The 219,525-nt window shown below is 42.6% G+C and overlaps 1 protein-coding gene across 4 annotated transcripts; it reads right to left on the reverse strand.

Annotated features, from left to right (window-relative positions):
- Positions 1–21,215: 21,215 nt before the first annotated feature.
- PDS5A (PDS5 cohesin associated factor A) lies at positions 21,216–189,821 on the reverse strand. 4 transcript variants are annotated; one of them, XM_030563924.1, is made up of 33 exons: positions 189,674–189,821; positions 188,734–188,904; positions 115,128–115,331; positions 114,797–114,883; positions 113,597–113,694; positions 112,996–113,122; positions 107,819–107,899; positions 105,371–105,511; positions 98,155–98,270; positions 90,663–90,757; positions 88,137–88,282; positions 82,855–83,006; positions 79,386–79,499; positions 77,682–77,763; positions 76,920–76,968; positions 76,643–76,782; positions 69,887–70,002; positions 68,997–69,102; positions 56,496–56,656; positions 52,563–52,686; positions 50,933–51,091; positions 48,308–48,376; positions 44,522–44,658; positions 42,534–42,657; positions 42,064–42,268; positions 41,423–41,537; positions 37,516–37,648; positions 36,740–36,859; positions 33,671–33,733; positions 31,470–31,615; positions 29,971–30,076; positions 24,805–25,160; positions 21,216–22,525 (listed from the first exon to the last, which is right to left on the reverse strand). In XM_030563924.1, the coding sequence occupies exons 1-33, from the start codon at positions 189,698–189,700 to the stop codon at positions 22,522–22,524; spliced, it is 4,074 nt and encodes a 1,357-aa protein (XP_030419784.1). In that variant the 5' UTR covers positions 189,701–189,821; the 3' UTR covers positions 21,216–22,521. The 4 variants fall into 4 exon arrangements, with proteins under 4 accessions (XP_030419784.1, XP_030419785.1, XP_030419787.1 ...); XM_030563925.1 differs by lacking the exon at positions 189,674–189,821 and adding an exon at positions 189,581–189,660; XM_030563928.1 differs by lacking the exon at positions 21,216–22,525 and adding an exon at positions 22,588–23,261.
- Positions 189,822–219,525: the final 29,704 nt, after the last annotated feature.

Consider the following 219,525-nt stretch of genomic DNA (forward strand, 5'->3'; position numbering starts at 1 on the left):
TCATTTTGAATTATAAATCTGTCCCCTCCAAAGTGGTTGCAACCTCTCGATTCCATTATCCAAGACATTAATGAAAATATTGAATAGTACTGGACCCAGGCCCCCTACATGCATCCACATCAGTTTGACAGCAAACCATTGATTACTCTTTGAGTACAGTCTTTCAACCAGTTTGCATCCATTTTATAGTAATTTAATCTAGACTGCATTTTCTGGATGTGTCAAAAGCCTTACTCAAAATCAAGATATATTATGGTTTCTGCTTCCTCCCATCCACTTGGCCAGTAATCCTGTCAAAGAAGTAAATTAAGTTGGTTTGGCATGATTTATTCTTGACAAGTCCATGCTGGGGATTACTTATTACCTCGTTACCCTGTAGATTCTTACAATCTTGTTTAATAATTTATTCCCGTATCTTTCCAGGTGTTGAAGGTAGGCTGACTGGTCTATAATTCCCTAGTCCTCTCCCCCAACAACTTTTAAAGATAGATACTATGTTTGCCCATCTCCAGTCCTCCATAGTTCCTGAAGATAACTGCTATCAGTTCCAAGACTGCTTCAGCTGGTCCCATAAGTATTCTAAGATAGGGTCTGATGAAATATATCAACTTGATAAAACCAGTGTATCTGAATACTTTTAACCTTTTCTTTCCCTATTTTGGCTTGCATTCCTTCCTGCTTGTTACTACCATTAGGGCTGTCAATTAATCGCAGTTAACTCATGCAATTAACTAAAAAAATTAATCATGATTAATTGCACTGTTAAACAGTAGAATACCAATTGAAATTTATGAAATATTTTTGGATGTTTTTCTACTTTTTCAAATATATTGATTTCAATTACAACACAGAATACAAAGTATACAGTGCTCACTTTATATTTTTTATTGGAAATATTTGCACTGTAAAAACAATAAAAGAAATAGCATTTTTCAATTCACGTCATACAAGCACTGGAGTGCAATCTCTATCATGAAAGTGCAACTTACAAATGTAGAATTATGTACAAAAAAACCCTGCATTCCAAAATAAAACAATGTAACGTTTTAGTGCCTACAAGTCCAATCAGTCTACTTCCTGTTCAGCCAATCGCTCAAACAAGTTTGTTTACATTTGCAGAAGATAATTGCTGCCTGCTTATTGTTTACAATATCACCTGAAAGTGAGAACAGGCATTTGCATGGCACTGTTGTAGTCAGCGTTGCAAGATATTTATGTGCCAGATGTGCTTAAGATTCAGATGTTCCTTGATGCTTCAACCACCATTCCAGAGGACATGCATTCATGCTGATGACAGGTTCTGCTCGATAACAATCCAAAGCAGTGCGGACCGACACATGTTCATTTTTATCATCATGAGTCAGATGCCACCAGCAGAAGGTTGATTTTCTTTTTTTGGTGGTTTGGTTTCTGTAGTTTCTGCATCAGAGTGTTGCTCTTTTAAAACTTCTGAAAGCATGCTCCACACCTCATCCCTCTCAGATTTTGGAAGGCATGTCAGATTCTTAAATCTTGGGTCGAGTGCTGTAACTATCTTTAGAAATTTCACATGGGTATCTTCTTTGCATTTTGTCAAATTTGCAGTGAAAGTGTTCTTAAAACGAACAACATGTGAGACTGCTATAATGTGAAATAGATACCAGAATGCAGGTAAAACCAAGCAGGAGACATACAATTCTCCCCGAAGGAGTTCAGTCACAAATTTAATTAATGCATTTTTTTTTTAAACAAGCATCATCAGCACGGAAACATGAAGAGACATGAATCTTTAGCGCATCTGGCATGTAAATATTCATATTCTGTGTTGTAATTGAAATCAGTATATTTGAAAATGTAGAAAACATCCAAAATTTAAATAAATGGTATTCTTTTATTATTTAACAGCGTGATTAATCACGATTCATTTTTTAATCACTTGACAGCCCTAGTTACCATTAATTGTGTTGATTCCCTGGTCACCATTAACCTTTTAAGTGATGGCTGAAGCAAATCAGGCATTGAATACCTCAGCCTTCTTGATGTCATCCATTTATTAGCTCTCCTTCCCCTTTAACTAGTGCACCCACACTTTCCTTTATCTTTCTCTTGCTCCTAATGTATTTAAAGGACCTCTTATTGCCTTTTATGGCCCTTGATAGCTGTAACTCATTTTGTGCCTTAGCCTTTCTGTCTTTGTCCCTATACACTTTTGCTATTCTTTTGTACTCCTCTGTAGCAATGCATCCAAGATTCCACTTTTTGTAGGATTCCTTTTTCATTTTCAGGGTATTAAAGAGCTCCTGATGGAGACATATTGGCTTCTTCCTTTTCTTCCTGGATTTCCTTTTCACTGGGCTTGTTTTCAGTTGTGCCTTTGTCTCCTTGAGAAATGGCAGAGCTGAAGCGTAGACTTGGAAATAATTGACTGAGGCACCTTTCTTGAATCAGACAAGAAGAAAAAGAAGCAGCAGCCTCAAGAAGCAAGAATGCACATGGGGCCTCTTTGGAATGGCAATGGAAAAAAGTATCAAGTGTGGGAATAGCAAAAGAAATTGGCTGTGTCCTACTGTGACAATCAGCAATCATCTTGGAGAAAGCTTTGGTTAGGTACTTGCAGTGCTCGGGTTCCTCTGAGAGGCTGAAAGAAATTATTGCAGACTTTGGCTCTCCTGGGGATACAGCAGGCTATGTCATCTTCATCTTAAGGCAAAACTGCAAAGGTAATTCACTGAAATGATAAAATAATTTTCTTAATTTGCTACATTCTTCCAGAGTGTCTTTGGCCTTGCAAACTGGCTTGCCATTGGGTCATCTTACAAATTACCAGTTTCCCTGAAGTACTTAGAAACTCTGTTCATGCTTGTATAGAATAAAGTTCTTAGGCAGTCATCAACCAGGGTTGTCGTCAACCAATAGGCTAGACAACTTTGACATAATGCATGGATGGGCAAAGTCCAAATCTACACTGTTGGGCTCTGTGACTGGGATGGAGGACTCCTTTTCCAAGGACGACTTGAAGTAGGGAATAGGTTCCAGAAGCTACAAAGTCCAGACTGACCTGAATGAGGAGGCAGAAATAGGAATGAGAACAAGACATCTCAGCCTGAAGTGCCCTTGTGAGAAGTCCAAAATTAAAATCCATTAGAAAAGACGGTTACTCACCTTTGTAACTGTTGTTCTTCGAGATGTGTTGCTCACATCCATTCCAGGTAGGTGTGCGCGCCGCGCGTGCACGTTCGTCGGAAACTTTTTTACCCTAGCAACTCCAGTGGGCCGGCAGGTCGCCCCCTAGAGTGGCGCCGCCATGGCGCTCTATATATACCCCTGCCGGCCCGCCCGCTCCTCAGTTCCTTCTTGCCGGCTACTCCGACAGTGGGGAAGGAGGGCGGGTGTGGAATGGATGTGAGCAACACATCTCGAAGAACAACAGTTACAAAGGTGAGTAACCGTCTTTTCTTCTTCGAGTGATTGCTCACATCCATTCCAGGTAGGTGACTCCCAAGCCATACCTAGGCGGTGGGGTCGGAGTGAGAAGTCGCGGCACGGAGCACTGCAGTTCCGAAGGCCGCATCCTCCCTCGACTGCTGGACCAGGGCGTAGTGAGAAGCAAAGGTGTGGACCGATGACCAGGTCGCTGCCCGACAGATTTCCTGGATGGGCACACGGGCGAGGAAAGCTAGCGACGACGCCTGCGCCCTGGTAGAATGCGCAGTCACACGGCCCGTAGGGACATGGGCCAAGTCATAACAGGTCCTGATACAGGACGTAACCCAAGAGGATACCCTCTGGGAGGAGATAGGAAGCCCTTTCATACGGTCCGCTACCGCCACGAAAAGCTGGGGGGATTTTCGGAAGGGCTCAGTCCTCTCTATGTAGAACGCGAGAGCCCTACGAACATCCAGCGAGTGGAGCTGCTGCTCCCTGCCTGAGGAGTGAGGTTTTGGGAAAAAACCGGAAGGAAAATCTCTTGGTTGACGTGGAAGGCTGAGACCACCTTGGGCAGAAAAGCAGGGTGTGGTCTCAGCTGCACCTTGTCCTTGTGGAAGACCGTATATGGGGGGTCTACCACAAGAGCTCGGAGCTCCGACACCCGTCTAGCTGAGGTGATAGCCACTAGAAAGGCAGTTTTCCAAGAGAGGTAGAGCAGGGAGCAAGTAGCTAACGGCTCAAAGGGGGGCCCCATGAGCCGGGACAACACCAGGTTAAGATCCCAGGTTGGAGCAGGGGGACGGACGTTAGGGAATAAACGTTCCAGCCCTTTAAGGAATCTCGACACCGTCGGGTGAGAAAAAACGGAGCGACCGTCCGCACCCGGGTGAAAGGTGGAGATAGCTGCTAGGTGGACTCGCAACGACGATAAGGCCAGACCTTGCCCTTTGAGGGACCAAATGTAGTCTAAGATTTCGGTTACCGAAACTTCCATAGGGCGGAGATTTCTCTCTACGCACCAACAGGAGAAGCGCTTCCATTTCGCCGAATATGTGGCTCTTGTGGACGGTTTCCTGCTGCTCAAGAGCACCTCTCTCACAGGCGTGGAGCAGCGCAGCTCGGAACCAGTCAGCCACGCAGGAGCCACGCCGCTAGGTGCAGCGACTGCAGGTCTGGGTGACAGAGGGTCCCGTGGTCCTGGGTAATCAGGTCCGGATGAAGGGGCAGGGGAACTGGGTCGGCTATGGCCAAGTCCAGCAGCATGGTGTACCAGTGCTGCCTGGGCCATGCCGGGGCCACCATGATCACGAGAGCCCTGTCCCTGCGCACCTTCAGGAGGACCTTGTGGACCAGAGGGAACGGGGGAAATGCATAGTACAGGTGGGTCGACCACTGGATGAGGAAGGCATCCGCTATCGACCCCGGCTCCCTGCCCTGAAAGGAGCAGAACGCTTGGCACTTCCTGTTCCCTTTGGACGCGAAGAGGTCCACCCGGGGATAACCCCACCTCCGGAAAATGGAGAGAGCGACGTCCGGGCGAAGGGACCACTCGTGTGACAGGAAGGATCTGCTCAATCGATCTGCCAGAGTGTTCCGTACTCCAGGGAGGAAGGAAGCCCTGAGGTGAATGGAGTGGGCTACGCAAAAGTCCCAGAGTCGTATCGCCTCGCGGCACAGGGAGGAGGACCTGGTGCCTCCCTGCTTGTTGATTTAGTACATGGTCGTCGTGTTGTCCGTGAACACGGCGACACAACGACCCTGAAGCTGATGACAAAACGCTTGACAAGCAAGGCGGACCGCTCTCAACTCCCGCATGTTGATGTGGAGCCCCACCTCCTCCTGGCACCACAGGCCCTGTGTCCGCAGGGTCCCTAGGTGGGCCCCCCAGCCTAGATCTGAGGCATCCGTTGTCAGGGATACCGAGGGCTGAGAGGGGTGAAAGGGAAGACCCGCACATAATACGGACTGGTCTAACCACCAGCCGAGAGAATCTAAGACCTTCTGGGGGATTGTGACTAACATGTCTAAAGGTTGCCTTGCCGGCCTGTAATGACTGATAAGCCACAGCTGGAGAGGCCTCATGTGGAGCCGAGCGTAGTCGGTCACAAAAGTGCACGCCGCCATGTGGCCTAACAGGGTTAGACATGTCCTCACTGACGTCAATGGGGCTGACCGCAAACGTTGAACGATCGCCGCCATGGTCTGGAACCGTTGCAGAGGCAGCGAGGCCCTGCCCACAGTGGCATCCAGGACGGCCCCGATAAATTCCACCTTCTGCGTGGGCCTCAGAGTGGACTTGTCTGTGTTTATCAAGAGGCCCAGACTTGCAAATATGGCGGTGATCATGCGGACATGGCTGTTGACCTGCTGTTCCGACGTGCCCCGAATCAACCAGTCGTCCAGATAAGGGAACACGTGGACACGGTTGCGCCGAAGATGCGCCACGACAACTGCCATGCATTTTGTAAACACCCTCGGGGCCGTGGACAGGCCGAATGGGAGGACTGCAAATTGATAATGAAGAGCCCCCACAACGAAGCAGAGAAAGCGTCTGTGGCGCGGCCAAATGGCAATGTGGAAATACGCGTCCTGCATGTCGAGGGCGGCGTACCAGTCTCCCGGATCCAGGGATGGAATAATGGTCCCCAGGGATACCATGCGGAACTTCAACTTCACGAGGTATTTGTTGAGTTCTCGCAGGTCGAGGATAGGCCTGAGGCCCCCCTTGGCCTTGGGGATCAGAAAGTAGCGGGAATAAAACCCCTTGCCTTTCTCGTTTTCCGGAACCGCCTCTATAGCTCCTTTGCTGAGGAGCGTCTGCACCTCCTGCCGAAGGAATTGCTCGTGAGAGAGGTCCCTGAAGAGGGACGAGGAAGGAGGGCGGGAAGGAGGAAACGAAACAAACTGCAGGCGGTATCCCGTCTGCACCATGCTTAAGACCCAGCGGTCCGATGTTATTTGGGACCACGCCGGGAGGAAAAACGAAAGGCGGTTGGAAAATGGGGGGGAAGGATCCATAGGGGAAACTGTTACCGCGCCCTCGGGCGCACCTTCAAAATGAAGGCTTAGGACCAGGCGGGGGTTTTGAGGAGCCTTGGTTCTGCCCCCCTTGGTTCCCAGACTGCCTGCGCCTGCCGTTCCTGCCGCGGCGCCTGTAAAGGTCCTGCCGCTGGCGGAACTGGGAAAACGGCCTACGTTGTTGCTGTTGTTGCGACCTAAAGGGTCTACGCTGCGTCACGGGGGTGTGCATCCCGAGGGACCGCATAATGACCCGGTTGTCTTTTAGACTCTTGAGTCTGGGGTCTGTCTTATCAGAAAACAGGCCCTGGCCTTCGAAAGGAAGGTCCTGTATAGTGTGCTGGAGCTCCGGCGGAAGGCCGGAAACCTGCAGCCAGGAGATGCGACGCATCGTAACTCCTGACGCGAGGGTACGGGCAGCCGAGTCCGCAGCGTCCAAGGAGGCTTGTAAGGCCGTGCGGGCGACCTTCTTGCCTTCGTCCAAGATGGCCGTAAACTCTTGGCGAGCATCCTGTGGCAGCAGCTCCTTAAATTTGTCCACTGCCACCCAGGAGTTAAAGGCGTATCTGCTCAGCAGGGCCTGTTGGTTAGAGACCCTGAGCTGCAGCGCCCCAGCCGAATACACCTTACGGCCAAGGAGGTCCATCCGCCTGGCTTCTCTGGATTTGGGGGCTGGAGCCTCCTGGCCGTGACGCTCCCTATCGTTCACCGATTGCACCACCAGTGAACCGGGAGTCGGGTGAACATGTAGATATTCGTATCCCCTAGAAGGGGCCATGTACTTTCTCTCGACTCCTTTCGCTGTCGGAGGGATGGAGGCCGGGGACTGCCAGATAGTATTGGCGTTGGCCTGGATGGTCCGTATAAAGGGCAGGGCGACCCTGGTGGGAGCATCAGAAGAGAGGATGGTGACAATTGGATCCTCTATCTCCGAGACCTCCTCTGCCTGCAGACTCAGATTTTGAGCCAATCGCCTGAGGAGGTCCTGGTGCGCCCTGAGATCCAGCGGGGGGGGACTGTTGGAGGAGGTACCCGCCACCGCCTCATCCGGGGAGGAGGATGATGAGACCCCAGGCACGAGAGTGTCTAACTGAGGGTCTTCCTCAGCCCTCGCCTCTGCCTCCGGAGCCGCAGCGGAGTCCTGCTGTTTGGACCCTTCCTCCCCTTCCGGGGAGGGAGGGGGGCGAGACAAGGAGGCTTCAGGGGCCCTACGCTCCGCAGTCGCCGGTCTAGCAGGGAGCTGCTGGGGGCCCTGGGCCTGATGGTATGCCCAGGGTGTCCAGAATCCCCACTGTTGTGGGCCTTGGTCTTGCAGCGGCGGATCACCGAACAGCGCCGCCTGCCGGTCGGTGCCCAGCGCATACCCGCTGTCCGTCTGGGAGGATACGGACGGCTGTCTCGAGGGCCACGGTGGGGCCGACCCCGGATGGTAAGGGTCTGCGCGGGCCGGCACGGAGGATCGTCTCGGTGCCGGGGACCGGTGCCGGGAGTCATATCGGGATCGGGACCGGGATCTGTCACGGTGCCGGGATCCTGATCGGTACCGGGTGCCGCTTCGGTACCGGGACCTGCCACCAGCTCGGCGCCGGGAGGTCGACCGGGACCTACCACCAGCTCGGCGCCGGGAGGTCGACCGAGACCGGGACCTGCCACCAGCTCGGTGCGGGAGGTCGACCGGTGCGGCGAGTAGCGTCGGGACCTGCTCCTGGAGTCGCGGTGCCGGAGTCGCCGACTGGAGCCTGACCGCGACCGCCTCGATGCTGACCGTTGCCGCGAGTGCGACCGGTGCCGCTGAGGGGAGCGGTGCCGGGACTGCGAGCGGCGTCGGGATCTGGAGCGCCCAAGACGTCGGGACCTGGATGGCGAACGACTGTCTCTGGGCGGCGCCGACATCATGGGCTTGCCTCTGGACACAACCCGCACCAGAGGTACCGGGGGTGGCAGCCGAGTGGGCTCAGTCAGGGCAATAAGGTCCCGAGCCGAGGCGAAGGTCTCCGGTGTGGATGGGACCACTACCTCAACCCCAGATCTCATGGGGGAGCTCGGCGGCACCGGACTCAACGGACCCGCCGGGCCCGGAGTCAACGGTGCTGACGGTGCCGGCGGCGCCGCGGCCGATGTTGAGGCCGGGCGCTCAAGCCGGGTCTGCCTGGCCGGAGTATCAGACTTTGACGGCCTTGGCTCTGATTCCAGCGCCGGAGAGGGTCGGTGCCGAGGAGTCTTCTCGGTGCCGGAGCGATCCGGTGCCGGTGCCGATACCACGGCCTGCGAAGCCGACGGGTCAAGTGCCGCCTCCATTAGGAGAGTTCGGAGCCTCTGATCCCTCTCCTTCTTTGTCCTCGGCTTAAAAGCCTTACAGATGCGGCACTTGTCGGATCTGTGCGATTCCCCGAGGCACTTCAGGCACGCTTCGTGGGGATCGCTGGTAGGCATGGGCTTCTTGCAGGCCGCACACTGCTTGAAGCCCGGCGAAACAGGCATGAGCCTGGCGCCGGGTGCCGGGAAGGGCTAAGCCCCCGGCGAAGAACTACTTAACAACTATTTAACTAAACTATCTACTTAACAAACTAATTAACAACTATAATGGAACTAGAGATGAACAATAGATAAACGATAGAGAACTAGGAGAGCTAGGGACGTGGAGGACAGCTAAGCCGCGCTCCACAGTTCCAACGACCGACACGGCGGTAAGAAGGAACTGAGGAGCGGGCGGGCCGGCAGGGGTATATATAGAGCGCCATGGCGGCGCCACTCTAGGGGGCGACCTGCCGGCCCACTGGAGTTGCTAGGGTAAAAAAGTTTCCGACGAACGTGCACGCGCGGCGCGCACACCTACCTGGAATGGATGTGAGCAATCACTCGAAGAAGAAATGCAGAGTCTAGCTACAACAAAGGGCAGACTCCCTCAAGCAGAGGGGAGGAGCTGAAATGAAGCTCAAAGTTAGAATCCTCCCCTTCCTCCATCTTACTCAAGAGACTAAACTAAAGCTGAGGAAAAAGACAAAGGGGAAAGCAGCTATCCCCAGGAACTTAACTCCCTATGACCAAGAGACTGAGCACTGCTCATCGGACAGTACGTAACTGCTTGTGACAGGGAGTGAAGTGTTTTGTTTTATTAAACACTTTGGTAACATCTGTAGCGTGACCTACTGGAAAGGAAACTTGGGGGACACCAGGACCTAAAATGCAAGGTAGAATAGTTTAAAACTTGCAGAAGAGCCAGAAAGAGAGAGACACTGTTCTTCTAAATGTATAGCAGGAAACTGGGCAGAAGGAGACAGTAGTCAGAAGCTGTGCAGTGAAGCAGAGACAGAGTAGCTTCAGGGATAATACTGGTTTCCTTATTCAAATCAAATTCCTTGTTCATTGTTTTGAGGATAGAGACTCCGTTCCCCAGATAGAATCCTTGCAATTAGACTCATGGCACAGCAACACCAGAGGTTATGTGCACCTGCAGAATTAGGTCATACAGAGTGAGAGAGGGTAGACAGAGGAATTGTTCTAGAACCAGAGGGACAGTGGTGTATCTCCCTGAATAGCCTGCGTGAGAGTCCCTCACCTCAATAGGTCCTTCTGGAATCCAATTTGAGTGGCACAGTACCAGGCTACACAATCACAAAAGAAAACCAAGCCCTGCTCTACATACTTCCCATCTTTTGTTTTTGGAAGCACCATGCTTCCGCAGCTTAGCTTTTTGTACCCTGAGCAGAATCTCTGTCCCTGTCCAGCAAGGGGGTGCCCTACCTCTCTCCCACTCCCTAAGCACACTCCTTCTGGTGCTGCATGATGTTGCTATGAACTGAATATGCTCTTGACCTATTGCAAAACAAAGACAAATTGGACATGGAGTCATCTTCAGAGAAAGGATAATTTGGAACAACCTCCTGTATTACTAGACTAATTTGATCAGCCCAGTAGCTGACTATAAAGTCTTCCCACTAGTTAAAAAGCGTCCTAGACTACCACATTTTCAAATGAGTTGGTGTTGCCAGATGAAAATTTAAATTGACCTGTTTGCATGACTGAGGATAACTTTTAAGGGTCAGGATGACTGAAAGGAACAAATGAGGGAATGTTTCCTAGCCACCCCCAAACCCTAAAGAATCATCCAATTAGCAGATATCACCCACTTGGGGTTTAGCCAGTTTCCTAAGATTCAATACATTAGTCAAATGTAAACACTTAGTTGCCTTACTTTAGGATTCCTGAAAACCACCACTGAAATCTAAAGCAACATCATAGTACAAAGGGAAATTACTACTTGTGACTTTAACCACAGACGCTAGCTCAAAACAACTTAATTTTTGTATTCTTCAGCTAGTCTATTTAAACATTCAGTAGAGGACATAGAGAGGAACGTGCACATTATAAATTTAACATTTTGTTTTTCTAAAAGTTGATCTATAAAGGGCTAAAATCCGTACTGACACTGCCAAAATAAATAAGACCTTTCATATGTTCAGGAATCTGCACATGTACAAACAACAAAAAAACACAACCAATCCCAAATCAGCTTTGCATGATAACATCTGCTTTAGCCTTTGGTCAAGAAAGAGGAAAATTTACTTTTGAAAAGATTACGTGTGTGCAAAAGAGGGAATTTTTTTTTGTAAGCGGGAGTAAAATAAAATAGGGTTTCTCATGGGCTTTGTCTTTCAACCTTAACTCAGAGTCACTACGGTGTTTTTTATCCAACTCAAGATACACAAAGTATTTCAAACATCACAAGAACTGCAACCACAATGAGTGAAATATGGCAGTTACTTAGTGCACATCAACACTATCAGTCATCTAATGAAGTATTAGCATTACTAATGAGGTGAATTAGCAACAATCTGGCATAAAGTGAAAGTGGTTTTTGATGCCTGTGGCAAAAGGTGTGAGATGGAAGTGTATGCACATCTGCATTTGTAGATACATGATATGGTTTCCTCTGGGACACTTAGGGCTTGTCTACATCACAAAGTTGCAGCGCTGGTGAGGGGGTTACAGCGCTGCAACTTAGGAGGTGTACACATCTGCAGGGCATCACCAGCGCTGCAACTCCCTGTTTGCAGCGCTGGCCGTACTCTCGTTTTGTCTCGGGTGTAGAGGATCCAGCGCTGGTAATCAAGTGTAGACACTTACCAGCGCTTTTCTTGACCTCCGTGGAATAAGCAGGTATCCCAGCATACCTGAGGAAGCCTCTGGTAATCAAGCTGGTCTCCTTCCCCAGTTTGCTCTCGCGTTCCCCGAACCCCGAGCAAGCAGGTCTCCTTCCCTGCGGTTTGCAGAGTGGTTCGGGGAACGCGAGAGCAAACCGCGGCAAAGCTGGTCTCCTTCCCCGGTTTGCTCTCGCGTTCCCCGAACCTCCGTGCAAGCAGGTCTCCTTCGATGCGGTTTGCAGGGGGGTTCGGGGAACGCGAGAGCAAACCGCGGCGAAGCTGGTCTCCTTCCCCGGTTTGCTCTCGCGTTCCCCGAACCCCCGTGCAAGCAGGTCTCCTTCCCTGCGGTTTGCAGGCGGGTTCGGGGAACACGAGAGCAAACCGCGGCGAAGCTGGTCTCCTTCCCCGGTTTGCTCTCGCGTTCCCCGAACCTCCGTGCAAGCAGGTCTCCTTCCCTGCGGTTTGCAGCGGGGTTCGGGGAACGCGAGAGCAAACCGCGGCGAAGCTGGTCTCCTTCCCCGGTTTGCTCTCGTGTTCCCCGAACCCCCCTTGAAGCCGCCCAACAGCGCTGCAGTATGGCCACATCTAACACCACTTGCAGCGCTGGTTGCTGTAAGTGTGGCCACTCTGCAGCGCTGGCCCTATACAGCTGTACTAATACAGCTGTAACAACCAGCGCTGCAAAATTTTAGATGTAGACATACCCTTATACTCAGACCTCAGTGGTTCAGGAGCCAAATTAGCAATTAACGTTACCCAAAAGAGCCACGGTACCGTGAATTCATTGTTTCATTCACACACATATATTATTCTCTCAGCAAAATGACTGACCAAATATTTTATCAATTACAGTTAGTTAACAATATAATAAAAGGGTTCAGAGTAGTAGCCGTATTAGTCTGTATTCGCAAAAAGAACAGGAGTACTTGTGGCACCTTACAGACTAACAAATTTATTGTAGCATAAGCTTTTGTGAGCTACAGCTCACTTCATCGGATGCATATAGTGGAAAATACAGAAGGAAGATATATATGTATATATACACACACACAGACACACACAGGGAACATGAAACAATGGGTGTTATCATACACATTATAAGGAGAGTGATCAGTTAAGGTGAGCTGTTGTCAGCAGGAGAGAAAAATAATTGTTTGTGGTGGTAATGAAAATGGCCCATTTCCAGCACTTGACAAGGAGATATAAGGAACTGTAGGGTGGGAAAGATAAGCATAGGGAAATAATTTTACTTTGTGTAATGGCCCATCCACTCCCAGTCTTTATTCAAACCTAATTTAATCATGTCCAATTTGCAAATTAATTCCAATTCAGAAGTTTCTTGTTGGAGTCTGATTTTGAAGTTTTTTTGTTGTAATATTGCGACTGTTAGGTCTGTAATCGAGTGGCCAGGGAGGTTGAAGTGTTCTCCAACTGGTTTTTGAATGTTATAATTCTTGATATCTGATTTGTGTCCATTTATTCTTTTACATAGAGACTGTCCGGTTTGGCCAATGTACATGGCACATGACAACATATCACATTTGTAGATGTGCAGGTGAATGAGCCTCCGATAGTATGGCTGATGTGATTAGGTCCTATGATAGTATCCCCTGAATAGATGTGGACAGAGTTGGAAACGGGCTTTGTTGCAAAGATAGGTTCCCGGGTTAGTGTTTTTGTTGTGTGGTGTGTGTGGTTGCTGATGAGTATTTGCTTCAGGTTTGGGGGGTGTCCGTAAGCAAGGACTGGCCTGTCTCCCAAGATCTGAGAGAGTGATGGATCGTCCTTCAGGATAGGTTGTAGATTCTTGATGCGCTAGAGAGGTTTTAGTTGGGGGCTGTAGGTGATGGCTACTGGAGTTCTGTTACTTTTTTTGTTGGGCCTGTCCTGTAGTAGGTGACTTTTGGGCACTCTTCTGGCTCTGTCAATCTGTGTCTTCACTTAAGCAGGTGGATATTGTAGTTGTAAGAACACCTGATAGAGATCTTGTAGGTGTTTGTCTCTGTCTGAGGGGTTGGAGCAAATGCGATTGTATCGTAGAGTGTGGCTGTAGACAATGGATCGAGTGGTGTGGTCTAGATGAAATTTGGAGGCATGTAGGTAAGTATAGTGGTTGGTAGGTTTCTGGGATAGGGTGGTGTTTATTAATTTATTAGCACTGTAGTGTCCAGGAAGTGGATCTCTTGTGTGGACTGGTCCAGGCTGAGATTGATGGTGGGGTGGAAATTGTTGAAATCATGATGGAATTCCTCAAAGGTTTCTTTTCCATGGGTCCATATGATGATGTCATCAATGTAGCGCAAGAAGAGTAGGGGCGTTAGGGGACGAGAGCTGAGGAAGCGTAGTTCTAAGTCATCCATAAAAACGTTGGCATACTGTGGGGCCATGTGGGTACCCATAGCAGTGCCGCTGATTTGAAGGTACACATTGTCCCCAAATGTGAAATAGTTATGGGTGAGGACAAAGTTCAGCCACCAGGTTTGCTGTGACATTATCGGGGATACTGTTCCTGATGGCTTGTAGTCCATCTTTGTGTGGAATGTTGGTGTAGAGGGCTTCTACATCCATAGTGGCTAAGATGGTGTTTTCAGAAGATCACTAATGGACTGTAGTTTCCTCAGGAAGTCAGTGGTGTCTCGAAGATAGCTAGGAGTGCTGGTAGCTGTCTGAGACCAATACAGGTTCGAGTAAGTTTTTGATCAAGTGAGGAAAATCAAAATGTGACATTTAAAGTTCAAAACCACATGATTAACTGCTCACCAGAAATTAGAGCAGATACACCAAACTGAGTAAACTATATACATTAACCAAATATTGTAAAGTACAACAATTAACCACAATAGCAGTCAATACAACAATTTAACTTTCATAGACTATATACATAACTTGGTACTAAGTAAAAGAGGGGAAAAAGGAAGAAGCTAAGCAGACAGAGTATTTACAGCAATTAGAATGCACATACCACAGTCCAGGTGCAGCTGACCAGCAGTACAGACACCAAGGGCATGACGAATTGGCGGGAAATAATCCGTAATGACACAATCCGAGCCGTCTAAATTCGCAGGAGACCCTTTTGGCTGAAAGGGTGATCAGGCCTTCCAGCTAACATGTGGATACTCCTGCAGATTTTGGCATGAGACATGGTTTTATTCGAAGGCTCTTACTCGTGTCAGCATCTGATTGGTCCCTAGCTCCTTCGCCTTCCAGGCTCCAAGCTGGAGCCCTCCATGTAAACAGGATCTGCACACGGCACATTACCCTTATGCATACGGCAGGCTGGTATTTTTGCACAAGGCACTAGCCTGACCCCTAGGTGACCAGGCAAAAAGAGCAGGAAAATGCACACAGCACTATAATGTAGCACACCGCACTACGGTGTTGCACACGGTACCAATGTGACCTTTTGACCAACAATTGGCCAGACACCGTGTTTGAGCATAGGCTTTAGGGCTGCGACAGTAGCGTAGGGCCTGAGGATGGAGTCTACATAGCCAGACAATCCTGCTGTTAGGATGCCAATGCCTGAGATGACGGGGCATCCAGGATTTCCAGGTTTATGGATCTTGGGTAGCAAATAGAACACCCCTGTTCGGAGTTCTAGGGGTGTGTCTGTTCGGATTTGCCCCTGAGCTTTTTCAGGGAGTTTTTTGAGTAGATGGTGTAGTTTCTTTTGGTAACCCTCCGTGGGATCCAGAGGGTAATGGCTTGTAGAATGTGGTATTGGAGTGTTGCCTAGCAGCCTCTTGTTCATATTCCGACCTATTCATGATGACAACAGCACCTCCTTTGTCAGCCTTTTTGATTATGACATCAGAGTTGTTTCTGAGGCTCTGGATGGCACTGTGTTCTGCACAGCTGAGGTTATGGGGCCAGGTGATGCTGTTTTTCCACAATTTCAGCCTGTGCATGTCAGCGGAAGCACTCTATGTAGAAGTCCAGTCTGTTTTGACCTTCAAGAGGAGTCCACCTAGAATCCTTCTTTTTGTAGTGTTGGTAGGAAGGTTTCTGTGGCTTAGTATGTTGTTCAGAGGTGTTTTGGAAATATTCCTTGAGTTGGAGATGTCAAAAATAGGATTCTAGGTCAGCACAGAATTGTATCTTGTTTGTTGAGGTGGAGGGGCAAAAGGAGAGGTCCTGAGATAGGACAGATTCTTCTGCTGGGCTAAGGGTATAGCTGGATAGATTAACAATATTGCTGGGAGGGTTAAAGGAACCACTGTTGTGGCCCCTTGTGGCATGTAGTAGTTTAGATAGTTTAGTGCATCTGAATATAGTAAAAGTATCTTATTGGTTAATAATTTAGACTAGTTCTTTAAATCAGTGTTTTAATATCATGTGCTGCAAAGAGCCAGAGGAGACACATTACAGAGCAACTTGTGGCGCTCAAGCCTCAATCTGAGCATCACTTCTTTAGAAGATGCAGCATACTTTTGGGAATCTAATTGGGGAAATATTAGAGGTTTTATTAAGAATAAGATAAACACATAGATCTTTCATAGGCAAGAGTCAAGTCTACACCTATATACAGACTAACGCCTCTGAATCCCCACAGAATGAGAGCCCTAAATTCCCACCCACCCCCATCCGCAAGGCTTTTGAAAGGTCAGTTTTCATTGCAGAAGATCTTGAGGGAAGCAGTGGAATGACATTAGAAAGGCTTCTATATCCCCTCAGATATAAAGAGCTATAGCTTTGTACAAAAGTTACAAAATCTATCATCAGGTATGACTATCACATTGCCCCTTCTAAAGCACAGACATGTTCAGCAATACCAGGAGGAACTTGTGCTGAATATCCATTCCACACTTGAAGAAAACAACAAACACTGAGTCCATTCCACCAGCGAAAGAGTAAGAAAGGATTTTATTCCATGTATTTCTGACACCAAAGAAAGGAGATTTAAGACCCTGTCTGGGTTTCAGAGATTTCAGTCAGTACTTAGCCAACAAAAAGGTCAAAGTGGGAGCAATTCTGCTTCTTTGGAAGGGACGTGACTGGCCATTTTTTCTTCTGCATTCTGTAAGGTCTAGATTCCTGATTGGGTAACAGCATTATTTTTTGCTGTGTCCCTTTTTGTCTGTCATCTGCAGTTTAAAAAATAATTTATGATATCAACAGAGAATGTGAGTGAACTTGTTCTTCTATCTGGACAGATGGCAGAGGAAAGAGTACAACTTGGAAAGGAGTGAAGGTTTTGCATAGCTACAAGTTTCATGAAGCTCCATGTGACACTTTATGCAAGTTATTTAAATGAGCTAGTTTGCATATTTTCCATATTGCCATGTACCAATAAACTATCTTTTTTTAAATTGTGTGGATTAATGCTGTTGAAAGGTGTTGGCATGAGAGCTGCAATGAATTAAGCCCTCTGTTTATCCACAGGACAGCAGCAGGGTAAAGAATGATTACTTACCCAAGAATAACTGTGGTTCTTAAATATTTGTTGTCTATATGTATTCCAGTCCAGGTGTGCATGGCCAGCAATGTCCACTGGGGCAATACCTGCATCCTAGATGTCTTCACAAATCTCCATCTGAGGTCAAAGGTGGAATGGGCCTAACTGTCCCTCGGTTCCTTCGCAATACAGAATTTCATTGGAGTAGGACTTGTAGCGGGAAGAAGGTCAGGTCATGGAACCCATGTCAACAATACATCTTGAGGAACCAGTTATTATTAGGTAACCATTCTTTCTTCTGTGAGTGATTGTCCACATGGATTCTGCTCTTCATGACTAACAAGCATTGTCTGTCTGTGTGGAGGTGGGTACTAGGAGTCCTACTTAAACAATAATTGCAGGACACCCTTATTTCAGGAATAGAGACATTTTTCAAACAGGCAGCAGAGGCTGCTTGAGCTCTAGTGCAATTAACTTTAATGTGACTACGTGGAACTAACCTGGCGAACTCCTCCTTACAGAGCTGTCAATCTCTGTAAGGATATTGCCTGACCTTTAACCCTTTCAGCAAAGGCCACAAACAGTATAGGTGTATTCCTCCATTTTTGTACCGTTAAGGTAATTTAATAATGCTCTGACTGCATTGAGTGAGTTTAAAATTTAGCTTCCCCCTAGGGGTGAGTGAGGCTTGGGGAAAAAATGGTAGTTGAATTGGTTCATATGGAACGCAAACAATTCTGGGAAGTAACCTGGGATGAGGCTTGTCCATAAGTGTCCTAATGAAACATTGTTCAAGGGGAACCTGCCATGAGGGACTGAATCTCCCCTACCCTTTGAGCTGATCTTAACAATTACTACAAAGGCAGTCTTCACTGATACATGATATAGGGAACATGTTACATTGGGACCTTCTCCTTGCACCCTCATTCAGGAGGTATTTGCTCCTAGATTCTCTTGGCTTGGTGACACACAATTCTGATGTGAAAGTTCAACATTAACAGATTTTATGTCTGAACAGTGGATTAACTGTAGCACTGCTAGAACAATTGCCCTGAGCTGCAATCTGTTGCTGCTGTAGGGGGATTTTTGTGATGACCATGAGTCCTGTAAAGATATACTAACCTCTTGATGATGTTTAAAAACGGTGCTTATCAGGTCCACCCAGGACTCCCAGTTCCACCATGGCAGATTTTTTCCTACTTTTCTTGTTAGAGAGCAGTAATGTCTCTACATTTCTCTGCAGCAGTTTCTATTAAGAGATCAAGAATTTTTGTATAGGCTTGCAGGGGTACTTGCACAGCCATCACATCCTGTGGGGTACCCATATAATGAATGAATAACCCATCAAGTCCTGACTCTGGTGATCTCTCTCGGGAGAGGAAGCCTGCCTTTGTAAATTAATTTTTACTGCTCCCAGGTGTTATGGGGACTAAACAGGTATGAAGCTGCTTATTTTGTAACTTACTATGAAGCCGTGATTTGACAGTGCGCAGACTAGTTCCTCATTGAACTTGCCTTCTCAGGATGTCATTAGGTATTAGAAACAGCCAAGTCTCCCTTGTCTGGTGGCGTGCCATCTGTATCTTGGGTGGATTCTTGTGATGGTTGTACTTGAGAAGCAGGTGAGACCAGGAGGAATCTCTCTCACTTCTGCCATAAAAATGCTCTGGACCTTTATTGGTCATATCTTTGGGAGAAAATTTCCTCTCCTCAGCTATGAAAGTGTCTTTAATATAGGTTGCTGTGGTAGCATCCTCCTTCAACAACAAGACAGACAGCTTTGTTCCTTTGAAAGGTATAAAGCTTAACATACTGCCTATTGAGGTGACTGCTTTACAAAGCACTTAAAACCTCAGGACTGTCACCCAAGGACATATGGCAGAGGAAAATAACAGGGTCAAGAATCAAGACCTGATTACAGATGCTACAGACCAACCACCTGGATTTACCATGCCATTAAGATATGGATCACAATGAACTGTATTAGGACCTCAAACAGGTGTTGCAATTACTACATAAAAGGAAAATGAAGGACTGCTGCCCTCTAAGATCATTCTCCAGAGGGACAAGCCTTGATTCATTCTATGTCACTGGAAGCCACAGCGTGGACATCAACCTTTAATATTGCCTTTCAAGTTGCCATATGAAAGAAGAGGACAAATGCCACAAAAAGGGGGTACTTTTCAATACCCTGGAGGAAGTTGTGGTCAATAAGTACCACTTACAGAGTTTGACCTCTTCACTTTGCATAGGAATTTCTAAAGAACTATGATTCTACATGTGTTCATGGGAAAAAACATTGAGTCTGCTGGGTGGGAAGTCAGACACAGGAATTTTCCAGTCTGATACACACACTGGTAAACTGCCACTTACCACTCCCCTCTCCTAAAAAAGATGAGTGAGAAGGAATGAGAAGTAGTTTTCCTTTTGTACTTAAGCTTTTCAAAGATATCTGAATTTCCCTTTGTGGGAGAGAGAGGTCCCTTCGTCCTCCATCTTTGAAACTTGTGACTTGGATATCTGCTCCCAATTCTCCAAGATTAGCCTCCTGTCGGTGTCATCCATACTGAATGGGGAGGGAGGCTGAGAAGTACACTTCTTGAAGTGGAGCTGAGGTATGACCTACTGTTGGCCAGGGAGACTGGAAAGAAAAAGACAAGATTCTAGCTTTCTTCTCTAAGGCAGTCATTAACCATTTGAACACAGAAGCAAGAGAAAGTAAGCCTTTTATTCTTTAGAGATAAGGGGTAAGTCAAAACTCTCCCAATTATGCTTACATGTCATCATTGTACTCTGAAGTAAAGAGCTGCAGTCTGTTTCTAGCTGTGTCTCCGTGAATGCCAGTGGCTGGAGCTGGAATAGAAAATTAATTCTTTTTGTGGCTCACTTTGCGTAGAAGACTATCATCCTTCACCAGCGTGGGGCATAATACTAGGTTTGAAAGAGGAAGCTGCTGCAGCTTCAGTGATTTTGCTCTGATAGTATTCCTGGCTGCAGCAAAGAAGTGGAAAAGCAAGTCCCGTCACATTTGGTCCCAGAGATTATAACATGGGATTTTTTACGTTTTAAAATAAATTTCTAAAGGCTCTTCAGGAAAAAAAAATGCTGGTGTATCTCAAGGAAAAAGACACATAACACTGAGGCTACCCTTAATAAATCCTAGGCTATAACAGTTAAGATGTCTTCAATAAATAGTTGACAAAAGTTCAAGATTAGAGAAAATCAGGAACAAAACTGCAATTGCTTGATCAACAATCAAGTAAACTTAGCTTACTGTGTACAACAGTAAACGCAAAATTAATTTACCAAAACGTTCCCTTGACTTACTATTCCAGCACACTGAGTTTGCGAGTGGCTGTATACATTTACACTGAGCAAAAAGAACAGAGAAGTTTTCTCATCCATTTTCTAAAATCTCTCAACTTTTCAGACTAATCATTTTGAATTACACATTTATAGAAAGTTCTGATTCCAAATAACTGTAAAAGGGACACTATGTAGTTTATAACCAAAATATAGGTTTTGTAATTTAAAAAAAAAAGTGTCCAAAACCTACTAGTTATAGAAATGTTTTAAATTGTAAACAAAAGTCACCCTAAAGAGTTTATTTGAACTTTAGAATGAGAACCCAAGTAAAACTGACTAACATGTCAAAAGTAAACAGTATACATGTCGAAGAGTAGAACAGATTTCTAAAATTCTTTCAGTTTTAGACATCTAATGTCTGTTGATACAGGATAAATAAATGTTTAACAATTATATGACTTCTAACTTGACAATGTCCCTTTAATATAATATGTTTATAAAACTCCTTTAATGCTGGAGGTTCTCTAGAAGCCCTAAGATCTATTGCTCTGTGTGAACGCAAACACAAAATTTTATCCACCAATGAAGCACTGCCACTCTGGGACTAGAAAAAGATAATATTTTAACAACATACAGCAACACTTCACCAATTTAGGACAGAAAGCATTCCTCAACCAGTGCATCAATAGCAAATAATATATTGTATACCTAGCTCTTATACTGTGTTTTTTCATCAGTACATCTCAGAACACTTACAAAAGAAGTAACACTATCCTCATTCTACAAATGAGGAAACTGAGGCACACAAGTGTGATGTGACTTCCTCAAGGTCACCCAGCAGGCCAATGGCAGAACCAGGAATAGAGCCCAGTTCTCCTGAGTTGCAGTTCAGTGCTTATCCCCTAGGCAGGAAAAATTAATTTACAAAAAAAACAAATCAAACAGTCTTTTCAGATGCAAATTTACTACCTACTTGCCAGCACACAGCCTATTTGCTCAAATGCAATGTTACTATGTACAGATACACAATAATTAGATTTAGGGGGAGTGAAAGAAGGACGACCATATGACACCTAGAAGCGTTTATTTTATGCAACAAACTTAAATATGATCACGTGTACATAAAAGTGTACACTGTATCTATGCTGAACGATGCCAGAGAACATAATATTGATGCAACAGTCTTCTAAAATAAACATTAAAAATGAGCCTGGGCAGGAAGACAAAATGCAAAACAGACTTACTTCCAATCAGCACAATGCTTAAAATTGAGAGCAATCCTAAACATTTCCAACTTTCCTTACAAAGCTGCCGAAGTCCAACTATTTTTAAAAATTGACTTTTTTACATCAATAATAAAAATCTGGTGACAAACATTATAAAATCAAATGCTGGACTGTCTTTACTCCTTTAAAATTTCGAATATTCCAACAGAACTGCTGGAGTAAAAACATTTAAAAGTGATATATGTTTTTATAAAACAAACATCAATATGTACATTTATTGCAAATTATATTAAACTAAAATGGAGGAAAAATTAAAAAATGAAATGTCTACTTGCAAATCAATAATAATTTTAAGTGATTATTTTCCCACTCTGATAAAAATCAGAAAGCAACATTTATAAAATTGCCACCACATGACTTTTCATAGCCGGGAACTGAAATCTGTACATCTTATTTTTGCAGAAAAGTAGGCAGGCGGAAAGAATTATACATAAAACAGTCTCCAAAAGTAAAGCAAAGAAATATTTCTTGTGATTTTCCTCTACTCTTGTTTCCATTCAGTAGACTTCTACTCTTTCTTGTGAAACATGGGAATAACCTGGCTCTAGGATCACAAATTTTTAATGTCAGTAAAAGGACTTCCTTTGACTTTCTTTAAAAAAAATGCAGCATGAAAATTAATGGAGTAAAACACTTTTAAACTCCAGATATGCAGAAACTGGAACCAAGTGTTAAGCAATTTGCTTAATTATTGACTTTTCATTAAAAAAAGTCTCTGGGGAAATAAGTACAGATGCTTTTAGCCTCTTTCTCAAGAGTTTCTGCTTTTACATTTCCATTGAGAAGGATTAATTTCATGTAAAAGGGAAGCATAGTTTTCCTTCAGTTTTCAGAGCTGAAAGCTGTGTGTTTTGAAGTAATTTCAGTTCCTGTATAGGAAATTTCAGAATCTTAGTTTTTGCAGAAGCTTGGAGCTTGCCTTTGTTTGGCCTTCACTTCTTCCCTTTTCGAGTAAGCTTTCTTTTTACCTTATTGAGGAGAAAAGAAAAGAAGAGTTAAATATTTGGGTAAAGAAAATTCAGTTATTTCTGAACCATAAAAGTCGCCCTCACCAATGTGTACATTTAAGTTTCTACAATATGTTTGCCTCTTCACTTGTGCTTTTAATCTTCCAGGATTATATTATATCTCTTTCTGAACTAGCTCAGCATGGCAATAAGTCTACATTTCCCTACTGGGTATTTTCATGTTTTAACCAAAAGCTATGCTACAGAAACCTGAATGAAGATAGATATATTCTTTCATTTCCATAATTGAATAGCATTTTCTCTTGTTGAATCAGATTGAATTAATGCAGTAGAATGGGGAGAGTAACTTAAAACAAATGCTTTAAGAATTCAAGCCTACAAAAGACTATCACTGAACTCTTATCTAAAAGCAAATACTTTTTCTGATATCCACAAATAATTACTTATAGTCTAAAAAGCTAAGATTTTGTAATATGTCTCACACTCAAAAGTGATTTTTATCACAGGAAAATGGGATTTCTTGCTTCCCTACTGCACAAACTACAATAAAAATATAAAATAGCCCTGTATAAATCCCTGCTGCACCTTAAGGAAGCCTCCCTCTGCTAGCTCTGTATCCTCATTGTCTTCCTGGCTGCTCTCACAGGCTTTAAAATGATCCATATCATTTGATGAATATCCTGGACTTGATTCTATCTCCAACAGTGAATCTCCATCACTTCCCAGCACCTGGCTTCTGAAAAATGTTAACACTGTTTTGATATTCCTTTAGAAATCATTGAGTTTATACATACTGCATGGCTTGTTTAAGTATGTTCAAAATTAAATATCACAGAATTTTAAGGAAAAGTGAAAATACATATTCTTTTTTACTGTATGCTAATATGACCCTTTGTGGGTTTGGGGGCCATTATCTGTCACTTCAAGCAGGTGTCTCAGTCTTGCTGTGAGATGGGAAGGCTGGGGAAGATCTCATTCTGTCACATTTAGACTGAAGTTAGTTGAAAACTAGAAACGACAGTCTCAGTGGACAATTCCTTCACTTCCTAGGTTGATGCTGTCACAGACATGATTTTCTCTATTCTGATATGACATCTCATATCAATAACTATTACAATCATGCCCCTCTGATTTTTGGACTGCTTTCAAGATGCAGCCTCTTCCTTATTAAAAATTAATTTCTTGCTCTATTTTTTCACATGTAAATTATTTTTAATCTATGATCTCTGCAAGCTCTTTAAAAAGAGCTTCTTGTGTAAATTACTAACAGACCTACTCAAATACTTATTTCAGGTTAAGTTGAGCGTTTTTTGAGCACATTAACTTACTTAGCATGTTTTTGCATTTTAAAGGTTCTCACATTTGAAATATGTTTGGAGATAGGCATCCAAGGTTGTGCTAAGCCAACTCTTCAATTTTTTTGAATGTTTAGTTCTGGTGTATGAATTTTTGTTTCAAATGTAAAGACCATTCAGTGAATGCATAAATCAAAGCATGTGTACAGAGAATGAAAAAAGCCTATACCAAAGTCTAATAGCTGCTTGGTGAACGCACAGTTTCAATTTCTGTTATCCACTTGCTTTTTTATATTTTTAGACAAGTGATTGTTTCAAGAAAAGACATGGATTAAACAAGCAGCAAAACCCAAACTTTTTAAAAAAAATTATTTCATTCATCAAAGACACAGTGCTTTTAACTTTTGTTAGTCAACTGATCAGAGCAGGGTCTTGAGTTAGAGGACATGTATATTTGCATTAGTAAATAGTGTGAAAAATCCCAACTCCAACACTCTTAGCTCTTTGACATAGTGATGCTGATGATGCCAATGGAAGCACCACGTACAAGAAATAATATTGTACAAAAAGAGGATATGGTTTCTGGTCTGATATAGCATATGCAGTGATCTGAACCTTGTTCTCATAGCATATACATAGGTTTAGTCTTGAGATACACCAGGAAAAATATACACCTCTACCTCGATATAACACTGTCCTTGGGAGCTAAAAAATCTTACCGCGTTATAGGTGAAACCGTATTATACTGAACTTGTTTTGATCCACCGGAGTGCGCGGCCTCCCCTCCCCTCCCCGGAGCACTGCTTTACTGCGTTATATCTGGTGGCGTTATATCAAGGTAGTGGTATACTTCACAATGCAATGAGCTGAGCCATGATGCTGGTTATTAGTAAATGTTTTGGTTAGAATGTTTAACCATTTGTTGAACACATTACTTCTAAAGCTCAGGATATATCTTGGCGGTAGGAAAGATGCCATTTTTACCTTTGTAGATCAATTTGTCTCTGTGCTGGTGCTGCTTTTTTTGCTATGTCTTGCTGTTTTGGTGCTTTGGCATTACCTGCCTCTAAACTCCCTGAACTCTCTTGACTGACTGCTGCCCTTTTCCTTCCCCTGCTAGATGGCTTATTTGTTTCATCATTTTTTACTGTGGTGCCCTGAGATTCAGACTTTGGTGGACGCCCTCTCCTAGGTTTGGGAGGGGCTGGTGGTCCTGATTCATCTGCTTTTTTTTCTTCTGTTTTTTGATGAATGTTTTCTGATCCAGCTGCCACTGCCGTTCTTTTTTTTCCACGTTCAGTGCTAATGTTTCCTTGTGTAGCCTGATCAGAATGAATCTCCTGGAAAAGTAAAGAAAAATTCCTATTTAGCAAAAACAAGATCCCCAGAAGCCAAGCTGCAACTGTTATCTACCTCAGACAAAAGCAGAAATTTCTGAAGCAGATATGCAACAAATCATACAAACACTCACCCAACAGGTAGGCTTGGTTCTAGTAAAAAAAACGTACCAAAATGGAACTTTTTGGCATAGTTTGCTTGCAATAAATTTAATACATTAAACTTATAATGTACGATACAGTGCACTTTCTTTCAGTCTCAGAGTAACTTCTTTGTATTTTGAAAGTAACTAAGATCATGGTAGAACTACAACACTCTCACTTCTCACTATGGCCCTACGAGGCATGCTCCTTCACAGGCTCGTTGCCCATCAATAGAAGATCTACTAGAGGGGCAGTAAGCAATGTCTCTGGTGAAAGACTTTAGTGCAGTAAAAAGGGGGTTTACTTTAGTAGATTGAGTTCTGAGCCCAACCTCCAGTAAAGCTGTGATAGTAGTAGTAGTAGTAGCAGTAGTAATAAAATAAAGTAAAATAAATAAAACCCATTCCAGAACCCACTCCATGACAAAAAAAAAAAGAAGTTTTGGGGAAGTGAGAGGGATGGAAACTGGGTCATGGGGGGAATCTCCCATCCTCACGTCTTGCCAAGTTCCCTAGGAACAGGGAGCAATGTCTGTGTGCATGTGGGAATGGGAGGTGTATTTTCTCTTACGTAGGGCAGGACTGTGCAATGGATCCATGGGTGAAGGGGACAGGTGATGAGTGGCCATCTAATCAGTGGCCTCTGGAACAGTTGCCAGCACTTCTCCAGCAAATCTCACATGGAGGAGGAGAAAGGGGTATTCAAGGAGCATACCTAAAATGATGACTGTTAACATCATGGCTCTACCATGGCAACAGACCCAATGAAAGTATTTACATTATTTCCTCTGTACCCTGAAAACTTGTAGTTATTCATATGGGTAAAAATACAAGTAGAGCTGAATGGTCCCTGTAGCTGGGGCTATTTTTATCAGATGGCTTATGAATAGAACACAAAAATCTAAACTTCAGATTAGCAAAATTATTGTGATGGTTTTGCATCTCCTTATTTATTCAGTACAATTCATTACTGAATACCTGAGACAAAAAGAAAAATTATTCAGATGTCACCAAGAGGGGAGGGCTAGCTCAGTGGTTTGAGCATTGGCCTGACAAACCCAGGGTTGTGAGTTCAATCCTTGAGGGGGCCATTTAGGGATCAGGGCAAAAATCTGTCTGGGTACTGGTCCTGCTTTGAGCAAGGGGTTGGACTAGATGACCTCCTCAGGTCCCTTCCAACCCTGGTATTCTATGATTCAGAACTTAAAATGTCACCTACAAAAGAACTTCATCACCAAGTTCATAATTCTACCACCATCTCTTTACCTTCCACTAAGTAATACAGATTATATGTTTTTGTGAATCTGTCACATATTAATATAGCATTTTGAGTTCGCCAAAAGCTGTATAACACTATTTCATCTACAAAAGTTATAAACATGCTATTGGTTAAAAAAAAAGGTTGTTCATCAGGAATGTACCTTAGATGCTTGTAAAATAACCATTATTAAAAGGTTGAACTATTGCCGTTTTAGGAAACGGACTTGGTCTATGGTTCAGCCAATCAGAAATCAGCCATTTAATTATTTTTAAATCAGAGCAACCATCTGGCTGTTTGCTGGGCTGACATTGCTTCCATTTGATATTAATTTGGCATCATGAAGTATCTGTTAGTCTTTATTTTGCTATAGAGCAGTGGTTTTCAACCTTTTTTCATTTGCAGACCCCTAAAAATTTTTGAATTGAGGTGCAGATCCCTTTGGAAATCTGCAGACCCCAGGTTGAAAACCACTGCTATAGAGTAATAAAACTCATAAACCCATACATTTCCAAGGGATTTTCAGACACATAAAAACAATGCTAATTCCTCTGCCTCCTTTTTTTTTTTTTTAAAGAATGAAAAATTAAAAGGTTTTTGTTTAGCTACTTAATAAAATTTATATATGGCATTTATCAATGTGGCACCTGATCATCTCATGTAATTTAAAACGCATCCATTAAAACCATTCACCATAAGATAGATGCGGTGTCTGAAACTAGGATTTTTCTCTTTTTAGAAGTTTCATTATTACTTAAAAAATGGCTAAACAAACTTCATGGTAAGAGTTTTTTCTACTTTTTCCTGTTTTCTTTTTTTTAAATAGTCTTATAATGAGGCATTTGGTAGTGCCTGGGAAGAATTTTAATTTTCTATATTTTGGTCATAATGGTTATACACAAGTTGTTCTTGAAAGCTTCCTAAAAATTGCTAGGTAACAATAATTATATATAATTTATATTATATAGGGAAATAATTCAGCATGATTACAAATTATTCAAAATGTACTACCAGAAAGAAAGGGTAGAGATTAAACAGATTCTATAAAATGCATGTTTGAAAAAATATACACATCTTGGGAACTATTTTTCCCCTTAGGCAATATTTTATTCTTAGTGACCTTCAAGCTAGTCACTATTTGTATAATTTTGGGTAATCCCAGTTAGTTTTCCTTAGCAGTCAAGAGCTACACAGCTGAAACATTTTAAGGTCGAGCAATGGAGCACTGAGAATGGAAATCAGGTATTCTTGGCTATAAACCTACTCTTCCCTCCTCACACTTGTGTGTAGACGCAGGCTTCCTAGTGTATGTTTCTGTAAAATACATTCCTTACAGGTTAGGAAGCTAACTTTCAGTTGGTGTAGATCACCTCAATTAAAAAAATAGACATGTGGACACAGGATCACAAACGGTCTTTAATATTGTGTGCAGTTCTGGTCTCCCATGTTTAAGAAGGATGAACGCAAACTGGAACAGGTACAGAAAAGGCTACTAGGATGATCTGAGGAATGGAAAACCTGTCTTATGAAAGGAGACTCAAGGAGCTTGGCTTGTTTAGCCTAACCAAAAGAAGGCTGAGGGGAGATATGATTGCTCTTTATAAATATATCAGAGGGATAAATATCAGGGAGGAATTATTTAAGCTCAGTACCAATATGGACACAAGAACAAATAGATATAAACTGGACACTAGGAAGTTTAGATTTGAAATTAGATGAAGGTTTCTAACCATTAGAGGAGTGAAGTTCTGGAACAGCCTACCAAGTGAATTAGTGGGGGCAAAAGACATATCTGGCTTTAAGACTAAGCTTGATAAGTTTATGGAGGGGATGGTATGATGGGATAGCCTAATTCTCGCAATTAATTGATCTTTGATTATTAGCAGGTAAATATGCCCAGTAGTCTGTGATGGGATGTTAGATGGGGTGGGATCTGCATTACTACAAAGAATTCTTTCCGAGGTGCTGGCTTGTGAGTCTTGCCCACATGCTCAGGGTTTAACTGATCGCCATATTTGAGGTCGGGAAGGAATTTTCCTCCAGGGCAGATTGGCAGAGGCCCTGGAGGTTTTTCGCCTACCTCTGCAGCGTGGGGCACGAATCACTTGCTGGAGGATTCTCTGCACCTTGAGGTCTTTAAACCATGATTTGAGGACTTCAATGACTCAGACATAGGTCAGGGGTTTGTTACAGGAGTGGGTGGGTGAGATTCTGTGGCCTGCGTTGTGCAGGAGGTCAGACTAGATCATCATAATGGTCCCTTCTGACCTTAAAGTCTGTGATATCAATAGGAGCGGTGTACCTAAATACTGTATAGCTTTGAAAAGCTCAAAGACATTTTTTCAAAAAGTGGGAACATTTACCTTTTTGAACTGTCATGTCTCCCATATGCCTTGTCCAATTTGTCTCAAACTTTACAGAAAAATTCCACCCTGACAAAAACTTATGATTGTGAAATTTCAGAAAGGTTGTTTTCAGTTTTGGAGAAGGTGTGGGTAGGATGTCATAAATGATCTTACATGACAGTATCTTCAATCTTCTGTACATAAAGATTAGCCTCCTTGCACAATATGCACTAGAAATGCCTGCTTTCATCTTTACCTAAATAATTACTTAAGAGACTTGATAAATATATGTATTGCATCATAAAATTAGCACTATCCATTCCCTTCTCAATAATTACAAAAATGTAGTACTGACCTTAGATTTTTTTAAAAATTGTATTCTATGAGAGAGGTTTTTTCTTCTTTAAAAAAGCTCAAGGAAATAAAATATTAAAAAAATCAAAGTTTAAATACTATTTTGGTTGTGGCACAATCCAGTAGATACAAAGACCTGTAATGAGGGGAGGAATACTCTTTATTTAACTCTTGTGCTGCTGTGCATATTCTTTTCTCCCCTCAACAATTGCTAACTGGGTGTTCTAGACTAAGCATCTTTACAACATCCATGACACATCATGTCTAGTGATTTTATTAAACTGAGTGCAATCTCTGACCACATACTTACCAGATCAGGCAGATCTATCAAATGTAAATAGTCAAACACGCTGGCTATAACCTTAACTTAAAACATTAAAACCGGAAACAAACAGAAAAAAAGATGGAAAATGTGAAGGTTCCATTGTACTCCCTTCCACTCCCCCATTGGTATTTCATAAAATAGGAATAACTCTAGTCCATACTGTTTGACAATACATGCCATCTATCCATTTGTCTGAAAAAATCATTAGTAGTTCTGAAAATAAGCTGTCTTTTCATGATCTGACAAAGAAAATAAGATAATTACATTGAATGAGATGAGGCATCAATTCTTTCAGAGACAATCTAGGAAATGCTGGTATATACTAAATGAATTTCTATGCCAGATTAGCAATAAAGATAGTGTTCACTTTTAAAAATATGAAATCTACCTTGTTTTTCACAGGTTCTGTCTTTGTTGGCGTGACTGAAATAATCCTCACTGGATTTTCATCATTTTCGCTGACCCCAGTTTCTGATATATCTGAACTCTGTTCCCTATTAGAGGAATTAAAAACAAATCATGTATGCAACTATTTTTTTCTTCTTAACATCGCAGACAGGCAGGAGCACAGACTAAAGTAGAAAAAAAATTACTTGCCTTTATGGAAAACATTCTGAGAAGGGGAATATAAAAGTGAAGGCAAGTATTAACTTTCAGTCAAGTGTCATATCACCAGTTTGGAAGATAGGAACAAATCTATTAATCAGAACCAGGAACTTGCACACAGCTGTTCCAGGAGGGAAGATTTTTCACAAAACATACTGTAGTAAGAATATTCAGAGCCACTACTGTGTGTACTCCAGGACCACCCAAATTTTGCCCCAGCTGAGGGACACATTCCAAATTGATATAGAAGCGGTACTATATTTCATTTTATGAAACAACTGAACCTTTGGTTGTACTCGACTTTCTTTCTTTAACCATTTAGCCTATCAAGTTAATCAACCATGAAACAAGCTAAACTCAACCTTAAAATTTCAAAGTGCAAGCTCTCTCTTGGGCAGATTTTTAAAAATCAATGGAAGTTAGGCACTTCAATTCCTTTCAAAATCTGGCCCTATATGCTTTAGAAAATAAAGTATTTTTCTGTTACATATTATAAGCAACATTTATTCATACCATGTCGTTTTAGCCTTCTATTAAATTACAGATCAACTTAAATGAGCTTAATCAGCAAAACTCTTTAACTGGGACACTACAGTCATTAAAAGGTGAAGAGAAATTATATTTATTGTTTATTAAGCAACATGATTAATTTAATTCTTTCATATTAGAAACATATGGGCTGTAGAATCTAATTACACAATAATGTTCTTGTCAGTGGTTTATTAATATATTTTCAGACAGAAAAATAATAAAAACAAGTAGCTAGAGTGTTCAATCACATGACATCAGAATACATTTGAAATCCATCTGGATCTAAATTGTCTTTATTATAACTAATGCGCACAGCGTAAACAAGAAAGAAAATTCTCTTAAATTTAGTGAGGTTGATAAGTGTTGTCTCGAGGTGCTCAGATTCCATGGTCATGTACATGGTACAAGGTCAATTATACAAAGATGCATCTGCGGTTTAGCTGATTGAAAGCAGGGCAGGGAGTTAACAGAGTTAGATTCTATTCTTGTCCACGCCACTGACTTGCTGTATGATCCTGCACAGTTCACAATCTCTCAATGCATCAATTATCCTGGCTATTTTAAAAAAGGGGATCACGAGGGTGCCTATAAAGAACCCTGGGTTATAGGAATAAAAAAAATGCGACGTATCATTTCCTGATTGTACTTTGTTGAATTTGAACAATGGCATACAAACAAAATACTCATTTCCCAAACACAGGAGTATATAGTGTTAAATGAAGTAAATAGCTGCACACGCACACACACTACCTTGATCTGTTTCCCGGAGGAGAGCTCAGCTCTGAGTTTACACTAATATTGCTTCCAGTCTCTGATCCTGTGCTTCTAATATAAGGTCTCCTTCCAGTTGCAGATAATGGTTTGTTTACTGCACCTAATACACCAGTTGGCTTTGGCTAAAATGGACAGAGATTTATTCAAGCTTTTATTAAAGGTACACAAACAAGAATTTTAAAAACACACTAACAAGTTTTTAAAATATTTTCTATGGTATAGTGAGGATTAACTTCACAACTATTACACTAAATAACCCCTTCCACTTGCAGCCATAATTCCCATCATAACTAGCAACATGCAGTAAAAAGCATTTGTGGGAGGTCTTTCCTAATACAACAGCTGTCGTCAATTACTACGTTCCACTCCACTTGATTTTATTAAAAAAAATTATTATTCAGGAAATTTTGCATATCAGGCATGCAAATGGCCATTGACTGGGGGGCCCAAAAAACTTATGAAGGTGGCAGCATTCTGCAACAACTACCCAAACAAAGCAGAAGAAACTCGCAATCTGTAGATAAGTTGTGAGCAAATAAATACAACCTTTCCCAATACAAGGGTAGGATTACGTTCACTGTCCAAGAAAATGGGAAATCTGAACACTCCTAATTCAATGTAAGGGAATCTAATGTAAATATAAATTGCTCTATATCATGTCTTTTGGAGACTTCTGGTGCATGGTTGGTATTTTTGGTTTCGATGGGCCTGATGGTAATGTATTTGTTCAGGTGCTTAAATAGGAAAAGGAGGTGGTACTTTTCTTTGCATTTTCTTTGCTAGGGCATTTTCTTTATAGCATGGTTGGCATAAAGCTGCTTCTCCAGTTTTCAGGTTTCCTTCTAGACCACATTAAATAAAAATATTCTCTCCATACTGCTCTGGAGTTGAGGGTTAATTTTGCAGGAAAACCATGTCAAAGATGCTGGGCAGCCATCTGACCAGCAGAACTGTAGCTTCTAGTGGCAGGGAGGCAACTAAACTACTACAACCAGGGCAAAGCTGAAAGACAGGATGTTTATATTTTTATACTGAGTGCATACATGACCAGTGGCTGAGACAATGGCATTATAACATGCTAATGTCCTGCATAAAAATAGCCTGTTACTAAGCACATGGTCTGGTAGTTACACTGCCCTGGAACAAATCGCACACTAAGTTTACTTGAAAGTTAGAGTTATGTCTTTTATTATAAAAAATAATATACCATTTATGTACTGTCTGGAATTTGAACTAAGAGAAAGTGAAATAAACTTGAACATTAAAATGTTAGGGCACTAAATAAATATTTTTTTCAGATGTTTGGTAACAGCAATAGTTAAATAACTTAGGCAACAGAAAATAAACCAGGCCTACTACTGTGTTTAGAGCTACATTAGTGAGGAAAAATATGTACCCTATTTAGCAAGAGTTGCTAGCTATAATGCTGTTTCCAGAAGATTCAATTAGATGAATGACTACTATCACAGAATTGAAAGGCTCAGTTTATACAACCAGTGAAAATTTGTTTCAAATATTAATATTTCCGTAAACAAATTTGAAAACTATTTAAGCTATAAATATAAGCAGTGTTTCATAACTATCATGTACACAAATACTATAAAACTATTGTTTTTGACTCTAAGCAAAATTTACAGTAAATTATGTAGTACTCTATAGCTAAATGGAAGAGAGTACGTAAAGTAGCAAATGCAAATGAAGTTTAAATAAGAAATGTGTGAACTATGCTGGTCTCAAGATCTTTGCATTTTACAAGGTTACAAAATCAAGGCCTCCTAGTAATTGCCAGAATTAAGCATTTTCAACCTTGCTTCTGCACCCTTGTGTGTACAAATTATGAGGCATCTTGTAATTATCTGATAAATTACTATTTTTCTTCCCACAGATTTTTCTCAGTGCACAGGATGGACAATGCAAGGATAGTAAGCCCTGTCCCCTGCTCCTCTCTGAAAACAGTGTCATATTAAAGGCATTTGTTGAGCCTTCTAGTAAAAGCAGTTTACAATTCTTGCACCTATATATAACTATTAATTAAAATTGCAAACAAACTTGGTAATACACTTTTTGAACTGCTGTACTGAGTCTTATACTGATTTCTCTAAAAATGAAAAACCAGAATGCCTATTAATCACCATATATCATGTACAAAGTCATTACAATAAATTAACATACAGTACCTTTCCCGTTAAAAGAAGAACCCTTGTCTCTTCTGTAATATAATTCCTGTCATTACAGAAGTCCTGTGTGAAAAAAGGATAGTAATTAAATCTGCATTTTTCTTCTCTATTTTAATGTTTTATTTTTATGTCAGTGTGAATGATTTATTTTGTCACATAAGCTGCTATCAAACAGTTTTGAGGCCTTTCCAATTTTCAGAAACTATACTTAAGATTTTATATAGCTTTATAGTGATTTAATATAATAAAGCACAAAAAAATTGTATTCAGAACTGCACAGTTTGTATTCAGCAGTCACGCACTTCAGTTCCAGGTTCCCAATTTTTTGTATTAACTTGAAGGTAAGCAAAAGTGATTTCCCTGTTGTATATGGTGTGTCTAGCATTATTATTTGTTTCGGAAGACCAAAGAGAAGTGGTTTTTATAAACTGAAAGTTGTAATCTTATTTTATTTTGATTGTGAATATATAGGTATCAACCTGGTCAATCATAATGCAAATCTATCTATCTACATCAGAGGTGGGCAAACTACGGCCCCCGGGACCGTGCTGCTTGACCCCTGAGCTTCTCACCTGGCCCCGGCCCCTCCCCTGCTGTTCCCCCTCCCCAGCAGCCTCAGCTCGTTCACTCTGCCGCCGGCACAATCACAGAATCATAGAATATCAGGGTTGGAAGGGACCTCAGGAGGTCATCTAGTCCAACCCCCTGTTCAAAGAAGGATCAATCCCCAACTAAACCATCTGCTCAAAGCAGGACCAATCCCCAACTAAATCATCCAATGCTCTGGGTGGCAGGCCTGTGAGCTCCTGGGGCGGGGCAGTGCAGTTGCAGAGCCTGGCCTGACCCGGTCTCCATGCTGCTTGGTGGTGGCCGTGTGGCTGGCTCCAGCCGGGTGGCATGGCTGTAGCACTGCCTGCCACCCGTGCTCCAGGCAGCGCAGAAAGGGGGCACGGAGTGGGAGAGGGCAGAAAAGAGGTTGGATAGAGGGCAGGGGAGTTTGGGGTGGTGGTCAGGGTTCGGAGGTGTGGATGGGGGTAGGGGGGAACAGGGGATTGAATGGGGGTAGGGGTCTAGGGGGGCATCAGGAATGAGAGGAGGGGTTGGAAGGGGGGTGGGGGTCTGGGGACAGTCAAGGGACAGGGAGTGGGGGTGTGGATGGAGCAGGGTTCCAGGGGGAGGGGGAGGGCCGTCAGGAAACAGGGGGGGTTGGATGGGGCAGGAGTCCTGGGAGGTGTGGCAGATCAGAGGTGGGGGTCGGGCCATCACCCTCTCCCCTAACCAGCCCTCCCTACAATTTACAAAACCCAATGCAGCCCTCAGGCCCAAAAGTTTGCCCACCCTTGATTTACATACTCACTTGGCCTGCATCACTATAAATGATACACTATAATGATGCAAGTAAGCTGCCAAGTTACATCATTTAACTTTTGAAATATCAGCCTCTGGAAGGGGTCTCTGTTTATGATACTGGAAATTTTTAGATGTATTATCTTGCATAACCAGAAATTAAAATCTATCCTGTATAATTCATTAGGCTCTACTTTAGCAATTTATGTCCTGATTATGATAGTGTGATATGGGGTTCTACTGGTGACAATGAGGTTACCCAAGGAAATCTTAAATCCCAAGAGGTAACTATAACAGGACTGCTTGGAAATAGTGACCATAATACAATAGCATTCAACATCCTTGTGGTGGGAAAAACATCTCAACAGCCCAACACTGGCATTTAATTTCAAAAGAGGAAACTATGCAAAAATGAGAGGGTTAGTTAAACAAAAAACTTAAAAGGTACAGTGACTAAAGTGAAATCCCTGCAAGCTGCATGGGCGCTTTTTAAAGACACCATAATAGAGGCCCAACTTCAATGTATACCCCAAATTAAAAAACACAGTAAAAGAACTAAAAAAGAGCCACCTTGGCTTAACCACCATGTAAAAGAAGCAGTGAGAGATAAAAAGACTTCCTTTAAAAAGTGGAAGTCAAATCCTAGTGAGGCAAATAGAAAGGAGCATAAACACTGCCAAATTAGGTGCAAGAGTGTAATAAGAAAAGCCAAAAGAGAGTTTGAAGAACGGCTAGAGGGTCCCATATGAGGAAAGATTAAAGAGGCTAGGACTCTTCAGCCTGGAAAAGAGGAGTGTAAGGGGGGGATATGATAGAGGTATATAAAATCATGAGTGATGTGGAGAAAGTGGATAAGGAAAAGTTATTTATTTATTCCCATAATACAAGAACTAGGGGTCACCAAATTAAATTAACAGGCAGCAGGTTTAAAACAAATAAAAGGAAGTTCTTCACGCAGTGCACAGTCAACTTGTGGAACTCCTTACCTGAGGAGGTTGTGAAGGCTAGGACTATAACAGTGTTTAAAAGGGAACTGGATAAATTCATGGTGGTTAAGCCCATAAATGGCTATGGTGTCCCTAGCCTCTGTTTGTCAGAGGATGGAGATAGATGGCAGGAGAGAGATCACTTGATCATTGCCTGTTAGGTTCACTCCAACTGGGGCACGTGGCACTGGCCACTGTCGGTAGACAGGATACTGGGCTAGATGGACCTTTGGTCTGACCCGGTACGGCTGTTCTTATGTTCTTATGTAAGAGGCTAAAGATTATATTAAAAGGATTAAAAAAAATTAAATGCACTATGACAAACAATTATCAGAATTAAATATATGTAGGATGTTTTAAAATGTAATCACTGATCTATCAGTTTTCTCTCTATACTTTTTTGCCAGCTTTGCATTCCATTTCTTTCTCTGCATGTTTTGGCTTTTTCATTTCTCCTTCCTGGCAGGAGCACAACTCTTTAATATAATGTTCTGTCAATGTCACTTAAAACATCAGTATTTTAAATAACTATCACTTGGTAACAAACAACTTTAGCTGCATCTGCTCAAGATGGACAATGGCTTAGCATACAATTTGTGCTATATAAACGGATACTTTTTATAATACACAACAAGCTTTTCTCCCAACTCTGTATTTTAGACTATGATATAGCCTTGAAAGTTAAGTCACAAAGTATTTGTATTACTCCTCCCAGAAAATGAATTAACAAAATTACCTTTTCAGGTTGCGTAAAAAATTTGGTTGGCAATACGGGGTCCTTTGGTGACTCTGCATTACATAAAGCACTCTTGCTGTTGATTACACACAGTGCTACATCACATACTGTATAGAGTTTCTGAGGGGAAAAAAAGAGAAAGTGTGTTTTAGATATTTATATTTTTTGTAAGAGTAGCAAGAATGTACTCTTAAAATGTATAATCAATGAGCAAAAAATAATTCTGTATCAGCTATTAAGAACATATAAATTTACACTTAAACAATTAACAGCATGCTTCGCTCCTCATCACACCTTGCCCCTCTTTGTAGTTTCCAGTTTATTTTCTATAAAATACTTCTGAATAATGAAAAATAATGCACATCTGATGGCTGTTGCTCACTCAAACACACCAACCAGTTTCTTACTCCAGTGCTAGAGAGTCATAGTAGTTATACATGTTAATAATTTCCCTAAAGAGAAGAAACTGTATAATATCTACATGCAACTAAAAGTTCAGGGCTGTAGTGAAACAATTAACACTGAATAGGAGACAATACTTAACAAATGCAATTTATTCAACTTAGCTGACTGCTGTGCACTGCTAAAATCAAGAGTTTTTTTCAAAACTGGAGATAAGTAACATATGTACATTGCTTACAACTAAAGTTCTCTCTAGAGGACAATAAACATTTCTGGTTTTATGCTTTCTAACATTTTATGTGTCTTGTTGTACATCTGACTGTGAAACCTTTCTGCTCTCAACCACCACTCCCCAAGTGAATCATATTTCTTACTTCATTGGCCTTGGGCTCATCAGGAGACTGAGCATCACGGGTAAGCTTGATGTTTTCTGCCATTTTTTTCATGAAGGCATGGCTGTTGTTCTCATTCTTTGTCATTAAAACTTCAAGCATGAACCACAGGCACCTAATGAAACACAAGTAACTAAATATCATGTTTGATATTGTGATCTCCATGTGTGTAGCAGGAATAGCAACATCTTTAAAAACGTTCTATTAAATCAATCAGCTATAACAGCAGAGTCTTAAGAAACTGTAGTTAAACCTTTATATGTGTGTGGGGGGGGCACAGGGGTGTTTCAGTATAGTTTAAAGTAAACTTGACATATATGCCATTTACTGATTTTAAAATGTTTTAAATTCTGTGTGTGGTTCATGCTTCAATTTACAGGTCTTTAATACCACCAACCCGGTTTAGAACACACATACATATATTTACAGATCTTAAAACGTCAAGTTAACTTGAAACTACACTGAATTACCTGTGCCACAAAATTAACTAACTATTCTGGATTGACTTTAATGGGCTTTGGATCAAGCCCTGAGTGAACACTAGATTAAACAAGCCTGAAAATTTAATTTTATGGTAATTGTGTGGAAAAGACTCAATCAAGGCCTATATATAAAGTCCAATTCATTCACTTTCTCCTTACTTAGTTCACTTCCATGAGCTAACCTCACAAAATAAAAAAAAAAAATCAGAGCAAATGAAGGGAAGAAAGAAGATGGATTACTGACAATTTCTCCTTGTTGTATATATCCTTTTATTGCTATCATGCAAAAGAAAGGATATTTAACAGAGAGCTGACATAACAAGCAAACCATGGGCACTGGAACTACCAGTGCTGGGGGTCTGGCAGCAACTGGGCTTGAAGTAGTAATAGCAAACAAATACATGGTTTTCATCATATTCAGGGTTTACAGTTCTATTCAATGGTTTTTAGCACTCTGACTCTAAAAACTGTTCCATCACCCCTGAAGAAGCTCCCAATAATGGAGACAGACACCAAGACAGATGTCTCACATTTTGGTTGAATCCAGCTGCCTGTTCCATTGTACCACAAACACAGGCAATATTCTACAGAGATGACAGAGAGAGACTCTCCCACAAAGTACCCTAGGGAAAAGTGCACTGATCTGATAGCCAAGAAACCTTTCACAAGCCTTATTATTGAACAATGCTTCTTACTCCACTAGAAGGCAGGCAAGCACCAATGCCTCCTTCAGCAATTTAAAAATAAGTTAACCGAGGGGCTGCACAAAGTAACATCTGGAAGGGATGAAAATAGAACCTAGGTTTATAATATAGTAGACCTAAGTCTCAGCCACATTGCCTTTCAGAATAAACAAGCCAAATTAGAGTGCTTGCCTATCCGGCTGGTAATCTCTGCATTAGCCACTATCCAACACTCCTCTACCACAGCCATGACTAGAACCCAGAATATATATATTTTTTAAAGTTACCATAGGAATAATTACTCCAGACAGGACAGATTAGGCATTTTAGAGCTCACTACTCAAATAATTAAATTTAAGTGTAAGAGAAATAAAAATTATGAAATGCATAGACCAGTCGAAACACTAAAATAACACTTTAAAAGAATAAAATTACAGAGAATAGACATGCATTGCAGGAAGTACCAAAAAGTACCAACAACAATAATACAAGTATGTGTTGGAAGGTGAGTGTGAAGGAGATAGAGTGTGTGAGAGAGACATATACACGCACACACAGACTCGCCCTATTCTTCCTAGACCTACTCTTGAACATTGAGCCTATCTTGCATATAGATGGAATGTGAGTATTCTCTAAGCAGTGACACAGTGAGAGTGGCTGTCACTAACTGGGAAAGACTCCAATCAAGTGAGGCAACATTTACACTCTCAGAATTTAAGCAGGTCCTAAGGAAGAAAATATACCTTCAAAGGGAAGGAGATAGCCTGGGTGGTTGATGAGGAGGAGAAAAGAAGAGATTAGGAGTTTTGGGGGGGAAAAACAAGACAACTAAAACAAAAAACAAAAATACCTTATTGGTAACCTAATTTAATTAATAAAACTAAGAAAGAGTAAGCGAGCTAAAGAACCAGGCAACACTAGATAGACACACTCTCTCAGGCTGAAGTAGTTGAGAAGAACTGAAGGTGATTTGTCTGTCTCAGTCCTATATACCCTCGGTACAGGTATATAGCTAGGACACACGTGCAGACCGAATGGGCACTGGTACCAAAAGTGTCCAATCAAAGGCTGGTGAGGCACATTCCCACCTTAAGTGGAGTACCCATAGGTACTCAAAGAAGAATGGAGTTTCTCTTTTTTTGGAGTGGTCACTTTTTTTGTTCAGCCACTCTGTGAAGAACTGTGTGGGAAGAGAATTCACGTAAGCGTGCTTCAAGAGGGAGTCCTAGAAAAGCTTTGTGCACTAAAAGTACTCCACCAAGGGAGTATTAATTTAACAGCCAGTAATTGAAACCTTCACTATTATTCAGGATCTTTGGTGAGAAAGTACATTCCAGAAAGTGGGAGTGCTTTCAGCTACTGCCAGAAGCAGGCAAGTCTTGGATAAAAAGCAGAACTTGTGGTAGGACAGTCTTCACCTGCATCTGTTTTCTACATAGAAAGGAGTCAGGCAACTCAGAAGTCAGGTTTAGACTGAGGCACCCTACACATGTCTAGGTGAAAGATGCAAAAAAGACTGAAGAGGAAATGGGTGGATTGGGCTCTTTAGACTAGTCATTTATTGCTTTTTATTATTTCTATAGCACCACATAGTTATACCATGCTTTACAGTAGAAGGTCAGTGCCAGAAAGATAATAGGCTTTTGTCCTAAAGGTCTTAAAGTCTCAAAGTACAAAATGAAAACACAAGGGGAAAGCAAAACGTACCCATAGGGGTGCAGGGAGCAGCCATTAGAGCTGGAATATTTAATGGAATATGTGTGTTTTGAAAAGTTCCTTGAAGAGAGACAGAGGAAGCATGGTGTATTTCAAGGATACAGGATATATTTCTGAAGAAACAAAGGCTATTTCAGGTATATGGGATGATGCAGAAGGTACAGAGTAGGAACTAGTGAAGATGATAATAAATGGGGTCATGAGGTATAACAAATTATGCTAACAATACTAAGATGCAGTCAGCCTGCCTTACTTAAATATAGCAGGAATTTCAGGGCAATGGGTGATCCTATCATAACATGCTAGTAAGTTACACATAGACATACACAACTGTGTAAGTTAAGGATGAAGTAGCATCTATCTCCCAGTGTCATCATTTTTCTCAATGTAAGTGTCAGACACCTAGTAAAATAAATAATAATTTTGTATGTACAATTAAAAAAATTGGTATTTCAAAAATTATAAATGTTTTCATGCACATTACATAGTAACTCTAATGGTGTCAACTTTTGGGGGAATACTACAAATACTCCTTTTTTGGGAATACTACAAATACTGTGAAATAGAACTGAGAATCAGAACAAACAATGTCCTATTACAAAACATTCAGTTTCTACAAAGCAGAGTTCTTCAAGCAGCATAAAAAGTTATCTACAGTCTGTAACACTGTGCACTGAAGATGGCTGTGCTTGTATCATTTTCCAGGGATTAAATATGTCTGAGTGAGTGGATCTAAAATGATCAATTTCATTTAAAAAACCGAAAACATTTATTAATTTATTATACTTGTGAAGAAACGTCTTTTGCGATTTCAGCTTTCAGAGCACCGTGCTGAACAGATAGCTGTTGCTTTCATTCCAAGATCAGTTATTCGCTTTTAAGAAAACAGATCTATAGAATGCCTTTAATGATACTTCTCCTTCATAAGAGTGATGGCTTCATCTTCAAATTTTCAAACACAGAAAATTTATTCTAGTCTGAACTATTCTGGACTGACTTGACACTTACTCTTTGATATCACGAAGCTGATCGACATCCTGAAGTTTTGTGAAATCTGGATCGTGCGCCAGTAAATGAATCATATATGGTACCACATATTCAGGCAGCAGAGATAACAGCTTTTCTGGAATAATGAACATATAAGCAACTTAAATATACATGCAGAAAGAATAAGAATCCCAGAATTTCAGTTAATTTGTTTTTATATGAATATGCAATGCTAAGTTTTGATGCATCCACATATTAGCTTGCAAGTTTTAATGCATCAAGAATACTGTAAAGCTATTTCATCTTATTACAAAAAGAATAACCAAACAAGTCAGAACTTGACAGTTTTATTTTTGTAGACAAAAAAACCTGATTTGAACAGATATCTTAATAACTAAAAAGGTAACAATTTGTATTCAAAAATATAATTATTGGTAGAGTACAGAAAAATACTTTATATGGAGGATAAGGGAACTGCTAGATAAAATAAGTTAATTATATTTGTTGCTCTAGCTCCATAAGAACCAGAAAAAAAAATCACTACGAAAACATACTTTTGTGCAAAATGCTAGACAAGATCATTTACTTAATTTTTTAAAAGCTTTTCATAAAGTTTAATCTTCAATGTTTACACTTTGAATATATTTTACCACAGTACTCACCATTAGCCATAGGGTTCTGCTTAATATATTCTCTTCGTACACTGATATTTTTGAGCAAACACTGTCTGGCATGTGCTCTTCTCTCTTTCACAGGGTCTTTGGCACACAAGGCAAAGATTGCCATGTATTCCAATGGGAGCAGTAACTTCACAAGTGCCTTGTGCAGCTTCTGAGCAAATATCTGTCTCACTTGGTAACACTCATCCTGTAGTAGTAAAAACACAAAACAGTACAACTACAAAAATCTGAGTCCCTTAAACATAACAGAAAAATCTAAAACTGGGTAGTAAGGAGCATACTTTAAAAAGATGACTAGACATAATGTGATATTTGAAGTGTTCAGAACTTTTTTTTTAAAGCTGCACTGCAGAAAGGGAAACATCACATCTTAGCATCAGCAAGAGCTCTGTAGTGAGGATGCAATATAGTCTTGTTAACCATCACTTCATAAGTCAAGAGCAGTTACTTACATTAATGACAAGTGCACAGAGTTGGAACTGCTCTGGGGTAATTATTTCATGGTAACAAGGTTCCTGTGCAAGCTTCATTATGGCACTACCAGCAGCCAGTCGGAGACGAGACATATCTGATTTACTATAAAAACATAAAAGAAAAACCATTATACTCAAATTTTTATGTATATTTTTTCCTTCTTTTACAAAACAACTCAATTAAAAAATTGTGAATAAGAGCCTCTGTAAACCAGCTGTCAGCAATATTTTTAGGCTTTTAATCTAAACTAACCTCGTTAGGAAGAAATCATATGAAGATGACTCTTTTCTCCTTAAAATATTATTTCAGCTTGATAAGAAGTTCAAAGAATCAATTAGTTTAAGTTTCCTTGATTTTCATGGCATCATCTGCTATACTGACTCCAAAAGACTGACACTGCAGGTTTCATTTTTATATTATTTTTTCCCACTGTGTAATATCTAGTATTTCAAGCTGCTTATTGATATTGTCCAGGGTTTGTTTTTTTAGTTACTTGTTTGCTGTAACTTGCCAGAAGATTATATGCTCGTAAGTAAAATATTCCTCTTTTCATCCTAGAACAATATTAGTTGATTATAGAGTTTAATAGTTCTTGCTCACACCTGCTGACAACTTTTACTTCCTTCAATTCTTTTCTTCCCTTGAATAATAAGAGGAAGCTCTCAGCAGAAAGTGGAGACTTGGACTACCATCAAAGGGAAGGAATTCCCAACAAAATTATCTGGTCACTGGCAGATTGATGGGCTCAGTAAAAATCAAAGAGGTTAGTCTGGACTGGTGGCTCTGAACCCCAGAACCAAATGATCAGATAAAGGTTTTCTATAACATACAACTTCTTCTTATCTAACATTAAATTCTACATTAAAAAGTTATAAATGTCTAGGCACACAAATGTTCCAAATGCTCAAACTGTAAGTCTTTGGTTTCCACTTCAGTTCTGTAAAAGACTTGGGACTGCAATGATCCAGGGCGAACCTATCACTCTGCAAGCTCCTGACGATAACTTAGGTCCTGATCTTGGGGGGGGGGAGGGGGAATCATGAAGGTGGATTCCAATCTACTGAAGTCAATGGGGATCTGTCAATGTAGATCTCCTGGCAAGATGGGGCCTTCTTTAACAGAAACTTCTAGCAACAGTAAAAAGTACATATATGAGTATCCTCTAGGCTGGAGGAAAGATACCACATTTGCAGTCTGTTACTTAGATTTCCAAATTTATGAATGTAAATGGTTTTATCCCATCTAGACTTTTATATAGGGCACATAATCATGGTATCAGAGAGCCCCTCAAAATTATCATGTACATAGAAATGTATATTTAGGCTTTGAAATTAACTGAGGGGGTTAAACTAGCATTTTGTTGCTGCTGTCTGTCTGCATATATATTTCTGCAAGGCTGGCTTAATGGAGAAGTAACTATCATAATTAAGAAAAAACCCATGCACTGACACCATTTCCTATCTCTCCTATATTCTGGAAGAGTGGAATCTGTAATATTTTTGTTCCAGGGTTTTCCTTCCCTTTCCTCTGGTTCTCCATTTATGGTCTATGTGACTGGAGGTATGAAGTGATCCCATCCTTGGGAGCTCCAACAGAAGCTGCCGGGGTCTTAAACATATTAAAGCTGATCAATCAATCCTAATAATGGAAAGATGTTCCCAGAGGACTTTTACTCCTTTTCTAATAAGCATTAAGATGGCTACAAGGTTCCAATTAGATTGCTATTAAATTTAGATTGGGGGTAGCAACACACATACTTTTTATATATATGCCATTCAGCAACTATAATTATACTCTCTGACTAGCTGTTTTACATTGCCCCATTATCCTGTTCTCTGCACACCTTGTAAAATCCTGCCAAAAATCCTTCCTCAGCTATTGAAAAAACCCTAAATTCCTAAAATTCACTGAAATTCTACAACAAAATAGATGGAAGAGTCTGAAAAAGAAAAGAACATAATTTGACCTGATTCTCTTCTGTTCTGTTAAGTCTCCTTCACTGACCAACATAGCTGATAATAACCGGAGTGTTGAATTTGCAGATTTAGACTGGTTGTTTTTCATACCCAAGAGCCAGCGTACCAAAAGTTTAATTGCTTGCACCTATTAAAGATGAACACATGAGAACAAATTGATAATTTTAATAGCTACTAAGGTAAATAAAACACCAAAATCTACTGTAATCAAATTATAATCTGAATAGGCTACTGCTCAATAAAATGCAGACTTTAAAAAGGAAAAGAATGAAGTAGTAAACTTTTTATTCATCTGGAAAAGTGGATATAGTTCCTTGCTTGAAAAAGAGTTTTAGAAGCAGGTATTTAAGCAAAGAATGGATAAACATATGGCATATTGGGATGGGGATGCAGTAAGGAAGAAAAAATAAGCTGAGAGAAGGATATAGAGAGAGAAGACAGACAAGGGGATTGGGATAAGCAAAGAGACTTTGAAGTAGAATAGTAAGAAAGGAGAGATGTTCTGTAGACATTGGGAGAAATTTCCAAAGCCTTGGAGGTGAAGATGAAAAGGTTGAACTTGATACAGAAGTTGAGGGGAAATAAATGAAAAGGTGCAAAATGGTTTCTGGATGATTCTACTGAATATTTGATAACAGCAGCAAAAAGAAGACAATCCTATAAAAGAGTAGAAGAAATCAGATGAATATAGATTATATTTTACTAAAGGAAAATGGAAAATATAGACACAGAGGTAGGGACTTCCTATACCTCAAAAAAGTCTAACAGTAAAAAAAGTTGCTATACATTAACCAGACATTCCCCCCTGAAATGGTCATAATTAAAACTACGATTCTGTCAGAGAGCTTATGGATTCCATGACCTTCTGGGACTTCTTTCACAATGGCAGGGCTGGAGCAGCTGTCAGGCCTGGGGCCGTCGGAGCAGTGGTCAGTCCCACGGTTGAAGCAGCAGCGAACCCTTGCCACAGAAGCAGCTGCCAGAGGTCAGCCCCAGGCAGTGCTCCGACTGTTAGTCTCTCTCCCCCTCCCAGGTATTTTTAGTAAAAGTTGACTGGTCGTGGGCTTCTGTGCATTTTTTATTACCCACATGTCCCTGACTTATTACAAATACCCATGACAGAATCTTAACCTTAGACATAATTAGGTTCACACTAAATATCCTGTAAAGGTGGGTGAAAGGAGTTCATCACACTCTGTTGTTATTTCAGCTTGGTCTGCCTATAGATTCAGTAATATGACAGTGCATCAGTTTACAGGATACCTTTAGAACCAGAAGAACTAGTAATTTGAATCTCTGCATAAAACAAAGTAAAGCTTAACATTCAGAATACTGAATACTCAGAAGATAGGACAGGACACCTAAACGCACAATTCCCACTGACATTGCAACAGTGTGTATTTCTGTGGCCACATAAGCTACAATACTATAAGCAGTTACAAAGTTTTAGTTTTAAGAAGCAGTTGTTCTAGCTGTGTCAGTTCCAGGATATTAGAATGACAAGTGGGTGAGGAAATCTCTTTTTAATCGGACCAGCTTCTGTTGGTGAGAGAGAGAAGCTTTCGAGCTACACAAAGCTCTTCTGGTTTGTGAAAGATACTCAGAGTGTCACAGCTAAATACAAGATAAAACAGATAGTTTAGCCTAAGAAGCTAGCACATATTCCAAGACAGCAGTTCTCAACCAGGGGAACATGAGCCAGTTTCAGGGGGCCACAGGGCTCCACAGCTGAAGCTTGGCACCCGGAGCCCCGGTGCACCTCCGGGGCTGAAACTGGAAGTGGAGAAGCGGGGAGCCCCAAACCCCAGCATTCACCCTAGGTCTAAAGCCCTGAGTCCCAGCTGAAGCCATAGCCTCAGTGCTCCCTGCTGGTTGAAGCCCTGATACCCAAGCCCCAGAGCAACCGGAGGGGGTGAAGACTGGAGCCCCAAGTCCCAGCACTCCCTGTGGGGCTGAAGCCAGCACCCTAAGCTCTGGTGCCCCACAGGGCTGAAACTAGGAGCAGAGCCATAGAGAGCCCAGAACCCCAGCGCTCCCCCTAGGACTAATGCCCTGAGTCCTGGCACCCCTTGTGAGGCTGAAACCAGAGCCGTGGGGCTGAAGCCCAGAGCACTGGTGCTCCCTGCAGAGCTAAAGCCTGGAGCCCCGAGCCCTGGTGCTTGAAACCAGGAGCAGAGCCACGGGGAACCCCAAGCCCCAGTACTCCCACCCAGGCTAAAGCTTTGAGCCCCGGTGCACCCTGCAGGGCTGAAGCCTGGTGTACCAAGGCCCACCTTCCTCCTCCACCTCTGTAGCTGAAGCCGGATCACCAAACTCCAGCTCACCCCCAGTGGCTGAAGCCCCAAGCCGCACCTGTGGCTAAAGTTCAGAGCCCCAAGGCCTCCCCTCCACCTTTATGCCCTATGACTACAGAGGTGTTAATGGGCCCCTTCACTTTGAATGGTCCTTTATAACAGGAGTAGTCTGTTTTTTGTCAAGGTCCAAATTTCTTAGTCAACGTATAATCAAGGCCAAGCTCACCTCCCACCCCAGCTTCCCTTCCCTAACTCCCCAATTGTCTCCCCAAGCTCCCACCCACCCCGCTCAGAGTTAGGTGACCTTATTTCCTTAAACTGAAATTGGGATGCACGGGGCTGGCTGGAGCCACTTGGAATTGCTATTTGTCCCCTGCAAACGTTTCTCTTTGTCCCCATTTGAGTCAACCAGCAGAGATGGGAGGGGGGAAGAGGAATGGGCATGGGCTGAGATCTGGGCAGCAAAGGAGGATGTGAGTGCGTGTGAGTATTTTTGAGCTCAGAGCCAGGAGGTGAAGCTGTTGGACTATGATCCAGGTAGCGGTGCAATGCCCCTTTGGGGGCTGAGATAGCAGAGGGGCAGGAAGGAGGCTCCGGGTAGCGGGAGGGACCAAGGAGACTCCATATAACAGCCCTGGTGAGATGGAGGGAAGCTGCGATGTGGCAGAAGTGGGTGATCGGAGGTGGAGTGGGTAGGGAAAGAGGCCGATTAGAGCAGGGAAGTGGGTGGATGAGGGGGCTGGAGAAGGCTCTGGGGACCGCTAGGAGGGAGGGAGGCTCCAGGGTGTGCACGGAAGTAGCATTCCCCCTGAGAGCAGCACTCTCCATGTGTCCCTGCAGTGTGGGGAGGGAGGAAGCAGCAGGGCGGCTGCCTAAGCTCTTCCTCCTCCTCTCAACATGAGACTGTTTCGCCTTCCCTGCTGATGGAGAGCACTGCTGCCAGGGGCAGGTGCTGCCTCCTAGCTTCTGGGCATACCCTCCACTGGCATCAGGAGAAATGGGGGGAAAGGATATGATTACACATCGCCTCTGCCCCTACGGTCCAGTGAAAAACGTCTGGCAGTCTGGATTTGGACCACGGTCTGCCTATTGACTATCCCTGCCTTAGAATATGTGCTAACTACTTATGCTAAACTATCTGTTTGATCTTGTATTTAGTTGTGACAATCATAGTACCTTTTCCAGACCTGAAGAAGCGCTCTGTTGAGCTTGAATGCTTGTCTCTCTCTGACCAAAGGAAGTTAGTCCAATAAAAGATATGACCTCCCCCACCTTCTCTCTCTCAATTTTAGTTTAGCAGAAATTAAGCTATTTAATACGTTTTAGGCTATTCTAAAAGACAACTATAACCAAAATTAGTTGGTAATATTTCTTTTAACATTCTCTATTGGTAGTGTTTAGAGATGTCCATGATATGCTATCAAGTAACTAAACTCTTATTGTAAATATTGTGCACATCTTAATACAAAAAAAAATATTCACCTTTGCTAGAACCTCTGGGGAAACTTCTTCATCTGGGGACCACAATTTCCCATTTTTCTCACCTGTTGACTACAGATATTTATACAAGTTTTAAGATGGATTCACAAACAAAAACATGTAAAAAATTAAAACAAAGACTGTAAAGATTAGATTAACTACCATATGTACCACCTTTTACATATGATATCAACATACTAGACATTTAGGATATGACTATACTGCAAAGAAAAACCCATAGCAGCAAGTGTCAGAGCCCTGGGCTCAGGGGGATTGAACTGCGGGGCTAAAACGTTGCTGCTCAGGCTGGAGCCCAGGCTCCAAGACCCTCCCCCGTTGCTGGGTTTCAGAGTCCAGGCTCCAGACTGAGTGGGAAAGTCTACATTACTATTTTTAGACCCACAGCCTGAACCCCGTGACTCCGAGACTTGGTGCGGCAGGTTTTTTTGGCAGCATAGACATATCCTTAGCCCCGGTCTACACTACGAGTTTAGGTCGAATTTAGCAGTGCTAGATCAATTTAACCGTGTACCCGTCCACATGATGAAGCTATTATTGTCGACTTAAAGGGCTCTTAAAATTGATTTCTCTACACCTCTTCGATGAGGGGATTAGTGTTGAAATCAACCCCTGGGTCGAATTTGGGGTAGTGTGGACACAATTCGACAGTATTGGCCTCTGGGAGCTATCCCAGAGTGCTCCATTGTGACCGCTCTGGATAGCACTCTCAACTCAGATGCACTGGCCAGGTAGACAGGAAAAGGCCTGGGAACTTTTGAATTTCATTTCCTGTTTGGCCAGCGTAGCGAGCTGATTAGCACAGGTGACCATGCAGAGCTCATCAGCACAGGTGACCACAGAGTCCCAGAACCACAAAAGAGCTCCAGCATGGACCGAATGGGAGGTACTGCATCTGATCACTCTATGGGGAGATGAATCCATGCTATTCGAACTCTGTTCCAAAAGACGAAATGCCGGAATATTTGAAAAAATCTTCAAGAGCATGAAGGACAGAGGTTATAACGGGGACCTGCACCAGCGCCGCGTGAAGCCTACCAAAGAACCAGAGAGTCAAACAGCCGCTCCAGGTCAGAGCCCCAGACATGCCGCTTCTATGATGAGCTATATGCCATTGTAGGGGGTGCCCCTACAACTACCCACCCCTGTGCTTACTTCCTCCCCTACCCCTCCCGGGCTACCTTGGCAATTATCCCCTCATTTGTGTGACAAATTAATAAAGAATGCATGAATTTGAAACAACAACGACTTCAATGCCTCTGCAAGTGGAGATCAAAGGGGGGAGTGGAGAGTGGTTGGCTTACAGGGAAGTAAAGTGAACCAAGGGGGCAGGTTTTCATCAGGGAGAAACCACCAGAACTTTCACACCATAGACTGTCCAGTCATGAAACTGGTTTTTAAAGCTTCTCTGATGCACAGTGCACCCTGCTGTGCTCTTCTAACCGCCCTACTGTCTGGTTGCACATAATCAGCGGACAGGCGATTTTCCTCAACCTCCCACTCTGCCATAAACGTCTCCCTCTTACTCTCACAGATATTGTGGAGTACACAGCAAGCAGTAACAACGATGGGGATATTGGTTTCGCTAAGGTCTAGCCGAGTCAGTAAACTGCGCCAGCCAACTTTTAAACGTCCAAAGGCACATTCTATCACCATTATGCACTTGCTCAGCCTATACTTGAACTGCTCCTTACTACTGTCCAAGCTTCATGAGCCATGGGAGCAAGGGGTAGGTGTGACCATGCGGTGCTGCCGACTGGGAGAGCAGCCTGAGGCAGAAGCCTCCAGCTGGCATGATATTCCAGGTAGGACTGAATCTCCATTAGACAAAATTTAAAGAAGAGAATGACCTGGAGTCATTCCCATTTTTGTCCAGGCATCCCTGACCGACCTCATTGAGGCCGGCCAGGAACACCCATGTCTGCCCAGGAGCCCACGACCAACCTAACTGAGGTCGGCCAGGAGCACCCACGGGACAACGACAACAGCTAGCAGTTGTATTGTACTGTCTGCCGTCCGCAAGGAAAGGCAAGGGGATTCTGCTGTGTAGCACTGCAGTACCGCGACTGCCAGCAGCACTCAGGAGACATACAGTGACAGTGAGCTGAGTGGGCTCCATGCTTGCCGTGGTATGTTGTCTGCATGAGTAACCCAGGAAAAAAGGCGAGAAAACGATTTTTTGCTACTGCTTTCACAGAGGGAGGAAGGGAGGGGGCCTGATGACATGTACTCAGAATCACCGCAACAATGTTTTTGCCCCATCAGGCATTGGGAGCTCAACTCAGAATTCCAATGGCAGAGTGGTGGCAGAGACTGCGGGAATTGTGGGATAGCTACTACAGTGCAAGGCTCCGAAAGTCGATGCTAGCCTCGTTACTGTGGATGTATACCACCGACTTAACGTGCTTAGTGGGGACACACACAATCAACTGTATCAAATTAATTTCTAAAAAATCGACTTCTATTAAATTGACCTAATTTCGTAGTGTAGACATACCCTTAGTGAACATTAAGAGTTAATTGGCCTAATCACAAAAACTTAACAGCTGAATAGCCTACAGAGACTCAATCATAAGCAAAACAGAATAGGACTTATAAAATAAATCTTACCCTATCATTCATGAGGAGATCTTTCACGATGAAGTTTGCAACCACAGATTTCATTGGAGAAGCAAACTGGTCTGGAGCTAACATAGAAATGTGGCCCAAAGAGACTAATGGAGTTATAAGTTGCTCTGGAACATCAGCATTCAAACTTCTACTAAGAGGCTGGGGGAAGAAAAATTTCTATTCAAAATGAATGATAAATTGTTGAGTGTGAATGCCTGAACAGCTTAATGAACTAATTTATTTCATTACTGGCCTGCGGACTAACTGCACTTGCCTCCCAAATGACATTTCATGAAACCAAGACAACTTTTTGTCTATACAACATTTCCTGCTGTAATTTACAGGATACCGAAAATAGCTATCTTAATTACAGAATTATGGTGTGTGAAATTATACTAGTGATAAAAGATTAGCCCCTTTTTTTTTTTTTTTTTTGTAAAAACACTAACTAGGGACCTGAGGGCTTGTATACACAGGGACACTCAGGAAAATTAATCTGAATAAACTTTAGATGTGAACTGAAAGTGCAGTAGTTAAACCACTGTAAACCCATGTGGACATGCTCTTTCAGAATTAAAATGTCCTTATTTCAATTTATCTTTGGTGTGTTAAGATAAACCAAATTAAGCATATTTCAGTTCTGAATAAGAGTGTCCACATGGGTTTAATGCAGCTTAACTAGTTATTAGTTAATTCAGGTTAACTTTCCTGAGTGTCCCTGTATAGACAAGACCTGATTCTGCATTTCTTGAAACTCAATGGAAGTTTTGTGCGTTACTATGAATGTCAGATCAGCAATAGAATTTTTCATAGCATCCCAAGTGAAATGACTCAGTAACATTCTTTTAGGCCCAAATTTTCAAATACTGGTACCAGAAGTTGTGTCTAATTAAGTAGCTTCATTTTCTTAGAGGACCAAAGATCTCAAACTAGGAAATAGAAGCTCAGCACTCCTGTAAATTAGTCCACTTGTTTAGATGTTACAGTTCATATAGAACACACCTTGTTAGCAAGCTGGACTACACAAGACAAAAATGATTCCATTCTATTCTAACCTTTCAGTAGAACTACTATTCAGACATTGAACATATTAGCTATTTTTAGGATGGGTGGCCCTGTGCAGTGGCTAAAGATCAAAAAAATCAGATAACTCAGCTATATGGAAACATATTTTAAAATTAATCCAGTTACTCTGTGAACAGGAGTAACTAGCCTGATCACAATTAGGTGGAGAGCATTAGGAGGCAAAGATAGAAAGCATCTGTGAACAGAGCCTTCTATCAAAGCATAAATGACATGCATTTCCCTTTCATCATAATAGCTGCCAGAATACTGAGAAGGGATATTTTCTCTGTGTATGCCAGAAGTGTTACTCAGTGTCCAGATAGTGTCACTGGGGGTAGGGTAAGAGCATGTATTTGCACTCTCTCCTAAGTATTACTAGAAACAGCTTAAGCACAGAGTTCCAGCACTAAGGGTTCAATTGAGTCTTTCAGATCCTGAATTATGCATGGATTCTACGGTAATCAAGAAGAAGTTAGTTTTCTTAATTGCAAATTTAAAAGTGAAGAGACGCAAATTATTTTAACAAAATTCAGTAAAAACATTATACCACATTTGGCAAACATACCTCAAAGATCTGTGCAAGTTGCACTTCTTTATTTGAGAAAATGGCATGTATACAGTGGACAGCCTGTTTTGCTTGGTGAGGAGTACCTCTCTTTGCTTTCTGATGCAAAATAGGAATTAATGTCCTGGAAAAATTAAACAATATTTCAAAATAAAATATTTATAACGAACAAAACATTAATTCCAGTAATATTTGCTGGTTGAACTCTTCACCAATGCAGGTCCCTGATCACAGAATGAAAATCTTCAGCATCAAGCTCTCTTTTGAAAGCTGTTCAGGAAGGATAATAATGAGACAAATGCATGTAAACAACTGACCCTCATCTAGAAATTGAATCATATGTTAAAAAAGGAAAGTTTATTGTAAGGCACAATATACTTCACCAGTAAATAGATAATTTGCCATCCATTTTTCACTAATAAAGTCCATACACTCTCTACAGAAGCAGAGGTAGCAAGAACAGATTGAAGCAGTGTTCAGAGCTGAACAATGAAGTCTCAGGTTTGTTTTTTTTCCTTAAAGTAGGAAAACTGGAAGAATGCTAAAATATGTTAACAATGTGAGCAGAGTATTCCAAGCTGGTGATTTACAGATGTCTGTCTGAATGATTCTCTCTTAAGTAGCTAAGTCTTCCATGGTAGGTTTAATTACGTGACTAAGGAAACAAGATAGTGCAGGATTCAAATTAATTGTGAGCTCGCCAATATAAATGGGGATTACACCAGATTTCCAAGAAGGATGTATCAGATGGCTGTACTCTCTTGTGATAGTACTGAAATCATTAATGGTCTTAGAAAAATCATGTTATTTAAATATTGATATAGCGCCATAACTTCATATTGTGCTTTACAGAAAATAGAGACCCTATCTCTGCCACAAAAAATTTACAATAGAAATCATATAATCTTTGGAAACAACAGTGAATAGATGAAAAAAGGGACAGACTAGTATTGCAACAAATGAAATTCTGAAATACATGTTGATTAGAGGTTGATTGTGTACAGCTAGATAAAAATAGTGGGCTCTGAGTAAAGATTTTAAAGCTGAGACTGAGGACAACATTCACTGTCAAAGGGGGGTCATTCCACACAAAGAGCAGCATGAAACCAGGGCACAAAAATGAGTGGGAGAAGGAAACAAAGAGAACATCAAGGTGAGAAGAGTAGGCAGAGCATAAAGCACAATACGAGGAGGGGGGTTGAATCCAGAAAAGGGCCATGCAGTGCCTTGAAAGTGACTCTTACCATTGTGGCCCCAACCCAATCTTGACAAGCAGGAGCTCCAGGAGAAAGCCTAGGCACCCCGCCCAGTTGAGACTCTGGGGTCAGGGAGCATGCTATTTGCTGATGAGGTAGATTGAAAATGTGTGCGTAGTGTGTGTGTTTGGTATGTGGCAAAGGTGACAATGCTGTGGAGGTGGGTCAAGAGTCCTTTGCCTTTTTCTGTAGCCACATGAGAAATAGGATACTACTCTCTCTGATGAGAATGAGGGACTTGGCAGGGGGTAAGTTAGCTCCACCTTATGTGTGAGTCCAGAGATACCTTGCAAATCAATCACTCCATTGTACAATGAAGTCCTTTTGGGATCTGCTGAGATTCCTGACTATGGTGGCACTGGAGTGGTCAGAGCCAATTGTGCTTGGTAACTTTAACATCCACAAAGACAATCAGTCATCTGAAAAACCCAGGATTTCATGGTCACCAAGGAGCTATCCCAGATGGTTCCGGGTACAAATTTTAGTTAGGCATATACTTAGTCTGGTGTTTAGGATTGCAGTGGAAGTGGAGATTCTCGACGTTATCCCCATGTCACAGACTGATCTTTGGCTCGTTTGATTTCAAGTTGGGGCGCACCTCCCTTGTCTGGACTAGGGACCTGTTTTGATAGTCTTCTCTCAGAAACTAGAGCAGGGGTTCTCAGACTGGGGGTTGGGACCCTCAGGAGTCGTGAGGTTATTACATGGGGGGGTGAGGGGTTACGAGCTGCCAGCCTCCACCCGAAACTGCACTTTGCATCCAGCATTTATAATGGTGTTAAATATATAAAAAAAGTGTTTTAAATTTATATGGGGGGGTCGCATTCAGAGGCTTGCTATGTAAAAGGGGTCACCAGTACAAAAAAGTTTGAGATCTACTGAACTAGAGGGACCTGAGGAGTTCCAAAACGGTATGAGGGAGAACTCCTTTCCTCAGATAGACTATTGATGGACTGGTGAATTATTGTAATACTCTGGTCCTCAATCATCAATGAAGTGCCCTCTGGGACTCTTTTCCATAATTTCTGCCTCATAGGTCACCTTGATTTATAGAGGGCTTGCAACAACCAAAGCAAAAGAGAAGATGGCCAGGATGGCAATGATGCAAATCTAGACTCAAATCTGACAGATTGCAACAAAGATTTTTAAAACTCCTATCTTGTGGTTGCGAGAGAGGCAAAGAAATGGTTCTTTGCTTCCACCATCATATCTGCAAAATCTTGTTTAATTTGCTTGGTTAATCTGAGGAATTTTTTGCTCAGTTGATGAATCAAATATCTCCAGTAGAAGGAATTTCTCCATGTCAGATAAAATTGCTCAAATTCAAGTCATAGCTATCTGCCTCAACGGGAGCACAGCATGTTCTGGAGGTGTCAAACCCTGAGGTCAGGTCTATACTAGGAGCACTTTGTCAGTATAGCTATACTGGTATACTATACTGGCAAAGCACGCCTACTGTGGATGCAGTTTATGCTGGCAAAACTGCTGGCATACCTTATTTCAGGCCCCTCACTTTCCCCACTGCAGAATTTGGAGGCTAGAGTACGAGACAGCATTTCCTCCCACAAGCACACAAAACCTATGCCTTATGTCAGGGGTAGGCAACCTATGGCACGTGTGCCAAAGACGGCACGCGAGCAGTGTGAGTGGGGGGCACTCACACTGCCTGGGTCCTGGCCACTGGTCTGCGGACTCTGCATTTTAATTTAATTTTAAATTAAGCTTCTTAAACATTTTAAAAATCTTATTTACTTTACATACAACAATAATTTAGTTATATATAATAGACTTATAGAGAGAGACCTTCTAAAAATGTTAAAATGTATTACTGGCACATGAAACCTTAAATTAGAGTGAATAAGTGAAGACTTGGCACACCACTTCTGAAAGGTTGCCGACTCCTGCCTTATGATCTGCACTGGCTGCCTACTGATTTCCAGATTGATTTTAGGTGTTGGTTTTGATTTACAGAGCCCTAAACAGCTTGAAAACTGCTGAAGAAATTGCTTCTCTTTCCCCTCATGTCTCAAGGCAGTTATAGTTAGCAGATGCACCTGAGATGGAACCCACGACTGCCAGATAGCAGGTGTTCTGTGTTGAAGAAATGTTTTTTTTTACCCATGAAAACTTATGCCCAAATAAATTTGTTAGTCTTTAAGGTGCCACTGGACTCCTCATTGTTTGTGTTAGAATATCCCATATTTTTGGAAGCGGTTTCCAACTTGGTCCATAATAACCAGAGTTTTTAACCTTCGGGGTCATCTTTTCTCCATTTCTCAAAAAAAATGGGAGAGGCTGCATAAAGAAAAGCATTGGGTAGAAACAACGTCGGGGGATTAAATTAAATCTTTATGATATCTTTGTTGTTGCTGGTATTTTAAAATGGGAGGTAGACTAGATCCTGCTTTTTAAGTGTGTATTTTAAGGAGATTTTTTAAATAATGTATTTATATTAAACCTACAACAAATACATAAAAATAAAGTGAGGACATGGAGTTTAAATGTGAAAAGAGACAGGGAACCAGTGAAGAGATCAAGGTGGTGGGGTAAAAGGCATACATGTTCACAGCAACAGGAAAGGAAGATTATTTTAGTAGCAACACGGTGAATATGTTAAAGGAGGGGACAGACTTTTAAGTGTTAAAGGCACTACCAGTATGTGAAGAAATACACTCACGATCTTATCTGCGGCAGGTCTGTTTCTATTTTGTGGCCTGTGTTTCTGAAAATCTGAATAGCTGCCTCAGCTACCTTATCATCTTCCATCCTGAGGCACTGCAGGAGAGACTCATATGTCTCTGCAGAGTGGAACGAGGTAGGATGTGTGAAAGACAAAACCTGTAGATACATAGCAAAACCAAAAAATGTTTTTGCACATGCATAATGGATTACCAACAAACAAAATGACTTCCACTTATGTTTCTTTATGAGAAATAACAGTAGCATGTTTATGCCATTTCATGTAAGGTGTTTCTTGTAACATCTTAAGATGCATCTTAAAATACATTAACATTTTGTTTTTCAGGGGTCCCCATCCATTACTTTTTTTAAAAATTTGGATTTTTAAATATTTGAACATATTTATTTAAGATATTATTATAGTATTTAGAACTTGTTTTATAGCTCAACCTATGTAAGCAACACTTTCCCCTCATTTTGAGAGATCTCAAAAGCATAAATTTCTCCAGAATCTTAGATAACTGAGTAAAAAAAGAAAGACCTGGTTTGAGGAATTTTATATATATATAAAAATGCAATGTACAACTAAAAGACTTATAGTGCCATTTTAATCTAAATTACAAACATTCAAGCACATCTTGTGAAGGAATTACCCTAGCTAATAATTTTTTTCCAAACCTGCAGGGATTCAAAGCTGGCCACAGGGAGAACAAGTAGCTATCACAAGGCAAAACTACTCTAAGAATATAGGAATTCAGAAAACGTGTGTTAGGAAGGGGGAAAATAGTCAAATGGATGTCCAACAGGATGCAAGTACTGTATACCTTTGGATTAATCTGAGCTGGGCTTCAAGGATAAGAATTGCACACTACACACATATACTACAGGACAGGCCCAACAAGGAAAATAACAGAACATCACTGGCCATCACGTACAACCCCCAGCTAAAACCTCTCCAGCACATCATCAATGATTTACAACCTATTCTGGAAAACACGATATCTCACTCTCACAGATCTCTCACTGTCCTTGCTTACAGACAGCCCCCCAACCTGAAGCTCACCAGCAACTACACACCACACCGCAGAAACACTAACGCAGGAACCAATCCCTGTAACAAACCCTGTTGCCTACTCTGTCCCTGTATGTACTCTAGTGATACCATCAGAGGACCCAACCATGTGAGCCACACCATCAGGGGCTCATTCACCTGCACATCTACTAATGTGATATATGCCATCATGTGCCAGCAATGCCCCTCTGCCATGTACATTGACCAAACCGGGCAGTCTCTACATAAAAGAATAAATGGATACAAATCAGACTTCAGGAATGGTAACATACAAAAGCCAGTAGGAGAACACTTCAATCTCCTTGGATATGCTATAACAGATTTAAAAGTAGCCATACTTCAACAAAAAGACTTCAAAAACAGACTTCAAAGAGAAACTGTTTAGCTACAATTCATTTGCAAATTTAACACCATTAATTTGGGCTTGAATAGGAACTGGGAGTGGCTGGCTCACTACAAAAGCAATTTTCCCTCTCTTGGTATTGACACCTCCTCATCAATTATGGGAATGGATCACATCCACCCTGATTGAATTGGCCTTGTCAACACTAGTTCTCCACTTGTAAGATAACTCCTTTCTCTTCATATGTCAGTATATTTATACCTGCATCTGTAATTTTCACTCCATGTATCTGAAGAGGTGGGATTTTTTACCCACCGGACTCCTAGTTGTTTTTACACACATACAGACATCAGATGTGAAGAAATTCTTTAAAAGAGTATCTTACCACAGAGGCAAGAAAGGAAAGGTTACTCACCTTGTGGTAAATGGAGTTCTTCGAGATTATGTTGTCCCTATGTGCAGTGCACTTCAGGTTGTGCATGTGCTCCACGTGCCCAGGACTCGCAACATTTTTCTAGCAGGGTCCATTCGGGCCACGCGAGAGTCTCTGCTCTCATCGTGCTCCACACTGAGGACTGATAGACTGCCAACATTTCAGTTCCTTCTCCCCCCATACCCCGCAAAAGGACCCAAGGACACAGGAAAAAGGGGAGCTAGTGTACTACGCTTAGGAATAACACATCTCAAAGAACTCCAGTTACTACAAGGTGAATAACCTTTCCTTCTTTGAGTGCTTGCCCCTATAACTTACTGCACTTCAGGTGATACACAGGAAGTTTTCCTCCTCCAGAAGTGGTGGGTGTCCAGAGCCTTGTGCCATGCAGAACTGCCCTGCCTATGGAGGCTTTGAGGCAGCTGATTTCACCAGTGCATAATGTCTCATGAAGGTATGTACAGATCTCCAGGTTGCTGCTCTGTAGGTGTTAATACAGACTTCCCTAAAGGAGGCTACTGAGCATGCCTGGCCTCGCGAGTGCGTTTTCACACTGCCTCCAAAGGGATACTGTTCAATTCATAACAGAGCACTATGCAGCCCGAGATCCACTTTGATGCCTCGTGACGAAAAGGCCTCTGTCATCCTCTCTGCAAACAAGAGGAAAAGTCTAGGAGACTTCTGGAATGCCTTTATCCTTTGTAGATAAAAGGCAAGGGCCCTACACACATCCAGACAGCACCACTTCGTCTCTTCTCTCCTGGCATCTGGCTTAGGGTATAATACAGGGAAGTGGGTGCTTTGATTGATGTGAAAGTCTGATACCACCTTACAGATAACCCTTGGGAGCAGTTTCAGGAACAACTTGTCCTTGTGGAAGATAATGTGTATCAATGATCTCCCATGAACTCCCCTAATTCATCTATCCTCCTGGCTGACATGATTATAATCAGGAATGCTACCTTCATGGAAAGGTGTAGCAAGGAGCAAGATGGCTCGGACAGTACCCCTGTCAAAGTTGATAAGACCAAATTTAAATCTCAGGCTGGCATGGGATTCACCATTGGAGGGAAGACCCTAAGTAAGCCCTTCAGGACCAGGATGTGACTAGATATGAGAACACAGAGTAGGTGTCCCCTGGTGGGTGGAACACACTGATGGTTGCTAGGTGGACCCTAAGGTAGCTGAGAGAGAGCCCCAAGGATTTTAAAGAGAATAGGTAATCTACCACAACTGGCATCCCAGATCACAGAAGGAAAAGTCCCTATTGACCACACCAGACCAAACCTCTTCCATTCTGTGTAAGATGGTAGCATTCTTCCTACTGCGACTCAGTAGAGCCCTGAGCAGGCATTTCTAGGTTCAAAATCCATCCAAATACTATACCCTCATGTGTAGAGTGGATGAGTTGGGATGGCGAATCCTGCTGTAATCCTGTGCCAAGAGGTCTTGAACCAGGGAAGGCCAGGCTGATAGCTACAATGGTGTGGGTTACCAGAGCTGAGAGGCCCAACCCAGCCATATGAAAATAACCTGCGCCGTGTCCTTCCTGATCTTCCTTAGTAACCACAGAAACAAAGGGATTAGGGGAAACACACATCTCAGGATCACTGACCATTGCATGAGGAAGGTGTCACTCAGAGAGCCCAGGTTGCAAACACTACTTCTGAGCATGACTCCTTTCACTTTTAGTTCACAATGGGAGAAAACAAGCCTGTAATCACATAACCACAAAGGTCCCACTTGTCCTCTCTGGAGAAAGATCTCCTGATCTCCTGAGTCTGCCAGGGTGTTCTGAAGCCCTCGGAGATGGATGGCAATCAGGGCAATTTGCAGAGGTTTGCACAAATTCCAGAGAGTGATGGCCTCTGTGCAGATTTGCAGGAAATAGTAGACTGCTATCATGTTGTAGACAATACCTATAAAATATATTACCTCACCCACCATGTCTCTCTGCCATCATGTTGTTTAACAGCACCTGGACTGACTGGCCATGAAGTGAGGGGGCAACAGGTGGCAGGTCAATTCCAGCAAATTGAGGTCAAGTGTAGAGGACAATGTTCCTTGGGCCACCTGCTCCCCTACCCCCCAACATACTAGGGATGTGTCTGTGGTCACACTCCTGGTTATGAGCAAGGAACTGAACAAGGTCCTCTTCCCACCCCACCCACTCACCTTTTTTCTGACCACCCACCAGCCCAGGGAGCCCAAAACCTTTGAGGAATTGAAACTAGAAAGTGGAGGCTGTGTCTGCCCAGAGCATAAACAGACTGTAGCCACACTTGCAGATATCTCTGAGGTGGAGCCTTGTAAATGGGGTCCCATGACTACTTGCAGGCATATTACCCAACAGGGCCAGGCAAGACCACATGGACATCCTGGGGCTCATCCAGATTTGCTGTATAAGCCTGTCGATGGCTAAGAAACTGTTGTCTAGTAGGTACACCCTTGGTGACACCACATCCAGCCTTGCTCCAATAAACTTTACAGTTTGTGTGAATACCAGGATGGACTTGTCCTGTTTCACTCTGAGACCCAATCTCTCATACAGGTCCAGAAGTTTTAGTTAGGAAGTGAGGGTGTGTCTTGTCATGACAGAACACTGTGTAAAATGGGTGAGGGCCACTAGCTCCCCTGTTCTCATGGCTATGAAGAACAAGAGCTAAAGGGACAAATGAAGGTGGGAAGTTTCCCATAGGTTCAAATAGGCGTTTTCTTAGAGCACTGAGTTGAGGTCTCATGGTGGAGTAGGTTCCTTGACAGGAGGAGAAAGATTGAACAGACCTTTAATAAACCTTGCAGTGGTAGAGTGAATCAAGTCTGAAAATCCCTTGATGGCAGGATGAATGGCTGTTAGGGCAGCTAGGTGAACCTTGATTGAGCTCATTGATAATCCTGCAGTTTTTAAATGTAGTAAGTAACTGAGAATGTGTGTGTCAGGCAGGACTTGAGAGGAGGCATAGATCAATGGTTATCGAGACATGGGCACCAGCTCTGGGAACGACACCTATCTCAGCAACTACAGTGCTATGAGGATGGCTACTTATATCTCCTGTTTCAATTTGTTTAGGACTTTAGGCAGTGAAGACATCCAAGGATAAGTGTATAGCAATACATGAGGCCAAGGGAAGACTAGGGCCTCACCAGCTGAGTTGCAGCCGTACTCTTCCCCTTGAACAGAACTATCCACACTTTGTATTAGATTTCTTTGCAACACCATACATCTCCAGATTACCCAAAAAAAGACACATCCTTTGGAATTCCTTGTTGTTTTGCTCAGCAGACATTTCTACCTGCAGGAGCTGGTCTGCCACTGTGTTCTGACGTCCTTGAAATAAACCACTGAGACCTGTATGGGGCGTGATATGCACCAGTTTTACAGTGTTACAGATAAGGACTGGGATCTTGCTCCTCCTTGTTGATTGATATAATATATTGCTGTGCTGCTGTTGAGCATTATTCTGACTGGGTGACCCCTGATGTGGGGTAGAAAGTGCTCATAAGCAGCAAGAACCACTCTCCGCTCTAGTATGTTGATGTGGAGGATCACCTCCTGAGGGGTCCATTTGCCTTGAGCTGTGAAGTTCTGAAATTGTGCGCCCAAGCCTATCAGTCTGTAGTGATGATCCTTGTGGGAAGAGCCTGCAAGAATGAAACTCCCTCACATACTTTTTGTGGCTCCTTCCACCAACTTAGAGAATCAAGGACCCTCGGAGGTATGGACACCTGCTTTGATAAACTGTGCTTGTTGAGGGTGTAGATGGTTCTCAGCCAGGCCTGAAGACATTGGAATGTATCTTGCTACGGGTGTCATAAATGTACAAGCTGCCCTACATCCCAGGAATTGCAATTGGGCCCTTGCAGTGGTTGGCAGGCTCTGTTGTACTGTAGAAATGAGATTGGATATTACAGCAAACCTTTCCATAGGTAAGTATGCTCTGGCAGTGGAGGAGTCCAGAGTAGCCCTGATGAAGTCTCCAAGTTGAGTGGACATGCGTGCACACTTTTCTATATTCAGGCAGAGGCCCAGGGAACAGAACAGTGAAATGGCTGTGTGGGTTGTTATCTACACCTCAAGAAACGAGTGATCTTTCAGAGCCAATCATCCAAGTATTCCCATCTGGCGAAAGATGGGCTGAGACTGCTAAGAGGACTTTGGTAAAAGACTCTTGGGACAGTGAAGAGGCCAAAGGGTAGAATGTGATACTGGTAGCAGTCCTTACCCACTACAAAAAGTAGGAAACAACCGTGGAGAGGTAGGTGGCTATATGAAAACAAACATCCTGAAGGTCAAGGGAGACAAACCAATCTCCTGAATCCAGGGAGGGAATTATTGCTGCTAGGGTTATCTTTCTGAACTGTTGAGGGTAGACAAAACTGTTTAAAGTCCCATGATCCAGAACCGGTTTCCATCCTCCATTTTCATTTGGGACCAAGAAGTACCAGAAACTGAACCCTTTCCTGACAAAGTCCAGTGGAACAGATTCAATCGCCCCCAGGCTTGGGAGGGATTCTTATCTCTTTCCTCAAGACACCCTCATGAGAGCAATCCCTAAATATGGACAGGGAGAGGGTGGTATGAAGCTCCTCAACTGCATGGCATAACCCTTCGACAACTCCAGAATCCATCTGCCTCAGGTGATGAGCTCCCAGGGACGCAGAAAATGGGAGAGATGATCCCCATAAAGGTGGAGGGGAGATAGGTACAGAGCAGGATCTGGAGCAAGAGAGAGAGCTTATGACCCTCAACCAACAAGTCAAAAAGGTTGTTTTGAGGATGTTGGCGACTTGGATGTCACTGCAGAGTTTATGGCCCTTTCTTAGCATACTTGAGCTTCTTTTGGGGAAGTTCAGCCAATCAGGTGGACTTGTAGAGGACTGGGTGAGAACATTGCACTGACTATAATCTATTGTATTTTTTCTTTGATGCAGGTGCTTACATGTAAAGGTTGTAGTGTCGCCCAGGAGTCCTCAAGTGAATGAAGGTATCAGTCTGTAGCAACACTGAACAGTTTGGGTCCCTCAAAGGAGAGGTCCCAAATAGTTTTATACCTCCCACTGGAGGTCAGAAAAACTGCAGCCAAAAAGCTTGGCGCATTACCAGTTCCATAGCCATGGAACATGCAGCTGTACAGGCTGCATCAAGTGAGGCCTGGAGAGATGCTTTGGAAATTGCCTGGGTGTCTGTTATGAGAGCTTGAAATTGTTCCCTCTGGTCCTGTAGCAGATCAGAAAAAATCAGAACTTCAAATAGTTTATAAAACAGTATTTTGCCATCACAGCAATTAGTAATTGGCTATTATAAATTACAAGGAGGCCGAGTAGCAGCTCTTGCAGCTCAGAAGATCTAGCTATTTCAGCTCCGTGTCTGATGGTGCTGAATGGGATCAATGTTGCCTCTTTTGCTCATTAACAAGTTCAACCACTGGGATTTAGGTGTTGGGTAGTAGAAAAAATACTCCAAGTAGAATACAGTATTTTTTGTCAGTCTGTTTACACATAGATAGTATAGTGGTTGAGGACTGATACTAGTTGATACCATACAGACTGGGGCCAGTAACATCATTGACAGGCAAGGCAATTTTAACCTGAGGTGATACATGGAGGATGTCCAACAAGTCATGCTGGAGTTCCTGGATCAACTCTAACAGAATTTGCAAGGTCTCTGCTATCTGTTTTTTAAGGTCTTGAAATTGTCAGTGTAAGATGGAGGAGGCATAACAACTGCATCTGGCAAGGAGAAGGATTTGCACCAAGGTGGTGTTTCTTCTTCCTCTGTTTGCTTTTGTGCCTCTGCAGTTACTCCTGTGAAGCTGTTGCTTTTGACATGTCCTCTTAAGAGATGAATCCTGTAAAGCTGGTCACCACAAGGGGCCCCTGGGTCCCAATAAGCCCGCTGAGATGGAAAGAGGAACGAGGAAGGACCACAGGGTTGTCCTTACCAGAGTTGCTGGGTGTGTGTCCTGCAGGGGCTTTCTCAGGGTGCACTGCAAGTAGGGGAGCCTTGTAGGGACATCTCAGTCAGATGAAGTGTCACTCCCATGTCCATCCAAGGGGAAAACAGTGCAGTACTAGTGGTTGAGTGGGTACCGGAGGTCAAATCTTGGTTAGATGGTATCAGAGGATATGCTGGAAATTCCTCTTGGTACCCTCAATGGATTTGTGAGAAACCAGTGACAGTGTTGGTACCAGACAGTACATCAATTCTGAAAGGTAAGTCTGTACTAGTGGGGAGTATCTCTCAGTAACCTGGAGCAAAGATGACTCAGGTTTTTCAAGGATCTGAAGATCCTTATGACAAAGGCGACTAGATGGTACCGAGGATTCCAAACACTGACTCTTAGGAGTTAGTATGTTGGGTGTTACTGGAGTGCGATCCCTTTACCTGTCTCTGCTGGCAGAGGAAGGTGGTACTGATGACTATTTCAGTTTAACCTTAAAGTCCTTGTGCTTTGGAGGCATTGGATCTGGTGCTGGCTTTGATGACTTCATGGGTTAACAGACAGTTTCTTGGTACATTGTATAGTTTCCCTAGCCCGTGCCAGGGTCTCCGTACTGGAAGAGATGAGGACCTTAGCAATAACCTGTGCAGGGATGTGATGTCTCCTGAGATCCTGACCAAAAGGGTAACTTTCCCCTTCTCTTATCCTGTTCCAGGGAATGGGATCTCTTCTTTATTGGTGGTCTGGGAAGTTCTAAGGGGTCAGCAGCAGTAACAGTCCCCAAGAGCTCTATGAGTAACCAAATCAGATGCAGGGGCAGGGGAGAAGGGAGTGACTCAGACCCTGGAGATCTCAGAGAATGTTCCACATCAACAGGAGTTTTAGCCTGTCCTCCCTCAGTTTTTTAGATCTACTTTTAAATCCTGAGCAGATCTTACATTTGGAGGAGATAAGTCTCTCCCAAGCAGCGGAGACAGCTCGAGCGTCCATCATGCAGAGAAAAGACCTGTGGCAGGTCTGACAGAGTTTGAAGCTTGGGGTCTTGGGTGTAACCCATAACTCAAGGACAGAGAAAAAACAAACGCCCAAATCAACCAAATGAAAGAAGGGAGTAAAGAAGAGGGAATTCCAATACTCAGTGCAAAGGAATACAAATATATTAAGCAAGAGAAGTACTTAGCTAACAGATGTTGTGACACACCATCTTAAGCCACAGTTGACAGAGAAGGAACTGGAGTGGCAGTGAGTCTACTGCCCTCTTTCCCCACCCCCCTCGTACTAAAGCACAGGAATATCCAGGGCACAAGCACAGACCTGTGGACATGGGTGACAAAAATCTCTGATCAAAAGTACACAGTGCACATACATAGAAACATAGAAGTGTAGAACTGGAAGGAACTTCAATAGTCATCTAGTCCAGTCCTCTGCATTCAAGGCAGGACTAAGTAATAACTAGACCATTCCTAACAGGTGCTTGTCTAATCTGTTCTTAAACACCTCCAATGAGGGCTGGTCTACACTTGGGGGGCTAGGGGGATAGCGATCTAAGATACGCATCTTCAGCTATGTGAATAGCATAGCTGAAGTCGAAGTATCTTAGATCGAGTTACCTACCGTCCTCACGGCACGGGATCGACGTCCGCGGCTCCCCGTCGACTCCGCTACTGCCGTTTGCGTTGGTGGAGTTCTGGAGTCGACAGGAGCACGTTCAGGGATCAATATATTGCGTCTAGATGAGATGCAATATATTGATCCTGGAGAAATCGATTGCTACCCGCCGATACGGCTGGTAGTGAAGATGTACTCTGACAGAGTTTCTACAACATCCCATGGTAATATGTTCCAGTGCTTAACTACCGTAACAGTTAGAAAGTTTTTCCTGATGTACAACCTAAACCTCTCTTGAGGCAATAGAAGCCCATTGCTTCTTGTCCTGAGGTGGAGCACCCAGAGGGACACTACTCAAAAAGAAACACACTATTCTTGCTCTACACACCTTGGCACTGGCTTATTTCTCTAGTGTTTCTTCAGCTATACACCATGTACCCCTCAATGTTAATTATATAACATTATCTGGTCCATATACAAGATGTTGGTTAATACTGTTAATTCCATATTAAGCAATGTACCTACGTGTGCAAAGACCATGTAACTGTACAGTCTTATTGTAAATGACCCAAAATATGAATAAATAAAATATTTGCTCCCCTGCCCCCAAACCATATGAATACAGTAAACTTTTCAGTGAAATATATGAGACAGGTTCTTACCTGCCTTACAAAGTGCCTACAACACTATTGGTGTTATATAAATAATTAATATATTATTACAAAATATTGTGTGCCATAATGTTTTACAATAGCTGAAGTTGGAAAAAGTTGGTAAATATTGCTATCTTATTAAACAGAATGCAAAATCCTTCCCCTCAAAATCACTTTTCAGGTCTAAACTTCTGAAATTCAAAAGACTCCTTCAAAAATGAAATTTCTGAGTTTAATGAAGAACAAAATTCTACATTACATCATAACTCATGAATGCTAAATATAGAGCCAATTTGTATAATTTATATATCTTCTAACACACCATCCAAGAAAATTCAGCAGCAACCTTTTTAGTGTAGAATTAGGTTTGCGCTTATAAAGTAGTATTGATATTCAAAATTCCTTTTCCTTAAGTCTTTCCCTCCCCCCTTAAAGGCACTTTTTGGGCGGTTTAAGATCTTTTGGGGTGCTTGGCTCCCTAATGTGAGGGGGAAACCAGAATGTGCCTCCATTCAGTTCCTCTCTTCTGCTTTATTCCCCTCTGCTCATGCTTAGAGGGGAAATTTTGTTTTTGCTACTCTGGATAATTTCTCCCAGTGAGATCTTCCATCTGGCAAGCAGTCCTAGCAGCACAAAGGCTCCAGAAGAGATTAAGGAAACTGCAGTTCCAGCAGGAGACTCCAGCAGGGCCCAGCTGCTGGTTCCAAGATTGTCTCCTCCAGCCACGATTTTCCTTTATTCTGTTTAGGCATTGGTGTCCTGTTCATCACCACTATATTAGTATGCTGCCACTAGTTCCAGCAGTCCCTCCTGCCTAAACTTCTATATGGAACTATGACACCTGAGATCTTGGGGGAAGTCAGGTCTTACACAGGGTCAAGGGAATGTACTGGGCCCATGTAGGTAACAAGAGGAATGGTAACCAGGCAGGATGCAGAAACACTTGTCTGATTTGAGCTACTGTAGGTGTAGAGCAGAGGTGGGCAAACTACGGCCCATGGGATCCTCCTGCCTGGCCCCTCCCTGGCAGCCACAGCTCACTGCATTGCTGGCGCAATACTCTGGGTGATGGAGCTGCAAGTTCTTTCCGGGCAGCACAGCTGCAGTCTGAGCTGGTGCTCTGGGCAGGCATGGCTGAAGTGCTGCCAGCCACCAGTGCTCCAGGCAGCATGGTAAGGGGGCAGGGAATGGGAGGTTGAATAGAAGGCAGGGGGGAGTTCAGGGTGGTGGTCAAGGGGTGGGGGTGTGGATAGGGGTTGGAGCAGTCAGAGGGCGGGGAGCAGGGAGGTTGAATGGAGGCAGGATTTCCGGGGGGGAGGGGCAGTCAGGAAGGAGAAGGGGGATTGGATGGGGCAGCGGGGGACAGTCAGGCGCAGTGGTGTCGGGGGCAGTCAGGGAGAAGGGGTGGTTGGATGGGACACGGGTCCCGGGAGGCAGTCAGGAATGAGAGGAGGGGTTGGATGGGGCACTGAGGGGTAGTCAGGGGACAGGGAGGGATGAATTGGGCAGGAGTTCCAGAAGGGCTGTCAGGGGACAAGGAACAGAGGGGGTCAGATAGGGAGTGGGGGCCGGGCCATGCCTGGTTGTTTGGGGAGGCACAGGTTTCCCTAACCAGCCTCCCATACAATTTTGGAAACCAATTTGGCCCTCAGGCCAAAAAGTTTGCTCACCCCTGGTGTAGAGTCTGTTTGCATCAACTGGATCCATAGGGACTCCTGGTCACAACCAACAGCTGCAGTTCCTCTGCAGGTAGAAAATCTGAGGCCTCACTACAACTGACTGGTACACTATTTGCTACCTTAATGTAGGGTGCAATTGGAAAACTGTTCAGTGTCTTGTAGGCATTAGGGGATGCTTTAATGGATTAGACTAATAAGTGCTGATGATAACACAGTGACTAACTCCTTTAGCATCTCTAGAAGTCACTGGAGGATGCAACTCTTTTAATGATGGGAGAATTCAGGAGCAATCACATATAATCTTCATATTAAACAAATTTTGCTGTAATATTTAGCATTTGCATTATGAAGACTGAAAATAGCTTTTGGGGAGAAAGGTGTGGAAGGGGAAAAGTATGTAACCAGAGGGGCAGGATTTTCCTGCTTCATTTCCCTTTTAGCAGGCATTGGGATCTCTGCAGGCTGTTGCCGGTTGCTAACATACCAGATGTAGTTTATTAGATTCTGCTCTAAATATGAAGTAAATGTGAGCTTCCCTCTGTGGTAAGAAAGCTAAGGTCTGAGACAGACAGGCCACCCTTAGAAAAGGGGCTTAGGCTGGAGATTAGACAATGGTATTTTTGTATTACTCATCTTCTTAATAAAACCAAATTCCAAGATGTGGTGACTTTTTGACTGTTTACAAGAAATGGGTAATTTGTTGAAGCTGTTTGGGGACTCCATTACCATACAGTGTAAAAAAAAACTAATCTACAATGCTGTAGAATACCTTGAGAAGTTCAAGTCCTGCACGAATAGCAGTATCAGGACTTACACCCTCCTCTTCATCATCAGCTGTCCCCTCTATAGATTTATTCATCAGCTTTACTAGTGCGCTAAAATAAGAAACGTAAAATAAAGATATATGATTAAACTTGATTATCTGCATTAAAAGTGACACCATAGATTATTATGACAAAATATTTTCAGATTAGTTAGTTGCCAAAACTACATGAAGCTAGATTGGTCAATTTTAAAATACTTTCACTTCCTGGTTCTCATGGACTAGTAAAAAGATGTTATGCTTGTAGGTTCCTGACTTTGCTGGGGAATATTTTATTTAAAAAGCCATTTCAGTTAAATCATAACAATATGAAAACACATATAATAGTTTGGTAAATGATCCCACCCTTCCCTCAATACACCTTTTCCCCAAAGCCTTTATTTTGGTGACAAACTGAGCTGGCAGTATTAGCTCAGTTACATAATCAAGCTGCCAGGTAAGTCACAAAAGGAACCCCAAAATTCTACTCCGCAAACCCACAAAGATAAAGTAATTGATTCAATTATTAGGCAGCATTCTGTGTCCAGTGTTAGCTACATGGAAGTTACATATGCCCGTTATCCTCAAATAAGGCCTCCAAATAGTCAAGTTACCAATATTATCTTTTATATTAATGCTTCTAGAATTTGCACCACTAAGCCTTAAAACAAAAACAAAAAAAAGCAGAAATTCAGTCAAGTTTTCTAGACTGATGAAAATTAAGACAAGTATATAAAACAATTTTTTAAAATGCAGATAGATACTTCTGTACCAGATGTAAATTAATATGGAAGATAATCCTAGTATAAACATCCACTTTAAAGTCAGTAATGGGTCAGTATGATCTTCCAGCCTACCTAATGGCTTCTGAGTCAATGTGCACCGGGGCAATTCTTTCCAAAAGAAATTTAACCATCTCCAGGAAAGGATTTGTTGGCTGCTTGGGATTTGCAAGCTTCCGGGCTATCTCCCGCTACAAAAAGAAATAAGTGTTATATTACAAGCAAATATCATTACACTAATTTTAATTATTTCTTAAGTATTATACAATTTGTATTTGTAGAAATAATGCTGAACAAAAGTCAATTCTTCACAAACTAGCTTCACAGTTCATATAATCATTGAAAAGGATGGACTGTGGCTACCATGGACTTTTAATGGGAGTGATGTGAGTTAGGCATCTATGTACTTTTGTAATGCCACATAGGTTTCTATCTGCACCTGTAGGTGCCTAAATACCTTTATAAATCTGACCCAGTATCTTTTATGCAAATAACCAATGGCTTAAGTACTTCATCCAACTACCTAAGAAAAAACAGTTACTTACTGTGGCACTCTATACCTCAAAGAAACACCCTGGAACCTCATATTCTCCCGTCATATAATTATGATATATTTCATACAAAGTGTGCCATGTAAGATATCATACGAAAAGTCACAATCTGCTGAAACCCATCATTCTGTCAAAACATGTCTATCGTTAGTGTATATGAAATTAGGAGATTTTGTTGTATGATTATTACTGAAATATATTTGCAAGTTTGAGAGTCTTCCAGACCTAGATCTCCAGCGACAACAAAGGAGGTGATACTCTCTCAGGAGGGCATTAAACAACCCTTAATCAGCACGGGAGTGGTAAGCAAGGGACTTGAGCTTCACAAGCCTTACACAACAGGAGATTGCTCAGCTCCATGCAGGGAGACTGGATGTCCTGATTTTATAAGAGTAGTCCCAATATTCAGGGCTTTTTCTTATATAGGTGCCTATTACCTCCCAGCCCCGTCCCGATTTTTCACACTTGCTATCTTGTCACCCTAACTCCATGACTCAACAAAGCAAACCAGGACATGTTGGGGCTTATGTTTTCCAGGCACATGAACTGAGGCTATAAAATAGGGGACAGTGGCATCACGCTTTTGCCATTCTCCTCCCTACATAAGATGGGATGCTGGGAAAACAAAGATTTGGACTGAGGATACTGGTCCAAAGCTTAAAGGGGAAGCCTGTGTACTGAGAACTGTAACCTACATGCAATATATAGTAGGGTGAGGAAAACTGGTTGATCCAAATACTGCCTAATCTAATAAGGTTTAAGATTTAGACTGCGTGCTTACCTTTTATTTTCTCTGGTAACTATCTCTGATCTTTTGCGCCTACCACTTATAATAATTTAAAATCTATCTTTCTGTAGCTAATAACTCTGTTTTATATTTTACCGAAAACAGTGTGTTTTGCTTGAAGGGCTTGGGAAATCTCAGCTCAGTTTACAAAGGCTAGTGTGCATTGTCTTCACATTGAGGAAGGGGCAGACTGGGTAATAAACTTACATTGGTCAGGCTTCAGACGGTATATTCCGGAGGTCCAAGGCTGGGGGCTTGGGAGATTCACTGGTGCCTTTCTTTGTGTTATTCATGAGTGCCTCAGGGATCGTTCACATAGTTTAGCTGGGTTTGGAGCTCCACGTGCTGTTGTGCTAAGTGATAGTGCCTGGAAGGTTTCACTGCTTGTCACAAGCAAAGCATTGTGAGAGACAGCTCAGGCTGGAGAGTTAAGGGAGCACAAACAGATGGAAGTACAAGAAAACAATGCATATGTCCATACTGCAATTTAACAGCAAAGGCTGTCCCATATCAGCTGACTTGGGCTCATGGAGCTCAGGCTGCATGGCTGTAAATTGCAGTATAGATGTTTGGGCTCAGGGACCCTTCTCCATCGTTGTGTCCCAGAGCTCAGGCTTCAGCCTGAGCCAGATAGTCTACACAGCAATTTTACAGCCTGAGAACCCAAACAAGCTGACCTGGGCCAGTTGCAGGTGTTTAACTGCAGTGCAGACAGTATTGCTCAGAATGGCAGGCAGTGGTCTCAGTACACCAGCAGCCTAACCTGGGCCAGTTGCAGGTGTTTAACTGCAGTGCAGACAGTATTGCTCAGAATGGCAGGCAGTGGTCTCAGTACACCAGCAGCCTAACTGCTGTCAACTTTTTAGTAAGCATCACAGCAAAGAAGAATTTTAAGGAGGCATTTGAAGGAAGATAAATGAGTTAGTTTTGCAGACGCTGCTGGGGAATTCCTTTAAAGTGTATGGGGCAGCATGGGAGAAAAAACAAAGGTGCTTGTTTGACTATTTAATTAGTGGGACATGTAGGCTGGCATCTTGGGTCAACTGGAAGAGGAAGTTGACATCTTGACAGTGAATGAGAGGATAGATAGGGTGAGCACAGGCCATGAAAGGCACTAAAAGTGAAGAAGAACAGCTTACGTTTGATGTGATAAAGACGAGGAGCCAGCAGAGGGATACAAGGATCCTAGTTTGGAGGGGGATCTTTAACTGGTGGGATAAGTACTGAGTAATCTCTTTAAAAATCTGGATATAGTCAGGTCAGAGAAAAAGCTTAATAAGATTACATGGAGGGAGGAAAATGGCATGCTGAAACTGATGAAAGGTGGACTTTAATGGAACTGAACAAAATATAATCAAGGATTTTAGGTGTAGGAGGCTCCAATGGGTCACGAGTGTGCTAGGCTGTCCACATTTAAGAATTCTATCAAACTCTTTCTACAACACTCTCGCACCAGCATCAACTTCCTGCAAACTATAATCAGCTTCAACAATACCCTACGGATATAGGAGTGGTATTAGAATCATGTTTATCTTGGTGTTCTGATATCCCTTGTCTTGGTGAGGAGCAGCATCGGTTTTCAGTGCTGGCATTGTAGCCAGTACTGAGATAGCTTTTGCTGGTCTCAGATCCTTGTCCAAGGGTGTCACAGTTCCTCTGCTGGTACTGCCCTTAGGTGCTGCATGCTGACTAACAGGGTCACTGGCTGATTAGGACTTAGAAGTGACTAGCTCAATTTTGGAGATTGATGCCTATTCTCCAGGGTCTGAAGTTCCTCTGCCTGACTGCTTAAGAAGGTAAAACTTCTGCTAAGGATCCCTGGATTTATGTGTTCTTGTAGAAAAAAGTACAGCAAACCAAGCAGAAGTCCAGCACATCTCTCATCTTTATGTAGCCTTTATAATAGTCTGTCAGAGGAATAAGTTTGTTACACGATGGACAGAGTTTGAAGCTTAAGGGCTTCAAATACACCATTTTAGGTTAATTTGTTAGGAAATTAACCTTAACTGCCTAATTGGAGGAGGAAATTGCAAAAAGAAAAATGTCACTGATGGCGGTAAGAAGGAACTGAGGGTTGGTTGTAGCCATTCTGCTTTTAATGCTCTTAGGTAGGAGAAGGACACAAGGACATGCCTGGTGCATGGGAGGCTAAACAAACAATGCTATTCGAAGAGTCTGATCTTGCACACAAGCTGAATGAGCACCTGGAGTGAGATCCACACAGACATATGCTCTCCTGATGAAATACTATCACAGCAGAGTCCAGTGGAGACACTTAAGTTTGATTCCTCTCTTGCAACAAGAGATAGGGGACAGAGAATAGGATGTTCTTTTGAGGGTCCTACGCTCTGGAACTTGATCTCTACTTTGTCTGACATAGCCTGAATTTGTTGATCTTCATATTTCACTGTAAAGTCCGAGGCTTTATTTGCGGGAAGACGGTGTTTTTATGAGGGAATAATTTTTTTGGTTGAGTAGGAATGTTTTTTTAAATTATTATTTAATTTATTTATTTATTTTTGCTGAAGTGGTATACTGGCTGGTATGTTAATTTTCCAAGGCTGGTAGGTGATATTTCTGTGACTAAATTTAAATTACTGTTAGGATTGTAAGTTTAAGTACTATCAGGGAGCCTAGAGCTTGTGAGCATATAGGCATTCTCTTATACTTTAAATCAAGATAAATAAAATGTACACTTGAAACAGAATTGGCCAAAGTGTAGTCTACAGCAGAGGTTGGCAACCTATGGCACGCGTGCCAAAGACGGCACGCGAGCCAATTTTTAATGGCACACTGCGGCCGCCGCTGGCCCCGCTCACCCCGCTGCTGAACCCTGGCAGCAGGCTGAGTGGGTTGACAGCCAGGACCCTGGCAGCATGCCATTAAAAATCCTGCCCGGTCCAGCCCTCTCTTCTCCGCCCCGCACTCACCACTCTCTCTGGTGGGGGCAGAAAAAAGCTTGGTCCTGCCGGCTGCTGCTGTAGGGCAGGCTCCGCTGGCAGCCAAGCTTCCCCCTCCCCCGCGTCTTCCCCCAGCGTGCTGCGTCATGCCCTGCCTCCTCTTCCTCCCTGCCGCCGATGGCCCTTGTGAGGGAAGGGAGAAGAGGAGCCCCAGCGCCCTCGCTGCTCAGACCGGGAAGGAGGCGGAGAAGAGGCAGGAGCGGGGCCCTTGGGGAAGGGGAGTGGAATCAGGGCCTATCACTCCAGCCTCCTGCCGTGAGCCGCTCAGGGCAGAGGGCTGGGAGCACCCCCACGATCCCAGCCCATCCCCCAGTCCTCTACCCTGACCCCTGACCCTCCCTCACATCCTAGCTCCCTGCACACACATCCTCACAACCCCAGCCCTCATGCTGGCACCCTCCACACATGCCCAGCCCCCCACACCCCCTGCCCTGACTCCTGCACCCCCCTTACACGCCCCCTGCCCTGACTCCTGACTCCCCACACATACCCAGCTCCCCCACACCCCATGCCCTGACTCTTGCACTCCTCACATCTCCACCCCCAACTCTGAGCACCAAATGGGAGCTCCTGCACCTGCATCCCTTGCACCAAATGGGAGCTGCCCAGGTAAGCACTCCACATCCAAAACCTCCTGCCCAACCCTGCCAGCCTAGGTGAATGGAAGAGCAGCATTTTAAATGAAGCTTCTTAAACATTTTGAAAACCTTGTTTACTTTAAATACAACAGTAGTTTAGTTATATAAGATATAGACTTATAGAGCGAGACCTTCTAAAAAGCGTTAAAGTGTATTACCGGCACGCGAAACCTTAAGTTAAAGTGCATAAATGGAGACCCAGCACACACTTCTGAAAGGTTGCCGACCCCTGGTCTACAGTTTCACAATCTGCTTTAAAAGTTCCCCCAGAATGTGACTGTTCCGAGCAATGGCATTTCTGTATTGAAAATAAACAGCTAGAGTTTGCTGCTGTTTAAAACAAAAACAAAAAAACAAACAAAAAAAATCAGCAGAGGCCATCTGGCTCTAGACAAGTTGCCAACTTGGCCCTCAGGTGGACAAAATTTGGAGAGTCAAAATTTAAATATGGAAAACTTCCACATGATCAACTTCTTGGTCCTATGTATCTAGCTCCTTAAAAATTATAAAAGCACTGTATCTAAGCTTCCTAAAAGTGTAAAAAAATTGCTGCTTCAGCGAACATGTCAAAGGAACCAGTGGGACTGAGGAAGCTTTCCTCTCTTGATACTCTGTTGTCCTTTATAACAACTAAGCTTTCAAACTGTCTGTGAGTATGTTGGGACTGAAGTGCATACTGAAAGTTTTTCTGTGTATTTTGGTATTGCCACTGACAACAAAAAATGAAACCTTCCTTTTAAATAAGATAACCTATTTATACAGGGCATCACCTGTCTTACTACTGAACAAATTAGGACCTTTGAGTGACAAATCCAACACTGCAAACCAATCACAAGAGGTCCAGGCAAATGTTCTTGACTAAAAATGCCTCTGGTAAAAAATAATGGTCAAACCAGCAGACCCAAGAAATGGCATCTGACATCTAATTTATACTCGGACAATTATTATACATGAAATGATGACAAAGAACAGCAAAGAATCCTGTGGCACCTTATAGACTAACAGACGTTTTGGAGCATGAGCTTTCGTGGGTGAATACTCACTTTGTCGTATTCACCCACGAAAGCTCATGCTCCAAAATGTCTGTTAGTCTATAAGGTGCCACAGGATTCTTTGCTGCTTTTACAGATCCAGACTAACACAGCTACCCCTCTGATACTTGACAAAGAACAGACACCTTTACAAAAACGCATTGCAGAATACACATACAATCTTCAAAAGGAATGTTCTTGGAAGCCAAAAAAAATCTTTAAGGTAGGTAAGGCTTTGTTATTCATAAAATGCTTTAGTAGAGTTGGAAAACAAAGTACAGGAGCTCTACATTAAACAAGACTTAGAAGAATTTCACAAAAAGACTATTATAGAGATCATGTTTGACTGCCATCACCCAAAGAAGGAACAATATTAAGTGAATAAATGTACTCTTAGTAACTGAGTTGTTGATTCTAAAGTTTATCTAGGAGCTCTCTATGCACGTAAGCTAAAAAGACATTTTATGTAACATGAAACTAAAGTGGTCACATAAAACTACATTAAGGGTATGTCTGTACTACCTGCCGGATCGGCAGCCAGCTATGGTCGATTTATTGCGTCTAGTCTAGATGCGGTAAATTGACCCCTGAGTCCTCTCCCATTGACTTTGGTACTCCACCAGGATGAGAGGTGCACGCGGAGTCGACGGGGGAGCGTTAGCAGTCGACTCACCAAAGTGAAGACAGTGCAGTGAGTAGATCTAAGTATATCGACTTCAGCTAAGTGAATAAATTGTGTAACTTGGATCGATTCCGCCCCCCAGTGCAGACCAGGCCTAAGTTACTTTGAGAGGCCACCACCTCTGAATGGCTAGTTAAGCCCAAATATGTTACATATAAAATCCAGTTGTTCCATATCCTTACCACACAGACATCTGCCTGTTTACATGAACATGTAGGGCTGATTAACAACTCGAGCTGAGATCGAAGTTTCTCATCATCCCCAAGAACCTGATTGAATTTCTTCACAAAATCTTGTGCTTTTCCAGGATCTGGAAGGTTTTCTATATTATTAAATAAAATTGAAACATAAGATAAACCTACAACTTGTAACTCAGCACTATTTAATTATTTCAATATTTGTAATTATGCAAACTTCAGGTACACTATAACTATTTACAGAACAAATTAACACACTCACTTGCTATGGTCATCAGCTTTCCAAACATGGCACTACTATTTGCTTCCGACTGGGGGAGAGAGGAAAACAAACATCAGTGATGTTCCCTACAGATAATATGCTACATTACACACTTCATTTAATCTGTCACTACTTTTGTTGCAGCCTTATCCATTCTAATTTTTTAGAGTAACAGACAAAAAAGAAAGACAATGGTATTAATAACAAGTGTTACACTAAAAAAACTGCAGAATTAATAGGTAGCATACAGTCTGCCTTTTGTAATAAGACAGAACTACAACAAGCCACTGAAACATGATAAACCAAACATAAATTTTCATCTACAGTTTCAGGATACAGCCTATACGGAGAATTCAAGCAACATCCTATCCTACTAAAATATCCTTTGAACTCTGCTTTAACATGAAGAAATTATAATTATTTTGATATTACAGCATTTTTCATTTAAGAATCTTAAAACACTTCATAGTGATTTAAGCAAAAGGTAGAAACTGACGATAAAATGTTACATGTGACTTTTTGACTCCTTAAGAAGTTTTTAGTTGGTAACAGAAACTCATGATAAATCATGTAGATCCCTATAGATGAAACAGTTACTTAGAGAAAGTGATTTTTAAAATATCTGCTTTTTATTTCTACTTAATGAAAGACCAACATTTTGTGAGTGTAAACCAAAACAGCAAAATAACACATTAAGCAAAAAAAATTAGCTCTATGTAAATTAGCTCTAATGACAAAACAGTAAGTTTTTAAAAACCGTACAGTGGGCTGCTTATGCAAGTCCAATAATTCCCGTACATGACTCCTAAGCATATTCTGGCACTTCCACATCTCATTCAGTGCTCTGTGAAGGGGAAGGAAAAAGAATGACAATCACGTTCCTTCAAATGCTGTAAGAATGTGCTAGTTTTATTGAGTTAGTAAAGCATATGCTTATTATTATTAGCTGAGCTTATATTTTTCACATCTACAACATCTATCAGACACTAGAAAGGCGTTGTATCAAATGCTACACTAACTGGGGTTACAAGTTTCAAGCATAGTGGACTAGATTTTGTTTCATATATAACAACAATGTAATCCAGAACATCTCCATTGATTTCAGTGGAGTTGCTCAAGATTTATACTGGTGAAACTGAAACCAGAACCTGGTCCAATATCTTTGTCAGAGCTTTCAACTTCCACAAAGCCTTAAAAATCCACACCAAGGAAACTTCCCAACCTCAAACACAAACATCACTCCCTCCCCCTCCCGCCCCAAAAAAACTAAAATAGAATTAAGTGTGTTTCTTATAAGAGAAATTTTTTTCAAAGAGAATATTTTAGTTAAAAATTAAAACCTCTAAAGTAGAAAACTTGAAGCTATGGTTCCTAAGCCCAACCCTAGCTCTGTCCCTCTACCTGAATTAATCCTTTAACCAATGTCCTCCCAAACATTTTTCCCTTCTAAGACAAATCAGTCGCACTATACTACAAAACTTGTCTACAAAAGACAAACTCACATCAGACTCAACCCTCCACTATATCACCCTCAGACTAATATACCAAGATTATAACATTTGGTACCAGTTACGACATACAAGCCACAGACAACACCATCTCCCTACTGTCCATCCACCTATATCCAATCTGCTCTAGACAAGATATTATAGAATGCCCCATTCTCTCACACAGAAAAAAAACTGAAATAATATTCTCCACATTCACACAGGCCACAGATTCATTTGCATTCTGTTCAACTTACACATTGAATAGGCAGAAGTCTCATAATACTAATTACCCATACCGAAAACCTTATAACTCTTTTAAAAGCTATACTGCAGCCCTAAAATTGTTACTAAATTGATGTTTTGAATTTTGTTCAACTACATCTTTCTTGCACATTACTTTCAATCTTGCAACCGGGTAACCAATCTTATTCAAAATAACTGAAGTCAGAGTTTGTTACTCTTGATTTAATGTTTTCAGTGAATTTTACAATTGGATCAAAATACTCCCTAACATCAAGGCATCCTGTTTTATTGTAGTTATCCATCTGGAATCAGCATTTAAAAATATGTGTACTTAAAATACTTTGAAACTATAGATGCAACCAATATTGGTAATTCTTTATTTATTATTGTATTGTTCATCTTGTGATAGTACAGTGCGGGATCTGGATGACAGATGCTGTACAAATACTATGGAGGACATGGTACCTGCACAGAGTAGTTTCCAATCTAAGAAACAGTTAAAAAATAAAAATCAGTTAATTTCACCAGCTATTAATGTCTAAATCCAGGAGAGTTAGTCAAGTAATTTGAGAACTCTGACAAGAACCTCAAGTCTTGTCATTACCAATACTTTGACTATGAGCTAGCAATAAAGACTGATCATTTTCTGTCAAAAAGCATATGCTGGAAAAGACTCAAAAGAAAGATGTATTTTAAGAGCATCTAAGCAGCCTACTTTTCTACCTCTACTCACTTGACTGCATTTGGATCCAAGCTAGCATATAAATAGTATAAGCATTTCATTCTCTCTTCTGTTTCCAAATTGTGTGGGACAAGATACTGGGCAAAAATTTTCTCTACCAGTAACCTGCAGAAAAGAGAAAAAGTTAAAATAAATTTTTAATACCGTACATTTCCAATGTCATCCATAACATTCAGATTAATTGTAAAACAAAAATCCTGACCTCTTGAGGTCCCTTGTAGCCCTATATTTCTATGATTTTAAGCTACACTGGCACTGGAACCTTTTCCAGCCTAAATGAGTGGAAGTAAGTAGTAATTATCTGCCCTCCACAGGTCTCCTTCCTACTGCTATTGGAAAGGTGTGAAAAATGCCCAGATAAACTCTCCTCCATTCCTTCATATGCCAAGAAAAATGGGCCTTAATCACTCATGATTATTCTCCTTTCTCCCTCTAGATTTTTCTAATAACTAGTCTCAGGATCTATCCTTGTCACCATTCTCATTTAAAGGGGAACAGGAAGAGTATGCATACCCATAGAGTAAAAAACACAAAAGAAGAATACAATAAGAAGCTGAAGAAAAGGTAGAATTAGCAAAATGTCTCAAAAGGTAAGGATAGTATTTAAGAAACAGAAACATAATGTATTTAAAACTGCTGATATTTATAATAAAAAAACTGAGGACAAATAACACTGAAAAAGATGGAGGTAAGCATACACCAAGATATACTTGAGAAAAAAAAGAGTGAAGGGAAAACAAAGTTAAATTTCTCAACTTTTTTTTAAATGGAAACTTTGATTAAAGAACTTCACAGTAAAGTAGTTGCAGTTTATATGATTATATGGAAATAAAATACAAAAACATGTACTGCACAACAGATAAGCTTTAATAATACAGTGATATAACTGCATACCAAAAAATACATTAAAAGAACATTTTTAGGGTTGCAAAGTCAAGCTTTAAAATGTTAGGCAGTGACAAAATTAAGGCTGTCTGCGTAACCTTCATTCTGCGTGTGTGTGATGATATACACATGATCACATACTATTTCTCTGTTCCCTCTCCAGTTTTATTCAGTGCACAGGATGGATAGTGCTCAAGGACTGAGATAGCTGTCCAATAACTCTTTTTATCCTCATCATTCAGTGTGGCCTGAGGATTTTCACAGAAGAGGAACAGAGTCACAGAGGAAATTACCAAAATTTGCATTTACACTAATCTGAGACACACAGGGCCTGATTTTCAGATGACATAGCATTTTAATAGTACTCTATAAGCTTAAAGCACTGTACAAGCATTAAGTCAAGCCCTGCAACACTAAATTTGAGGGTTATGGGTAAGTATCCTTAACATTCATTTACAGATGGGGAAACTGAAACAAGACAGACAAAATCATTTACCACACCACCAAACAGCAAGTCAGTGGCAGAGCTAGGACTGGAACTCAATGCCTTTTCAGCCCCAGCACAGGTTCATCCCACCAAACCACACTGCTCTACTATCAGAGGGGATGAGAATTCACAGCTCTCATTGACTTTAGCACCTCTACAAATCAAGCCCCATTTTTTTTCCAAGTTGGGCACTCAGAAAATAAGGATCATACAACTAGTGGGCATCTGGAAAAATGCTGGTCTAAATGATTTGCCCAGCATCACAAAAGGAATCTATGGCAGGAACAGAAACCTAATCTCCTCAGTGGCATTCAACTGCCTTAACCATGAGAAAATTCTGTGACAGACTGACAATATCCTGTATTATCCTGAACAAACCTTACAGAATTAAAATAAACTTTACTGAATGAAGTTTAATCTTACTGAATTAGGATTAACACTTTTGGAGCTCATTGCATTGCAAATGCAAATGTTTATGTACTATTGTGAGAGTGTATCGAATTTAGCAGAAAAACAAGATTAACGAAATCAGTGGAAAGTATTAGGAAGTTCAAAGGTCTTTTTGGAATAATACGTATAAAGTGGATTTCTTTCGGAAACACACTGAGGTGAGGGGAATGCAAATTCTCTCTCTGAAGCCAACCTTCTGAAGATATACACAGGGTCTCTCTCCCCAAGGTATACTACCTACCTGCTTCTGGAAACTCCAGTTCAAAGACCCCTGGGCTCTATAAAAAGGGAACTGAATATGTTATGAGGGTGCTTGTTCTGAGCTGAAGCCACAAGGATGCCCCTAGAATGAGATATTAAAAGACTGCATTTGCCAGAGCCCATGTGAGAGTTACATGAACTCTGGTAAGCTTATTAGCATAGGTTTCAGAGTAGCAGCCGTGTTAGTCTGTATCTGCAAAAAGAAAAGGAGTAAAGTGGAGTACTTTAAAGACTAAATTTATTTGAGCATAAGCTTTCATGGGCTACAGCCCACTTCATCGGATGCAGTGGAAAATACAGTAGGAGGATATATATATACACAGAGAACATAAACAATGGGTGTTACCATGCACACTCTAACGAGAGTGAGCAGTTAAGGTGACATACATCCGACGAAGTGGGTATTCACCCACGAAAACTCATGCTCCAATACATCTGTTGGTCTACAAGGTGCCACAGGACTCTTTGCTGCTTTTACAGATCCAGACTAACACAGCTACACCTTTGACAGTTAAGGTGAGCTATTACCAGCAGGAGAGAAAAAGAACTTTTTGTAGTGGTAATCAAAATGGTCCATTTGCAGCAGTTGACAAGAAGGCGTGAGGAACAATAGGTGGGGGGGGGGAATAAAAATTAATTTGCAAAAAGCCAAGAGTGGGTGCCCTCGCTGAATCACCGATGGGAAAATACAGGTGCAGTTGCCATGACGTGACATATACTTTCTCTTCTTTCTGTTCCCTGCCTCATTCATTCTACAATTCTAATTTTTGCAACAAGTGAGGAAAGGGTTCTACAGACAACCACCTCATTCACTAGGCAACACTGATTTATTCCCTGCACACTATCCATCTTGTGCACTGAAGGAGGGCATGGGTCCCGTAAAAAAAAAAAAGTACCTCATGTAATTAAAGACTCTATTATTATGCATACCTATGAAAGCAGAATTAAGGCTGCACAGAGAATGATGGATTTTAGCAGTCAGTCTTAGCAACATTCACTGACCCAATCCCCCCCACAAAGAAACAAAAACTGAGTATAGGAGAAACAAAAAGTACCATAGTCTGTTTCTAAGCAGTAGTCAGTCAGTTTAAGAAAGAAAAAGCTAGCCATCATCTCAGATCCGGCTCCAAGTCTACAATTTAGGGCTAGATACAAAAAAATCTGATCATCCTGAATAGCTTAGAGCAAATAATCACTAATCGGAGATGCTAGAGAGGGGAGTGTTGAATTAATTCCAAATCTATTTGCAACACTTGCAGCACAAATGAGGACATTAGTATCTTCTAACAACTTCCTTGGGATAACCGCACACTTTTGTTCTTTAGAATATTTCTTATAGCTATACAATTAAATTTATGAAGGCTTAAGTTGACTCACTTGTCATCAATGCTATTCTGATAATATATGTGCAAAAGTTTATCCTTTATCCAGCTCACTTTCTCTGCAGCATCTTTGCCAGCCTCAGCATGAAGACAGTACTTCTTGTATAGCTGGGCAAGTCCCATCATAGCTTCTTTTCTTACTCGCCACTTAAAAGAAAAAAATGTTTATTAAATATCTATCACAAACACACAATATATACTCAATGCAATGAAGTGAGAGAGACAAAGCTAACAGACAGATGCAGCAAACACTCAACTTTAATTCATGTAAGCAAACAGAACAGAACAATGGTTCATTTAGTTGGGTATTACTGTCTTCTACATAATGATCTACATTGGAAGCTTCAGAAGATCAAACTTTTCCTCTCCTTCCACCCCAAAGAAGTTCATGAAGCTGCAATTGTGTAATTTGTACTTTAGGAGAGAATTTCTTCCACATCTCAGCTAGTCCTGAAGTATGAGAGAATTTATAGTGCTTGTGATAGACTGACAATATCCTGAATTTATTTTTACTGAATTACGTTAAACCTTGCTGAACTACGGTTAATACTTTGAGGGCATATTATATTAGAAATGAAAATATTTATGTACTATTGTGAGATTTATAGAACTCCTTTAGCAGAAAGATTAATGCAATCTCAGAAAGATATCCTGAAGTTCAAAGGTCTTTTTGGAACAATAGGTACAATGAGGATTCCTAGTAAGTGTCTTGCAGTGAGAGGGATGCAAATTCTTCCCTCAGAAGGCAACCTTTTGAACATATGTCCTGAGAGAGATACTCATTGTGTACTAATTACCTGCATCTGGAAACTCCGGATCAAAGACCCTGAAAGTGGAAACTTAACAGGTTATGAGTACGACTGTTCTTAGCTCAAGCTGTGATAAACTAATAACCACAAGGACTCTCCAGGGTCAGGTTAAAGGACTTATCTTTCCAGAATCCATGTTAGGGTTGGGGTTAATTCTAGTAAGCTATTACCATATGGGAGCTTGGAGTCTGTTCCTTTGATTTCTCATCCCAAAGCCACTCACTAAAGCTGACTGACCCAAGAGTCTCTTCCTGAGGAAAGGAAAAGTCTCTAGCTGGCCTAGACGTTTGGGTAAATGGGAACTTGAGCCAACTTTCAAAGCCTGTCCCAAAACTTTCCTTCAGTAAGCATCTTCCTAGAGAATTGAGATGAGAAGGCACCATTGAACTTGGAGTCTCTAAGATAAAGTGACCTGTTTCAACAAAAGAGGAAAGTATTTGAACCATTTCTGCAGTGTCCGTTTTACAAGCAGGCTGGGTCTTTAGAAAAAGAGCTCTCATGGAGGACTCTCATTGATCAGAAGCTTTTAATTACCCTCTCCTGGAAGCACTAAGACAACTTATACCAATTAAACAGAACAAAATCAGTAGTCTACAAAATCTATACTAGCTGAATAGCTGAATAAAAAGAGTAGCCAAAAAAGAATCAGGCCTGGTCTACACTACATGTTTAAACCAATTTTAGCAGCGTTAAACCGATTTAACACTGTACCCGTCCACACAACGAGGCCCTTTATATCGATATAAAGGGCTCTTTAAACGGTTTCTGTACTCCTCCCCAACGAGAGGAATAGCGCTAAAATCGGTATTACCATATCGGAGTAGAGTTAATGTGGCCGCAAATCAACGGTATTGGCCTCTGGGCAGTATCCCACAGTGCACCATTGCTGTCCAGAGCGGTCACAATCTCAACTCGGATTCACTGGCCAGGTATATAGGAAAAGCCCCGCGTACTTTTGAATTTCATTTCCTGTTTGGCTAGCATGGAGCTCTGATCAGCACAGGTGACCACGCAGAGCTCATCAGCACAGGTAACAATGCAGTCTCCTGAGAATCGAAAAAGAGCTCCAGCATGGACCGCACGGGAGGTATTGGATCTGATTGCTATATAGGGAGAGGATTCTGTGCTAACAGAACTCTGTTCCAAAAGACGAAATGAAAAAATATTTGAAAAAATTTCCAAGGTCATGATGGAGAAAGGCCACACCAGAGACTCAGTGCAGTGCAGACTGAAAGTTAAGGAGCTCAGACAAGCCTACCAGAAAATAAAAGAAGCAAATAAAAGGTCCGGGGCAGGGCCAAAAACATGCCACTTCTATGCTGAGCTGTATGCAATTCTCAGGGGGTCCGCCACCACTACCCCACCCTTGTCCGTGGATTCCGAGGTGGGGGTGGTAATCTCAGCCATAGCTGAGGATTCTGCGGACGGGGAAGATAAGGAGGAGGAAGAGGAGGACGAGCTTGCAGAGAGCACACAGCACTCCGTTAGCCCCAAGAGCCAGGAGCTTTTTCTCACCCAGATGGAATTACCCTCCCAAGCCACTAGCCCAGACAGTGAAGCCATGGAAGCCACCTCTGGTGAGTGTACCTTTGTAAATATAAAACATGGTTTAAAAGCAAGCGTTTTTTAATGATTGATTTGCCCTGAGGACTTGGGATGCATTCGCAGCCAGTACAGTTATTGGAAAAGTTTGTTAATACGTCTGGGGATGGAGCGGAAATCCTCCAGGGACATCTCCATGAAGTGCTCCTGAAGGTACTCCAAAAGCCTTTGCAGAAGGTTTCTGGGCAAGGCAGCCTTATTCCGTCCACCATGGTAGGACACTTTACCACGCCATGCATGTAGCAAGTAATTGGGTATCATTGCATGAGAAAGCATAGCTGCTTATGGTCCCAGTGATTGCTGGCATTCAAGAAACATCCGTTCTTTATCTCGCTGTTATCCTCAGGAGAGTGATATCGTTCATGGTAACCTGGTTGAACTTCCGGAATTTAATTAAGGGGACAGAGATGGCCATTCCTACTGGGCCGTTTGCCTGTTGCTTAAAAGAAATCCTTCCTTGCACGTAGCCAAGCGGGGGTAGGGGAATAGCGCGGAGCTTTTTCGCATTTGGCTATCAGGGATCTTCCCTGCTACCAGCCACACGGTGGGTGGGGGTGGGGAAGGGAGGTGATTAGCAGTGATCTTCCATGATACCAGCCATGTGGTGGGGGGAGGGGTAAAGCGATCATCCTACAGAACTGGGGGGAGCTGGCTTCTGCTGCTGCATGTTAACAGGAAAGAAGCATCACTGAACGGGATTTGCTTGGTTTTTGGGAAAGGATGGCACTGTGTATATGAAGGCTGCAGAAGCCGAAAGACAATGGCTTACCATGGCCGCATGCAAGCTGAATTCTGATGCCCGGACCTGCATCTGTGAGATCTGTAACACCAGAGCCGCAGGCACTCAATATTAAGATGCAAAATGAGACTTTGTAGTGAAATCACATGTGCTATGTAAGATGAATAGTGTTGTTCACTGTGAAAGAGTATAACCATTGTTCTGTAAAATGTATCTTTTTAAATACTTCTCTCCCTTTTTTCCCTCCCTCATGCAGCTGCACATTTTTCAAGTCTCCCTACTCCATCTCAGATAAGGCAGAGGAAAAAGAAGACGCGAGACGAAATGTTCTCAAAAATCATGGAAATGACACGCAATGAAAGAGCTCATCTGAATGAGTGGAAGGATGTGGTATCAAATTACAGGAAAGATGCCAGTGAACGTGAGGACAGGAGGGACACTCGAGATGAGAGGTGGCGCCAGGAAGATCAGAGGTGCAGGCAGGAAGATATGCGGTGGCGGGATGCAACGCTGGGGCTGCTGCGTGACCAAACTGATATCCTCCGATGTCTGGTGGAGCTTCAGGAAGAGCAGCGGGGTCACAGAGTGCCACTGCAGCCCCTGTGTAACCACCCTCACCATGTTCCATATCTTCCTCATCCAAACGTAAAAGAACGCGTGGGAGAAGGATTCGTGCACCCGCCCACTCCACCCCTGTGGATAGCCCAACCAAAAGGCTGTTATTACATTGAAATGTTTTTAGTGGCCTTTTCCTTCCCTCCTATCCTCCTCCCAAACCACACCCGGGCTACCTTGTCAGTTCTCTCTCTCTTTTTATAATGAATTAATAAAGAATACATGATTTTTAAATGATAGTGACTTTATTTCCTTAGAAAGCAAGCTGTAATCGAAGCGGGAAGGTGGGTTGCTTACAGGGAATGAGTCAAAGCACAGGGGCCCGCGGTTTGAGAGAATTCTGTGTCCATGTCCTCATCACTCTTGTCGCTGCTCTGCCGTAGCTGCTTCCTCCTCCTCGCCTGGCTTTGCAGGTCCCGGTTCAGCATAGACTGCACGAGAATGTGCAAGGTGTTTACAAAGTCCATGATTGCGGTATTGATCTGAGCAGGGTCCATGCTTGCTGCGCTATGGCGTCTGCACAGTTCACCCAGGAAAAAAGGTGGGAAATGGTTGTCTGTTGCTTTCAGTGAGGGAGGGGTGAGGCTGTACCCAGAACCATCCATGACAGTGTTTTTTGCCCCATTAGGCACTGGGATCTCAACCCAGCATTCCAAGGGACGAGGGAGACTGCGGGAACCCACAGCTACGGGATAGCTACCCACAGTGCAATGCTCCAGAAATTGACGCTAGCCTCGGACCATGGACGCACACCGCCGAATTAATGTGCCTAGTGTGGCCGCGTGCACTCGACTTTATACAATCTGTTTTACAAAACCGGTTTATGTAAAATTGGAATAATCCCATAGTGTAGATGTACCCTCAGATGGAAGCAAATAGATGGACGTATGTCAAGAACAAGGGCTTGTCCAAGAGGAATAAGGCAAAAGCTGTACAAAAAAAATGCTGAGAGCTCACAAAAGTTATATGTCTCCCTACTCACTTTGAAAGACAACTAAAATACACAGAGTGAAAGCTTTTTAAAAACACCATGTTACACTACTGTTTACCTTAAATAGTTATGTGTGCATTGTAGCCATTTCAAGTCAGCTGTCAATTTTTATTTTTCCCATAATTTAAGTCCATTAAGCTCTTTTCAGAGAGGAATCCCAAAAAGAAACCACATCTAGAGCTGAAATTAGTCTTCACTGACAAGTTTGTGGGAGGGCGCCTGACTCCTTTAGGCCAATCACACTGTCAGACTTCTGGCAAGTGAGAAACTGATGGTGAAATTTGCAATATTCCTGGCAGAATGATCTGATTTCCCTGATATACAGCCCCTGCTCAGACACACTGCCTGCATTTGAACAGTCTGCCTTCTAGTGAGAATTAATTTTGCCACTGCATTCTAATTAACTGCACAAAACTGTAACTCATATCCTCAATGCATAGAAGTTTCTGGTTTTGCCATTTTTTTCTTCATTAGTTGTATTTAAAGGTGGAGATTACTGCAACTGAAGTATTATACCTTACCCGTTTATCTAGTGTTCTTTCCCTTACAAAGCCCAGTAGCTGGTCATTGACTAAAGAAAGGTCTCTCTTCCCAGCCGTTATAATTGTAACAATGACATCATGTCGAATGGCTTCTTCTGGGTCATGTGATCTAACCTTCAAGTACTCTGTTACAAAAAAAAAAAATCAACAATGGTAACCATGAAAAGTATACTCAAGTGCTTTTGTTGCAGATGCACAACAAATGACAGTTTATTAGGAAAATTAAAACTACACAAACCTCAGTCAAAACGTACAACTATATCATCTACTACACATGAAACTGTATATGGTAATTCTCAGCCTCAAGATGTTTACAATATAAGTAATACATTTAAAATGTTGTAAATCATTAACGGGTAGTTTGAGTCAGAAATGACAAAATTCCGAGTTAAGGTTGAAACTCAGCTCACTGTGCCTCAATATTTTAGATTATGATGTTTGTAACATAGTGTTCTATAATGCCCTGAGGGAGCATTATTTCACAGAAGCATGATCCATCACAACAGACCAAATTAAGTATTTTATTTTAGTCATAGTGTAATCTTCTGTCAATTTAAATAGCATCATTAACATCTAAATATAGAAATTACCATCAAAATCCTATCTTTGCCTTAATGCATTAATTTAAAAAATCTTGTAGAAAAGTCCTTTACAGTATATTTTTAAAAAAAATTCACAACACCATTCTGCAACAGCTCTGTGAGAGTTATGGTATATCATAGATACCAGTTCTTCAATATACATATCAGAATCTTTAAAACTGTCTAATTAAACAGACTATACTGATTTTATAACTTTATAGTTACATACCTTTTAACAAGAATTTTTTTTTGCCATGTTCACTGTAATGATTACTTCAAAATTGTTACAGGGCCATTGTGTCATCAAGTATTCATGGACTACTTGAGTACATCAAATATAGACTCAACCTAGGCCACAACACAGCTCAAATTATGCAGTGTATGCGTGAAACTGGCCAATATCCAATAGAGACCCTAATGAGATCAAACTCATTTACAGTTACAACTTAAACCATTTCAGAACCAGAGAGTTTCCAAAGGGAAAAGTTAGTATTCCCTAAACTACTAGCCAACCTACTAATTCCTTTAATCCCTTTTTTAATAAAATTCTAGAGAAACAGTGAATAGAAATTAAAGGATTTGCTTCCTGCCAATCATAATGCAAACTTAACAACGGAGTCACAACTGACATCTCTCTAATCAGACCACATATAAAGTTGAATAATTTTACCTTGAGACTCCCACTTATATTCTTTTACCTAAAATACTTTGAATACATCTTTCCAATGATTATTAATGAGTCTACATTCAAATCTTAGATCGACGGTGCTCAGGGCTATAGAAAATCCACATTTAAGCACCACAATTATGCTGATCTAATCCCTGGTGTAAATGAAGCTAGATCAACAGAAGCATTTCTCCGTCCAACCTAGTTACCATTGCTCAGGGAGGTGGAGTTTCTACAATAATGAAAATACCCCTTTCACTGCTGCAGTCTTTGTCTACACCACAAGATTAAAGTGGTAAAGCTATGGCACTGTAGCTATGCTACTACAGTTCCTGTAAGATGGATATAGCCCGAGAAAAGACCTGCTGAAGAATACAGACGTCTGAACAGCAAAACGTACACTACTGGCTAAATTGAGTCTTAGCAATAATGTTTTATTCCACATTTCCAAAATAAGGGAACCATTTTAAAAAACAGAAAATATAGACCTATTTGCCCACTTCGTAAAAATCTCATTCACCTTCAGCAATTATTCAAACATCACCTTCAGCAATTACTCAAAATGTCCTGACTTTCAGTGGTGCTGAGCATTTAGTTCCTACTGAAGTCAGTGGGATCTATTGGTGCTCATCACCACTGAAAATGAGACTGAGAATGCTGAGCACATACCATATGATTATGGTATTTAAAAAAAAAAAAAGGCAGGTGGGGCAAAGGGGGCTGAAAAATATTAAAATATGCCAAAGGATGTAACTGCTGTTTGTGTTATGTTCTTCTATCCCTACTTTCCAACTTTCACAATTTAAAACTGGCTGTAATGCTGGTCTGCAGGAGGAATTTAATCTTTAGATCATGGGTGGGATTTTGTAAATCAATGAAAGCAGAGTTAGGGAAATGCTAAGTACTTCTGAAAATCCCATTTCACATGCTCAATGGTTAACCTGCTCTGTCAGGGCCAAGATTCATCAAAATTTGAGATGATTAGGTTAAAACTAATTATATATAGGATAATTTCAGTTGGATCATCTTTGTTCTATAAAGCTGGCATCCAAATATACCCAGTGAGAAATGCCTACTTTTAAAAAAACTCTCTCTTGCCTTCTACAGGAAAATCTAACTTAAATGAATGCCTTAGTTCTCCCCACCTAGCACAGGCAAGTCTGGTCTTAACATATTTCAGAACCATATTGCTATGTACTTGAAACAATTTCCTCCCTCAGCCAAAAATTATTTTAAACTTTAAATTATGCATCTTACCAGTGAGGTCTTTTGCTAAATCCGGATGGTTCATTAAACAATGACTGGCAAATTTCACACTTTCTAATCTCACAGGGACATGGATATCATTAAATCTAGAGGGATGGAAAATGAAGCATGTTAAGTTTTTGGATTATCTTTAAAAATCAGTGTTTCTCTTTACATCGTCACATAAGTATGTTGAGAATGTGTTACTGTTACATCAACTGCATAAAAATCATTTTAGAGTACATAATAATACATAAAATAGAATTTGTCTTAATCTCCATTAGGTTTAAAAAAATGTAAAGCTCAGAATGCTTCTCATGGAAAAGAAGGGGGCAAAAAGTATCAGGATAGCAATAATACACTTAAATGGGGCCACGATTACACCCTTGAAGTGTTGAAAATAAGAATCCTCTAATATAATGTTGCACTTAAAATTGTTATTTACTTTAAAAAAACAAAAAGTAGTGGACATGCAAAAAATCAAAAAAAAAAACCAACAAAAACATATACAAATGTCTAGGGAGAGTGAAGTATTGTATAGGAGGTATTTAATAAATAAATTGAAAAGATGCTTTTAGGTATAACTTAATGCACCATCATAAACAAGGCTCTTATATTTTTGGATCTTTGAACACACAATCCCTGGTTTTAAGGCAATTATTTTTACAGTTTCATTATCTTTGTTTTAAAACATTTTACATGGATCAAAGATTCCCTATTTTAAAACTCTATTTAATGCAAATCATAAGAACATAAGAATGACCATACTGGGTCAGACCAATAGTCCATTACTCCAATATCCTGTCTTTTAAAAGTGTCGAATGCCAGATGTTTAAAAGGGAATGAACAGAATAGGTGATCCAACCCCCCCCCATTGTCCAGTCCTAGCATCTGGCAGTCAGAGGCTTAGGAACACTCAGAGCATGCAGCTGACCATCTTGGCTAATAGTCATTAATGGACCTATCCTCCAAGAACTTTTCTAATTCTTTTTTAAACCAAGGTACAGTTTTGGCCTTCACAACATCCCCTGGCAATGAGTTCCACAGGTTTACTGTACGTTGTGTGAAGAAGTACTTCCTTTTATTTGTTTTAAACTGCTGCCTATTAATTTTACTGGGTGACCCCTGTTTCTTGTGTTATGTCACTTTCTCCACACCATTCATGATTTTATATAGACCTCTATCATATCCCCTTTTGTCATCTCTTTTCCCAGTCTTTTTAATCTCTCCTCATATGGAAACTGTTTCACACCCCTTTGCCTGATCATAGCAGAAATGGATACAAGAGATGATCCAAGATGAAATTCTCTGGACAGACACCAGACAACCCTTCATTCTATCTGCCACAGCAACAAACAACTGAGTCAATTTACGAAATGGCCTGGTCCTCTTGATGTAGAAGGCCAACACTCTCCTGATGTCCAGAGAATGCAATCTATGCTCCTCCTCAGACTTCTGAGGTTTTGGACAGGAGACTGGCAAGAATACGTCCTGGCTCATGTGAAACTGGGAAACCACCCTGGGTAGAAAAGCCGGGTGTGGCCGCAGCTGAACCTTGTCCTTGAAGAACACTATATACAGCGGTTCTGAGGTAAGCGCCCTAATCTCGGAAACCCTCCATGCAGAAGTTATTGCCACCAACACCACCACCTTCCAGGAGAGCAAAAGAAGAGAACAGGAGCGACAGGATCCCACGCTCAAGGCTAGTAGCTCCAGACTCTTCAGGAACCGGACCGTCACGCCATGCATGTAGACCGACCTTCCCTGGAACGGTGGGTGAAAGGCTGTTACAGCAGCCAAGTGAACCTTAACAGATGAAAGGAACAACCCCTGAAATTTAAGATGCATGAAGCAGTCCAGGATCAGCTGCAGCAAAGCCTGCGCAAGCCTAATCCCTCAGGTCAAAGCCCAGCATGTAAAATTTTCCATTTGGCAAGATAAGTGGCCCTAGTGGAGGGCTTCCTGCTTCCCAGCAGGACCTGCTGGACTCAGGTTGAGCACTCCTGCTCCTCAGAATTCAACCATGGAGCAACCGAGCTGTCAGGTGCCACACCACCAGGTTTGGGTACAAAAGCCTGCCCTGATTCTGTGACAGGAGATCTCGCCAGTGGAGCAGCGGCATCGGGGCCGATACAGACAGGTCCAGGAGCATACTGAACCAATGCTGACAAGGCCAAGCCAGGGTGATGAGTATGACCTTGGCCCTGTCCTGCTTAACCTTCATGAGGTCCCTGTGGAGCAACAGTACCAGCAGGAAAGTGTACAACAGAGCTCCCACCATGGAAGCAGAAAGGCATCAGAGCGGGAATCCCTGTTGAGCCCCCACAATGAGCAGAACCGATGGCACTTCATGTTCTGGCAAGTCACAAATAGGTCCACTTGGGAAGACCCCCACTTTCACAAAATCTTGTTGACCACCTTGGGGTGGAGAGGCCACTCATGGCAAGACAAGAAGATCCTGCTGAGGTGATCCACCAAAACTTTCCTGGCTCCGGGGAGGTGTGCTGCCACAAGATGAATGACATGCTGCACACAGAAATCCCAGAGTTGGAGAGCTTTTTGGCAAAGGGCTGAGAGCCTAGCTCCACCTTACTTGTTGATATAAAACGTTGCAGTGGTGTTGTCCGTCAGAACATGAATCACCTTGCCTTGCACCTGGGATCAAAAAGCCTGGCAGGCCAGGCAAACCACCCTGAACTCCCTGAAAATTAAATGGAGGGAGCAGTTGACCCATTACCAGAGATCTTGAGTACTGAGCTCTCCCAGGTGGGCTCCTCATCCAAGGTCCAAGGCATCAGACACCAGAGTCAGCGACAGGGATGGGGCCGCAAAGGGAAATCCCTGCAGGATCGGCGCAGGATCCAGCCACCACGCCCGGGATACTCGGATGGAGTCCAGCATCTTGACTACCAAGTCCAGGTTGTGTCTGTTGGGGATGCAGATCAATGCCAACCATCCTTGCAACAGGTGGAGGTGAAGCCAGGTGTGGCAGACCACGTATATGCAGGCCTCTACGTGACCTAACAACTTTAGGCAGGTGCAGGCGGTGGTGAGCAGATGATCCATCACATGGGAGATTACTTCCGACATGACTCGGAAATGGGACTCTGGGAAGAATGCTGTTGGCCCTGTGGAGTTGAGAACTACTTTTGATGAATTCTATCTATTGCACAGATACGAGGTTTGACTTCTTGTTTACTAACAGGCTTTGGTCACGGCATGTAGCACGCACCAGATCATGGCTGCTCTGCACGTGATCCTGTGATCTGCCCTTGATGAGCCAATCGTCGAGATAAGGGTAGACCGGGACCCCCAAGTGTCTTAGGTAAGCAGCTATAGGGGCCATGCATTTTGTAAAGACTCTGTGGGCTGAGGACAGGCCAAAGGGGACCGCCATAAATTGAAAATGGCACTTGCCCACCATGAAGCATAGGAATGCCTGTGTCCTGGGAAAACAGAGGTATGGAAACAAGCATCTTTTGGTGTACCAGTCACCCAGATCTGGGAGGGGATGGAGGCCAGGGATACCTTGCGAAACTTCAACTTCTTGAGGTATTTGTAGAGTCATCGCAGGTCCAGAATGAGATGCGAGCTCCCTTCCACCTTTTGGATTAGGAAACAGTGGGAGTAGACCCCTTACCCCCTCATTTCCTGAGGAACATCCCCTCCTCCACCATCCCCAGCTGCAATAGGTTGTCCTGAATGAGGAGTTGCTCATGAGAAGGGTCCCTGAAGAGGACGGGGAAGAGGTGGGATGAGAGGGAAGGGTAGCCATAAACCAGAAGGTGTAGCCTGATGACACTACATCTAACATCCAACAGTCCAAGATGACCCTCGATCAGGCCGAACGGAGGGGGGTGGAGGTGGTTCAGAACAGATCCAGAGAGATGACAGGTGTGTCATTCCCGAGTGCATCCCCAAAATGAGCGCTTCTAGTTCTCATGGCGTTTTGCTGACACAGTCTACGCCAGTGGGCTGGCGGATGAAGAGAGGCAGCAGTTAAACCCTGTGTCCCTTCTCCTCGCAAGCCCCTATCGAGGCTGCCACTGCCTTGGTGGCAGGCGAGGCCAGAACAGCTGCTGTGCAGGCTGAGGTGTATGCATCCCCATTGAACGGAGTGTAGCATGGGTTTCCTTTAGGCCATGCAGTCTTGCATCCATTTGGTCAGAAAACAGCCCTGTCTAACGGGAGGTCCTGAATAGAGGCCTGCATCTGCTGGGTCAGGCTGACAGTCTGAAGCCTGGAACTGCGCGAGATGACGGCCACTGAGGCGACCACTCTGGTAGCTGAATTGGCCGCCCAGGCCATTTGGAGGGAGCATTGAGCTGCCACGGTACCTTCCTCCACCAGAACCCCAAATTCCTGGGCCGCCTCCTGGGACACAGAGTCCATAAAGTTAAGGGGAGAATCCCACAAGTTATAATTGTAACACCCCAAGAAGGCCTGATGGTTCACCACTCGAAACTGGAGACTGGCCATGGAATAAATGTGGCATCCAAACAGGTTCAATCTCTTGGTCTCTTTATTCTTGGGGGTGGAATTGGCCAGTCCGTTGTTCCTTTTCATTGTCTGCCGATATGATTGACGACCACGAGGGTGGGTGGGTGTGTAAGTATTCAAATCTCTTAGCGGGGACAAAATACTTCTTTTCCGCTCTCTTGGAAATGGGCGAGATGGAAAACGGGGCAATATTTAGGACCCCCTCATGCACCAGGAACATGATCCTTGCTGGGGTGGACGCCGAGAGCAGGTTGAACAATATGCCCACCGGCTCTGCCATTTCCTCCGCTTTGAGCTCCAAGTTAGTGGCCACCTGGCAGAGCAGTGCCTGATGTTCCCTGAAGTCATCCAGTGGACTAGCCATGGAGGGCCCCCCCACTGCCTTGTCTGGAGAGGAGGAGGATGACTGGACCACCGGGGGAGAGCTTGGGGCATTGTCACTCACCAGGGAGGGAGGTCTCAGGGTGGACGCTGGTTCCTCCACCACCATGCCCACTGGCACATCCTGCACCGAGCCTGGTGCCCCGGTACCAACCTTGCTTTCACCACTGTGGTGACAGAGGACTGGTGGGACTGGGGCCATGGCATGACAGGTATGCCCCAGGCGTTCCAACAGCGCCATTGTGTCGGTCACTGGTCCTGATGCCAGGTAGACATTGCCACAGCAGATGCACCCTCTGGAGCCCAGTCGTGCTGCTGCCTAGTCGAGGGGCTAAACTCCCTCTTTGTGCTGGAGAATTCCTCCTCCTCCTCCGATGACCAGGGCAGGGGCATCAAGGCCTAGGTTTGGCGGCTAACTGTCGCCGCAGGTGACCAGTGCTGGGAATGGTCTGACCAGTTCCAGGAATAGGGGGAGCAGTGCTAAGCTGGGGAGCATCCCGAAGTCTTAGTGACATTGACCGTCGGCACGAAAACAACTGGATGTGACTGTGGGATGAGCGGTGTCTTTCTGGGCGAGTCCCTGCGCAAGGGTGAAGACTGGGAGCACAGCGTGAACGACCCGTAACAGTGAACTGGTGACCTGTGCTGATGCAGAGACCAAAGGCATGGCAACACGGGGCTCTGCCTTGGTTCCAGACACCAACGGTGCTCGCTTGCCTTGTGCAAGGCTCTCATGGCAGGCTTGTCCTCACAGGGAGCTGTAGCAGGTTCCATCACCGCACGCAGCACCAGTTGCGGTGAGAGTGCTTCTTGCTCTCCAGTCACCAGAAGTTGAGAGAGCGTGTCACCTGCACCATCAGCCTGGGTCCCCTACCACTCCCCAGAGTCGGTGACGGGTCCCTGGGGAAGGGTAATATTCCCTGGGAGAGAGCCCTGGTGCTGCTCTGGTGCGGGCAGGCAGCCTGAGCAGGTTGCTTTGCCCAATGCCCCTTGATCTGGCTTGCTCAGTGTCATGTCCTCTTCTTAGCCTTCTTCTTAGATACCAGCGAAGGGGACCAGTGGTGGGACAGGACCAGTAGCAGGAGTGTGCTGCGCATCGAGGCTGAAGTACTGGGCATTGAATCCATCCGGGCTGGCTCTGAGGCTGGACAAAGAGCGGTCTCCAAGAGGAGGGCCCTCAAGGGAATTTTGCATTCTCTGGAATGAAAGTTACGTATTGTATTTGAACTTTCAGAAAGCCTTTGCAAAGTCCCTAACTAAAGGATCTTAAACATACTAAGCTGTCATAGGATAATAGGGAAGGTCCTGTCTTGGATTAGTAACTGGTTAAAAGACAGGAAACAAAGGATAGGAATAAATGGTCAGTTTTCAGAATGGAGAGAAGTTAATAGCCATGTTCTCCAGGGAGCAGTACTGGGACCAGTGCTGTTCAACATATAGTCATATATAATCTGGAAAGAGGGGTAAATAGTGAGGTGTCAAATTTTACAGACATTACAAAATGACAAGATCATTAAGTCCAAAGCAGACTGTGAAAAGTTACAAATGGATTTCACAAAACTGGGTGACTGGATAATAAAATGGCAGATGAAATTCAGTGTTGATAAATGCAAAGTAATGCATGTTGGAAAACATAATTCCAACTATACATACAAAATAATGGGTCTAAATTAGCTGTTACCACTCAAGAAAGAGACCTGGGAATCATTGTGGCTAGTTCTCTGAAAGCATCTGTTCTTCTTCATGCGTTTGCTCATGTTGATTCCTTCTAGGTGTGTGCGTGCCCACATGCACAGTTGTTGGAGACTTTTGCCTAAGTAGAATCTGTAGGGACAGCTGTGGAACCCTATGGAGTGCTGCATTCATGCATCAGTATATCAGGTGCTGCCGGCCCTACGCCCTCCCAGTTCCTTAGTGGACAGTCGGAGTACCTCTTTCCCTTGCTTCGCAAGTGGTCAGCATTTTTTTGCTCCTACTCTGAACTGTGTGTTCCAGCTGTAAATAGTTTTGTTTGTAGACAGTACTTAACAGGTACTTAACTAAACTGTTGTTAGTCAGTTAGGGTCTCGGTGAGGACTTTGCCTGAGGCCTTGGCTACACTCACACTTTACAGCGCTGCAACTGGGGTGTGAAAAACCACCCCCCTGAGTGCTGCAAGATACAGCGCTGTAAAGCGTCAGTGTAATCAGGGCAGCAGCGCTGGCACGCTACACCCGTAAGGGATGTGGTTTACATGCAGCGCTAGGAGAGCTCTCTCCCAGCGCTGCCGCTCCGACTACACGCACACTTCAAAGCGGGAACGCTGCCGGGGCAGCGCTTTGAAATTCCAAATGTAGCCATACCCCCAGTCTCCCAGTTTTAAGCCCTATTCTGACTGCAACAGGCCTATGCCTGTTAGTGATTCACATGGTAGCTGTTTAAAGTGTCTGGGGGAATCCGATATAAAAGAGAAGTGTTGCATCTGTACGAACAAATCTTCCCGCCCAAATAAAAAACAAATTAACTATAGCTTTTGAAAACAGAGAAATGCTGGAAAAAAGTGTTTCTTATTAATAGCACTATTAGGAATACTTAGCAATTGTAAAGAATACAAATTCTGAAGTCGGTCTGTATGTTTTCTCACCGTCCAAGAAAGCATTGCCAAAGAGGACGATTTTGTGTTGCCAGATCAGAATCTTTAGAGCCAAATAGTTTAGCTAGAAGTCGAACAACAGCCAAACGCTCTTCTCCATCATTACTCTAAAAACCAAAAAGAAATAGATAAAACATTAAATCATTAAATGTTCAAATGCAGCTATAAAGAAAATTATGACTTCTCATATTTGTATTGGTTACAATACAGAATTCCTCTTTCCCCTCACTCTTCCGTCTCCGCACGAGTTACCGTGTTAAAATATTTATTTTAATTAAATAAAATTTCTGATAACCTCCAACTCCTTAAATTTCATTTAACAGTGTTAAAATTAGGAACTAATCTGTTTTTCATTGTTAATATCACTTGGTTATTTTGTACTTTATGAAGATTTTAATAATATAGATTGTAGTAATGAATTACTGTTATAGGCTTATCATATAGCTGGAATCCAGACATCTCTGAATATGTCCTACACAATGACTATTTATATCAGTGTGAGTAATATACTCAGAAAGATCACACTTCAGTAAGATACTTCAGCATATGCCTAACTTTAAGAATGAGTAGTCCTAATTACTTCAAAAGGACTCCTTACATGCACAAAATAAGGCATGTGCTTAAGTACCTTCCTGAATCAGCGACAAAAACCAGTAAACAGATAACTGATAGAGAACATTAAAAAAATTCAACAAATCTGTAAATTTTTTCTAAAAGTAGTATATTACATTTTTAAGCACTTTTTTTTTTTAAACCTGCACTTTTAGACTGGTATTACTCAATAGCAAAATTTGACAGATTATACAGCTCCACTAACGCTCTGGAGAGTCTCATCCAGTCAGCTTCAGCCATATGGATGGTAGCCATAAAGCAAGCAAGGTGGTTTTCAATTATCTGAAATTGAAATTTGTTTTTCAAGCAAAAAAAAAGATTGTATCTTTGCTCCATAATGGTACTCTGATTTTCTTTAACTCTAGTCACATAACATTAGGATCATCAGACAAAAATGACAGTAAACATACTGTTACCTATGAAACCAACATACAAAAGTCACTGGATGGATAGCTGTCCACTTCCAAACAAGTAATCTTTCAGTTAGAAAGAAAAATACACATGCAGTAATTTTAAATGTCCTTTTTACAGTCAATGATGTAGTTTATTTTTATTTTAAAATGTATTTTAAAAAATATAATGTGGGAAAGTTTGGAGACATTTATTAAGTTAAAAATGTTGACATGAAACAGATGTTTATTATCAAAGCGGGAGATATTTAGGCTGCAATTTTCAAAGGGAAGTTAGATACCAAAATCCTATTGAAAATCATTAGAAGCTCACTGCTTATTCTCTGACAATCATTATTTAATGTTTATTTCTAGTTGTACCAACAATGGGGTAGGTGCTTTCCAAACACATAAAAGAAACCACACCACCTACCCTAAGGTGCTCACAATTTCAACACAGACAAATTTTATGTTAACAACTAAAAAAACAGGATAAATAAAGCTATTCCCCAGCTGCTACTCAGGATTTTCATGATAAGTTAGGTAACTTTCTAACTGGTTATAAGACAGATAAGTAACTTAGGCCATGTCTACATCTAAAATTTTGCAGCGCTGGTTGTTACAGCTGTATTAGTACAGCTGTATAGGGCCAGCGCTGCAGAGTGGCCACACTTACAGCAACCAGCGCTGCAAGTGGTGTTAGATGTGGCCACACTGCAGCGCTGTTGGGCGGCTTCAAGGGGGGTTCCGGGAACGCGAGAGCAAACCGGGAAAGGAGACCAGCTTCGCCGCGGTTTGCTCTCGCGTTCCCGGAGCCACCCTGCAAACCGCAGGGAAGGAGACCTGCTTGCTCGGGGTTCGGGGAACGAGAGAGCAAACCGGGAAAGGAGACCAGCTTCGCCGCGGTTTGCTCTCGCGTTCCTGGAGCCACCCTGCAAACCGCAGGGAAGGAGACCTGCTTGCTCGGGGTTCGGGGAATGAGAGAGCAAACCGGGAAAGGAGACCAGCTTCGCCGCGGTTTGCTCTCGCGTTCCCGGAGCCACCCTGCAAACCGCAGGGAAGGAGACCTGCTTGCTCGGGGTTCGGGGAACGAGAGAGCAAACCGGGAAAGGAGACCAGCTTCGCCGCGGTTTGCTCTCGCGTTCCTGGAGCCACCCTGCAAACCGCAGGGAAGGAGACCTGCTTGCTCGGGGTTCGGGGAACGAGAGAGCAAACCGGGAAAGGAGACCAGCTTCGCCGCGGTTTGCTCTCGCGTTCCCGGAGCCACCCTGCAAACCGCAGGGAAGGAGACCTGCTTGCTCGGGGTTCTGGGAATGAGAGAGCAAACCGGGAAAGGAGACCAGCTTCGCTGCGGTTTGCTCTCGCGTTCCCCGAACCCCCCTGCAAACCGCAGGGAAGGAGACCTGCTTGCTCGGGGTTCCGGGAACGAGAGAGCAAACCGGGAAAGGAGACCAGCTTGATTACCAGAGGCTTCCTCCTTCCACGGAGGTCAAGAAAAGCGCTGGTAAGTGTCTACATTGGATTACCAGCGCTGGATCCTCTACACCCGAGACAAAACGGGAGTACGGCCAGCGCTGCAAACAGGGAGTTGCAGCGCTGGTGATGCGCTGCAGATGTGTACACCTTCAAAGTTGCAGCGCTGCAACTCCCTCACCAGCGCTGCAACTTTCTGACGTAGACAAGCCCTTAGATATACTTACCCTGCTACAAAAGTTTTGTTAACATACCATATACTTTATATCAGTTTCCCCTAGCCTTTGTCTACTTATCAGCCCACTTTCTCCACACTCTTTTCCTCCACATAGTAAAGTTAAACTGCAACTTCTTACTGACTATGCTAAATGAAAAGTCCTTGCTCACAAAGAGCAAATTCCCTACCTATCCAGTTAACAGAAAATTTTGTATACTGCTCTTGAAAAAGTCTTCTTATGCTCAGTTAGATAAAACAAAAAAATTAGTATTAACTAGCTAGACTATTATAGTTACTTACCTTATAGTAATGAGTTGTTTAAGATATGCAGTCCCTATCTGTATTCCACTCTGGGTACACATGCGTTCTATGACCCTAATGCAGGAAGATTCTTGCTAGCACAATCCTTTGGTCTGTACCTGTGCTCTTCCTCTCCTCACGCTCCAATCCACAAGCAGAAGGGGTAGTGTGGACCAACCACTTCTCCAGTTCATTCTCTACTGCGAATTAAGTCTATGATCCGAAGCAGAAGGGGAAGGAGAGCAGGTAGTGGAATACAGATAAGAAATACACATCTCTAACAACTCCAGTTACTACAAGGTAAGTAACTTTTCTTTCTTCTTCTAGTACTGGTCCCTATGTGGGTGACTGACAAGTAATACTCATGATGGAGGATAGATGACTACAGGAGCCAAAGGATGCATCAACTGAGGAGCCTTGCAGCAGGGCACTGTCTTGTGAAAGTCTGAATAGAACGCCACATGGCTGTTTTATATATGTCAAGGTGAGGCACCTCCTGAAGCAAAGCTACCAAAGTGGCTTTTGCTCTGGAGGAATGGCTTGCTCCTCCACTGTACAGAGTGTATCAGATGTCCGGTAACAGAGCAAGATGCAGCCCAAAATCCACTCAGGTAACTCTTGTCCTTTCATGCATTCTGCCAGAACCACAAATAGCCTAGGTGATCTCCTAAAGGCTTTTGTTCTCTGAAGACAGAAAGCCAACGCCCAATGCATGTCTATATCTGCTTCTCATTGGTGGTCTGAGGCTCAGAAAAAAACAAAAGTAAGCATACAGTCTGATTCATATAGAAGTCCAAGATTACACTGGTGATGAACTTAAGGTGCAGTCTCCATGAAACCTTATCCATATGGAAAATGGTACTTAGTGCATAGGCCACTAGGGCCAGAGGTTCGCCTAGCCTTCTAGCCAAAGTGATGGCCACCAAGAAGGATACCTTCATAGATAAATGGGAAAGTAAGCAAGTTGCTAATGCTTCAAATGGTAGCTTAGTTAGAGCTGAAAGGACCAAGTTGAAATCTCATGTCAGAGCAGGTCTAGTTACTGGAGGGAAGGTTCTGAGCAAGCCTTTCAGGGAGCTAAGGGAAAGTAGAGAGGTTTTTTAGGTGAATAGTCAGTCTAAAATAGTGGGAATGTCCATTTCCTCTGAAGATATTTGGTGACACTGAGCCCAAATAGATAATCTTTTCCACTCAGCTAAGTGATACCTTCTGGTGGATTCCTTCCTGTTGTTGTTAACCATGGCTTTAACAGCTGTTGGCTATTTCTGTTATAAGTTTGACACCCATCCACTAAGTCGTGGGTGGCTTCAGATTTGGATGCTTAATCTTGCCCTTGTCCTGTGAGAGATGGTCTGAGAAAGACTGGTGGACAGGATGAAAGACAGAGAAGGAGGGGGAACCAGAACTGTCTTGGGCACTTGGAAGTGATGAGGATAATCACTATTTTGTCCTGCCAGGTTTTCCTGAGAATTTGAGATAAGAACGAGAGTGGGAAAATGGCTTATATCAAATTTCTCATCCCTCGGATTTCTGACTGTGTGTTCCCTGGAACAGTACACTGTGCACTTCTAGTTCTGTAATGCAAACAGATTCAGAGATGGAGATATCCCCATTGCAGGAATATGTCTTTCACTACTGAGCTGTGGATCTCCCATTCATGTTCCATGGAGAATTATCTGTTGACACTGTCCGCTAGGGTATTCTGTATTCCCAGAAGATGAACTACTAATAAGGTAATCCGATGAAAAACAACACCAGCTCCACAGGCCACTATGCCAAGTGGGGTAGATCTTGATCCCCCTTGCTTGTTTACATGTAACACATTTGTCATATTGTCTGACAGCACCTGAATACGTGGGTATGAACGAATAATATTGCACCGCTTGCAGGCCTTTCAGACTGCTCTCAGTTTCAGAAGATGCATGCATCCTGGACTTGCATGTTCATGCACCTCCCAATGAGACTTTCCCATCAGAAGTCAATAATCTATGTATGGACAGACTATAGAACTGTTGCACCAGAAGTGTGCTGCCATTACTGAAAGCACTTTTGTGAACATTCTAGGTGCTGCTGCCAGACCAAAGGGAAGCACTTTGTACAGATAGTGGTTTGCACCTATCATGGTGTAGGATTATAAAAAGAATTAAATTAGTTTGGCTAAAGAAGATATATGCTTTGCAGTTTGTATAAAATGTGTTTAGCAATCATGGAAAGGCCCTGAAAGATGGCATGCTAAACTGAAAACACTGGATTTAATTGAAAAACTGGACCTGCAAGGTAACTGATAAGATAGGAGAAAAATCTTTGCGAAGAGGCCACAATTATATGGGGTGGTTATAAATAGTTTTAGCAAAAAAAGGAATTCACAAAGCAATGACTATAGCCTTGTAGGGTCCAATAGATAAGCTATAAAAGAGTAAGTTCTTAGATGGTTCAGTGCTAGTGTCTGCTTACCCCAGCTGAAGCCAATGATGACAGTCCTTCTTTCATATCAGAACAGCCCGATGAACAAAATGTGGGCTCCATCTCAAAGGTGGTGCTGTCAGAATCATCAATGAGGAAATAGCCTGACTGGTAGAGGGAGTAGGAGACTGGCTTCTTTCATGACCTTTGTGGACTGACAGTGTCTGGATTTCCCTTATAAAAACTGGTTCTGATAAGATGGGAGATTCCAGATCTGGCAGGATGGTGATGTCCTCCACAGTGGTACTATGTGGAGTTCTCTCTCTTGTCAATGCTGATGGTATATGGGATGGTCATCTGTCCTTCACCAGTAATGGAGGCATATTGGTCTAGGCTCATGCCTCTATTTGCACGTTAACAATGGGCCTGCTTCTGCCAATGGTGCCGAAGTGGAGATGATCTCAGTCTTTGAAGTCTGTGAGTTGGTGCCACAACCTCAATGAGCTTTCGAGCTTCCCAGCACTGGATCCTAAGAGTCATCTGATCTCAAGGGTGTAGGGCAGTGGTTTTCAACTGGGGGTCCACTGAACCCAGGGGGTCCACAGACTATGTCGAAGGGGTCCACATGCTCCAGGTGGTGTTTCCTAAATCTAAACTCCCATGCTTGATGGGTTCAGGGCACGAAGGAGCAACAGGTACTGCATTTAGAGGCCATAAGAGCTATTTCAAGGCACTAGAGGCACCTTTGGTGGACACCACTAACCGGGGCAGGAGACACGATTCTTGAAGCCCAGAATCCTAGGCGTAACTGGAGTCCCAAACTAGGAAGGGAGGGATCCCCGGAGGTGGGGAAGAGGGTTGCCCAAAATCTAACTCAGTGGTTCCCAAACTTTTTCATGCCACAATTCCCTTTGGGCTCACCTCTGTTAATGGAACCACTCAGGCTCTGAGAGGTGGCAGATTTAACAGTACAAATGACCATTTTTAGATCATCCCATTACTCCGCACAAGGCAATAACAAGATCCTCAATTTATATTAAAAGTTATAAATAGAGTTGCCACCTCCAAGGCACAGAAAAACAGGCCACTGGTCATTCCTGTTACCCCCACTTAATCCCTCTCAGGTGCTTCCCAGCCACAAGCTGCATGCCCCCCAATCCATGAGCCCCTACACCCACTTCCTCCCATAGGCCTGCTTGAGGGAGAGAGAGTCCCCTTGAAGTCACCTAGAGACAGGAGTGTCTATCCTCTGTCTGCCCCCTCCCAACCATGAGCCTCTATATCCATGACTCTCCAACTAGCCGGAGCCTCAGAGCTTGAGGAAGTCTCCTCAAAGTCTGTCCCATCCCTTATACTCTCTAATCAGAACATGAGGGGAGCAAGAGCACAGGCATGGAGCAACAGACACCACTAGCAAGAATCTTCTGGTCTGAAGTGCAATGAGCATTTCACCCACAATGAAATACACACAGGGACCAACACTTAAAAAAGAACCCCAAAAACAAGTACTTATGACATTGACATCAATACCAAGCGAGTTCATCATTATTGTTATTACAGTATACACAGAAGAAAATAATGTGGGTTTTATTTTTTTGTTTGTTTAAAGAAAGACTTTAAGGTTTTCCATTTTAACAAGTCTGTTCATAATTCTATTTGATCAAATTAAAATAACAGCAGTATAATGCAAAGTGTAAGAGCACTGGTGTTCAAGTTATCAACTGAAATAATGAAATAGTTCTTAAATCTGTGGCGCCCAATGTCATACTCCTCATTTTCTTGTACTGAATTCAAGAACCTGACTGTATCTTACCTTCAGTTTGAACTCAAGCTGTGGCATGACAGATAGCAATAAGTGAGGATCTATGGCAAACAGCTCCTGTATCAGATCAAATACGTGTTCTGACAAGTCACTTACTGAAGACTTTCCCAGTACCAGAACCTGGTTAAAAAACTAAAACACATACAAGCACAAAGAAACAAAAATGCTGTTACTCTTTGCAGACTTTTCCCATTCATGCAAGTATTGAAGTTTTATGTTTTTTAAAAGTATTCTACTGATCGTGTACTACATACACTAATTCTAACACAATGGGACCAATAATGTTCCCATTATTAAATCAATAGGCATTTGCCTGCAATTGTACAGTTTTGGGTCCAGAAAGTCTACAAAAAATCAATATTTGTATTACAATTTAATTTATCTGACTTACACAATTAATTAATTAATTCATGAGAATTTGGTACATTAAAAGCAAATACCTATGATAAAACAACCATAACATTCCATTACCTAATAAAATTAAAAATCAATATGCAGCTAAATAATTGATAACTTAAAATTCATGATCATCCATCAAAATTTCATTTAAAAAGGTTAAGGAAAGATCTGATGTAGTCAATTTTTTTTCCTTTCTAATTTTCATAGACAATCATGCAAAAGTACTCTAATATATTGAAAGAAGCCAAAGGACTTTATCAGCCTCTACTTATTCTTAAAGAATTGCATGGGGTTATAGTGTTGTCAACACTCATGAGTTTATTGTGGGTCTTGTGATATTTGGTGTTTTTCTTAAACTCCACCTCCTGGAGTCAGGTCATGTAAGAATTTTGTTTTTAAATTTCTAGCCCTCCTGACTGCTTGGGGAGGGGAAGGAAACTTGAACCCTAAGTGCTTAAAAACCAAGACACAAATAAAAAGAGCCCAAATTTTTTTATTTTTTTTTCTTTAATATGTTTGGGGTTGGTAATACTGATTACATAATTCTATTTAGTATGTATATAATAAGGTTAACTGTTTTAGATTAAACCATAACTAATCAGAAAAAAATAGATATAAATCATTTAATTTGTCTGCCGTGGGTTCTACATCTGTAAAATGGGGCTAATGCTTACATACCTCACAGTGCTGCTACAGGATTAATCAATATTTGTAAAACACTCAGAAGGGGGGAAATTAGGGTTACCAGGCATCTGGTTTTCTACCAGAATACCCGATCGAAAAGCAGCTCCAGTCAGCACTGTTGACCGGGCAATTTAAAGTCCAGTCAGTGGCGCAGTGGGGCTCAGGCAGGCTCCCTGCTGCCCTGGCTCTACGCGGTTCCTTGAACCAGCTGGCAGGGTGACCACAGGCTCCATACGCTGCCCTCGCCCTGAGCACTGACTCTGCAGTTCCCAGCCAATGGGAGCTGCGGAGCCAGCACTCGGGGCAGGGGAAGCATGGAGAGCCCCTCTGGCTGCCTCAGCACCTAGGGGTCTGCAGGGACATGGCAGCCGCTGCAGGAGCCACCTGAGGTAAATGATGCTGGCAGCCCATGCCCCAACCTCCTGCCCCAGCCCTGAGCCCTCTACCCCCCCAGCACCGTGCACTCCCTCCCACACCCCAACTCCTTGCCCTAGCCACGAGCCCCCCTCCCATACCCAAAGTCTGCATCCTGCACCCCATCCTGTACTCTGAACCTCTTGGCCCCAGCCCAGAGCCTCTTCCTGCACCCCAAACCCTCATCCCCGGCCCCACCCCAGAGTCTGCACTCCCAGCTGCAGCCCTCACCTCCTCCTGCCACCCACCCCCTGCCCCAGCCCAGTGAAAATGAGCAAGTGAGCCAGGGTGGGCGACAGTGAGCAACGAAGGGGCGGGGCAAGGGTGTTTGGTTTTCTGAAATCAGGAAGTCAGCAACCCCACAGGAAATGCTGCAAGTGCTAATAAAGTACTTCTACTAAGAATAAAAAAAGACTGCCTAAACTATGTTGCATTTCCCCAGACTTTTCTGAAGCATCAATATCTTAAACATGTACAGCATATTAAAATAAGTAAAGAAGTCACATAGTTTTATACATTTAAGCCTAAAACTAGGCACTAAATTAAAAAAAATCAGATTTTCCAAAAGGTATGGAGCATTTACAACCGCCTTGATTTAAATATAAGTCTTGGGTGCTTGGTACATATGAAAGTCAGGCCACTTATTTTTAACAATGTGGAGTTAGATGCTTAACTTTAGACCTACCTGCATAAAGTTAAGTGATTTCTTCACTTATTAGGCTTCTAAAAGCATCAAACTCCTGATCTGTTTCTTTAACATGGAGATTAATATATAGCAACTTTTTTTTTTTTTTTTTAAAGATTTACCTTAATTTGAAAATAAGGATAATATTTTGTGATTGTGTTACAAAACGTACTTATTATAGTACTGACTGCTTCAAACAAACAATTAGTAGGTAACTGGAGTTATATAGAGAGTATATTAACGCATACGTTACATACATTGGCGATACATGCTTCAATAATCTGGACAGTCCTTTTCAACAAGACTTTTGCAAGATCAAATGCTTGTTTGTTAAGGTTCTGGAATAAAGAAAGGAGAAAAATCAAACTTAAAAGAGATACAGTTTACTTTAAAAGGTATCTTTTAATTTTTTTTTCTTTTAACCAAAACCATGAATAAAAATGTTTTTAGAAAGGGATCTTATAAAACCAACCTACTTATTCTCAAAACGACCAAAGCTCCATAATGTTAATTTAATTACACAGCTCCAGACTTAGAATATGCTAAAAACATTTTGAACACTTCATAACAGAACTAAACTGAAAGCTGAACACCCCTCACTCCTTCATTAAGAACTCGCCATACTTGTAATTGAGTGTAGTTGCCATGCTTAATATTGGATTAATTTTTTTTCCATTTCATGTTCTTCCCACTTTGGTAACTAACAAACACCAAATTAGCCATAAGGTGGAAATCTGTTCTAGCATAAAATCTTAAGGCTGTGTTTTGAGCACTTAATTTTCAAGTGCACCCTTGTGGTGAAAATTCACCCTTGTGAAGATGATCAGTCTTCTACAAGTCTTCTGCAGAGGGATAATTTTCAACCTTGTAAACCAGCAAGGATTTTTCTACAGGGCATGTTCCAAATTATTATAATTCTATAGTCAAAATATTTTCAAATTTAGCAAAGGCACTATACCCCTCAGTTTCCATGATAAGCTGGAATTTTCAAAGTTTACCTTTGAGCTGAGTTTAGGCTTGAAAAATTTCAGGCCCAAAGGAGACTATCTTGCAAAATTTTAAAAAGTGAGTAAAAACTTTTAACCTATCCAGACACCATACAAAGAGTTTTGTTAACTTTGATGTAAAGGGATACTGTCTATATGAAAATCATTAGTCTGAAAATTATGACTTGTTACAAATAACACCTGTAACTCAAAGGCTTGGCAAAACACTCTATTTTACCCCTATTCTTTTACATTTGTTTACTGGGCATATGAAGTCAGTCCCTCCCTAACACAAGAAACCCTATAAAAATCAAAAGGAGAGACAAAACACCCTTACATCTGTAAAGTTTGTTTTTTAATCAAATTGATAGCATCCCTTCAACTGTAAGAACTGGGGGTAGGGGGACACGACAGACAACACACATGCACTCCAATGCACAACATTACAACACTTACAATGCCTCATTATTTCATAGTTTAGTGACAATCTTAGCATCCCTAGAGATTATACACTAGAGAAGGGAAAAGCAATATAAAATTTATTACTCAAAAATCTTACTTTATCAAAAAAACAAATTTCTATTATATACTTACATTAAAAACTTAAAAATATATTGATCTGCTACACATTATACAGTCAAAATCATACTGTGTTTTTTCCTATTTTCAGAGCAACTGAATGTACGTGGGCCCAGTGTATACCACGTTAATAGTCAGTGAATCGCCATTAATGAGCAGCTTGATGTAAGAGCTCAGTTTAAAAAAAAAAAAGATTAACTACTTTGCACTCTTGAAATGATTTATCACATTTATATTTATTAAGACTTCTTTACTGATTAAGGAAAAATAAAGCTGGAAGCAACATAGAAATAACACTATACTTCACGCTCAGGTATAAATATATTTTTATCCCATTTTTTCTGCAGGGTTGCCCTATTTAAGTTATTTGCTTTGTAAGTGTGTGAATACTAAAGTTTTGAAACAAACAACTGATCTGCAAGTAGAATCTTATATCATGTAAACCAGCCTATAACACATAGCACAATGGGACATACACAAGAAATATAAAATTTCTGCTCTCCGCACATGAGCAGAACTTCTATTAAAATAACAATAGTCTGGCCAATTTCAGTACCGTTATTCTGTAGTAACAGAGAACTATTATTGTTCAGTTGCTTTGCATACATTTTGAAGTATTATAAAATGTTCTGTGCAAGAGAATAAAATACAATTTTTGTGCTAGTTTGCCTCTAATTTACATACCTATGGCCAGACAATTAATATAATCATGTGCAGAATTAGGGAATTCTCTGAAGGCAGAACATAATTACTTCAGTGAAGATCTAGATCAGAGAGAAGAATTTTAAAAATATACTGCAAACTACTGGATAAGCATCACCTATCTTCATAAGGCCTTTGATAATGTTTCCTGTGAGAAAAGTTGCACTACTGCTTAAAATATGCAGACTTTCTGACATACAGAATGTGTCTTGTAGCAACATTTATACAAGGTGTGGAAAAACAGCCATGTGACTCAGGAGTATCAAAAGCTAAAAGTATTGTAGAATTCTTTTTTCACAGAACAAATCATGGACAAAAATAAAGCTGATTTCCTTGCATTGCTTAATAGGTAGATCTATTACCCATAGACAATTTCATAAATAAAAAGAAAACATTCAAATATCTTCTACAGAATATTAAATTAATGTATGGTATTGACCCCAATTCTACTTTCCAATTTCTCTGAATGCCTTAAACTTCCATTTCTTTTGACAACATGCAATAAGCATGCAGTTATGATTAATGCATAATTGTGTTTGTAGTCCCAGATTAGACTGAAATTACTTTTAAAATCATTAGGGGAAGAAAAATGAAAGAAATCTGATGTCACTACAGGACAGAGTTATGGTTGTTTAGGTGCCCTAACTGTACATTTCTATGTCTAAACATATTTTAATTTAAAATTAATTCTAAATTTCCTGGATTTGTAATGCTTAATTGGGGAATAATTAAAACATTCCAGTAATTATTTTTACCCTACATTACTCACACTACTCTTAGCTTTAACTCCATATCAATATAATTTTTACCTGGGAATTTCCTGGCTTTTTAAAAATTATTAATTTCATACATGAACAGTAAACAACAAACCCAACGAGACTGCTATCATGTATTACTACTACTGATTTGAAGGTATTTACTATTAACCTGAAATAAAGTATTTTATCTTTTAGGATCAGATTCACCAGTATACTCTGTCTACATTACTTAAGTCTGCATAAGCATTCCAAGCGTACTAGCCTCTCAAGTAAGATTTTGTACTGCTCTCTTGATGCAAACCAGCAGTGGTCAGGCAAAGTGTACATCCCAATTTCCCCCTACCACCTGCTTTCCACATCCCCCTGCACCCTTCTCCCAGCTCTCCTTCATGAGTCACTCTGGCGCAAGCTGGTTTTTAAAAATATATACTTAGGCTTGCCGTTTTTGCCGTTATTTTTCATAACTGAAACAATCTGTCAAGAGAGGATGGAAAACAAAATCTTCTTCAGACAAACTTATAAACACATGCCCACTTTCAAAATGGTTAACTCTTATTGTTCTGAATAAGACTGAGACCACAGGCCATCATTTCATTATTCTCCACGAGAATGAACCCACATAATGAGCATGTCTCATTATGCCTGAAGGAGTGAAGCCAAACTGCCCTCACAGAACATGGTAGCCACTCATGCAGTCATGAGGTGTAAAGGAGCACTGTGAAGAACAGATGAACAGCAGTGGCCATCTTTGGTAAATTTATTCTAGAGCCATAGTCCCAGTGAGAACAGATGGCAGCCATTTTAGAATAAGGCAGTTTTTTCTGGATTTCTCTGAAGAGAATTTTTCTTCACTTTGTTGCTGAAGAACACACAGGAAATTATGAAGAACAGCAGCAAAAAAATAACAATCTTAAAAAAAATCTTTAAATGTGGTCTATGCATAAGATTTCAGGGAGTTTTAACTATATAGGAAGTTTGAAGAGCCTCTTATTCTTTACTGAGATCATCTGGGAAAAAATAGGTCTGATACTGAAAGTCAGATTTCCTAAAATCATTAAATATGGCAATTTTAACTCATTAATGAATTAACAGATTTATTTATAAATTCTCTTTAAAAATTGTCATGTGAACAGAGACTAAGTGTTGTACATTTTGGGGAGAATGCTCTGTATTCCTTATGCATATGAAATCTCAACTCAACTTTAATTACAGAGCCACAGCTAGTGCCTCCAGAATTTCTGATTATTTGAATTTAACTAATCAATAACTGGCAATGGATGCCCAGCACTGATACAGCTCATTAGCTGCAACTAATGGCTGAAATTTACAGATAAGAGCTATGGAAAGGAATGCAAAAGCACAGGCATTTCTTCAAGGTAATTGTATTGGTCAATGTAATAGGGGCATTGGCCCCAGAATACATGTGTATCCCAGTGTGCCTGTTCCAAGGCTGGCCTTATGCTCACCTGAACCTCATTTAGTTACCTTCCAGTCGATAGACCTAAGAGTTTAAGTGGAGATCATGTGACTAGATTACAAATTATAAATTCAACCTGGAGATTAGGTAATAGTAAGAGTTCAGAGAGCCTGCTGGAGAGAGGACAAGTTTGTGATAATTCTGCAGAGCTCCCAAGCAGAGGGCCTGAGGACTGAGACCTGAAAGACAAAAGGAGCCTGCTAGGAGGAGAAGCCTCACCTAAGACACCTGTAGGAAAGTAGGCTAAGAGGGGAAGAACCCTCCGCCGGGAAGGGCTTATATAAAGATTCTGAAGCATCAGAGGGAGGGCTACACAGACACTGAAGAACTGAAAGACTATTGAGCCCAGAGACGAGGCTGGAAAGAACTACTGGAACCATGGAAAAAGGTTGGAAGTCCTGCTGTGAGTTAAATGTTCTGTTAATAAACCAATATCCAGAAGGGAAGAGTTAATGGAAGATCATCCGCTGAGGAGAGTTTGACTGACAACGTAAACTAAGGCAAACAGCAGGTCCTGATGCCTGATAGGATACGCCCTGCTACTATCATTCACTTGCATAACAATCAAAATATGCCACATCTTTTCAATAAAAATAAAATATTAAAATATAAAAGTTTTAAAAATGATAGTTCAGCAAGCCTGCAAGAGATTTGTCTTAGTCTTGGTCTTTCAGAGCACAACTCTTGGGGTAGCATGTAGCCTAAGTCAGTCAGTGGTGAAAACTTTACATATAGTTTAGGAATGACATTAATGGGTTCCCAAAAGGAAGTTTTCAATCCTTTGCTGCAAGACTGTAAAAAAGACAGCTGTGATGGATGATACAGAATGTCCGAAGACAGGGAAATGTAACAAGACAAAGGAAACAAAACAAATACCATGGTTGTGCTGAAACACATTTTTATATGTTGTCACTGTATTTCACTTTGCAGACCTTGTGTGCAGGAATGAGGTTAATGAGAATGGAGTCCAGGAGCTCTTGAGTTACTCCATCACCCTCCATGATGATAGAACTCATCAAATCCAGCATGTGCATTTGTACCTTCTGGTTGTGACTATTGCTACAAAGATAAAAAAGGTGATTAAAATTAAACTTCCAGACACTCAAGTGGCCAAGAAAATTCATGTGCTAGCAGATTTTAAAGAACAGATGGATGAACAACTAAGATAGTTCACCTTTCACTGACCCATATTTTCCACATTTATGAATTCTGAATATATTACTTAAATTGGTCTGCCTCAGTCATATAAGTCTCAGAACACATACAAATTAAAGATAATTGAATCTGAGCAGGATATAATTATTTCTAGTGTCACTAAGTAATTTAGGCTTTTCAGACAGAGCACATGTATAATGAAATATTATAGATACTGTTCTACTATTTGCTGCTCACAAAATGTCCTTTTTGAAAACTAGTTCTATTATAAATCTATGAGTATTTATTTACATACTGAATGAAGAACTCAGGCTACAGAGACAAAGTTTCAAAAACCAAGGATATTTTGATAATATATATTAAAATAATTCAACTTACTTGATGACTGAAAAAAGAGTCCTAAAAAGCTGAATAAAAATTTCATTGCAATCTTCCAACTCAAAGCAGATATTGTAAGATTTAACCCAAGCTAAATTCTATAAAAACAAACATAATAATAAAACACTCACAATAATAAAATTACAATCTAAGTAACATATGTCTAAATTTTGCTAACTAAAATATAAAAGAAAAGTTACACTACACAACTTAGACTGCAAGCTCTTTGGGACAGGGACTGTCTCTGTGTTTGTATTAGAGCCTAGCACAATGGGGCCCTATAATACAAATAAAAATAATAAAACATGATGAAAACTAATTAAGGACTGACCCGATTTCATATGTGCAAAAGCAGATTGATACAGCTTGTAAAGTCAGCTAGTATAGCCATGCTTGTAGGCTATCCATCTATGCTATCTTCTCTCTCAAGGCATTAAGCATTTTTTCATTTAAACTTTACAAAATGGTTTCTGCACACAGTCATGGCCTGATTGTATGTACAAGACATAACCATTTTAAAGACATTTTTGTCTTGCAAATAGATTTGTAAATCAGCTTAGCCAACATTTATATTCATTTCCCAATGACCAGCATAAACATATTTGCAGTTCAACCTGTGTTTGAAATAATTTCATAACATGGGAAAAAAACTGTTGTGCGAATGAAGCCTCGCAAATAACACACCTGATAGAATCAAACCCTTGCTAATTTTTTATGTAAGATCCTACGGACATGGCTAATCATGACTAAAAGTCAAAATTTAAAACAAGTACATCTCTACCCCAATATAACGCTATCCTCAGGAGCCAAAATATCTTACTGTATTATAGGTGAAACCACATTATATCAAACTAGCTTTGATCCCCCGGAGTGCACAGCCCCGCCCTGCCGGAGAGCTGCTTTACCATGTTATATCTGAATTCATGTTATATCGGGCCATGTTATATTGGGGTAGAGGTGCAATATTATCCTGCTTCTCAAACTATGGGCAACACTGTGCTCAGCACATAGTTAGTAAGTCAAACCGAGCCATAACACAGGAGAAGCAATAATTAAACTTTTACCTGATTCATGATGATATAATTTCTACAGCATGTCAAAGAATTCCTAAACAGGCTGTCACATACAGGGAAAGTCTGATTACACTTCATAGGGTTATGGGGCAGACATGGTCTATTAAAAGTCCAATAATTATATTACCTCTAATAAGTAAAAGTATCGGTTAAATTGGGGGCTCTTAGTGTCCTCCAAGCCTTTTAACTGTCTTGTAATAAACAAGAATATGTCCTGTAAAACAAAAAGGATAAAATAAAATGTAAAAACATACATAATAATCCTCTGACATAGCTATTATGAGTTCATTCAAATTAATTTCATTGTATGTACTTAATTAACGTCTCTTTAATAAACCTAAGTGTCAGTATATTAAAAAACTCTAATATAATAAAATGTGTGATGGATCCTTTGATTGTATGTTCAACTGCAAGAGAATTAGATGGGGAAAAGGGCTTCTTTTAAAAGGATATTTTACCTTAAGTTTATCATGGGATGTATATGGCGCTTCTGGAGCATAGATTCGGAATATATCAGCCAAGCAACATGCTACAAGGAGACGCACATCTTTGTTGGGATTCCTGAGGAAGAATTCAGATGCAAGATGCAAAGCTAAAGGGAGATACTGCTGTTTCTCATCTTCTGAGTCCTGGTCCATGTCCATGAAGGTTTTTACTACCATCTAAGAGTTAAAGAAAAGGGGAAAAAAGACTTAATCCACTTTCTACTTTCATTCATAATTGTTAAATAATGCTTTCTAAAAGGAAGCAATACTATCCACAGTTATTTTACTGCCTAATTATTAGCATTAACATAACTTCCTGGTTAGGACATGTTGCAGAACAGACATATGACTTTTAAAGATATTTTGAACTTGATACTGTTAAGTCAACTCTTAAAAAATCCTCACAAATACGGCCAAAAGCACAGAATAAACCTCAGGCTCAGCAAAAAATTTGTAGCCCAGGCAGAGGAGAGGCATGCCTATGGTAGCTCTAAGCCACTTTTTCACTCTCCCAGTCCTGCTCCAGTGTAATTTAGGCAGCACTATTTTGCTGGGGTTGCCCTATAGGTTGAAGTGCTGTGGCTCCACCTCTGCCCACCCCCTATGCAAGGGTTAATGAAGAGGGCCGAAGACGGCAACCTTATGTTTGACTTCTGCAAAACCTACAGCAGAATCCTTCCCCAGCCAGATACGAGGCTTTTAGGGTTCCTTTACGCCACTCTGGCCCTTTTACTTAGTGTAAATGGGCCAGAGAGGGGATGAGGCTCTCAGCTTTGTGTCTGAGACTATTTACTCAACAGATCTGTAACTTGCATGTATTCAGAGTCATATCTGTTTACCTAAGTGACAAAAATAAATGTGCATTACTTTTTATTCCTGTTAGCACAACTAGCAGAAACTGAGCTAGACACCATTCACTCTTGTGCATTGCCAACAAAATTATTTACTAAATTCCAATTTATTATGCCGGTGCAATCCCACTGAATGCAATGGATTTGTACAGTTTTAAGTAAAGGCATAGTTTGGAGACAAAGATGTTGCAAAAGATGTAACCTTTGAGGAAGGGTGGTCCAGTGGCTATGACATTAGTCTAAGATACAGGTTCATTGCCACTCTGCCACAGATGTCCAGTGTGACCTTGGGCAAGTTAGTTACTCTGTGCTTAAATTCACTACCTTTAAAATGGGGATAACAGTTTTTCTCCACTTCACAGTGGTATTGTGAGGATAAACATATTAGAGTGTGAAGCACTCGGATACCACAGTAATAAAGGGCATATAACCCAGAAATAAAAATAGAAAGAAAGAACCATAGATCCTGAGGATCTAATTTAGGCTACAGGACCTGTATTACTGGTAATGCATAAGAAGGAAAGAACCCCGCTTGACTTTCAAAGCCCAGACTGAGTTTATAAAGCTGACAATTAGAAATACATTTTTGTATTTAACTATATATAATTCTTTTGAAACTATGTCATTTTGAATGATAATGAAGTGGCTACTCAGTTATTAAATGTGCCACTGCTTAAAAAGGTGATATGAAAATATTGCTGTTTCTTTTTCCTGAAACTGTGGAACCCAGCTTTAAGTGTAGCAGATAAAACAAATTTAAAAAAAATAAATCAGTTTGTCTACCAAGCCTCTCAGTATTATAATGATTCAGCCTCCTCTAATCTTCACAGAACTCCAGCTAACTTCCCCATCAGCCAGCCCCTACTGCAGGGACTTTTGAAAGTTGTCAAACGCAAAAGGGAACCTAAAATTAGTCAAAAAGAGCTCTATGGTTGACCTCCATGAGAGCCCAAATTCTATGCATCACCTCCAGTTGATGAAAGCTCGTCTCTTGGTCTGTTTCCATAAATATACTCTGTAACTACCTTCAGAACCATCATTGAGAAGACAAGCAAAACTCTCAACAAAAAAAACCTCCTCACATCCTATACTGACAACAGTCACTCTGGCATAGCATCACAAATCACTTGTCCTTCCCAGAAGCTGGAATAAAATTTTATTTATATAGATAACACAAAAGTAGCAGCAAGATCTAGTAAATTAAAAGTACAAGATTAAGTGTTTCTGGTCCTGCCTCTGCCACAAATCTGTTGTGATATCTTGGGCAAATTACAAACGGTGGTTGTCTTCACTTTTCCCTAACCCCATCATTTTTAAAGAGGTAAAAATATGGGTCAATACTAACACAACATAGGGGCAAAGTTCTGGGTTTGTTTTTTTTTGATAAAGCGGTAGGGAGTAATTTGACCCGCTTTCCCTGACAGATACAAGCCCTGGCCCTGCTCTATCTGACAAGCTCCTATTTACTCTCCTCCCATGCCTTTCTTCAAGGCCTGTCTACACAGTAGTATAAAATGTGTATTTTTAAAATGTGTTAGCCAATAGGTTTTAACTACCTTGTTTTAAGACCCTAGGATAGAAGGATAAGTTGGATCCTCCTTATCCCCTACCTCCAGCTTTCTGTGAAGAGTCCTTGGACTCTATCCTGGGTCCCCCTTCTCCTCTCACTCTACACTTTATCTTTGGATAATCTCATCAACAAACAAAAATTCAGCTAATTTATATATGCTGAAGACTCTCAGATCTCTCTTTATTCCAGACACGTCTCCTCCTGTCCACACTAAAGTTTGAGCCTGTATCTCTGCCATCCTCATGGATATCCTGCTGTCACTTCCAAGCTCAACTTGGCTAAAATAGTGCTCTTAATCTTCCCTCCACACACCCCATACCTGCCACCTCCTTTCTGTGGACAGCACTGCCATCCTGCCTGTCTGTCAGACCATAACCTGGGCATGGCCTTTGACTTGGACCTCTTATGGATCTTTATATTCAGGCTATGTCTAAATCTTGTAATGTCTCTGCATAACCTCTCTAAGATATGGACTTTCCTAGCCATTTACATAGTTAAAACTCTAGTCCAGTCTCCTCATCTTGCAGTCACTGACTACAACATTCTTTTTTTCACCCTGGACAAACAATTTCATCCGTTCTATCCATTTAGAAGGCTGCTGCAAAGACTATTTTCTTAACCCATCACCTTGGGCAGGTCACCCTTCCTTCTCTTTGCATGCCATCAGTGACTCCCCTTTTTCTACTACTTGTCTTTACTTTCAACCCACCATTTCTCACTCAGTATCAAGAAGTCAATCCCTACCTCTGATCAGCCCATGAGACCAGCCTCCATTCCCACATAGTAATTTTTCTAACAACTGCCCTCATGCTTTATCCAACATACTCCTTCAAATCCCTCCTTAAAAAACTCACCCTTTCCATGATGCCTATAATAAATACTGACAATGGCTAGGCCATTGGTATGCAGAGACCACTGCCAACCATGCTGACCAATAGAGTTTCCTTGCTGCCTTTTACTCCCCAATCTGTCTGCATCCATCTATTGTCTCTGGTCCTATACTTAGATTGCAAGCTCTTTGGGACAGAAACCATCTTTTTGTTGTGTGTGTGTAAAGTGCGTAGCAAAACGAGATCTTTGTCTATGAATAATGCTGTTAGGCACTACTGTAATACAAACATATAAACGAGTACTTAATAATATGAGAAAACCCTCTATATTAATTTCAGATCAGAACATCACATACAAAGATAAACGGAATTATCATTCGGAAAGATTTATTTAAATCTAACTATATTCTATTTGATATAATCCAATAAATTAGTCCCATTTATTTTACACAGGTTTTAAATTTCAGTAATGCAAAAAACTACCTGGGGGGGGGAGGAGGGAGAAGGGTGCACTCTATTGCTAAACACTCATTGTGGTTGATGGAGATATTGCATAAAATTATCTGTTTACTCCCTCTTGTTAATCTGTATGGCAGTTCCACTATTACAAATAGAACAATGTTTTCTAACCATGTGATACAGAAGAAAAATTAGTTTTTAATTGCATTAAGATATTAAATACAACATAAGTTTAGTGACATACGTGTCATTTCTAATGAACAGAAGAAAGTCAAGAACCTATACAAATTTCATAAATTTTGAAAATTTACAGGACTGGGGCCCTAATATTGAATGTGGTCTTTGGGCACCACATGAACAGCTTGGCAGGATCTTTACATACATCAGTGAATACTTTGTAAAATCAGATATTCCACACAGATTATGATGATACAACTATCCACAATATCTGGGATCAGAATTAGACCACAAAACTATCAGACTCTCCAACAGTTCCTTACACAATATTTGTCTTACAGAGACACCAAAAATATTCCTTCACATTTAAGACTTGGATCCTGGAAATACTTAATACACCTCTGCCCTGATATAATGCGACCCGATATAACACGAATTCTGATATAACATGGTAAAGCAGCGCTCGAGGGGTGAGGGGAACTGTGCACTCCGGTGGATCGAAGCAAGTTCGATACAATACAGTTTCACCTATAATGCGGTAAGATTTTTTGGCTCCCGAGGACTGCGTTATATTGGGGTAGAGGTGTAGTGGAAATACTGAACTTTATGTATGTGAGTAATCTCATTGAAATTGATAGTTAACCACGTGTAATACTGTCTGCAGACTTACTTCATACTGTATTCACAGTACAAAATCTCTGCAAGTCTAAAAACTAGTATAAAATAATAATTTACATGCACAGTCACAGTGACCAAGAGAATCAAGTCTGCCTCAAAAGCAGGGCTTTGGAGCGGAGCCCAGAGCTGGAGCACGGAGTTCTGGAGCAGTGGAGCTGCAGGTTTTTGCCTGGAGCTGGAGTGGAGCCGGAGCGCAACTCCAAAGCCCTGCTCGAAAGCTTGATTAAATCATAAGAAGAATCTTTAACAATGGATTTCCTATCTGAAAATTAACTGCTGACAATGGATATAATATGAACTTTCGGTATGAAAGGAATCAGACTAACCTAGAATAATTATTTCATTTTAACAATAGAAAGGGAAACATTTTAAAAATCTAAATAATTTAGTTTCCAAAAAGGTTTTTTAAAATTATTTTTCACACTAAAATATTTAGTGATTAATCGTGTTAATTACTGACACATATCAATCTAATAATGAAGTCTGACAAAGTAACAAAAGCCAAGAAATTCCAAACAACCACAACCACAACCACAACCACAACCACTTGTGGGGGGGAGGGATAGCTCAGTGGTTTGAGCATTGGCCTTCTAAAGCCAAGGTTGTGAGTTCAATTCTTGAGGGGGCCACTTAGGGATCTGGGGCAAAATCAGTACTTGGTCCTGCTAGTGAAGGCAGGGGGCTGGACTCGATGACCCTTCAGGGTCCCTTCCAGTTCTAGGAGATACACCTATCTCCATTATATAAAAAAAAAAAAAAATTCCAAGCAATCAGCTATGCTTTTTCAGGGGCTGGGGCGGAATCCGTGCTGCACACTTGAGGTCAGGTACTCAAGGGGTACCTCAGATACAGCCCCCACTCATCAAAAGGAGCTGCCCTAAAACACAAGTGCATAGGGAGATTGTTTTGAAAACTGGTATGCGCAAGCTATTCTCCAAGATAAATCTTTGCTTAGGAATGGGTTCACTGTCTTACCAGAGGCCTACTAGCCAGAAGTTGACATGAAAGATGACAGAGCAATTAGCACCTCTGAAGGGCAAAAGCAATAAACTGGTGAGAAGCTAACCTACCCTCATCAAGTTTCCTTGCTGTTAAAACAAAAGGTAGCCTTCCCTTTCTGATACTGTTAGCTACCAAATCAAAAGACTACTTTCCTACCTGTGTCAACTGTAAGACAGAGAGCGCTCTAGTCAGGGTATGTCCACGCTATGAAATTAGGTCGCTTTAATACAGTCGATTGTGTGCGTCCCCACTACGCGCATTAAGTTGGCCTTGTGCATCCACAGTACCGAAGCTAGCATCGACTTTCAGAGCCTTGCACTGTGATAGCTATCCCACAGTTCCTGCAGTCGCCAACACCCACTGGAATTCTGGGCTGAGCTCCCAGTGCCTGATGCGGCAAAAACACTGTCGCGGGTGGTTCTGGGTACATGTCATCAGGCCCCCTCCCTGTCTCCCTCCATAAAAGCAACAGAAAAAAATTGTCCTGGGTTACCCATGCAGACGACATATCGCGGCAAGCATGGAGCCCACCCAGCTCACTGTCACTGTATGTCTCCTGGGTGCTGCTGGCAGACGTGGTACTGCAGTGTTACACAGCAGCGCTACACAGCAGCATCCCCTTGCCTTTCCTTGCGGATGGCAGATGGTACAATATGACTGCTAGTCGTCGTCGTCGTCCCGTGGGTGCTCCTGGCCGACCTTGGTCAGCTTGGTCAGGGACGCCTGGACAGACATGGGTGCTTCTGGCCGGCCTTGGTGAGGTCGATTGGGGGCGGCTGGACAAAAATGGTAATGAGTCCAGGTCATTCTCTTCTTTGAGTTTCATCTAAAGGACATTCAGTCCTGCCTGGAATATCACGCCAGCTGAAGGCTTCTGCCTCAGGCTGCTCTCCCAGTTGGCAGCACCGCATGGTCGCAACTACCCCAGCCTCCCCCTTGCTCCCATGGCTCATGAAGCCTGGACAGTAGTAAGGAGCAGTTCAACTATAGGCTGAACAAGTGCATAACAGTGACAGAATGTGCCTTTGGACGTCTAAAAGTTCACTGGCACAGTTTACTGACTCGACTAAACCTCAGCGAAACCAATATTCCCATCGTTATTACTACCTGCTGTGTGCTCCACAATATCTGTGAGAGTAAGGGGGAAGATATTTATGGCAGGGTGGGAGGTTGAGGAAAATCGCCTGGCCGCTGATTACGCGCAGCCAGACAGTAGGGCGGTTAGAAGAGCACAGCAAGGCATGCTCTGCATCAGAGAAGCTTTGAAAATCAGTTTCATGACTGGTCAGGTTATGGTGTGAAAGTTCTGTTTCTTTCTCCTTGATGAAAACCTGCCCCTTTGGTTCACTCTACTTCCCTGTAAGCCAACCGCCCTCCCCTTGCCTCTCCACTTTGATCTCCACTTGCAGAGGCAATAAAGTCATTGTTGTTTCAAATTCATGCATTCTTTATTAATTCGTCACACAAATGGGGGAAAAACTGCCAAGGTAGCTCGGGAGGGGTGGAGGAAGATGGAAGCACAGGGGTGGGGTAGTTGTAGAGGCACCCCTAGAATGGCATGCAGCTCATCATAGAAGCGGCATGTCTGGGGCTCTGATCTGGAGTAGCCGTTTGCCTCTCTGGTTCTTTGGTAGGCTTCATGTGGCACTGGTGTGGGTCCCTGTTATAACCTCTGTCCTTCATGCCCTTGGAGATTTTTTTTTAAATATCCTGGCATTTCATCTTTTGGAATGGAGTTTGGACAGCACAGATTTGTCTCCCTATACAGCGATCAGATGCAGTACCTCCCGTTCAGTCAATGCCGGAGCTCTTTTGCGATTCTGGGACTCCACGGTCACCTGTGCTGATGAGCTCTGCATGGTCATCTGTGATAATCAGCTCACTACGCTGGCCAAACAGGAAATGAAATTCAAAAGTTCCTGGGCCTTTTCCTGTCTACCTGGCCAGTGCATCTGAGTTGAGAGTGCTGTCCAGAGTGGTCACTATGGAGCACTCTGGGATAGCTCCTAGAGGCCAATACCGTCGAATTGCGTCCACATTACCCCAAATTTGACCCAGCAGGGTCGATTTCAACGCTAATCCCCTCATCAGGGAGGAATACAGAAATCGCTTATAAGAGCCCTTTAAGTCGACAAAAATGGCTTGGTTGCGTGGATGGGTGCAGGGTTAAACCGATCTAACACTGCTAAATTCAACCTAAACTCGTAGTGTAGACCAGGGCTCAGAGATCTGACATGGTAAAGTAACTTTCTCTGGTTCCGAGAAAACACAAAAGGTCCCTGTGTTATCCCCTAAATACACAGAGAAAGGATTGAACAAGAAACTGCAGAATAAAGCTACAATAATTGATTGTAAGTTCTTGGAGCATGCATAGCCTTTTTGTTCTGTGCTTGTGCAATACCTAGCATACCTGTTCCATGACTAGGGATCTTAGGCACTACTGTAATATAAATAATAATAGTAAACCTTCTGAGGAAACCACAACTGTCTGAACTACTGATCTACTTTGAGCTTTCAACAACACTATTCGTCTTACAAAGCAAACCATCTAATTGGCTATACTACTTTCCCTTTGGTCTAATCTACATAAACAGCTTTTCTTTGGAGACTTAACTGCTGAGTAGATCAGAACCAAACAAGTCTTAACATTAGTAATTTACACTGCTTTATTAGCTTCACTTTATTAAAAGCATATTATTAATTGAACTATTTGATTGTTTTACTTGCATTGACCTACTCTAATGAGAATCTCTCCTTTATCTACAAACCTTGCTGTGATAAACACATTAGAGTACATGACTATTTCTTATGCTGAAACAGCATACAAGTGAATGAATGATTCAAGAATTATGGATGAGGACTTTTCTTGAGATGTTAATTCTTGATGTTTTAAAAGTGCGTTTAACTTTTCTAAAAGACAAGCAATTACAGACATACCTGAAATAACTAAAAATGGAATGTACAATCTTAATACTGTCATTACATTATGCACAATTAGAACTTCACACACCACACATACAGAGCATCTCAAATGGAATTCATACAAAGACTTCACTATAACAGAAAAAGCAGTGAAATAACAGAGAAATAACTAATCTCCAGGTTGAATTTTCATAAGAAACAAATCAGCAGAATTACTGTTTTTTTTCTACTGTAGATCTACACGCACCCAAATGAGAACAAGTTAGAAGGATAAACTAATGAACATATGCTTTGACTCAAATTGTCTCATATCAGAACCTAAAACAAAATTAAGGAAATATTTGTCATCTAAAGTTTTGATGCACCTTCTCTACAAGGCCATCGCTGTGACAATTTTTTTTAACGTTAGACAGAGGTCTATGTTAAAAAATAGGAATTGGCAAGACATTTGAATCAGTGTCACAGTTAAGGAGCTACAAAGTCAGTTTATAAACTCAACCTAATCACAAGTTTGAATCTGATAGAGAATCTCAGTGATTAAACTGAAAATATTACATTCTAGACTTTCTGAAGATCACTGAATTTAAGGTGGTTTCTGAAACAGAACTGCATCCTTCCCAACTAAAGATATGGAATATTTTAAAAAGTGTACATTTAACAGAAATTTTTTTTTAATGTATCATATAGATTTGTTTTCTGAAAACACAAAAACAAACTACACGTTCTGGAATAAAACCACACCATTTAATTACTGCTTTTATTATTTCTTTGTTGTAGTTGCCAGAATCTCATATCAAGGTTCTGGAACCATCATGTTAGGTATTGTACAAATGCGTAAAACAGATTATCAAGCCCAGAAACCTCAAAATCTAGGATTATTTGAAGATGCAAGAGGATAACCAAACAGAGAGAGAGGGGTACAATAATAGGGACTGATATATTTGCATAAATTAGTCTTAGTGGGAACAGTAGTCACAGATGGACCCAATCTAATCAATACTAGATGACAACAATTCACAGGCACTGCAGCAGAGGAAGGTCATGAACACAACTATGGAGAAATGAGATTCCTGAAGTTCAGGGAAAGGACACTCAGGGCTTGGCTACACTCACACTTTACAGCGCTGCAACTGGGGTGTGAAAAAACACCCCCCTGAGCGCTGCAAGATACAGCGCTGTAAAGCGTCAGTGTAATCAGGGCAGCAGCACGCTACACCCGTAAGGGATGTGGTTTACATGCAGTGCTGGGAGAGCTCTCTCCCAGCACTGCCGCTCTGACTACACTCACACTTCAAAGCGCTGCCGTAGCCATACCCTCAGCCCCAAAATTTCAGATAGTATGTAAGATTTTATTTTATTTTGACTAATGCAATGAACATTGATAGTGTACTGTAATAAGGATTTTAAAATTATTGAGAAAGGTTTTGTATGACCGTAACTCCTTCACTATTAAACACAAGTTTGATAATGCCATGTCTTTTTTCATAAAGCCAAAATGATACTTTAAAACCAACACTGTCTGTTTTGTTTCTAAGCAGGTATTACTGTACTATCCAAGCACCAAAGTTATTACTACAACAGGCAGTATAAACATGACATCTGCTTAGTACTCTATTTTATAGGACAGGAAGGAGAATTTTATCATCATCATCAAAATAGGAAAACTCTACCAAAAAGAGATGGTGGTTATATTTTGTTCTGAAGGCAACAAGATTTGAGGTTAAAGATACATACGTCAAAATCAGCTCTTGCCGAATGGAGTCCAGCATCGGTGGGCCAGCTGCAGAGAAGATTCTGACTCTTGTTCTCAAGTCTCATTCTGTCAAATGAAAGTTTCTTCTTTCTTGAGAATCACAGCAGTTGCAGACAGACAGTCTTGATCATGTTAAGTGAGGTAGCTTTAGAGAGAGGCTAGACTCAAGCCCACTGAAGACTAAGACTATCAAGACCAAGATTTATATTTAAATTTGAATTCAATGAGAGCCAGTACTGTGATGGGAGCACCCAGTTGTGCCCTCATTTTCCTGACAGCCTAAATTTAGGTCTGTATCTCACTGTAGTGTAAAGAAAGTCAGATGTTGACCAATCACACACTAGCAGGAGACAGCACAGAACTGGATCAGACCTGAAGTCCCTCTGACAGTGGCCAGCATGAGATTATTTAGAGGCAAGTGCAAGAACTCTGCAATAAGCAACTGTGGAATAAGAACACAAGAATGGCCACTCCGGGTCCAACCAATGCTCCATTATGCTGTCCTCTCTAACAGTGGCCAGTGCCAGATGCTTCAGAGGGGAAGAAAAGAACATGGCAATTTTGAATGATCCAACCCATTGCCAAGTCCCAAGTTTCTGGCAATTGGAAGTTTAGGGAGACCCAGAACCAAACTCTCCCACCTCAATTAGGTCTCATCCTGCTTTCTAATAATTAGACATTGGCATAGTTCCAAAGCGTAAGGTTTAATATACGCTCCAAAATGTTTGTCGTCATTAGGTCAACTGTGGATATTCCAGATATCCATATGAATATTCAATAACTTTTTCAATTTTAAAGTTCTCAGCTCCAATAATTTCCTCTGGCAGAGAGTTCCACAATTTAAATTACTTGTGTGAAAATTTATCTTCTCTGCTTTAACTTTTCCACCTTTTAATTTCATTAACTTCCCCTTGTTCCTGTGTTATGATACAATGAGAACAGAAGTTCCTGATCCACCTTCTCTATACCATCACTATTTTATATACTGTCATTACATCCCATCTTACTCATATCCTTTCTAAGATAACCAATCCCTATTTTTTCAATCTCTCTCCATGTGAGTTTTTCCCATGTCCTTGTCTCCGAACCATTTCTACTTCTGTAATATCCTTTTTGAAGTGGGCCCCCAAGTACTATTACATAATATTCAGATGAAGCCATACCATTTACTTATATACAGACAGTATAATATACACTATATTATTCACCATATCATTCCTTATGCAACCTAACTTTATGTTTGTTTTATTGCCCGTAGCTGCACTGAGCAGAGGTTCTCACTGAACTGCCTACAACAGTGCCTAGGTCCCTTCCTTGAGTTGATAGTTAATTTAGAACCTTGTAAGTGTACAAGTTGTTTAAATTTTTCCTCCACTGTGTTAGTTTCAATAAATGCAAACTGACTTTAATTTGCCATTGTGTTGCTCATTCACCTAGCTTATTTGGCTCTCTCTGGAGTTCCTCACAATCTTCACTGGCCCTGACTAAACTAAATAACTGTGTCATCTGCAAGTTTTGCTGCCTCACAATTCATCATCCTTTCCAGGTCATTAACAAATACATTAAACACCCCAGTGACCTCCATGAATTCAGCCATAGATGGGGAGCTTGGCAGGGGCCTTCCCCCCCAGCAGCTCCTGGCCACTGGGGGACCCAGGAGCTCTGGAACACCGAGGGCAGCAGGGCCACAGGAGTTCCAAGCCACCGGGAGCGCCAGGGGTATCCCAGAGCTCTGAGTCAAGGGACCCTGGAGCTCCCAACCTCCACATGCAGTGGTGGTCCCCAGAGCTCAGAATAGCCCCTGCAGCTGCCCAACCTCTGCAGGCGGTGTGGAGACTCCACAGCTGGGCTCCCCATTTTGTCAGGGATATTTTTAGTAAAAAAGTCAGGGACAGATCAGGGGCATCCGTGAATTTTTCTTTATTGCCCGTGATCTGTCTGTGACTTTTACCAAAAATATCCATGACAAAACCTTAGCCTTAACCACATATTTTTGAAATAATTTACACTGAATATAGTATGTGTGCGCCAAATAAACTAAGAAACTAAGAAATTTCAGTCATCACTTAACATCCTAAAAGATGGCAGTTTTCTTTGGTTTAGACATACAGGTATTCATGCATACGCAAATACTTATTAGGTACATGCAGCCACAGGAAAAACTGTATTCACAGTTAAACACAACAGTAAATGTACATACATACTTTTGAAAAAGTCTGGCCCATATGTCCAAATGTATGGAGAAAGACATTGAGAAAAATCTTGCAATGAAGCGTTTAGTTCATGTAGAAAAGTGCTTAATGAAAATGAAGATTTATTTAAAAGTCTTTTAAAGAACATCTTAATCTTGCCCTGCAATAGTAGCATCATTACTTAATGATTCATACCTCAACCAGATCATTTTAGATCTCATTGCAGGCTGTTGTCAGATATTACACAATAGTGATGACAATATTAAGGCTTTGGGTTCCTTGACCATGGTGTTCTCAAGAGGCGTATGCTAGAAAGAGATTGGGAGGAGGGGTGTCCATCTGATCAAGAGGAAGAAGAACCTCTTTGGATACCAACTCACCAACCTAGCGAGGAAGGCTTTAAATTAAGTTCAAAGGGAGCAGGTAATAAAGGCCTAAAGACAGATATAAAAAGAGGTGACCTTAACAGAGGGTTAAACGTTTGGGGCAGGGAGGGGGAATGGAAAATTGCAATAGGGTTATAGAAGCACCAACAGGGAAAAGGTTGGGTGATCTGTTCTCCACATCTTAGATATTTATTCCCCATACTCCTTCCATTCACATCTAAATAGGAAGAACTGGAATACATAAGCTAAATTATGACTTAACTGACATCAGTGAAACTTGGTGGGATAAATGCTATAACTGGAATACTGGTATACATAGTTATAGACTGTTCAGAAAGGAAACGGAAGGGAAAGAGGGAAGAGGTGTTGAATTATACATCAAGAATATGTACACCTGTTCCGAGGTTCAGAAGGAGATGAGACACACACCAGTTGAAAGTCTCTGGATGAAGATAAAAGGGGAGACAAACAGGGACAATGTCACTGTAGGGGTCTAATATAGAGCACCAAATCAGGAGGAGGAAGTGGATGAGGCATTTTTAGAACAAATAATAGATATATCCAAAACAAAAGGCCTTGTAATAATGGGAAACTTTAACTATCCAGATATCTGTTTAAAAAGTAATATGGTAAAAGATAAATGTCTACATTCTTGGAATGTATTGGGACAACTTTTTGTTTCAGAAGGTGGAGAAGTAACAGGAGGCCAGCCATTTTAAATTTAGTTCTTACTAGCAGGGTAGAACTGGTTGAGAATCTGAAGATGGAAGTCAATTTGGGTGAAAGTGATCATGAAATGATAGATTTTATGATTCCAAGGAGTGAAAGCAGCAGAATAATGACAATGGACTTCAAAAAAGCAGAATGCAACATACTCAGAGAACTGGTAGATAAAGGTGCCATGGGAAGAAAATTTAAGGGATAAATGAGTTCAGGAGACCTGGCAGTTTCTCAGAGCGAAAATATGAAAAGCACAACAGCAAGCTATCCCAAGACAACGAAAAGATAGAAAAAATAGGATGAGGCCAATACAACCCCAACAGGAGTTCTTTAATGGCCCCTTCCCCGCCCCCCCGCCCCAAAAGAATCCTACAGAAAGTGCAAACATGGATAAATTCGTAAGAATGAATTCAAAAGAACAGAACAAGAATGTACGGACAAAATCAGAAAGGTGAAGGCACAAAATGAGTTAACCTAGAAAGAGACATAAAAAGCAGTAAGAAGAGGTTCTTTAAATGCATTAGAAGCAAGAGAAAGATGAAGGAATGGGAGGAGAGGTTATAACTCATGACATCAAGAAGACTGAGGTGTTTAATACCTATTTTGCTTCAGTCTTCACTAAAAGGTTAATGGTGACCAGATTCTCAGCACAACTAATATTAACGAAGGTGAAGGAATGCAAAATCATAGGGAAAGAACAGGCTAAATAATATTTAAAAGCTTAGATCAGTGGTCCCCAATCTTTTTTGTCTGGCGGGCGCCAGCCGACAAGCTACAGAGGACTGTGGCGGCGGACGAGCATCCACCGAAATGCCGCTGACAAGCGGCAACGTCAATAGGTGTCGCTGTCGAAATACCACCAACAAACAGCGTCATCCAGAGGCATTGCTGCCAAAATGCCACCATTCGGCAGCAATGCCTCTGGATGACGCAGTTTGTCGGTGGCATTTCGGCGGACGCTCACCCACTTGCCAGTACATGGCACACTTAGATGCCCTGGTGGGCGTCATAGCGCCCACGGGCACCGCGCTGGGGACCCCTGGCTTAGATGTATTAAAGTCAGCAATGCTTGATGAAATCTACCCTAGGACACTTAAGGAACTAGCTGAAGCAATCACGGAACTGTTACTCATTATCAAGAGCTCATGAAGGACGGATGAGGTCTCAGACAATTGGAGAAGCGCAAGCATAATACACACCTTTAAAAAGGGGAACAAAGAAGACCAGGGAAATTATACACTAGACATCTTAAATTCATTACCTGGAAAGACACGGGAACAAATTAAGTGATCAATTTGTAAGCACCTAGAGAATATAACTGGTTGACTTTACTCAAAGAGCAGTTATCAATAGTTTGCTGTTAAATTGAGAGGACAGATCTAGTGGGGTCCCACAGGAGTCTGTCCTGGATCAAGTGCTATTAAATGATGATGATTTAGATAATTGAGTGCAGGCTTATAAAATATGTGGATGACACCAAACTGGGAGAGACTGCTAGCACTTTAAAAGACAGGATTCGAATTCTAAATGACCTTGACAAATTGGAGAACTGATCTGAATTCAACAGGATGAAATTCAATAATAGACAAATGCAAAGTACTATACTTAGGAAGGAAAAATCCGATGGACAAATAAAAAATGGGGAGTAACTGCCTAAGTAGCAGTATTGCTGAAAAGGATCTGGAGCTATAATGGATCACAAATTGAATATGAAAACAGCAATATAATGCAGGTGCAAAAATGGTTAATATCATTCTGGGATGTATTAATAAAAGTGTTATATATAAAAGAACATAAGAATGGCTGTACTGGGTCAGGACAAAGGTCCATCTAGCCCAGTATCCTGTCTACCAACAGTGGCCAATGTTAGGTGCCCCAGAGGGAGTGAACCTAACACATAATGATTAAGTGATCTCTCTCCTGCCATCCATCTCCATCCTCTGACAAACAGAGGCTAGGGACACCATTCCTTACCCACCCTGGCTAACAGCCATTAACTGACTTAACCTCCATGAATTTATCCAGTTCTCTTTTAAACTCTGTTATAGTCCTAGCCTTCACAACCTCCTCAGGCAACGAATGTTGACAGTGTGCTGTGTGAAGAACTTCCTTTTATTTGTTTTAAACCTGCTGCCCATTAATTTCATTTGGTGGCCCCTAGTTCTTTCTAGTATATTATGAGAACAAGTAAATAACTTTTCCTTATTTACTTTCTCCACATCGTTCATGATTTTATATACCTCTATCATATCTCCCCTTAGTCTCCTCTTTTCTAAGCTGAAAAGTCCTAAGCCTCTTTAATCTCTCCTCATATGGGACCCATTCCAACCCCTAATCATTTTAGTTGCCCTTCTCTGAACCTTTTCTAATATCAGACACAGGAGGTAACTATCCCGCTCTACTTAGCACTGGTGAGGCCTCAGCTGGAGTACTGTGTCCAATTCTGGGTAGCACACTTTAAGAAATAAATGGACAAATCTGAGACAGTCCAGAGGAGAGCAACAAAAACAATAAGAGGTTTAGAAAATGTGACCTATGAGGAAAGGCTAAAAAACTGGATATGTTTAGTCTTGAAGAAGGAAGTCTGAGGGGGCGGCTGACAACAGTCTTCAAATATGTTAAAGGTGGTTATAAAGAGGATGATGATCAATCATTTTCCATGTCCACAGCAGGTAGGACAAGAACTCACCGGCTTCATCTGCAACAAGTTAGATTTAAGTTAGATATTAGGAAAAAACTTTCTAACTATAAGTACAGAGAACATGAAAAGGTGAAAGCATGCATACCAACAGGAAGAGTCTAATCAATTGAGATGAGCTATCATCAGCAGGAGAAAAAAAACTTTTGAAGTGATAATTAAGAAGACCCATAGAAGGTGTGAGGAGAACTTAACATAGAGAAATAGATTCAATTAGTGTAATGACCCAACCTGGAAATCCTGGACGCTCCATCATCTGAAGCATTGACACCTTAACAGAAGGATTGTCTGGCTATGTGGACTCTCTCCTCAGGCCCTACGCTACCAGCACTCCCAGCTATCTTTGAGACACCACTGACTTCCTTAGGAAACTACAATCCATCGGTGATCTTCCAGGAAACACCATCCTGGCCACTATGGATGTGGAAGCCCTCTACACCAACATTCCACACAAAATTGGACTACAACCATCAGGAATAGTATCCCCGATAATATCACAGCTAACCTGGTGGCTGAACTTTGTGACTTTGTCCTCACCCACAACTATTTCACGTTTGGGGACAATATATACCTTCAAGTCAGCGGAGCTGCTATGGGTACCCTCATGGCCCCACAGTAAGCCAACATCTTTATGGCTAACTTAGAACGCTTCCTTAGCTCTCGTTCCCTAATGCCCCTACTCTACTTGCGCTACATTGATGACATCTTCATAATCTGGACTCATGGAAAAGAAGCCCTCAAGGAATTCCACCGTGATTTTAACAATTTCCATCCCACTATCAACCTCAGCCTAGACCAATCCACACAAGCGGTCCATTTCATCGACACTATTGTGCTAATAAGCGATGGTCACACAAACACTATCCTATACCAGAAACCCACTGATCACTATACTTACCTACATGCCTTCAGCTTCCATCCAGGACACACCACCCGATCCATTATCTACAGCCAAGCTCTAAGATACAACGTATTTGCTCCAATGCCTCAGACAGAGATAAACACCTAAAAAATCTCTATCAAGCATTCTTAAAACTACAATACCCACCTGCTGAAGTGAAAAAACAGATTGACAGAGCCAGAAGAGTACCCAGAAACCACCTACTACAGGACAGGCCCAACAAAGAAAACAACAGAACGCCACTAGCCATCACCTACAGCCCCCAACTAAAACCTCTCCAGATCATCAAAGATCTACAACCTATCCTTAAAGATGATCCCTCACTCTCACAGATCTTGGGAGACAGGCCAGTCCTCACTTATAGACAGCCTCCCAACCTGAAGCAAATACTCACCAGCAACCGCACACCATACAACATAAACACTAACCCAGGAACCTATCCTTACAACAAAGCCCGATGACAGCACTGTTCACATATCTATTCAAGTGACACCATCATAGGACCTAAACACATCAGCCACGACACCGGGGATCTTTCACCTGCACATCTACCAATGTGATATATGCCATCATGTGCCAGCAATGCCTCTCTGCAATGTACATTGGCCAATCCGGACAGTCTCTACGCAAAAGAATAAATGGACCCAAATCTGACATCAGGAATTACAACATTCAAAAACCAGTGGGAGAACACTTCAACCTCTCTAACCACTCAGTGACAGACTTGAAGGTGGCAATCTTGCAACAAAAAAACTTCACACACAGACTCCAAAGAGAGACTGCTGAACTCGAATTAATATGCAAATTAGATACAATTAACTCAGGCTTAAACAGAGACTGGGAATGGTTGGGTTATTACACTAATTGAATCTATTTCCCTATGTTAAGTTCTCCTCACACCTATGGGTCATCTTAATTATCACTTCAAAAGTTTTTTTTCTCCTGCTGATGATAGCTCATCTAAATTGATTAGACTCTTCCTGTTGGTGTGCATACTGCCTCCTTTTCATGTTCTCTGTATATATAAATATCTCCTGTTTGTGTGTTCCATTCTATGCATCCAAAGAAGTGAGCTGTAGCTCACAAAAGCTCATGCTGAAATAAATTTGTTAGTCTCCAAGGTGCGACAAGTACTCCTGTTCTTTTTGCGGATACAGACTAACACGGCTGATACTCTGAAATCTAACTATAAGGATATTTAAACATTGGAATAAGCTTTTAAGGGACATTGTGGGATTCCTGTCATGGGAGGTTTTTAAAAACAGGATAGACAAACACTAGCCAAGGATGGGCTAGGTGTACTTGAATCTGCCTCAGCGCAAGGGTCTGGACTTGACGATGTCTCGTGGTCCCTTTCTGCTCTACATTTCTATTACGACTCTAGTCCACTATCCCATCCCCTTTTTATTGTACAGGTTGAACCTCTCTAGTCTGGCACCCTCAGGACCTGACCAGGGAGAATTTGGTCAATATTGTAGCGAGCATGTCTCTTAATTTTTATCTCGCAGAGACAAATAAACAGAACGACACTTGCAACGCCACCTAGCCAAGGCTTACTGGTTCTCTTCATAACAAAGTGTTAGTGTTGTTACACAATTTTACTGTATTGGCACAAGGAAATAAGTAGATCAAGCATAAAAAACATAAAATAAAATAAACGCCAAACCATGGATGTTGCTGGACCAGAGAGTGCCAGACTAGGAAGGTTCAACCTATAGTACTATCTGTGCCATGATAGACGGGTGGAATTAATTTATATTCAAATACTTTAATATGGGAAAAATCATAGCAACACACAGATGTCTCTCCATATTTTAAGACTGGCCTTAAGGTTTTTCCATTCTACTTATACTGTCTTCAGGGCTCCTCGTCATGAATTTACTTTGGTCACTAAGGGCTTGTCTACATCAGAAAGTTGCAGCGCTGGTGAGGGAGTTACAGCGCTGCAACTTTGAAGGTGTACACATCTGCAGGGCACCACCAGCGCTGCAACTCCCTGTTTGCAGCGCTGGCCGTACTCCCGTTTTGTCTCGGGTGTAGAGGATCCAGCGCTGGTGATCCAGCGCTGGTAATCCAATGTAGACAGTTACCAGCGCTTTTCTTGACCTCCGTGGAAGGAGGAAGCCTCTGGTAATCAAGCTGGTTTCCTTTCCCGGTTTGCTCTCTCGGTCCCGGAGCCACCCAGCAAACCGCAGGGAAGGAGACCTGCTTGCTCGGGGTTCCGGGACCGAGAGAGCAAACCGGGAAAGGAAACCAGCTTCGCCGCGGTTTGCTCTCTCGGTCCCGGAACCCCGAGCAAGCAGGTCTCCTTCCCTGCGGTTTGCTGGCTGGCTCCGGGACCGAGAGAGCAAACCGCGGCGTTCCCGGTTTGCTCTCTCGGTCCCGGAACCCCGAGCAAGCAGGTCTCCTTCCCTGCGGTTTGCTGGCTGGCTCCGGGACCAAGAGAGCAAACCGCGGCGTTCCCGGTTTGCTCTCTCGGTCCCGGAACCCCGAGCAAGCAGGTCTCCTTCCCTGCGGTTTGCTGGCTGGCTCCGGGACCGAGAGAGCAAACCGCGGCGAAGCTGGTTTCCTTTCCCGGTTTGCTCTCTCGTCCCGGAACCCCCCTTGAAGCCGCCCAACAGCGCTGCAGTGTGGCCACATCTAACACCACTTGCAGCGCTGGTTGCTGTAAGTGTGGCCACTCTGCAGCGCTGGCCCTATACAGCTGTACTAATACAGCTGTAACAACCAGCGCTGCAAAATTTTAGATGTAGACATGGCCAAAGTCTTCCCTAAGCGGCTGCCATGCTCAGCGAATGGCATGAAGATCTCTGGCTACCAGGAAGGACAGGCAGAATGCACTAGTCTTGCTCTGCTGGTTCTGTTTTACTACAAAGGAAACATTCCTGGGATTTCTGCTTAACTGAGCAAGAACCATCACACTTGGATAAGCTGCTATGTCTTACAGAGGAAAATAACCAAACAGACATCTCTCTCAGGTGAGGGTTTAAAAAAAAAAATTCCCTGACCCTCCTAGGTAAGTAGAGAGTATGGAGAGAAAGAACAGTTATCTGTTCTTACCTGAAATTTTCTTTTCTTCCACTAACAGTGTTCACATATCCTTTATTATGAGATTTCAGTATTTGCAATTTAGGGGACAAACTAATTTGTTAATCAGAGGCAGAAGGCATAAACTGGCTGGAGAGCAAAACAATGCAAAATAGTTTCTCCTGCACTACCTCAGTTTTGACATTTGGACTGCATGGTGTTTGTGAAGTTAACATAAGGAGGAAATTGAAGAGTTCCTATAGGAAGTCTGCCCCATGGAAAGATTTTGATAGCTGGTCTATACTTAAAAATTAGATTAACCCTAGCCACACCACTCAGGGCTATGAAAAATTTTGGGCACTGTGTGACACAGTTAAACTGACCTAATCCATAGTGTAGATGCAGCTAGGTTGAGGGAAGAATTCTTCTGTTGACTAACTACTGCCTCTTAGGGAGGCGGATTAACTATCTTGACAGAAAAAAAACCCTCTATCAATGTAGGAACTGTCTATACTTCTGCTTTACAGTGGTACAGCTGCAGTGCAGATATACCTTTATACACAATACCAGCATTCCACGAAGAGGCATTCAAAACTGAACCAAAGATTTTCTAGAATTCATGAACGCTTGAGCTGCGACCTTCATTTTCTGTGTCTGTTAAGAGGAAGACCACATAGTTTCTGAATATTTATTCAGACTCTAGTTGCATGATCCAATGTAGGGTATCATCTGGCTTCTCCATGATATACTCCTGGGGAATTCTGCTTACCCACAGAAAAATGACTTCTGATGGGGAAGCAAAGGGAAGCTGCAGAAGCAGTCATGTGCCCACTTCCTGGCCGTGCAGACAGGTCGGTATGGGCACCCAGAGCAGACAGGTCAGTTTCAGCACCTGGAGGCGTAAATCACCTCCAGGGGAGGGGACGAAGGGCAGGCCTAGGAAAGGTAATATATTTTATTGGTCCAACGTCTGCTGGTGCCACCGTGTTTCTTTAATATCCTGGGACCAACACAGCTACAATTACACTGAATACAACAGAGAAGATTTGGTTGGTCAGTCATTGATGACACTAGAAGGCCGGCAGTCTTTCAAAACCTGCATAAATTAAGTTTGCAGATACTGATATGCCTAACTTTAGTGTCTGTGAGGAATCCAAGAGCTCTCCTAAAACTATATATTGAACTAACCAGCTGTCGTCGTCTGCCTTGAACTAAATGACATTGCTCCACAGCTGCAAATTTTTCAAAATGCTTTCCTCTACCCACCATTATAACCTCTCTCTTGATTGGGTTCAGGATTAAGCTTTGATCAGCTATTCTTCATCCATGAGCTGATCTCATCCAACCACTGGGCCATCTTGGTGGTAGTGATATGGTCATACATGGTTAAGAACAGGTAGAGCTGTGTGTCATCTGCATATTTCTGTCACTTGAATCCACGCTATCTGACCAGTTCACCTAATAATAATAAATATCATCGAGATCTTATATAGCGCTTTTCATTAGTACATCTCCAAGTGCCTTACAAAGGAGGTCAGTATCATTAGATACAGCCATCTGTAAAATGGAGACTCTACCTAGCACCTGCACAAAAATAGGACCAGAGTGAGAACTGATCCTTGTGTGACTCCACAAGTTGGAGATCCAGGGGTAGATGTGGTTTTCCATCACTACTCATTGGCTGTATCCCTCCAGGAAGGACTCATACCATTTTAGCACATTACCCTGGATTCCTGCCCCCCTTTCTCAGATGAGCCAACAGTATCTCATGGTGACAGTGTTGGATGCTATAGACGTGCCCAGGAGGATGAGAATGGATGCCTACCTTTCATCCATTGACAGCAGAAGATCATCCATCAGTGCCACTAAAGTGGTTTCTGTTCCATGTCTTGGCCCGAATCCAGATCAAAGTTAATATCCTAGACCTGGCACAATTAGGCCAATTTCAAGTTCATCTTTCTCCAGCTTCTCTAGGAGATTGCTCAGGAATGGAAGGTTTGACATTGGGTGGTAGTTGGCTAGAACCAATGTATCCCAGGTGGATTTCTGCAGCATTAGTCAGATTATTCAGTGTTTGAAGGAAGAAGTTGGATATTTCAGTCATGAGTGGCACCAGTTGCTTGTGACTCTCTTTTACAAGCTAGGAAGGACATGGGTTGGATTCACAGACTTGGGATTTGGGTCAAGACTCCTTTAGGTTGTACAGAACTTCTTAATCAGTGAATGTACTAAATACCAGGAACATAGGCAGGTTGTTGGTGGGTACAAGTGAGCCAGATCCAAGCTGTCTGAAAACTTTTCCACCAAAATGTCTGATGTGTGACCTTTTCAGCAAAGTAGGGTAATAGTTCTCTGCAGTACTTCATCCTCTGTTCTGATACAGGCTGTAGGCACTCAGGATTGAGGAAGCGGTTTCCCACCCTGAACAGCAATTTGTGCCAGGATTTAGCAGATTCAGTGGAGGCTGAGAGGAAGGTTCTCTTGGCCTTTAATACTCTGCACAGACTTGGAGAATTTGTCAAATTCCATCTTGTCTGCATCAGCTTCTTTCCCCCTACTATCAGCACTCAAGTTTTCCCACCACCCTTCATCTGACACCTGGTATCAGAAAACCAGGCAAACTGCATGGGTAATGGAGAGGAAGGGCCAATTGGAGGCCAGCATGTCAAGGATCAAGATTAGCATAATGATGATTCACCAGACCCTCAATTCCTCAACCTGTGAAGTGCTGCTGTCCTTTAACATGCTTTGGAACTTGATGGAATCCATGAATCTTCATGGTCAAAAGAGGATCATGTTTTTTTCTTGCTAACTATCAAAATTGTGTGGGCAGTGAAACTATCAAAAGTTATGTTGATATCTCACTGCAACTGCTGCTTCAAAAGTTATGAGCAGCAGCAAGAATTTCAGTAATGAACCAGAGTGAATGACCAAAAAAAGGTAATGGAGGCTTAGAAATGGTATAATAGTGGAGACTCATTCTGATTCCCTCCTCAAAAGAGCCTTGAGGTTTGTAGGGGAAAGGGAGAAAAGACATAAATCTTCCTTTCCCTCCCAACAATTGGTGTGGTGTGGTGTGAAGATTCAATTTTACCGGACATCTATTAGCCCAAATCTGATATAGTAAAGAAGTCCCCGAACAGGGTCCCAGGACAGGACCCTGACAAATCACAGTACCCTTCCCAGAAGTTGGGGATAGTACTAGGTTGGTTTCTCACCTATACATCGCACCTGGATCTCAGACGTGGTCTTCTCACCCTTCCTATCTACTTCTAGCTTGTAGGTGTCTAGTAAATTTTAGTTCCTGCATAGTAAACTTCTCCCCCATTCCTCAAGTTAATGACGTATTATTAGTTGCACTTAATCTATTCTGAATTTTAAAAAAATATGATTTTTTAAGTGGAGCTAACATACTTTCTTGAGGAAATTTTAGGCTGCTCAGAAACTAATACCACCAAAAAAAGACCATAGATCAACCAATAAAACCAGACGTGAAAGCATTTTAGAGCAAGACTTTCTACATATCAAATAACCAATGCATCTTCACTCAGTGATTGCTGAACATCCCTACCTATCCCCATTTTCTTAACATTTTACATATGGTCACATTGTTAAAGAAAGAACAAACAAAATTCATTTCTACAGAAGCTGTTCATGAAATCTCAATACACAATCAAAAAAAGAGACCTATGGGTGGGTAAGGGCATCACTGCAAAGAATACATGAAATACATTTGAACATTTTCCATGGCAACCTGTTCTTACTATCCCCGGACACTTAAAAATATATACTTTACATATGCTCAGGTTTTTATGTGACCATACAAAAAAATCAATTATGTACCTAATGTTCTCATTTCAAAAAATATTCATGGAATAAGTAATTTTTCCTTTTCCTAGAGTAATTACGGAACAGCAACATAACATGTAATAGTAAACTCATTTGTTCTATCCCTGCTACAAACCCTGTGAAATGTTACTAATATTGGCTTTACAATGACACAAAGGAACTGTGCCTCTTGTATTTTATTTTATCAGCTCATGGCGGGAAAAAGCTATCAATAAAGCTTATCTATGGGGTAGTAAGGTTCTTCTGAATGTGTAATTATCTGTAAATATTATGTTTTGAAAGTGTGCGTTCATCTCAGTGAGTCTTCATAAGCCTTTGTTAATGTTAAAGAACTAAATAGACCTAGTATGACTGAGGAAAAACAGGAATTAGAGAAGGCACAGGGATAAATCTATTCATATACATTGGTTTCTAGTTTAGATCATATGTAGCACAAGAATAGTTTGGACTGGAAAACAGGAAAAGGCCTGTCTGAACATCTAAGGCTGCATCTCTCAAACTTCTAAACTGTTCTCAGATATTAATACGGAAATATGAACCCCAAGTTCTAAAACACAAAGCCCTAATCTTTTGGCCTGCAGACAGCAACTCCCTAAACCAACATTTGTAGAAGTTTGGGAATGGAGGGAAACAAGTCTTCCTATAGCCAAATCATACATAAAATGTATGTAAGGTAAAAATGCTCAAGTCAACTCTGTGTTCCAACTTAAACCAAACTAATTTTAACAACTGTCATATTTTTGACATATGCAGTATTTTTGTAGCCATGTTGATCCCAGGATATTATGTGTCTAATATTGTTAATAGTAATTTATGGCTGCTTGTCAGTTAAGCCATAGGAAATGTCATTGTGGGTTGTATAATATTCACTCCACTTCACTATTTTTCCAGCATCAGCAGGACCCCTATACTTTAATTTGCACACAAACATGACTAATTCGAATTTGTCTGGCCAGAGAATACTTCTCTCTCTACCCGTATATTCTCTTTCAAACAAGAGAGGGCAATTCATTATTATAGTCTCAGCTCTTTGGGGCAGAAACCATCATTTTGTAATGTATGTGTAAGCTGCCTATCTTAAAGGGGCCCCAATCACAGCACCCCCACAATACCACAACACAACTAACAAAAATATAGTAGAGCAGTAGAGCATGCCTCAGGGTTTGACTCAGGATACTTTTTTTTAGCTACTAGCTTAGTTAGTGATATCATCCCTTTCTCTTCCATTGCACCATTCCCCCCATTTTTTTCCATACTTCCCAATTTCTGTTTCTTTCAACTTCTCCTTCCAGACAGCTTCTAATTTCAGAAAATAAAATGCCTGTCAGTGGAACAGTAGATGCTGTCTAAATAGCAATGCTTTCATAACAACATTGGCAGCAGTAGCAGAGATTGAGGCTTTGTCTATGGTTAGAATGAATATCAATACAGCCATGTCAGTCAGGAGTGAGAAAAAAATAATCACACTGCTATGCTGAAAAAATCCCATGGTAGATGCAGCTATGTTAACAGAAGACTACCTCTGTCAGCATAGCTAGTGTTGGAGGGGTCTGGGGTGGGGGGGGTGGGAGGGGAAGACCCTCTGTCAGCGCAAGCTGCATCTACACTAGAGGCCTGTGCTGGCATAGCTATACAAACATAGGCTTCGTAGTGTAGATGTAGTCTTTGAACCCAGAGATGATTAGAACTACAAATTTTCCAGGTTTGATTGGTTTAAAAACAAAAGGCACGCTTCAATAACCACACAAAAAAGGTATACTGTATATACTCAATCATAAGCCAGTTCGTTTATAAGCTGATCCCCCCAAGATGGATAAGTAAAAATGGAAAATGTTTATAAACTGTTAATAAGCCAACCCTATAATTCAGTGGCCAGCAAACTCTGGCTCCTGGGCCATCAGGATAAGCCGCTGGAAGGACAAGATGCTTTGTTTACCTCAAGTGTCCGCAGGCATAGAGGTAAACCTAAGTAAACAAAAAGTGTCCCGGCGCACCAGCTGCTTACCCTGATGGGCTGAGACAGCAACTGGTGGGGAAAACTTTTTTGGGGGGAGAAGCTGGGAGTCAGGGAAGTAACTCCCGTAACCACCCCCGACATGACCCCACCCCTAACCCGGGACCCACACACTCTCCTCATCCCATCCCTTCCCACCTTATCTGGGGAGGATGTCTCTGTCCTGGCTGGAGCTGCTCCGGCAGGCTGGGCAGCGTGTCCGCGGCCTGCTCTGGAAGGCCAGACCAGGCAGCGTGGCCGCAGCATGTTTCAACTGGCTGGGTCGGGCGGCACGGCTGCAGCATGCTCTGGCAGGCTGGGGGGCATGGCCATAGCCTGCTCTGGGGGGCGGAGCCAAGCGGCACAGCTGCAGCCTGCCAGCCCCAGAGCTGCAGCCACTTCAGAGGCTGTGGGGAGAGCAGCATGGCCAGAAGTGGAGAGACTTTGGCCCCATCTCTTCCCTTCTGGCTCTGCTGCCTCTCCTTGCTTTCTCTGTTGGAGGGGCTATGTCCCACCTCATAAGCCAACTCCCTTCTCTGGTGCGTCCCCTTTTTTACTAAAAATATTTGGCTTATGAATGAGTATATACAGTAATTCCCACAATCCTTTCCCAAATTCAAAACCCTGGGGATGAAGCTCCAGGCATGAAGGCCTTATATTACCACCCATCTACTTCTATTCAACATTCCCCTGCTTATACATCCAAGGATCAAGCCAGATCCTCAGCTATCAGATTAATTAGGAGCTTGTGTTCATTTTTTTATTTCACCATAACTCTCAAGTCCCTTTTAACGGCACAACTTTCCAAAACACACTCCACCATCCTGCAAACGTGAACTACATTCTCTTTGTTCCAAGATATATGACCTTGCATTTGGCTGTATTTAAACATGTTATTAGAGTGATTCAGATATCTCTGTAGAATTGACCTGTACATTTTACTCCTACTAATTTTTTGCATACTTTACCATCAATTACTTTATATTTTTTTCCCATTGATAAAGATGTTGAACTGCTCCCAGCCAAAAATAGATTCCTGCAGGACCTCCACCTACAACCGCCCCATTGGTTGATAGGGCTAAACCCGAGTGGCAATGTGACCAGGTGCACTAGGTTGCATCCCCCAGAGTGGCAGACACAGGTACCACTGCTGCCGGGTGAGGGCAAAGCAAGTTCCCTCTCAAATCCCAGGCTCAGCAGTTTCAGCCCATGCACTTCCCTGTTCCCTCTGTACTACCTCACCGCTGAGGGCCCACCCAGTCTTGGGCTCTCCACTGGAGGGGCAAGAACATGCTGGGGACCTCTCCTCCCCTCCCTCCCAACTGAAGGGCTGGGATCTTGTCCCGCTCCCAGAAGCAGCAGAACCAGGGTAGGAAGGGAGCACACTAGTGACCCAGCAATGGAAATGTTGGGAAAGGCTAATGTATATTTCCATCCTCCTCCAACCCGCCCCAATCTCTCAAGAGATGAATGTGAGACTCGATTATGTTTCCACTCTCATGCACGTGTACCAGGAGTAAGAGGGATGGGGCTCGAACAGGACCTGGAAGAAGGGATGGAGCGGCCACCACATTGCATGAGATTGGGCTGGCTGTCAGGCAGCAGGTATGAAATACCCAGTGCAAAAAACACACAGCCCAAGGGAGGGGTACAAATTGGAGCATGTGCACTGATGGGGTGGGGGACAAGGCACCAGCTCCCAAGTGTGTGGGGGGTGGAGGGGCAGGCCATGCATACTCCTCCCCTCCAACTATGGCCAAGGAAGGGGGGTCCTGATGTCCCCACACTTTTGAAGTGCCCTGGACCTACCTGGGCCCCTGAGCCCATACTGGTTACTGGAGGGATGAAAGTTACAGAATTTTCTAAAGTACTATATTCTAACTCAGGGGTCGGTAACCTTTCAGAAATGGTGTGCCAAGTCTTCATTTATTCACTATAATTTAAGGTTTCGTGTGCCAGTTATGCATTTTAACACTTTTAGAAGGTCTCTCTCTATAAGTCTATATTATGTAACTAAACTATTGTTGTATGTAAAGTAAACAAGGTTATTAAAATGTTTAAGAAACTTCATTTAAAATTAAATTAAAATGCAGATCTTATCAGGTTAGTGCAGTGGTTCTTAACGTGGGGTGCGAGATGCCCTTTCTGGGGGTGTGAGACATGCAAGATTTTTTTAGAAGGTACATCATCTAAAATACCAATTAACCACAGGTACGTAAGTACAACCATTTTGTTTCATAAAACTTATGTATTTATTAACATTATACATTTTTAACAATTACTGTAATATACAAAGAGTTTAAGTTTTCAAGTTTTTAAGCTAATTGTAGTGTAATTTTTTATGAGGAGTGTGAGAGTATATTTTGAGAACCAAAGACGTGCAGGCTGCAGTAAAGGTTAAGAACCACTGGTTTAGTGTGATCCTTGCCCTTGCTTTTCCTTGCTGAGTTTTCCAATATCCGTCCAATAAGCTGCTCACAGGCTTCTGAGTGATCAGGAGTTAAGCAGCTCCGAGAGGGGGGCAGTTGCAGAGCGCTGGGCCCAGGCCAGAAGCAGAGCCCTGGGCTGGTTGCCAGTACCCCAGGCCGGTAGTGGGCTGAGCAGGGCCAGAGGCCCGGACCCCAGCTGGGAGGACACCGGGCAGCTGGAACCCCAGACCAGCAGCGAGGTGAGCGGGGCCAACGACTGGTATCCCAGGCAGGCAGCGGGCTGAGTGGGGCCGATGGCTGGGACTCAGGCTGGCGGCAGAACCCCAGATCATCAGTGGGCTAAGTGGGGCAGCAGACAGAACCCCAGATGGGCAGCGGGCTCAGCCACTCAGCCCACTGGCAGTCTGAGGTTCCACCAGCTCCTGCCAGCCAGGGTTCCGGTTACCAGCCCCACTCAGCCAACTGCTGGCCTGGGGTTCCGTTCACCCATACAGGCAGCAGGCTGAGTGGGGTTGGCAACAGAAACCACAGCTGGAAAGAGGCTGATGACTGGAACCCCAGACTGGCAGCAGGCTGAGCAGGGCTGGTGGATGGAACCCCAGACTGGTGGCAGGCTGAGCGACTCAGCCTGCTGCCAGTCTAGGGTTCCGTCCGCCAGCTCCTGTCAGCTGGGGTCCTGGCCACCACCCCGCTAAGTCCGCTGCCGACCTGGGGTTCCATTCACTCAGGCAGGCAGCAGGCTAAGCGGGGCCGACAGCCGGGACTCCGGCTGGCAGCAGAGTGCCAGTAAAAATTGGCACGTGTGCCGCAGGTTGCTGACCCCTCTTCTAATAGCTCCAGGTAGACCCTGCTGATGCCAACTAAAAAGTACCTAGTTTGCCAGCATGGTCTACATAAGCCAGCTAGAGCACAACACTTTAGAGCATTCTACGGTCACCACAGCCTATGGTTTGGGTGGTAAATCCAGTGCCCCAAACCCCACAAGAAACCTCCATTGCTTTGCTTCCTCTGAGACCCTGACAGTGCAGCCTGAACATGAGCCACAGGTCGGTGAAAAATGTATGTAAAAATGTGTGCATCTGCCTACTTTGGTAGGGCAGTGCCAAAATCCTCTATACACAAGCCACCACTAGCGGACGGCGATGCTGCAGGTGGTCACTTCCCCCTTGGCCAAATGAGGAGAAGGACGATGGCCTATTGCCTCCCCTCACACACGCACAAATCTGGACCCTGGTGGGTTGCAAAAAAACACAGGCAACATTTGGTTGGTGGATCATCTTACCAAAGCATTTAGGAACCACTGGAATGAAGTAAATTGAACTTGACTACTAGAAAAACACGTTTTTCATAACTCCAGGAACTACGCAACAAATTCATTTATGTTACATAATTCACATAACTATTAAAAACACATCACATAATTTATGTTTCAGCTGCCTTTCTTAGCAACATTGTAAGCATACTGCTACACTGAAACACATAAAAGATTCAATCTACAGCTATGGTATCAATGACAAGTAAAACATCACTCAGTCACAAAGGGGTAATCTGCATGATCTCCCAAAAATATCTTCCATGAAAGTGGAGGTTTATTATTTTGCTCAGCATGAAACATACCAGTCGATTACAGTTGTAAGGCAAGTTGTAATGAACATTTGGATATAGCATCCCACAAACTTAAAGTAGAGGCCTTGAAATCCAAAGAGGACAGAAGATAAAAAGTGCAAAAAACTGTCTCAGATGTTTGAGGTGGAAAAACTTCAAAGATGGACAAAGCTTTTTCAGCCTACTGGGGCTTTCTGCACAGCAAATCTGACACTAAAAACCCTTGATAATGTAACCCTAAAAGGAGCATATAGAATTTAACCTGACAAATGTGGAATGATAGCAAGTTTGAGCCACCTACAGCAATTTTATTTGTCAGGAGCATTTGAAAATCTTGTAAATGAAATTAAAAAAATCTGACGACATGTGATGGGATCAGCATTGCCACCAACAAGATCACGGATGCAGAAAATAGATAGGCTCTATATTTAAACAAACCACAATGTGTGCATGAAATGAAATTAAATGCACTTCTGTTGGACTGTGTGGTATTGGACTCAGAACTTTAAGATTGGTAGCCAAGAAATATTGGGAAACATTGGATAAATACATTTCCTTTTACTGGATCACACTCTTACTTCAGAGAACACAACATATATGAAACAACAAGGAGTCCGGTGGCACCTTAAAGACTAACAGATTTATTTGGGCACCTTAATCTTTAAGGTGCCACCAGACTTCTTGTTTTTGTAGATACAGACTAACACAGCTACCTCCTGATACTTAACGTATATTGAAAACGCCTGGGAGCAGCGCATGAAGCTGTTGTTTCAGAATGTTGTGCATGCAATATGTGCTGCTCACCTGTTCAACATTGGTTGCTGTGGAGTAAAATCCCTGAAAAAGTAAATGACCTGCTCTGCACATAAAGTTAATTTCCATATGCACTTAGGGGACAAAGAAAAAAGTCCAAGTATTCTATTCGTTCCAGTTACAATGTGCTGAAATAGATGGTTTAATGCTACTTTATTTCACTTAGCCCACGCAGAGGACTACATTTCATTTTTTGAAGAGAGGGATCGCTCTGTACATTATAAATATCATCCATTTGTGCCAGTCATTGAAAGTCCTTGATCAGCTGAAACATCTTGCAGAAGTATGCACCTCCTATCATGAATACAAAGAAATCCATGATATTTTCACATGTTGTGACCAATGACTTGTGTGACCTCATAGTGTGGGCAAGGAGCAGTGACTACCAATGTGGGCATGCAGTGGACAAAGAAGCATTCCTTAGCAATGCTGTAAAAATTGAGATATACATACTACTCTGCTGCCAGATTTTGTCAGCGGTATTTTCCAACCTTGTGGGGTATTTGAACTAAATCAAGCAAAACTCTCTCATTATTCCTGAGAGAGAAGTGTTTCAAGCTATTCCACTTTTTGAAGATAAACAGGGTAACACAAAAGTGAATACTATACTTACATCTATGAAATGCAGTGCTACATTTACCAGTTTCAGAGAAACCTGAAAATGACTTTCTCAGCACTTGCTGTAATTACCACTCAGTGCTTTACGGTGCCTGTAAATAGTATTGATGCAGACTGATCATTTTATGTATACAAAAGTGTACTTTGGGATGATCAGTGCTCCATCAAGGCATCAAACCATTCTACATGCAACATCTTGTGCTAGAATAAACCTTAGAATAATAACAACTGTAGCAAACCAGATGCCTATCATTTTTCTGGTTCTATATTTAAAAATTTATCATTTCACATCATTAAGACAAGAGGTATAGATAACGAATTTTCATATGCATAACTTTACACACCATTTCCCCCTAAACCCATGACTTATACTAAGGTTACCATGACTGCTGTGTGATTTTTTTTTATAAGAAATGCTGTCACAATTCAGGGCAGCACCTGTATTCCCCCATACCCCACCCCCATGGTCCAGCAAGGACAAGAATTTTAGGCTTCCACAACCCCAGCCATCACCTCTTTTCGGTGGAGAGAGGTCTCTCTCCCTCCTGACTGGGTTTTTTCCATGCTGCCTATACTATGTTATTCCCAGCAAAGTCAGACTGCCTAACCAGGCCATAGCCAGTAGCATTACTACCCACAGTAATAAGTTTCATGTAGCCCTTTCTAAGCAAGCACATTTATTCTCAAGGTGAAAGCCTTACGGAGAAAACATATCAGAAACAATAAAAGAACCTACACGCATGCTAATAAGCTTATCAGAGATCACCCTCAAGTCCAGCAAGGGCTCTGATAGGTAGTCACTCCTTCAAAGTTCACCAAGCGGTTTTTCTGTGGTCACAAGTTCATAACAGCTTTTGCTCAGAACAAGCAAATATAGGCATGTTTGCCTTTCCTTTATACAGCTTGAGTCTTTGATCTTCAGAGACAGTGATCAGGTAATCAGTTAGACAATGATTCTCTCCTCAGGGTTTGGAGGTGGGAATTTGCATTCCCTCCCCTCCCCTGCAGTACTTCGTAGGAAAGCCACTTAACTTTGACCCACAAGTTCCTTCCTGTCTGTTACATTGTTTAAAATAGTCCTTTGAAGCTTAAAACATTCCCCAAGATTTACACTAGCCACGTCTCCCCTAGATAAGTTACATACAATCTCACAATAATACATGAACTTTATAATACAATGGACTCCAAAGCTATTTAAACTTAATTTTCAGTAAGATCTCAAGATACTGCACAAAACTGCCCTGTTACAAATGACATAACAAATCTGCAGCCCTACTTACTGAGTTTTAACTGACCTACTTCTTGATGTATATGGCACAGCTTAATATGTAAAGGTATAATTAGGTACTTCATGAACTGCTCTGGAAAGGGGAGACAAGTCTAGGGTAGTGTAATTCACCAGCTCCAAGTAGACACAAAGCTGAAATCTTATTTCCAAGTTTTCTGAGGTTTGGAACTGCAAAAGCTATCCTCATGTTCAAATCCTACATATATTTTTTTAAATAAATAGCTTATCTAACAGCTCACAAACGCATACCCTAGATCTTCTTTTACTGCTCTCACAGAACTATCTGAAGAATACTAAGGCCTGGTCTACACCCAAAACTTAGGTCAACCAGCTATGTTTCATAAGGCCATATGAATTTTTTCATCCTGAGAACTGCAGTTAGGTCAAGCTAATCCCTAGTGTACATCTCTTAGAGAAGCGGATTAGCTTCATCAGTGAAAAATCTCTTCCCTCAACATCAGAAGTATTTGTGCTACAGCAGCATAGCTGCAGCTGTGCCACAGTACTGTAGACATACCCTAAAACTGACAAAAATAGGATCTATTTTTCACTGACAGTAGAGCTTCACCAGCAGTAGCAAAAGTGGAAGGTGCAGAGGAGATAGGCCTAGGTATTTTTATCACGTTTGCCAATGCAGAAGCAGCCATGGATGGCACTGGACCTGCTGCCAAGCCAAATTCATTTTACAAATAAATCTAAATGTGATGTTTAAATAACTGCAGATGTTAACAAGACCTCTTTTTTTCCTTTCCTCTCCCCCCCCCCCTTTTTTTTTTTTTTTTGTTAAATATGGGCATATATTCCTCTTGTAAAAATTCAGATTGGGTCCTTTGAGCTTACTGCTCCAGAAACAACAAAAATGAGCACAAGGGAATATGTTACCTCTCCAAAACAAACATTTTGAGGGGAAAAGGGTACCCTCCTGCAACAGCAACACTTAAACTCTGTTTTAAACTATCAGGAGTAAGGAAAATCCACTCCTAATTCACTTCATTTTGTTGAATTACTGCAGCTTTTCAGGTATAAAACATCTCTCCTTTCCTGAAATTCACCAGTGCTGTATGACAGGCAAAGCAGGGGCTGGACTGTTGAACTATTCAACTTTCTCATTTAAACTGATTCCAAAATGTTTTAAAAAATTATTCTTGCAACTGACTTAATATTAGAATTGACTCTTTCGGAGCACAACACAGTATGAATGGTAAGTTTATAATGATTTTATTCATCAAATTTTATTTTTGCTTTGTATATTTATTGGCAACCATTTAAATAGTTCCTCAAGAACTGTTACTAGAATTTGATTAACTTTCAGTAGCAAGGCAAATTTGTGCACTATTGTCAAAGTGCTATTATATTTTGGACATTTGAATTCAGATTGTGTGTATGCTGTCAATGCAAAGAATAAAACACATTAAGTCAAATGGATATGGACACACTTACCTATAACTGGAGGTTCTTCGAGATGTGTGGTCCCTATCTGTATTCCACGTGGGATATGCATGTACACCATGTGCCTGAGTTTCTTGCAAGTGGTGTCTGTTGGCCCTCTTATGCACCGTAACTCCCCTTGTGCTCCCAACCAAGGGCACAAAGAATAGTGTGGATGGCAACTCTCCCATTTCCCATTCTTACTGCAATGTAACCAATTCAAAGCAGAGGGCACAGATGGTGGGTAATGGAATACAGATAGGGATCTCACATCTCAAAGAACCGCCAGTTACAGGTAAGTAACCCTCATTTCTTCAAGTGATGATCCCCATGAGTATTTCACACTATGGAAGATGAACAAGCAGTAGCCAAACAGGTGGGTGCAAGGATGCAGAAGTGATCGCTGACTATAATACTGCTGTCTCCACAACTGTATCCGCAGCTGACAACTGTGCCAGAGCATAATGTCTTGTATGCAAAGAGCTCCAATTAGCTACCCTATATATCAATAGTATAGGTACGTCTCTAAGATGCAGCTGAAGTTGCTTGTCCCCTGGTGCAATGAGCCTTTATCCCTTCTTGGGGGCAGAGGGCATGCCAGCTAGTTCGTAACAAAGGGTAATACAACCCAGATCCATTTTGATAGTCTCTGATCTGAAATAGGTTGACCTCTTGAGCGCTCTGCTGTGGGAACAAATAGTTAGGGTGTCTTTCTAACATCTTTTGTTCATTGCAGATAAAAGGGCCAACACCCTCTGGATGTCCAGAGGATGCAGTCTTCTCTTCCGAGGCATACAATTTGGGGAAAAAAAAATACAAGTAAGCAGATGACCTGACACTCATGAAATTCAGAAAATACCTTGGGTATGAATCTGGGGTAGGGACATAGCAAGACCTTTTCTTTACAGACGTTTGCATATGGTGAGCCCACAGTAAGTGCTCCCAGTTCACTGCCTCTTCTGGCCGACATTACAGCTATCAGACAGGCCACTTCAATGGAAAGATGGATCAGGAGCACGTGGCCAGCAGCTCAAAGGGAGTTTTAGTGAGAGATGATAGGACAAAATTTGAGGTCCCACTGAGGTGTGAATTCCACCATTGTTGGAAAGAATCTAACAATCCCCTTCAAAAATCTAGTTGTGACTGGACGCATGAAGATCATATGGTTATCCACTGGAGGATGGAAAGCACTGATTGCTGCTAAATGAACCCGCAGGGAACTGAATTAAACTCTTGAGAAGATTACTCACCTTGTGCAGTAACTGAGGTTCTTCAAGATATAGCTGGTCTGATGAAGGTACATGTAACCAGAGATTTCATTCAGTTGAATAAAATCTCTAGAAATGACATATCATAGGCGTTGTAATGATAGTCAAATTCTTATGTTAAATAGAGAGTTCTGATAAAGACATTATACAGGAATATCTTTAAGTAAAAGCTCACTGTTGTAATAATTATTTTTTGTTAGTCATATTTACATGGCAAGGATTTGGAAACCTGTTAATACTTCCAAAATAAACAAACAGTTAAAACAATTTAAAATATGAAGACAGGAAAACTCAAGCAGTTCATTACTTAAAGAATAGTAATCTATTTGCAAAAAGCCTCCCACTCATATATGGAACGAAGAAAGCCCAAACATAGAGCCTAGTCTGCAACCCTCATTCATGTTGACTGAGTACTACTCAACACAAGTAAAGGCTGCAGAATCACATCCAGAATTAGCAAACATTGCAAGGTAATTTTTGGATAGGTAATCTGCAAACAAATGTAAGTACAAAAAGAGAGTGACCTCCATGTAACTGTTCACTTCCTGCACTCGCCAAGCCATCCTAGCATGCTCTCGACAGAATACTTTCTCTACCTGAGGATGTGGCAAGTCCAATTTTATTTAATGCTGAGTGCCTCCCAGAAATACAACTTTAGTTTACATTACCCCACAGATAAACTCTGCTCTAATGTTAACAGGATCATCATGAGCCTGAATCCTAGTACAAAAAAGAAACAACAAGAAATAACTCGGGGGAGCAACAGAAACAAAGAAAAGGTTAAACATTTAACTGAAATGCTCAGTAATAATGTTTTGAGGCATTTTAACTACTTGTTAGAGCTTTTTAGTTAAACAGTAAATTCCCCTTATGGTTACACAAAGTAAAATTTAAAAAATGCACATTTTCTCTAATCTTTCAGTTTAGTAATCCTAAGTGATTACTTACAACAGAAAGCAACAGTATTTTTTAAACTGAGACGTTAAAGTAGTTCTTGTAATTATTTACATAACGTTGTGTGTAATAATTAGTAAACCAACCAATATCATATTGGGTTGGGGTTTTTTTGGTTTGACAGGTTTAAATAGATATCATTTCTATATAGGGTGGATAAAAATTGATGATTAAAAAAATAAAAAAAAATCAGATATTTATTTAAATTAGATTTTTTTATAAAACGCTTTTTGAGGAAAAAACCTATCTAAAGATGTTTTAATTAGGATACATTATAGCTCAAAGATATCTCATTATGGAATAAAGATTATAAATTCTAATTCTATAGGATGAGACAATATATTCATGTAATGTTTAAGGTCTCCTATGTTTAAGAAGGATGAATTCAAACTTGAACAGGTTCAGAGAAGGGCTAGTAGGATGATCCGAGTAACCGAAAACCTGTCATATGAAAAGAGAGACCCAAAGAGCTTGGCTTGTTTAGCCTAACCAAAAGAAGGCTGAGGGGAGATATGATTGCTCTGTATAAATATATCAGAGGAATAAATACCAGGGAGGGAGAGAAATTATTTAAGCTCAGTACCAATGTGGACACAAGAACAAATGGATATAAACTGGCTATCAGGAAGTTTAGACTTGAAATTAGATGAAGGTTTCTAACCATCAGAGGAGTGAAGTTCTGGAACACCCTTTAAAGGGGAGTAGTGGGGGCAAAAGACATATCTGGCTTCAAGGCTAAGCTTGATAAGTTTATGGAGGGGATGGTATAATGAGATAGCCTAATTTTGGCAATTAATTCGTCTTTGACTACTAGCACTAAATATGCCCAATGTCTTGTGATGGGATGTTAGATGGGGTGGGATCTGAGTTAATACAGAGAATTCTTTCCTGGGTGTCTGGCTGGTGAGTCCTGCCCACATGCTCAGGGTTTAGCTGATCGCCATATTTGGAGTCGGCAAAGAATTTTCCTCCAGGGCAGACTGGCAGAAGCCCTGGAGATTATTCACCTTCCTCTGCAGCGTGGGGCATGGGTCACTTGCTGGAAGGTTCTCTGCACCTTAAAGTCTTTACACCATGATTTGAGGACTTCAATGGCTCAGACACAGGTCTGATACAGGAGTGGGTGGGTGAGATTCTGTGACGCGCATTATGCAGGAGGTCAGACTAAAATGATCATAATGGTCCCTTCTGACCTTAAAATCTGTGATTCTAATGAAAAAGTTTTGTAAATGAATTTCAATAGTTCATGGATTAGAGCCCAATCTTATAGGGTTCCACAGGCTTCTATATAGATTATTTAGGTTAATCTTTCTATCTACCCAATGGGACTCAGCGCTCAGTCTAGAAGATACCATCAGAGATGCTTTGGGCTTGGCTACACTGGAGAGTTGCAGCACTGGTAGTGGCTTTACAGCGCTGCAACTCACTCACCGACCACACTTGCAAGGCCCATACAGCACTGTATCTCCCTGGCTACAGCACTGGTTGTACTCCACCTCAGCCTGGGGAATAATGACTATAGCGCTGCTGATGCAGCGCTGCTCCGCCAGCATGGCCACCAAAAGCGCTGTTATTGGCCTCCAGAGGTATTCGGAAGTATCCCAGAATGCCTGTTCAGCCACTCTGCTCATCAGTTCGAACTCTACTGCCCTGGCCTCAGGTGACCCGCCCTTTAAATGCCCTGGGAATTTTAAAAATCCCCTTCCTGTTTGCTCAGCCAGGTGTGGAGTGCAATCAGTGAATCTTTCCAGGTGACCATGGCTCCACATGGCAAACGAGCCCCAGCATGGAGCAATGGCGAGTTGCTGGACCTCATCAGTGTTTGGGGGGAGGAAGTTGTGCAGTTCCAGCTGCGCTGCAGCCGTAGGAATTACAATACCTTTGGGCAGTTACCAAGGGCCATGCTGGAAAGAGGCCAAGACTGGGACGTGCTGCAGTGCAGGGTTAAAGTGAAGGAGCTGCGGAGTACCTATTGCAGAGCCCGCGAGGGAAACCGCTGTTCCCCCCCGTCGACTTGCCATTTTTACCAAGAGCTGGATGCGATACTTGGGGGCGACCCCACCACCACTCCGAGGACCACGAGGGACACTTCAGAGCGGGGGGAGGAGGAGGAAAGCGAGAGTGAGAGTACTGGGGCGGGAGAAGACACCCCGGAGTCCCTGGAGGCATGCAGCGAGGAGCTCTTCTCAAGTCAGGAAGAAGGTAGCCAGTCGCAGCAGCCGGTACTTGGTGGAGGACAAACAGAGGAGCGGGTTCCCAGTAAGCAGCTTTTATTTTAATGATAAAAATTTTTCGGGAGAGGAGGGAGGATTAAGGCTGCATGTAGGCATGCCTAGATGCGGAATAGCACATTGATGTGGTCTATCATGTCACGGTATTCGGCCTTGGTAATCTCTTCAAAAGTTTCAGCCAGAGCGTGGGCAATGCGCTTGCGCAAGTTTATTGGGAGAGCCACTGTGGTCCATGTCCCAGTCAGGCTAACACGTCCGCACCATTGTGCCGTGAGGGGTGGGGGGACCATTGCTGCACACAGGCAAGCTGCATAGGGGCAGGGCGGAATCCGCATTGCTATAGAAGACCCTCCCGCACTTCCCAAGTGACCCGTAACAGCGAGATATCTTCCAGGATCAACTCCTGTGGAAAATGTTGGGATAGTGTTCAGTGTAGTTGCCCTCTGCAGCTGTTCACTTTCCCCAACGCACAGAAACCCTGAGGACAGTAGAGCCCTGAAGCAATCAGTCCCCCTTACTCACCATTTCGGGGCTCCTGTGGGTTATGTGCACTCTCTTTGGGATGTGAAAATTATGCTATTGTGAAGACTGTTAAAGAGTGTAACTGTGCGGGAATAACTGTCTGGTACAAACAATGCTGCTTCTGTTAAATGTTGCATTTTTTGCCTTTACAGAAGCAACCTCGAGATCTTGGCTGCCCGTGTTATCAATGTCTCAAAGACTACAAAACCTCCGGAAGAAGCTGCGAAAAAGTAAAGAAGACGTGCTGCGAGCAGTTATGCAGCACTCTGTCACAGAGAATCAAAAAGTGCAGGACTGGAGGGAAAGGGAAAGCAGGATCCGCCAGAAAACCACAGCGGACAGGAAGAAAAGCACAAAGCAGCTGATAAGCATCCTGGCGTGCCAAGCGGTCTCTATCCAAGTGCTCGCAGCCATGCAGGCAGAGCACTACCGTCCCTCCCCCCTCCCCAAGCTCTTTCTCTTGTTCCCCAATGTCAGCTCAAAACCCACTTCCCCAGCATCCAGGTTCTTACCACCACCAGCTGCCTCCAACACCTGTACATTCACCAACCAACCCTGAGAACTACGACCCTTACCCTCTGCACTCAACCCCCATCACCATGCAGTATTGCCATCTTGAAGTGCAGTAGTCATTGCACAACACTCCAGACAGGACATATTCAAACCTGTGACTGTACAGTTCCCCACCCCATCCCCCTGCCCTTTTAGGTTCCCAAAAAGTTGTGTGTCCGTCAATAAAGTAATTTTCTTTTCAATAAATGAATTTTGGCTTTGAAAACAGCCTTTTTTATTGCAGAAAGTCAAAGATACCTTAGCCCAGGAAAGAAACAGGCACTGCAAATCAGCTTGGGAAACATAGATTCCTACTAACATTATAATCACTGCACTTCACTCTCGTGCAAGTCATCAAACATTACTGTTGGTTTTCAGCCTCAAATTCCTCCCTCGAGGCATCCCTAATCCTTGCAGCCCTGTGCTGGGCCTCTCTAGTAGCCCTGCTCTCTGGCTGTGCAAATTCAGCCTCCAGGCGTTAAACCTCGGAGGTCCATGCCTGACTGAATCTTTCACCCTTCCCTTCCCAAATATTATGGAGGATACAGCATGCGGATATAACTGCGGGGATGCTGCTTTCCCCCAAGTCTAGCTTCCCATACAGAGATCACCAGCGCCCTTTTAAACGGCCAAAAGCACACTCCGCAGTCATTCGGCACCAGCTCAGCCTGTTGTTGAACCGGTCCTTGCTCCTGTCAAGCTTCCCTGTATATAGTTTCATGAGCCACGGCATTAACGCATGAGCAGGGTCTCCAAGGATCACAATGGGCATTTCGACATCCCCTACTTGATCTTCCAGTCTGGGAAAAAAGTCCCGGCCTGCAGCTTCCTGAAGAGGCCAGTGTTGCAAAAGATGCGTGCATCATGCACCTTTCCGGGCCAGCCTGTGTTAATGTCAATGAAATGCCCACAGTGAAGCACAAGCGCCTGGAGAACCATGGAGAAAAGCCCCTTCCGATTAACATACTCGGATACTAGGTGGGGTGGTGCCAGAATAGGAATATGCGTCCCATCTATCGCCCCTCCACAGCTAGGGAAACTCATTTGTGCAAAGCCATCCACAATGTCCTGCATGTTCCCCAGAGTCATGGTTCTTCTTAGCAGGATGCAATTAATGGCCCTGCAAACTTGCATCAACACGATTCCAACGGTCGACTTTCCCACTCCAAACTGGTTCCCGAGTAATCGGTAGCTGTCTGGAGTTGCCAGCTTCCAGACTGCAATAGCCACCCGCTTCTCCACCCACAGGGCAGCTCTCAATCTCGTGTCCTTGCGCCGCAGGATGGGGGCGAGCTCCTCACACAGTCCCATGAAAGTGGCTTTTCTCATCCAAAAGTTCTGCAGCCACTACTCATCATCCAAGACTTCCATGATGATGTGATCCCACCACTCATTGCTTGTTTCCCGAAACCAAAAGCGGCATTCCACGGTGCTGAGCATTTCCGTGAATGCTACAAGCAATTTTGTGTCGTACGCGTCACGCGACTCGCTATCATCATCGGACTCCTCATCACTTTGGATCTTAAGGAATAGTTCAATTGCCAAGCGTGATGTGCTGGCGAGACTCGTCAGCATATTCCTCAGCAGATCAGGTTCCATTTCCCACAGAAATCACGCTGCACAGAAACTGTTGAGAGAGTCAAGATGGCGCCAAACGTGGACAGAAAAACAGGGATTGCTGGGATGTGAAGAGATGCATCACGGGGTGTTGGGACAGGAAGCAGAATGACCCGCATCCTCCGCCCCCTTCCCACAACCCACAGCGCCAGAATGGGAAGAGGTGCTCTGTGGGACAGCTGCCCATAATGCACCACTCCCAATAGCGCTGCAAATGCGGCCACACTGCAGTGCTGGTAGCTGTCAGTGAAGCCACACTGCAGCGCTTTCCCTACACAGCTGTACGAAGACAGCTTCAACTCCTAGTGCTGCACACCTGCAAGTGTAGCCAAACCTTTAGTTTTGCAGTTCTCAAACTGTAGATATATGTCTCCAGAGGTAACATACTCGTTAACAGCAAAAATGTTTTAAATAAATAAATAGATATATAGAGAGAGATGAGAAATAACAGACCTCAACTCTACTGCCCCTCTGCAAATTTGTGAACATAGAGTCAATCCTTTACCTCTCTCTAAAAGTGCAAAGTTTCATAAAGTTCAATGAATAGAAGATTGTTAGGGGCAGAATAGATCTGGACAAAGAGAAGAAGTCTGGAGATAAATGTGAGAAGCAAGGGACATATAATATTTTAACAAAACAAGCATATGTTTGCTGTTGAAGAAAAAAATCCAGACTACTTAACATTGTTGTTTTAGTTAAATAAAACAATGTAAAGGTCTGTCTGGTGATGTTCTCCTCCTAATATAGCATGGCAAGAAAATCCTCCAAATATTAATGATTAACTTGTTGAATTCAAGATATCTTAGTGAGGTCAGAACATGTAGGGATAAAGTGAGAAAGGCTAAAAGCCAAGTAGAGTTGAACCTTGCAAAGGGAATTAAAAGCAATGGTAAAAGGTTCTATAGCCATATAAATAACAAGAAAACAAAGAAAGAAGAAGTGGGACCGCTACACACTGAGGATGGAAAGGAAGTTAAGGATAACCTAGGCATGGCCCAATATCTAAATAAGTACTTTGCCTCAGTCTTTAATAAGGCTAATGGGGAGCTTAGGGGTAATGGAAGGATGAGGTAGAAGCCATACTTGAACAGCTTAATGGGACAAAATCAGAGGGCCCGGAGAATCTTCATCCGAGAATATTAAAGGAACTGGCGCATGAAATTGCAAGCCCGTTAGCGAGAATTTTTAATGAATCAGTAAACTCAGGGGTTGTACCGTACGACTGGAGAATTGATAACGTAGTTCTTATCTTTAAGAAAGGGAGAAAGAGTGATCCGAGTAACTATAGGCCTGTTAGTTTGACATCTGTAGTATGTAAGGTCTTGGAAAAAATTTTGAAGGAGAAAGTAGTTAAGGACATTGAGGCCATGTCTACATCTAAAATTTTGCAGCGCTGATTGTTACAGCTGTATTAGTACAGCTGTATAGGGCCAGCGCTGCAGAGTGGCCACACTTACAGCAACCAGCGCTGCAAGTGGTGTTAGATGTGGCCACACTGCGGCTTCAAGGGGGGTTCGGGGAACGCGAGAGCAAACCGGGAAAGGAGACCAGCTTCGCCGCGGTTTGCTCTCGCGTTCCCCGAACCACCCTGCAAACCGTAGGGAAGGAGACCTGGTTGTTCGGGGAACGCGAGAGCAAACCAGGGAAGGAGACCAGCTTCGCCGCGGTTTGCTCTCGCGTTCCCGGAACCACCCAGCAAACCTCAGGGAAGGAGACCTGCTTGCTCGGGATTCGGGGAACGAGAGAGCAAACCGGAAAGGAGACCAGCTTCGCCGCGGTTTGCTCTCGCGTTCCTCGAACAAGCAGGTCTCCTTCCCTGCGGTTTGCAGGGTGGTTCGGGGAACGCGAGAGCAAACCGGCGAAGCTGGTCTCCTTTCCCGGTTTGCTCTCGCGTTCCCCGAACCACCCTGCAAACCGCAGGGAAGGAGACCTGCTTGTTCGGGGAACGCGAGAGCAAACCGCGGCGAAGCTGGTCTCCTTTCCCGGTTTGCTCTCTCGTTCCCCGAACCCCGAGCAAGCAGGTCTCCTTCCCTGAGGTTTGCTGGGTGGTTCCGGGAACGCGAGAGTAAACCGCGGCGAAGCTGGTCTCCTTTCCCGGTTTGCTCTCGGGTTCCCTGAACCACCCTGCAAACCGCAGGGAAGGAGACCTGCTTGCTCGGGGGTTCGGGGAACGAGAGAGCAAACCGGGAAAGGAGACCAGCTTCGCCGCGGTTTGCTCTCGCGTTCCCCGAACCACCCTGCAAACCGTAGGGAAGGAGACCTGCTTGCTCGGGGAACGAGAGAGCAAGCTGGAGAAGGAGACCAGCTTCGCCGTGGTTTGCTCTCGCGTTCCCGGAACCACCCAGCAAACCTCAGGGAAGGAGACCTGCTTGCTCGGGGTTCGGGGAACGCGAGAGCAAACCGGGAAAGGAGACCAGCTTGATTACCAGAGGCTTCCTCAGGTATGCTGGGATACCTGCTTATTCCACGGAGGTCAAGAAAAGCGCTGGTAAGTGTCTATACTTGATTACCAGCGGTGGATCACCAGCGCTGGATCCTCTACACCCGAGACAAAACGGGAGTACGGCCAGCGCTGCAAACAGGGAGTTGCAGCGCTGGTGGTGCCCTGCAGATGTGTACACCTCCTAAGTTGCAGCGCTGTAACTCCCTCACCAGCGCTGCAACTTTCTGATGTAGACAAGCCCTCAGGTCGATGGTAATTGGGACAAAGTACAACATGGTTTTACTAAAGGTAGATCGTGCCAAACCAACCTGATCTCCTTCTTTGAGAAGGTGACAGACTATTTAGACAAAGGAAATGCGGTACACCTAATTTACCTCGATTTCAGTAAGGCATTTGACACGGTTCCACATGCGGAATTATTAGTCAAATTGGAAAAGATGGGGATAAATATGAGAATTGAAAGGTGGATAAGGAACTGGTTAAAGGGGAGACTACAACAGGTCATACTGAAGGGTGAACTGTCAGGCTGGAAGGAGGTTACTAGTGGAGTTCCTCAAGGATCGGTTCTGGGACCAATCTTATTTAACCTTTTTATTGCCGACCTTGGCACAAAAAGCGGGAATGTGCTAATAAAGTTTGCGGATGACACAAAGTTGGGGGGTATTGCTAACACGGAGAAGGACCGGGATATCATACAGGAAGATCTGGACGACCTTGTAAACTGGAGTAATAGTAATAGGATGAAATTTAATAGTGAAAAGTGCAAGGTCATGCACTTAGGGATTAATAATAAGAACTTTAGATATAGATTGGGGATGCATCAGTTGGAAGCAACAGAGGAGGAGAAGGACCTTGGGGTATTGGTAGATCACAGGATGACTATGAGCCGCCAATGTGACATGGCCATGAAAAAAGCTAATGCAGTTTTAGGATGCATCAGGCGAGGTATTTCCAGCAAAGATAAGGAGGTGTTAGTACCGTTATATAAGGCGCTGGTGAGATCCCACCTGGAATACTGTGTGCAGTTCTGGTCTCCCATGTTTAAGAAGGATGAATTCAAACTGGAACAGGTTCAGAGACGGGCTACTAGGATGATCCGAGGAATGGAAAACCTGTCATATGAAAGGAGACTCAAAGAGCTTGGCTTGTTTAGTCTAGCCAAAAGAAGGCTGAGGGGGGATATGCTTGCTCTTTATAAATATATCAGAGGGATTAATACTAGGGAGGGAGAGGAATTATTTAAGCTTAGTACCAATGTAGATACCAGAACAAATGGGTATAAACTGGACACTAGGAAGTTTAGACTTGAAATTAGATGAAGGTTTCTAACCATTAGAGGAGCGAAGTTCTGGAACAGCCTTCCAAGGGGAGTAGTGGGGGCAAAAGACATATCTGGCTTTAAGATTAAGCTTGATAAGTTTATGGAAGGGATGGTATGATGGGAGAGCCTAATTTTGGCAACTGATCTTTGATTATCACCAGATAAGTATGCCTAGTGGTTGGTGATGGGATGTTGGATGGGATGGGATCTGAGTTACTGCAGAGAATTCTTTTCTGAGTGCTGGCTGGTGAGTCTTGCCCACATGCTCAGGGTTTAGCTGATCGCCATATTTGGGGTTGGGAAGGAATTTTCCTCCAGGGCAGATTGGCAGAGGCTCTGGAGGTTTTTTGCCTTCCCCTGCAGCATGGGGCATGGGTCACTTGCTGGTGGATTCTCTGCAGCTTGAGGTCTTCAAACCACAATTTGAAGACTTCAATAACTCAGGCATAGGTTAGGGGTTTGTTACAGAAGTGGATGGGTAGGGTTCTGTAGCCTGCTTTGTGCAGAGGGCAGACTAGATGATCACATTGGTCCCTTCTGACTCTAGAATCTATGAATATTTATGAAGTCAGTGGGAGATGAACTATCTGCTTCAATTACTTTGGTAAATGAAATAACCAAACCACCATTCATTTTCTGATATAGCTATAAAACTAATCTGAAAACTTTTCAAAATAAATCACTGTTTTAAAAATGTATGGTGTGTACCTTCTAAAAATAAAAACCTGTATCTCTGAGTTGTGAAGAATAAGTACTAAGGTTATACAGACCAACAAGAATGCACTCTTACGTAGAAACCATGATTAAATCGAGTCTTCCTGACTAGTGATTTAAATCAACTCCACCCTGTTTCTATATAAAAATTAAAGCCACCTAGCTTTTAAAAATTATTTCCACAAGAACAGGGTTTATTTGATTAATGCCACCTGCAATTAAGTCCTAATACCCAACCCAAACTTAAAAAGGAAGAGTGGCCATTTTTCAAATTCTATAGCCAGCTAAAAAAAAAAAAAAAAAAAAAGCCAACATAAAACAAAACCCTCAATATTTTTCATCCAAATCCTGTTTATAATATTCTCATAGATATTTCTCTCTATCTTCATTATCTTTTCAAACCTCTTGACTATCAACTGATACTGAAATTATTTATACTAATTGTTTTACCAAAAAAAGTACTAAATACTATTTCAAAACACCTTCATAAATATTGAAAGTGAATTTACAAACATTCCCCTCTGCTTGAACAGCTTCATGAGTCACATTTTAAAAAACCCACATGTATACACGAGTCCCACGGGACAGACATCCCCACATGCAACAGTACAACCCAAACACAATATAATATAGGAGACTCCACTTAAAATAGGTGAAATCAGCTGTAATAGATAGGGCTGTGAAAAACGTGTCACCAACCGTGAAGTTAGCCCTTCCGTATGAAATCTGATCTCCTCATTGCTACGTATGTGAACAATTAAGCATGTCCCTGTCAAATTGCGGAGGGACAGGACTTGCCCTTCCCCTGCAGGGCCGCTCTCGGGAGGTGGGGTAGGTGGAGAGATAAGACCCACCTCCCAGTGCCTCTCTCTACGGCAGGAAGCTCCACTGCTGGGCAGCAGCCCTAGAGGTTCCTACAGCAGGAGGCGGTTTGTGGAGGTGGGTCCAATCTCCCCTTGCAGCTGGGAACTTCCCAGACAAGGGGCTCCTAGCTGCAAGTCCCCGCCAGGCTGGGGAGGTACAGGACTTGTCCTTCTCCGGCAGGGCTGCTGGTGAGCAGAGGGGGGAAATAATAGAATCATAGAATATTAGGTTTGGAAGAGACCTCAGGAGGTCATCTAGTCCAATCCCCTGCTCAAAGCAGGACCAACACCAGCTAAATCATCCCAGCCAAGACTTTGTCAAGCCAGGCCTTAAAAACCTCTAAAATGGAGATTCCACCACCTCCCTAGGTAACTCATTCCAGTGCTTCACCACCCTCCTAGTGAAACAGTGTTTCTTAATATCCAACCTAGACCTTCCCCACTGCAACTTGAGACCATTGCTTCTTGTTCTGTCATATGCCACCACTGAGAACAGCCTAGCTCCATCCTCTATGGAACCCTGCTTCAGGTAGTTGAAGGCTGCTATCAAATCCCCCCTCACTCTTCTTTTCTGCAGACTAAATAACCTCAGTTCCCAAAGCCTCTCCTTGTAAGTCATGTGCCCCAGCTCTCTAATCACTTTAGTTGCCCTCCGCTGGACTCTCTCCAATTTGTACACATCCCTTCTGTAGTGGAGGGTCCAAAACTGGACACAATACTCCAAGTCTGGCCTCAGCAGTGTCAAATAGAGGGGAATAATCACTTCCCTCAATCTGCTGGCAATGCTCCTACTAATATAGCCCAATATGCCATTGGCCTTCTTGGCAATGAGGGCACACTGCTGACTCATATCCAGCTTCTCATCCACTCTAATCGCCAGGTCCTTTTCTGATCCACCTCTGGTTACCTTTTGGGTTGTAACTGTGAAGGTCCCAACACTGTGAAATTTCAGATGTAAATATCTGAAAATGTGAAATTGACCAATTTAAAAACTCTCTGGCTGTGAAATTGATCAAAATGGACCATGAATTTAATACTGCACTGGTAATAGAACACTATACTGTATTATACTGATCAGCCACTAGGTGGCGCTGTGTGAAAATGCCTTATTTACACTACCTTTAGCCATACCTGGCAGAGCATTAAAGGATCTTACTGTGCACAAGAGTACAGGGTGTCAGAAGTACACTAGTGCCAGATGTGAACAAACAAAAGGAACAAAGCAACAAAGGTGGAAGACAGAAGAAACAAAGCAACAAAGGTTGTAGGATTATCAACACTGTCACTCCTCAATGTCCCACAAAACTTCAGTTTTGACAGACTTTTACAATGGGTGACTAGAACCAGTATTTTGCAAGATTCTGAATTGCTAAAAAGCTCCACCAGAAAACTGGAGATATTCAGGTCTTTAATGCATGCTAGAGGGAAGCAGGCAGAGCGTATCTTTAAATCCTTTGACTTTACTGAAGACAGTCACAAATATGACCATGAAAGGATTCTGGCTATGTTTGATGCATACTTTACACCTCAGAAAAATGTGGTTTATGAAAGGGCATATTTTTACCTGAGAATCAAGAACTGGGGGAAAATGTTTTATAAAAGCTCTGCATGAATTGGCTGAAAATTATGATTTTGGAACTGTCAAACATAAAAATATCAGTCAGGCTGGTGACTGGGTTAACAGAAAAATCTTTCAACAGCAGCTACAATTGAAGCCAGACAAATCTGGACAGATCTATACAAATATACAAAGCAGTTTGAACTAGTCAAACAGAAAAAGAGGCTGGAGCAACTTAAAAAGCCTGGAACTAGCTTAGAATTTGTAAACAGACACTTGAGTGCTAAAAGTAAGAGTCCTAAAACCCCTGAGGCAAGAAGAGAAAACTCTCAGCTAAGAGGGACAAATTCCAATTTACATACACAAGATATGGAAAAAGTTATATCCCAAGAGATGACTATGTTCAGCCAGAGGCACAGTACATGCAGAAAATATGGACATTTTGCAGCTGTTTGCTGCACCAAAACAGTTAGGGAGTTGACTCATTAAGGACAAAGGCAATTGTTCCTGGGAATCTACCACTTCTGATGACAAAAGCCTGTCTGGAGTGTGAAACTGAATATTCATGGAGGACTACTGACTTTCAATTTGACTCAGGTGCTGATGTCACTGTCATCTCAAAAGGTACTTACAATCATCTTCAACTCCTCCCAGAGCTAAGGTCACCTGACAGAGCTCTGACTAGCCCCTGGAGGTATTCTGAACTGCATGGAACAGCTCATCACAGAAACAACTTGTAAAGACAAAAGCTAGGCATTCAGAGGGTATGTGATCAAAGGACCACAGGCCAACAACTTTCTAGCCATAGTGTGGAAATCATGATAGACCTAATGAGAAAGATGGAAAAACCTGATGGAATATTTGGACATTTGAAAGGAGATCCAGTATAAATAACTAAGAGACAATACTGAGCCATAAGCATATATATACCTATCCCATTACTTCTTAAAGTGGAAACTGAGTTAAGAGAATGGAGTGGATTGGAATAATTAAAAAAAAAAATCACTGAGCCAACAGCAAAATGTGCCCCAATCATGCCAGTTACAAAGAAAAATATGCATCTATGTGGATCTTAAAAGACTTAATGAAACAACTGTAAGAGAAAATTTTGGCCCCCCAACACTGAATGACTTCCTCCCCAAAGTGAAAGGAGCTACAATATTCTCCAAACTGGATGCCTCAAGTGCATAAAAATTCCTTTAACCAAAGAAAGTGCTTAACTGACCATATTTATCACATCCCTTGGAAGATTTGGCTTTTAAAAATTACTTTTTGGGTACCTGAAATAAAAAAAAAAAATAAAGAAAAGAAGAAAATAGTTAAAATGTTAATGAACACAAATGGGGTTGCAGTTTTTATAAATTTTTTGATACATGGGTCTTTGATGGAAGAACACAACAAAATCCTCAATGAAGTTCTAAGCCTAATCATTGAGTCTGCACTAATCAGTCCTAGCCCTGAGAAAGTAAAAACAATGTATCAGAAGTGAGCTACAGACTAGGGACAGTAAATTACCTTGGTCAATACATAGGCTGCCTTTCTACAGTGACAAAACCACTGAATGAACTATTAAAATCCAATGCATCTTGTATATAGGGGTCAAATCAAGTAATTGCCTTAAAAAGGTAAAAAAATCATTAACAGCTCTAGTTTTCATGTACTCTGACATGAACAAACCCCCAGGGTCAATGTGGATTCAAGGAGCTTGGCCTACATGGTATACTGTTGTAACAACATGGCTCTGAGTCGGAGTGAGCAAACTTTTTGGCCTGAGGGACACATCTGGTATAGAAATGGTATGGCGGGCTACAAATGCTCACAAAATTGGGGGTTAGAGTGCGGGAGGGGGTGAGGGCTCTGGGATGGGGCCAGAAATGAGGAGTTCAGGGTGTGAGAGGGGGCTCTGGACTAAGGAAGGGAGCTGGGTGCGGGGGGAATGGTGAGGGCTCCAGCTGAGAGTGCAGGATCTGGGGTGGGGCTATAGATGCAGGGTTTAGGGTGCAGGAGGGTGCACCGGGCTGGGAATGAAGGATTTGGAAAGTGGGAGGAGGATCAGGGCTGGGGCAGTGGGTTAGGATGCAGAGGGGGTTGAGGGCTCCAGCTGGGGGTGCAGATGATGAGGGGTTTGGGGTGCAGGTGGGTGCTCCAGGCTATGACCAAGGGGTTTGGAGGGCGGGTCAGGGTCAGGGCCAGGGGTGCAGGCTCCAGGTGGTACTTACTGGAAGCAGCAGCTCTTACCCCTCTGGCTCTTACATGGAGCTGCAGCCAGGTGGATCAGCGCACTGCCCCATCTCTAGGCGCTGCCCCTGCAGCTCCCATTGGCCATGGTTCTAGCCCTGGCTGCCCCTACACATAGGAGCCGGAGGGGGGACATGCCACTACTTCTGGGAGCTGCGCTAAAAGCTCCAGACCCTGCTCGCCAGCTGGAACATGGCAAGCCCCTGACACTGCTCTCCGGCAGGAGCTCAAGGGGCGGATAAAAAGGTCCAACAACCCAGACGTATCCCGCAGGCCATATAGTTTGTCCACCTCTGCATTTTGCTTTCGCACACTCATAGAAGCAGAAAATATGCACCAACTGGCAAAGAGGACCGGCAAGTATATGGGCATTTGAGAACTTTTAAAGGTATCTGTGTGGATTGGATTTGGCTACACTGATAACAGAACATAAACCTCTTTTAACCCTGATCCACAGGAAAAAAAAACCTGGATCAGACACTGCTGGAATGCCAATGTCTACTGCTAAGGTTAATGCAGTTTAACCAATTGCTAAATATGTTCATCAAAAAAATCTAGCAGTAGCAGATACTGTCACAGAGCCCAGCATTCAACTACCTGCGAGCATGAAGAGGACATAATGGCATATGTGGATACATAAAGACTAGTGTTAGAGGGACTGCATCAGCTACAAAAACCTCAACCGACAAACAACTTCAAGTAGTTTTAAGTTACATTAGGGCCGGCAGGGCCCAAGTATCTAAAGACATTAAGGAAGTAACAAGAGACTACTTTGTAGCATGTGGACAATTAAGCAGGTCAAAAAAAGTCATGATTAAAAAGGCAACTGCATTGAGAATTCCAGACAAAATGAGAGGATAAATCCTAAACCTAAACCACGAAGGACACCAAGGATTAACTAAATGCCATGAACTGTCATCCAGTATGGTGGCTGGGCACCAGCATGGACAAACAAACAATAAAAGTACTACATATGAACACTTCAGAACTAACAGACCAAACACAACACAAGGAAACTTTAACAACCACCCTACCAGACAGGCCTTGGAAGAGACTAGCTGCAGATTTATGTGAATTTAGAGGACATCATTACCTGGTCATAATGACTATTTTTCCAGGTATACAGAAATAATGTACCCAAAAGACATAATATGTTGCAATATTATCAATAAATTGAAGTGTATCTTTGCTAATTTCAGTATTCCAAACCACTACTCATGGACAATGGACCACAATTCACTGCAGCACAATTTAATTCCAAACAAAATATGGTTTTGATCATATTACTAGCATCCCACAGGAGACGGAGAGGCTGAGAGAGCTGTACAAACAGCAAAGAAAATCCTATAGCACGAACATCCATTCCCTGCTCTTCGGAGTTACAGATCAACATCAATAGCAGTTACTGGATATAGTCCAGCAAAATTCCTAAGGAGAGGACAACTCAGAACTACTGTTCCAACTCTGGAAAAGAATTTATCTCCAAAATGGCCAGGCATGAAGAAAGTAGCCCAGTCATACAAAAAGAGCCTATGAATACTTTTACAACAGACATCACTCTAGAATGTGGTGATCGTGTTTGTGTCAAATTGGATAGAGAAAAACTATGGATCACTCCAGCTGTTATAAAGAAAAGGAATTCAGCACCAAGATCACATGTGATTGAGATCAACAGGGGAGAGTTTAACAGAAACCATTGACATCTACAATTTTTTCCACGAAGAACAATCAACCAAGCAAACTCCAGAGATGGTGGGTACAGAACAAGGTGACTCAGATTCTACATCAACCACAGCCACTTGTTGCAACTAATGGACAGCCAGATGACCAAGTTGTTACATGTTTGGGTTGTGTAATTAGAAAGCTAGTATGATTAACTCACACTTAACAGATGGGTATACACTGAACTTCAAAGATAGTGTGATAGTGTATATTTTGTAAATGGTAGGAATGTACAGCTGAAAGGGGGAGATATAATGGAATGCTAAACTGTATTATACTGTTCAGCCACTAAGTGGTTCTGTGTGTAAAATACCTTATTTAAGCTAACCTTTGCCACACCTGGAAGAGCATTAAAGGATCTTACAGTGAACACATCTGGAATGTATCTCTCTAAGAAGTAAGCTCTGCAGTCAGGCTATATCTGATACATAAGCCTGACCTACTAGTAGCAGCCCTGCAACATACATGACATATATGTAGTACATGACAACACTGAGCAGTTGCTCTGTTTGAGTAAAAGCAGCAAAGAATCCTGTGGCACCTTATAGACTAACAGACGTTTTGGAGCATGAGCTTTCGTGGGTGAATACCCACTTCCTCATGCTCCAAAACGTCTGTTAGTCTATAAGGTGCCACAGGATTCTTTGCTGCTTTTACAGATCCAGACTAACACGGCTACCCTCTGTTTGAGTAAAAGGTCAGAGTCTGAAAATTATTCATAGAAGCAGACAGAATACAGTTAAGATTTGGTGATATGACAAAACACTATAACACTGATAGTTGTTTAAATATAACCAATGTCATGCTAAATTTTAATTGGTGTAACTTAAATTTGGCAATATAGCCACAAAAGTGAGCCCAACATTGTAGTTCTAAGATCTGTGTTAGGTAAGCGCACTCATGTCATCTGCCTCACGCAAATAAAATATGCATTTACAACTTGGTGAGACATTTAAGGACACAAATTTTCAATCTTTGTGGCTACACAGGCACACATTTTGGACCAACACTATCTTTGTTTACCTGCAACAGTAAAGCAGACATCTTTACAGCAGCCAATGACTAACATCAGCATAGCCTCAGAAATAGTGTTCATTAGTTAACTGCAGCTGCAGAGCCAGCAATCATACACTGTTTTGAGTGACACTAACAATAAGCATGTGTTTTAAATTCTTAGGTAACAATGGTAATTAAGATAGTTACAGTCTGGAAGACTTTCAGATACTTGGGCCTGGTCTACCCTAGTCTGTTATTTCGGAATTAGCCGAGTTAATTTAAAAAAAAAAAATGATTCCGTCCACATGACAAAACTGGCTTTTTCGATTTAAAGGACTCTTTAAATCAATTTCTGTACTCCACCTTGGCAAGTGGAGTAGCACTTAAATCAAGATCGCAATCCTGGGTTAAAGGTATTGTGGACGCAACTCAACATTATTGGCCTTCGGGAGCTATCCCAGAATGCTTCCTTGTGACCGCTCTGGAAAAGCCCCGGGAACTTTTGAATTTCATTTCCTGTTTGGTCACCATCAGCACAGGTGACCATCAGCACAGTCCACATCACAGGCAACCACGCAGAGTCCACCATCACAAGAGATCACGCAGTCCCAGATTCGGAGACGAGCTCCAGCATGGTCCGAATGGGAGGTACAGGATCTTATCGCATGTTGGGGAGACAAGTCTGTTGTGGCAGAACTACATTCCAAAAAAAGGAACGCAAATACGTACACTAACGTCTCCAGGACCATGACGGAAAGAGGCTATTCCAGAGACACAGAGCAGTGTTGTACAAAAATCAAGGAGCTCAGGCAAGCATACCAAAAAGCCAGGGAGGCAAATGGGCACTCTGGGTCACAGCCCCATACATTCTGCTTTTACCGTGATCTCCATGCAGTTATGGGGGGTGCCGCCACCACTACCCGACCACTGTCCATGGACACCTGCAAGAGGGGAGTTGCATGGAGCAAGGGTCATTGGAGGAGGAAAAGGAGGAGGATAGTGCACTGGCAGCAAATGGGGAATCCATTTCCCCCCCAGCCAGGAACTATGCTTAAAGCTGAAGTTAATAGCCTCCCTCAATTCCCAATACGGGCTCCCAGATCATGACCCTGGAGAAGATCATTCTGGTGAGGGAGAGCCTGATTGGAGCCATGTGTTGGGGGTAGGGGGGTAACCCAGCCGCGCTGGGCTGTTCGCATATAGTTCAGAGGACTCATCCCTGCTCAGGGCCTCATCAGAGCCACGCGATGGGTGCGGGAGGTGTTGGGTGAAGTGATCATCCCAGAGAGCCCGCAGGCCCTCCTTTATGGCAAACCCACCAGGCATTGCTTGCTATGGAAAAGAGGTCCCAGCAGTTTGAAAACATTGAAATGCATGTAGAAGAAGTAGAACCCCGCGTGCCCCTAGGCTGCCTGCAAGCTGAATTCTGTTGCCTAGCTGTGTGTGATGGCTTACTCATAGCAAAGTGTCCCTTTTGTTCTCTGAAACGTATATTTTAAAATACTACCCCTTCCTTTTTCTCCTCTCGCAGGTGCAAATGTTTCAACGCGGCCCCCCATCTACTCCGTTCCAGAGGCTGGTCCAGATTAGAAGGTGGAAAAAACTAGCTCGGGAAGACATGATTGCCGAGCTCATGCAGTCCTCCCGCACTGATAGGGCTCAGCTGAATGCGTGGAGGCAAACAATTGCTGAGTCCCATAAAGCATTACAGGAACATGAAGAGAGGAACGAAGCACGCGATGCGAGCAGGCAGGATTCTATGGTCATGGGGGAGCAAACTGACATGCTCTGCTGCATAGTGGAGCTAATGTGGGAAAGGTGGGAAAGGCAGCAAGACCAAAGACTGCTGCTGCAGCCCCTGTATAACCGTCCTCCCTCCTCCTCAAGTTCCATAGCCTCCTCACCCAGACGCCCAAGAACACAAGGGAGGAGACTACGGGGACCCACACACTCAACCCCAGAGGATCGCCCAAGCACCAGAAAGCTGGCATATGCGAACTTCTGATTTGGTTTCTTGACTTGTCCTTCCCTCCTCCTCCACCGCTGTAACCCAACCCTCTCCCCCACCCCAGTCCACCTTGTGACTTCTCTCAATGTGTTGTGCAACAAATAATAAAGAACAGTTTTTAAAAAATTTTGACTTTATTTCCTTTCATATATATAGGGGGCGAGTAACTTCAAGAGAAACAAACACAACTGTCACACCATACCCTGGCCAGTCATGAAACTGGCTTTCAAAGCTTCTCTGATGCGCAGCGCACCCTGCTGTACTATTCTAATTGCCCCGTTGTCTGGCTGTGTGAAATTGGCAGCCAGGCGAGTTGCCTCAACCTCCCACCTCACCATAAACATCTCCCCCTTACTCTCACAGAGACTGTGGAGCACACAACAAGCAGCAATTACAATTGGAATACTGGTTGTGCTGAGATCTAACCGAGTCAGTAAACCACACCAGTGTGCTTTCAAACGTCCAAAAGCACATTCTACCACCATTCTGCACTTGCTCAGCCTATAGTTGAACTGCTCCTTACCCCTGTCCAGGGTGCCTGTGTACAGCTTCATGAGCCATGGCATTAAGGGGTAGGCTTGGTCCCCAAGGATAACTATAGGCATTTCAACATCCCCAACAGTAATTTTCTGGTCTGGGAAGTAAGTCCCTTCCTGCAGCTGTTCAAATAGACCAGAATTCCTGAAGACGCGAGCGTCATGCACCTTTCCTGGCCATCCCACGTTGATGTCAGTGAAACGTCCCTTGTGATCCACTAGTGCTTGCAGCACCATGGAAAAGTACTCCGTGTGGTTTATGTACTGGCTGCTCTGATGTGCTGGGTCCAAGACAGAGATATGCGTTCTATCGCTCCGCCGCAGTTAGGGAACCCCAGCATATTAAAGCCATCCACAATGGTCTGCACATTTCCCAGAGTCACTACCCTTGATAGTAGTTAGTCAATGATTGCATTGGCTACTTGCAACACTGCAGCCCCCACAGTAGATTTGCCCACTCCAAACTGATTCCCGACTGACCGGGAGCTTAACCCACAATTCCAATGGGCGGCAGAGACTGCAGGAACTGTGGGATAGCTATCTGAGTGCACCACTCCGACATTCGATGCTAGCCTTGGTACTGTAGACGCACTCTGACGAATTCACGTGCTTTAGTGGGGACACACAACACCAAATGTATAAAATCGCTTCCAAAAATTGGAATAAAATAAGTTTGAATTAATTTCGTACTGTAGACGTAACCTAAGAATGTTTACATTGGTCAGAGTTTGGACCAAAGTTTGATTTTTAAATACCAAGAAGGCTTTAGTATACATTGTGAACTAATGCTCTATTAACTATTTTGTACCTACTGTTCATTTAAAAACTATATTTTGCTTTCTGGTGGAAGGACAAGCATACGTGGCATTATGCGGATAAAACTACAAGGAATGATTCAAGATAGTGTTCTGAGGGAGGTTGTTAATGTTGTGGAGTTTCTGGAGGAAATCTGTTGTGTCATGAAGGAAGCTGGCCCTTTGTGTGGTAAGTGGTTTCAGGATAGTTTCTATAAGCCCTTATAACTCCTTCAGTAAAAGTGCCATGGCCAAATATGGGTCTGTCTGGATTCCCTGATTTGTGTATCTTGGAAAACATGTATAAAGTCCCTGGGGTGGGTTCATGGAGGATAAGGTTGTAGAGTTTCCCCCAAATACCCAGAGGGAACTTGCTAAACTAGCTGTTTCAACTTGTACTCAGAATGTCATAGCTAAATACATTTTCCAGACCTGAAGAAGAGCTCGGCGTAAGCTCAAAAGATTGTCTCTTTCCCCAACACAAGTTGGCCTCGTAAAAGATATTACCTCACCCATCTTCTCTCTCTAATGGGAGAGGGACTAATATACTACACCACCACTGCATCACAGGACTGTTGTGAGGAGTACTGTTTATATAGCACTTTGAACACGTGAAGTTTTAAGTATATTCTGTTTTCCAGATCTTTAATCCACCATGTGTTCTAACTCTTGGAATTTAGTGGTATATCATGGACTTAGGCCCAAATTTTTATTTTAAAATACTTTGAATCTGAGAGGATAAAGTCTTCCAGACTTGAAGGAGATTGGCCATGTGATTAAGGGATGCTCCTAAGACTCAAGAGATCTGAGTTCAATACCTGCTCTGCCACAGATTTCCTTTGTGATCCTTAACTTCTCTGTGGCCCACTTTTCCATCTGTAAAATGGGAATAATACTTCTTGTGACAAGTCTCTCTCCCAGCCCCCGGTGCCATTTGGGACTGGGGTACCACTGAGCCCACTTGATCCATCAACTTGGATTCCCTTCACACTGTACTGCTATGCAGCCTGTCAAACCCTTCCCCGGGCTTCAGACTGCACTTTACCAGCACAAATCCAGCTGTAGCAACACACACAGATGCTGATATCAGCTCTGCATGGGAAGGCTCAGCTTAGGAACTGCCCAGTTACTCAAGTGCACACTTCCTTCTGGAGTATAAACTCAAAATTACATCGCCTTGTGCTGCACAGAGATCCGTTCAGAGTAAGCTCGTGAAATTCGCCCCCTCCCTCAGTGTGGAGAGGAATATACACAGCTTTCTACCCCAAGTAATGATTTCTACACACTGGTTTTAGACAAAAACAAGTTTATTACTACAAAAGACAGATTTTAAGTGATTAAAAGGGCTAGCAAACAGATGAAAGCAGATTACCTAGCAAATAAAACAAACAGGCAATCTAAGCTTAATATACTAAAGAAATTGGATATGTGTAGCAAATTCTCACCCTAAATGTTGTTTTAGGCAGATTGCAGAGATTTTTGAAGGCAAACTGCACTTGCTTGTGTCAAACAGACAGTAAAGGGTTAACAAGTCCAGTAAACCTGACTAACACCTGACCAGAGGACCAATCAGGAGACAAGACACTTTAAAATCTCAGTGGAGGAAAGTCTTTGTTTTGTGCTGTTTTTTTTTGTTCTCGGTTCTCTCAGGGATCTAAGAGGGACCAGATAGGTATACAGACTCTCCAATCTTCTGTTCAATTTAGTAAATACCAGTTAGAAAGGCGGTTTAGTCTTGTTTGTTTGTTTGTTTTCTTTATTTGCAAATGTGTATTTTGTTGGAAGGATTGTATCTCTGTTGCAACTTGTATTTGTGCTGGGAGGAGCTGAAAGACCTTGTAACATTTTCCATCTTGATTTTACAGAGACAACTTTTACTTTTCTTTCTTTTAGTAAAAGCTTTTCTTTTTAAGAACCTGACTGATTTTTTGGTTATCTTGTGTAAGACCCAAGGGGAGGGAGTCTGCATTCACCAGGGAATCGGTGGGAGGAAGGAGAGAAGGGGGGAGGAAAAGCCTGATTTCTCTCTGTGTTAAGATTACTCTCTCTCTCTCAGGGAGAGTCTGGGAGGGGGAGTGAAGGGGGGAGGGAAGGTGAATTTCCTCTCTGTTTTAAGATTCAAGGAGTTGAATCACAGGGATCTCCCAGTGTTACCCAGGGAGGGGAGAATCTGGGAGGAAGAAAGGAGGGAGGAATGGTTTATTTCCCTTTGTTGTGAGACCCAAGGGGTTTTGGGACCAGAAAGTGCCCCAAAACACTATATTTTTGGGTGGTGGCAGCTCTATCATTTCTAAGCTAGTAATTAAGCTTAGAGGAATTCATGCTGGTACCCCATCTTTTGGACGCTAAGGTTCAGATTGGGGGTTCATACCATGACAGCTTGCAGCTTAAAACTTCAATTATTCCTTTCACAGGCTAGACAAACCTCTAGCCTGGGTTCAGCCCTTCTCCTCTATATCAGTCTTTTTGTTTCTCAAGTGTTTCCAGCAGTCTTCTTTCTTTGACAGGGAGTCAGTGAAGAATGACCCATGATGATGTCACTCCTCTGCCTTAAATAGTTCTTGCAATATGGTGGGAATCCTTAGTCTCTCAGTTTGATTCCTATGCCCAGTCAGTGGAAAACCACTAGTATTATCATGGTCCAGTATCAGGTGACTTGGTCACATGTCCCTGGTGGTCTCCAACCTTTTTATGCCCAAGATCACTTTTTGAATTTAAGGGCAACCCAGGATCTACCCTGCCCTTTCCCTGAGGACCCCCCCCATGCAAACCAACCCCCCCACCCGCCCTCACAAAATTTCACCGGACTGGGGTAGGGTTTCAGGAGGGGGTGCGGGCTCAGGGCTAGGGCCAAGGGGTTTGCAGTGTGGGAGGCTAAACCTTGGACGGGGGTTGAGGTGCAGGAAGGGGTGAGGGGTGCAAGCTCTGGGAAGAAGCGCAGGAGGGGATGTGGGAGGGGGCTCCGGGCTGGGGCAGTGTTGGAGTGCAAGAACGGGTACGGGGTGCTGGCTCTGGATAGAGGGGGTCAGAGCTTGGGCAAGGGTGCAGGAGCGGTACAGGGTGCTGATTCTGCAAAGGGGATCAGGGCTGGGGCTTGTGGTGCAGGAGGAGGTATGGGGAGCTGGATCTGGGAGGGGGCTCAGGGCTGGGGTGCGGCCTCCCACTGGGCAGTGGCTCCTGGTCAGCAGTGTAGCGTGGCTGCCACTAAGGTAGGCTCCCTGCCTACCCCGGCCCCACGCTGCTCCTGGAAGGGGCCAATGCGTCGCTGCGACCCCTGGGGAAGGGGGGTAGATGACTCTCAGTGCTGCCCCTCTCTGCAAGCACCATCCCCACAGCTCCTATTGGCCACAGTGCTCCATTCCCGGCCAATGGAAGGTGTGGGGACGGTGCTTGCAGACAAGTGCAGCGCACAGTGGCAGACCCTTGGCCCCTTCCCCAGCATCCCTGGGGCTGCACTGGCAGCTTCCGGGCATGGCGTGAGGCTGGGATAGGCAACAGCACTGAAGATCATGATTGACTGGGAGATCCTCTAAGATCGACCAGTTGATCGTGATCGACCGGCTGGTGACCACTGCTGAAGAGCCACTGCAGCCACGACTCAGGCCTTGTCTACACCACAAAGTTGCAGCGCTGGTGAGGGAGTTATAGCGCTGCAACTTAGGAGGTGTAAACATCTGCAGGGCATCACCAGCGCTGCAACTCCCTGTTTGCAGCGCTGGCCGTACACCCGTTGAAACTCGGGTGTAGAGGATCCAGCGCTGGTGATCCAGCGCTGGTCATCAGGTGTAAACATTCACCAGCGTTTTTCTTGACCTCCGTGGAATAAACAGGTATCCCAGCATACCAGAGGAAGCCTCTCTGGTAATCAAGCAGGTCTCCTTCCCCGCGGTTTGCAGGGGGGTTCGGGGAACGCGACAGCACACCGCGGGGAAGGAGACCTGCTTGCAGGGGGGTTCGGGGAACACCGGAGCAAACCGCTGGGAAGGAGACCTGCTTGCAGGGGGGTTCGGGGAACACCGGAGCAAACCGCGGGGAAGGAGACCTGCTTGGGGGGGGGGTGTTCGGGGAACACTGGAGCAAACCGCGGGGAAGGAGACCTGCTTCCCCGCGGTTTGCTCTCGCGTTCCCATAACCCCCATTGAAGCCGCCCAACAGCGCTGCAGTGTGGCCACATCTAACACCACTTGCAGCACTGGTTGCTGTAAGTGTGACCACTCTGCAGCGCGGGCCGTATACAGCTGTACTAATACAGCTGTAACAACCAGCGCTGCAAAACTGTAGATGTAGACATACCCTCAGAAACTCTTTCCAGTGTTCCCAGGAAAGCTTCCCAGGAAGGCTCCCCAGTGGGAGATTAGTATCGTATAATAGCTATTGTTCTCCCTAACTGCCCTTCCAGCTAGCCATCTAAATTCACTGCATTCTGTCTAGTGGCATTCCCCAAGTGTAAACAATTGCAATAGATGCATAGATAATATTCTTAACTTCAGATACAAAAATTATATATGCATACAAGTAGGATAATCATATTCAATAAATCATAACCTTTCCAATGATATCTCACATGCCTTATCTTGTACAAAATACATCATGATTATGTCATACTCATAATAATATTACTATGAAGAATACAGATGCGTAATGCCACACTTTTCTTCTCTCATCATTCATCTGCCTTGTCTTTCTAGACTGTAAACTCTTTCAGGCGGGGACTGTCTTTTACCATGTGTTTGTAATCTTATACAATGTGGATCTGATCTCAGCTGAAGCCTCTAGGCCAGTGGTCACCAACAGGTTGATAGCGGTCAACTGGTCAATCCTAGAGGATCTCCCAGTCAATTACGATCTCCGGCAGTGCAATGTGACTGCCTCTCAGACAGACTCCCTGCTTACTTTGGCCCCACACCTCTCCTGGAAGTGGCCCGTGCGGCCATGGGAGGAGAATGGTCTCCCTCCACATGCTGCTCCTGCCTGCAAGCACCGCCCCCACTGCTCCCATTGGTCTAGAGAGCTGCAGGGGCGGTGCTTGCAGAGAGGGTCAACATGCAGAACCACGTGCCCCTCGCCCTCTCCCAGGAGCCACAGGGGCGTGTTGGCCCTTTCTGGGAGCGGTGTGGGGCCAGGGTAGGCAGGGAGCCTGCCTTAGCCTTGCTGCATCTGCCGCAGACCAGAAGCCACCGAAGGTAAGTATTGTGTGGCCCCCTGCTGGGCCCCAACCCCCAGCCCCTCCCAGAGCCAGCACCTTATACCCTCTCCTGCACCTAACTCCCTCTTAGAGCTTGCACGTTTCATCCCCTCATCCACGCCAATCCCAGAGTCCCCTTCCACACTGTGAACACCTCGGCCCCAGCCCAGGGCCCACACCCCCTCCCAAATCTCTACCCCAGCCCAGTGAAAGTGACTGAGGGTGGGGGAGAGCAAGCAACAGAGAGAGGCAGGAATGAAGCTAGTAGGGTGGGGCTTTGGAGAAGAGGCAGGATAGATCCTGGGTTGCCCTTAGATTCAAAAAGTGATTTTGGGCATAAAAAGGTTGGAGGCCACTGCTCTAGGCATTATCCCAATACAAAAAATAATAATTAACGTTTCATCTTATACAAAATAAAATACAAATTGATACGTACTGGCATAAAAATTTCCTAAGCACAAGTTTGGAACAAATACATTAGGAACGTACGAGCTGCGATTCTAGATCACACCCAAGGTCCATTTAGTCCAGGGGTTCTCAAACTGACGGTCTGGACCCCTCCGGAGGTTGCGAGCTGTCAGCCTCCACCCTAAATCCAGCTTTACCTTCAGCCTTTATAATGGTGTTAAATATATAAAAAAGTGTTTTTCACTTATGGGGGCGGGGGTCGCACTCAGAGGCTTGGTATGTGAAAGGGGTCACCAGTACAAAAGTCTGAGAATCACTGATGTAGTCCAAATGAGTTCAGACAAAGATACAAGAACTCAGGAGTAGGCAGATATGCATCTAGGGCTGCAGATATCTCACACGCACACCACATTAGCTCTAATCTTGATCTCAAATAGTTGGTGGTTGGCTTAAGCCGTGAAGCACAAGGTTTAATATCCCTTCCACAAAACTTGTTATAATTAATTATGAAAACTATTGATACTCCATCTAAAGTCCTGTCCCTTTTAGAATCTTCTTAAGACCTTGGCCTCAATTATTTCCTGTGGCAGCAAGCTCCACAGCTTAATTACACACTGTATGAATTTCCCACGTTTTAATTTTATCAAATGTCCCCTTGTTCTTATGTTATGAGACAGGCACAACAGAAGTTTCCAGTCTACCTTCCCTATACCATTCAACCAAGGGGAAGAGACCACTGAGCCCAAGCCACAAATGATTTCTTGGGACAATGAATGAGAAAAAAAGGAATCGTTGTGAAGGTCAAAGATTAAAAATCAGAAGAGGACACTGAGCAGAGGACCCCCAAAAGAGCCCACTTCTCCTCTTAACGATTTCTAAGAATTTAACCCAGGTTTCTCAAACACCCTAATCATTGGACCATCTTTCCTCTCCCTTTGAAGGTGTGCAGTGAATAAAGCAGTAAGAGAAAAAATGGTCTCATGGTTAAAGCAGTTGAATGCTGCCCTGGAGAACTAGATTCTATCCCTGTGACACAATTCCTATTCCAATGCTAGTCAAGTCACTTAAATAAATATATGAAGATATACATCTCATAGGAACTGGAAGGGACCCTGAAAGGTCATTGAGTCCAGCCCCCTGCCTTCACTAGCAGGACCAAGTACTGATTTTTGCCCCAGATCCCTAAGTGGCACCCTCAAGGACTGAACTCACAACCCTGGGTTTAGCAGGCCAATGCTCAAGCCACTGAGCTATCCCTCCCCCCACTTAAAACTAAAAACTTTCCATAGATGGTCATTCATTGTGTGTTCCTTATTTTCCAGGTGCCCAACTTGAGACCCTGGGGACTGATTTCCAGGAGCGCTGAGCACTCACAGCTGTAACTGAAGTCAATGGGAGCTGCACTTTGAGCATATTAAGCGATATACACAATGCTTACTACTTTAAAAAAAACAGGTCCTAGGCATCTCAAATTGGACACCCAAAATAAATTAGCACTTTTGACCGTAATCTCTCTCTGCTTCAGTTCCCCACCTGTAAAATGGGGACAGTACATCCCCTCATTTCACAAAGGGGTGTTATGAAGATTAACTCATGTGTGTTTGTGAAGCACTCCGATTCCACAGCAGGGAGCACCATAGAAAAGTCTATGAGAAAATTAATAATTCTTTATTCAGAGTAGGCCTTCAATAGTGTCCATTAAAGAATGCGTAAGACAAAGTACTATAAGGGGTTATTGACTAGACTGACCATAAAACTAGGCAAACTACACCAGGGCTGATGCACACATTTGATCATTGGGAACCCTCTTGTTTTAATAAACTTACCCTCTTGTTGCCAGGAGACCACCACAGTAATTCTGGAGATGTGAGTTTGCCATTAGTAGTTGCTGCACTTAGAATAAGAAAATAACTGTGGTCAAAAATGAAGCACTTTATTCCTTTATTTTCCAATGGACCAATAACATTTGGGTGAGTTGGAAGCCTACATAAGGTGAATGCTTTAGGATTACTAAAGTCAGAGAGCTTGCAAAACATATATACACCTCTACCTCGATATAATGCGACCCAATATAACATGAATTCGGATATAACGCAGTAAAGCAGTGCTCCGGGGGGGCAGGACTGTGCACTCCAGTAGATCAAAGCAAGTTCAATATAACGTGATTTCACCTATAACAGGATAAAAAATTTTGGCTCCCGAGAACAGCGTTATATCGAGGTAGAAGTGTGTACTTGCATTCTGGTTTGCTCTTGTTTTAATAAAAAGAAAGCCAGACCATGATTTCTTATACACTGACTAGTGATCTGTCCTAGTTAATGAGAAACTTGACTGTTACAACCGTAAAACTAATTGAAAGAATTAGACTGAGTAAACTAAAAAATAGGAATTTGGCCCTACGCTTGTGTACCCATAATAGCTCAAGAACATTTGCTCAGTTTGCCACTGCAACTTTACTGCAACTATAAGTACAATTAATCAAAGTTTTTGAAGTGCTAGAATAATTATCTATGGATCTCTATAATAATCAGGTTACTCTTTTCCTGTAAGCCTCAAATCCTGCAAACACTTAGAGCATGTGCTTAATTTTACATACCTGAGTAATCCCACAAGCCTCAAGACTACTCATATGCATAAAGTTAAGGAGAGAAGTAAGTGTTTGCAGGATTGGGGCCCTCAGTCATGAAACTACTGAAAAGAACTGAAATTTCAGATATGTTATTGGAAAAACAGCATTATTAAGTACTAGTTGGCTACAATTATCAATGAAGGTACTAAATACAGATACTTTTTGAGAAAAATGTAACACACACAAAAATCTCCAACACATTAATGTCCAATACTAGTTACCAGATTCTCTCCATAGATAACACACCAATTCATATCTTTCAGGTACTCTCAACATAACTACTTCCATATGTTTAGAGAACTTTAGAGAGCTTCTTCCTTTGCTCTAAGCACCCAGTCCATAAATTAACAAACATAATATAAAATATATTGTATTATTAAAAGTAATTATTTCCAATAGCACATTCAAAATAGAACAAAAGCCCTGCTCCAAGGAGCTCATAATATAAAACTAGACAAGACAGGCAAACAGGGAAGTGGAAAGGAACTGCTCATCTTATGTTGACACAAGTATCTATCAGCTAATATGTGGATAAATAAAGTCTATCCAAACTCCTCCAGCCATCAAGCCATGCCCTAACCAAAGTCCTGGGGAAAAGCAACTTCCAAATATGATCCAGGTACTAATGGACCAGGTCCATTACCTGGATGCATCCTAGAATACTCAAGGAGTTAATAGAAGAGGTATCTGAGCCTCTAGCTATTATCTTTGGGAAATCATGGGAGACGGGGGAGATTCCAGAAGACTGGAAGGGGGCAAATATAGTGCCCATCTATAAAAAGGGAAATAAAAACAACCCAGGAAACTACAGACCAGTTAGTTTAACTTCTGTACCAGGGAAGATAATGGAGCAGGTAATCAAAGAAATCATCTGCAAACACTTGGAAGGTGGTAAGGTGATAGGGAATAGCCAGCATGGATTTGTAAAGAACAAATCATGTCAAACTAATCTGACAGCGTTCTTTGATAGGATAACGAGCCTTGTGGATAAGGGAGAAGCGGTGGATGTGATATACCTAGACTTTAGTAAGGCATTTGATACGGTCTCGCATGATATTCTTATAGATAAACTAGGAAAGTACAATTTAGATGGGGCTACTATAAGGTGGGTGCATAACTGGCTGGATAACCGTACTCAGAGAGTAGTTGTTAATGGCTCCCAATCCTGCTGGAAAGGTATAACAAGTGGGGTTCCGCAGGGGTCTGTTTTGGGACTGGTTCTGTTCAATATCTTCATCAACGATTTAGATGTTGGCATAGAAAGTACGCTTACTAAGTTTGCGGACGATACCAAACTGGGAGGGATTGCAACTGCTTTGGAGGACAGGGTCAAAATTCAAAATGATCTGGACAAATTGGAGAAATGGTCTGAGGTAAACAGGATGAAGTTCAATAAAGATAAATGCAAAGTGCTCCACTTAGGAAGGAACAATCAGTTTCACACATATAGAATGGGAAGAGACTGTCTAGGAAGGAGTATGGCAGAAAGAGATCTAGGGGTCATAGTGGACCACAAGCTTAATATGAGTCAACAGTGTGATACTGTTGCAAAAAAAGCAAACATGATTCTGGGATGCATTAACAGGTGTGTTGTAAACAAGACACGAGAAGTCATTCTTCCGCTTTACTCTGCGCTGGTTAGGCCTCAACTGGAGTATTGTGTCCAGTTCTGGGCACCGCATTTCAAGAAAGATGTGGAGAAATTGGAGAGGGTCCAGAGAAGAGCAACAAGAATGATTAAAGGTCTTGAGAACATGACCTATGAAGGAAGGCTGAAGGAATTGGGTTTGTTTAGTTTGGAAAAGAGAAGACTGAGAGGGGACATGATAGCAGTTTTCAGGTATCTAAAAGGGTGTCATCAGGAGGAGGGAGAAAACTTATTCACCTTAGCCTCCAATGATAGAACAAGAAGCAATGGGCTTAAACTGCAGCAAGGGAGATTTAGGTTGGACATTAGGAAAAAGTTCCTAACTGTCAGGGTAGTTAAACACTGGAATAGATTGCCTAGGGAAGTTGTGGAATCTCCATCTCTGGAGATATTTAAGAGTAGGTTAGATAAATGTCTATTAGGGATGGTCTAGACAGTATTTGGTCCTGCCATGAGGGCAGGGGACTGGACTCGATGACCTCTCGAGGTCCCTTCCAGTCCTAGAGTCTATGAGTCCTAGAGAAGGCAAGATAGTGAGTTCCAAAATGAAGGAACCATCACAGTAAACACTCTGCCAGTACCTCTCTCCCCCTTACATGAAGAAAAGTAGTATGTCTAATTAACTGATCACAAGGGAGAGAAAAAAAACTTCAAAATTCTAATCTCATCTCTGTTAGACAGTTACATGGCCTGAGATCAATCTCCACAGATCTCCATTGTCACATATAAAATAGGTTAACAAACCTATCTCAAAAAGGATGTTGCAAGGCTTTGTTGAAATTTGTACTCTGCAAATGTATCCCCCTCTCTCCTCTCCTTCAAAAAAAAACCTCTAACAGTTCCATTAAGTATTCAGTATATAATGCACTTTTTACTGTTCTATATTTTTTCTGTACTGTATGGTACCTACTGTGAGCCTCTGACTAAATCCCTTGAGGTAGGTACCTGTTAGACATTTGGTACATTTTATATAGAGCCATTAGCATAAACAATACTGTACAGTACCACCTATGGGTACTATACAGTACTGTTTACACTAATGGCTCTATATAAAAACAAACACTGAAGTGCCTTTCTCCCCCAGCCTTGTCACAAACTTAAACTTCCCAAACTGCATAGTGAATGGTGCAAAACTGTGTCTGAGCTGGTCACATTTTATGCTCTCTTTTAACTAAAAAAAACAAAAAAACAAAAAACACAACAGGTAGATAAATGGTAAGGAGTGGTACAAAAGATGCATACAGCATAACGATCTCAGACAGTTTTGCACCGCTCATTATGTAAACATTTGCTATAATTTTGACTTAATAATAGCATTTTAAGTAAGTCTATCATTAAGTTACTAGTGAATAATATTGATGATAATTATATCAGTTTATATGCAACTACATTAAAGTTTTCCCATGTAACTGATGAAGTTATACCAGAGATTTTTGTTTACGTTGCCAAGAATAACCAAGTATGGATTTTGAAAAGACATTTAGAAATATTAGTGCTAACGGAAGCACAGGATCCGGTCCAAGAACTAATACAGCTGAACTGCTTGGTAACTGCGACTATAACGTAATTACATTTAACAATCTTGTAGGGGGAGAAAAATACCATAATAGCACTTAACTTCAAAAAGGGGAACTACAAAAAATGAGGAAGCTAGTTAAAAAGAAATTAAAAGGAACAGTTACAAAGGTGAAACACCTGCAAGCTGCATGGTACCTATTTAAAACCACCATAATATAGAATCCAACTAAATGTATACCCCAAATAAAAACCAAATAGGAAGACGACAAAAAAAATGCCACTTGGCTAAACAGCCGAATAAAAGAGGTGGTTAGAGGCACGCAGCACCCTTTAAAAAATGGAAGTCAAATCCTACCAAGGAAAATAAAAACGTGCATAAACTCTGGCAAGTCAAATGTAAAAGTATAATTAGGCAGGCCAAAAAGAATTTGAAGAGCAACGGGCAAAAGACACACAAACAGCAAATAATTTTTTTAAGCAAAACAGAAGCAGAAAGCCTGATGCACAATCAGTGAGGTGCCACTGGATGATAACAGTGCTAAAGGAACACTCAAGGAAGACAAGGTTGTTCCACAGAAGCTAAATGAATTTTCTGCATCAGTTTTCACTGCAAAGGATGTGAGAGAGATCCCCGCACCTTGCCACTCTTTTTATGTGGTAAATCTGAGGGACTGTTCCAGATTGAGGTGTCAGTAGAGGCGGCTTTGGAATAAAAGTGATAAATTAAACAGTAATAAAGCACCTAAGAGTTCTGAAGGAACTCAAATATGAAATTCTAGAACCACTAACTCTGGTATGTAACTTATTGCTTAAATCAGCCTCTAAATCAGATGACTGGCTGATAACTAATGTGCCGCCAACATTTTTTAAAAGCCCCAGAGGCGATCTCGGCAATTACACCCCGCTAAGCCTAACTTTAGTACCATGCAAACTGTTTGAAATGCTAGAACAGAACAGAACTATCAGACATGTAGATGAACATATGTTGGGGAAGAGTCAACACGGCTTTTATAAAGGAAAATCATGCCTCAGCAATCTATTAGAATTCTTTAATAGTATCAACAAAAGAGTAGACAAGCTGATATAACATACTTGGACTTTCAGAACACCTTTGACAAGATCCAACACCAAAGGTCCTTAAGCAAAGTAAGCAGTCATGACATAAGAGGGAAGGTCTTCTCATAACTGGGTAAAAGATAAGAAACAAAATGCTGGAATACATGGGGAGAGAGATAAATATTTGTGTCCCCCAGGGATCTTTACTATAAGGTGACCAGATGTCCTGATCTTATAGGGACAGTCCCGATAGTTGGGGATTTTTCTTATGTAGGCACCTATTTTCCCCCACCCCCGGTCCCGATTTTTCACACTTGCTATCTGGTCACCCTACTTTACTAGGACAGGTGCTGTTCAACAAATTCATAAATTATCTAGATAAGGGGGTGAACAGTGAGGTGGAAAAGTTTACAGATTATACAAAATCACTTAAGATAGTTAAGTCCAAAGCTGACTGCAAAGAGTTACAAAGCAACTCACAAAACTGGGTGACTGGACAAAATGGCAGATGAAAGGCAATGTTGATAAGCGAAAAATAATGCATATTGGAAAAAATAATCCCAAATCTAAAAGTACAAAATGGTGGGATCTAAATTAGCTGTTACCTCCCAAGAAAAATCTTGAAGCCATAGTGGATACATTTGTTCAATGAGCAACGGCAGTCAAAAAGCCAACAGAATGTTAGGTACCATTAAAAAGGGATAGATGATAAAAACAGTAAAATATCATAATGCTACTATATAAATCCATGGTATGCCAACACTTTGAATACTGCATGCAGTTCTGGTCACCCCATCCCAAAATAGATGCATTAGAGCTGGAAAAGGTCCAGCAATGGTCAACAAAAATTACTAGGGATATGCAGCAGCTTCCATATGAGAAGAGATTAAAAAGACTGGGACTGTTCAATTTAGAAAAATGACAACTAAGGAAAGATATGATAGAGGGCTATAATCACGAATGGTATGGAGAAAGTGAATAAGGAAGTGTTATATAACCCTTCACGTTAACACAAGAACCGAGGTTTACCTAATGAAATTAACAGACAACAGGTTTAAAATAAGCATAAGTAAGAGCTTCTTTGCACAATGCCCAGTCAACCTATGTGAATTTTATTAGCAGGGGATGTTGTGAAAGCCAAAACTGTAACTGGGCTCAAAAAAGAATTAGATAAGTTCATGAAGGACAATCCATCAGTGGCTATCAGCCAAGATAGTCAGGGATGCAATCCTATGCTCCAGGTGTCCCTAAACCGCTGCCTTTGAGAAGCTGGGAATGGACAGCAGGGGATCACTTGATAATTGCACTGCTCTATTCATTTCCTCTGAACAATCTGGCATTGACCACTGTCAGAAGACAGTATGACCAGTCTTATGTTTTTATTTAACTATGGACAATTTAAAAAACTATTTTAATAAGTTAATCTACAACAGAGCCAAATGTGAATTTATAAAACAACTTCCATGCTTAAGTTATCCCAAAGCACTTTACAAAGTAAAGAATTAAATACTGATCATGTAGTGACAGTGTAAGTAAACTGACATTTTTATCTGGGATAATTCACTTAACTTTGGAATTTGTTTGTAGAACAGAACGGGATGAAAACCACGATCATATAGCAACTTTTTACAGTGTCTTTAATCAGTTAGAGGCACATCTGGCTTAAAACAGTTTGTATCCACACAGTACATAGTTAACATATGAATCTTAACTGTCCACCACGTGCCAGCTATCTAGTGTGGTACACTCTTTAGTTTAACCAATTAGGCACACAGTTCTGCAGTGTGGACATACCTCCAACCATGGCACTAGCAATTAAAACTAGTTCTCCAATAACCGTGAAGTTAAGACATCCAAAATGAACTTTACCCATGTCACAAGGGTACTAATTTATGGGTCTAATCCAATACACACTGGAGTCAATGCAATTCATTAAGAGCCTGATTCTATTCCTTATGCCTATGCTACCCTTGAGGGCCTTCCTCACTACATCATCCAGAAGATGCAGGCCGATTCAGAATTCTCATCACTTTATTTTGCAGGATGTAGTGCTCACAACATTGTCCAGATTCTGAACAGTTGTAAGCAGCAGATCAGCTTCATTCACCACCCGTAATCATAGGCAGAAAGAGGGAGGGGGGGGGGAAAGAAAACTTTTAAAAACAAAAACACGAGTCCTGGGTGAGACTGCTGCTGTTGATGCAAAATGGGACAGGTTTCCAGAATGACCCAAGCTGCAATAATAAAAAATTGAAAATAGTAATAAATAAATAAATAAATAATAGCAGCACATTATTGCAAGTATTAGGTCTAGATGACAAAATTCAGTTTTGATGGCAGAAAGCTGTACAGATACAAATCAAATAATGGTTTTGTAACCAGTTAAGTTGACTGTGGCTTTCACTGGTTAGACTAGAATCAAAAACTGTGTGGACAGGCCCAAAGATGGCCAAAACACAGTCATATTCTAATTTTTCCAAAGAGAGCTATGGCATCTCTAGTTTACTCACGGGCAGCCACCAGAGGCTGGCAGAGACCTCAGCTTCAAGGTATACTGTCGGGTTAATTTATGCCTAAATTGTAAAGGTTTGTTTTTTCAAAACCTACAAACTAACTTTTTAAAACTCCATTAGAAACAAGTGTATGTTTGTTTTTAAAAGAGCATGCTTTCTTACAGAAAAGAGGAGAAAAACACCCTCTTCCATCTGCTACTGACCAGAAAATTATGTCGTATCTCATCTCATAGACTTGGCCACAGTAATCTATATATTCATGGACTTCCAGACTTGATATTACAAATATCTAGGAATGGCACTTTACCCATGTTCTCCACACCACACTAGCTCCCCATTCTCTATAGACTCCAATTCAAGATCTCTAAAACCCTTTGGAGATAGTTAGCCAGAGCCAGTCCGGAGACATTTCCTCTACAGTTATGACCCCCCACAATTATGTTCCACTGGAATAATGAAAAAAAATAACTTTTGGTGAGGCTCATGAGTGCAAGAGATAGAGCTTTCACAAGAGATGGAACCACACTATGGAACTCACTTATGCAAGAGATAACTACAGGCTTTGGCACTTCCAAAATTAAATGCAAAAAACTTATTTCTCAAATATATTTTTTAAATGTATACAGAGGAACATTTTTTCCCATCCCCTATAAAACTAATCAAGTTATTTCTTCTAGGGGATTAAAGAATAATTTGTTTGTTCTGTTTTTCAATACTTGAGAGACACCCAGCTACTACAGTGATGGGAGCCATATAATCAGATTAGACAGCCAGAAACCTTCTAGTCCTACATAGTACACTATCCATCCTGAGCATGGACCCAAATCCTAGCTTAAGACTTGAATCTTCAACTCTCTGGCCCAAAGACCACAATACTACCAATTGAGTGACCCTGATATTTAATCAATACCTTTCTTTATCCTCTACTTTCAGCGTACATTTAAAAATAATATGCCATGGCACAGAAGTTAACAAGGCAAATCTGAACGTACTGCATTGGAAAAAAATTGATTTAAAGCCATCTGTAAACCTCAGAGTCCACAAAACAAAAAAAGGAGAGAAAAATACTTGTAACAATCTCTTTTACTTATGAAAGTTTAACAACTTTGTAACTTTATTTACACTATGGGCTTATCTACACATGAAATTATTCCAGAACAGCTATTTCACTCTAAATCCACATGCTACCTTGATCTGAATTGAATCCTGTGGCACCTTATAGACTAACAGATGTTTTGGAGCGTGAGCTTTCGTGGGTGAATACCCACTTCCTCAGATGCAAGGAAGATGCATCTGAGGAAGTGGGTATTCACCCACGAAAGCTCATGCTCCAAAACGTCTGTTAGTCTATAAGGTGCCACAGGATTCTTTGCTGCTTTTACAGATCCAGACTAACACGGCTACCCCTCTGATACTTGATCTGAATTAACTCTCAAGTGTAGACAAGCCCTGAATAGTCCGAACACAAAACTTTAAAATCTTTATAATTCAGTAGCAGTGTGTGCACAAAGAAGAAGTCTAATTGTGAAACTCTAGAAATCCAGCTTCTACGTTTGTAACGTGCTACAAATTAATTACAGGTAACTTTATAATCAATAATAGCCAACTTTCTAAACTACAATTACTTGTGTGTAATATAATCAACTCCCATCATGCCATGCTTGAACTAGGACATATCTTTTAAAACCCTGGAACTCTCAATAATCGTCACATTTAAAAACAAATTTAGCTTCCTGTAATCCATATTTGCAATTCCACTTCTGACCCTTTGTGGGTAGTTTAATTTATTTCATGTCAAATTAAAATATTAGCTTACAAAACACACAAATTAGTACACTGATGATTCAACCTCTCACCGCTTTAGGTGAATACATAAAAGCAGACATGGCAATATGGTACCAAAGTGACAAAAGTAAATCATAGACCTTTGAAAAAGAAATAATACAAATTTTGCCAGGAGGATCTGGAGGTAAGTGATATGCATGTCAACTATATCAAAAAACTCTGGAGTTCCCAAGGGAGAGATGAAAATGTTTGTTTAGTTGGGTAGTGCTTAAAGGGGCAAATGCTGAGAGGTGAGGAGAAGAGACACTTACCTTCAACCGTTTGACCACCTCATCGTTCGTAATTTTGTCTGTTATCTCCTTTACTCCGGGAGGATAGTAGATGATCTTGCCATCGGCAGGAGGTTTTGGTTGGGTAGCAGGAAAGTCCATCCTGGTGCCACTGGTTATAAACTTTCCTTCTCCACAGTCCTCTACCGGCCTCTATCGGTCAGAAAACAAAAGTTCAGCGGAACAGAGACGACTTTCAGCCCTCTTTTTCCATTTCTAAACCTCAATTCACAGAAGGCCCCACTTAATATCATGAGGGCAAAAATCCTGCACCCCAACCCCTTGGGGAGGGCTTCACTGATGCCCCTCACAAAGCCACCTCTCTCCCCCAAACTCCTGCCTTTCCAACCTCCTCCAGCGCCTCCTTTCAGTGCGAGGCTTCTCCAGTCCAACATTATTAGTTTGCAGTCTCATATTTTACAATGAAATTTTAACCCAGATCAAAGGATGCCCCAAGTTTAAAGCCCATTATAGTCAAAGGGGGGTCGGGGAGGGCCAAATCCTGGCCCCAGCGGGTCTCTGGGGCCGTCACAGAAGCCTCAGAGCTGGGAGACGAGGCCTAAGCAGTTAGGCCTCAAAACTATCAGGAGGCAAAGAGACCAACGGGGGAGGGAGGAAGGAGGTGGCTGGGATCCCAAACAAAACCCCGCTGCCGGCCAGCCAGCCCCGCGCAGCTAAGTGCTGAGCCCCACACCTGGCCCCTACCTCCCCCCGGAGAGGGGGGGCAGCCCCCCCGGGAGGGGACCAGGCCACTCTCCACTTTACATTTGTTCCTTCAACTTCAAGTGCCCTCAGCCCCAGGCCTCCTCCCCGCCCCGGAGCCCCTCACCCAACTAGCTCTGCGAAGCCTACAAAGAGCCTCCCTCCCCCAGTGCTGCCGCGGGGCGGGGAGGAGGGAAGCGGGACCCAGAGCCGCCTTTACCTCATGCAGCTCCGGAAGGTGCAGCATTGAGTAGCCTCCGTGCCGGGTGGGTGCTGCAGCTGCTCCGCCACCGCCGGCCGGCCGGCGCCCTGCTTGCTCCCGCTGCCTCCTTGCTCCGCGGTGCGACGGCGGCTCCTGCCCGGGGAGAGGTGAGGGGAGGAGGCTGCTCGGCGGCGGCAGGAGCGGGGGTGAGAGGGGGCGGCTCAGGCGGAGCGTGCGCCGCGCCGCGGGGACACAGTGCCGCTCTCCGTCCGGCCGGGGAAGAACAGCCCAGGAGGAGGCTCCGCGCTACTCTTCCCCCCACCCCCCGGGGCCTGGCCCAGCAGCGCCGCCCAGCCGGGATCCCCGCCCCAGCCTGGCAATAACGGCCGCGCCCCGGCTCGTCTCTCTCGCGCCTTGTGCTTAGCGCTGGCAGGGCAGGCAGTACTGGGCACCACCGCAGCAGCGCCGCCTCCCGCTTGGCGCCAAAACCAACAGCGGTCCCGAGCTGACCGGCGGCGGGGGCTGGCCGATCCCGACGGGCCAGGAAGAAGCGGGGGATGAGGGGACAGCCAGGGGCTGCTCACCACCGTGTCCCCTGCATGGCAGCTTGAGCACGGTCGGGGTCTCAGGGCGAGTGTGACAGGCGGACGGGAGAGAACCCCCTGTTCGGGCACTGCCCGCTCCAGCAGGGCTGAGCTGCCCCCGGGGCTTAGGGGGTCACTGCAGGGCGAGCTGGAAGCAGAAGAGGAAACCCGCGGGAATCCTGCAGATGCGGGGCGCCCCTCCGCGTGAGTCAGGAAAATGCCTTTGCCTTCTGGCTCTGCTCTGAGCCCCGAGGCCGCGCTAGGCCACTCACTGCTAGCTTCTCCTGTGAGCAGGTGCTACCTGGCTTGCTGGAGTGGCACCAGCGGCTTCCCGCGATTCCAGTTGTTTTGTTCCCCAAGGTTGTAGCCATTACTCTGGTTATCAACTTCCCTGGTGTATTAATCCTTTGCCTGTCCTACCTTTGTTCTGTTCTCCTTGCAGGTTGCCCCAGAAAGAAGTGCAATTAATTTTGCTGAGCTGCATTTTTCTTCAGATCTCAACTAGCTTTTGAACATTCATGTTTGCTTTTGACTTTAAATTTTCTTGCTCCTGTTAAGCTCTGATCAGTGCAATGATTTTTCCCATGTTTTATTTATTTCCAGTGGCACCCATTGCTTTCTAATCAGAGAAGAAGCCTATGTCCAAGTAACCCCCAAGCTAAGGATAAAGAAGGGAAGTAACAGAGATTGGATAGGAGAAGGGGCTCAACATCTGTACACGTACATGTATAAACTTGTAGCCAAGTTATTTGTCAAACATGACATTGTCAGCTAGCAAGTTTCTCAGCTATCCCCACAGATGCAAGTCTTCAGGAGGATCTTGACTATACAGAGAGAATGAGAGCGTGTGAATGAACTCAGGAAGGCCCTTACATGCAAAAATCATAGCTGTTTAATAGTCTTTCATCTGTTCTTTCCTAGAAATTGAACACATTTGGTAAGGTCTGTGACAGAATGGGATATGTCCTTGTCAAATTATGAATTCCATTTTGTACTGTGTATTGACATGTCTAAACTATCCCAGTTCTTATACTGTTGCCCTTCTAGGCAAAGGTTCTTGACATTTTGTTGAAAGCCTATCACTAAAAAGCAGTCAACCCTGCAATCCCCATGAAAAAAGGACTTTTTTTATTTGGTGCCCTACAAGTGGGGTGGGGAAAGCAAAACTGGAGTGAGGCTGGAGATTCTCTGTGAAGTACAAGGCAGAGAAACAGAGGTCTACTTAAGAACAGGCTGCTCTGTGCAGGCAGGGGTTAAAGGGGCACAATGCCTCAGCCCTTCTTACATGGGGTATCAGGAAGTACTCTGTCTAATCTGAATTGCTGACAAACTTCTGAATTGGAAAAAGTGGTGAGCTCAGACTAGGGGACGATGCAACCTAAGACTTGTTTTTAAAGATCTATAACTCAAGTGTTCAAGAGTAAAGTTATGTGATTAAGATATTTCTTTGCTAAGCCTCTGATTCTTGCTTGCCTTCCATGTTGGCTCTGAAGGGATTAAACGAGCAGCCACAAGTGCCTATGGCCTAGATGGAGCCCTTGGGGATGCCATGTAGACAATGGAAGACAGGGGCCTGGGAAGTCTCTGACACTAATTTTTGGGGTCTAGAGCAGCTAGATGGCAACGTCCTATGTCCCAAAGAAGGGTGTCAAACAAGAGGCCTGAACAAGTGTAGTCCCAAAGCCAGAAACACTGACTAGACTCCATCCAGACCAATTTGGCTCGGAAGCACCCAGACTGCAGCGATTGGGTCCAGTTGTAACAGACTGGTGGCCACACAGTGGACTAGAGGGCCAACTTTTAACAAGGTCATCCCAAACAAACCAATACAATGTACTTTGTTTTTACTCAAATCAAACTTCAGAGGTACCTTTAGAGCTTGCTAGACCATAGCTAATACTGTTGGACACACTGTAGTGGGATACATTCCAGCAGTCAAATTTCACTGATAGTAATAAGATACAAAAATATGGTCACAATTAACTAATGGACATGGAGAAAGATGACTTATGTTTTTTAAATATTTTTTGAGTTCTTTATTTCCATTTCTGCTTCTTATAGTTTGCTTCCCAAATTAGAGGGGCAAATCAGGCTTACCCATTTCATTATTTTTGTAGCCGGTGTTACGAGGTAGATATGCTAAACATTCGTACAGCCCTTCATGCTTTAGCCACCATTCCATAGAACATGCTTCTATGCTGATGATGCTTGTTAAAAAAAATGCTTTTAATTAAATTTGTGACTTAATTAAGTTTGGGAGGAGGGATAACTCAGTGGTTTGAGCATTAGTTTACTAAACCCAGGGTTGTGAGTTAAATCCTCAAGGGGGCTATTTAGGGATCTGGGACAAAAATCTGTCTAGAGATTAGTCCTGCTTTGAGCAGCAGTGTAGACTAGATGACCTCCTGGGGTTCTATGACTGAACTCCTTGGGGGAGAATTGTGTGTTTCCTGTTCTGTTTTACCCACATCCTGCCATATATTATATGTTATAGCAGTCTTGGATGATGACCCAGCACATTTGTTTTAAGAACATTTTCACAGCAGATCTGACAGAACACAAAGAAAGTACCAATATGAGATTTCTAAAAATACCTACAGCACTCAACCCAGGGTTTAAAAATCTGAAGTGCCATCCAAAATCTGAGAGGAACAAGGTGTGGAGCATGCTTTCAAAAGTCTTAAAAGAGCAAAACTCAATTGCAGAAACTACAGAATCCAAACCACCCAAAAAGAAAATCAGCCTTTTGCTGGTGGCATCTGACTCAGATAATGAAAATGAACATATATTGGTCCACTCTGCTTTGGCTCATTATCAAGCAGAACCCGTCATCAGCATCGATGCATGTCCTCTGGATTGGTGGTTGAAGCTTGAAGAGGCATATGAATCTTGTAACGCATCTGGCACATAAATATCTTGCAACGCCAGCTACAACAGTGCCATGCAAACATCTGTTCTCACTTTCAGGTGACATTGTAAACAAGAAGTGCGCAGCATTATCTCCTACAAATTGTAACCAAACTTGTTTGTCTGAGCGATTGGCTGAAGTAGTACTGAATGGACTTGTAGGCTCTAAAGTTTTACATTGTTTTATTTTTGAATGCATAATTCTACATTTGTAAGTTCAACTTTCATGATAAAGAGCTTGCATTACAGTACTTGTATTAGGTTAATTGAAAAATTCTATTTCTTTTGTTTTTTACAATGCAAATATATTTGTAATAAAAAAAAGTAAGCATTGTACACTTTGTATTCTATGTTGTAATTAAAATCAATATATTTTAAAATGTAAAAAAATCCAAAAAGAGTTAAACATGTGGTATTAATATTAATAGCACATTTAATGTGATTTTTTTAATTGTGTGATTAATCACAATACTTTTAATTGCTTGATAGCCCTAGTTTTTAGCATGTTTTGGTTGATGTAGCATAATTACATTAACCAATTACAAATAAATAAATAAATAGTACTTTAACTTAGAACACATCTGGTTTCTCACAATCAAAGGGAAGCTGCAGTTTCTGGGTCAGTGAAGCCAATGGTGTAATGGAAGTACATTCTCACCTACATTCAGCTTTCATTGAATAGCTTTGAAGCATCCTGTTTCCTGTAAGTAATCTCTTTTAATTATATATTACTGTTTACATTGTGATTTATTTTGTTAGATATGATTAGAATAGTGTGCACTACACTTTAAAAATACTTTTTAAAGGAAAAATAATCTCACAATTTTTTACAAAAGTGCATTAGACCCCAATCCTGTAAACATTACACAAATTTTATTTTAACCACTACACTAATTCCATTCAGTTCAATGAGATTATTTGTGAGAGTGAAGTTAAGCATATGCATTGCAGCACTAGGGGTTCTTAATCTCTGAGCAGGGTTTTCTTTCCTACAAAGAGTTTTGCTCACCAGTCTTGGGGTAAATGTTATGAACAGTGATCATATAGAATTTAATGAGCTGCAGAGTCAAACAGGAATCAATGCCTGCCCTGCTGTATGCCATGGAAAGAAATAATTCCCTGATTTATTTTGGCATTCATGGAGCAGCAGCACATGGTGAATTATTGCTATCAGGCTTGGAAAATAAGTAGAGTGGTTGAATTGCATTATGTAGATATGGGATGATGACCAGTGGCTGCAGAACTTTTGGATGCACAAAGCCACCTTCCTGGAACTGTATGTGGAGATTGCCTCTGCCCTGTGGTACAAGGACACCAAAATGAACACCGCCTTCTCAGTGAAGAAGTGTGTGGTAGCTAGCAACTCGACTGCTACCACTTAGTTGTGAATCAGTTTTGAGTCAGGAAGTATACTGACAGGGTTGTGTTCATGCAAGTGTGCAGGGTTGTTAGTCACATCATGCTGAGGAGGACTATGACTCGGGGAAGCATGTCTGAAGTACCGGATCGCTTTGCAGCAATAGGATTCCCTAACTGTGGTGGAGTGATAGACAGCACACACATCCCAATTTTGACCCCAGTTCAGCTTGTGACAGTACATCAATAGAAAGGGCTATTTTATGTTACAGCAGGTGTTTGTGGATCACAGGGGTCATTTCACAGATAATGCACATTTTCAGGAACGGGCCTGTATAGAAAGTTGCAAGCAAGGACCCTCTTTCTGGACCAGAAAATTCCAAGGGGGATAATTGAAATGCCTATAGTGAGAGCAAATGTCCCCTTACTCTATATCTCATGCAGCCTTACACTGGAAACATTGAAGTGCTCCTTGCTGCTGCCACCACCAACAGGTGGAGTAGGTGCACAATGCAGGCACTGTTTTTATGGTAGTTTAGAGCTCAATGAGGAAAATATTCCTATAGTTAAAGCCTGCTAGATGTGGCATAATATTTGTGAAGGTACAGGAGAAAGTTTCCCCAACAGTAGAGCATTAAGGTTGAGTGCCTGGCAGCTAATTTTGAGCAGTCAGAAAGCAGGGCTACTAGAGGGGCTCAAAGGCGTGCTAGTCAAATCAGGGAGGCTTTGAAGTAGCATTTTGACAATGAGCCACAGTAATGTGTCTTTATGAAATGCATTCAGCCAGACTTTATTTACTTGCCAACTGAGGGTGACACCTTGCATCCTAAGACTACACTAGACACTCTACATTGGCACAGCTGCACTAGTGTAGTCATCTGGTGAAGGTGCTCTATGCCAACAGGAGAGAGCACTCTAGTTGGCATAATAAACCCACCTTCACTATGTTGGTAGGAAAAGCACACTGGCATTTACTTTGGCATAACTTACATTGCTCAAGGGTGTGAATAAGCCACCTCCCTAAGCAACACAAGTTACACTATAGTAGCATAGGCCTGACCCTAGTGAGAAATTTGTCACCAAGGGTGAACAAGTCACACTCAAATAAGGGGTGAGCCAGAGAGTGTGGGAGCAAGACAATTCACATTGCCATGGGTGCCAGGTTTCTATAACTTTTGCTGGTGCCCAGCATGGGTCCAAGTCCCATCCCCCCACCCCCATGGGAGTGAGGCCATGGTTCTGGGAAGGGTTAGGTAGACAGAGGTAAGGGGGCTGAGGATATGTGTGGGCAGAGGACCAGGCCTGGCTGGCAGTGGAGCCCTAAACATTGGTGGAGCTGGGCCCATGTTCCTGAATATTGGTGGAGCATGGGCACTATGGGCCCATATAACTTGCCGCCTATGCACATTGCCATGACAAAAGTAAAAAGTCTCCAGAATATATACAACTATGGCTAAATCATATGATCAGATTAATGCAGCCCATTTCTTAATACTACTGCAAATAACTTAAGAAATCCACATAGGACTAGGGCTACAAAGGGGTCAATGCTCAGTCCTGGAGACAAGGACTAAAGTATCCCACCTTGCAAGGTAAACCAAAAAACATGATATGAAGTCAGGGAAGCAGGCTTTAGATAATTCCTGTGAGGAAAGGAATAAGATACATCCTTAGAAGGTCAGATGGAACTTGAGTCAGCCACACTGGAGACAGCAGTCAGTTTTGTAAAACAAGTGGCTTCTTTAGGGAAAAGACAACTATTTGATCTCATGGAATGCGAAACAGCAACCAAGTATTTGAGGAAGAGGAAAGCCTAGTTATAGCCTCTCTGGAACTAACTGCAGACCCTATAAAAATTTAGACAGTGGTATTTTGATGACTCTTTTGAGTAAAAGTTTTTCCCAAACACCTCCTGGAAATATCCTATATATAATCACTTGCAATGACACCTGCACAGCACTAAAAAAAGTGTGATATGACCAAATTCAGAGGTAACAGTACATTACATGTTAAGCAGGTGAAACAAGTGTATGCTGGTGTAATTTACACATTGTATTGGAGAAGCAATTAATAGTAGGCAGTTCAGTGGAGTATGTGCACTTGTTTGCAAGTGACACTGATGACCTTCTGCAAATGTGAATAGCGGTGCTAGATGTCAGTACATCTCTGATTTTGGCTCCTCACTTCAGCATACACTGTAGATTTAGTAGGGTACTTGACACCTATATCATTACCTACAATGCTCTGTACATCGACTCCAAGCAAGGGCAGCTCCAGGCCCCAGCACATCAAGCACGTGCTTGGGCAGCAAGCCGCAGGGGGCGCTCTGCCAGTGCCACGAGGGTGGTAGGCAGGCAGCTCTCTGTGGCTTGCCTGCGAAGGGTCCGCTGGTCCCGTGGCTTTGGCAGACCTCCCCAGGCATGCCTGCAGAGGGTCTGCCAAAGCCGTGGGACCAGCTGACCCTCCAGAGGCACGCCTGCAGGAGGCAGCCTGCCTGCCCTGCTTGGGGCAGCAAAATTCCTAGAGCTGCCCCTGACTCCAGAGTGCCAATCTAACTATACATTTGTCTGGGTAAGCAGGTTCTAAATTACTAAGCTTCCTTTACCTAGATCTGAAGCCATTAATGCATATCAAGAGTCAGGCAGGCATTGTGCCTGCTCAAGGGTTGTATTCAAGCTGAAAAGATCTAAATCACTATCACTGACCAAACATTATTTGAAATATATATTGTTACTGAGCACCCTTTGAAGGAGGTCCAGAGATAAATATTAGGGCTATCAAGAGATTAATTGCACTGTTAAACAATAGAATGCCACCTATATATTTTTGGACATGTTCTACACTTCCAATTATATTGATTTCTATTACAACACAGAATACAAAGTGTACAGTGGTCACTATTTTTATTACAAATTTACATTGTACAAATGATAATAGCATTTCAATTCCTCATACAAGATGTAACTGGGAGTTGCAATTTACACAAAACAGGTCTTGGCCTCCCTTCCACCCTCAGAAAAATTTAAAAAAATTGATGAAGCACACTTCAAAAAAAATCAGGACATATTATTTAATTCTTTTCAATAGGGGTGGGGAGTTGATGGTTAAAAGTTGTTTTGGGTAAACCCAAGAGCAACACCAAATAGGATCAGAAGCTTTTCCTCCTCTGTGCTGCTCCCACTTCAGTTTCGCTGGTACTATTGCTAGCAAATATCCTCTTGCAAAGTCTGAGGAAGAACATGCATGCGACAGACACCCTGAGCAGTGCATGAGTGTGATGCAACTGGCCAGTTAGAAAAAGTCATTCTTCTGTTTAGGAAGTTTTCTGTCAAATGCACAAAGTAAACAAACTGGACAAAAAGTGTTACTCTCATTTTGGTTTTAATCATTTTAGGGACTACAAAATAAGGTTTAAAAAGCAAATGTGATTATTTTTAGTTTACATCCATCTAATCACTTCTGCTTTTAGAAAGTCATTAGCCAATGGACTACTTAAGGTCCTGAAGAGCATTAATGTTAGAATTAGACATACAAGAGAATGGTACTAAAGAAAAGAACTCTAGATGGGGTGACATGTACAAGATGTTTAGTTTCCATAAATTTAATGTTATTCTCTTCAAATTACTGCTCTTCTATGGATCAAATGCATAGCAAGCAATAAGTTTATTTCTTTGTGCCTGGGAAATGACCAAGTTCAACAAAAATGGCAATACCAGAAAATTCCACATTAAGAATTCTTATGCTTTCTACCCCATCCACTTGCTACAATGCAATAATTCCAATTGTCCATGGATGATTGTACTTACATATTTGTTTCTTCAAACTTGAATGCTATTTCTTCTGTTTTTTTTATTTAACCAGAAATAAATAAATTCAGAGTTTACTGGCTTATTTGAACCATGCTAAAGCAATTTTTATGCAAGCCTTATCAGCTTTAAAAATAAAGAAATCTATGAGAGATGAGCCCAGACTCAAATTACACCACCTTCTCCATCCCAAATTTTATGGGTGGGCTAGATCTGGATTCGGATATGAATCAGAATTTTATGGGTTTGGTCGAGTCTGGATTAAGATCTGGAACTCCCTGTGCAGGCTGCTTGGATTTAGATGTCATTTTACAGCTCCAGTCTAATTTTTACCTAGTTCCAAATAAAATGGAAGTTGAAGGCTGTCTTATTGCTATAAATTATTCTCTTGTTCATATACTCAGCTGCACAGTTCTAAATATTTCCTTAGTGGATATTAAGTGTGAAAGAATGTGGCTCTAGTTCTAGTGACATAGTATAGAGCTGTGGTTTGATCTTCTCATTTGCAGACACCTAAAAAATTTCAAATGGAGGTGCAGGAACCCCTTTGGAAATCTTAGTCTGCAGACCCTGGGGGAAAGCCACTGCTATAGAATATTTAAAAACAGATGCAATTAGGGTTGTCAACTTTCTAACTGACTAAAACTGAACATCCTTGCCCCATCCCTTCCCTGAGGCCCTGCCACTTCGAGGCCCCACCCCCACTCACTCCAGCCCCTCTCCCTCCATTGCTTGCTCTCCCCTACCCTCACTCACTTTCACTGGGCTGGGGCAGGAGGTTGGGATGCAGGAAGGGGTGAGGGCTCCAGAGTGGGGCCAGAAATTAGAAGTTCAGGGTATGGAAGGGGGCTCTGGGCTGGAGTGTAGGCTCTGGGAGGGTGTTTGGGTGCAGGAGGATGTTCCAACCTGGGGCAGGGGGTTCAGGGTGTGGGCTCCAGCCAGGCAGTGCTTATCTCAGGCAGCTCCCAGTTGGTGGTGCAGCAGGGCTAAGGCAGGGTCCCTCTGTCCTACTCATGGAAGCAGCTGCCATATCTAGCCCCTAGGTGGAAGGACAGCCAGGCAGTTCTGCACACCTGCAGGTGCTGCCCACACCTGCAGCTCTCATTGGCTGTGGTTCCTGGCCAATGAGAGGTTTGGGGGTGGAACTTGGAAGTTCTGCATGCTGCCCCTGCCCCCAATTGCACATACACCTAGGGGTCACTGGGACATGGTCACTTCTGGGAGCTGCACGGAATCAGGGCAGACAGGGATCCTGCTTTAGCCCTGCTGTGCTGCCAACCAGACTTTTAGTGGCCTGGTCCAATGGTCCACTGTTCTGACTAGAGCTGCCAGGGTCCCTTCTTGACTGTGCATTCCAGTCAAAAACTGGATGCCTGGCAATCCTAGATGTGTGTGGAGGGGGTGTCAAGGTTCCTTCCCCACTCTGAACTTTAGGGTACAGATGTTGGGACCTGCATGGACACTTCTAAACTTAATTACTAGCTTAGATCTGGTATCGCTGCCACCATCCAGGATTTTCAGTGTCTGGATCACTCCCTTTCCCCCAAAAAACCTGCCCCTCCCTGGGTAGCCTTGGGAGACTCCTTCACCAATTTCCTGGTGAGTCCAGATCCGATCCCTTGGATCTTAAAACAAGGGAAAAAAAGTCAGGTATTAAGAAAAAGGCTTTTACTTAAAAGAAAAGTAAAAGAAAACCCTCTGGGAGAGATTAGCATACCAGCTACTCTCACCAACAGATTCAACACAGAGGATGTTCCCCTGGGCACAAATTTAGTTACACAAAGAGATACCCAATTTGATTCTACCTCTAATTGCATAAGACAGGTTAAAGAAAAACAAACCTATTTATTCCTTTCTAAAACTTACTACTTTGATAAGAGACTGGTTCCTTGATTGTTTTCTACTCTGGCTGAAAATGAAACTCTAAACAAAGGAAAAAACTTCCCCAGAGGAACCAATTGGGGAACAAGATGTTTCAAAAGGAAGGAGGGAAGTGTTAGCTAGGCTAGGTGAATTTTTTAACCCTTTACAGGTAAGAGGCATTAACCCTTAACCATCTGTTTATGACAGGGGGAATTAAAGACCAAAAGGAAAACCTGTTTAAAAGAGGTTTAACTTGACAGGAGACTAAGGGAGGCCTAGTTCTCCATTCGTCAACTGCCTCATTGATATAGGCAGTTGCTCATTTAAATAATTAAGCTTGTTTGTGACATCAAATCACAAGAAAAAATAATTTCTTTGTAGAAGCAGGGAAAGAAAGATTGGAGTTTCTTCTACACCTTAGAATAAGGAAAACAGCATTATCCCTAAAGTTATTCCATCTGATTTATCATTACTCATTCCCTCCTGCCTGGCTTCCTGCTACAACCTTAAACAGTTCCTAAAAATGTGAATTGCTTGAGTATTTGCAAGCAATACTAATGCATACATGAATATTAGTATTTTAGATGCTAATATTTCCTAATTGATGCATTTTATAAGCAGTTGGAATGTTTCTCTAGTGTTTAGAAACTATAATGAGCCTTGCTTTGTGTAGCCACTTTCTAGAATGCTTTCATGCACTTGAATACAGTTGACAATTCACACTTACCAGGATGCAACTATAGGTCTAATTATTTTCAGTTCTTAGTTGCATTTTTAATCCTTCAGCCATTGGGAAGCCATAAAATCTTGCAAACTTAAGCTAGGCCTGACCCACTTGATACTTGTATATGAGAGGCGCAGAGAACACATTGCTACCAAAGAGAGTACGATTAGTGTGGACATACCAATTTGAGATAAATAGGTAACCAACATGAGGCTGTTTGTTAATTGCAAACAATCTGAGGTTAAAAAGCTCTAGTGTAGACAAGCCAATAGGGTCCAATTATCTTATGACTGAAATGTGCTGTTAAAATCCAGGCTGGGGCCAAGGGGTTGGAAGTGTGGAAGAGGGTTCTGGACTGAGCCTGAGGCAGAGGATTGGGGGGCAGGCTCTGGGAGAGAGTTTGGGTGCAGGCAGGGGTGCCAGGTGCAGGCTCCAGCTGGGAGGCACTTCCCTTGTGTGACTCCCTGTCAGTAGTGCAAGGGGGCTAAGGCAGGCAGTTCCTGGCCAATGGGAGCTGTGGGGGTGGTATCTGCAGGTGTGAGGGCAGGGGCAGCACCTGCCTGGAGACCCATGGACAAGGAAGTTTACATGTGTTAGCAGGTCCAGGTAAATATTAAAAGGAAGCACAGGGCTGAGCATGTGGGAAAACAGCTAGAATTTACCCATGTATTAGCTAACAGGTGGTTAAAAAATAAAAACAACTTTTCCTTAGTGTTGACAAGTGCTCAGACAGGGATTCACTCCATCTTACTTGTGAGTCAGTAGTTAACCAAAGCCACAGCATGGTGCTAGAGCAGTGGTTCCCAAACTTTAACAACCTGCAAACCCCTTTCACTAAAAATGTCATGTCTTGTGAACCCCCTTGCTAAAAAATGATTTCTAAGGATTTTTACCCGAGTATAAATAAAAGCAGTAATCTTGGAAATATAAAATTTATGACTGCTTATTGCACATTTATCATTACAGTATTGCTACATTATGAAAATGGCAACACTCTTAAGATCTCACTTTTGTAGCTTGTGTCACTTTGACTAAGTCTGTTATAAGATAAGGCTCTATGTTTCATCAATGAGAATCAGATGTGAAACAGCATGAAGGTATTTAAGAAGCCAACTCAAAGAGTTCCTCGTACACAAGCATTCAGGCCTTGAGCCATCCAGGCAGACAATTCAAAAATACTAGCTGCCTATCTAATGTAAAAACAGCACTTCCCTTTCCATTTCTTATAAGGAGTCTTGAAGTTCAAATCTCCTCAGTGTGAGAGATATGTTTGCTTTGATCTGCTTAGCTCTTGGAAGTCCAGGGGCTCCAGGCTGCTGGCCTCAGGCTGCTCAAGGTCCCTAGGGACAGCTCTGTCCACCATTAGAGACTTTTTCCCCTGAGAACCCCCTGTAATATTTCATGAACCCCCAGGGGTTCACAAACCCCACTTTGGGAACCACTGTGCTAGAGTCACTGTGTTGTTGGATAGGTTCTCTTTCAGAAGAGGCATAAAACTAAGTTCTTCTGTTGTCATTAGATGGAACTTTTTCAAGAATAGGAGTGTAAATTCCAGCTTGGATAATTTCATTATGCCTACCTACATTCCCCCTGCAATTTCAACTGGATATTACACTTTTCGTTCAACTATTGTGAGATATTGTTGGATGCTGTTAAACAGCTGTTGCATTTAATTTCAAAAGTAGCCACAATCAAAAGATGTGAAGTGATCCCTTCAGATATTGTATAGCCATTTATAAAACATTTTCAGATGGTATAAGTTATGGAAATGCTAGATAGAGGAGAAACTTTGGTTCCAAATTCTAAGATGCTTCTAAATTATTGTACTAATGCAAATTAAATGCAAGTTAGTGCCATAATACAAATGTGGTCTCAAATCAATTTGCTGCCTAATGTTAATATTTGGGTCTTAAAAAAAGCATTTCACTGATTACAAAGATAGTGGCATCCACCACAAAATCATGACAGATACAATGAAAAATCATCCAATGTGCACATGAGAAAGTTGAATATGTAAGGAGGAAACATTAAATTGATGAGGAGGGGACAAGAGCAGCAAATCCTTCACTTGGACAGGTCAAGATGATTTAATCCTAAAGCTATGTTTTGTTATTTTGTTGGCATCTGTGAAATGGGACATCAGATTACCAGAACCTGCATAGCAGAGTACATCCAATACTTGAATCAAATTCACCACACACACATACAGTCTAAATTGCCAAAGTACTTTGAATTCAGAAAAAGGAAATTGTGGCAGTGGGGCCTCCTTCTGGCACATAACATTGTCCTTTTCTGCAGGAGGAGAAACATCTCTTTTGGAAAAAAGAGACATTCATGTATTTCACACCTGGAACCTCTCTGCCTAAGAACCAGAATTCCAAATGTATATTTGCTGCTTTTTTGCCTGAGCAACTAGCCAAAGTTTAGGTACCTGGGGATGGTCAATTTGGGCCTAGAAATTGGGAGTTAAAGTAATCAGTTATTTCACTGATTCAGTTAGAATGCACAAAGTCCTATGTCTCTGAATGCAGAAGAAATCACATGGTAGGAAACAGCTTATTTTGCTCATGATACCAAAAACACTTTTCAGACAGCACCACTGACCCAAGCCCCCACCATCACCACCAATACTTAACAAAAAGTCCTGGGCTTACAGTCAATTGAAGGGTAAATCAATCTCATTGAGATTTTAATTCACCCCATAACAAGGTTTCATGCCATTTATAGAGTACAATGCAAAAATGTTAGAGGACCTAAAAATATTTCCAAAAAATGCTATACTGCAAAGTAGATTTTACAGATGAGCAAGCTAGGGTATAGATGTGTTAAGTAACTTGTCTGTGGGTCAGTGGCAGTGCACGCAATACAACTCAGAAATCATGATCCCATTGAAGTCAATAGAAATTGTCAGTTTTCTGCTTCCACCATTAAACTATGCTTCCTCCCACTTAAATGCTGCAGCAGAACTCAGGCAACAAGATATTAATGCTATTCAGTATAGGTGTAAAAAAGTTACAGGATGAAAACAGCTTCAGCATCCAAGAACCACTAACGGTATTGTATTGCTGTCAATGGCTGTGACAGTTGGGGTGCAGGGGGTCCTTTCTGCATTGGTCTTTTCTAGCAAGTCTAGACAGAAAAATGTGACCAATACTATGCAAGTATGGAAGCCAAGTGTGGGTGTCTGAAGCAGGTTTTCAAGGTATAAGGCTTATGGAGAAGATTAAAAGCACCATGCATTAGACCAAAGTCTGGAAAAGATGGGTTCACAGAGGAGTTAAGACAGTACTATGCAACTTTTCCCTGCAGATATTTATTTATATTAGGCTTATAGCTCTTTAAATGAGAAGTGGGTCTATGCTTCAGGAACAATTCAAGTGGAGGGAGGCAAGTTATTTTTCTTAAGAACTACAAATTAGAAGACTCTGGGAAAGGCATATAAACTGGAGATAAAGGGATCCAAACTGGCCAAGCAAAACATCTTAAACCAGTAAGACAGTAAACCCAATTTTTTTAAAACTGGGACAAGCCAACAGATTTCCAACCCCCATGGTAAATGAACTTGGCAGCAGAATGAAAGAATCAGTGAGGAGTGCCAGGATTACAGTATGATCAGACTGATTTAAAAAGTGTGGTGGGGACTGCACGGCGGGGGGTTCTTTTCTCTTGTTTAGGATTGAAAATTTCAGCATGATTTTAAGACTTTGTCCACATCAATGAACTGAAGTGAGATCTGTCAAGAGACTTGGATAATGAATCTAAAGCAAATTACTCTTCCAGAGACAAGGTACAATCTTCAATCAGGTCATAAATTTGGCTTGTGACAAGCTGTCTGGGTAATATTGGTATTCATAATATTTCACTACACCCATTTCACAAATTGTCAAGGGGTGAACCACTCAGCTAGCACCTCCTTCTGGTCACTCTGGGGATTAGCTTTGGAGGCCAATCCCCCACCTGCTGTTTGCATACCATCACTTCAACTCTGATTCTGGTCTGCAGCTTACTCCAGGACTCACAGCATTCCCTTCATAACTCATCCTGCCAGCTAGGTTACTCAGCATTCCCCTTCTGGGGTATAGTCTATCAGCAGTCCTAGGAAGCCTTCACATTCACTGCCTCAGATCTATGCCACCCCCTTGGTAGATAGTAAGGGAACCCAGTCCTGCACTCTTCTCCAGATTTAGTCCAGGGACCCTTAGCTCAGCAGTGTAGGTGTTCCTCACTGCTTCTTCCCACTACTCTGGTTCCCCTTCTCTCTTTGGCTGTACTAGCTCCTCCCTCATCTCAGGGAGGGACTGCTACCTTCCTTCAGCCTTCCCCCACAACCCCAGTCTGTAGCCAGACACCTGGCTTTATAGGCCCCTCCTCTTCCTGCACAGATGAGCTTCTCTAATTAGCTGCCTCCACCCAAAAGTTCTCCTGTTTGCAGCTTAACTAGCTGATTGGACCCACCTGGCCCAATTCTGCTCTTCTAGGGCTAGTGTGGGGATCTCACCCAATCATATGCCCTCCCTCTCAAGACTGCAACCCAGGAATGGACAGATATTCTCCTACTTTAAATCACCAACCCCACATCTGGGCTCTCAAGTCATCCATTTCTTGTCTTAGGTCCCAGAGCATGTGCTGTAGCCTGTCCCATTCCCCCATAACACTTGGAGGTCCTCCCACTGGAACTCCAGGTCCTGTGCAGCTTCCTGGCAGACCTGCTCTGAAGTAAAGAGTTTCTCTGTCAGCTGTTGGACCTGGTCCACCAAGTCATCCAGCACCTTGACACCCAGGGTCTGAGTCCCCATTGTTTTGTCATTCATCTCACTGCAAGACCCCTCATGCAGGACAGTAATTCAGGGACTCTCCTCATTTCACCTCATTTCTTTACCTGCCTTTTAGGCTTCTCCACCACTCTTATGGGCTCTTTACAGGCTTCTGGCTCTCCTTTTCCCTCATGTTTCAGTCCCTTGCCCTTTTCCTGATTCATTTTTTCACTTGTGGGAGCAATGGCTGTTTACATGGCCCTCTTCCCCACACCAAAATCAGTCATCTTCTGACCCAGTTGCTTATTGTGTGGGATTCTTTGGGCCCTTGTCTCAGTCCTTGCCTGCTGGTAAGGCTCTTTCCTTCCCTCTAAATAGGGGCACTCCCTCTTCAAGTGCCCCCCTGCTCCAACAGGGATAGCACTTTTGGGGTTGGGCCTCTGAGTCCCAGAGTGTCTTGTACATTCCTGGCCCCTCTAACTTCGCCCACTTATTTGTATGATCCTGTTGACCAGCCATCATCAGAGAGTCCTGGAGATATACCAAGGACTCGCACAGTCTTAACTGGTTTTCAGCTGTCCCCATACGATATGGGCCCACCTCTATTGCTTTCCTGTTCCTCTCTGGGAGTAGCATCCACTCTGGTAACATAAGAACAGCCGTACTGGGTCAGACCAAAGGTCCATCTAGCCCAGTATCTGTCTGCCGACAGTGGCCAATGCCAGGTGCCCCAGAGGGAGTGAACCTAAACAGGCAATGATCAAGTGATCACTCTCCTGCCATCCATCTCCATCCTCTGACAAACAGAGGCTAGGGGCACCATTCCTTACCCATCCTGGCTAATAGCCATTTATGGACTTAACCACCATGAATTTATCCAGTTCCCTTTTAAACACTGTTATAGTCCTAGCCTTCACAACCTTCTCAGGTAAGGAGTTCCACAAGTTGACTGTGTGCTGCGAGAAGAACTTACTTTTATTTGTTTTAAACCTGCTGCCTATTAATTTAATTTGGTGACCCCTAGTTCTTGTATTATGGTATATAACTTTTCCTTATCCACTTTCTCCACACCACTCATGATTTTATATACCTCTATCATATCCCCCCCTTAGTCTCCTTTTTTCCAAGAGAAAGAGTCCTAGCCTCTATAATCTTCCCTCATATGGGACCCTCTCCAACCCCTAATCATTTTAGTTGCCCTTTTCTAGGGCTGGTATCTCTTTTGAGGTGAGGAAACCACATCTGTACACAGTATTTGAGATGTGGGCATCCCATGGATTTATATAAGGGCAATAATATATTCTCAGTCTTATTCTCTATCCCCTTTTTAGATGATTCCTAAATCCTGTTTGCTTTTACCACCTCTGCACAGACATCTTCAGAGAACTGTCCACAATGACTCTAAGCTCTTTTTCCTGACTCATTGTAGCTAAATTAGCCCCCATCATATTGTATGTATAGTCAGGGTTATTTTTTCCCCAAATGTGCATTGCTTTACATTTATCCACATTAAATTTCATTTGCCATTTTGTTGCCTAATCACTTAGTTTTGTGAGATCTTTTTGAAGTTCTTCACAGTCTGCTTTGGTCTTAACTATCTTGAGCAGTTTAGTATCATCTGCAAACTTTGCCACTTCACTGTTTACCCCTTTCTCCAGATCATTTAGGTAGGGAATAACTTCCCTCAGCTGCAAAAACATGTACTGCAGGCATCTCATCTTCACACCCCTTAGATCAGAGGTGACCACCTTATGTAGTCTTTCACAGTCCCCAGACCTGAAGATGATAAACTGCCCATATTCACTTACCGCTAGTCTAACACCACCTCCTCCTGAGGACTCTGGGAATTAGCTCTCAAGGTCAACACATCCATGCATGGTTTGCATGCCATTACTTGGTCTCTCCCTCTGGTCTGCAGCTCTGTTCTTGCACCAGGACCCTCATCATCTCCTTTGTGACTTAGCCATCCAGGTAGGTCACTCAGCATTCCTCTTTTTGGGGTACAAGCCATCAGTAGTCTTCCCATTCAATGCCCTGGGGCCACTCCCTCAGTAGCTGGTAGGAGGAACCCAGGTCCACCCTCTACTCCAGGTTCCAGTCCAGGGACCCTGAGCTCAGCAGTTCTGGGCTTTCTCTCACTGCTCCTTCTCTGGACTACTGCCTACTCCCTGGTTCCCCCTCTCTCATTGGGTGTACCAGCTCCAAAAGCCCACCTTCCTACAGTCTTTCCCAGGAGCCTACAAACATGCCTCCCTCTTTCCAACAACTGGCTGCCACCTACTTTGTGGGCAGCTTCCTGGTTTTATAGGTCCCACCTGTTCCTGCACAGGTGAACCTGTCTCTAATTAGCTGCCTCCAGCCAAAAGCTTCCCTCTTTCCACCCTAATTATCTGAGTAGGCCCATCTGGTCCAGGGCGCTTCCATGGCTACTGTGGGGAATCTCATCTCACCACACTGAAGTTTATTTAATCTAGTTAATCATTCTATATTTAATATGTCGTTATGAATAAAAATAAAGATCTTTAAAAAATGACACCTAAGTTAGTTTTTGTCTGTCTTACTACCATACCATTTTATCTAAGTTTCGGGCCTAGAATATGGTTCAAGTTATTCTTGCAAATAAAAAAATCTATTCTGTTTTAATTCTAGAGCTTCAAAAAGCCATTTTTCACATAGTAAAAGTCACACATTTCTGTGAGCTCCCATAAAGGGCCATGCATATGGCAATACTAAAACAGAGTGAAAGAGTGGTATTTTGTGCTTTAAAGACTTTATGGCTCAACTTTAATGGTACTAAATGTTAATATAATTAATTATAATAAAAGCTAAAGGGGAGCAACAATTTTTTAGGTTTTTTTTCAGTTTGAAAAGACTAGATTAAGGAACAGATTCTGTTTTGAATTTTCTATATGGTATCTGCTGCACACCAGAAAAATAAACACTTGTGACAACCAGTACAGATTATGTCCTATATGTTCAGGAGACTCAAGCTAAACACAGGCCAGCTGTAGACAAAAGCAGAGACAAAAGAATGAGAAAAACATTTATAATGCATACAAGATGATTACTTCATTGAGTTTAAGAAACAGCCTTACCAACACTCAAAAAATAAGGCCTGAGCTAATTAAAAAAAAATGTACGGAGGTTTTTTCAACTATCAAGATGTCAATATCCCTCCTATTTAAAGTATGAACTGTTGTAGAGGGCAGGCACCCAAATTAGTCTTGCATTTTCATGGTGTTGAGTATTGTAACATGTACAACTGGCAAAGAAACTCATAGTTTCAGGCATAAAGTGCCAGGACTCTAGCACTCAAGTTTAATCAAGGCAGTAGGCAATATATCAGACTCAAGCATGCTTAAAACTTTATTTCACTTCCTTTTTTTTTTGCAACCTTGAAAAGTAAAGATGCAGTCACTAAACTGGAATTTACATGACCTATTTTTCCACATGTTTTATTAACATCATACCAACATCACAGCCATTGAGAGAAGAGGTTGTCTTTTTCCTACTTTCTCAAAATTGAAAAAATAAGGAAGTTTTTATGTATTTATAAGGAACTGTCTCCTATCACTTGGCACCATGTGTATATTGAGTTCTGATCAGCTTTTTCTCTCCATATTTTTGGTCATTAAAGTTTCACAGTGGTGAAGATTTTCTTTTGTTTTCTTAATGAGTCATGACAGAGATTGCTTCACTGAACCCTGCCAATATGTTCTGTGGATTGAATGTGTGCAAATATTAGAAATGTTCCACTTGTATATTACATAGCAGATAAATAAAATATAGACTGTATGTGCTCAAATACCAAAGTGAAAGGCAAATTAGCATTGCTTAAATCAGACCATACTAGTTCAGGGTTCTTTCTCTGTTTTAAGAGCCTTTTCAGAAATTGTAATATTATTATTTGTATTTTGGTGACACATAAGCATCCCTGTTACGGATGCACATATTATTTACCTCTCATTTGCTCAGCTCTCCAATAGCAGGCACAGAGAGACTGTGATACTCACAAGTTATACACAATATGACTGTGAGTAATCTTCTCTAGTAGGTTTTTTTTAAACCTTCTTATAAGTAGTTCATCTTTTTAAAAACTCAAGGTTTTGTTTTGTTTTTCCATACTTGCCTGGTCTTTATTCACATTAAATATAAAAATGAGCCTCAGAGCTCTCATGCAAAAATGTCAGTCCTACTAGCAGAGGGAAACAACAGCTGGTCCTGAAGGGGAGTGGGTTTGGGAGGAGGCAAAGGACACTTTCTCTTGTTCTTTCCTGTGGTGATAGAAGGAAGATTAGATTCTGACTTTCTGCTTCAGTGCAGGGAGAATCTGTAAAAGGCTACCTCTTGCTCTCCTCTTTAAAGAAAAGTGGAGGAGAAATCAGGCTGGGTGAGACCACCCCTTTTGCTTAATTGTATGAAGCACACAACATAAACACTAATCGGGATGGGAGATATTGTCACATTGTTTGGGACAGTGGGCCCCTTCCTGATTTTCCCTTTCACAGCAGAAGAAGAAGAATCAGTCTTAAGATTTCCTCACTTCTCTTCAGTTGGAAAAAAGAAAATAAGGCCATGGTAAACCATCTCTCTCCAATTCTCTCCCTCAGAGGATATTAAAAGGAAGTGCACTGTATAGTGATAGGGTTGAATATATCTGAAGAAGGAATCCATGTCTCAAAAGTGGGGGAAGATAGCTTATTGAAGAGCTTCCCAAAGGAGGAGGAGGTGGGGTAAAATCCATCTTGATCCCGACTCCAGCTGCTCACCTTCTAATGAGAAGCAGAAAGGAGTGGAGCCCAGGCCGTTTTATCTCCTTAGAACAGGCAACTGAGCTGATAAGGAATCACATAGACCGCTGAGTGGCCACAACTTTCTAGGAAATTCCCTGGGGGCTGTGAGGATCATTGTCTGGATATTTCATGTGTACACTATAAAATTATGCCAACCTAAGTTACATCAGCATACAACCACCACAGTTATTACATTGCATGTGCATGCTTTGCTCCTTGTGTCAGCAATGCGAATACATAGTGCAGTGCACCATGGAAAGATATTCCACTGTGCAACTCACCACCATCCAGCACAGGGTGTTTTGGGAAGTGCCTTCTGGGGCCAAAACAAGTTGTAAGTGGGAGTCAACTTCCCATAATGCAGTGTTCTCCATACCATACCATACCATACCATACCATAATTTCATCTGCACCTGATAATATTTTGTGATTTCTTGTCAAAATCCGCACAAACCCATGCGTCCCTCCTCTCTATCTGCCATCTCTGACGGAAGCATGGAGCCTGCACTACTGTCATGAGTGTTGCAAGCACAAGGAGCAGTATTTGCAGAGTCGCAAGAAGAGCTGTGGGGAACATGACAATTCCTTGGCGGCAAGATTGAAACAAGAAAACAAGCACTGACTGGTGGGATTGCATTATCATGCAGGTTTGAGATGATGAGCAATGGCTGCAGAACTTTCGGATGTGCAAGGCCACGTTCCTGGATCTGTGTACCAAGCTTGCCCTGGCCCTCTAGTGCAGGGACACCAAAATGAGAGCTGTACTTATAGTTGGGAAGCAAGTGGCAATTGCACTGTGGAAACTTGCAACATCAGATTTCCACTGGTCAGGCACGAATCAATTTGGAGTTGGGAAATCTACCGCAGTGGCCCTTGTCATGGAAGTGTGCAAGACCATTAATCTTCTCCAGCTCTCCAGGACTGTGGCTCTGGTCAATGTGCAGAACATAGTGGATGGTTTTGTAGCAGTGGGGTTCCCAAACTGCAGAGGGGTGATAGAAAAGCACGCATATTAGAACATAAGAATGGTCCTACTAGATCAGACCAAAGGTCCATCTAACCCAGTATCCTGTCTTCCAACAGTGACCAGTGCCAGGTGCCCCAGAGGGAATGAACAGAACAGGTAATCATCAAGTGATCCATACCCTGTCGCTCATTCCTAGCTTCTGGCAAACGGAGGTTAGGGACACCATTCTTACCCACTCTGGCTAATAGCCATTGATAGACCTATCCTCCATGAATTTATTTAGTTCTTTTTTGAACCCTGTTATGGTCTTGGCCTTCACAATATCCTCTGGAAAGGAGTTCCACAGGTTGACTGTGCGTTGTGTGAAGAAATACTTCCTTTTCTTTGTTTTAAATCTGCTGCCTATTAATTTAATTTGGTGACCCTGAGTTCTTGTGTTATGAGAAGTAGTAAACAACACTTCCTTATCTACTTTCTCCACACCAGTCATGATTTTACAGACCTCAATCATATCTCCCGTTAGCCGTCTCTTTTTCAAGATGAAAAGTCCTCCTCATACAGAAGCCGTTCCATACAGAAGCCGTTCCATACCCCTAATTATTTTTGTTGCCCTTTTCTGAACCTTTTCCAATTCTAATATATCTTTTTTGAGATGGTGCAACCACATCTGCACACAGTATTCAAGATGTGGGCATACCAGGGATTTATATAGAGGCAACATGATATTTTCTCTCCTATTATCTATCCCTTTCTTAATAATTCCCAGCATTCTGTTCGCTTTTTTGACTGCCGCAGCACATGGAGTGGATGTTTTCAGACAACTATCCACAATGACTCCAAGATCTCTTTCTTCAGTGGTAACATGTAATTTAGACCCCATCATTTTATATGTATAGTTGGGATTATGCTTTCCAATGTGCATTACTTTGCATTTATCAACATTACATTTAATCTGCCATTTTGTTGCCCAGTCACTCAGTTTTGAGAGATCCTTTTGTAGCTTTTTGCAGTCTGCCTGGGTCTTAACTATCTTCAGTAATTTTGTATTATCTGCAAAATGTTATCACCTCACTGTTCACTCCTTTTTCCGGATCATGTATGTATATGTTGAATAGGACTACTCCCAGAACAGACCCTTGGGGGACACTACTATTTACCTCTCTCCATTCTGAAAACTGACCATTTATATCTACCCTTTGTTTCCTATCTTTTAACAAGTTACCAATCCATGAGAGCACCTTCCCTCTTATCCCGTGGCAGCTTGCATAAGAGCCTTTGGTGAGGGGCCTTGTCAAAGGTTTTCTGAAAAATCTAAGTACACTATATCCACTGGATCCTCTTGGTCCACATGCTTGTTAACCCTCTCAAAGAATTCTAGTAGATTGGTGAGGCATGATTTTTACTAAAACCATGTTGATTCTTTACTAAAACCTTTACTAAAACCATGTTGATTCTTTCTCAACAAATTATGTTCATCTATATGTCTGACAATATTGTTCTTTATTATAGTTTCAACCAGTTTGCCTGGTACTGAAGTCAGGCTTACAGGCCTGTAATTGCTGAGGTCACCTCTGGAGCCCTTTTTAAAAATTGGTGTCACATAAGCTATCCTCTAGTCATCTGATACAGAAGCTGATTTAAATGATAGGTTACAGAGTACAGTTAGTAGTTCTGCAAATTCACATTTGAGTTCCTTCAGAACTCCTGGGTGAATACCATCTGGTCCTGGTGACTTATTGCTGTTTAGTTTATCAATTTGTTCCAAAACCTCCTCTAATGATACCTCAATCTGGGACAGTTCCTCAGATCTGTCACCTGAAAAGAATGGCTCAGGTTTTGGAATCTTCCTCACATCCTCAGCTGTGAAGACTGATGCAAAGAATTCATTTAGTTTCTCTGCAATGGCCTTATCATCCTTGAGTGCTCCTTTAGTACCTCAATCATCCAGTGGCCCCACTGGTCGTTTAGCAGGCTTCCTGCTTCTGATGTACTTAAAAAAATACTATTACTTTTTTAGTCTTTGGCTAACTGTTCCTCAAATTCTTTTTTGGCCTTCCTAATTGTATTTTTACACTTAATTTGCCAGTGTTTATGCTCCTTTCTAATTTCTTCACTAGGATTTAACTTCCACTTTTTAAAGGATGCCTTTTAGCCTCTCACTGCTTCTTTTACTTTGTTGTTTAGCCACGGTGGATCTTTTTTGGTTCTCTTACTATGTTTTTTAATTTGGGGTATACATTTAAGTTGAGCCTCTATTATGGTGTCTTTAAAAAGTTTCCACGCAGCTTATAGAGATTTCACTTTTGGCACTGTACCATTTAATTTTCTGTTTAACTAACCTCATTTTTGTATCGTTCCCCTTTCTGAAATTAAATGCTACAGTGTTGGGTCGCTGTGGCGTTTTTCTTGCCACACAGATATTAAATTTAATTATATTATGGTCACTATTACCAAGCGGTCCAGCCAGGGCCAGCTCTAGGTTTTTTGCCGCCCCAAGTAAAAAAAATTTTGGCTGCCCCCTGTCCCAGCCCTGGGCTCCTCCACAGCTAGGTTGATGTAACCTGCCTTGTATCAATCTAGCCATGTAGTGTAGACCAGGTCTAAGACTTGTTACATCTACCTCAATAACATTTCCAAGATCTGGCCTTTTCTTTTGTCCATATAGCCAAAATTTCCCTTCAGCCCCTTACTCTTCTTGACTACTCCAATCTCCCCCCATCTGGCTCCCTGCAGATCAGCTCAAAACACAGCTGCTAAGATCATCTGACCTATTATGACCATATCACCCACCTTTCTGAGACCTTCCACTGCCTCTCCCTTCTCATCTGCATCAATTACAAACTCCTTGTTGGGCCTTTCAGGCTCTTCATAATTTGATCCCTTTCCTAATTAACTGCTCTAGTATCCCACTGCATTGCACCTTACCCCCTCCAATCTACCAGTGATGCCAGCCTCCATCACACACTGGTCTACTTCTCTCATAGACACTTCTGGGCTGCCTTCTTGTGCATTGAATGCCTTCCCCAAATTAATCTGTAGAGCCATTGTATAGTTCAAGTCCATTCAACAGACTCACTTCTGCTGGGATATCTATCGCCAACTGATGATGGCTAGGCAGTTGGCCGATAGGAAATACTGATAGCAATAAATAAGCCCAGTTTATTTATTTATTTATTTATTTAAAAAATATATTTTTATTTCAAACCTGCTAGTTGTTACATGGCTAAAAGATGGAAATACATGTTCATTCACAGTTATCCTCATCCTTTTTTATTTGTCAATTTTTTGCTGCAACCATTTGTGTCTTGTCTTTAGTTAGTGTAATCTCTGTGGGTATGTCTATGTTGCAATCAGGCGCTATTACTGCGGCACATGTAGGCATACCCAAGCTAGTTTTGATAGGGGTAGTTCACTAAAAATAGCAATGAAGTCACGGCAGCATTGGCTAGCTGCTCAAGTATGTACCCAAACTTGTGAGTGGGCTTGTACTTGGGCAGCTGCCCCAGGTGCCACAGCTTCACTGCTATTTTCAACAAACTAGCTTAGATAAGCCTACCCCTGCTGCAATCACACCTCCCAATTATAGTTAAGGCTACATTTTAGTCACGGGTATTTTTAGTAAAAGTCATGGACTGGTCATGGGCAGTAAACAAAAATTCATGGCCTGTGACCTGTCCATGACTTGTTCTATATACCCCTTACTAAAACATAGGTGCTCTGGAGCAGGGGGCGGCCCAAGGGCACCATGGGTGCTCTGGGGGGGAGCAGTGGCCTGCAACCCCTAGTGGTGCTGGGGCGGGGAAGAGGGGTGGGCTGGTGGGTCTGGCAGGCTCCCTACCCGGCTAAAGCGCGGCTCACGGAAGAGGCTGGCATGTCTCTGCGTCCCTAGGCGGAGGCATGGCCAGGGGGGTTCCGTGTGCTGCTCCCACCCTGAGTGCTCACTCTGTGCTTCCCATTGACCAGGCACTGCGGCCAATGGGAGCTGCAGGGGCAGCGCCTCTGGGCAGAGGCAGTGTGTGGAGTCAGACATGCCGGCTGCTTCAAGGGAGCCACCTCCCCCCCAGGTAAGTGCCGCCCAGAGCCCTCACCTCCTCCTGCTCCCCAACTCCCAGCCTCAGCCCTGATCTCCCTTCCACACTCAAACCCCTGGTGCTGCTCTGTGTGTGTGTGTGTGTGTGTGTGTGTGTGTGTGTGTGTGTGTGTGTGTGTGTGTGTGTAACTGGCCCAAGGGCTGTCCCAACTGCTCAGGCAGCCCGCGGGCCAGCCACTGCAGAAGTCATGCAGGTCCCGAAAGTCACAGAATCCGTGACTTCTGAGACCTCTGTGAAGACTCACAGCCTTAATTATAGTGTACGCAGACCATATAAAGGACTGTCTTCATTGAGCCTAACACAACAGGGCCTAATTGTGAGTGGACCTCAGGGCACTGCTATAATACAAATAATGCTAATCTCGTTCATCTCCCTGCCAATGCATGGTTGAATATTTGTTCAGCATTTTAAAAATGTGAATTACTATTTAAGTTTAGTTTGCCACCTCTGAGGTACAAAAAACTGGGACACCCACAATGATAGAAGCCATAAAACTGGACAGCTGGCAGTGTGCACTGAGCACCCTTACAGATTTCTAGGGACAGCTACCTCAAAAAAGGAACAGCTGGCACTGTTTACTGAAAACCCTTATAGATTTCCTGAGACAGCTACCTCAGAAAAGGGACAGCTGGCAGTGTGTACTGAACACCCTTACAAAGATTTCCCAGGACAGCTACCTCAAAAAAGGGGTGATCCAGGGAAAACCTGAACAGGTGGCAACCCTAAACCAACTGTTAAGAATTATTACTAACTAGATGAAAATGTTAATATAATTGAAAGCTTCTCAAGACAAGCACTACTTCATATTTTGTTTTACAGCTAGGGTGACCAGATGAGATGAAGAAAATATCAGGACACGTGGGAGGCAAGAGTCCCACCAGTAGAGGAAAAAAAAAAAGCGGAGTCCCATTGGCGGAGCAAAAAAAAATGACAACCAGAAGTGTGAAATATCGAGACGCGGGACAAACACCTAAATATTGGGATATCTGATCACCCTATTTACAGCACCTAGAATTTTAGGCACTATTGCAATATAAACAATATCAGGTTATTTCTTAAAAATCAGGAAACATAAACAGTTCCTACCTCCATGTTAATTCTGCCTCAGCCACAATGCATAGATACTATTTTTCTATTGTTCATACATACTGTAATGTGTTACCTTTTTTCCCCCTCCTAAATACATGCTACAGAACATCCAGTGAGACATATAATCATAGGCCTGGTCTAGACTACGTGTTTATACCGAATTAAGCAGAGTTAAACCGATTTAACCCTGAACTCTTCCACACAACGAAGCCCTTTATATCAATATAAAGGGCTCTTAAAACTGATTTCTGTACTCCTCCCCGACGAGGGGAGTAGCGCTGAAATCGATATTGCCATGTTGGACTAGGGTTAGTGTGGCCGCAATTTGATGGTGTTGGCCTCCAGGCAGTATCCCACAGTGCACCATTACGATCGCTCTGGAAAGCAATCTGAACTCGGATGCACTGGCCAGGTAGATAGGAAAAGCCCCGCGAACTTTTGAATTTCATTTCCTGTTTGGCCAGCATGGAGTGCTCACCAGCACAGGTGACCACGCAGAGCTCATCAGCACAGGTAACAATGCAGTCTCCTGAGAATCAAAAAAGAGCTCCAGCATGGACAGCACGGGAGGTACTGGATCTGATCACTGTATGGGGAGAGGATTCCATGCTAACAGAACTCCGTTCCAAAAGACGAAATGAAAAAACATTTGAAAAAATTTCCAAGGCCATGATGCAGAGAGGCCACACCAGGGACTCAGTACAGTGCCATGTGAAAGTTAAGGACCTCAGAAAAGCCTACCAGAAAATCAAAGAAGCAAACGGAAGATCCGGGGCAGGGCCAAAAACATGCTGCTTCTACGCTGAGCTGCATGCAATTCTCGGGGGGTCCGCCACCACTACCTCACCCCTGTCCGTGGATTCCGAGGTGGAGGTGGTAATCTCAGCCATGGCTGAGGATTCTGCAAATGGGGAAGTAGAGGAGGAAGAGGAGGACTAGCTTGCAGAGAGCACATAGCACTCCGTTCTCCCCAACAGCCAGGAGCTTTTTCTCACCCTGACGGAATTACCCTCCCAAGCCATCCCACACAATGAAGCCATGGAAGAGACCTCTGGTGAGTGTACCTTTGTACACATGGTTTAAAAGCAAGCATTTTTGAATGATTCATTTGCCCTGAGGACTTGGGATGCATTCACAGCCAGTACAGTTATTGGAAAAGTCTGTTAACATGTCTGGGGATGGAGTGGAAATCCTCCAGAGACATCTCCATGAAGCTCTCCTGGAGGTACTCCAAAAGCCTTTGCAGAAGGTTTCTGGGCAGGGCAGCCTTATTTTGTCCTCCATGGTAGGACACTTGACCACACCATGCATGTAGCAAGTAATCTGGTATCACTGCATGACAAAGCCTAGCTGTGTATGGTCCCGGTGTTTGCTGTCATTGAAGCAACATCCTTGCTTTATCTCGCTGTGTTATCCTCAGGAGAGTGATATTGTTCATGGTAACCTGGTTGAAATTCCGGAATTTAATTAAGGGGACAGATATGGCCATTCCTACTGGGCTGTTTGCCTGTTGCTTAAAAGAAATCCTTCCCTGCAAGTAGCCAAGCAGGGAGAAGTGTGTGGGGGGGGTGATTGGCGCTGAGCTTTTTCGCGTTTGGCTAGCAGGGATCTTCCCTGCTACCAGCCACGCAGTGGTGGGGGAGGAGTGAGGTGTTTAGCAGTGATCTTCCATGATACCAGCCATGCGGTGGGAGGAGGGGTAAAGCGATCATCCCAGAGAATTGGATGGGGGGGTGGTTTCTGCTGCTGCATGTTAACAGGAAAGAAGCAGCACTGAACAGGCTTTGCTTGCTTTTTGGTAAAGGAGGGTGCTGGCAGCTATGAAGGCTGCAGAAGACAATGGCTTACCATGGCCGCATGCAAGCCGAATTCTGCTGCCTGGACCTGTGTCTGTGAGTCTCTAACACCAGAGCCGCAGGCACTCAATATTAAGATGCAAACTGCGACCTTGTAGTGAAATCACATGTGCTATGTAAGGTGAATAGTGTTGTTCACCATGAAAGAGTATAAGCCTTGTTCTGTAAAATGTATCTTTTTAAACACTTCTCTCCCTTTTTTTCCTCCCTCATGCAGCTGCAAATTTTTCAAGCCTCCCAACTCCATCCCAAAGGCTATCTCAGATAAGGCGGCGGAAAAAGAAGACGCGAGATGAAATGTTCTCAGAAATCATGGAAGTGACCCGCAATGAAAGAGCTCATCTGAATGAGTGGAAGGATGTGGTATCAAATTACAGGAAAGATGCCAATGAACGTTGAGGACAGGAGGGACGCTTGAGATGAGAGGTGGCGGCAGGAAGATCAGAGGTGTAGGCAGGAAGATCAGCGGTGGTGGGATGCAACTCTGGGGCTGCTGCATGATCAAACTGACATGCTCCAGTGTCTGGTGGAGCTTCAGGAACAGCAACAGGATCACAGAGTGCCGCTGCAGCCCCTGTATAACCACCCTCACCATGTTCCAAATCCTCCTAACCCAGACGTGTAAGAACGTGTGGGGGGAGGCTCCGTGCACCTGTCCACTCCACCCCCATGGACAGCCCAACCAAAAGGCTGTAATTACTTTGAAATATTTTAGTGGCCTTTTCCTTCCCTCCTATCCTCCTCCCAAACCACATCCGGGCTACCTTGTCAGTTCTCTCCCTCTTTTTATAATTAATTAATAAAGAATACATGATTTTTAAACGATAGTGACTTTATTTCCTTAAACAAGCTGTAATCGAAGGGGGAGGGTGGGTTGTTTACAGGGAATGAGTCAATCAAGGGGTGGAGGGGTTTCATCAAGGGGAAACAAACACAGCAGTCACACCGTACCCTGGCCCGTGATGAAACTCGTTTTCAAAGCTTCTCTGATGCGCACCGCTTCCTGGTGTGCTCTTCAAATTACCCTGGTGTCTGGCTGTGCCTAATCAATGGCCAGGTGATTTGCCTCAGTCTCCCACC

The sequence above is a fragment of the Gopherus evgoodei genome, chromosome 5 (genome assembly GCF_007399415.2).
Source record: "Gopherus evgoodei ecotype Sinaloan lineage chromosome 5, rGopEvg1_v1.p, whole genome shotgun sequence".
NCBI lineage: Eukaryota > Metazoa > Chordata > Testudines > Testudinidae > Gopherus > Gopherus evgoodei.

What these genes read in the sequence shown, in the direction of transcription:
- PDS5A (XM_030563928.1), bottom strand. Translation starts at nt 189,700, where the DNA reads ATGCTGCACCTTCCGGAGCTGCATGAG. An exon ending in AGCTTGAGTTCAAACTGAAG is followed by an intron (nt 98,271 to 105,370) that starts GTAAGATACAGT and finishes TTTGGTTTTTAG; the next exon opens with AGTAATGATGGAGAAGAGCG. An exon ending in CAGGACTTGAACTTCTCAAG is followed by an intron (nt 56,657 to 68,996) that starts GTATTCTACAGC and finishes ATGTATCTACAG; the next exon opens with GTTTTGTCTTTCACACATCC.